This window comes from Manihot esculenta, chromosome 4 (genome assembly GCF_001659605.2).
Source record: "Manihot esculenta cultivar AM560-2 chromosome 4, M.esculenta_v8, whole genome shotgun sequence".
In the NCBI taxonomy this organism is placed as follows: domain Eukaryota; kingdom Viridiplantae; phylum Streptophyta; class Magnoliopsida; order Malpighiales; family Euphorbiaceae; genus Manihot; species Manihot esculenta.
Genome location: NC_035164.2, coordinates 29,605,078 through 29,883,966, shown reverse-complemented (window position 1 = coordinate 29,883,966; position 278,889 = coordinate 29,605,078). Strand labels below are relative to the sequence as shown.

Genomic DNA, 278,889 nt, shown 5'->3' with positions numbered 1-278,889 from the left:
GGGAGATCTTGGGGATCCCGGTCTTCTACCTCCAGGAGGTCTCTATGTCTCAAGGAGGTCTTCTTTTGCCAGGAGATCTTGGGGATCCTGGTCTTGCATCCGGGAGATCTTGGGGATCCCGGTCTTCTACCTCCAGGAGGTCTCTATGTCTGAGGGAGGTTTTCTTTTGCCAGGAGATCTTGGGGATCCTGGTCTTGCATCCGGGAGATCTTGGGGATCCCGGTCTTCTACCTCCAGGAGGTCTCTATGTCTCAAGGAGGTCTTCTTTTGCCAGGAGATCTTGGGGATCCTGGTCTTCTACCTCCAGGAGGTCTCTATGTCTCAAGGAGGCCTTCTTAGTGCCAGGAGATCTTGGGGATCCTGGTCTTGCATCCGGGAGATCTTGGGGATCCCGGTCTTTTAGTTTTGTTCTTTCTTTTTCAAAGAGAAGTAACATTCTTAATGGAGATAACATCATTACGTAAAGAATGGCGTTATTTTATTTATTTGTGCCTTTCAGAGTACAATATTTTTCTTTACATATATTTCAAGGGAAGTACCTTTTTAAGTGCTGGATGTTCCAGGCGTGGGGCTCGGGGTTTCCTTGCATATCTTCAATTCGGTATACCCCGGGCTTGACCACTTTCGTCACCTTGAATGGACCTTCCCAGGTCGGTGCTAGCTTGCCTGCGGCTGCTCTTTTTCCTGTAGCTTCCAAGTTTCTTAAAGTCAGGTCTCCCACCTTTAAGCTTCTTTCTCTGACCTTTTGATTATAATATCTTGCCGCTCGTTGTTGATAAGCAGCAGTTCGGACTTGCGCTTCTTCCCTAACTTCTTCAAGAGCATCCAGGTTGCTTCTTAACTTTTCCCCATTAGTGTCTTCGCTGAGAAATTGAACTCGATGAGTGGGGATCTGTAATTCAACCGGAACTACGGCCTCTGTACCGTAAGCGAGTGCGAACGGTGTTTCCTTAGTGGGTGCTCTGGGAGTAGTTCGGAGTGCCCATAGGATACTATTGAGTTCTTCTGCCCAATTTTCCTTTGCACCATCCAGCCGCTTTTTTAATCCTTGGAGGATTGCTCTGTTAGTGACTTCCGTTTGACCATTGGTCTGAGGATGGGCCACGGAGGAGAACTTATGCCATATACCCACGTTCGTCGTGAAGGTTTTGAAAGTGTTGCAGTCAAATTGTCTGCCGTTGTCTGAGATAAGTACTCTGGGTATGCCAAATCTGCAGATGATATGCCCCCATACGAAATCTATCATCTTTCTGGCTGTGATTGTTGCTATTGCTTCTGCCTCTGGCCATTTCGAGAAGTATTCCACAGCTACCACTACAAATTTTCTTTGCCCCGTAGTCTTGGGGAAAGGGCCCAGGATGTCAATTCCCCATTGCGAGAAAGGCCATGGACTGGATATGCTTGCCTGAGGAGTGGCAGGGGTCCTGATGGCATTAGCAAATCTCTGACATACGTCGCACCTTCGGACAAACTCTTCTGCTTCTTTCTTAACAGTGGGCCAGTAGTATCCTTGCCTGAATATTTTGTTAGCTAATGTCTCTGCTCCCTCGTGGGCCCCACATAGGCCTCTATGTATTTCCTCCATTACCCTTGCAGCTTCTTCCGGACTTACACACCGGAGCCATGGGCTGGACTTCCCCTTTCTGTATAAAGTTCCCCTTATTACTTGGTAGTTGGCAGCTCGAGCTGCTATCTTTCTGGCTTCGTCTTTATCTTCAGGGAGTTCGCCCTTCTCCAAATATTTCAGATAGGGGCTCATCCAAGTTGGGCTCCGGTCCACCTGTAGTACTGTGTTTGTCTTCTTGAAAGCAGGTGTGCGGATATGCTGTATGTATACTTCGTCAGGGAGCTGCTCTAATTCTTCTTTGGTCAATCGACTAAGTAGATCTGCCTCCTCATTTTCATCCCGGGGTATTCTTCGAAATCTGATAATAACTCCCCGTTCTGCGAACTCGGCTTCTATGGCTTTTACTTTATCAAGATAGTTCTGCATGATGGGGTCTCTGGCTTGATATACCCCCGTTACCTGGTTGATCACCAGTTGAGAGTCACTATTTACTTCGAGGTCGGTTACCCCTACTTCCGAGGCTACCAGCATCCCATTCACCAAGGCCTCGTACTCGGCCATATTGTTAGAAGCCTTGAATTCTAACCGTAAAGCATAACATACTTTGAAACCCTCCGGCCCCTTAAGCATTATCCCTGCGCCGCTGCCCTCAGATCCTGATGCTCCGTCTACATATAGCTTCCAACTAAATTCTTGGGAGAGCTCTCGCTCTCCTTCCTCTCTAGGCATCTCCGAGGATGATTCTTCCTTCTCCTCGTTGAATGAGCATTCTGCTATGAAGTCAGCCAGCGCTTGAGATTTTATTGCTGTTCGAGGTCGGTATTCCAGACAGTAGGGGCTGATTTCCACGGACCATGCTAACATCCGTCCTGAAGTTTCCGGCCTACGTAGGACCTTCTTTAAGGGTTGGTTCGTCATCACAACTCCTTGGTGGCTCTCCAGATAAACTTTGAATTTCCTGACTGCTAACAACAAGGCATAAGCCAAATTTTCAATGTTCGAGTACCTGATCTCAGTGTCTCTAAGTACCTTGCTGATGTAGAAAACAGGTTTCTGCTCCCCTTCTTCCACTCTTACTAGTACTGCGCTGACTGCTTGCTCTGAGGCTGCCAAATATATCAGGAGTTCTTCCCCTTTTACGGGGCTGCTGAGCACGTGAGGCGAGCTGAGGTATTCCTTAAGCTCTGCGAAGGCTTTTTGGCAGTCTTCTGTCCATTCAAAATTCGGGACCTTCCTCAATTTTTTGAAGAATGGCAAACACTTTTCTGCCGACCTTGACATAAATCGGTTAAGCGCCACCACTCTCCCGGTTAATCTCTGGACGTCCCTTATGCAGGTCGGCTCTGACATATTCAATATGGCTTCTACTTTCTCCGGGTTAGGCTCAATGCCCCTTCCACTCACCATGTATCCCAAGAACTTTCCTCCCCTGATGAAAAAGGCACACTTTGCTGGGTTTAACTTCATTCTGTATTGATCTAATACCCCAAATATCTCCCTTAGATCTGCTATGTGTTGTTGAAAAGTTGAACTTTTAACCACCATGTCATCCACATACACTTCTACATTCCTGCCAATTTGGTTCTTAAAGATTTTATTCATTAATCGTTGGTAAGTTGCCCCGGCGTTTCTTAATCCGAAAGGCATAGCTTTGTAGCAGTAAGTCCCGTCTTCAGTTATAAATGAGGTTTTCTCCTCATCCGACTTCTCCATTGGGATTTGGTGATAACCAGACATAGCATCCAAAGAAGACATATAATCAAAGCCGGCCGTTGAATCGACCATTTTATTAATATCGGGGAGGGGGTAACAATCTTTGGGGCAGGCTTTATTTAGGTCGGTGAAATCTATGCACATCCTGTATTTGCCATTGGCTTTTTTGACTAACACAGGATTTGCCAACCATTGTGGGTACATCACTTCCCTAATAAAGCCTGCTTCTTCTAACTTCTGCACTTCCTCCCGGGTGGCCTGCTGTTTTTCTCTTCCTACTACTCTCTTCTTTTGCTTCACTGGTCTGGCCTCGGGGAGGACATTCAATCGGTGTGTCATCACTTTGGGGTCAATTCCTGGCATGTCTGAGGGCTTCCATGCGAAGGTCGACGCGTGACCTCGGATCAGAGTCATGACTTTACCTTTTTGTTCTTTGGTGAGGTTGGCGTTGAGACTGAAAATCTTACTTGCATCTGCTTCTGATAAGGGGAAAGTTTCCAATTCTTCAACTGGCTCTGTCCGGGCTTCTTTTGTTTCATCTCTGACCTCCAGAACTTCTGAGTCGAGCGCTTCTCCAGTTGAGCTTGGTTCTGTTACTGTGGCCAAGTATACCGCCCTTGCTTCTTCCTGGCTACCCCGAACCATTCCCACTCCTTCTTCCGTTGGAAACTTGAGTGCCAAATACCTGATGCTGGTGACAGCTTCAAAGCTAAACAACGCCGGCCTCCCTAAAATCGCATTGTAACTCAGTGGGAGTTTAACCACCAAAAACACCTCATGATGGGTGCGAGCTCTGGGTGCTTCTCCCAAGGTAAGGGCCAGCTTCACCTTTCCTTCCACAAATACCGGTGCTCCTCCGATCCCTTTGATGGGTGACTGGTCCCGAACCAGCTGTTCCTCCGGGATTCCCATCTGCTGAAAAACCCGATACGGCAATAGATTGACCTTACTCCCATCATCCACCAAAACCTTCTTCACCCGAAAATTATGAATGACTGCTTCAATAACAAGCGCGTCATCGTGGGGCATCTGAATGCCCTGTGCATCTTCTGAAGAGAAAACGATGGCCATGGGTGAGTGTTCAACGATCTGCATGATCTCGCCATTGCTGATCTCTCCTTCCCGGTTTCTCTTCTTTCCTCGACGGCTCATCCGTCCTCCAGTTCCTCCAACAATCATATTAATAGTCCCACTAGACCCATCATTCACTGGTCCAGCTCCGGTTCTCCTGGGCATCTGGGCTGCCGGACTGGGCGGAGGCCTCTGCCCCTCCGGTTTCTTCACAAAATTTTTGAGATGCCCCCTTTTTATCAATCTTTCAATCTCCGTGATTAACTGAAAACAGTTATTTGTATCGTGGCCGTGTGTCCGGTGGTACTGGCAATACTTGTCAGGATTCCTCTGATCTGCTTCCGACCTCATGGGTTTAGGCCACTGGAGGAACTCCTTATCCTGGACTGCCATGAGCACTTCGGCTCTGGAAGCATTGAGGGGAGTAGGCTTCTCAGGAACCCAAGGGGGGAGCACTCGTGGTTCATGAGCCCTGGGAGGAGGGGGGGGCCTTTGATCCCTTCTTTCCCAGGCCTGCTTATATGGCTCAGGCCTCTTCCCACGCTTCTTCTCGTGTTTCTCCAGCCTTCCTTCCTCCGGGGCTTTCTCTTTTCCTGCCACCCCTTTGGCAAATCTACTCGTTACTAAGGCGTCATCCTGCCTTATGTATTTTTCCGCCCTCTTCATCAACTCGGCCAGTGAGGTCGGAGGTTTCCTGCTTAAAGAACCAAAGAACTCGGCAGAGGTTGTTCCCTTTTGCATGGCCTCTACCGCCCTTCCTTCGTCGAGCTCGGGAATTTGCAGGGCTTCCGTATTGAAACGGGCGACGTACTCTCTGAGAGATTCACCAGCTTTTTGCCTAACTGTTTCCAGATAGCTTGTCTTCCTATCTGCTGGCACCCCGGCTACGAACCGGCTAATGAAGCGGAGGGCAAGGTCTCCAAAACTTTTAATGCTTCCGGCCTCCAAGCTGTTGAACCATGCCCTCGCTGGCCCCGAGAGCGTTGTTGGGAACACCTTGCACATCAGAGCATCTGACAGAGTTTGCAACTCCATGAAGGTCTTATAGTTCATGACATGTTCTCTCGGGTTTCCAGCCCCATTATAGGCCGCCATCGGCGGCATCATAAACTTTTTGGGAACGGTCTCCTGCTGCATTACCTTTGAGAAGGGAGAAGAAGTAGGCAAGGAGGTTTGACTCTGATCTTTCTTACCTAGCTCGGCTAGAAGCTGCTCCTTCAACCTTTTCAGTTTTTGGTTCATTTTCTCGTCTTCTGGGTTGGATCTTTTGCCCAAACTACATTCTTCCTCCTCTGTTTCAGTTCCCTTTTCCCTGGTTGTTTCAGCAGAATAGTCATCCACCTCTTCATTTTCTATCATCTCTCTTGCCCTTCTCCCATGGATTCGGGCCTCCGGTTCTTCCTCTTCTTCGGCATCGTGGTTGTTAGTTTGGAGGCGGATAGAGGTGGGTCGGGGTTCATCGGTTCTGGGTTCCTCCACTACTGGGAGTGCGTTTACTGGGGTGCCAAGTCCCCTTTGTTGCATTATTTGCCCCAACCAGTGGGCAGTGGTTTGTAGCTGGAGAGCCATGGTTTGAATGTCTTGGTTAGACAGGGTCATGGTGGGAGTATTCCCTGCCAAGCCTGGCGAGGGATTAAGAGAGATGGGTGTTTGGTTATTTAACGTCGTAGGGCTAGAAAAAGAGAACTGCTGCCCCTCTTGGGCGGAGCTTAAGTCATTTGGAATATTAAGGTTACTTTCTTGGTGGTTTGCCATTGTGGATCTCAGTGGGTTTTGAAAGTGAAAACTCTGGTGATGAAAAGATCTCCTTCGTTTCCCACAGACGGCGCCAATTGATGATCTGAGATCCAATAGAATAGAGTTTTACAAGGGTTTTGTATTACTGAATCAGGCTTAAACTTTCTGAGGAGGGGACTCCTCTTTTATACATTGTCTTGCTTGTTGGTGACGTGTAAAGATCTCTCCAGGATTGGGCCACGCGTCTCTGTCATACAGATTCGGGTGTACTAGGGTATCAGCTGCCTGTTACATGCGTAACGGCCTCTGATTCTCCTCATACGTACGTTCGAGCGGATCTGCCAGGCTGTCTGGTGAGTACTGTGCTGGGCCCCGGGCTGGGCTGAGAGTTGGGCTGGACGCTGGGCCTGAGAGGGGTCTGCTGGTCAGGGATCAGGCTGGACTGATTGAGGAAGCTTGGTCGAGCCCGGCCCGGAAGATGGGATGAGCCAGGCTTGTTGGGGGGTATCAAGTACGTGGGCCTCTGTGTCATGGGCCTTAGGCTGGGGTCAAGCCCCTGTTCTGGGGTGGAGAAATCCAGCGGTCATCACATGGAAATTCATAATATAAAATAAATATGAAACTCACAAATTATGTATTTACACATCCATACGAGTAAGTTTTTTCCTGTATTATATTATTAGAGACAAACTAACTCATTTTTAACTCTAATTTAATCATGGGCGGAAGTAGGGGACAAGGAGAGCCTTCCCCCAAATTCCCCTAAAAATATTTTTATATATATAATTTTAAATTAGTCTACGTTAGAGCTTTCAAAATTAATTATAAGATTTAAAATATAATGAGCAATAAAAAATTTAGTACCTTAAAATATTTTTAAAAATATTATAATAAATTAATATAATTTAATTTTTTATTATTTAATTTTAAAATTTTTTTAAGTACATTCGATTTATTATAAACTAAAACACATGAAATATAAATTTCATACAATGAAATTCACGTTTCTGTGTCTTGAATTTATAATAAATTGAATTTAAATAAAATTTTATATTCTTTTTATATTTATTTAGTCTAAACGTGTCGAAACTTTGATTTTGTTGGTCAATTTAATTAATATAAAAATCTTTCTAACCTCCCAACAACCATATTTAAATTAACTATATTCAAATTATTACTAACATGACTTTTATATGGTCTTAAATTTTATATATATATTTTTATTTCCTTCGACATTTATAAAAAATATATTTTCTCTTTTAAACATATTGTATCTTGCTTAATATGGCTCCAATCTTTCCACTCTTTGGCCCGTTCTATTTCTATAGAGATATATACTAAATAGTGGTATATATTTGTGTATATGCTCTATTGTATTCTCTTGTCTTAAGTAATTGGCATGTTTATTATATTGTACAAAAGCAGGGATTGTTTTGTCTTTTGGCTCTCACATGTTTCACACCACATGCATTGAAGGACTATATAAGTCATTTTAATCGTTGTACATAAACAATCTTCTTCTCTTACGAGTTTCAATACAACTAAGATATATTTTTCTTATCTCTTTTTTCATGGTATAAGAGTGGGTTAGGGTTTCTCTTCTATCCCCGTCCTCTCCGTTTCTCTTGAGTATCAGTCATCTTTCCTTCAAAATCTAACGCCTTTGCACCAAGATCTGGCTTGCATGTTAAGTAGATCTCGTTGTTGATTTCACACTAAGATCTGGCTTACATGTCAAGCAGATCTCGTTGATGATCTCCCTTCTCCTCAAAATCAGTCATCCTTTTATTAGATCTGAAGTCTTCACATTAAGATCTGCCTTGCATGATAAATAGATCTTTGGGAAATAACAACAAATAAGGTAAAATCACAGAGGCAAAGGATAAAGGCTAGATCAGGACTCAAAATCTTAAAAGATTCTCTTACTCTTCAATCTTTAGACCATCCAGGTATGGTTTTAGTTTATGCTCCTCTAATAGGAACTAATTTTCTATCTTGATATTGAGCCATTTGGATAGCCATAGGAGCCAAATAGAAACTAAAATTCATAGAAGGCATAATTTTTATGCCTGATAAAGGATCAGATTTCTATGAACAATGGAAACGATGTGACTTTATAGTTACGTCCTGGATATTAAACTCTATATCCAAAGAGTTAGTCGATGGCTTCATTTACACAGCCTCGGGTGGGGATCTCTGACTCAAAATCACTGAGAGGTTCGGTGAATATAATGGAACCATGATCTATGAACTACGTAGGAAGATCTCCTTAATATCTCAAGACAATGCCTTTGCATCTGTCTATTTCACAAAACTAAAAAGGCTTTGTGATGAGTTGGGATCGATGGAGACCCTTCCTTCATGTACCCATGGACCATCAAAAGTCATTGATGAGATAAATAATAGAAATAAGCTCATGCAGTTTCTCATGGGTTTAAGTGATGCCTAGGGGGTTGTGAGAGACCAGATTCTTGGTATGGACCCATTGACCTCTATAAACAAAGCTTACTTTATGATACTCAAGTTTGAGTCTCAAAAGGAAATACTATAAAGTATGAGTGGAAACACTAGACCCCTTTGTCCTACTAAATAGGAGATAGGGGCAGTATTAAGGGAGGCAGAAAAGGCCTGACCATAAAAAGAGACATTGCTCCTGTTGCACTATGGATGACCATGTATGGTTGTTTCAAACTCCTAAGATACCCTAAGTGGTTTAAAACCAAAACCAACATTAGTGGGCAGTCTTTCAAAAAAAAAAGAAACATAGGACATGAAAAAAAGGTAGTAGTTGTTGAGGGACTTCCTAATGGGAAGGATACATCCCTTTATATACCTGACACATCCACTTAGATAAATGAACTCAATGCCATGCTGAGCTCCTTCCAACATGAGGTCAGCAAGTTTGTAATACCCGGCTAGACTCTGGTATCGGAATTCCTACCGTCCGGTGGAATCTCGGATGTCGGAAGCCTCTAGTAGGGTAGAAACATGTTTTCATAAAATGTTTTAAAGCATTTCATGGTTTTAAGTATGAAAATTAAATGAGTTTTTGCATGAAAAGTCTTTGGAGGAAAACCCAGGTTCGGCCGCCGAAAGTCAAGTTCGGCCGCCGAACATGCATGCGTTTTGGAGGCACGTTAGGCCCCCGAAAGCATGAGTGAGGGAAGTTCAGGTTCGGCCGCCGAAAGTCGAGTTCGGCCGCCGAACATGACATGCATGCGGAGGCACTTTCGGCCCCCGAACGTGGCCTGGCCAGCCACCTATAAAAGGGTCCCTTAGGTCCGAACGGGCGAGCTTTTCTCCCCCGTTGGCGGCCAAGGTGAGTCTCCGCCACCCCTCCCTCGATCTTGAGTGTTTTCCTTAGATCTTCCATGATTTTCACGGGTTTTAACTTCTGTTTTGAAGATTTGTGAGTAAAGAGCAAGTTTTGGGTACTTGGAGGTTCAAAGAGCTCAATCTCTCCATCTCCAAGCTAGGATCGCCTTTCCTCTCGTTTCTTCAAGAGGTAAGCTCGGATCCACCCTTGTTATGTGTTTTAAACAAGCTTTTAAGTTGTTTTATGGGTAGAGATGCATGTTTAGGCTTGTTGATGAGTTTATGGGTTTTGATGTTTTGATGAACAATGTATGTTGGTTGTGTGTATTTGAAGTGTTGTAGTTAGGGTATTTGATAGTTTGAGACCCCTAGGTGTGATATATGGTGTTTATGCATGTTTTAGAACAAGTTTATGCATGATTGGTGAGTTTGGAGGCAAAAATGCTTAAGGGAGCCAAGTTTCTGCCCTTTGGCAGAAACCAGGTTCGGCAGCCGAAGGGAGTTTCGGCCGCCGAATATGGCTTGAGAGGCAGCTTTAGGCTGCCGAAGCTTGCCCCCGAAAGTTGGAGTTTCGGCTCTGTCCGAGACTTTCGACCGCTGAAGGTGCCGCCGAACATGCATGAGTTTCGCCTCTGTCTGGGAGTTTCGGCCGCCGAAGGTGCCGCCGAACCTGCCTGACTTTCAGCTCTGAAGGGACTTCCGGCCGCCGAAGGTGCCGCCGAAAGTGCCCTGTCCAGCCTTTTCTTGCATGTTTTCTAGGGGTGTTTTGAGGTGTTTTTAGGAGGTTTTTGGGGGTATGTTTAGAGTCTTGTTTATGTTTGTTTGGTACCTCATCTAAGTCCACCTGTGTAGGTTCGGACCCGAGGAACCGAGACCCCCGGCAGTGAGATAGCTGCCTTTGAGTTGTTAAAGCTTCAGTCGTCAGGTGAGTGGAACAACCCCTTAAGTTTTAAAGTAAAGTAAATGAATAAATGAATGAATCATAAAGCATTGCCCATGCATCACTAATGCCATGCAATATTTCAGGATGTTTGCATTAGAATTCACGAATATGCTGCATTGCATAAATTGATGTTGATGTGGATGGTTGATTGGATAATCCATGGTCCTCGATGTGTATGATGAGATATGGCATGTTATGTATGAAAGTCCAGATTGTACCCATTCTACGTCCCTGGCACAAAGAAAGGGAAAGTCCGGTTGTACCCATTCTACGTCCCGGCATATTGGAATGTTATGTTATGATATGTTATGAAAGAGAAAGACCGGTTGACCCATTCTACGTCCCGGCACTTTGGAAAGGAAGAGGACTAATTGTGACAATACCATCCTTGATGTGATTAGCTGTGATGTGTTGCATTTCATGAAAGCATGAAAAAGAAAAAGTTAAATAATATGATAAAACAATAATAATAATAAAAAGAATAATATGTAATGTAATGAAAGTTTAATAGTGTGCTCGACTAGAGTCTGTTGTATTCCCTGTACACATGGTCTTGTATGAGATATAATGTTTTTATGATGCCTATGTAACCCAAGCCTATGTTATGTTATGTTACCCCATTGGAGTATTTGATGAGGACTCCAATGAGAGGTTTATGTTATGTTTGTGCATGCACAGGCTAGGCTTGGCAAAGAAATGTTTGAATGAAAGAAAAGTTTTAATTTTTTTTTTTTGTATGTTGTTGACCATGTATGGGATTAAACAGGTTTACAGGATGTATGTTTGGCTTGCTACGGGTTCTGGCGGCCTTAAGCCGACCTGAATCCTAGCGCCGGTAGCGGTCCGGTTTCCGGGTCGTTACAAAGTTAATGAAAGGAAAGACTATTCTCACAGCAAATACTCGATAACTTAACTACAGTACTGAATATGACTCAGACTCAGATCCAGCTGCCTTTGCCGGTAACATTAACTCTAAATATATATCTTATGCACATTTTTGCAAGCAAATTAATTGGATTATTGACACTGGTGCTACTAATCATATGTCTTCAAATCAATTCCTTTTTAAATCCTTAGAGTTATTGAATAAACAAATTTCAGTTTACTTACCTAATGTAATGCTGTGAAAGTCTAGCATGCTGATTTTATCATGCTTTCATAATACTTGCATCTTGATAATGTTCTATATGTTCCAAAGTTCAATTATAATCTCCTTTCTGTTAGCAAATTGATCAAAGATTCCAAACTAAGCTTTCTCTTCCTCCCTACTTGTTGCATTATTCAGGACCCTCTGGTTAAAAGAGTGGTTACTATGGGCAAAGAGGAGGCAAACTTATACAAATTAAATCTAATGAGTTTTTTACCTGTTGAGGTTGATAAACAACTGCTTGTAATTATAAATACCATGTCTGGCATACAATCTCTTGTGAATATCATACTTTCTACACCTTCTATTAATAAAGAAAGCCTTACTTTCAATGCTGAATTATGTATGTTTGCTATTAATATCATTGACTGGCATGATAGACTAGGACATGTATCCATCCCTTGGGAAAATAAAACACATTGAAATGTTTAAATACACTAAGGATACCCTTTTACAGTGTCAAACATGTCCTCAGGCTAAGCAAGCCAGGTTTCCCTTTCCCCTTAGTCATATTATTGCCTAGCAGACCTTCGACCTCCTATATATAGACATCAGGGACCTTGTAAAATAGAAAGTATCACAGGAGCCAAATATTTCCTAATTATAGTTGATGACTATACTAGAGCTACCTTGACTTTCTTGATGCACCTTAAGAGTCAAACAGTTCATGTCATATCCACTTTTTTTAGTATGGTGCAAACACAATTTAATACTGATGTTAAGACAATCAAAACAAATAATGAATGTGAATTTCTCAATAATGACTACTCTAAACTGTTATGTAAAAAAAGGCATAATCCATCAAAGATCTTGTCCTCACACTCTTCAATAAAATGGAGTGATTGAGAGGAAATATAGACATATTCTGGATATGATAAGAGCCATCAAAATTCACTCTAATGTTCCTAAAACTTTTTGCTCTAAATGCATTCTCATTGCCACCTGCTTAATAAATAGACTTCCTATGGCTCAATTTGGGTGGCAGAGTCCTTATTAGCGACTCTATGGGAGAGTTCATGATTATTTCCACCTTAAAAACTTTGGATGCCTTTGTTTTGCTACAAAAATAAATAATCACAAAGACAAATTTGGGAGTAAATCTATTTGGGCAGCCTTCATTGGCTATGCTAGTAACCATAAGGCCTATAAGCTATATGATCTAGCTACTGGAAATATAGTTATTAGTAGAGATGTTATATTCTATGAATATATTTTCTCTTTTACAACATCACAAGCTGTACCAAGTGTTGTGCTACCTATTCCCATACATGATTAAGAAATATACACCATCCTTACCATTTAACCTCTCCTCCCTCTCACACTTCACCTCTTTCTGATTCATCTGGCCCTAGGAGGTCCTCCAGAGCCATTAAACCTCCCTCTTGCCTGCAGGACTTTGTTGCTTCTGCAACCATTGCTGTCCATCCTCCCATTTCATCAATCTACCTCACATCTTCATACTAGACATATATTCTAAATGTTTCCCATATCCAAGAGCCTACCACTTATGCTCAAGCATCCCAAGATACCTATTGGATTAATGCAATGCAACATGAGTTGCATGCATTAGAATTGAACAATACTTAGGTAGTTACAACCCTACCCAAAGGCAAGAAAGTAATAGGTTGCAAATAGGTATATAAGGTGAAATGCAAACCCAATGGTGAAATTGATAGATTTAAGACCTAGTTGGTGGCTAAAGACTACAACCAAATAGAAGCCCTAGACTATAAAGATATGTTTTCTCCTATTGCAAAGTTGCCTATTGTGAGAATTCTTATTGCACTAGCTGCTCATAAACAATGGCATGTGTCCAACTTGACATAAATAATGCTTTCCTTCTAGGGAGTTTATATGCATCCTCCATAGGGGTACGATAAGGCCTTGCCAAGGCAAGTATGCCTCCTAAAGATGTCTTTACATAGGCTTAAACAAGCCTCTTGGCAATGAAATATTGAGTTCACAAGCTTTCTTAAGTCCCTTAGTTTCAATCAATCTGCTTATGATTATTGCCTCTTTATTAAATATTCTGATGCTTATTTCTTGGTATTGTTGATATATGTGGATGACATTATTCTCACTAGTACCTCCACCACTACCTTGACTGAAATTAAACATGCTTTGCATTTAAAGTTCACTATTAAAGACTTGGGCTTTCTCAAGTATTTTCTTGGCCTCGAAGTGGCTAGGTCTTCTACTGCCACCATTTTAAGGCAAACTAAATTTATTTCTAATATTCCGAAGGATGCTAGCATGGAATCATGCAAACCAGCCCCCTTTCCTCTGCCTAAAGGCTTGCATCTTTCTCTGGATGTGGAGATATTCTCCCTGACCCTCATGGTTATAAACGCTTGATTGGGAGATTGTTTTATGTTAATTTTACAAGACCTAACCTTAATTATGCTATTCAACATCTGAGCTAATTCGTGCATCAACCCATAAAGCTTCATTGGAAGGCTGCTATGCATATCCTTCGATATTTGAAAGGCATTATAAACTAAGGTTTATGTTTTCCTGTTACTACAACAATGCCTCTCACAACATATTGTGGCTATGATTGGGCTTTTTGTATATTTTCCAGAAAATTCCTTACTAGATTCTGTATATTCCTTGATTCTTCATTGGTTTTATGGAAAACCAAGAAATAGCCACGGTGTCAAAATCATGTGTTGAGGTGGAATATCGAGTAATGATTAGTGTTGTCTATGAATTACTCTGGATTTCTTATATTCTTCAAGACTTGCAAGTACCCATTTAATTATCAGTCACTCCGCATTGCGAAAACAAAACTACCGTGCACATTGCTGCTAACTCAATTTTTCACAAATGTATGAAACATATTTCTATTGATTATCACATAGTCCATGAACAACTTCAACGAGGCTTAATTAATCCCTCTCATATATTCACCAGCGCTCAGTTTGCAGACCTGCTCACAAAGCCGCTATCTGCAAACCAACATCAACACTTATGTTCCAAGTTGCCTTTAGTCTCCCTCCAAGTTCCAACTTGCAGGGAGCATGTAGAGATACATACTAAATAGTGGTGTATATTTGTGTATATGCTCTATTGTATTCTGTTGTTTTAAGCATAGGCATATTTGTTATATTGTACAAAAGCAGGAAATGTTTTATCTTTTGGCTCTCACGTATTTCATGCCATTTGCATTGAAGGACTACATAAGTCCTCTTAACCGTTGTACATAAATAATCTTCCCTTTTACAAGTTTCAATACAATCAAAATGTATTTTTCTTACTTTTTTTTCCAATTTCTATTTTATTATATTTTTTTCATTTATATTTAAATAAAATTAATCGAGATGTGTTTGGTAAATAAAAGTTTATAAAAAATAAAATGAAAAAAAAAAGTAATAACGAGAGAAACAATAAGAGAATGTATAGGACAAGATAAAAAAGATAAATATAATTAAGATTTATTTATGTATTAAAATGGTTGTATTTGATCATTCCATAACCATTTGGTGATTTTATCTATTTTTTATTATGCATAAAAAATATTATGGAGGAATAAAAATATTAATAGAAGTAATATTTTAGGAACAAAAATATTTATAATTGTAAAATTTTAGAATGAAAATATTTATCACTAATTAAAACTAAGAAGAAAATAGATGATAGGATAATGTTTATAACGAAATATATAAAAGTTTATAAAAACTACCTAATGCTCTATCCAAAAATAATTAATTTCACTGTAATTTATCAGCTAAATAACAAAATTTTTTCCAAAACAATATCATAACACGTGAAATATATAATATATATTTAGTTTCTATTTATTTATGAAAAATAATTTGTATTTAAAAAATATTTTTTTAAAAAAATATTTTGTAAAAATTATTTTTTGTAAAATATATTTTTTAACGAGATGATTTATTTTTTATTATTTAATTTTAATTTAAAAAATAAAATTTATTAATAAATTTATATATATATAATTTTTAATAAAAATTTACGTATAAAATAATTTTCTCCTTTAAAAAATTATTTTTTTAAAATGATTTATTTATTTTTTATTAAAAAATATTTTTTATTAATTAAATTTTTTAACATTTTAAATGTCAACAAATATAAAAAATATTTTAAATGTCAACAAATATAAGAAATATTTTCCTGAACAATATTTTTCGAAAACCAACAGAGACTTAGTTTAACACTCAATTTCATCTATATATTTAGGGAAAATTACTTTGTAGTTCCTGAGATTTAACGTAATTAATACTTCCGTCCCTTTATTTTGGCGATCCAACACTTAAGTCTCTCACTTTCTCTTCTTCTTCTTCTTCTTCTTCTGGAATTTCACATTGAAAGAATGGTATTTTTGGAAAAAATTATCACATCTCACCTTTGATTCTTTGACCAAACGGTTTAAATAGACGGAAGGACTACGAATTTGGACGGAAGAGAAAATGAGGGACTTAAGTGTTGGGTCGTCAAAATAGAGGGACAGAAGTGTTAATTACGTTAAATCTCAGGGACTACAAAATAATTTTTTCATATATTTATAATAAAATTATATTTTACTGTATTTTTGACTTTTTATTCAAATCAGTTTAAAAAATTCTTATATAAGTTAAATTTAGTCCATAGATAAAAAAAATTAAGAAATTGAGTTTTTTTATTTATTTTTGAATTAAAGAAAAAGGCAAAAAATTTTAACTAAAAAATCAAGAAATTGACTTTTTTTTTAAATTTTTATTTAAATATAAAATTAGCTCATAAATTTTGACTATTGTGTTGAATTAAGCTTAAACAGAAATTTTTGAGCTAAGTTGGTATAAAATTAAACTTTTTCTATAAATACGAAGGTGAAATTGAATATTTAGATGTATAATTTTTTTTTTTACTAAAAAATAGCCACATCTAATTTTGGGATTTGGAAATTCTCTTAATCAAGTCAATTGCCTCTGCAAAAATGCAAATTAATGAAGGGTTTATAAATTGGGATTTTTTTCACTTATATTTAATAAAAAATAATTAATATTTAATTTTTAAAATATAAAAAATTTATTAATTAATTTCTTAATTTTAAAAAATATAATAAAATATTAAAAAATTATTAATTAATTCTTTTATCAATTAATGAGTTTATCTGTATTATATAAACTAAATAAATGGATGGGTCACGTTGTGATCCTACAGATTGAATCAAATTAATGACAGAAACAGCCGCAAACATTGACAAAGAAGAGCCGGCCAAAAGCAGTCGCATGAGTTTTTCAGCTTTGAAACTCAAAAAGCTCCGGCTTCATTTTCTCGCAAAGGGAGGTACCTTACTTAGATTTCTTTGATTTTTTTTTTTATTTTTAATTCTTACTTTATTTTATTTATTTTTAATTAGAAAATTATTTCAAACTTAGTTAATATAAATACGTCAAGTATGAAAATATAATTAAAAAACTGCATACATTTTGAAAATTGTCAAGAATTGCAGATTTTTGTAGAAAGGAGACCTATGATATAGTTTATTCCCTCGGAGTAGCATTATCAAACTCCTCCTTCTGATCAAGAAAATGCTGATCAGTAGCAGCCATCTGCGGAGAAAAACTCGAAAAATCTTCATCCTCTGTCTGTTGTTGATGGGGTACTGCTAAAGAAGCTGACGATAAAGAAGGACAAAGAAATGGCTCTTGATTATAGTTATGATAAAGACCTGAAGGTGCAGCATATTCAAGATAGCCATCTTCATTGCAAGAAAGCAGGTGTGCATAGTGGAAAAGGTCTGGGAAAGCTTCATGTGTCATCAATGGAGGAGGTGGAGGATCATTCATAGAAGAATCAACAGTGCTATTGTTATTAGAAACAAGAAGTGGTGGATTCTGGTAATTAGCTGATGCAGAGAAGCTCGTGCAGAAATTATTATCAGAACCTCCTTGAAGACGACGTTCTGGGAAATTGAGCTTAGCTTTTGTGCCTTTGAACTTAAGAGCTGCTTCATCATAGGCAGTTGCTGCAGCTTCTGCTGTGTCAAACGTTCCAAGCCAGACGCGAGCAGCCTTCTTTGGGTCACGTATTTCGGCTGCCCACTTTCCCCATGGTCTTTGTCTCACTCCTCTATAATGTCTTCTTCTCATGATTTCCCCTTCACAAATATTAGATTTTCAATCTTCATCAATCTATAGCTATAACAGAAAGACTTCAGATTATTCGACAAAAAACTAAAGACCTTCAACAGAATTTGCCTAAGAATTTCATGCTTTCCCCATAAACAAAGACACTGATCAGCAGTGATCTAACAAATAAGAATTGGGTGAAAGAGATCATTAGGAAGCTCAAATCCAGGAGACCTCTCTGGTATCAAAGCAAGTGACCACATGAACAGATTCTCTCTCAGAATCTAAGTTAAATATATTGTCATGTTGCTAAATACAAAAGATGAGCCACACAACGGGAGATAGCCTTCTCTTTTTTTACCATAAAAGTGAAATGAAATACAGATGATTTGGAGGAAAATGTATATATATATATATATATAAGTAAAAGTTCAGATCTAGGGTTTGATTTACCTTGATCAGCATTTTGAGAAGTGAAATGCTTGATCCTAGCAGACTCCAGATTTGCTTGCATGAGTTCATCATGTTCATTGGCCATTACATGCTGGGCAAGAACATATTGGCCTTGATTTTGAAAGAACGGTTTCTGAGTATAGGAGATTTGATCTTCCTTTGCCTCATCAGAACTAGGAAGAGGCCTCTTTCCATGCATGCCTGGAATCCACCCTAGTTTAGTTTCTTGATTATTTTCAAGGGTTTGTGTTTATATATTATGCATGAAATCTTTTGATGTATCTTTTTTTCAAAAAAAGAAAAAGAAAAAGAAAACTTCTAGATCATTAGATAAAAGGGAGATCTCTGATTTGATATGGGCGAGGATAAAGATGAATAAAGCCAAGAAGGATATCAGAAAAAAGAAGGCTATGTTGATATTGTAAGATTCAGGAGTGAACAGCAAGCAATAAGAAAGAAGAGAAGAAGAACGAGAATATTAAAATTAGAAAAAAAAAAAAAAAGCATTCCTTGTAGTTTACTGTTGGATTATGCAATATTGGAAAAATATATATATATAAATAGAAAATTTTTTATCTATAATAGAATTTATATGATGTAAGTCACTTAGCCTGCGAAATTCCAATTTAATAGGTTTTATTTGTATATTTCTTAGAATAATTGCTTTTTTTTTTCTCCCTAATAATAATGATATTTTGGTGAAGTTTATTAAAAATTTGATGATTATTGTTTTGTTACTCAAACATTACATCAAGCTATTCAAAATAAGTCAGGACTTCTTTAACTTCCTTAGGTAAAGAAATAGAATAAAGAGACAATTAAGTAGAATCACACTGTCGTTTACCTTTACAAAAACTAATAGAGAGGTCAAGGTCACTCGGTGGTGGATTCGATGGTAAAAAAGATTATGGTATAGGACATATATTATCAGGTGCTAGTCTTCGAAAATAAACTTGAACAATTGGTGGTTTAACTGAAGGCTGACTACTAGGAGGAATGCCACCAAGAGATTATGCAGTATTTGGTACACTGGAGGAATTTTGACCATCAAATGTGATTTTATAGATGAACCACTAATCGTCCTCCCCCTGACTAGTAGAGGTTTGTGCAACAAGATAAAAAGGAACTTACTTGAAAAAGGCTATATCTGTTAAAACCAGATATTTGTTGAGTTTTTGAGAGTAATACTGATATCCCTTCTAAAGGCGAGAATATCTCATAAAAACATACTTCAAAGCTTTAGGAACAAATTTAGCCATATGAGGTCTAACATCCCAAATATAGCAAGTGCTGCCAAAAAGTTGTGGTTCCAAAGAAAATAATGGCTTCTTAGAAAAGAGGACAATATAGGGAGTATTACCGTTTGGTACTATGGAGGGTATGCGATTAACAAGGAAGTATGTAGTAAAGATAACATCGACTAAGAATTGCTTAGGAACTTGCATTTGAGACAACAGAGCTTGAGCAGTCTTAAGGAGATGTCTATTTTTCCTTTCAGCTATCCCATTTTGAGCGGATGTATCAATACATGATGATTGGTGAAAAATATCATGTTGAGGTCATATAAGTCTAGAATGATTCTGACATATGTTTTTTAGCATTGTCACTTCGCAAAACTTGCACAAAAATATTAAATTGAGTCTTGATTTCAACATAAAATGTATAGGAATGAGAACACCTCTGAACAATACTTCATAAAATAAATCCAAGTCATTTTAGAGAAATCATCCACAAAACTGACAAAATATCTGAATCCAGTCTTAGACCCAGTTGAACATGGTCTCAAAACATCTAAATGAACTAATTCAAAAGCAGACTCAACTCGTTTATTGATTCTAAGACTTAAAGTGCTTCGATGATATTTTACAAAATGACATGACTCACACTCCAGTGAAGATACTTTATGAAATTGAGGGCATAGCTTCTTCAAAACTGGTAAAGAAAGATGTCCCAATCGATAATGTGCTTCGAACGGAGATACGACACTAGAGCAAGCAACAGACCGAGGTACCCATCAATCCAAAATGTAGAGGTCCCCAGATACATATCGTTTACCAATAATTTGCTTTGTCACAAGATCCTAAATGAGATAATGATCAGGAAAGAAAGAGGTACTACAATTTAAGTCTTTGGTAAATTTACTCACAAAAATTAAATCAAAGGCAATATTAGGTAAACTTAGCACACGTGATGGGATAAAAGGAGTAGGTTTAACAGTCCCAGAACTCTCAACATTATAGGTTGACCCATCTGCTATGGTAACAGGAGAAGGTGATTTATGAGATCGAAAGCTGGCAAAAATATGAGGATCACTAGTCATGTGATCCTTGGCACCATAATCAATGACCCACTTGTGTGAGAAAGAGATAAGGCAAGTTTTACCTGACTTAGTATTAGCCATTACTAGGATGTTCCCTCTCAACAGATCTTGATACCGAGCATATTCTTCAACTGAGATGAGAATATTATTCTCAGTGGAAGAGCTGGTTGTAACAATATTAGCAGTCTTTCGATTCTTATTTTGTTGTTTCTTATAATTTTCAATGACATAAGACTTACTATTCAATCAATACTACACAAAATCAAGCCAGAAAAAACTTCACCCAAAGTTAAAAAAGCCAAAAACAGACCTTAATCCCAAGAATAGAACTTGATATGGGAACAAGAAAAGAGAAACCCAACTACAGCGGTGTTGGATGACAAACCCAACATCGGAAATTTGCCGAAAAGCACTGGACGACCTTGGAATAGGAATCGGAGGCTCGCCGAAGGTGTCACGCGCCAATACGTGAAAGTTGCCATAGAAATTTCAAATGGCGCGTGAGCTCACTCGCGTGTCGCTCGGTCACCGGTCTTTGAGGATCGGCTGGAAACTCATCCGCGATCCTCCTTACAAGGGTGGTGAGACAAAACAATCACCATAAAAGGTGACCCACGCAAACAATTTCATCGGAGAGGAAACCCAGATTTGTAGAACAAGCCAAAAAGCTTTGATACCATATAACAAGACAATAAACAATTGAGTAATTTTTGTGTGTCTTCTTTATTGAAGTTGGTGTGTTTATATATAGATTACAAGACCTTGTTAAGGTAATTCCTAAAAATCCTCTATCAATAAATTAGTATCAATTAGCCTATAATTATGTAATCTCTTTTAATCATGTACAAATTATGTTCACAATCTAATACAACAACTGATTGAGAGTCCAGAAATGCGGTACACATATACAGAGAGAGAGAGAGGGAATGAAAGGATATTACCTTCTTTTATCTATTTTCATTTGCTTCAAAGCATTTTACAATGCACGTGATGACATATTTTCCTTTTGCTCCATCAAACGGGTCTCTTAACACGATCTTGAAATGGACTATGGGTAAGGGGTCCACCAGAGATACCCAGTAAAACCCCTCCCACTCAAGTTGGATTTGAAACTTTTAGGAACAATGCTCATTTTATCAAAGTTGTAGAGAAAAAAGAGAGGAGATGAGGAAGATGAAGAAAAAGGAGAGGGGGAGCCCTCCTGAGGAGAGTGAGCTGGAAAAGAAAAAAAAGTGTGTTTCTTTCCACTTTGTCCTTTTTTGAGAAATGTTTGAGAATATGCATCTACATATTCTTAGGTGAGACTCATTATTTAATTAAATAATTTATAAAAATTTATATGTTATAAGTATATATGTAGAGAGATCACCATGCATGTCTTTTCTTTTTGGAAAAGGACGATGAAAAGGTAGCTCAAAGTGCACAATGCAAGTCCAATTTTAAACAGAAAATTCTTAGATAAATCCGATCCAGCATGAACTCAAGAGAAATTAAAGTGGGTCTCATATGTTTTTTCACGATGGGAACCACTTATTTGTATTTTGAAAATGCTTTAGTCCATGATGGACCGGTCTATGTAAGTATTTCCTTCTTGTACTTTTTGCTAAATGCTGTTAGATCGTGTAAAGTTATCTGTTTATTTTCTGGAGGTGACATTAGAAGCAGAAGTCACAAACAAAGGAGCACTTGCTTTATATGGTCGTCTTGGATTTATTAGAGCAAAACGGCTCTTCCGATATTATCTTTACGGGGTTGATGCATTTCACCTGAAGCTATTATTCCCCCAACTGGAATTGCACCCCTCTCTACCTATGGCCGCCAGCATAGAAGACAACGATGGGCATGATAATAATCTTCCTGTAGAAGAGTGTTCTGAACGTCATAGTGGCTTGTACGCATAATATGGACATGGAAGTTTTGACACTATTATTCTTTTAGCAGTAAGTTTTTTCCAAACTGTCATTTATCATTGTTATATTCGTTATTTGAAATGTCAGTTATCTGCTTCAGTGTTATTAAAGGCGAAGACAAGACCTCTTGCATGTGAGCGCCTTTCCGTATCTGGCTCGAGGTGTGAGGCTTAAAAACAACATGCATGACTTTTTTTCTCCTTACTAATCCATGTTTCCTTTTGAAGCAACTGATTGGAGAAATAAATTTTAGATGCTAATTAGAAGATATCTCCCCAAAATTATGCTAATTAATTGCAAATTTATATCCTATAATTAGGCTAATTAATTAGAGATGTATATATCACATATAGATAGTAAGATAGGCTTTTGGAGGTAAATAACTAAGTGTTATAATTGGAGGGAAAAAAACAGTGTTAGTTCAGTTAGTGATGGAAGCTAGAGTGTAGGTTGTTTATTATGGTTTTTTGTTAGCTAAAGTGTAAGTTGTTTATAGAGTTATCATATAGTGGTTTTTTAATGTGATAATAGAAAGGTGGTGGATTTTCTTACAGGTATATCATTTTCTCCAGGTATACATATGTGTTCGGTTATGTACATTGTTTATGAGCTTTTTACTAAGAATTAGGGAGTATAATTCTCTTGACCAAGATTTCTTTCTTGGAGAGAATGTCTTCTTCATTTCTCTTGTTTTTCTTTTGAGGGCCTTTAGACTCTATTGCATCTTGAAGGTTTCTCTCTGTCCTTTTTGGTTAGAGGAAGCCTACTCCTAGTTAAGAACACATATTTTTCCCTTCGTACTACCAAGTTGAGGTGTTAATATTAGTTTGCATTTTTCTCAAGTCGAGGGAACAGTGTGAGAGTTACTTATGATCTAAGCTTGCATTTTTTCTATTTGCAGGTTAAGGGCAGGTGTTCCTTTAGTGGCTTCAGAAGGGTGGTGTAATACCCGGTTAAACTCCGGCGTCGGAATTTCAACGTTATGATGGAATCTCCGTCGGAATCCGAGATCTCAAAGCTGAAATCTTTAGAAGGGTAAAATAGAGTTTTCATAAAATGAATTTGAAACTTTTCTTGGTGTGTTTTAAAAAAAAAAGTTTTAGATAAGTTTTAAGGTTCGGCCACCGAACCTTCAAGTTTGGCCTTCAAAGGTGGCTCTTCCAGTCATCTATAAAAAGCCTTCAGCCCGAAAATGTGAGAACTCTTTCTCTATTTTCGGGCAGAGGTGAGTCCATACACTTTCCTTTATGTTTTTGTTGAGTTTCTTCAAATCTCTTAAAGAATTCATGAGTTTTTACTTCGATTTTGAAGATTTAAATTTGAATCTCAAGTTTTAGCTTTTAGAGACCCTTCGGAGATCAGTCACCCTCTTCTCCAAATCTTGATTGATGTCACCCTTGTGTCTCTAAAAACGTAAGTTTAATATTTGCATTTTCTTTTATTTTCTGAAGGTTTTCAACAAGTGTATTAAGTGCTTAATGAGTTGTTGTGACATGCATGATCGTCCTTTTTCTAAGTTTTAGAGTTGGAGTTTTTGTTTTGAGAATGGATGATCTTCCTCGTTTTATGAATGCATGTGGGTTCTTTTCTTGGTTATTTGATGATTAGTGACCCTAGTTATGTTTTGAGTAGGTTTGATAACCTTGCATGTGTATTTGGAAGTGTTTTGGTGGCTGCATGTTTATGTTTATGGCAGAATCGGGTTCTGCCTTGCTGAAGAACCCGTGTTCAGCCATCGAACCTATTTGTGAAGGCAGCCATTTGGCCGCCTAACCTACTCCCGAAGGTTTTGACCTTCAATAAAAGGAAATGAGTCTCGTTGATAAAAGAGTAGCTTCTTAGCATATTAATTCTTCTTTCTTTTTTTATTATTTTCCTCGCATATGTATAAAATCGAATCCATTTGATTTCTAAAAAGATTACTAACAAGTTGTACCTCTTGAATTCGAAGGTTATTAATGGCTACCATATAAGAGGACAGTTCCCAAATATATACCAAAAAGTTAGGGAAAGGATTTTTTTTCTATAATACAAAGCAAAATAAAAATTCATTTTATTATATTAAGTAATAAAATAAAAAATTTTATTTATTTAGGTTACAATCAATCAACATACTATAATTGACTTATAAAATTAGATTATAATCAATAAAAATAAAAAAACATAGAAATTTATAATTGTTAAATTTTATAACACATCAATAACTAATAATTAAATAATAATATTATATCATACCAACATGTATATTAGCCTTTTAAATTTTTTAACAACCAGTTACTATTAATAAAAATCTTTAAAATCGATAAAAATTTACTTTTATCTATTATACATTGACATATTAACCATTTTACATTTAATCTAATGATGATACATTCATGACTTAAGTTGTATACACTCGAATATTTAACTCGAATATTTAGCCTGAGTTATAGAGACTATTGCCCTCAAACATAACATTTGAAAACTTACTCATTATCGAATAAAGCCTAACTTTATCATTGACGAAGTTTTTTATTTTTTTATTAAATATTAATTTGTTTATAATAAATATATAAATGGATATGCATTAATTAAATATAAATGTATAAAATGTAAGTATAGTTAATTAAGAAATAAAAAAGAATATAGCTACTTTCTAAATTCTTAAAAATTTTGAAGATGGTGAGACTTTTTGTTTTAATAAAGGGATGGTGAGACTTAGGGTTTTTAGTAGAGGTGACCATTCGGTCGGTTCGATTCAAAATCGAACCGAACTGAATAAACTAAAAACTGAAATTTTAGTATTTATAAAAATTAAACCGAACTGATTTTGATCAGAAATCGAATCGAATCGAACTGAACCAGTCCGATCCAGTCCGATTCAGTTCGATTTTGTTCGGTTTGATCAGTTTTAATTTTTAATAATTTTTTTTATTTTTTACACTTTATTTTTAATATTTTAAAATTTAATTAAAATATTTTAATATTAATATAATTTAATTTCTCTATATTATTGAAAATAACATATTATTATCACTAATCGGTTTGGTTTAGTTTTTTCGATTTTTTTATGATCAAAACCGAACAAAACCGAAATAACTAAAATTTTTGAAATTAAAAACCGAACCGAATCGATTTGAATAAAAAATTGAACCGAACCGAAATAACTAAAATTTTTGAAATTAAAAACCGAACCGAACCGATTTAAATAAAAAACCGAACTAAATTTTAAAATTAATTCGGTTTGATCGATTTTTTCAATTTGAATCGAATGCTCACTCCTAGTTTTTAGGGTTAAAAAGATAAAAAGGAAATTTGAGGTTGAGCTAAAAATATTTATCAAATAGCCCCACATCTATTATTTTTTTAGGGAAAATTACTTTTTAGTCCCTGAGATTTAACGTAATTAACACTTATGTCCCTCTATTTTGGCGACCCAACACTTAAATCCCTCACTTTCTTTTCTGTCCAAATTCGTAGTCCTTCGGTCCAAAATAGCCGTTTGGGACACGTGAATTGACAAAATTAACCCTCACTAAAAATCCCGCTATTTCAAAATCACAAAACCCAAATCCAAATGCCTCTTCTTCTTCTTTCTTCTTCTTCTTCTTCCTACCCTTTTTGTAACTTATTCTTCTTCTTCTTCTTCTTTCTTCTTCTTCTTCCTACCCTTTCTGCAACTTCTTCTTCTTCTTCTTCTTCTTCAACCGGAGAAAACATGAAAGAGAAAAAAAATAGAAATTTCACATGAGAGAAGGGTATTTTTAGAAAAAATTATCACATCTCACCTTTGACTCTTTGACCAAACGGTTTAAATGGACGGAAAGACTACGAATTTGAATGGAAGAGAAAGTGAGGGACTTAAGTGTTGGATCGCTAAAATAGAGGAACAGAAGTGTTAATTATGTTAAACCTCAGAGACTAAGAAGTAATTTTCTTTTTTTTTTTAATTAAAAACAATTGGACAGCCTATCAGGTCGCAAGCTTTTTTTTATTATATATATATATATATATTAAATTTTATAAATTATTAAAATAAAATATATTATTATAATATAATTAAATATTTTATAATAAATATATTTATTATAATATAATAAATTAAATATATTTTTTATTAAAATTAAATGTAATATAAAATATATTTGATATTATACTATAAAATATAAATTTATTATATTTATTTTTAAAAATATTTTTAACGTTATATCATAAAAAATATTGTTAAAAATTTATGATAATAATTTATTAGTAAATATATTATTAATACCGTATAATTTTAGTGTTATAAATTAATTTTAATTAAAAAATTATTTTCTATCATAATTTGTTACAAAATAAGTTGGTATTTCTCGATAAAAGAATATAATAATAATTAAAAAATATTATCACCTTATTTATTTTTTTTATAAAATTTAAATTTTAATAGAGAAACAGAATGAATTTGAATAGTTATAATCAGATTTGGAATGAGTTCGGATTTAAAAAACATAATATTGATTGTAAATTCAGATGAGATTCAAATTTTATATATAAAATACTCGATTCAAATCTTTTTATATAAATAATTAATTTAATATAAAAAATATATTTTATAATAATATTTATAATTTTTAATATATTTTTATTTAAAAAATTAAAATTTAAATATTTTTTAAAAATATTAAAATTTTTAAATAAAAATTATTAATAAAAAATATTTTTTATATAAATTATTAATTAAAATATATAAAATTAAACAAATTCAAATTTATTTAAATAATAATAATAATTAAATTTAAAATTAATTTAAATAATTTAAATTAATTTTTAATAAAATTCAGATAATATTAATATAAATTAAATTTAAATTTAAATAAACCATCAAATGTTAGGTAGGTTAGGTAGGTTTTAATCGTTCCCTAAGGAAAAGTACTCGCACCAATCCGCTCAATTATCACATAATTCCTTAATAAATGACAGCTGCATAATTCCTTAATAAATCACAGCTCAAATCATCATCCTCACAATCATCATCACAGCATTAACTTCAAAATGTAAGCTTAACATAACACTAACCAGATCCAGGCTTCCAAGTTCTAAGGCCATCACCCGCCCAGAGAGAGAGTATGGAGACGAAATAGAGAAATTGCAAGGGAGATGAAAAGACACGAAAAGGGCCAAAAGTGCAAATGATACTTGGCCCTCCAAAACTTAAAAAAAGAAAATTCAATGAATTTTACATTTGTCTCGATTGCTGAGCTCTGAATTCAAAAATGGAAAACAAAAGCTCCTCTGTCTCCCTTTAGTCTCTAGCTTCCCCTTCCCTTCTCCTTCTGCTTCATTTTCCTCATCAAAAACCCTAAATCCCCGTAGATCTCCGGCTATTTTCCTGTCAGTTCTCTTCCCCGTTGTTTTGGTTGTAGATTTGATTGAAATGGTGGCTCAGCCGTTGCATTGTGTCGATAACGGTGAGCTTGGCTCAGTGGTCGAAACTGAAAAGGAGAAGAGTCCCAAAGGAAAAGTTGAGCCGGTAGTTTCTTCTCAAAGGAGGACGAGTGCGAGGATTCAGGCGACAAGGCAGAGAGCCGAGAAGGAGGAATTGGTGAGGAAAAGAGTAGAGTTGTTGGATGAGAGTGAGGAGGAAGGAAGTAATAAAAGGACTAGTGTGTACAGTAGAAGAAGGGTAAATGTAGAGAATGTGAGTGATGTTGTGGAGGAGAGGAAAGAGAGTGAAGATTTTGTGCCTAGTGAAGTGGTCAAGCCTGCGGGAGAAGTAGTAAAAGCAAATTTTGGTGGGCAAAATGGGGTTGTGTGTGGTGGAGGTGGTGCCTCTGAGAAGAGCGTATTTGCTAGGGTTAAGGAAACTCTAAGGTTGTTTAACAAGCATTATCTCCATTTTGTACAGGTTCGTTCTCTTCAGATTCTTAGAACTAGAAATTTTACTATTATTTTCGTGTTTTAGGTCTCCATAATTTTCATGCTTGTTCGGTCTGATTCTTGCTGTGGGTTTAAGTTTAACCTCCTTGCTTGTTATTTATATTCTGAAATTTGTGTGATCCTTGTCTTGCATGAAATTTTGTTGCCACATTCTCTGTGTGCATAGGAAGAAGAGAAAAGGTGCCGGAAAAAACGGGTTGATAAAAAGTCTTCCAGAAGTTCAAAATCAAAGGTTAGAATCCGTTTTCCCCCCTTTTTTTTCTTGTTCATTTGCAAATCTTCGTTGATCTTTACAACACTTGTTATATGCAATGTTGATAAAGGTATTGGTCACAGTTTAATCTGCAATCTTTCAAGTGATAATATGATGAGCTGCGGGGTTATCCAATTGGAGTACCTTATTATTATTTTAAAAACAGAATCACAGAGAGAGCAAGAGCGAGAGCGAGAGCGAGGTTTGTTGTTAGTTCTTTCTTTTTCCAAATAAGAAAAAAAACTTCTCCTATGGATGGAGGGATATTGTAACAGTTAGACCCGGCCCAAACTAATCCAAATAACTTTTATACTCATTTTTCACTTCGCTTCATAATGGTTAACTCAAGTTACAATTGATGTGGGACACTACAATCTACAATCTCCTCTACTCAATTTTACGATAGGTACGACTCTAATACCAATTGTAACAATTCGGCCTAAACTAACCCAAATAACTTTTATATTCATTTTCCACTTTGCTCAAAATAGTTAAGTTATAATCTGTGTGGGACACTACAGATATAATCAATCCTACATCGGAAAGGAAGGACAACCTAGCCTTATGTATAAGCATTTGAGCGGGCTGACTGCTAGCAACATGGCTAAAAAATGAGCTAGGACATAGTGGTCCTTCTAGGTGCATGTTTCTGGATTAATAATTTGCTGAAAGCATGATATGTTCAAATGCTGATTTAGATGAGGTATGGAATGTGCTTTCGAGTTAAGAGTATTTGATTGGTGATATACATCTTGGAGTCTGTGAGAGTGATAATTTGACTTTCATGCCGAAGTAAGATTGAAATGGAATTTTTTGCGTTGCTATGCAATGTGAACATTTTGAGGTATTAAAACAATTTCTATATAATTTGAAGTTATGTTGATATGTTCTTTTCATAATTTCATTTGGAGTTAAATGTTGATATGCTTGTTTGTTGTCTAATTTTTCTCCTTACGTTAAGCTGACTTGTAAATGTGTAGAAAGGAAATGCAATCAAAGCTGATGCTAAGAAAAAGGCCAAGCGTCCTGATTTAAAGGCAATCACTCAGGCAAGTGAACATTCAAATTGTTTAAATCTTAGCCATTTCTACGTCATTATAGTGACAATTGTTTGTTAAATATGACATTGCGAGCTTGGTTCTATTGTTCTCAATTGCTAGTCTAAGCTTGTCATTAGTTGACATATTCTTGTCTTGTCTCCCTTTTGCATTTGCATATGCACTTCACAGGTTGTTATTGATTTTCTAATAATTTTTCTAGATGTATGTAAATTTTTCATGAGGGAAAGATAGTCTTTCACTTTCCAGACTTTTGAGTCTGGTTGGTTGGTTGTTTTTTTTTTTGTGTGTGTAGGGGGGGGGTGTAAAAAACTTAATCTTGGAACTTTCATGTATGAGTTTGAAAATTTTGATGGAGTGTGCATTATAATTCATCGTGGTAATATGCATTAGTATTTTGATTGCAATAATAATGATACAAGGTATGATATCATGGTTTTTGTATTTTCAACTATGAAATAATTTCTTCTTCTATACAAAATGGAAATATCTGCCAGATGATCGATAGTAATGCTGTGATGTACCCGGAGAAAAGGATTGGTGACCTTCCAGGTCTGTAGTTTGCACTTCTATTATTTTTAGCCATTTTCTGCTTCAAACTTTATTGAGCTTTTCAAATATTCAAATATACTTTTTAGCATGCCAAGTAAAATTTAAGCTTGATAAATATTGATTCTCTTTATCCATCTCTTTCATGTTTAGAAATCATGATTGGTGGTTTCAATGGCAGGTATCAATGTTGGACATCAATTCTATTCAAGGGCTGAAATGGTTGCCGTTGGTTTCCATAGCCATTGGCTGAATGGGATTGATTACATGGGCATGTCCTACAGAAAGGTAGTAATCTTGATTACCATAATCATTGTTGTGCTAATCATCATCATATTTTATCAAGAGATCTTAAAAATGAAGATATTGTGATGCACTTTTTGGTCGGTAGCTTCTTTACAGTCAGTAATTTGTACTGAGAATTCCAAACTACTAAACAATTGTTTGAATTGCTTTTTTCAACATCTATAATGATCTTTTTCAAAAAGCAAGTTTTTGGTCTTCAACCTCAATTCTAAGCAAGGCAGAAACCTGATGAATGCATCCGTAAAGTGTAGTTTTGTCAACATTATATTCATTCTTTTAAAGCCCTAATGAAGCATTAAAAGATATTAAAGGGACAAAAGTACACCCCAATCACTAAATTGGAATAAAAGAATATAGAATTTCAATTCCATCACCTCCAATATAGAATTCGTACAAAAAAGATGTCTCTTTGTGAGGGTAAAACTAAATGCACTTGATTGAATTAGCTGATTGTGAAGAATTTGTTTGACATCCAATACCAAAAATCATATGCGTAAGTATGTGCACAAAAGGAGTTTACATGCTTCTACTATCTCATTATTTACAATTCTTGTGTATTTAGCCTTCTAATCACTTCTTTTAGCTCATTTTGCTCATCACATTTCAACTCACCTTGCCTAAAAAAAATGAGAGAAAAAGAGAAAAGAACTCTGAAAAATTCATAAAAACTCCATTCTATATCTCTTTAATGATCTCACAACATCTTCTGAAGTTATCGGTTGGGTGAAATTGTTTAAGTATATTATAAGCTTATTTTATGGATATGTGATGGCATATTTGCATTTTGGTTATGAACATGTTCATTTTAAATTGCAGGAGTATGGTAACTATACATTACCTCTTGCGGTAGCCATTGTTTTGTCCGGAATGTACGAGGATGATTTGGATAATGCAGATGATGTTATCTATACCGGTCAAGGTGGGCATGATTTAACTGGAAATAAGCGTCAAGTACGGGACCAAGTTATGGAGCGTGGTAATTTAGCACTTAAGGTGTGTAATTTAAGTTTTAAATGCCTCTTTATTAATGTTTACATGTTAGGTTGGCTGCATTTTAAATATATATTTAATTTTGATAGAAGTTCTCAACCAAAATTGATATGATTTCAACCTTTTCTAGATCTATTTTATTTGATTTCTTTTTTTTTTTATTTTTATGTAGACCTATGTGAAAATGCATAGATGATCTTCTGTGGTGATACCTGCACACCATCTAGGTACTAAATATACCACGTGTTATAATATTGAACTTGTGAAATTTGGGATTTTTTGTGTTCCCATCTGTATGTCTACTAGCGTGTATTTGCTTGTTGGCAAATCGATGTGAGAATTTGTAATTTATATGAATTTAAAATGTATTGCATTTTTTGTCGATATGGGGGGGGGGGAGAATTTAGCAAAAGGCAAAGAGTGGATTTTTTGTCCGTGATCTCTTTCTAGGCCAGAATTAGTAGTTCATTGGCTCTTGGTGGTTCGGTCTTGAACTAAGCCAAATATTCTTGGTTCAAACTAATTTCATACTATCTCTAAAGTGGTTTCAGCTTGGTTTGACAATTTTGATTTAAGTCAGGCTTTAATGCAAATGAAAAGGAGAGGAATCACCAACAGCAGCCGTCCTACTTGTATTAGGAGGAAGGTGGCATTTGGGTAAGTAAGAGGTTGAGGTTGCTGAGAGTAGACCTGAATAGGAGGAGGACTAAATATTGGTGGTGAAATGCTAGGAATAGGGACAACTAGAGGAATGAAATTTGTGTTTGTGGTGTTTGGAGAAAAACAGGGAGATAATTCCAACGATAAGTAACATTTCTTGAGATAATGTATTGTTGTAATAGGATTATAACATTTATAACCTTTTCGAAGACTAGAATATCCAGAAAGACACAATTGATTATGATTGGAGTTTATCTTTTCTAGAGTATGATCATGAACAAAACAAGTGTAACCAAATACAAGCAGAGACATGTGATAGGGATCTTGAAATGGAGTGAGGATTGTGAAATAGAGAAGACATTTGGTTAATTAAATAGCAAGCAGTAAAAAAACATAACTGTAAAAAAATGAAGAGGAGCATGACAATGTATGAGTGCAGTTTTGATGGGATAATGATTTTTTATGTTTGGTGACTCCATTCTGCTAAGTGGTATATGCATAAGAATTTTGGTGAATTATTCCTTGAGAAGACATGAAATTGGTAAAGGGAGGAGATAATTACTCTTTGGCATTATTGCTGTGCAATATTTTGTTGTAAATGCCAAGCTGATAATGAATCTCAACATATAAGTTTGGAATTATGGAGAACAATCCAAAATGACTTTTCATTAGAGTACCCAAGTGCAACATGAATAATCATCAATATAAACATGACTCGTACCTCATATGTCTAAGTGAACAATATCAAATATAGATATAGCCATATTATTAACTCTCTTGGTAAAGGATGCTCTAGTTTGTTTTCCAAGTTGACACAACTCACACTCTATAGAAGACAATATAAAAAGACGAGGTTCTAATTTTTGGAACTTTGTCAACTCAGATGACTCTAGCGGCTATGGAGAAGATTTGCGGATGCAGTGGAAGTGAAGACTATAGGTGGACCGACTCGGATTGGAGAGGGAGACATCCCTTGTGTCTTAGATCTTGTTCCCATCTCTCTGTCTTGCAAACGTGCGCATTAGAATTTGCCATAAAAGTGACAAAACAATTAAGATTTTTAGTTAATTTGTTAATGAAAATCAAATTGTATGTACATTTGGGGGCAAATGAAATTGAAGTTAAAGAATCAAATGGAAGAGGTTAAACCTTTCCTATTCCTTTAACCATAGCATGTGAGCCATTAGCAAGTGTAACATGAGAGATGATTGGAGGTGGGGTGAGATTAGATATAACGTTCAAATTATTAGAGATATGATCAGAAGCACCAAAAGCAAATATCTATGTGTAAATTGGGGAAGATTTGATCAGCCAAGCGAGAGAGTTATTGGAGTGAGACGGACTAGAAGAGGATGATTGCTATTTAGCAGTTGGATACTGCAAGTATTCACTATAGCCATTGCTAGATATAATTATGGAATTGTATCTTTTAATTGTTGTATCAACTAATGGATGGAGACAATCCTTCGAGATGTGATCCATGTAAGCTACAACACTGTCATTGTTAGGAGATTCTGTTGATAGTGAGGTGGTCGACCATGCAAAGTCTAACAATTGTTTTGAGTATGGCTACTTATTTCATAGTAGATACAACGAGACTTGGAGCTTTTTCATTTCCCTTTTTGAGCAATGTTGTCCCTGTTGATGTCCAATCTTTATGACAAACAAAAGGCTCAATATCATTAGTATTAGTTGTGTTTAAGGAAATGCCTAACAACCGGGTAGAAACGTCATCGAAGGCAGGGATAGTTGAGCTAGTTTTTATCTAGTCTTTGATAGAGTGTAAGTCTTGCTTGAGCCTTATTAAGGCCAAAACCAACTATCAGAAAAGGAAATAAGGGAATGAAACTCAACTTTCAATGTTTCAACCTCTCCTAAATATTTAGCAATATCTTGATGATTTGGTTGTTCATGGACAACCTTATAGATATATTGTATGTCATTGGTTTACCACATTTTGGCTTTAATCCATACTTTGCAACAATCTTTTACAATATTGAAAATGAGTAATCTTGGATCTAAAGAATGCCACAAAAGATTGCATAATTGACCATCAACTTTGATCCAATTTGGTTTGTCTTTAGAATCTATATTAGAAGAATTTTCAATAAATGATCATCATATCTCTATGCCTTAGACCATAATTCAACTGATGTACCCCTTGATGCATAATTTGAATTGTGACAACGTACTACAAGGTCTATATTGTTGGGGTTCTGGACAAACACTTGCTGGAGGCGGAGGAAGGTCCCTCAGTGGGCGGTGTACTCCATTGCCTTCTAGAAGTCTCCCAACTAGAAGCACAACCATGATGCAAAAGGAAGTACTAGCCTTTAAGGCTTTGATACCATGAGAAATAAAAGAGAAAGTGCTTGAGAGTAAAATGAAATAGTAGTAAAAGTAGTGAGAGAAAAAAACAAGCTATCTCCACTATTGAAAGATCCATGGTCCTATGGGTGAAGACTAAGTTAGACAAGTAAAGAAATTACTACAATGAGCATTGGTGGAGAGAGAAGACTGCTGCTTAGCTATTTGGAACTACACATATTCGCTGTAGTATGCTCCACTCAATGTAATAGAATCCGACAACTGAGATTTATTGTCAGGTGGTGGAAACAAGCCATCTCCACTATTGAAAGATTCTTGTTTTTCAGCCATGTCGACAGATCTTAGGGTTTCATGTTACTGTCGCTATATTGCAGAGAAGGAAGAAAACCTAAGTGAGTGGCAGTGCTAATGCATGCCATCAAGCAGAGGCATGTCAGACTGTGAAGTTTCCGGTGTGAAAAGGTGCCGGAGGAGGTGTCACGCGCCGATGCGAGGCTACTAACCCAGAAAGTTATGGCGGTGCGTGTGGCTGGACAACAAGAATTTTGATGTCGGGATTGTAGCAGGTGACTCGCTGGCGACTTCTGAAGCTGTCTAGAGAGGTATTGAGATGAATCTCTCACTGGAGATAGGGGAAAAGAGTAACGGTACTTTTTTCTCCAAAAACAGGGCAGAAAAAGGAAGGAAGAAAATCAGGCGTTTTAGGCTCTGATACCATGAAACAATAGTGAAAAAAGAGAGAGTGAAAAAGGATTGGAGAATATTTTAGCTTCATGATTCCCTTCAAGCTAATTGGAGTACATATAATTGTTTACAACATACAAAATAAGAAGAAAGTTTATAGCCCTAATTGCATCACAATCATATCTCTTCATAATCACAGCAAAGCAGGGATGTTATTCAGGAAGCTATTTATGTTGACATATCTCAACATAGGACAACTTGATTATTCTCTCAAGCTATTTGGGTATTTATAGAGTTAATCAAGGTACAAAAAGGAAGATTACAAATTAGGAAAAGTAGAAATCACTGGACTTATTTACAGGCCCTAGTTAGTATATATTTACAGCAATTAAGGAACGCAATATTCTTGAATATCTTAACAGACTCTTAATCTAACCTGGTTTTTCTCTTTGCAAGTGTGATACCTTATTGTCCAACAATCTAGAACTTTGAAAATGGTCTTTCAATTCCAATCTTGAGCATGTTGCAAAAACACATTTAAAGATACCTCTTCAATAGCTGATTGCAGAAAATATTTCAGAATGACATGTTTACTCTTAGCTAACAAGAAAGGTCAGGAATCATCTTTTACCGGTGGCATGCCACACTGATACCAATGCCAAAAAGTATTGGTTGTCTGTTGTTGATTTAATACTAGAATTGCCAAGTGACATATTGCTTATACCACATTTAATTGCAGAACTGTGTGGAGCAATGTGTGCCTGTGCGAGTTGTTCGTGGCCATGAATCTGCAAGCAGCTACTGTGGCAAGGTTTACACGTATGATGGTTTATACAAGGTAAACTATCTCTCACAAATGAGAGGGTGGCAACGTTGTTATCCCATACCTGAAATGTGAATTTCATTTAAGAGGCTTAAGAAAAGGCTGAAGTATTTATATGTTTCACCATCTCAACTCCTGGGAGATGACACTTGCTTTGAAAATTGAATAGAGTTTAATGGTGCAGTTGATTTATCAACTACTTAATTCATTGGTTTTATTTAAATGGTTTTTGGGAGTAGATTTCCGAAGTTTGGCACAAGGCTTAATGACCAGATTGGTAGTTTTGGTAAAAATGTTTGCTTTAAATGTTTCTACCAGAATGCCTTAAGCCTCACAAATAATTGAACTTGGACTATTTCTCAGCAGAGAGGATTTCTTGTGGTGGTATTGCTCTTTCACTAACAGCTTGGTGCACAGGTTGTTCAATATTGGGCAGAGAAAGGCATTTCTGGTTTTACTGTGTTTAAGTATCGGCTGAGGCGACTGGAAGGACAGCCAACATTAACAACTAACCAGGTTTATATGTTTTCTTTTAAATTGATTACTATTGAATCTCAGCTAATATCTCTTTGCTTTTTTTCCCTGTTGTACCATGAATAAAGGGAAACCATTGTCATTTAAAGTGAAAGCGCCCTTAAAGTGCCAAGAAATTTTATTTCCTGAGGCATCGGTTACAATGCTTGGTGCTGAAAGCATGTAGCCAAGTCATAGTTCACATCATCATCATATTATGATATTGATTAGAAAAAGGGCTCCAAAACTTTGTATGTGCTTCACAATTGGCAAAAAACTGTTGAATAATCTAGTTTTGGAAGCATTTGAAGGCAATTGAAGTGAATACAAGATTGTATAATTAATTTGCTGATATTTCTACCACAAAAATTCATAAGGTGTACTCACTTTTCCTTTTCTTCTTTCAATTCACATTCTTGCATTTGTAAAATCTAGGTACTTTTCTCCCTTATAAAAGGGATAATTCAGGCCCTTTTTTTTAATCATTGATATCTCACTTTGCACTCATTTTTGGCTAGCTTATGATTTAAAGTTGGATTTTAGCAATTGTTGGGTAAGTAAATTCCTCAAATGCCCAAGTGATACTTGGATAAAGTTGCTTTGCCTGGAGGTAGATGAGGCACTGCTTTTTTTAAAATGGGCACCTAGGTGAGTGCTTGGCTTGTCATTGATGGCGCAGGGAAAGATCATCATGTATTAGGTTTTTATTTTTTTAATGTTATTTAGTTTTTTTTAACATGCTATTTTTCTAATATATTTTTCAAATAATCAAATCATTGTTATTTGAAAATGCGTTTTCAAATAACAATGATTTGATTATTGTTATTAGGTTTCTATTTTTTTAATGTTATTTAGTTTTTTTTTAACATGTTATTTTTCTAATATATTTTTCAAATAATCAAATCATTGTTATTTGAAAATGTAACATTTTCTTCAACATGTTTTGAATATGAGAATAGTTATACTGAATTAATATTTTGACAAATTATATATATGACACTTCATATTTGATATCATATTCAAAATTTGACAAGTGGTAAATACAAATTTAATAGAAATACTGAAAATAAAATGAAGTTATATATATATGTATGTATGTATGTTTATTTATATATATTTCTGATAGTAACAATAATAAAATTTGCTAAAAATGATGTTAAAAGTATGTAGGCACTATAATTGGAGTAGCATAATTTGTAATCCTTCTACCTAAAATATTGGTCTTTCTTTTTTTGGTGTTCCAAAATAATAGTCCCATTTTTGTTTAGAAATGTTTTTTAAAATCTTTTCTGTAATACCCTGTATAAATGGTCCATATATATATATATATATATATTTTCCTGGATAATGGCAATTGCATACTAAAATCATTATTTTTGATATTTTGAAAAAAAAATTGTAGCATTGACCATTAATCTGTTTGCATATATAAGAAGTCTATAAGAAGAATTTATTCATTTATACTGAAATTAATTGCCAAAGAAAGTTGTGTAACTTATTGTCATGAATATAATTTACTTTTTTGAGTAAATTATTCCACTAATACATGTATTTAAGGTATATATGAAAGAGTAGGAGAAAAATTTCAGTTAAACTAACGTAATTGCCCTTGCATTAAACTACGTGAAATAGAACTGAGATTATTATTTTGGGGATGGAGTTAATAGTTATTATTTATATTTAAAAGACATAAAAGTTAGAAATCTGAAATAAATAAATAACAATGATTTTGATAAGAAATATTTTGAATTTTAAGTTTCAAATATATAAATTGTGGAATCTTAAACTCGTAGATATGTTGATTTCAGAAATTGAGAATGCAATTTTATCTCATTTTTTTCAAGGTTTTGACTCATGAGGTGGTTGTAACTCTTAGAATTGTTGAATCACACAAGTTAGTTCATTTTAAAAACTATGGGTATATGTAAATGTACTCTTTAAGGAATTTGGAAGTTTGTTATTTTTAAGTTTAATTAATTGTATTTCTTTATATTAATACTTTTAATATTTAATTCAAATTTTTAATGAAATGCTGACCTTCTAGTTGATTCAGTAACTCATCAACCAAATCTCTCTGCTGGGTCAACTATGCTACTGGCTACCATTGGTCATCCTTGACTGACACCAATTATTGGACCTGATGTTTCAGTGACAACCATATTCATTATTTTTATGTAATTTTTTTTAATTAATGTATATTGAATAGAAGGAGGAGGAGTTATTTTAGGTTCAATCTTTTCCATACTCTTTTTCTGAGATATTTTTGCAAAGTACTTTAGATACCATAGAATATTTCTGAGGTGCTTTTTGCATTAGCAACCAAATAATGGAGAAACAAGTAATTTCTCAGAAAATATTTTTTCAAGTTAAGTTGTTTCCTGGAACATGTGGAGCCTAATATTTTGTTTTATAAGTCTGAGTTGTCATATCTCACATTTAATAACTCCTTTGACAGGTCCAATTTGTTTATGGGCGTGTTCCCCAATCAATATCTGAAATTAGAGGGTAAAGCGAATGTATCGTATTAATGAATGGTGCTTGTTGCTTTGCATTCTTATTTCAAAGTGTCATTAGTTTCTGCTGTTTGATTGGTTAAGGTTGGTATGTGAAGACATTAGTGCGGGTCAAGAGGATGTTCCCATTCCAGCTACAAATTTGGTTGATGATCCACCTGTTCCACCAACAGGCATGTTAAGCTTTAAAATTTTATTGCTCACTGCTGTCTATTATTTGCTAAATTTTGACATGCTATGTTGGGAGTTGTTTCAGCAATTTTAGCTTGTATATGTTTTAACTTGAACAATTAAGTTTTCATTCTTTGTTATTTGTCATGGATTTAAGCACCACCAATTGTGGCACAAAAGCAATAAGGTAAATTTATGGTTCTTGGTTTTGTATTCGATGCTTTACTTTGTTCTCACCCTCATTAAATGTGTGCAGAACATTTGAATTATGTTAGGGTAATTTACAAAAACTTTCCTGGCTATTTTCATTATTAACAAGTGATCCCTGTATTTTCAGAAACTCATAATATTCTTAAAGTTTTTATTCCATCAAACACTATAGACTTTCCATCCATTTTCCAAGTGTATTCCAGCTTATTTCGTCAGCCATAATTCGAATGAATGGCGTTTAGTACTTGAATTTTATTATTTTTAACACTTTTTTCCATCTATTTTTGAAAAATAAATTAAGACATTCCTCTTCTGTAATGTTATTTGTCTTTTCCTAAAGTATATTAACAATTAAATATATTATTGGGACAAAAATGTTTTATGGAAATTTATTTAGGGAAGTGTTAATGAGTTTTTGAGAATTTGGGGATGTACTTGTTAATAATGGCATTGCTTATCAACATTTTTGTAAAGCACCCGGTATATTGAGTTGGCATGGATAATTTTGGTACCTCATTATGTCAGTACAAGGTTATCAACCTTAAAAATGTTCCACTTTGAAGTATTGGGTATAATTTTGTGGATATGCATGAGAGATGATGGATGTTAAATATTCAATAGACCTTTATTTTTGTGGGTTGCACTTTGCAAAGACTACTGGAAAAGCAAATTGATAGATAAGTTCTGACTATTGTCTCCTGTATTTTGACTGCTAAATTCCAATTCAGTCTGAATTAAAGTAGAAGTTGTCTGTCCAATTTAAACATTTGTTGTCATCTTCGTTGCTGTGTCCTAGGCTTCCAACAAAGTGATTGTAGGTTTGTGGGCAGATCAACCAATTTCTGCTAAGTCATTTGTATCATTCCGTGCTTAAGATTGCACTCCTGTTGGCATTTTAAAAAACAAAAAAACTCTTTGCTCATATTCATTATGCTTCCTTCACCAATTGAACTATGTCCTTTCTTCACTTCCATTTACTTTCTTGAGTGAATTTTCCTACATGTGTATGTTGCTGAATTCTTGCTATGCTATGATATCTAAACTGTCAAAATGAGTTGGTTTTGGTGTTGAACTCTTTGAGTAATTCAGGTTTCACATACTGCAAGGCTTTACAAATTGCCAAGAATGTTAAGATCCCAACCAATGCCAGTGGCTGCAACTGCAAAGAAGCTTGTGTGGATCCTCAAACATGTGCATGTGCAAAGCTTAATGGCTTTGATTTTCCCTATGTGCGTATGTCTCGGCAGGTTGGCAGGTGTGTAATTCATCAATTGCTTACGGAATGTAAAATTAGACTAAAAAATGGAAGAAAATTGTGTATATTGTATTCTGAAAATGTTAAATATTTATACAAGTATTACAATCTCCTTGAAAGGAAATAGATCCTATAATTAATTTTATGAATCATCCTATGATTATGGCACTTATGATTATGCAATCTATATAAGGTAAGTCAATCATCTTGATTATCTACAACTGTACACTCTTAACACTCTCCCTCAACTTGGAGCATAGCCCAACTTATTACAGAAATACTCAAATTGAGGCCCATTTAGTGTTTTTGAACAAATCACCTAGTTCCTCTTTTGTCTTCACATGTTCACTAGAAATTACATTTTCTTGGATCTTCTATTGGATGAAGTGACAAAACTTTGATATGTTTTGTTCCCTCATGATATATTGGATTGGAGACGGTAGGAATAGCAGCTTGATTCAATTTTGCAGGAGATGAGCGATTTGGGCCAATCTCTTTGCTAGTAGCTGATTTATCCATAAAATTTCACAAGTGGATTGACTCATGGCTCTTTATTTAGATTCTTTTGATCTAGATATAACACTATGCTTTTTACTCTTCCAAGATACTAGGTTTCGCCATAAAAAACGCAATAGTCTATTGTGGACATCCTAATATTTTTAGATCTAGTGCAATCAACATATGTGAAACACTTAATATGAGTGCGCCCATGGTCGCTGTACAATATACCTAGTCCAGGATTCCCTTTCAAATAACATAAAATTTATTTCAGAGTTGCCCAATATTCAATTGTCGGTGTGACTTACAACACTTATTGCAAAGGCAATATTTAGTCAAGTCATTACTGTGAGAGTTTAATTTCCTGACTAACTTTGTGTATCTCTATTGATTATCAATGGGTCACCATCATCTTTTACAAGACGTACATTAAAAACCATTGGTGTGTTACAAAGCTTTGCTTCCAATTACGGTAAAAGTAATGTTTGGTCGAGTTATTACTTTGAGATAGTTTAATTTCCTTACTAACTTTTTGTATCTCTCTGGATTGTCAAAGAGGTCACCATCATCTTTTACAAGATGTACATTAAGATCCATTGGTGTATTATAAAACTTTATTTTCAACTTTTCAGTTGCTGTGACCAATTCAAGGATATAATTTCTCTGAGATAGGAAAATTTCATTCTTGCCCAAATCTTTTAGATGGAACCTAGTATGCTAGAAAGACTTGAGTGAAGATATCCCTCCATGATCACCCCCTGTAACGACAATGTTATCAATATATACCACAAGAAGAATAATGCAAGCTTTAGATTGTCTGTAGAAGGCTGAGTGATCACACTTGCTCATTTTCAACACAAATTCTTGAACAATCGGTCTAAACTCGCCAAATCAAGTATGGGTACTTTCCTTCAAACCTTACAGAGATTTCTTCACGTGACAGACCTTCCCATACTCTCCTTGAGCAATAAAATTAGATGGTTGCTCTATGTTTACTTCTTTTTGGAGATTACCATGAAGAATTACATTCTTAATGTACAACTAGTGCAAGGGCCAATATTGAGAAGCAACTATGGATATAAATGAATGAACCGAAGCCAATTTAGCCATTGGAGAGAAAGTATCTGAATAATGTACTTCATAAGTTTGTGAATATCTATTGCGTTTTCTAGCTAGGGATCGCTTCACGGGTCTATTAACCTTGAATTCAAGATCCAAGGTGAAGCCTTTGAATTTCCTTGATTCTTTCCACTCCCAATTGTTGCTGCTGAGCTCGATGAGGGAGTTTGACCTTTGAACTCATTGTAAGACAAGCAAATAACTACTGAATAAAATCATCTAATCCTACTGAATTGAAACTCCTATGTGATAAGAAGATAATTACCTATTAAATAAAAAGTTGCTGTAGATAAGGATTCCTGCACTCACTTTAATCCTTAATCTCCCTTATCAGCTGTTTACTATTAGCGTGAATTCTATTCCTCTTCTGATACTTCTGTCCTATATATGCATGTCCTATATATGCATCCGTGACATCTCTTCTCCCCCGGACAAAGATCTTGTCCTCAAGCTTAAAAGTAGGATAGGCCTTAATAAATTGAGATAGCGGTTCCTAAGTAGAGTAAGCTATTGAAAAACCTTGCCACATTACCAATACTTCCCATTCTCCAATGTGCATGCGAGCCCGTAAAATTCTACTTTGCTGTTGGTGGTAAATGCAGCCAAAACTTCATCCCACACCATGGAAATAATTCTTTCCAAAAATGACCGGTGAAGATCACATCTCTATCATTGACAATGGTTTCTGGTAGTCCATGGAGACGAAAAACAGTAGAGAAAAAAATATGGGTAATACACAGTGTTGAATCCCAGATCGGTTTTTGGTAGTCCATGGAGACGAAAAACAGTAGAGAAAAAAATATGGGCAATACACAGTGTTGAATCCCAGATCGGTTGTGGAAAGGGGTAATGTGCTCTTATATGGGTCATAGGCACTCCTCCCCTTGAGCTAGCTTTTGGAGTGAGTTAGGCCTGGTCCAAATTTAACATGGTATCAGATCCTCCCCATCCGATGTTGGGCCTCCCATAAATATGTTACGCACCAGTAAAATTCTGGGTGTGAGGAGGTGTTGAATCCCACATCGGTTGTGGAAAGGGATAATGTGCCCTTATATGGGTCATAGGCACTCCTCCCCCTTGAGCTAGCTTTTGGGGTGAGTTAGGCTTGACCCAAATTTAACACTCTGCTGTATGGGGAGGAGATATCAGAATAGTGTGCATATTTGGAGAATCGATCCACTATTACCATGAGAATTGATTTGCGCCTGCGATAAGAAGCCCCTCAACGAAGTCCATTGAAATTTCTGCCCATATTTGTGTTCGTAATGCCAACGGTTGTAATAAACCCATTGGATGAAGGTTCAAAGTTTTGTTTTGTTCGCAGATGATGCAAGATTCTACAAATTCGTTTATTGTTGCTTTCATCCCTTGCCAATAAAAATCTTGGCGAATGCGCCGCAAGGTTTTTTGGACTCCTTCATGTGTGCCATTATGCACAACCGTTAGGATTGTTGTAAGCAAGGTGAAGAGGGGCTGAGATCATGGTTTTAAATAACGGCCGTTACGTTATGTAATGACCGTTGTTTCAAGATTTTCCAAGGAGCCGTTACTGTTAAAACCGTTATTCCACGGCGATTAAAAATTGTATCGGTAACGGCCGTTATAGACGTCACATAATGGTCACGACCATTATTAGCTGCGACTTAATGGCCGTAAGGCCGTTATCCTCATTTGATGGGTAGAAATCTTTAGAAATTCTGCAAGAGACCACTTGTAGTGTAGTGTTTGAATTATTGAAAGTAGAAGAGACTTTTTTTCTTCACATTTGAAGCCTTCCACTTTCCTCCGAAGAGAATGCATAAATAAAAATAATTAGAAGTTACAATGTTAGATAACTTATATTAGAAATTCAAAACATAAGTTTTTATTATTTTTTCCATAAGGTTTTAGATATTTTTGAATTATTTTTTAGTGAATGCATAATTAAAAATAATTAGAACTTAGAATGCTAGATTAGAAATGTAGAACTTTAAAAGTTCAGAATTATAACCTAACATCATTAATACTAATTATTAAATGAGTTTTATGCTCTTACAAGTTATAATAAATGATAACTAGGTGTTAAGTATAAAATATAAATATAAAATTTACAATTTTAAAAATTTATGAAAAATAGATAGCATAAAAAAGAATATAACTTTAAATTAAAATATAGTTTCTTCAATTATTTTGCATAATGTAAATATTAAAAGCTCATTCTATTAGTAATTGAAGTTAGTTATTATGTATGATGTTTAAAACTTATAGGTTTTGTGTTTATTGGATATATTTTTACTTATTTTTAAGTTATATAATTTATTTTTTATTATATCTTTAAATATTTGCTAATTTCATGAACTTTGCAAATTTTTAAAAAAAATTTGCATAGCGACGGGCCCGTTATGTTACGACAGTTATAGGCCTATTTCCATTACTCGTGATTGCGACTGTGAACGCGGCCGCGACTGCGATTTGAAACCAATTTGAAACCATGTCTGAGATAAACTCGTTATCCATAAAAAAGTAGGCCATTATTAACTGCCAAATCATTTCCAACTTCATCCTTCTCAATCTCACTTCTGAGTCTTTGATACTGAAGTGATAGTTTTAATGAGAAATGCTCTCCCGCAGAGATAAGGTCGCCAGTGTTGCACAACCTTGGTTTAACCCAATCAACTCACGCTCATGGGCAGCCAACTTCTCATGCCTAGTGGCCAATTTCTCACAACTTCTCATGATTTTGTTGTAGCACGATACCAATTCCTCCCCCGGATGCATCTCACATTCTACAACAAATTGTTCATCGAAATTAGGTAGCTGCAAAACTAGAGCGGATATTAGTGCTGATTTCTATGCATTAAATGATTCCAACACCTTGGCATTCCATTGAAACCCATTTTTGCGCAACAGGTTTGTTAAAAGGGTTGCAATGACACCATAATTTTGAATGAACTTGCAGTAGTGTCCCCCTAGAGCTGAAAACCCCCGAAGAGCTTTTAGTGATTGTGGTATTGGCCATTTAGCTACTGCTTGTATCTTGCTTGCTGTTATCCATGGAGACACTCGTGCTATCAATAACTTGCCGTGCACCAATGGAGCATTTTGAGCTTTTAACAAAGAGCTTATGAGAACACAATAACTGAGAAACGAGGCTGGCATGGTGCAAATATTTCTCCGAGGAGCTGCTATAAATCAATATGATGCTGATAATCATGAAATACCTCGTTCATAAGAGCCCAAAGGGCATGACTAGAAATTTGAAATGGCCATGGTGAATTCGAAATGCCATCTTCTCTGTATTATGGTTATCCATGCGCACTTGGTGGTATCCAGAGTGCAAATTCAATTTAATGAAAAATTGAGCCCCATGCAATTCATCCAATGACTCATCGACAACCGGTATTGGAAATGTCCCTAACCGTCTTACTTTTCAATTCTTTGTAGTCGACACAAAATTGCCATGACTCCTCTTGTTTTTCAAACCACTAATATTGGGATAACGTCATTTTACACTGTTTTGCGATCTCATCCTTTTGTAAGTGTGGGTAGTGATAAGGGTGGGCCACTATTGGAGATGGGCCTAGAAGTAGGCAAATCCGATGGTCACATGATTTGATTGGTGGCAAATTTAACACGTTTGGGCTTGGGCTACTGGCTGGATTGGGTAAGGGAGGGGGGAAAGAGATTGGGCTGCTGGCTGGATTGGGTAAGGGTTAGTATAATAGTATATAGTAAAATTAGTTAGTTCGGTTAGTCGGTTATTTAACATGTTTAAATCGAATCGAAAATCGAATAATCTGAAAAATACTAACCGAACCAAACTGAACGTTTTAACTAACCAAACCGCTGAACCAAAATGAGTTGGTTTGGTTTCTCGGTTTGAACAGAGATATGCTCTCCCCTACCTATGAAATCATCTTGATTATCTACAGCTGTATATGCTCTAACACCGAAGAACTTTTATTTCAAATTTTATAAGCACAAATAATTAGACTGCATTTTATTTATTTACTTTTCCCTTACAGCATTCTTTGTTTCTTGTGTTTACTTCCAGACTTATTGAAGCCAAGGCCATTGTTTTTGAGTGCGGTCCAAATTGTGGCTGTGGATCTAATTGTGTCAATCGGACATCTCAAGGAGGACTGAAGTTTCGATTTGAGGTTTGTTATTGTCTTGATCTGCTGGATGCCTACTAACATATTCAATAAGGTCAATGTTTGCAAGTTATTTTTGTTCAAACAGTCTGCTGGTTAACTTCACAGGTTTTTCGTTCCCCAAAAAAGGGTTGGGCTGTTCGGTCGTGGGATTTCATACCTTCTGGGGCGCCAATCTGTGAGTATGTGGGAGTACTAAAGAGAACAGAAGACTTGGACAGTATCTCTGAGAATAATTATATATTTGAAATCGACTGCTTGCAGACAATGAGGGGGATTGATGGAAGAGAGGTACCCTAACTTTGAAAGTCATTTAGGATACTTTACTAAAATCCCCTTGCAAATATATATATATATTGTTAGAATTAAAGTTGATACTGCATTTTGAATAGTTTCTCCTAATTCATTATATATAGGTTCACCTTCACTATTTACCTGAACTGAATTTAATATGTTTAACTGTTCTTGATCAGTTAGGTGGTAATCCCACCAACCTTTTAATTGTCCTGTAAAACCTGTTATAATTATCTCAGCTATTGCTCTATTGTAATAATAGAATAAAATTATTATCTACTTCATTATCTAATAGACTAATTTTATTATTTTCATTATCTTCTTCTCCTACTTCTTCAGATGAGGAGGATGATCCAGAAATTAATTGTTCTTCTAGGAATTTTATTCTTTTTGAATCGTCTCTTGCCAAAATCTTTTAGGTACTAAGCTTGATTTTATACAATTTAAATCTGCTCCTGTGTCAAATAGGGCTATAGTATTTATCCTGAAATCCTCTGATAATTTAATAATTATCTTTACTAAATATTTTCTAGAAGTTAGTGCAGAAACAGAAAGAGGTACAGTATTTTTCTTAAGTCTGTCATGTAATGGTTTTATCATCCTATTTAAATTTGGATAAAAATCTATAACATAATTTAGACATCCTAAAAATCTTTGTAATTGGGTTTTATTAGTTATTTCATCAGGAAATTTACCTCCAAATATATATATATATATACATATGGGTACATTTTTTCGTTGTAAATTATCTTATCCTCAACTTTCTAACTTTGCTATACTTAATCTTTCATTAAACGTCACCTCAAAGTTTAAACAGCCTTGTTGTCCTTCAACTTTTAATGAAACAACTGTAGTCCACCCTTGAGATTCCTACGGATTCAACAGTTATTTTGATTAGAAACTTAAGGGCTGGAAAAGTTTTGAATTTAGAAGGGCTTAATTTTGTGCTTGGTCGCTCAACGTATCATTGAAGCATGGTTGCTGAACTTAGTTTTATATTACTGACAGGGTTATATTTGCCTTTCCTTGTTGGTAATTTTAACTAAATTGTTAATGTTGACTTAGAAATAGCTTATTCATAATCCTAGAGCTATATTGGAAAAAATTTGCTTGGTTATCATACCAAAATTTGAGTGAAATTCTAATGAAATCTAGCAACATTGAACTTACTGAAAAGGTTTCACATATTTTTGCTTATACCATGCTTGAAAAAACGAAATATTCAATGACATGTGTCATGTTCATCCATTATAAGATTGTTTAGTTCCAGGACTATGCTGTAATAAATAAAAAAAGGCTATCACCACATAATTTGGTTTTAGAAAGCGAGTTTTTCTGTGTATACTTTGCCGAATATGACATGTTTTGCAATTGACCTTACAATCTTTTTTCAGATTATGATTTGTTTATGTCATTTTTCTTTAATTTGATTTTATTTTCTATAATCCTATGTAAGTGTTAGCGAGAAATTACCATGAACACACACATAGAGATTAGAAAATAGAGAGGGATGCTAACACGAGAGGTTATGTGGTTTGCTAAGTACGTCTACATCCACTGGCAACTGCCCAGTTTTTCTGGTATTGGAAGGAGAATATTTGGCTTTGTTTATAATATAATATAAACCAAGATTCGTAGTCATCCCCTAATAATTAAAGATGCCTTACACCATGTACATAGTCATCCCCTAATAGTAAGAAATGCTTTACACCATCAAGACTCGAGTTTTTTTACCCCTTGACGCCAGTTCTTTCCCTTTGCCGGCCTTAGTAAATAGGAAACTTCAGTGTAACCAATACAAGCTGTAACACTAAGTGTTTTGGTTGCTGTACTTGCTAAATGAAACAAATTTGTCTAACTGTCAAATCTTATATTTGGCTATTGAATATTTGATTAATATTAATGTGAAGGCTTGAGAAAGATGATAACGGTGGGTTTAAGTCAACTTGCAAGGTTATGGATAGGCATTGAGTACCTATAAGTGGAAGTGTTGGTGCACTTTGATTGTTTTGCACTGAAGTTGGCACAATCTTTTATAATCAATAATGTCATTTATCGTGTAGTCTGTTGTACGACTAGCACAAAATTTTTTGTAGATTTGTGGTAACAGGGTGTAAAGTATAATCTCATTGGGGATTTGGTATGGTATTGTTATTTTCCATTCGATATTTTCTTTCATATTCTTCTTGTTTTGAGTTTATTTTATCCATTTTCTTTTGCCAACAGAGGCGACTTGGAGAGGTATCAGTGCCAACAATTAACAACACAGAGGGATCTGAGGATCAAAAATTAGAAAGTGTGCCAGAATTTTGCATTGATGCAGGTTCTACAGGAAATATTGCCAGGTTTATTAATCATAGTTGTGAGCCTAATCTGTTTGTTCAGTGTGTTTTGAGCGCACACCATGACCTCAAACTTGCTCGAGTAATGCTATTTGCAGCCGACAACATACCGCCTTTGCAGGTTATTAAAAGCGAAGAATTTTAGCACAATTTTTGTGTAAATTTCAATTGTATTGAATTTTACAAGTTTTGGGTATTTATATACAAAATATAATCTAATTAGGAATATTACAATATGGTAGTGAATAAAATCTCTATAATCAAGCCTAATTAGAATCCTAAGGAACTGCTCATTTAGTAGCTGAATCTTCCTAGTCAGCAAGATTTGCATTGGTCAACACTTCTCCTTGAGTTGGTGCATAGATATTACATATGTCTAACTTACAAATTCAAGTATAATAGGTCTTATTACTGAGCCCTTTGGTAAAGACATCAGTTAGCAGTTTGTCAGAAGTCACACAACCTAATCTCACTACATCGTTCAATAAGTTCTCTTTAATGAAATGCTGATCAATTTTATGTGCTCGTTCGGTCACATTGAATCGGATTGTGAGTTGTATTGATGGCGGCTTTGTTGTCAACAATATAAGAGCAATTTGTCCCTTTCCAACGATTTCAATTCCTCCACCAATCTTTGCAACTACATGAGTTCACACACACCCTGTACCATAGCTCTATACTACACTTTGTTTCTTGTTTCTCCAAGTAATAAGGTTTTCTTCTACAAATGTGTAGTCCAGTGTTTAACCTCTATTATCAAGAGATTCAGCTCAATCTGTATTTGTGAATGCGTCTATATGGGGATGACTGTATTTGGAGAACAGAAGACCTTTTTCAAGGGCCGACTTAAAGTAACGCAGAATGTGAAAGAAAGCTTGCATGTGAGGTTCACCAGGATCATGCATAAATTGACTAATTAAGCTTACTGCATAAGCTATATTTGGTTGAGTATGGGAGAGATAAATCAATTTACTTGCCAATCTTTTATATCTGTCAATATCAATTGGTTTACTGGTCTCTGCCTATAACTTGTGATCCGTTGGTTTGCAATATAACATACTAGTTTTTTTTTTTAAGAGATCCAGAATATATTTCCTTTGAGAGATAAAAATTCCCTTCTTTGATCTAACTACCTCAATTATGAGGAAATAGTAAAGTTTTCCTGGATCTTTAATTTTGAATTCTCGAGTCATAAGCTTCTTCAATCAAGCAAGCTCTTTTTTGTCGTCTCTTGTCATTGCTATGTCATCAACATAAACCATTAGAAGAGTAATTTTACCCTTATAATGTCTGATAAAAAGGGTATGATAAGTATTGCTCCTTTGATAGCCAAAGGAAACCATAACACTGCTGAATCGGTCAAATCAAACTCTAGGTGACTTGTTTCACTCTGCATATTTTTCCTTGTGTTTTATCGTCAGCAAATTCAAGAGGGATTTTCATATACATTTCCTCAATTAAGTCTCCATGAAGGAAGGCATTTTTTACATCAAATTGTTTTAGGTTTCAATACTATAATTGAGTTTATTTTGGCAACTGGAGCGAATATCTCCTCGTAATCCGCTCTATAGGTTTGAGTCTAATTCTTAGCAACTAGTCTGACCTTAAATCTTTCAATTGACCCATTTGCTTTGTGTCACCATGAACATCCGTTTGTAGCCAATTTTTTTTTCCTTCAGGTGGAAGAGCATTCAACTCTCACGTCTCATTTTTAGCTAAAGTTAAGGCTTTCATTTTTTTAATCATTGCTCCCTTCCATTTAAAATCTTTGATAGTTTCCTTTCAATCTTGTGGGATAGATACAGAGAAAGTAAAGAAGGCAAATGCTCTATAGGAAGGAGATAGAAAATCATATGAGAGAAAGTTATAAATAGAGTTTAGGGCAACACCTAACTTTTTTCTTTGAGTAATTGATTTATTTGGATCATCAATAGTCTCAAGGGTTAGAAATAACTCACCAAATGGAGAAAGAATCTTAGAGGAAGATTCTTGACACTGAGTAGGCTGTGCAATGGCGTTTCCAGAGACAGGAGTAAAGCTGCGCAATGGCGTTTCTAAAGACAGGAGTAAAGGAGCCATAGGCTATTTAGTATATTTTTTGAGACATGAAAGATAATTATGAAATTCTTTAGAAGAGACTGTCATGTGTCTGTTTGCGCCAGAATCAATAATTCATGGAGTTGTATCAAGAGACAACATGTTAGAAGATAGCAATGAAGTAAACACAATAATGAAAAGAGGTTGCCCAATTAAAACGAACACCCAACTCAACAAGAAACCATTTTTGCTTCTTTCATGGTGAGGAACAATAACAAAGCCAAAAAAATACCCCAAAAAAGGGTAAAAGAAGGCTGCCCATGCCAAATAAATACCTAACCAACTCCAAACAGACAAAGAACAGTAGCAGAAGGCCGGAAACTAAAGCCCAAGGTCAATAGTGGTGGACATACAAGAAGATCCTTGCCAGAAACAGTTTCACGCACTAGCAAATGACTCATCGGAGATTGGAAGACGACTGGTGAGGGGCTGCAATCCTTCTAGAAGTAGGGGTGACAAAAGAAAATAGGCCTAGATAGCAGAGTACCAAATTTGGTTGCGTAGGTTTTTTAAAATTCAAAATTGAATTGGAACTCTAAATCAGACTTATGTTCTGATACCATGAAGAATTTTAGGATAAATTTTGTGTAAATTTCAATTGTATTGAGTTTTACAAGTTTTGGGTATATACACAAAGAAACAATCTAATTAGGAATATTTACAATATGGTAATAAATAAAATTATTACAATCAAGCCTAATTAGAATCTAAGTGATCTCCACATTAGTAGTTGAATCTTCCTGATTAGCAAGATTTGCTTTGGTCAACAAAGTATCCATCTTTCTTTTGCAATATAGACACGGTCCATATTCAAGTTATTGGACTTATTATTTTTGTGTTAGGATTTAAGAATTACAATCAATAGAAAGGGAAGAAAAAAAATAACTCCATCTTCATTCCTCACCTCTATAAAATTGAAGATTACATGATACGTACAAACTTCACTAAAATCACTGTCACTAATCTCTAAAATTATCCTACTTAGCTAATGTAAGATATGAATACTGATTTTCCATTGTACTTAGAGCATGAAATCTCAACAATTTCAACAATATCCTTGATGAGATTCCTATTGAAGTCAATAACTCTTCACAACAACCCCCAAATAACACAACCAACAACTCAAAGCCGATCCAAAAATACTTTTGACATCAACACAAAGCACCAAAGCAACTCTTATTGTGTTCCCTCTCCAAAGACAATGAGGAAATATGAATGCAAAACATCTAACACAATTATACTTCCCTCTAGAAAGGTGATGCCAATGAGAAATAATAGAAACAAAATAGTGGTGCACGTGCACAATAAGTCGATTCGGTTTCAATTGAACCAAAATAAGAAATTGAAAATCTGAACAGGGCATTGTAGCAAATCGAATCGGATAGAAAATGAGGATATGATTGAATCGAATCAAATTGAAATAAATTAGTTCGATCGTCTATCGGTTTTGATCTCAAGCTTGCCGAAAGAGTTTTCTGGTCCCATAGTACATCCTAGCATGAGTATTTCTTCAGCTTCCATTGAAACTAGAAACCTAATAATTTCTCAATTCATTACTAAAAATTCAAAACTACAATGTCCAAATGAAATTAATGCTAATAGTTTTTTAAAAAATACAAATTAATCCTCACACAATTTAAAAACAAAGATGCAGCAAAATTTGAAAATACAGAATACAAAACACCATATCAAGGCTTGACAAAAAGCAAATCCCATTTCAATTTGCTTGCATGCCCTTTTACCTTTGTCATCGAGTGGAATAGCTTAAAATGTAAAAAAAAAACTATTTCTATTTTTGTCTATACGTTGTAACCTGTATAGATCTGTGAGCTCATCAAGAAACCCATCTTCTAAAGTCCATTTACTTGAGCATATATTGCACATATTAGAGGCAAATCAGTTCTGAATTGAAGAAGAAGAAGAGCAATGGGAAGGGATCGAGATGTTGGTGCTATTTGGGTAGGGACCGAGAGTGCTGACTAGGGAGCAGTCAAGAGGCAAAAAAATAGTGGAGATGTTGGAGTTGCAATATGTTTTGGTAGTAGCATAGAAACTTAAAGGGGGAAAAGGGTTAAGGTTTGCATAGATAAAGCTGAAAGGAAAATGAGTGGACCTGATTCTCTTATCCATTAAAAAATTAATCAATTGGTTCGATTATTGCTACAAATTTTTGTTGTTTAACTGAAACAAGCTGAAACCAAAATTTTATAAAATGGTTAATCAAAGTGAATTAATTTATTATCTGAACTATAAAATTGAATTATTTCGGTTTGGTTCATTTTTTTGATTATGCTAGTAGAATAGGTGAAAGTTCTATGTATTTCATTTAGAGATTATGTACAAACCTATAGATAATTACTTCCTATGATTAAGCTAATTGAATCTATGCAAACTCTGTCTTCTACTTATTTGTTTCTAATACACAACCAATTTCTATATTCTGTAGCACTCCCTCTCAAGCTGGATGAGAGTCTATACTAATTATGCCCAGATTGTTACAAATGTAATCAACTTGGGCACTATTCAGAGCTTTTGTGAAAATATATCTTAGATGCTCTCTCACCGTGATGTGTCCTTGTTTGAACTTATATTCTGCTGAATTTTTTTCGTGAACAAAGTGACAGTCATGATGTTTCTTGTTGAAATAACATTCTGCTGAATTTTTTCACCGGTATCTCTTTTACCGGCAGGGAAAGGCACTAGTTCCCATATATTACTAGCATCTAAAGCAACAATTTTCTTTGCATTGCTGCACACCTAGGGTAGGACCATGGTTTTAAATAATGGCCGTTATATACTATAACGACCGTTATGTAACGAGTTTTGGAGTTTTGGAGGGGCCGTTAACCGTTATCCCGTTGTACAACGGCCCCCTTGGTTTGCGGGCATAACGACCATTATCGTCGTTACGACAACGGCCTCTACAAATAATTAAAATTCTTTTATATCCTTTCTCTTCTGCTTCCTATTCTCATTTTCATTAGTTTCTACACTTTTCAATAGTTTCAAAGATTATATTTTTCAAGTTTTCTCTTCTCTTGCTCTTTCAAATTTCAATTTTCCCTGCATATTTGTCATATAAGCTTAGCTCCATCATAAACTACTTTATGTCCAAGCTTATTTCTTCTAAAAAGTTAGTTAAATTTTATCTATTATAGTTTTTAATTGTTGTTTTTTTCCCTTTTTCTTAAAAATTTTTTGTGGATTACAGTGTTAGTTTTGAGTTAAAATTGTACTTTGAGCTATTAGTTTATTCGATCTATAAAGATTATATTGATTTTTCTTATTTGAAACTATATAATGTTTAACTTAAGTTGAATAATTTATATTTTATGTATTTATGTTTATTATATTTTATGTAGTGCCAGGCCGTTACCATTACGGTTGTTACAAGCCTGTTTCTGTTAGCCGCAACCGCAACCGCGACTGCGATTTAAAGCCATGGGTAGGACAAAGTTTCTGTAAAAGTTTTAGGAACAAAAATAGACTCCACAAAAGTGACAAAATGAGAAGATAATTTATTATAACACATAGTGGTTGGACAGTGTCACTGCACTTATGTTTACTGTTGGAAAGAGTAATAGGAATATCAAGGTCAAAAGTAGGAGTAATGGTGGTGGTTGTTTCTTATGACAAAGATGGTGGTGGTGAAGGGTTTGAATCAGTGTCTCCAATTTCCAAGAATAAAAATGAACAACAGAAGGTCGAAGCAATGCTGATGAGAGGTGAAGATTTCGTGGACTAGATACTTGTTGAACAATGTCAATTAAAAAATCATCTTCCTCTCCCTAACTTGCATAACTAGATGAGGGAAGAAAGAATAAAGTAAAATCGAAAAAAGGAACATGTAAAGATGTATTTTATTGATTTTAAGTAGGAGAAAAACCTGTCCTTTTTGAAGACAAGAATATCCATATAATACACACTTGATAGACCTTGGATCTAGCTTAGTTACTTGAGAGCATACACTTCTCACCAAATATACAAGGTTAAATAGGAAATATTGATTTAGATGCAAACAAAACAATGTATGGAGTTTCATCTTCCAAGACATGAAGGTATGGGATTAATTTGAAAACAAGCTATAGAAACAGAATTAGCCTAAAAGTATTTAGGAACTTTCATGTTTAAAAGACTCGAGCTAGCTTAAGGAGATGCTGATCTTTTATTTCTGTAATCTCATTTTAGGATAGAGTATCAACACAAGAGGACCAACTGAGAATCCATCTTGTGTCATGTTCTGAAAAGTATTCTTTGGCATTTTCACTTTGCAATATACATAGAAATGTATTGAAGTGTACTTTAATTTCAGCACATAATGCAGAAAAGATAGAACATAATTTTGAACAAGTCTTCATTAGATTAATCATATAAGTCGAGAATAATTGTTAATAAAGGTAATAAAAATATTTACACCCTGATTTTATAACAATAGCACGTGGACTCCAAACATTAAAATGACCAACTCAAAAGCGGACAAAGCCTGATTTGTTGACACTAGATGCTAAATGTAAACTATTTCTCATCTTGTTTGACAGTGATGCATCAAACACCTGATTTTCCATTGATATTCTTGTGCTTGGGATAGTCCTAGGTGATGAAAATTATTTTATATTTTGTTTTGCGATATTTCTCAAGGTTAAATAGGCATCTTTGAGCAAGTTTGTCTCTCTGGATGTTAGGGGAAATTCTATCCTTGTTTAGTGATGATATTTTTGCACATTGTGTTCTCTGCTAGAGTGTTTGGGTTGGCTGTTGCAGACTTTTTATTGGATTTACTGGAACTCCAATAGCCTCTGGTCAAAGAAATGAGTGAGGTTGATAGCCTAATGGCAGCCATTCCTGTCCTCAAGTCTTTAATGTGATTTAAAGATCTGACCGGTTGTAGAATGAATGAACTCTTAGTAGTGATGGTTGTGTATTTGACTTTTGAGGTTGACTCCTTTAAATAAGGCTGCCATGTGAAGTGTTGGGAGGGCTTATCCAAGAATCCTTAGAATTTGGATACTATTGAATAGTCAACTTGAATTTTTGTGGAGTTAAAAGTTTCAAGTAGAACATTAGTTCACTTATGTCCGAGGGATGAACGAGGACTGGCTGATGTCTTTGTCAAGCCATTTGACTGAGCGAGCCACCTAAGTGAGCTGTCCAACTAGGCTAATCATATGGCCGGCGCATGTCAAGATTACATGCTCAGTTGGTTCTATTTGGTTAAATAGCTATTTTAAGTGTTGTTGAGTTAAACTAGATAGACTCGTAATAGCTTTAAATTTGAATATGGTGTTTGGACATTTTTTGTTGACTTATTTACTAATTTCTATTGAAATGATTTGATTTGATTTGATTACGGATTCTAGACATAAATTAGAATCCTTAATTATTTCTGTTATTATTTTGATTATTTGTTTCCTGTTTATGTTTAGTTGTAATTCTTTGTGTATAAATAGTTATGTAAATCACTTGTAAAGATTAAGAGTAAAATTTAAGAATACTCTAAAATTTTTCAAAATTTATCATGATATCATAGTTTTTTCCTTGATTTTAAGGTTTAAATTCAATTTTTTCTCTCTTTAGGGTTTCTAAAACTCTAAATCTATCTTTTTGCTACTGCCCTATGAAAACACTTTAAGGATCCTAATTTGTTTTTTGTCTAGGGTTTTTTACATAAATTTGGCTTTTTTACATTCATCTTTTTTTGTCAAAGAAAAACTTTATTTTTTATTTTATGTTGCTTGTGAGTATGCTAAACACACTAGAACTTCGTGTTCATTGAGTAATAATAAAAGTTAAATTCATTTTTTTACTATTCATTCTGAAATTTGGGGCCTACTCAAACTATCTCTTTATCTAGTAATCAATGGTTTGTCACTTTTATTGATTGTTACTAAGATAAAAGTGATGTCTTTTCTTATTTTCAATCCTTTACAATATGAGTTGTACTCAATTTGATAGGTGAAAATTTTGAGAACTGACATTGGAAAAGAATATATGGATAGTAGATTTTCTACTTATTTGGAGTCCAGTGAGATAATACACCAGACAAGTTGTCACTATACTAGTGCACAAAACAGCATTGCTGAAAAGAAAAACAAGCATCTATCGAAGGTAGCTCAATCTCTTATGGTCACCATGAACCTACTTAAAGTAATTGGGGAAATGCAATCCTTGTATCTACCTATCCTATCAATCTAATGCCTCTCAAGACATTTGACTTTATGAGTCCTTTGAAGGTTCTAAAAGGATGGAATTCATACATTGTTCCACTAAAAATATTTGGGTGTGTTTGCTTTGTCTATATTAGGATGGGAAAAGTTTGACCCCAAGTCACTTAAATGTGTGATATTCTCTGATACAAAAGGGACATAGGTGTTATCATCCTTTATTTAGAAAATACTTTGTCAATACGGATGTTACATTTAGAGAGACTGAATCCTACTTCAGTGTCACTCACTCCACCCTTTAGGGGTAGAATAATGAGCAAGAAGAGGTGATTTCGAATTCTGTGATTCTGAATGATATGGTTGAGAGATAGAGTTGTTGTAGACAAGGGAAGACGTCTAATCAGGAGGTGAGAATTCGACGTTTGGACAAGTCAAATTTGAGGAGATATTCGAGGAGAGATAAGGCAAAAGAGAGTCATTAATCTTCTGTTACCCACAACTCTTGAATACTCCAATAATTTAGATAAACCTATTACACAGAAAAGGTGTCAGATCTTGTACCAAACACCCTATTTTTAACTTTGTTTTTTATGAATTCTTGTCTACCTCCTATAGAACTTTTGCCTTGTCTATTTACTCTGTGTCTATTCCACAGGATTAGAAGGAAGCTCCGCAAATCTGAAATGGAAGGGAGCAATAATTGGAGAGATAAAAGCACTGGCAAAAAATGAGACATGGGAGCTTGTCTCTCTCCCACCTAAGAAGAAACTTATTGGCTGTAAGTGGGTATTCACAGTGAAATACAAAGCTGATAGCACAATTGAACAGTTTAAGACCAGATTAGTTGCTAAAGGTTTTACCCAAACCTATGGAGTGGTTTATCTATAGACATTTGTTCCAGTTGCAAAAATGAACTCAATCAGAGTCCTGTTTTCTTGTGCAATCAACTTAGACTGAGACTTGCAGAAATTTGATGTGAAAGAATGTATTTCTCTAGAGAAGGTGTTCGTGGAGATACCTTTTGGATTTGCTGATGAGAAAACACAAGATGAGGTGTATAAATTAAAAAAACTTTGTATGGACTAAAATAATCTCTCAAAGCTTGGTTTGACAGGTTTAAAAGAGCCATAATGTCTTTTGTTTATCAACAGAGCCATAATGTCTTTTGTTTATCAACAGAGCAATGTTGATCTCACTCTATTTATTAAACATTACAAGGGTAAGATATTCATTCTTATTATGTATGTTGATGATATGGTATGATATCGTGGTGACAGGTGATGATAAAGAGAAAATGGCTTAACTGAAAAGGTTGTTGGCTCAAGAATTTAAAATAAAAAATCTAAGAAAGTTTTGTTGACTTATTTGTTGATCCTAACTGATTTTAGGGATATGATTTGATCTAATTAGGGTAATTATTATTTGATTATTTACTTCCTATTTAGATATGATTCTTTGTGTATAAATAGTCATGTAGACCAATTGTAAAGATTAAGAGTGAAATACAAGAATATTCAAAATTTTTGCAAAATTCTTCATGGTATCAGAGCCTTTTCCTTATTTTTGGGTTCAAATTCAATTTTTCCTCTTTAGGGTTTCAAAACCCTGGATCAACCTTTTTTGTGTGTAAACCTTGGATACCTCCTATTCTTCGCGGTTCATAAATCTGTACCATAGCAGAAGGTAAAAGGGTCTCGATTCCTAACTTTGATAATCATTCCTTGCAAATTAGTCCCATAAAACTTGATGGAACCAATTATCTTGCTTGGTCAAGGTCTTATTTGTTGTTTATCAAGACTAGAGGACTGCAAGGCTATGTCGCTGGTAATAAAAGCAACTGGATGAGAGTGATCCAGATTTTCCTCAATGGGACTCGGATAATTGTCTTGTTATGACATGATTAATTAACTCTATGCAACCTCATATCTCTAAGTTCTATTTGTTAATTGATACTGCTACAAAAATATGGAAGGCTTTGTCCTGAATTTATTCCAAGATTAGGAATGATGTCCAAATTTATGATGTTCGGAATAAGATTCATGGTACTAAGCAAAGAGAAATGACTATCTCCCAATTTTATTCTGAGTTACGTGGCTTATAGCAGGAACTTGATTACTATCAATATTTCTAGTCAGACTGCACTGGAGATGCAATCAAATTTCGGAGAATGATTGAAAAGGAGCGGGTCTATGATTTTCTTGCAGGGTTGAATAACGAATATGATCTAATTTGGGTCCAAGTGTTGGGAAGAAATCCTTTTTCTTCTCTAGAAGAGGCCCACGCCCATGTTCAACAAGAGGAAAGTCGTCGACATGCTATGCTCTATACTGCACCAGTTGAAAAGGCTGGGTTGACTACTAGTTTGAGCACACCACAACCTCCTACTTTTGAGAAAGATTACTTTCACTATGACTATTGTGAAAAACCGAGGCATATCAAAGAGACTTGTTGGAAGTTACATGGTCGTCCCATTAGAAGCCGTGGTGGAAAACGAGGTACCTCCAGAAATCAAGTTAATTTAGCAGAAACTGTGGAGGAGCCCTTTAAGGAGACAACAATGACGGAGTTCCTTTCCCCTAATAAACTTCAAAGTCTCAAGCGCCTCCCGTCTCATATTGACACCTCTTCATCCTCCGGTGCTACATCTAACTTTGTAAAATCAGGTAATATTTCCTCTTTTAATAATGTTCCATGAATTATCAATTTTGGTGCGAATAGACATGACAGGCTCTTCTAAAGGCTTTTTCAATTATTCTCCTGCTCTAACCAAAGATAGTATCAAAATTGCTGATGGCTATTTTACTTTCATCTGGAATAGGTTCTGTTATTTGCACATCCAACATTAAATTATCATCTGTCCTTCATGTTCTCAACTTTACTATCAACTTTTTATTTGTCAGTGCTATCACCAATGCCCTTAACTGTAAAATTGAATTCTTTCCTGATCACTGTGTCATTCAGGATATTTGCTCGGATTGGTAATGGTAGGCTGCATGATGGCTTATACATGTTTGAGGACGATCCATGTTTTTCGATATCTCAAGCTTGTTTTGGAGAAAATAAGAATGTCAATCATGAAATAATAGAGTGACACAGGCGGTTAGAGCATTCATCATTTTGTCTTAGAAAAACTTTATCCTAATTTGTTTATTAAAACTCAGTTTGGCTCTTTATTTTGTGATGCTTGTGAGTATGCTAAACACACTAGAACATCCTATCCTTTGAGTCAAATTCCTTTTACAATTATTCATTCTGATGTTTGGGGGCCTACTCAAACTGTCTCCTTATCTGGTAATCGATGGTTTGTCACTTTTATTGATTGTTGCACTCGAATGACTTGAGTCTATCTGATTAAAGCTAAAAGTGATGTCTTTTCTTGTTTTCAATCCTTTCATTAGATGGTTTGTACTCAATTTGATACTAATATGAAAATTTTGAGAATTGACAATGGAAGAGAATACATGGATAGTAGCTTTTCTGCTTATTTGGAGAGTAATGAGATAGTACATTAGACCAGTTGTCCTTATACTAGTACCCAAAATGACATTGCTAAGAGGAAAAATAAGTATCTATTGGAGATAGCTCGATCTCTTATGTTCACCATGAATCTGCCCAAAGCATATTGGGGAGATGCAATCCTTGTATCTGCTTACCTTATAAATAGAATGTCTCTCAAGACTATTGACTTTATGAGTCCTTTGGTGGTTCTATAAGGGAAGAGTTCATACGTTGTTCACTAAAAGTATTTGGGTGTGTTTGTTTTGTCCATACTAGAATTGCAGGGAAATTGGACCCCAAAGCCCTTAAATGTGTGTTTGTTGGGTTTTCTCCTACACAGAAGGGATATAGGTGTTATCACCCTCTCTCTAGAAAATACTTAGTCAGTATGGATGTTATCTTCCGAGAAACAAAATCCTACTTCAGTACCACTCGCTCACCTCTTCAGGAGGAGAATAACGAGTAAGAAGAGGTGATCCCGAATTCTGTGATTCTGGATAATATGGTTCAACTAGAGAGTTTGAGTTCTAGTGGACAGGTGGAGATGTCCAATCAGGGAGAAAGAATTGGTCGTTTGGACAAGCTAGATTTGAGAAGGTATTCAAGGAGAGATAAGGCAGAAGAAGCTATTATGCAGTCTACTCAGAGTCAAGAATCTTCTTCTGGTGAGTTACCCACAACTCTTGAATGCTCCAATGACTTAAATAAACCTATTGCACAAAGAAAATGGGTTAGATCTTGTACTAAACATTCTATTTCTAACTTTATTTCTTATGAATCCTTGTCTCCTTCCTATAGAGCCTTTGCCTTGTCTATTTCCTCTGTGTCTATTTCACAGGATTGGAAGAAAGCTCTTCCAGATCCTAAATGGAAGGAAGCAATGATTGAAGAGATGAAAACATTTGCTAAAAATGAGACATGGGAGCTTGTCACTCTCACCTTGGAAGAAACTCGTTGGCTGTAAATGGGTGTTCACAGTGAAACACAAAGCTTATGGCACAATTGAACGGTTTAAGGCCAGATTGGTTGCTAAAGGATTCACCCAAACCTATGGAGTGGATTACCAAGAGACATTTGCCCCAGTTGCAAAAATGAACTCAATCAGAGTTCTGTTATCTTGCGCAGCCAACTTGAACCAGAACTTGCAATAGTTTGATGTGAAGAATGCTTTTCTCCATGGAGATTTAGGCGAAGAAGTGTTCATGGAAATTCGTCTTGGGTTCGCTGATGAGAAGACACAAGGAAAGGTGTGCAGGTTAAAAAATGTTTTGTACGGGCTAAAACAATCTCCCAGAGCTTAGTTTGACAAGTTTAGCAGAGTTATGATGTCCTTTGGTTACCAACAAAACAATGCTGATCACACTTTGTTTATCTAACATCACAAGGATAAGATCACCCTTCTTATTGTGTATGTTGATGATATAGTGGTGATAGGTGATGACAAAGAGGAAATGGTTCAACTAAAGATGTTGTTGGCTCAGGAATTTGAAATTAAAAATCTAGGAAAATTGCAACATTTCCTAGGTATCGAGGTGGCTAGATCAGAAAAAGGAATTTTCATCTCTCAAAGAAAGTACATTCTGGATCTTTTGGAAGTAACTGGTATGATAGGGTGTAAACCAGCAGAATCTCCCATTGAAAGTAATCACAAGCTGGAAGAAGGAATTGGTGAGTCCGTGGATATTGGAAGATATCAGAGATTGGTAGGAAGATTGATTTATCTCTCACACATTCGACCGGATATAGCCTGTCCTGTTAGCTTAGTCGGTCAATTCATGCATGACCCTCGCGAGACTCATATGCAGGTTGTACTTCGTATCTTGAGATACTTAAAGTCTGTGCTAGAGAAATGGCTTCTTTACTCCAAACATAGTCACCTCCGAATTGAAGCTTTTACAGATGCAGATTGAGATGCAGATTGAGCAGGATCTCTCGATGACAGGAGATTCACCTCTGGCTACTACACAGTTGTGGGAGGGAACCTTGTCACCTGAATGAGCAAAAAACAAAGTGTTGTTGCTCGGTCAAGTGCTGAAGCAGAATACAGAACAATGGCCCAAGGTATGTGTGAACTCTTATGGTTGCAGAAGTTATTGGAAGAGTTGAGATTGCCCGAGAGAGACAAGATATCCTTGTATTGTGACAATAAAGCTTCTATAAGTATAGCACAAAATCTAGTCCAACATGATCGGACGAAGCACATTGAAATTGATCGGCACTTCATTAAAGAAAAATTAACAGACGTGTCTTGAGGCTAGTTCATGTGACTTCTACTGGACAACTTGCAGATGTGTTTACTAAAGGGCTCAACAATAAGATCAACCTTAATCTGATTTGCAAGTTGGGCATGTGTGACATCTTTGCACCAACTTGAGGGGGAGTGTTGATTTATTTGCTGATCCTAGCTGATTCTAGAGATATGATTTGATCTTATTAGGATTCTTAATTATCTCTGTAATTATTATTTGATTATTTAATTCCTGTTTAGATATGATTCTTTGTGTATTAATAGTCATGTAGACCAATTGTAAAGATTAAGAGTGAAATACAATAATATTCAAAATTTTCTCAAAATTCTTCAAGTTTTAATATTTCTTAGGTATTAAGGTAGCCATATCAGAAAAAAGGAATCTTTATCTTTCAAAGAAAGTATATTCTAGATCTTTTGGAAGAAATTGGTATGCTGGGATGTGTTAAATTTGGGTCAGCCCTAACTCACCCCAAAAGCTAGCTCAAGGGGAAGGATTGTCTATGGCTCATATAAGGGGCACATTACCCCTTTTCACAATTGATATGGGATTTAACACACCTCCTCATATCCAGAATTTGACTAGTGTGTGACATATTTATGGGAGGCCCAACATTGGATGGGGAGGTTCTAATACCATGTTAAATTTGGGTCAGGCCTAACTCACCCCAAAAGCTAGCTCAAGGGGGAGGATTGCCTATGGCTCATATAAGGGGCACATTACCTCTTTCCACATCCGATGTGGGGTTCAACAGGATGTAAATCAACAAAATCTCTCATTAAAAGTATTCACATGATACAAGCAGGAACTGATGAGTCCGTGGATACTAAAAGATATTAGAGATTGGTAGGGAGGTTGATTGTGACAGGACATAGACCTTGTTAGCTTTGTCAGTCAATTCACTCATATGCAGGTTGTCCTTTGCATATTGAGATATCTAAAATTTGCATTAGGGAAAGAGCTTTTTTACTCAAAATATGGTCATATCCAAGTTGAAGTTTTTACAGATGCAGATTGGGTAAGATGGAACCTTGTCACCTGGAGGAGCAAAAAGTAAAATATTGTTGGTCAGTCAAGTGCTGAAACAGAATACAGAATAATGGCCGAAGGCATGTGTGGACTTTTATGGGTGCAGAAGTTATTAGAGGAGTTGAAGTTGTCCGAGAGAGACAAGATAATTTTGTATTGTGATAACAAAGCTGCAATCAGTATAGTATAAAATTTAGTTCAACATGGCTGAACGAAACACATGCCTTAAACTTAGTCTATGTGACTTTTTTTGGGCAATTTGCGAACGTATTTACTGAAGGGCTCAATAATAGAACCTACCATAATCTGATTTGCAAGTTGGTCATGTGCAACATATATGCACCAACTTGAGGGGAAGTGTTGACTTATTTATTGATTTCTAAGAAATATAATTTGATTTGATTATGGATTCTAGACATAAATCAGTATATTTAATTATTTCTGTAATTATTTTGATTAGTTGCTTTATGTTTAGTTATAATTTTTGGTGTATAAATAGTCATGTAAATCACTTGTAAAAGATCAAGAATACTCCAAAGTTCTTCATTTTTTATTTCTGAAAAAATGGTTGTTGGTTAGATTTTTGGCCTTTGCGAAATCCAAAAATGTAGGTGCTAAAATAGCAGATAAATATTCTCTAGTTTCTTTGGTTATATTTCAATTAGAACTGACCATTTTTCCTTTCTTGATTGTAGGAGCTTACTTATGACTATGGCTACGCCCTCGATAGTGTCACCGGCCCTGATGGGAAAATACAACAGATGGAATGCTACTGTGGTGCAGCAGATTGCCGGAGGCGCTTGTTCTAGTTGGTCAGTATTTGATTATATTACCTGGAGCTACTGGCATTTACTGCAATGACAATCAGTCAATGGAAGTACTGTGTATTGTTCTGTTGTATATCTGTTCTTTTATATGAGAATCTACTGCTGCAGCTTAGAAGCCCTGATTCTCGCCTTCCCTTTTTTTTTTCTTTTTTTTGGGATTCATGCCCTGGATGAAATCGTGAATGCCATGCCTCAAACTATACATGGATATGTTGTAGCTCAAAGCAATTATGAAAGAGGGGAAAAAAGGAATTTTTGTACGTTTGATATTCACATGTACAAATTTTTGTACCTTAATTAATTTGAAGATTTAAATTTTCGCTGATAGTCATCACTATGGGCATAATTGTCTTACAGTTTGTGTACGTTTGATATTTTTGTACATGTGATTCTACATTGCCTGTATATTAGACACTCCCTGTTGAGATTGGATACCCATCCATCCAGAATCGTTCTAAGGACGTATAGATTCCGTACGCCCTTTCAAAACGGCACCGAAGTAGCTGTTTTCTCTGTAACAGTGGCAAGGCAGATCTCTGAGAGTTATTCTGATGGGATGTAATGTAGAGGCTGTTAGAATATATACCCATGAACCAATTCGATTTGGATATTCATAACTTCCTTAGAGAACCTTCCACTTTCGTTAGTTCTTGAAACCTTAATCTATCCAAATTGAAACGTTTGGATCTAATTCTCCTGCAACTAATCCATTAATCTTTTTGCTTGATTGAACTTTCATTCAGATGTATGCATGTAGTAATTTCACTGAATCTTAATTCATTAAATTCATAATAGAGAATAAAAAGAAGGTGGTGAAATTCAGACTCCCTAAGATAATAGCACATGCATACCAACATGCTTTGTGTTCGTTCATTTGAGATGCAGTCAAAATTTATATACCGTTTATTATTTCTTTTTTCTTAAAAAGAAAACTGTTTTTGATGATTCAGTTTTTTTTTTTTAGAAAAAAATTTCGTCATTCTAAATTAATGTATCAGGTAAACCCATCTTAATTCCATAGAAAGACAAATACAAAAGCTAGAGTCTCAAAATCAATTGGAGGTTTGTTAGGTGTTTGCATGATTTTGGGACAACCCAATAATAAAAAAATACAAGTATTCCATCATCTTGTATTAATATGTAGAAGACATTTATGAGTAAGATTCCCGATGGCTATAGGTTAAAAGCAAAGTAAATTAGGTCTCTCTTCCTTTCAATGATTCTGTCTTTGGATGCTAGGCTTTCTTCTTATTAATTTTCATTCGGCCTTTTTCAGTCCTTCCGGATAAGAAAAGATCCTCCTTATTCTAACTTGTTATGGATTTCTCTCCGCTTTAGATTGAGGTGCAGATGGAGTTTTTAAGATTTTTTGTTTTGGGCAGGGATGGCTTCTGTGAGAGAAGGTTTTTTGGTTGCTATTCTTTTTGTCTTTTTTTTTTGCGTTGCTTGTTGTTTTTATAGGTAAAGGATGCACTTTATCATTGTCTTTGGCTTTACTAGTTTCTATATGTTTTTAAATATTGAATCTGAATTATACCATTGAATAGTTGGATTTAACATGTTATTTTTACAATTATGCTAAAATTAGAAAAAAAATTAGGATAATAATTTTAAAATTATAACGTTAAACACTTTTTTTTACTAATTAGTTGTTTATTTTTAACTCAGTCAATAATATTTAATTTTATCGTTTAATCAATTTAAATGAATTCTTATAAAATTATATAACATTTTAATTTCTTTTAAACATAAAAATTTTTGAATAAAAAGTTTGAATTTTTTTATTCTAAATGAAAAAATTATTAAAAAATTAATCAAATTAAATTCTTGCCAAAGCTTTTCTTTTAAATGGAGGGGGATATTAAATTTTTTAGTTAATAGAGAAGGGCTGGGTGGAGAATTGATTTTGTTTTTTTTTTTTCAAGGGAGAATTGAACTCTTTTTTTTTTTTTTTTTTTTTTTGAAATGAGAATCGAACTTATTTGAAGCATGCTTTGTTGAACTAATCTACCTAATAAGCAACCATGAGTGATAAAGATAACATATTTTATAGTTTATCCAATTTTGTTGAATAAGCAAGAAAATGACGTTACAGATTATTTTGACTTATTGGCCTAATAATAATGAAACCCCACAGCAAAGTCTCGGTGTGCACGCCTTTTCAGGCACAAGAAAAATCACTACTTCTTCATCATCTCCCTTCCTACTCAAGCGAGAGAAACAGTAACATTGACCCTTTAATTGAATCTTCACAAGTTCCAGCTATCCACTTGCCAATTTCACAGTTCATCGAACATATGAACATCACTTCCCTCTCTCCACTCTCAAGTTCCGCTCTTCTATAACCATGCCGATTGTTGCTTTCTACTACTATTTAACCATCTTTTTGGCTGGGATTTTCTGCGTGGAATCCCAGTACATAGCTTACAACACCACTGGAAGTATAGTCCCGGGAAAAATCAACGTTCACTTGGTGCCTCACTCTCATGATGATGTGGGTTGGTTGAAGACTGTTGATCAGTACTACTTTGGTGGCAACAATTCAATTCGGGTGATTTTTTTATGCTGTTCTTAGTGGAATTATGCTTTGATACTGGCTTTCTGTGCTTGTTCTGCGTGGTTTTTTGATGGGTGCTTGGTTTTGTTAGTAGGGGGCGTGTGTGCAGAATGTACTGGACTCTGTAATGTCTGCTTTGTTCGAGGATAAGAATCGCAAGTTCATCTATGTTGAGATTGTCAGCATTTTCTACTCTCTTCTCTCTATTTCTGTTAATCTTCTTTAAAGGTCAATTATAAGGTTTAGGGATTTCATGATACCGTTCAATTTGTTGTTCAGGCATTCTTCCAGAGATGGTGGAGACAGCAAAGTGAAGTAATGAAGGCTAAAGTCAAGGAGCTTGTCAACTCCGGTCAATTAGAATTCATGTAAATTTTCATTCATTACTCTCTGTTGTTTGCATAACTTATGGATAATGATGATAGTTACTACATTGGAGATTTAGAACATACTTTTCGTGTTATACACATAGAAATCCAAGTTATCAACTTACCATTCTTTACTGATAAGTTTTCCCCCTCTCTTTATGGAAGAAATGGGGGCATGTGTATGCACGATGAGGCAACCCCTCATTACATTGATTTGATTGATCAGACAACTCTAGGCCATCAATTTATCAAAGATGAATTTGGTCAGCTCCCTAGAGTTGGTTGGCAGATTGACCCTTTTGGACATTCTTCTGTTCAAGCTTATTTGCTTGGTGCTGAGGTATATCTGATGAAATACTTTTCATTCTTTGATGGTTCTCTTTGCTTTATGTCTGCATTGAGATTTTTTTTCTTTATTGGAATTGGCAATGGGTGCTGTCATGAGTCATTATTCCCCCATCTGAGCCACCCATTCACTTTAGTGTAAGTATAATATATAAGATTTTTTGAGCTGTAATATTCTTCTTTTGTACCTTAAAACAAATGAAAAAAGAGGCATTACCTATCTAATATTGTTGGGCGTGATAAGGCATCAAGGGAAGGTAGAAAGTTTCTCTTTTTGAACCTGGAAGCTTTCACTTAATTTATGCACTCCACAGTCATTCACTGAATTTTTTCTTGCAGTTAGGATTTGATTCTCTCTTTTTTGCTCGAATTGATTACCAAGATAGAGCTAAGCGATTAAGGGAGAAGAGCCTTGAGGTTATCTGGCAGGGTTCTAAGTCCCTAGGTTCAACTTCACAGGTTGCGTTTCTCTCTCTCTCTCTCTCTCTCTCTCGAAATTTTTTTCCTACTTATTTGTCTCAAAACGTGAGGCAGCACTATTTTTTGCCCCCGGTTCCTGGCATTCTGTTGACTCCTTGTATTGCCAATTCTGATTACAGATATTTACTGGTATATTTCCTAGGCATTATGACCCCCCAGATGGTTTCACATTTGAAATAAATGATGTCTCCCCTCCTATTCAGGTAACTACTGAGAATAAAAAAGGATTATTCTTTTATGTTCCTCAGGAACTACTCTTTACATGGCATTTTTTTTGAAGGATGATATTCTCCTATTTGACTATAATGTCCAAGAGAGAGTCAATGACTTCGTAGCTGCTGCTTTAGCTCAGGTAATATCCTAAGACTTAAGAGTGAGTATCTGTATTCTCTATTTTTCTATATTCATTATGCTGAATTTTTGTCTTTGCTTTAAAATGGATCTTTAGTTATATTTTATTAGCCTATAATATGCAGTTATAGGCTAACAAGTGTCGTTAAACATCCATTTGGCACATTAGAACTCAAGCCTAGCTGTTGATTTTGGATGTAAAAAATAATTCCATTGATTTAAATTTGTTAAAAAGGATAAGTAGCTATTGCGAATGTTTCATCCATAGTGAAGGTTTGACGATATGCAAATAATGACATGCTCTTTTTCCTATCCTCAATTTAGGTTAATGTAACCAGGACAAATCATATAATGTGGCTGATGGGGACAGATTTTCGCTATCAGTATGCCAATTCATGGTTCAGGCAGATGGACAAGTTCATTCATTATGTTAACAAGGTGCTCTTTTTTATTCTTTCTGATGATGAGTGCATTGAAGATGAAGTAATGGCATTACATCCACTTATCCTCTTTCATACCTGTTTAATGCTCTTTTGTTTTCAAGAGCTACACAATGACAGAAAAGTAGCAATTAGAATGTTGTGATAAATGGTTTTCGTCAATAACTCCCAGGATGGTCGTGTAAATGCATTTTATTCAACACCTTCCATCTATACTGATGCAAAATATGCAGCAGATGAACGATGGCCTCTCAAAACTGAAGATTTCTTCCCGTGAGTTTGTGTTATTTTTGTAAATTTTGTACCTTGTGCACTTTGGTGAACCTTGCTGAAAGAATAGATATTACTACTTTCCAGCTATGCAGATCATCCAAATGCATATTGGACAGGTTATTTTACAAGTCGACCGGCCTTTAAAGGTTATGTCAGAATGATTAGTGGTTATTATCTTGTAAGATTTTGGGCCTTCTTTTATTTCTTCAGCCAATAATTTTTTTTTAAATGTCCTGGGTGGTTCTCAATTCTTTCTTTAAACATTAATCGCTGTAATTGTTTTGTAATTAGGCTGCAAGGCAACTTGAATTCTTTAAAGGCAGGAGTGCTTCAGGACCAAACACCAACAAACTTGCTGATGCTTTGGCAATTGCTCAACATCATGATGCAGTTAGTGGTACAGAAAGGCAGCATGTTGCTGCTGATTATTCTCTGCGACTATCAATTGGCTATATGGAGGTGCATATCAGTATAATATCCCACAACTGTTTTTATCATGACAGGACTAGAACCTGATATAAATCTGTATAAATCTTACAGCCTCCAGTTTTATTCCTGTGCAGGCTGAGAAGTTAGTTGCTTCTTCTCTGGCATTCTTGGCAGAGTCAGGATCAAGCACTAGACAGGAGAAAACTGTTACAAGTTTTCAGCAGGCAATATATGGTTTTTCTATACGCTTCATTATGCTGTACTTTAATTTGTATTTCAGAGAAGATGTGGCCTTATTCTATTGAAACTAATCTATATAAGCACTAATCGCTGGTTTGAAGTTCCACACCGAAAGTAATACCATAAGGGTGTGCTTTACAAGTTTAAGATATTCACAAGGATCTTGATAATTGAAAGATTTCAGTGCACTTGAATTTATTTGCAATTGAAGCTTGCTTGTTCTGAATTTCTTCCTTTTATTCTTTTTTTCCCCTTCTCTTTATTGTTGCAACTTCCATGTCTTCATAGTTATGATTTATATCTTCTGTATGGTTTTTCCAAGGCAAAATAAATTTGTGGTTTACAAAGGATGACATAGTTTTTTACATTATGCATTTTGGCATCTTAGAGAATTTTACCCTTAATCAGGTTGTCTTCCTCAAATATTTATGTGTAAAAGTTTGCTGAACTCTATCATATGAATTGTTTTCGCAGTGTCCATTACTTAATATAAGTTACTGTCCTCCATCAGAAGCTATTTTGTCTGATAAGAAAAGCTTGGTAAGAGTATTTTTCCCCCTTATTTCACTTGCTTCCATGTTCGGGATCATGACTGCCTTTTCAAATCAATTGTATTCTCTTTGATTGTCTTTTTTTTTGTTTTCTTTTTGCAGGTCATTGTTGTTTACAATCCTCTAGGATGGAAGCGAGAGGAAGTGATACGAATTCCAGTAAGTGTTTGTTGTTGAGCTTGTAAACATCTATCCAAGAAAAGGTCAAATGTAGGGTATTGGGCCAATGTGTTAAGTTGTAAATATTTCTTGTCTTTGGAGAGGGAAAAACATCAGGCAGAAAGATGTACAGATTTACTTACTGAATACCAGGGAGCAATAAATCTGAGCATCTAGAAAGCTGATATTTCCATGTAAGTAAACTTCATATCAAACTTGCTACAGGTCTCCACCGAAAAGGTTGTTGTTCAAGATTCTAGTGGGAGAGAAATTGAATCTCAGCTTCTACCTATATCAAGTACAACCTTTAATCTGAGAAATAAATATGTTAAAGCATATCTGGGTAGATTCCCTAGTGAAACACCCAGGTATTGGCTTGCATTTTCTGCATCGATACCTCCCCTTGGTTTCAGCACCTACCTGGTTTCAAGTGCAAGACAGACAGGTAAGCAAAATTGCCTATTATTTAAACATTGAAAGTTTGAAACACAGATGACTGAGAAACATTGTGCCCAAGTTAATGATAAAGTGTTTCTGTTTTATTATCTGCACTGAAGGGCCTAGTTCAACAACCTCTCTGGTACAAACGTTGGAGGAAAGTACAAGCAATACCATAGAAGTTGGCCAAGGAAGTTTAAAGCTGCTTTATTCTGCAGATGTAGGGAAGCTTACGCATTATGTCAATACCAGAAGCCTGGTACATTATTTTTTCAAGTTTCAATTTGAAGTTATTATTTTGTTGAAGTTCCAGTTTTGCGGTGAACTAACTGGTGAAAGTGAAACGAACATGATTTTTGTTTATGGTCCTAGTTGACTTTTATAGTTGTGCTTTTCTGTGTTTGAATGTTTTTGGTTGTGTTTCTTGTCGTTGCCACATTTAGATTTCTAAATTGCTGAATTCCTAATGTTGATGACACAGGTCACTGCCACTATTGAACAATCCTATGGTTATTATTCTGGAAATGATGGTACTGATAAAGATCCACAGGTAGTCAGTCTTTGATGACTTTTATGTATTTAACATCTGCATTTTTTTTGGATAACTTAAAGTATAATTTTGGCTCATATTTTTGAGAGCATTCCATAACTTTAGCTTGATTAAATTTTTATTATTTGTTGTAAGGCATCTGGAGCTTATGTGTTCCGCCCAAATGGCACCTTCCCAATAAAATCTGAAAACCAGGTGTTCACTGAATACTTTATGAGTAAATATGCTTACTTATTACTCAAAAACTTTTTGCTCCTTAAGTAAGAAGCTGCTATATAAACTCAAGGCGAGTGCAATTTTTTGTTTTTTCCCAGGTTCCTTTGACTTTTGTAAGGGGTCCACTACTGGATGAAGTACATCAACAACTTAACCCATGGATATCTCAGGTAGTTAAGACAAAAAAAATTATCTGATGCACCAATTTTTATAGTGTTACCTTCTTATTTATATTTTAAAGCTATTCCTAATGTCAATTTGCACATCCATGAAGTGATGCATTTACGCTAGTCTTGAGTTTGAGCTTACATATAATTTGGCTATGCAAAATATTCTCCTGATTTAGCAGAACACCAAGCACTTGGAGATGGTGCTGAAGATTAAGAATGAACTCTTTATGTTTTGCTTCTTTTCATAATTCTTGTTGTGATTCAGTAGCACACTTGTTAGTAGCATTTACATTAATATTTTGACTTCTCCTACTGCTCTTCTGTTCTTCATAATTTCTGAGAACATTCACCGAAGTGCTTTAACCTATGAATTCTTAGGTGCATGTTTATTTGAGGGTAGACTTTTGATATAACTGAGAGGAGTTGGGACATAGGAGATAATTGTATTATCTGATTCTATTGCTGTGTCCAACATATTATCAATTTACAGTATTGATGAATTTCTAATGGCATGTAAAAAATGTTTCAAAATTACTATATGTAAAACTATCCTTTGTGGTTTCTTTTCTCCTAAGAATTTGGTTTTACTTTCAGTAACAAAATGTTATGTGTGTGCCTAGATTACCAGGGTCTACAAGGGGAAGGAACATGCTGAAGTTGAGTTCACTGTAAGTTGCTCTCTTCTGCAGTTATTTTGTTCTAAGAGCTGGCATTCTTCTTGGTTGTGGTTGTTATCTGTCCAAGAGTTAGTTACAGGTTTGATTTGATGACTACTACATACGTTGTTGCAGATTGGGCCTATACCTGTGGATGATGGGATTGGAAAAGAAATTACTACCCAAATTACCACCACTATGAGAACTAATAAGACATTCTACACAGACTCTAATGGGCGCGACTTTATTAAACGGGTAAGTAGATAGTTATCCTGTCCATACAATTTACTTAACTTATTTGGTTTCTTCAACTTATTATATTTTGGACAGAAATTTCAGGATAGAATGATTTGTAATGACTGATGAGAAGCTTAACTTCTTGTTGTGTTACAGTGTTTATTTTGCAGTTAGTGTTTTTTTTTTTTCTATTTTATACTGATACTTCCAAAAGATTTGCAGATTCGAGATTTCAGGACAGATTGGGACCTCCAAGTAAATCAACCAGTTGCTGGAAACTATTACCCTGTATGTTTCTTCAATACAGTTCATGATCTATTCATTTACTCTTCGTCTATATGCTATTATATTTTGTTGTAGCCAGTTGTGAGATTGACTTAGTATGCTAATTTCTGGCACGATATCTTTCTCCACAATCTGAATTTCAATTGTGACTGTTTTCTGGTTATGCAAACTACTTATTACATCCTTGCGGGACACTGTTATAACAGTAACTAGAGGTTAATGACTGAAACTTATTAATGTAAAGTTCTTATTTAAATACATGTGGTCGCATACGTTCATGTCCAACAATTTCTTCTATGGAAGGTACGTCATTTCAAAATTTGGCTTTTATTTGTCTATTCCAGAAATCCATGATGGAATAGCTGCTTCTTCTTCTTCCCTTTTCTCTTCTAGTTCCATTAGCTATCCCCTTCCCATAAACTCTCCCATCTAATCCAGAGGGATCTTGAGATGCAGTAATTTTTTAATGAAAAATGATGGGAATGTCATCTGGCTTTTATTGTAGATATAGTTTATGTAGCCATTTGCTTCCAGGTATTAGGAGGAATACCTTGAGGCAAATTTTCTATCCTTTATCTAATATGTTTACAAGCAATTGAGCTGTTGCGTCTGTACCTAAACAAAGAGATTATTTGGAAAAAAAAGGAAAATACTACTAATTCAGCTCTTAAACTGGTCATGCAAATTAACATTTTATCCACTATGTTAATGTTGACAGATTTTAGCCTTTAATTATATATGAATTTCAGCCTTGATGGTAGAGATTTGATTGTAAAAATTATTTGTTACCTTTATTCTAAATCTTCCCCGTTAGGCTTATTACTCTTGTATAAATATGTGATGCGGAATCCAGAATCAATTCGTGATCATTGCGAGACTTAGATAATTCCAGAGGTTGCTCCACCATACTCTAATCAACAATTGCAATTAGAAATATAGATAATTAAACGATTCCAACTTGAGACGTCACAAGGAGTTTTTGATAAGTTAACTAAGCATGGAGAAAACCCATATTAGAACGCCACAAGATTGAATCCTGATAAGTTACTAAACAATAGAGAATAATCAAAGTTTTAAAAATAAATTCTCATTACGGAGAGAAATATCAATTTCTTCAATCTATTTTCAATCTCAATTCGTGGCTGCCACCTTAAGGCTATTTTTATAGTTTCAAAACTCTAATTCTAATGTAGGAGGATTTATTCCAATATAAGAAGGATATATGGTCAAATAGTCAAATTTAGATTACATTAAATATTCTTTTTTTAAATTATGTTGGAGAAATCTTCCTATTAGTAGGGCCGTACGAATTTGACTTCTAAATTATGTCAAAGAATGAAATTTGGAAACTTATCATTCCTCCATCAGAGAAGAAACTTATCGGCTGTAATGGGTGTTCATTGTAAAACACAAGGTTGATGGTTCAATTAAGAGATACAAAACTAGATTGGTGGCTAAAGGATTCACTCAGACTTATGGAGTAGACTATCAGGAGACATTTAGTCTTATTTCAAAATGAATACAATCAAAATTTTAATACCTTGTGTAGCCAACCTTGACTGAGACTTATAGCAATTTGACGTAAAAAATGCATTCCTCCATAGAGACCCAAAGGAGGAGGTATATATGGAAATTCCTCCAGCATTTGCTAATGAAAAAATGCAAGGAAAAGTATGCAGACTCAAGAAGGCTTTGTACGGTCTGGAGCAGTCTCCCAAAGTGTGGTTTGACAAATTTAGCAAAGCCATGACCTCCTTTGGCTACCAACAAAGCAACACGGATCATACCCTATTCATTAGGCACCACAAGGGCAAAGTCACTTTTTTTTATAGTTTATGTGGATGATATAGTAATAACAGGAGATGATAGAGAAAAGATGACTCGACTAAAGAAGCTTTTAGCTCAAGGATTTGAGATCAAATATCTAGGAAATCTTCAGTATTTCCTTGGGATTAAGGTTGCAAGATCAGAAAAAAGGTATCTTCATTTCTCAAAGGAAATATATTCTAGATTTGTTAGAAGAAATGGGTATATTAGGATACAAGTCAGCAGAATTTCCCATAAAAAGCAATCACATGCTATAAGCGGGGATTAGCGAGGCAATTGATATGAGGAGAAACCAAAGATTGGTGGGAAGTTTAATTTATCTCTCACATACTAGACCTGATATAGCATATGCAGTTAGCTTTGTAAGCCAATTTATACACGACCCTTGTGAGTCACACATGCAAGTTGTCCTCCGCATTTTGCATTAACTGAAATCTCCTGTAGGAAGAGGGCTCTTATTCTCCAAACATGGTTATCTCTAAATAAAAGCTTTTATAGATGCAGGTTGGGCTGGATTTCCAAATAATAGAAGGTAAACATCTAGTTACTGTATATTTGTGGGAGAAAATCTTGTCATATGGAGGAGCAAGAAGTAAAGTATAGTTGCTCGATCAAGTGTTGAAGTTGAATATGGAGTTATGGCTCTAGGCGTGTGTGAGCTTCTATTGTTAGAAAGTTTGTTGGAAGAACTGAAATTGTTGGAAAATGATAAATTACTCTTGTAAGGTGACAATAAAGCTGCCATCAGTATAGCTCAAAACCCAATATAACATGACTGAACAAAGCATATAGAAATTGGTTGACATTTTATTAAGGAAAAGCTAACATATGGTGTCTTAAGCTTAGCTCATGTTGCTTCCAAAAAACAGTCAGCCGATGTGAACACCAAAAGGCTTAACAACCAAACCTATCACAACTTAATTTGCAAGTTGAGCATGTATAATATCTATGCATGAACTTGAGGGGAGTGTTGATAGATTTTTAGCCTTTAATTATGTAGGGATTTCAGCCTTGATTGTAGAGATTTGATTGTAAAAATTATTTGTTACCTTTGTTGTAAATCTTCCTAGTTAGACTTATTACTCGTGTATAAATAGGGATATATTAGCTCTGTAAATTTATGAGAAATACAATTCAAAAATTCTCTCCCTAAAATTCTACATTAAACTGGATTGCCTCCTTAAGATGTAAATTTAGACCCATGTCAATTTTGTCGACTTCCTTTTGAAAGATTACATAATTTCTTAAATGTCTATTTTCACTTGGATTTGTATTACGCCCATATTCTGCATTCTTTTTTTTTAAAAAAATGTTTTTCCATTAAATTTTCTTGGCCTTTTTTTTCTTGGACATGCGTTCTTCCAGATCAATCTCGGAATTTATGTGCAAGACAACAGCTCGGAGCTCTCAGTGTTGGTGGATCGCTCGGTGGGAGGATCTAGTTTAGTTGATGGACAAATAGAACTGATGCTCCACAGGTTTAGCGTGCCAATCTATAAACTTACTCTATTTGCTTTTGTTCTCTTTAATGTTTTTCTTCTAACTAATCAGGTTTGCTCGTGTTAGGTTGATCTCTAACCAGTACGTTTGCTTTTTAGGAGGTTGCTTCATGATGATTCAAGGGGTGTTGGTGAGGTGCTGAATGAGACAGTTTGTTTCTCAAATGGGTGTGAGGGTTTAACTGTACGTAGACATTCAAACACGTATTCGCAGATCGAAGCTCTTCGACAAAAATCTCCCTCTCTTCTTTGTTTTCTCTTTGTTTTTTTTCTTCTTGAGGGTGCTGGCCACAAGTAGTTAGGAGTTCAAATTCCATACACAAAGTAACAAGTAACCTTCACTTTCGCAGATTCAAGGAAAGTATTTTGTTAGAATTGATCATCTGGGAGAAGGTGCCAAGTGGCGTCGGACAACTGGTCAAGAGATATATTCCCCAGTTCTCTTAGCCTTCACAGAGCAGGTATGGAAAATTTTGTAGTAGACTCTGTCAAATGAATTGTAATGCTTATGTGACCTTTTTCTATTGCAGGATGGAAGTAATTGGATGAATTCTCATACAACTACTTTTTCAGGAATAGATCCATCCTATTCTTTGCCTGATAATGTTGCTATCATAACCCTTCAGGTAATTAGGGAAAAAAATCCCTTGTGAATTCCTCACAATTAGCTCTTGTTTGTCCTTGAACAATGGATTTCAATTGGAATTAGAAATTATAAATTAAATAGGAAGTTTAGCTTTAAACTTTCTTTAGGAATTTTCGAGTAGAATTTTGGTAGGAAGAAATTTTTTAAATAAGAAAAAAAAAAGAGAGGAAGAAAAGAAGTTAATTTGGTCAACGCCAAATTACCTAGGAAAGGAAGTTCTTAGTCCAATTTGGCTTTGAACTTTCTTGTCCATCATATTAGTCTTTGAAAGGAAGTGTGCTCCCTTAGTTGAATGGTGGACAAGGCCATAAAGAAAAAAGCATAATATTTGTGGTAGAGGTGCTCAAAGAATTTGTGAGGTTTTGAGGAGTGAAAAATATTTAGAGCTTGTAATTATTTGTCCTTTGATTAATGCATTCATTGTGGAGGAGTTTTGTTGGGCGACTTTCACAAGGTTTTCTTCTGTTTGGAGTGCCTGGCATAAACACTATAAAGTTTCATGGTTTTAGCTTTTCTCAATTTGTCTGGAAGGAATGAGGTTTGCTACTTTCTGAACATTGCAGGAACTTGAAAATGGAAAGGTTCTCCTTCGTTTGGCTCATCTTTATGAGGTTTTACTCTTCTCTTATTTCTTTTTATTGTTCAGCCCCTCTGCATGAAATAAGTGAGCACATATGGGCAAATTGGATGGTAAATTCTACGCTCGTATTATTTATAGCATCACATTAATGTAGGTTTTGTGTATTGTGGTCGGACTAGTAGCTTGGATTTCTTTTGAAATTGAAACTTCATTTGATGCCATAGACTTGTTCAGCTGTGTTCCTCTTCATGAATTGTATGCTTTTGTTATCCTTTTCTATATCTTGCCTAGGATCCTTAGTTAATCTTTAAATTCCCTGAAGCTTGGTTTATTTCATTCTTTTGGGTTTGAACAACCTATTTGAGGTTGTGAAGGAAGGGGACTGTGAACTTTACGAGGGAGCTCTGACCTCGCTAGCTTAATGAGGGAGCTAGTAACCTTGCAAGCTCAATGAGGGAGCTAATATTCTTTACAAAGAAACGAATATGATGTGAAATTTTCTGCATTTTCTCATTAAATGTGTACTTCTAATATACATGTCGGAAGGATAAAAACAGAAATTAGAAGAAACTTGGGATTAGCTTAATTAATCTATTCTTATAATCTTGGAATTGATAAGTATTAGAGATACTTTTTGTAAATAGCCTAGATTTGTAGTGATTGTGTGCATTAGGGATATGATTATGTGATATGATTGAGATATAATTAGACTGTAATTAGGGAATTAATTTATTTTCTTATCTAGTATGTATTTTTGTAAGTAGTATATATACTCTAGTTGGCTTGAGGGGAATCATCAAGTATCTTTCTCTCAAATTCTCTGCTTCCCTCTCCTTTTTCATATTAGTTTCATCTCTGTTCATGGTATCAGAGTTAAGAAACTTGGCCTAGTTGTGAGTGGCAGATCTGCCACCTTCGTTTAGAGACTTTCTGGAAATCAGTTATTTACTATTCTGATATAGATTGGATAGGTTCTCTTTCAGATAGACGATCTAGTTCAGGATATTGTATTATGATTGGAGGAAATCTTATATCTTAGAAAAGTAAAAAACACGGTGCGGTTGCAAGATCGAGTGCAGAAGCAGAATATTGAGCTATTGCTTTGGCAATATGCGAACTTATTTGGTTGAAGCAACTCATTCAGGAATTGAAATATGGCGATACTGGCCAAATGAAATTGATATGTGATAATTAAGCTCCTCTCCATATTGCATCAAGTCTAATTTTTCATGAGAGAACGAAGCATATAGAGGTAGATTGTCATTTTATTAGGTAAAAGATTGAGTCGGGATGCATTTCGACTAGTTTTGTCAACTCAAATAATCAACTAGCTGATATTTTCACAAAATCTCTTCGGAATTCATGAATCGAGTATATTTGTACCAAGTTTAGAGTATATAACATGTACGCTCCAGTTTGAAGGAGAGTGTTGAGATACTTTCTGTAAATAAGATTTGTAGTGATTGTAAGCGTAATTAGGGATATAATTATGTAATATGATTGGGATAGGCTGTAATTAGATTTTCTTATCTAGTATGTATTCTTGTAAGTAGTATATACCTCAACTGATTTGAAGGGAATCTCAATTGGCTTGAGGGGAATCTCTGCTTCCCTCTCCTTTTTTTCATATCAGTTTCATCTTTGTTTCAATAAGAAATAAGTATTGGTAAAACCCTGCAATTACAAATATCATTATCTTTCTTGTTCACGCTTTTATTCTTGTTCTGCTGCAACGATCTGTATTTCCTTTTCTATTCGCTTGGGCATCCAACACCTTTACGCAAACCAGTTGGGTGTCCTCATTAGCCTGACTCTTTCCAAATGGTCTTCTGATCGGTTCTCTATTATCTATTCCCTCACTCGTCGTGTCTCCTGTAGTCAAACCAGTCGGCCATCCCTCAATTGAATCCTTCCAGGTGGCCATACAGACCTATGGCATTACCTGCTCTGCAGTCACCTGAAGTCTACCAGATCTCCCAGATGAGTGTTTCCAGTCCTTCAGTCGACTGGTTCCTCCTTTCCTCACTGGGTCAGTAAGAAGGGGTAAGTACGGAATATGGATTCTTAACTGCCACATGACACTTGGAAGGAGAAATCTGAGATTTATAGGCATTAATCATGATGCAATAGTTGTGGGTTACAGGATTTTCTGTTGGAATATTTGTAGAATCTGACTTATTATCTTCTACTTAAAACTTGATTTTCCATGATGATGATTCTCTCTATTCTAATAATTTCTTAAAAAAGTTTTTATCACCCCTCTTTTTCCTATCCTAAGGATCAAATATAATATGTTGCACAATTTTATTCATTCTCTTCTAGTAAGCAATCTTTGCTATTATCTTCTAGGGCCTTTAGAAAAACAACAAAAACAAAAAACAAGGTATAAATTGTCATTGCATTCTGCGATAAGCTGACTGGAGTTGTCCTGGGACACTTTGCCTTTGGAGAAATGTCTTCTTTGTCCAGCCTTAGATTCCTCCGGTGTGTTCACAACATTTTCTAGAAAAGCTAACGCAGCAGTAATGAGTATTGCCCACCGGCTGATTTCAAGCCCCTAGAACGTGATTACTGGCCTTTGTTCTTCAAAGAAATAAGAAATATTATGCCGCAATTTGAAGGTCACCAGTGACTTTACTCTGTTAACGTTCCTAATAAAAAACGGTTTTTGTTTTAAAAAATTCCCATTAATCATTTTAGTTTTCTGCTGTGCTCATTTTACCCCCATACCATATAATTTAACTTGTTTTTTTGTTGGCATTTGATGCATGCAAAGACTGAAGAAGACAAAGACTACTCTGTGGTAGCAAGTGTAGAATTGAAAAAGCTGTTTCCAAACAAGAAGGTAAAATAAGCAAACATGTTGTTTGTATGCTCTCTTTCTTGTAAAAAACCTTAATTCTTAATATGAATAATGTGGTTTCCTGTTTGTGTTTTTCTTGTCTCTTCCAGATAAGTAAAGTGACAGAATTGAGTTTGTCAGCCAACCAAGAAAGAGCTGACATGGAGAAGAAAAGGCTGGTATGGAAAGTGGCGGGCGCCGCGGAAGAACGCAAGGTGGCGAGGGGAGGACCTGTAGATCCTGCCAAGTTGGTTGTGGAACTCGCTCCAATGGAAATTCGTACCTTCTTGATAGATCTCATTCATCTCCAAACGTTTGATTCCTGAAGCTGAAATGAATCAAGTGCTGTTCCATGGAAAACTGACGGAGAAATTACTGATGAGTGTATCTGTAGTCAGCACTGGCTTAAGTTTCATTGATCAGCTATGCATCAGAATGTGTAAAACTTTTGTGAATTATAAACAGTTTTCGGGAGCTAATTACTGCAAACTGGAACTATTTCATTTTGTTTAATTGCTCCAAATCTGATGTGTTTAATTCTAGCTATACACTTCAATGAAGTGGGTACTAAAATACTAAGGGTGTAACTAACTTGGCCGGATCAAGTCTTGAAAAGTTTAAATTTGGTTCATTAAAATATTTTCAAGTTTAAATTAAACTTAAATTTTACAGGTTTCGACAAATGTCAAATAAGCTCAAAATGTAAACAAGTTAAGATGGGTTAAGCTTTTATCAAGAATAATTTTGAATAGTTAATAAATGGTTCAAATTTAATTTATTTATAATTATAATAAGTTTTTATTTAAATTTAATAAGTTTAAAATTAAATAAGTATATATATATATATATATATATATATATATATATATATATATATATATATAAATCCGTAAAAAATGAGTTTTTAAATGTTAACGGTTTGAATATTTTCAAATTTATTCAAACTTTAACAATGTGGTTAAATTATACATAGCTGAATTTTAGAAAATTTAAATTTAACTCATGAAAATTTATGAAAGTTTTAAGTTCAATTTTATTATGATATTGATATCAACTTATTTAATATATATATATATATATCCGTAAAAAATGAGTTTTTAAATGTTAACGGTTTGAATATTTTCAAACTCTAACGCGGTTAAATTATACATAACTGAATTTTAAAAAATTTAAATTTAACTCATAAAAATTTATGAAAGTTTTAAGTTCAATTTTGTTACGATATTGATATCAACTTAATAAGTCTATTCATGAATCAGTTTGCGAGTTTGCTTCTAAATGAATCAGTTTGCGAGTTTGCTTCTGGATTTGAAAACAAATTGAACTCACAAAGCTTATCAATTCCTTTCTAATGAAAAAATAACTTGAAAACAAGTTGAATTTATGAGTTTTATCAATATTATTAATAAAATTTACCCAAAAAATTTCATTTTTCACTTGAATTTTCAACGCTTAAATCATGCTTTACGTCCTAAAAATGGTCTTTCAACACTTAAAAGGTTTCAAAACATAACCAAATCATAAATAAGATGGCTCTAATTGACGCCACAACAGTCATAGCATGGGTTTTTTTTATGCATGAGATGTATGTTTAATTAATTTGTTTGCATAAATTCTTATTGCTTTATTGATTTTAACATTTTTTTTATTTAGACTCTGTACATAAATCTATAATATAAACACGTAAAATTTCATATAGACTCACCATATATTTACACTATGAATCCATATGAACCTTATATTGATATAATTATTATATTAAATAGATATTGAGATATTTATATACTTTAAATTTTAAAATTCACCTATTTTCATATTTTCTGAACGCATACTATAAATAAAAATTCAGTTATTTTAATTATTTTAGTTATCACATTAAATATAACAGAACCAATATTTTTTAAAAATCACTAATCAATAATCAAACAAAACGAAATATAAATGGTACCAAAATAATCAAATTTTTATTAGTCCAATTTAGTTATTCAATTATAATTAATATAATGTATTTCTATTGATTGAGTGTATAAATAATATGGTGTATTTCTATTTATTAAGTATATAAATACTCTGTTACGGATAAATTTTTTTCTAAATTTATCGCAGAATAAAAATATAAACTCATCGAGTTTATCTAAACTTTCAATGATTAAAGTTTGATTTTTTTTTTTAATTTAAGTGAAATTCAACATTTTGCATTTGAAAAAAATATCAATAAATTTAAATTTATTTATTTAGAAAATAAGCTCATTAGCTCACAAATGACTGGATTAATTCACAACTCTAAACCTTCGTTTATTTATAAAAAATAATTTATATTTAGAAAATATTTTTTTCTGTAATATTTTCTAAACCAGATAATTTATTTTTTATTATTTAATTTTAATTTTAAAAATAAAATTTATTATAAAAAATTTTATTAATATGTGAAAGTATGGAAATGACTTTTTTAATGACTTTTCTTTTTTATAAAAAAGTCATTTTCTTTAAAATAATTTAATTTTTTATTTAATTAAAAAAATATTGTTGGTTGATTAAAATTTTGAGTGTTTTAATACTGAAAGTATAGAAAAATATTTTTTCGTGAAATAAATAAAATCTAATAATTTTAAATTAAAAATAAAAAATTTAAAATTAAATAATTTTAATTAAGTGAGCATAAAACAACTTATAAACTTGAGTTTAATCTATTTATTAAATTAGTCTAAAACTTAAATTTAAACTTAATTTATTTAGAAAATAAATCCAGTTAAACTTTTATCTCAAAAATCTTACAGCGACTTGGTTGATTTAATACTGTACAGTTTAATTAGCGGTATAAAAAAAAACAAAAACAAAAAATCAAACGACGTCGTTATTCGGTACCTTGTCTCGAGCTCATCTCGTTTCTCACTCTTCCATGGCAGGCATGGCATCTTTCCGTCCAAGAAGAGAAAATAAATGAAAGAAGAAGTTAGCTGATTTTGCAGTTCTCAGTTTTAGCGAGTAAAGCAAATATGAGACCTCACAAGAATTCAACTTTCAGCCGGAGACCTCCCATTCTCCACCTTCTCTTCCTCGCCGCTCTTTTCTCTATCCTCGTTTTCGCTATCCAATCCTCCCTCTTCTCAGGTGTGTGTGTGTGTGTCTTTATGTTTTTTTTTTTGTTTTTTTTTATTTTTATTTCTTCTTTCCTTTATAATTCCCGTAAATCCTACCATTTCACCTTCGCTTTCTTTGATTTTGCAGGTGATCCAAAATCAGATCTCAGCAAAGAAGAAATCCAGGCTTTATCCGATTTCCAGTCCTCTGTTCAGCAATGCGTGGTTAGCATTTCAATGCATTCCCAATTTTACTAAATATTGTCTTAGATCTACATCTCTGTTACTCCTTTGCCAATTTTTGATTGAGAATCCATTTTTATGTGTTGATATGATATTTCCATGGTTCTGATCTTCTTCAATTTAGTGTGTGTCTGTGTGGGAGATTGAATATTGAACTATTTAAGTATCTAAATTTGGGTGTGATCTTGGGGAATGCGTCTTGTTGATAGTGTAATAATGTAGTTGTTATGCGTGTCTTCTGTCAATTATGTGCTAAGAGCTTGAAGCCAAAATGCAGGCAAATAGAGGGCTTGGTCTGACGGCACATATTGTTGACATTTGCAAATTGACCCTTAAGTTTCCTGAAGGCACTAACAGCACTTGGGTCTGTCTTTCTCTCTTTCTGTATCTCTTTTGGCATATCTTACAAATGCCAGTTTTTCCTTCTAAAATTTAACGCTGCTACTTGCTGATTATTCTCTTTTTAATCTCAGTACAATGATCAATTCAAAATTTATGAACCATTGGAGTACCATTACGATGTTTGTGATGCAATTCTATTGTGGGAACAGGTTGGTGCCTGATATTAATTCATTTCATTAAGTTGTTATCTTTGTGGATATATTGCATTCTGATGTTTTTAAAAATGCAGTATCGTAACATGACTACAGTGCTGACAAGAGAATACCTTGATGCTCGACCAGATGGGTGGTTAGAGTATGCAGCAAAAAGAATAGCTCAATTGTATGATATTTATTGCATTCCTTTTGAAATTCATTATTTTGCCTTTTTCAAATTCTGTGACTGGGTTACTTTCGAATGAGAGGAAACTTATATGAATTTTATTTTGGTGTAGGGGATCTGATAAATGCTACAACAAGACTCTCTGTGAGGAACATCTTAATTTGATTCTACCAGCTAAACCCCCTTTCCATCCCCGGCAATTTCACACTTGTGCTGTTGTTGGTAACTCAGGAGATCTCCTAAAGACTGAGTTTGGAGAAGATATTGATGGTCATGACGCTGTTATACGAGACAATGAAGCTCCAGTTAATGAGGTAAACTGGCAAGACTAGAGCCAGAACATCCAAACCTGAATATGAATGTTTGCTTTTTCTGTTTACTCACAACACTGTCCACTGCCCCCATTCCATTTTCCCCGCTCACTATCATCTGGGTGATGACAACGCCAGCCAAATATATTTTGTTGACCTTTCATTAGATATTTTAATTGCAATTGTAATTTAGTGGAGATTTCATCATTTTCATCTTTTAGATGTTTTGTTGTCAACTGCATTATTGTCTTCTCTACTTCTTTCTTTTGGTAGGTGTAGCGACGAAATTTATTGTCACTGCTCATCTTGGCTTTTCATTTTATTATGTAGAAATATGCCAAGCATGTTGGCCTAAAGAGAGATTTCCGCCTAGTAGTTCGTGGTGCTGCTCGTAACATGGTTAAGATTCTCAATGGATCTAGTATGTCTCTCAAAACTGCAACTGTTAGTACCAGTTTTTAGTAACAAACATCTGCCAGGCGTGGTTTAATTATGTTTCTTTCACATTTTTTAAACTTCCAAAAGAAATTTGTGATTGCATTGATTTTGTGGCACAATGTTGCCACAGTAGCTGCGGTAGTCTTTCTGTCTATTGTTATTTATTATTTTAATTTCCTGTACATTGTGGGATAGTAATTACCTGATAGCTTCTATATTAACGGCAATCAAATGTGAGCTCTGTCCATTGGCATGGTTATGCTTCTAATAAATCTCAGATGAAAACCTTTTGTTTTTTAATTTTTCAAATGCAGTCTTAGAACAGAAGAATCTGGGTGAGACTCATGAATTATAATGATCCACGTCAGCACAGTATTTTTTAAGAACGCAGACTTGAGCCTTTCCTTGCTTACTAGTTACTAAGGATAGAATAGGAGGGCTTTCTGTTCTTTTCATTTGGAAAAACAGGCCCATAGAGAGAGAGGGAGGGTGGGGGGATGGTTCACTTCTGGTTTTATTTTGTTTTAAGTAGGACAGTAAAACAATATACTACGAGTGAACCAATCTCGTCTGATTGCCACTTAGCTCTTCACCTATCTGGTTGTTCTCTGATTTTGTGTTGCCTACTTAACAAAGATGCATAGATGTTCTGTTTTTATTCTATGAGTTCAGAAGGCAACGCTGATCGGCCTTTTCTGCTGCAGCTGATGAAGTACTTATAATCAAAAGTGTGACCCACAGAGACTTTAATGCTATGATAAAGGTAATTGTTGCATCTCAAAGCTGACTTTGGCTTTTCTGTAGAAGTAGATGGTAAAGTGAAGGAAAACTGTTAATTACTAAGTTAGCTATCATGCTGGATTGCCTGAATAATGATTGGTATAATCATCTATTAGATCATATTCATGGCCATCAGAAACTTTGGAGTGGTTCCCTCCACTCCATCCAATAGATATCAACTTTGCTGCCTTTCATTTACAACTTTCTTGAGTTTGTTTAGTACCCTGGCCAAGGAAATTATTATATTTTTAAGTCTGATTGTATAATCAAAGCTTTCCTTGGCTGCATTGATCACATCTTGTCACATTTGTCTTGCAGAGAATTCCAAATCCTGTTTACCTCTTCCAAGGTATTGTGCTACGCAGAGGTGCTAAGGGAACTGGAATGAAATCTATTGAACTAGCACTTTCAATGTGTGACATTGTTGACACATATGGATTCACTGTTGATCCTGGCTATACTGAATGGTAAACTAATTCTCAAGTCCTTGATTTAGTTTTGTTGCTTAGTTCTTACTCATTATTTTACTGAGGTTCTTGTAGTTGTTCCTAAATATAACGTTCATAATTAAGCCATAAGTTCTATATTTCGCCTCTTGTTACATTTGATGTTTTCCACTGGTCAGAAAACAACAATTAGAATTTGTTAAACATTAGGTATTTGAAATTTTTATGGGACTATTTTTTTTCTTTTTCCTGCTTGTTCCTCACTATATACACGCCAAATTAGTGGATATTTCTTCATCTCTGATGCTATATAATTTCTGTAGTTGTCAACCTCTGTGATTAGCTTCAGTTTTTCTTTTATGCTTACCTGGGACATTTAATGCTGCCTTTGGTCCTCTTCTGTCGCTAACTACTGTTGTGGTCATTTTTTATAGGACGCGGTACTTCTCTACTCCTAGGAAAGGGCACAATCCGCTTCAAGGACGTGCATATTATCAGCTCCTAGAGTGCCTTGGTGTATGACTGTATTTCTTCTTACAGCAAGTGGTTGTGCAGTGTTTGCTAACTGCTAATATAATATATCTTCATTTTGTTTTATGGTTGGTTTATAATTTCAGGTTATCAGAATTCATTCCCCCATGAGAGCCCAAAGGAAACAAGACTGGTCAGATGTCCCCAGTCGAGAAATGATAAGCAGAGCTCATGCTGCTGCCTTGCACTTAAAGAGGGGTCGTGGGCCTGGACAGTTCGGAAGTTGTAAGGTGTGGGGCAATGTGGACCCTGATAACAGTGGGCCCATCTCTGGATCTTCCGACATGAGTGATGTCAGGAAATACTCACATTACAATAGATGGGAGGTCATGCCATTTGAAAGTCTAAGAAGGGAGGCACGCGACTACTATATTCAGATGGAAAATGTCTCTCTCTACAAAATGGACGGCAATAAATTGGATGATCTGGTATGTGTGGCGCATTCCTTGAAATCCGAGGCATGAACATCAGCTTGAAGCAATAGAACTATTTTTTTTTGTGCTTCAGTTGGTGGCAAGGAGGAATATTTTTAGCATGAAACTTCCTTTGAGATGAGCCTCCTCTTGGATGATGAATATGTTAGCTTATCATTTCTGCCAGTCATTTAGTTACTCAAGTGAAGTGATTAAATATTTATAACTGTTACCAAAGATGGTCTTGAAATTAGAACCCACTGTAGCAATATATCCGTGTGCACGGAGAAATAGCATGAAATACAAACTAACAAAGAAGACAATCTGGGATTTTCAACTTCTACATAGTACATGCACAAAGGAGAAAATGTTTGTTAGTTTACTGGCTAAGTCCTTCCAGCTTCTGGAGGATTCTTCTAGGGGATGACGGATGGGCAAGGATTTGCTGATCATGGAAACTGCTATTTGAGCATTTGTGCGCTTTCTTTATATTCTGGTTCAGAGGGTTTGACATGTGTACTGCTTCATTGCATCTTAACATTCAAGGGAGATTCAAGAGCATCAAATCCCACTGGTTTGAGGGTTTGGTGGTTCAGTTTGAGCTATAATTTATTTTGTTATTATACTTTTGGAAACAGTTTAGCTTTTTGTTATCGTATATTGAAATTTTGTCATGTTATAATACTGTTATTTTGTAGTTAACGAGGAAATATTGTGGTTGAACTGTTGAAACAATATCTGAGATGTGGACATATTCTCATGCAACGAGATTTTTAGGCTCATATATAAGTCTCACAACTAGTGTTGGTATGGCTCTAGCAAAGAATCAAAATCTGAATCAAATATTCGATTCTTTGATTTTTAGGGATTGGATTCAAAACTAAACTTTGGTTTTGATTCTATTTTAAGCAATTTTGAATAATTCTTATTTATTCTTGTTCTTGTTTTAATTTCAACTTAAATCTAGACTTTTACATATAAAATTATGACATCCTTAAGCTGATTTCAAAATGCGATTAATTTTAAATTTCTAGCATCAAAATAATAATACTAATATAAAAATATGTTGCATAAATTTTTAATAAGAATATTACATTATATTCTATATCTTTCTTAATTAGATAATTTTTCATTAAAATATACATGTATAATTTTAAATTTCTAGCATCAAACAGTTTGGATACTACCATGAAACAGGTTGATCCTACTCAACTTGCCAAGTATTTTTGTAAGTAATGTCAAATCCTGCGTGCTTTTAACTCAGAATTTAGCAGAAGGTCTTCACAGGGAAAAACCTTACCCAATCTTCAGTAAATGGTAACATTCTAGGTGAATTATCGTCGTATCTAAATAATTTTTATTTACACGCACCTGAATATATATATATCCGATTAATAAAATATTAAATTACCAATAAAATATTATTAATTTAAATTTAAATATTAAATTTATCATAATTTTAATTAGTATATCATTTATTTATTAATCAAAGTATATAATAATTTCTTTCCTCAAGGAATTAGATCCCGAAAAAAAGGTAATAAGTCTTGCCGAACCAGGACAAAGACAAGGTAAATACAGACAAATCCATCTCTTGAGCAACTGACAAGGGTTATACAGATATTATTTTGAGCATGATTAAAGGTAAATATCTGAAATCTATTAAAATATCTCCAAGGTGATTGTAACCTGCTAGTGTTTCTCCATCTCTTACAATGAAACACTAACCCTTATCCAAAAAAAACACACAAATATCTTGCTTTTGCCTCTTCTATAAATTGAACACCCAGTCTCCACCCTTTGATCACCCAACACCATATCTTACTATCAAAGCATTATCAATATGCAGGCAGCTTTGAGCATTGCCCCTCCTGTTCTCCCTCTAAAATCCAAGAACTTGTCTCAGGCCACCGTTTCTCCTCCAAAGTTGGGTGCTTCTTCTGTTGCACCCCGTGGCTTTGCAATCAAAGCAGCTGCTACTGTTGCCTATGACACTGACGCATCCGCCACTGTTGATTACAGCTCTTTGATCTCGTAAGTCACTTTAATTTCCTCACTTCATTCAGTTTTCCTATTTGTTCATAGAACACAGAAACTGGGTTTTATCCCTATGAACACAATGTGCTCGATCTTCTTCCTCAGTGTGTTTCCAGCGGAGGCATGTGAAACCATAGGCGGAGATGCTTGTTTGGCAGACATATTTCCTGAAGCAAAGCTTGAAAGAGATGCCAGAAATGAAGCAGCTAGAACTGCTTCAGAGCCCTATGAGAGGGAGTACCTCGAGTACAACGAAGCAAAGACGTAAGATCTCAAGAACCCAAAAATGGGATCTCTCTCTCTCTTTTTATAAGAAGTTGAATATGAAATGTGCTAACTGATGATGATATTTCTGCAGGGTTTTCTGCGCAGAGGCATGCGATGATCTTGGGGGAGAGTTCTGTGAAAGAGAATATCAGAGGGGAGTCTATTAGAAGAGAGACGAATCCAAAAATAATAGAATTCTACAGAACTTTGTTTTTGTTGAATGTATATACTTGCTGCTACTGCTTGGCAGTGTAGTTAAATTGCATAATTTGCTTAATGATAATATATAGATATATTTAACTTGGGGAATTTATACTCCCAACCCAGCCTCTCTCTCTCTTGGTATTTGCAATGTTTTCTGGGTGATGTAAAGAAAAAGAAAATACTATATATTCTCATTATCATAAAAATAAACTCACTAGGTAGTTTTTTATTTTAAAACATATATTAAAATATTTTTAATATTTTAAAAAAATTATTAAATAATTATTTTTTTAATTTTAATCATTAAATATTATAAAAAATTTAAAATATTTCAATTATAAAAAAATTAATTAATAGATTTTTTAAAAATATAAAAATTAATTAATAAATTTTTTAAAATTATAAATACTAAATTATAAAATATTTAATCGTTAAAATTAATAAAATATTAATTAATATATTTTTAAAAATATTAAAAATATTTTAATATATTGTTTAAAATTAAAAATTAATCGTTGAATTTTTCTCTATTATAGAAACTAAATAATAATTTTTTTAAATAAATTCTATTTACATGAGCAAATAAAAGGAATTCAATTTTCTTTAATTTAAATTTTAAATTTTTTATTTTATTTTTTTCAATAATTTTGTCAAATAAAAGCTTCATGTTTTATTTAAAAATTAATTCATTTAATTTTTAAAGCTTCATGTTTATTTCAACATCGAAATAGAAAATTAACATAGTTATTAAATGCTCAACCTCGTGTTAAGAAATGAAAGACTTCTAAAGTCTAGGCGCATAATTAAAAAAGATAAGAGCAAAAAATAAAATTTACTAAAAACACAAAAATAAAATAAAACAGTAACAGATGTACCTCATTTAACTAATTTTATCAAAATTTTTAATCCATAAAATATTATTAAGTAATTTAAAAAGTTGATGGATAGACTTTTAATTTTGAGGAATTGATTATAAAGTAATTTAAGTTTTTTATTTTAAAAATATAAAATTTAATTTATTAATTATATTAAAATTTAAGAATTAAACTGTAATTTATCCGATAAAATTAAATAGTTTTAAAAATTAATTTAGATAAAAAAAGAAAAAATGAAATAAAAACTGCATGAGAAAAGGGATTTAAAGGAATATTAGTACTCAAAATAGAAAATTTTAAAAGGTTTGTGAGTGTATCATCCGATTTTTAAAATTTACCAACACAACTAATTTAAATTTATATCTAAAAAAATAAAACATTTTTTTTAAATTTTAATAGTATTTTTTTTTTTTGAAGTCAATAGTATTTTATATTTAAAATTTAAACTCAAATTTAAAATCAATTATTAAAAAAAAAATTGTGCCATCATATTTCACCACTGATTTAGTGTGTGTATTAATTCACGCTGCTATTAGATTATGGGAGATTGTCAAAATGGATGGAGTAATAGTATTTTTCATGAAGGAACAAATACCTTTCTCCAGTGAAGGAAATAGAGTTGGCTCTCGAGCCAGAACTTCAGCTCTTCCAGGGGATTGTCTAACAATTCAAAGTTATTGTGGCGAGACATTGCCAACTTAGCTAGTCTATCAGCACGGAAATTTGCCTCACTTAGGACGTGTTGAATTTGGACATTCCAACTGGGTATCAAGTAGTTACGGATAGCTGTCACATTGGATGCCACGCAAAACCAACCAAAGACACAATCGAACTCTCTGAGGTCCAGGGCACCGCCAAGCTAGATTTGCCTAATATGCACCTTCAGTAACTGTGAAAATCAAGAATTTAGATGTCAAAAATAATCTTTTCCTTTTTTTAAAAAAGAATAAATTTTTTACTACGAATAAATATCCCGACGTGGATTTTTTGAACTCGTAAAATTTAGAGCGGCATTTCCTCTCGTGGCTCTTGCATCTATCGAACCCAACTTCACACCCGATGCTTGAAAGAAGCCATTTTCATGGCTTAGATGGTTTCCGCCGGGCACTGCAACCAGGATCAATGAGCTCTTTCCCTGTTAATCCTCTAACGTAGGCCACTTCTTTTGCCTCCAAATGAGAGATTGATGGTGGGTGCAGTGCAGTTTTATAAGCAATAATATCTGAACCAGTTGAAGCTCTACTTCCGTCCTACGTTGACAGGAGATGAGATTCTGTATAAGAGCAGAGCAGGCGCAGTCTCTTGGCATGGTCTGGATTCTGCATTGGTTTTTTTCCTCTGATTTCCACTGGACTTAATAGACAGAGAGAAGAAAGAAAGCCCTTTTCTTTCCTTCAAGGATATTATTTTTTATATATAAGAGGGGCAATCACTGTGCGCATCGGAGAGACAGTAGTAGGCTCATTGAAGGCTTAAGGAGGAGTTTATGCATACACTATACGACTTTGAAGTTTGAAGCATAAATCAGTTCATTCATGAAATTACTATTTAGAAGAATTCCCCTTAAAAACCTTACTTCTCTGACTCTAGCAGCCTCTCAACCTTCCAATAACACCCACTTAAATCTCAAAACTTGTATCGATGCCCGAATCATCAAAACGGGTTTTGACCCAAACACTTCTCGATCCAATTACCAGGTCAGGAATCTTATTGAAAGCGGTCAGCTATCTGAAGCACGCCAATTGTTTGATCAAATGCCTCATAAGAACACTGTATCAACAAACATGATGGTTTTGGGCTACGTCAAAGAGGGCAATCTTTCTATTGCTAGACAACTTTTTGATAGCATGGTTGACCGTACTGCTGTGACGTATACTATCTTGATTGGCGGTTATTCACGTAGTGATCAGTTTAGAGAAGCATTTGAGCTCTTTGTTGACATGTATAGGGGTGATATCAGGCCTGATTATGTGACCTTTGCAACTCTTTTATCAGGGTGCAATGACCCCCAGGTGGTGAAGGAATTATTTCAACTTCATTCCCTTGTTGTTAAACTGGGACACAATTCGGCTCTTGTAGTTTGCAACTCATTGGTTGATTCTTATTGTAAAACACGTCTATCAGATTTGGCTTGTCAGTTTTTTAAGGAGATGCCTGAAAGGGATTCTGTTACTTATAATGCTTTGATAGCAGGATATGCAAAAGAAGGATTGGATGATGAAGCAATAAAGCTTTTCATGGAGATGCAAAGTTTGGGATTTGAGGCTTCGGATTTTACTTTTCAGGCGGTTTTATCTGCTGGTATTGGCTTAGAAGATGTAGCATTTGGCCAACAAGTCCATGGTTATTCAGTGAAGACCAATCTTGTGTGGAATGTGTTTGTGGCAAATGCCTTGCTTGATTTCTATTCAAAGCATGATTGTGTAAATGAAGCTAGGAAGCTTTTTTATAAGATGCCAGAGATGGATGGTGTTTCTTACAATGTGATGATCACTGCTTATGCATGGATTGGACAAGTAAAAGAATCTATCGATCTTTTCCGGGAGCTGCAGTTTACAAAATTTGATAGGACAAATTTCCCTTTTGCAACCATGTTGAGCATAGCGGCAAATACACTAGACTTGCAAATGGGTCAGCAACTTCATTCACAGGCCATTGTGACAGCAGCTGATTCAGAAGTCCTGGTAGCAAATTCTTTGGTTGACATGTATGCGAAGTGTGGAAAATCTGAGGAAGCTGAAAGGATATTCGTGAGACTGAGCAGTAGAAGCACAGTTCCATGGACCGCTCTGATCTCTGCTAATATTCAAAAAGGACTTCTTGAAGAAGGCCTCAAATTGTTCAGAGAGATGCATAGAGTCAATGTAACTGCTGACCAGGCTACTTTTGCCAGTGTCTTAAAAGCCTCAGCAAACATGGCTTCAATTTCACTGGGGAAACAGCTACACTCGTATATAATCAGATCAGGATTTATGTCTAATGTTTATGCTGGAAGTGCACTCATTGACATGTATGCCAAATGTGGATCTGTAAAAGATGCAGTTCAAACTTTTAAAGAGATGCCTGAAAGGAATGTTGTCACTTGGAATGCATTAATTTCAGCTTACGCTCAAAATGGGGATGGTGAGGCCACCCTAAGAGCATTTGGAGAGATGGTTCAGTCAGGTTATAAACCAGATTCGGTTAGTTTCCTTTGTGTTTTATCAGCTTGCAGCCACTGTGGACTGGTCGAAAAAGGATTGAAATATTTCAATTCCATGACTCAAGTATATAAACTTGTCCCAAAAAAAGAACACTATGCGTCTATAGTTGATGTGTTATGTAGGAGTGGACAATTTGACAAGGCCGAGAAGCTGATAACTCAAATGCCATTTGAACCTGATGAGATTATGTGGTCATCAGTTCTGAACTCTTGTAGGATTCATAAGAACCACGATTTAGCTAAGAGAGCAGCGCAAGAACTCTTCAACATGGAGGTGCTTAGGAATGCTGCTCCTTATGTCACCATGTCTAATATCCATGCAGCAGCAGGCCAGTGGGACAGTGTTAGGAAGGTGAAGAAGGAAATGAGGGAACGTGGACTTAAGAAGGTTCCAGCCTATAGTTGGGTTGAAATTAAGCATAAGGTCCATGTATTCTCAGCAAATGATAAGCGCCATCCGCAGATGAAGGAAATCTTACTAAAAATTGATATGTTGTCAGAGCAAATGGAAAAGGAAGGATACATGCCTGATACGAGTTGTGCACTTCACAATGTGGATGAATATGTCAAAATTGAATCGCTGAAGTATCACAGCGAACGGTTAGCAATAGCTTTTGCGCTGATCAGTACGCCAGAGGGATCACCAATCCTGGTGATGAAGAATTTGCGAGCTTGTACAGACTGCCATGCTGCAATCAAGGTGATATCAAAAATTGTTGGAAGGGAGATTACAGTTAGGGATTCAAGCAGATTTCATCATTTTAAAGGTGGGGTTTGCTCCTGTAGGGATTACTGGTAAGTCAAAAAGGCTTGAAGAAGCAAGTTTGGAATTGGAAAAGAGTTGAAAAACAAAAAAATTGAATTTTTTCATTCTCATTGATTCGAAGTGTTCTAGCTCACTTACCCCCATGGCCTTACGGCAAGAGCTCCCCGTCGACGATAGAGGAACCAACCCGCCTGCTGTGGCAGGGCGCTCTTTTTGTTTCACAATAAGACCTGAACAATTATAAAATTCTTGATTCCGATTCTATGACATGATTCAATAACAATCCAAGCTACCCGGACAAACCTATAATCAAATTGTTTGGACACCCAGAAAAAGGAAATTGGAGTCTATTCCACTAGTACAGATTTATCCTCGAATATATGCAATGAATTGAACTACATAGATTCAATATGGCACTCTTCATCACCTAACCAAAAAACCAATTACTACTCGGAAGGGCAAAACAAGAACGATGGTTCCAATCAAAATTAGTCGAAGCCCAGAAAACAAAAATTAAAAATAATCATATAATTAAGCACCAAACTCTCAAATTTTGCTTCTATTACACCAAAATTTTGGTACAATGCGAAATGCTAATGCTCAGGAAAAAACACACAAAGCAGTAAAACTAGTTCTTGTTCTTGGTCTTGTTTTTATTAACGACATCATCAGGAACAACCTTGAGCAACTTCCTATCCTTAGACTTGGCAATCTTCTTCAATGTCTTGGGATTCGTAATCTTCTGCAACTTAGTCCCAGACCTCAATATGTTTTCCTGCTTCTTCTTCTCTCTCTCCTCCCTTAACCTTCTCTTCTCCACCTTATTCCTCTTTATCTCATCCTTCAACTCGTTCATTCTCTCTCTGTAAGCTCTCTTTATCTCCTTCTCCCGCTCCCTCTCCTCAAACGTCGTGCCCTTCCTGCTTACTAGCTTCGCTGACGCCCTCTGCTTCCTCGGCTGCTTCCACTTCCGACCCGACACTCTCCCAGCTATCACGCCATCATACGTCGGATTTCCAAATACCGGCTTATCTGGATTCTCTGATGACGGTACCGCCGACCTCTTTGCGGGAGGAAGCGTGTCCCCATCGATCTCCATAGATGCATCATCATCTTCTGTTGCGACATGCGATTGAGCTTCGCGTTTCCTCTTGTAGGTTTTGCCACCGAATCCTTCATCAAGGCATCGGAAATCGATGGTGCAAGCCATGGTTTCGCTGCCGTATTGCGAAACCCTAAATCAGAAATATGTTAAGAGATGGTATTTAAATACTTGCAGGTGGTGCAGTTGCGAATCCTGTCAAGGTCTTTTCGGGTCTCGGGTATCAGATGGGTCGGTAAGTTCGGGTTCTCTGCTTTGAATTATTTGTTATTAGTTGCCCAGAGATTTTTTTAATTATAAAAATAATAAATTCATGATTTAAAAAACACACAGATTTAAAATAGAAGACTTCTTTCATAACATCTTAAAATGAAAATTAGTGTCATTCTCTAAATAACTCTTTGTTAATCTTTAATTATCAAAAATATACTTTCCCATTTATAGGATATTTTGTTTTTATGATGATACTTTATATATTATTAATTTATTAATACAACTCTATTTATATATATTTAAAAAATAAAATATATTAATTTTAAAAATCATTTAATAGCATAAATTATTTATTTTTTCATAAAAAGATGAATTAATATATTAAAAATACTAAAAATATTTATTATTTTAATTATATTAACTATAATATTTTAGGGGGAAAAAAAAAGACATATAAAGCAATGAAGGCAGAGGTTGAGATAGGGACTAAGAATAACCTCCGGCTCAAACATTTTCTAAAATATTTTAATGGATTGATTTTAATTAGTTTTGTTTTTTATTGATTTCACTAATATTATAAGAAATATTAAATAAATGTAATAAAATTCTTTACTTTTTATATATTGGCTACCTCAAATTTTTTATAGTCTTTAATAATTCATAATTTATATATTATAATTTAAATGTAAATTTTAAAAAATAAGTATAAAATTCAATTAAAACATAAATTATTCAAATTAAAAAAATCTTTGTCATTAGCTTCGCTCTCTCTTCAAAATAGGAAAATATATATTTTATAATTTTTCTCTGATTTTATTTTGTTTCAAGTTGTTTGGTCACCAACTCCTAGATATCCTTAAGTTAATTTTTGTAAATTTTGATGCCTGTATCAAAGCATTCGGATTGTGGTTCTTCTGCAAGTCCCATGATTACATTGCAATTATTGTCCATAACTGAGGATACCTTAGTTTTAGCTTCTAATGTCAATGTTTGCTCTCTCTTTTCTCAAGAAGGATGGCAATAGAATGATACAACAGCTAGTCTCTTATATGCTGCAAGTTCCTTTCTTTTAGTATTACTCCCACTATTAAGTGTTTTTTTTTTTTTACCATGCTTGCACGAACACTTGAAAAGGCGGCCCACAAAGAAAAAGGCGTGGAGCTCGATCCGAGAAACCAAGGATGGAGACTATAGCTCTGACTATTTGAGCTACATGACCTAGACAGTTACCAAGAGTTTGTTATATATCCTTTTCTACCTTTTCAAGCTTTAATAGATCATATCTTCAATTTAAAAAAAAATGTCCATCTTCTAGCCATGCTTCTAACTCACCATATGTCGCCTTTTAATTCCAATCTATTTTAAAGCTAGCTTTTTGAAAGTGTATCACGATTTTAATTGTGCTGATAATCCTCTTAATAGAAAATCGTTAGCAACATAATAACTATAACTTTCTATTAGTGGAAAATCGGATCTACATAAAATAAAACTCACATAAAATATTATATGTACTTACACTACAAATTCATATAATTTCTGTTTAGAAAAAGATTATCAAAAATTTTGTTTTTTAAAAAAAAAACTATGCTCAGCCTTGAGACCTCAAACTCATCAAAGGTTAATATCTTCATTTTCGTTACCTTCATTTTCATTCTTCAAATCAAATAATAAAATTTTGAAGAAAAAAAAAATCATTCTAAAAGGCATACCTTGAAATTTCCAAAATCAATTGTCTAAAATAAGTGAATGGCATCTTAATATAGCCATATAAGATATCAGTCTTTCCAAATCAGCCTACTGGTTTCGATTCATGGCTTTTTTTTCCTAAAGTTTAATTTATTTTCAATAATTGGCAATAACTATTACGGAACATGATTACATAAAAATAAAATAATTAAAAAAAAACAAACAACTTGAAATCTAATTATAAGCTTATGAGATGAAACCCTAGAAAAGAAAGAAAATATGTAGGCAAAGCGAAGGATGAGGCGTCTTGATCTCTCCCACCTATCTCTTCATATATGCAAGGTGTGTTACGTGATAAATAAAAGTGTTTACTCTAGAATTACCGAAAAGGTCAGACATTTCAAAAGTCGGACAACCACCCATTAGATTTTACCTTAATCTCTCTATTTTAGTCAAGTTTCTTTTTGTAACAATATGTTTTATAGACGGTGGAAAGTTTAAGAAGTCATAACTCAAACAAAAATCTAAAATCACTTTACCTCGGTTAGAATATGTTTGATTGGAGGTGAAGAAGAGACAAGTAAGAAATATGTTTGATTGGAGGCGAAGAAAAGATAAATAAGAGAAATGAGAAATATATAATAGAAATGAAAGGTATGTAATTTACTTATCCCTAATTAAAACAAACAAAAAGGTGAGTAAGAAATATGTTTGATTGGTGGCAAAAAAAAACAAGTAAGAGAAATGAGAAATATATAATAGAAATGAAAAGTATGTAATTTACTTATTCCTAATTGGAATAAACAAAGAGATGAGGGAGGTATAAATAAAAGGAAGGAGAGATACTTACCCTTCCTTCCCTTCAAATGCCAATTCTCCTTACACCTAATTTAGGGTTTAAGAAAGGGAAGTGAAATAATTCATCAAAATTTAATACCTTTTGCCTTTCCATTAATTCACCTCTTGCTAAATATGTAACTTTTTTATTATACCTTTCCATGCCCTTCTCTCTTTACCTTTTCTTACACTTCCATTAATTACACTTTCTTCACCTTATTCAGACAGAGTGTTAAGTTCTAAGTACCCGAATTGTTCAAATAGGCAATAGAGGGAAAGGGTGGAAGGGCATGGCTCAACGTCTCACTACACAGCTACCCGACTTCAACCCAGTGAGATTTCATGAAACCTTAATCTGTAGTTCTAGCCAGGGTAGCTGAGAATATCCCACCAACGATCTACACCCTAGGAACTCAAAATTACATTCAACCAACAGCTTTCCAACCATTTGCATACAAAACCAACGATTCATACCCAATAGTTTCCTTCCTAAACCATTTGCATACAAAGTCATTTGCATTCAATCCCTCTCCCTCTTTATTATATATAATGATAGTTTCCTTCCTAATTCAATTAACATAACAAATCCCTTTCTTGTTCGTTGGATTTAAACCAACAGTTTACGCCCATAAGAATAGTGACTACACAAATTTGGACCCAAGCCAGACCAAAGAAACCTAAACTGTTAAACAGTAATTTTAGCAAACCACATAATAAATAACTTCTAAGAGCAACTTTATATTTTATTACTAAACAGGTACCTTGCTTTTTTAAAGCAATAGCAAAATCAGTAACACCAAAAAGACCCTAACTATGGTTGTGTTAGAACTGGGAGTCATCCCTAGCTAGCTGCTCTTAACCAACAAATGAGTTTCTCCTGCAATTCCCATGAAGGCTAATTAGTGCCTTCTTGTCCTGAGTGACCATATCACATTTGTAAGATGATTGAAGTGGCCTGATTTCCCAATTGTCATTTTCAATTGCAAGGGTCAAGCATTACATCTGGTTCCTCTTCTTCTTGAACTCCTATTCACATTTCTTCACCTATTTACTCTCTTCTTCGTCGCTTCAATTATGGCTTTCACCCCTCCTCGGATTGGTGGTTTTGCAGAGGTCTACAGAAGGGAACTGTTTGAAGAACACTAACGTTGCAAAAGCAGGAGAATTCTCTTCAAAAAAGTGACTCATGAGAATCTGATTGATTGTAACCTTCAAACTCCACTATATATCTTGTGTGCTTGATTGGATAATGCAAGGAAAATTGTGAAATGACATTTGCCACTGCTACTAATTAGTTCTAACACAAGATTGATTCTGCCAAGAATCTGATGAGGAGAATAGTAAGATAGGATTTCAGACAAAATATTTACTTAAGAGTCATTTGGAAGACTAGAAAGGGCAGCAGTCTTCTTTTGGAGTTCTCGTTTATCGGCTCCTACTAGTTTGTCAACTTGTCGCCCATTTTTAAGGAAGAAGAATGTGGGGGTGGATTTGACTTCCCATGAAGAACTAAGCTCCTGCATCCAACCAGACCATACAATTATTAATCTATTGTCATGACAGACATAATGTCCGAATCTTGAAAGCTTTTGTATTACACTTACCCCAAGCTCATCAATATCAACACTTAAAAATACGATGGAGGAATATTTTTCAGCAAGATCGCAGAATGTTCGTGCAATTGATTTAGAAGGAGCACACCATGATGAACAGAAATTTACAATTATCTGTTGGACAAGCAAGGGAAATTGCCTATGTGAGAAATTACATAGAGTCAAATGGTAATGATTAGATAATGATGATATGAATATTTTTAGTATTCACCGGCTGCATGAATTTTCAAGAGACTAATTACAACCATATCTTGAAAATGAGGAAAGTAAGCAAATGGATCTCATCATAATCAACAATTAGAGTGTATCTATTATACATACAATGGTGAAATGAATAAATTCTTGAGGAGAGCATGCTAAAATTAAAACTTACACTCTTGCCATCCCTATTCGCTTCTGATAGCTTTTCCTCCCATTTCTGGGTGCTGTCTATTTGGTGGATATCTTTGCAGGTGCAATCTCCATGTTCATTCTGGATGTTTTTCTTGTTATTATCAGCACCAATGTTTTTACCACGGCAACACATGCACACCTGCAACAAGTTTAAATGTGTTAAATATGGCAACCCCATACCAAATGAATGTATTTGCTTTTGTTTGATAATTAAGAATGAATTTATGTATTTACTTATTGTCAATTTCAACGCCTTAAGCATTATTAAGAAGTATATGTTAGCTGCAAAATCCATACTTTTTATTCATGATTCATTTTGTAGAATATGACTTGGTTGAATGAGAAGATTAGAAAAATGTCTATAAGAAAGGGCAGCAAGCAGAAATGACATGGTTACCACATGTAGCTGTACTTCTTCCGACAAAAGTTCATGATTTGGAAACCAATAATGCAAATGCAAAGTTTGTTCCTTCTGGACATAAATTATCCATAGCAGAAGATATGGAAATTCCTGACATTTGTTAAAGTAGCATCAAAAAGATATCTCCTTGAAGCTGAGATAACATTGATGCTCGTCGCAAAGCAGCAACTAACCATACAGCTCTCTTGGACTGGGTTTGTAGAAAAATTCCGTATCGCAACCCACAAGTTATGGCTAACTGAGACAGTACCAGTAAACAAATCTGAGATGTAGACATTGCAAAACAAATCAGGAAAGCTAACAAATGCTACATTTTCTAGTTTCAAGCCTAGTTGGTCTCTTCATATCGTTCAAGGGTGTGGAGATTGGGAGATCTCGTGTTCAAGTCATCATCCTGGTGGATGACATTATGACAAGGGTGAATGGGGAGATTTATCACACGTTTTGTAGCCCATCACCTATTTAACATCCTAATGAACCAAAATGATGATGATGATGATGATAATTTACCTCTCAAAGGGTTATGATACATTTAATATGCAATACTATATGTTCCCTTTATGCTCAATAACAAGGAGATTTCAAAATGGAAGTGACTAACTCATGACATTGACGAAAAGAAGATGATTCCAATGAAAGTTCAACAATTACTTTAGAAAAAAAAATCTCTAGGAACTGTTGAAGAGATAAACTGCAATTTGTCAACCTCATACCTAACTAAAGCTTCATTTTGTTTCGCATAAAATATTTCCACTTTTTTTATGTTTGTGCATTCAGAAAAATTGATTAATGAAAAGTGTTTTCCTGATTAAAGAAGAATTGCACTCATTTCATTTTCTGGACTTTAAGGATCTTATTAATAACTAAACTTTTTATCATAAATTTATCAATATTCATTATTTTTTATAATATTGCAACCAAATACTGAAAAATAAGTTATTTTTTTAAAAAAATATTTTACATGCAAAATATTTTCTATAAATATTGTGCATTTACAAGTTATTTTTACAAACAAAATGAAGTCTTTAAGTGTCATGTGAAAGGAAAAGATCCAAGCTAAACAGAAAAATAAAAAGTATTGATCTCGAGAAAAGAGGAGAAGAAGCAAGGTTTCTGAAGCCAAGATAGCCACAACAAAATCATCATCATCCTGGGATTGCCTTTCCATTCATGGCAATAATTAGTCCATACCATTATATGCAATATTATTAGTCTCCGGCTAACAATGAAAAGGTATGGAATGAAGATACAGAGAAAAGAGTTGTGCAGCATACGGGTCAAATCTTAATTTGTAGTTTTTTTAAGGGAAAATTACTAATTAGTCTCAACGATATGGAAAAATTCATTATTTAGTCCCTCGATTTAAAAAATATATTAAAATGTTCTAAACGTTTTAAAAAGTCAACTAGTTAGTTCATGTTAATTTTGCTATTAAATATTTTACGATTTAGTCCCATGATTTTAAAAGACTTATTAACTGGTCTCTCAAATTTTTAAAAAATTCCAATTAGTTCATATCATAGGATTAAACAGTAATTCTCCCTTTTTTTCAAATAAACTCACCTTGCTGATCTTGCTCCAACATTGTCCCATTGCCTATGCACAATTTGAACCCTGATGATAGAACTCCAGTGCCTCCCTATAAAAATAACACCGGTTAGAATAGCTAGATTGAGTGCTTCCAAGTAACAAAACATGTGCACTTAAGATATATGTTAATATTCCTCAATGTTTGTTGCCTTTTAAATGTAAGAAAGAAAATGATTCATTATTCCAGTTTCAATTGCAGGAGACGTGCAAATTGCAAAAAAAGAGGATTATCACCGGTTTTTCTCATGCTTATCCCATCAAAATATTCAAATGATGATGGAAAAATAGTATGAGAGAACTAAAAGAAAATAACAATGTCACCATCATACCAAAAGAAAAGGAAACAACGTGAAAGAGAAGTATCGCCTATGCGGTTGATGTGTTGTGAAATCCAATGAGTTGACGCAGAAATCATGCAATTGAAGCTTAGCAAGAATTGAATGAAAGGAAAAGCTGAAACCCTCTTAAACTTGGCACCAGAGGAATGGGAATCAAAGAAATAATTGGAAGAGAGGAAATTATATGCATTTGCGACCCCGACGGGGTATCATCAGATGGAGTTGGCCCTTTTCAAGCTTCCCACTTCAGATTAACGATATTCTAAAAACTGATAAATATGAAATTACCCCTTTTGACCACCTTGGCTGTCCACCGATTTTGTATGCTATATTATTGGTCAATCAGCATTCTTAGCCAAGCCAAACCCGAGATTTTACTTCAGAACAACGGGGCTTCCACCAAGAAAGGCATTAACCTCAGCCGTTCATGTCAAGGTCAAGGTCTTCTTTAATTTTGGCAATCATTTCCCTTTTTTTTTTTTTTTTGTCTTTTGTTAAGCTTCTGATTTAAAAAACTTCAGACTCTCAAATTCCGGGAAAAAAAAATTTACAATGCAACTATATAAACTATGGCATTGAATGTCATTATTTAATTTTTAATACTATTTTAAAAATAAATTTAGATCAAAATTAAAATCGAATATGTTTGATTCTTAATATATAATTAAGAAATAAATTTATCAGTTTACCACCCAGTGGATGGATTCTAAATTCTTAATATGTAAATAAGAAATAAATTTAACGGTTTACAGCCCGCTTGATAGTTACCAAAGCTTATTTTCCCTCTTTTAAATATTTATTGATTAAAAAAACAAATTTAACTTTTTTCAAAACTGCCTTGATATAATTATTCGTCATATACGATAGTTTAAAATTTTCATTATACATGAAGGGTTGCATGAAACATTCTCCCTTCATAAATACAAGACAAGCTCTTAGTTAACAATAACAGCTTTTCTCAATTATTGATTATAACATTGCTAATGATCAAATATATTTAAAAAATTATTCTAATAATTGTAAATTATCAATAAAAAAAATAGAATAGAGAAGCTCAGTTCAGCCCCTGATGCCAACGTGCCTAACACTAACAGGGAGGATGAAAACGCCAAGACCTAACCCACCCCATGGTGCATCTCCTTTGTGGCCCTGTACGGCTTTGAATCAAAAGTGAATTTTGTAAAAGAAAATGAATTCTCTTCCATTATTGTCATTCACAAACCCATTTCCCTCTTTGGTTGTGAATGAGTGTTTGTGAACTTAATTGAAATTGCCATGGTTTTTATTTGAATCTAGTAGTTGCAGTCTGTATATCAACAAAAACAAAAAACTATTTCCGCAGAAGCAATCAAAAACTGACTGAACATAAAACCGAAAGCATCATCATCAATCCAAAAAAGAAAAAAAAAAATCTTAAAAGGATGTTTTATTCTAGAGCAAAAATTACTGAAAAACAACAACATAACGATCCTGTTGCTTTTGAAGCATATGTCTCCTAATGATGATTGTCCAACCTACAAATCTCACCAGGTGTATGATGACAGTAGTCATGTATACACTCTTTTTATCAAATGCAAATTGAGCAGCAACTCCATTTACAGACTACTTCAAGCCAGAGAACTACAGTTAGTGCCTCGGTTTGTAGATATGATGATTTGCATATATACAAACTGCCGAGTTACATCATTCCATGAAAGCCAGCTGAATCAAGAAGTACTGCTTTGATTTGCTCTGGTAACACATCCTGACCTTCTCTGCATTGCTGATTAATAAAGAAGAAACAAAAAGAAAAGATCAATCTGAGAAAAATCAAGAACCATAAAACCAGAAAAAGGAGAAGTCTTGGTGGGTTAATCAAAAGCCATGTGAGTTTCAAAAGAAAAGATGATTTAATGTGCTCCAAGAAAATATCTGACCTGTGAACCTATCTATGTCATTCAGACTTTGAGAGGCCTTCTTACAAGATGGACCAATTGCATTAAAGAAAATCTAGCAATTTAGTCATAGTAAGCCAAACTAAGTGAACCCCACAAATTTTCCTAGTTAAAAACACACATGGAAATGTGACTAGGATGCACAAATCCTTATTATTGGTTCTTTATCCATATCCCCAAGATTAGAAAACACCAGCATAGGACTATATTGAACCTACAAAAATAATCTTTGTTGAAACATACCATCACATGCAACAGTAAATACTTGTGATTATTAAGAAATGCAAACAAAAAAAAACATTGCTATCATCATTATTTTATACTGTAAGGGAATAATAGTGCCCAGATCAGAGCAGGAAAATCTTAAATATGCTCATAAGCATGTCAAAATTAGTTTTTCATGTGCCTACAATAAGACTGAAAAAAAAAAAAAAAAACACACCTCAGCTCGAAACACATCCAGTGCAAATCCATTGAAACAACTGATGACAGCCTGTTGAATGTCCAAACCAAGGTTGTCCAAAGCCCTCATAGTGGAGAGCAATAAACCTGGTCTGCGGGCACAAAACATGTGGATATTTACTGCCCTTCCTTCCCTCACTCTAACTTCCACCTGCAAAAATTTCCAAACTTCATTTAAGTAGAAAAATTTCCAAGTTAATCACACCCAATGCCTAATCACAAAGTAAGAAAATTTTGGTCCATGATAACGGACTAGTGTGCATTCCAGAGTGGACAACCATAGGTCTCAAAACAGATCTAGAACTATGTCATGTCTCACATGAGGGTTTAACATTTGAAGAGCTGATGAAACATGCTTTGATGCACAGCATCGAATTCCAACAGAATGCCAATTAGTGAATAAACCAAATCTTTAGCTACAAAAAAGTTTTTGTGAAGTGCAACAGAGAACCAACTTAGTCCCAAATACAGGATATCACAGAATTAGCAATAGGAAAACGGGTTTTGCACGACAAGTATCAATTATACAAAAGTATAAAACCACCTATGAAATTTCAGCCACACTGGTCATGTGGACCATTACAATAGTGAATTGAGTACTCATCACGATTATATTGTTGGATCCTTAAAATGCACAACCATTGATGTGACCTTCACAGATCAACCAAGGTGAACATGTGCCCATGCACAAAAAAGGACAAGCACAGGGTTCACCATTTTGCCCAAGTACACAAACAAAAAGACCATATAGTCTAGAGATTAAACACGTTATTTGGGTTAGGAAAAGACTCAGACAAAAACTGACAAGAGATTTGCCTTTTATAGCCAAATTTTGAAGAGTACACAACCGAGTAACAATTAACAAGTACCCTCCGAATCAATTTTCCTTGCATCGTTGGCCACATAAATCATGCAGCAAATGAATTATCACTAACAAAAACAGGTGTAAGCTTAAGGTTTCACAGCCCTATACCATTATCATCCCTGTAATATAGATGGCAATTATTGCATTTTACAAATCATTCTTCCAAAGCAGTAATCAGAAACTTTGGCATGCAACATGAAATTTTACAAAAGCAAGCACTACAGGTGAAATAAACCTCTTCTAGCACCAAGAATTTTACCTTTGCAGGTTGGTTTTTAGGGCTTGACAACGAGCTAGGGCATAGTTCTTCCTTCACACGGTTAGGAAGGGTGGGAGGTGTCGGAGTCAGGGGATGAATACTCGTAGATTGAGGCAACAAGGGACCGGGTGGTGTTGACTCCAATTCATTATGAAGATCATTGATCCTTTGCAGAAGCTCCTTCAAGTAATCAATGGCATCCCCAAGTATTGAAGCTCTATCCATCTGTAAGTAATTTTTTTTAAAAAAAAAAAAATCATCAGTGGGTATTATTATTTTTAAGTCTAGGACCCAGACCAGAGTACCAGACTAAACTCCAAAAACCGTTCTTAATTCAGCACAGTTAAATTAATAATCAATGATCAAATTTCAAAATTGTGTTCAAGAATTTGATATCCTAAAATTATCGTATTAGACAACCACTGAAATAATATATAAGAGCACAAGCCAGAGCATAAAAAGAAATGAAATTCGACTAGCCACCCAAAGGCCATGCAACCAAAATCCCAAGATCCAAAGACGAACTAATAAAGAACATGAAGGAAAACCAGAGGAAACCTATCCATAAAAAATGAAAGCGATATTCAGAATAAAAATCCACCCCCACCCCACAAAATTTTTTTAAAATAAATGAAGAAGAAGAAGAAGAAGAAGGGATGAAGCCATCTGTTTACTGTATACCTTGCTAATCTTGGGGACAACAGATCTAAGCATGTAAAGTCTATCATTAAGCCTCTTTCTTCTCCTTCTCTCAGCCATCAAATTTTTTGCCGGCATCCCCTTCTTCTTCCCCTTCTGATCAGCACCACCGCCACCAGTGACAGTGCTATTGGCATTCGAATTGCTTCCACCGTTATTCTTCACACTCTCTTCCATCTTACCGTCTCCATTGTGCTCATCAGAATCATAATTCAAACCCGAAACATCGAAGCTCCCTTCATCAATTTCACCTTCTTCACACTTCTTTCTCTTCCTCTCCATTTCTCCCCAATTCCCTCCCATTTCTCCTCCATATCTCAGCCCTGGTACCTCCAAATTCCCCAACTTATCCCCACTTTGCCTTAACATAGCTCGCTTCTGAAATAGAGTAGGCGGTGAACCAACTGGAGGCAAAACCTCAAGTGGCCTCAAAACCTTAGCCCTGCTCAAAAACAGAGCATTCCCGGTAGAACCATCAAAACCCTCAAGTCCCACATTACCAAACCCAGAACCTCCAACTGCCGCAGCATTATCAGGCGCCGGAAGCAAATGAGGAGCTTGGAACTCGGGTCCACTAAAACCCATCAAATTAGGAGCCTGATTCGGCTGGTATTGGCCGAGGAAAGAAGTTTCGCACCCCAGATCGAAGCTATTGTCAAAAGGGTTTGTGACATTGAGAAGGGAAGAGAAGCACGATTTGGGTGGCAAAAAAGGCTGGTGAGACTGTGCTGGGTCTAGATTAAAGGCCTGTGAAGGAGAGCAAGAAGAGGAAGAGTCCATTGGCTGTAAGAGAAGGTTTTCAGGAGCAGGGTTAGGACAGAAAGCAAGGTCTCTGATATCATGGTGATTTTGGAGATTATGGAGGTCATGGTGAGAAGATGGGTTGATATCATACCAGTCAGTTTCAAGCATAGATTTGAAGGAAGAAAGAGAAGCATTGATACCCAAATCCTCATCTTTAGGCTCAATCTCATTATCGTTATTATGGTGTCTGGTCCATGAAGAAACAGCGTCTTCATCTTCTTCTTCCACTGCTGCTGCAGCACCTCCTCCTACTCCATCCATCCAAACGACGCCGTTGGCTCCGAGAACCATGTCTGGATTACGGTATTGCTTCAAGAGGAGAAAAAGAGCGAGGGCGAGAGAGAGAGAGAGAGAGAGAGAGAGAGAGAAGCGGTTATGGAAGAAAGGAGAAGGCTAGAACAGTGGCGTCATGGTTTGAAAGGAAAGGAAATTTTTGGAGAATCGAAGTTTGAACAAATTTTATTTAAAGTACTTTTTACTAAAACGAATGGAGAGCGCTGCCTCCGTAGCCTGTATGTCTTATCTGATTCTGATACTGCTCTGCTGCTCTACTGCTCTTCTCTGATTTCTTTTTTTTTATTATTTTATTTTTTTCATTTTACAATTTTACTCCACTCCATATTTTCACTTTACTCCTTTTTTTTTGCCCTTTTCTTTTTCCAAATAATAACTGGAATATTTTAGACATTTTCTCTGCAATAATAATTAATTTCAAAAAAATATTAAATATTTTTAAAATTTTATTAATTAATTATTTTATTAATTTCAATAATTAAATATTTTACTATTTAACAATTATAATATATAAAAATTTTATTTTTAATTTTATAAAAATATTTATTAATTAATTTTTTAAAAATTTTATAATATTTAATAGTTAAAATTAATATATAAATTAATTAGTCTAATTTTTAAAATTTTATAAATAATTTAATATATTTTTCACTGTTGATGTATTAAAAAATTTTTATATTATATAAATTAAATAGTAATTTATAATTATTTTATTTTATATAAAATGAAATATTTTACTGAAATTTTGTAATAAAATAATTATTGATTATTTGTTTTAAACTAATAGTTATTCAATGATGGTAAAATATTTATCATTATGCATAAACAACATAAGTTTAAATAATTACTAATATAAATAATAATCAGTTAAAATAATTATTTAAATATAAGTTTAAATGGATTATATTGTATTAATAAAATAAATTTTTTTATTTTTAATTATTTCAATTAATGGTAATTTTCTTTAATTATTTTATTAATTGAATAAAATCTTATATACTAAATTATTTTCCGATGAAAAGTACATAAATAAATATATATAGTTTTAGCCAATTGAATATAAATGTATACTTTGATCTATATCATGAAAATAATTTAAACATAATTGTAAGCAAAGGCATTTAATTAATATAAATATAAATTTAATAGCATCATATAAATTAATTTCAGGTTTTCTATTTAAAATTAAAATATTTAATTATAAATATATATACATAATCACAAAATTATGGCCTTCAAGTCCAATTGCCTAAGAAACAATATACCTAATTCTTGGTAATTATAAATAAACAATTAAAATTTTTTATTTTTTTTTTAATTAAGAAAATAAATATTATTATCTTGAACTATAATACTCAAACTGATACTCAGACATATCAACTTAAAGTTTAAAACGATTAAAACGAATAGACTGTATTGCTAACAGATGAGCAGTCTTATTCGCACTACGTCTAATCCAGCATAACGAAATAAATAGATAAAGAAGTAGAATATCTTTACAATCCGAAATAATGACGCTAAATTCAGAAAAGTCTTCCAAATTAGAGGTATGACGAAAAATAAAATCTAACTATTTATAATATACCTAAGGTGAATATTATACTTCATTAATAATTAAGTTTAATATTTTAGACTATTTCTGTCTCATAATAATTACATAATAAAATTAAATAAATAATTAATTTTTATATTTTTTATATAAAGATTATATAAATAAAGTTTACTACCTTGCCAGTATCATTCTTGAGTCGGTTACTGTCATGAATGTAACTGACGTAATAAAAAACGCATATACTGGTTACCTTATTAGCTTCTGGCTATCAATTATACTTGCCATAATTAATAAAAGAAATCCGATATTAAAAAACAATGGATGTATGTTAAGCTGTAGCATGCAGTTTAAATTGATAAAAACTGATACAACTGAATTAATAATTTATTTTAATTTTTTATTTATTTTAATTTAATTTAATTTTTAATTTTAAAAATTTTAATTATTTTAATTCGACTTAATTTTAATAAAAAAATTAAATTAAATCGTGATAATAATATATTATTTTTAATAATATAAAGAGATTGAATCATATTAAAATTAAAATATTTTAATTAAATTTAAAAATTGATGATTTGATATTCAGAAAAATAGAATTTTACAATAGGTTTGTGAATTTAGGAAAAACTTAGCTCTAAAGGGAGGGTATTTCTTCCCTTTTATACTATTTCCTTTTCTCACACAAGATGGCCATCCCGCTATAAGATCACCTACCCCTTATTGCAGGTTCGTACGTATAGATGATCTCAGGACCATCCCTATGTCAGGCAAGCATTTAATTTCTTTCGGCGCGTGAGTGGACAGGATTGCGAAATGACTGTACCCGCAATCATTTCTTTCCGTGCCCGGATTTGAGAAAAAAGGACCGAAATCCAGAAAAGTCTGGCTTTAAGGCTAAACTGGACTGGACCGATCTGATCAAATGACTTAAATAGATGTCCAGTCTGGAGGATGAACGGGTTGAATTAGGCTTATTGGAGGCTTAGGAGCCTCCGAGTTGTGAGCTGCTACTATCGGTCTGGCCTCATGACGAGATTGAGAAGTTCAACGGTTATTAAAAATATTAAAAATAAAACATAAAAATAAAAAATTTTATTAAAAATTTAAACTGATCAAATTAAATCGATTCAAATCGAATCGAATCAGACTGATTTGATTTCTAATTAAAATAGATTCAATTTAAATTTTATAAATATTAAAATTTCAATTTTTAATTTTTTTCAATTTAGTTCCATTTTAAATCTAAACAACCGAATGCTCACACCTAATCATATAAATATACAGTATCAAATTTTATAATAATAGGAAATAAATTAAATTAAATAATGAATTTATTGATCTATTAGTATAATCTCAAGTCTGCTACAGTCATCTGTAACTGATATAAAAAACATATATTAACTAATTTATTATTATTTTATTTAGTTTTTCCGTAACGGTTATCAGTTGTACTTGCTATGATTAATGAAAAAGGTCGATATTGAGAAATGATGAATATATAAATATATAGTATTTATCATGATTAATTAAAGAAATCTTGATATAGAGAAATGGTGAACATATAAGTATACAATATGGTGTTTTAAAATAATAAAAAATAAATTAAATTAAATAATAAATTTATTGATTTATTAGTTTAATTTTAAGTTAAATACAGTTGGGTATAACATAATTATAAATCGTACATTAACTAACTTATTTATTACCTTATTAGCTTCTCTTTTAACTTATTAATTGTATTTATCATGATTAACAAAGTAAATATAAATATATAATATGATATTTTAAAGAAATTAAATAATAAATTTATTGATTTATTAATATAATATTGAGTTAGTTACATCAAAGGTAACTGATATGATCATACACGTTTATTAGCTAACTTATTTGTTACCTTATTTATTTCTTTTGACTTTTAATAATTGTATTTACCACTATTAACAAAATACAAAAATTAATTATATATTTATTAATTTTTCATATTTAATATTTAAACTTAAAATTTATAATTAAGAGATAAAAGTATGTACTGTTTCATTTCATTCTTTTAAAAAATATAATATTTATATATATAATGTTTAGTTTTAAATAGTATAATATTTATATTCATAAATTTAGTTCGGTGATAAATACATTTAAATAAATTTGAGAGATCTCAAATATTACTCTTTCGATCTTTAATTTTTAGTTTTTATTAAAGAAAAAAAAAACGAGTATAGTGTTTATGCATACATGAATAGGGAGCTAGCTGGTTGATAAGCTTTTTAATAAATGAAATCACATAAAAGTTGTGTGTTCTTGCTTACATGTATAGAGGCTGCTAATAATCTTCAAAGATATGTTCTGACAACTTAATTCAATTATTCATGAGAGATGGGAGGAGTTGCTCTACATAATTTCTGACTGCCTTTTAACACCTGGGGTCCATAATTTAAAAAAAAAAAAAAAATTATTAGTAACATTGTAGTTGAATTTCAAAAAATTTATTGTAGTTTTAGTTTATAATATACTCTATGGAAGGGAAACCTCAAAAAAATTCAACAGGAAGCGCTATAGGGTTTGGCCTTTAATCTATATACACTGCTATGCTATATAGTCGATCTAAGCTGATAGTTGTAAATTACTTCTATATATTTAACTATTCAGTCAGTAACGAAATTAAAATTTATATACAGTTGGAGTAAATTTATAATTAAAAATATATATTTTTAATAATTACTATAAATTATTATAAAAAAATTAGATGAATAATATAAAATAAAAATAATTTAAAATACAAAATAAATATATTACTAATAATTAAGAGAGGAAATCATGTGTGGGGAAAATTTTTTTAAACTCAAAGTCAGAGCGAAATACAAAAATTTTAATTTTTTATTAAGAATATATATATATATATATATATATATTTCCGTACAACTGCACACCCGCTTCCCTTACCGAAATTTTATAAATAATTAATTTTAAATTTTACTATAAATTTAATCAATGATTAATTTTTATTATTGATATTTAATAAAAATTTATGATAATTTTTTAAAATTTAAGAAGAAAATTAAAAACTTATAAATTTTAGATGAAAGTGACGAATATATCATAAAATTCAATATAAAAAATTTATAATTTTATTTAATGAATCAATTTTATATTTTAATTATTATTTTAAATATTTTTATAATTTTACGTATTATAATTTTTTTATTATAAATAATATTTTTTTAATTATTAGAGACACTTTTTAATTTTTAAAAAATTTTAATAAAATTTTTCAACTTTTTAACTGATATTTTTTTATATCATTTTATTTAAATAATATTAATTAAAACTTCTAATAAAATATAATCCATCGTTTATAATGTATAAGAATGAATTAATGGCAACAATTTAAAAATTATTACAGTTATAATATAAAATAATATTTTTTAATAACAAATAAAATCACTGTTAATATTATAATTTTATTAAATATAAAATAATATATTTATTAAAATATATTATTATATATAATAGAAAATAATTTTTTTTTACAATAATTTAATCTATTACCAAACTATTTCATTGGTAATATTAATTCAATAATTTCACATCTATTATTCAGCTAATGCTGCCTATAAACTTAAAATATAATAGTGGTGGTTTTACACAATTAACTATTTGATTATATACTTTTTAAAAGTATATTTCTTAGTTATTGTATTTCTAAATTATTCATTATTAAGGTACTTCCGTAAATTATAAGGATATGTTATTATAGTTTTTAAATCGTCGGAACTAAAACAACGTGATTTTGAAATAATGAAATTAAAGGTAAATTATATTTTAATTAATTTTTAACATAATTAATAATTTACTTTTTTATATACTTATAAATTTAATTTGATATAAATGTATCTGAATAAATCTGAAAATTTTTATATTTTATCATTAATTTCATTTTAAAAAAATTAATTTATTTTTTATATTTTAAAATTAAATATTTAATTTTTTTATAATAAATTATGAATATCTTTCAATTTATAATTTCATTAATCAATGAATTAAACATAAATACTTAAATTTTTTAATATAGATAAAATATTTTATATTGTATAAATTATATTTTAATTTTTATATTTTAACATAATTAATATATTAATTTTTATATTTTTAAAATTAAATACTTCTATATCAGTCCATTCCAAATTAAAATTTTTATATCTATTATAAATATTAATTTAAAACTAGTGAGTAATCAAACTTTTAAAATTATAATTTTTTTAATAAATATTTTTTGGACAAATTTACAAGTTATTTAAAAATTATTCGATACTATTTAAAAATATTTAAAATTGTAAGTATATTTTGAAAATTTTTTAATAAAAAAAATTAAAAAAAGTATTAAAATTAGTTGAATATAATAATCTATAAGGGAAATTTAAGTGTTTTTATAAATAAAAAATAAAATATCAAAATATTTAAATTTTAATAGACGACGGAAAGTAGATGAAATTTTAATTTTTTAATATTTTTAACTTGAAAAGAAGACAATAAAAATATTTCATACTTTTAATTGTAAGATATAAATGAAAAAATTAGAATTTAAATACACTAACCATAAAGAGATTTAAGTGTTTAATTTTAAAATATAAAAATTAATTTATTAATTATATTAAAATTTAAAAATTGATGTGTAGTGGATTTTCAGAACATGTAATTTATCTATTTAAAAACAGTAATAAAAATATTTTTATATTTTTAAAAATAAAAATAAATAAGAGGACTTTTTATTTATATGGATCAATAATAAAAAAATTTAAATATTTAATTTTAAAAATATAAAAATTAATTAATTAATTATATTAAAATTTAAGAGTAAAAGTTTCATTTATCCTAAACTAAATAGTTATATCTTACAATTACACTAACTAATCGAAACAAGGAGATATCTTGATTATTTTGTACATTATTAGAGCTGAAATAAATTATAGTATTAAATAGTTGATCGTTTAATCAATTTTGTAAATAAATTAAATTATTCGTTTTAATTACTACATAAATTGAATAATAATTTTACTTAATCAAAATAATGTGGATGACGTTGACGTAAAAAAATTACTAATTTATTAGTCAAATAAATTGAGTAATTTTTCAAATAAATTTATCAATTTATTAGTTTAATTTGCATTTTTTAAAATTCAATGATAAAAAAATTAAATTTGCGATTATTTTTTATAATTTAATTTAATTATCTATGTGTGTTAATTATAGTCAAACAATTCATTTAAATTAAATTAAAAATGTTATTACTTAATATAATAAATTTATTATAGTCAAAATTGATACAAACGCTGAAGGTTTGGATTTTTTAAAGATAATTTAATTTAATTTTAATTGGTTAAAAAATAATAATTTTGAATTAAATAATTGTAATTAAATGAGTTAGCTTGTAAATTTATTAAATAAATTAATTTACAAAATTAAACTAGTCACATATTAAATTTGGCAGAGTTTTGGAATAAATTTGGCAGAGCAAAATCCAAGCTTCTCGTGAAATAATACCTTTTTCTTTACTTTTCAACCGCACCTACTACCCAACCAAATCTAAAAACCATTACTTTTCAATTCCCTCTCCTTCAAAACTCTCTTCTCTTACACTTGTCCTTCTCCCTTCTTCACACCATAATCATCATTCCACGCCACACCCTTCCACTTGACCAAAACGCAAAATACACAGCGAAACGGTAAAAAAAGGAAAAAAAAAATCAGAAAAGCTTCAGCCCTTTAGCTTTCTGAAAAGGTCATGATTAAGAAAACTACGTACAATTTGGCAATTGGCTGCCGCCCGATGCGACTGTCTGGTTGCGTGCGTTAACCAAAAAAAGAATTCAAACTTTTGTGATGGAGTAAAAGAGTTTGAGAGTTGAGAGCCAGAGAGAAAAGAGAGTAACAGTTTCCGTAGAGGTTCGGTTTGGTCGTTTTCTGAGATTCACGTGACGGATGGACACGTGGCATACATGCAACTAATTGATAAGACTGAGTAATCAAAAGGCAGACCATGCATAAGCCAATTTTTGCAAATGGTTGTCTTTTGTTTAGTTGTTGTTAGCCTGGCCCAACACGTAAACGGCAGTGAGGTGCCACTCCCACTGCCCATGTTCATCTGGAATTTGCATTCTCCCCCTACGGAATAGCTTTATGGTGAGATTATGTAATCTACGATTGTAAAAAAAAAACTGCAATGTATTTCTTAGTTTCTCAAATAATTTTTTATTTTTATAAAAATTATTGAAAATGATTAAATTTTAAAAGTGAATTTATCAAAAAAATAATTTAATCATGTGAAATAAAAAATAATTTTATCTTCATAACTTAAAATAATTTAAATAATATAACTGCCATAAGCAGTACATTAATTTTTATTAATTAATAAAGAATATATAAATTAAATATGCTTTCTAAAAACTAATATAATCAACTCCTCCACAATATATTTGATAATTTAATTAAACATGTAAAACAAAATTATTTGTTTATTGAAATTAAATAATATTTTGTTTGTTAAACACTCATCTTTTCCAAGTAATAGAAAGAATAAATTATAGTTGGGCCATTTAAAATTGAATTTGAGAAAAAAAATTATTTATTAAACAAAATATTATTCGTGTTGTTAAGATTGAAAAAAAATCTGTATTAGGTTAAGTTGGGCCAAGTTTCTACTAAGGCCATTAATTTTTGTAAATTTTCCAAGAGAGAAGAGAACTGAAGTTTAGGGTTTTTGTTGTAATTGGGCTACCTTCAACCAAAACACACCCATGACCCAACTTCAAGGCCTGAGAGAATGATACAGACTAGCTCGTGTAAGGCCCACCTTCAACCAAAATACACCCATGACCCAACTTTAGGGTTTTGTTGCTAAATTTGCCTTCTCGTTAAGGTATCTCCCCCATCTTCTTCCACGTGATCCATATTCTTTTTCTCTCTGATTTCAGGCAATCAAGAAGTGATACTAAGTTCGCGACGTAGGAGGACGAAGTTGTACTTGAAAAGGAAAAGGTTTTGAAAGAGGAGGAGGGAAAATTTGCAGAATTGGTTAAATTGAGCAAATTTAAATGAGTCTTTGTGCTCTGCTTCGAGGGAAACAGAATTTAATAGCAAAGGATGGTAATAGATGATAAGAGGTGATAGAAGGATTTGTCCAGAAGATACAAGACCAATAGATCTTTAAGCGAGTCTTTATCAGAGGCAAAAGTGGGGTTGAGAAAACCACTTGCAGCTCTATTCTCAAGATCCATCGTTACGGAAATCTGCACCTACCAACTCGGCAAGTGTGATCTTCTAAAGAACCCATTTTGCAAGCCTACAATTCCTTTTGTCAATCCAAAACTTAGCCATGTATTAAATCCCTAGCAACTGTCAATCTGTTAATCAAAAGACAAATAATGACAAAACAGTAACTTATATGTCTTTTTCTTCCCTTGCCTGGATTCAGTTTTTTCTTTTTTCTGATTTAATCAATACTGCTGCTAGCCTGCCAGACATGGAAGGGTTGGAGCGTCAGGATTGTACTTGTGAACATTACGTACACTTCCCTTTGTGATAATTGACCTTATGATTCAATTCTTGACTTTGCTTTGCAGATTCAGTCACTATTCACCGTCAACAAGCCAGCAAACCGTGCTAGAGAATGCTCAGTTGCAAGAAACATGAGAGTCTGAAGCAACTGCAGATTCAAGTCTTGGCAAGGATCACTTGGCAGCAGACAGTGAACTTAATCAGAGGAAAAAGGGCATCTCAGACATTTCATTCAGGAGGGTGAGAAGTTGCAAAGACGGACACAATATTTATGAGTTAAATTATTCTGATAAAAAAATATATTTAATAAATTTAAATTTAATATAATTAAATTAAATTAAATATAATTTACCTAGAATTGAATTTAATAAAAATATAATTTTAATTATTAAATTTGAGCTTATAAAATTTTTATACAAAATTTACTATTTAAATTATATAATATGAAAAAATTTATTAATTATTTATTAATTTTTAATTTTAAAAAATACATTAAAATATTATTTTAAAAACTTCACTAATTAATTTTTTTTGTTAGTTTTAATTTTTAAATATTTTATTATTTAACTTTTAAAATATATAAAAAATTACTTAATTAATTAATTTTATAAAAATAATTATTAATTAATATTTCATATTAAAAATATTTTATAGTATTTAATAATTAAAATTAATAAAAATACTAATTCATAAGTTTTTTAAAATTTTAAAATCTTGTAATGATCGAGTAATTAACTTAGTGATTTTCTTTCGATAATCGGACCCATTCAAATAGATCTTTTTATCTATAATTTTTTAGTCAACATATTACATGATGAATAAATATTTAAAATATTTAAAATATTTTTATATATATTTAAATTTTTATTAATATGAATGAAATATTTTATATTATATAAATTATATTTTAATTTTTAAATTTTAATATAATTAACTTATTAATTATTATATTTTTGTAGTTAAATTTTTAAATTTCTATGTATTCCGTATATTTAAAATTATAAATTTTCATTTATTATAAACACCAAAATTAGTGGGTAGTTAAAATGTTAAAAATACAATTTTTTATAAAATATTTTTTATAAAAATTTATAATCTATTAAAAATGATTTAGTACTATTTAAAAAATACTGAAATTATAAATATTTTTTAAAAATTTTAAAATTATCAAGTATTGGAATATTTTAATAAATAAAAATTAAAAAATAAAAAATATTAAAATTTAGGTGAATATAATAATTTGAATAAAAATTAGTGGAGGTTTAATTATTCTTTTAAATAAAAAAATATTTAAATTTTAATAGATAATAAAAAATAAAAAAATTTTAATGCTTTAATATTTTTAATTTAAAAAGAGATAATAAAAATATCTTTAATAAAAATAAATAAATAATTAGAATATAAATAAATTAATTATAAAAAAATTTAAAATTTTAATTTTAAAAATAGAGAAATTCATCTATTAGTTAATTATGTTAAAATTAAAAATTAAAATATAATTTATTCATTTAAAAGCAATAATTAAGATATTTTTACACCTTTTAATTGTAAAAATAAATAAAGGAATCTTAAATTAAAATTAGCTTCAATTTAAAACGATTGATTATATAAAATTTAAGTTTTTAATATTAAAAATATAAAAATTAAGTATTAAATTTTAAAAATATAAAAATTGAAGGGTAATTTATCCTGATAGATCTAATTTCTACTGAATCTGAATCTACCTGTTCTCGTCTAATCCTTCGTCAATCTATTGAATACACTTTCTGCTCTCTCCTCATAACGTTTAGCATTATCATTTCAGTTCTATATTATTTTACCCATACTGTAATAATAACAAACAATTACAATGCACTTTCTAATTTCCGCTTCTAATTTCAAGTCCATCGGATCTTTCCATCCATTTCATTGAATCCGTTGCTTCCCTTTCCCTTACATGGGCTCATCACAGTCCGTACAAGTACCCCAAGAAGAAGAAGAAGAAGAAGAAGATGATGATGATGACAATGAAGAAGAAGAACACCAAGACGATGATGATAATGTGGTAGGAACTGTAAGAGAAATCGACGGCCACAATTTGGTTAAGAAGGTTCTCCAACAAGAGCCTGAAATTTTACCTTGTCATGCTTCAGCATCGCCGCTCTCTCCTCAGCTTTCTTCACTAGGCACGCCGCGTCTCTGCCCGTCCATTAAGGTCTGGGATCCTTACAATGTCTTGGCCCCGCCTCCGCCGCTTCCTCCACCTCCATCTTATCCAATATTTTCTCGGAGCTTGTCATCGTCGTCGTCGGTTGCTGGGTTTATGGACGAGGATCGTGTCTTTACGGAGGTGTTTTTGATTAATCATGGAGAATGTGACCTTAATTGGAGGCCGGATTTGGTGGGTGGGAGATGCCACGTGGCGGCTTTGACGCCGAATGGGAAGCGTCAGGCTAGGGCTTTGGCTGTGTTCTTGAACTCTCAAGGGGTGAGGTTCAACGCGGTTTATTCCTCGCCTTTGGATCGAGCAAGACTAATGGCGGTTTCTGTTTGCCAGGTAATTGAATTTCATTTGGTAGATGATGATGAACTTCCTCAAATTTTTTTCTCTTGCACTGGATTGGCTGTCTATAGTCATTTGGTTCAGCTTCTCAACCACTATAGATGATACAATTTAAGGCAACCAAGTGAATATGCTTTAGCTGCTTAGAATGTCTCCTTCGAATGGTACTTACAAAAAATGGCTTAAAGCTGCAAACTATAATACAACTTGTAACTGATATAGCAAGGAAATCAGGTTGAGTAGTTCCCTTTTACACCCCCCCCCCCCCCCCCCCTTTCAATCCTGCTTAAGTTGAGAATAGACAATTGAAATTTTTGCATGCCGACTACAGATGTATGATCAATTGTCCACATTGCTTTGTTTAATCTTGTACTTGGGACATTTTAACATAGGATACAACACTAGATGAAAAGTTTGTACCTTTGTCCTTATATTTAGGACTTGTAAAAGCTGGTAGCCTTATTGTACAACTTGTTGGAAAGTTGGACAGATGTATTTAATAAAGCTAGATTACTTATTTTTGTCTTTTAGATTATCTGCACCCAGTGGCCAATATGTTCATCTCATTATCATTCAGCACTGCTGATAAACCCACAACTTGTTACCGTATAGCATGTTTTAATCAATAACTCCTTCCCTCATGTCTTCTTTCTACTATCATTGCTCCTGACCCGTAAAGTTTGCCCAATGAAAAACCTAAGTTACGGGGCATCTACTCTATGGAAACTTCTTGATGAAGGATAAATAATAATAATTTCCAGTTTGTATTTTGTATTTTTAAGTCTTGATGCTTGAAAGTACTAATTAATTACTTTACCTTGCTTGTTTGACTATAAATTTCTTCAGGAAAAATTTGTTATCATGTTTTGTGGTGCTTAAAATAGATACTTTAATTTTCTGGTAAAATAATTTGATGTGGTTGAGAATTCAAGGTTAAGAGAGTAGGGTAGGACCAACTATAAGCAGTGTTGCTATTGTTAAATTAATAATAGAAATGATGGATATGTCTACTCATAGCCCAGGACGCCAAAGCAGTTATACACTGATATGAATAATTTGTTGTTCATAAAATGGAGCAAGATGGATGGACTATGAAGTTAAAACTCCAGTGATGCTGTATAATCTTTGAGGAATGCTCTGAATACTAATTTTTCAGCATTTACTTTTTGATGGATGCTTGAATTGTAATACAGGATGACTAATGCCATAATCTTTGCTACTTTAGGTAATGAGTGGCAGATAAATCTAATGAGCTAGTAAGATATGTAGCGTGGAAGTTGAGGATACTGGCAAATAGTGAAATATGATAGAAAGTTGGGAATAATTTGATGTGGGTACTAGGTAGTAGTAGGAGTGTGGAATTTTATATTTTCATATTAGATATGATTCTTCCCGAATCCCGATTGTACTGAAGAACTATTCAATTATTAGGGTTAATTTTACCGATTGGCTCTCAACTTTGAGAATTCTAATGCTACAGTCACTCATCTTCAAATTGTATTGCAATAAACATCAATTTGATTAACACCAAATGACCTTTTTTCTTTCAATGGGTCAGAGTTCACCCGAAACCAAGATGCTGCATAAAGAGACTTGTGCGCCAAAACCCATCAACCTTCTTCCTCTCTCTCTCGGGATAGATTATCTAATCCAAATCAGACAAACTAAAAACATGAATGTCTGGTTGCGAAACAGACTTTTGAAAAAGAAAGACAAAAAGGCTCAAAAAGATTTTCAATATAAATGCTAGAAGTGGGAATCTGGAATAGAATTGGAAAAGATACTGAAAGAAGAAGGGAATGCAGGAAAGCAACAAAACCCCATCACCCAACTGAACCTGGGATTGAGCCACTCCCTTGCCTTTAGCGCATTAAGAGTAACTATTAGACACTGGAATTGAATGATTTGGTGGCAGACGAGTCTGGATTAGATCAAAGGAGGTGCACCTGATGCTTTTCGTGATTTGCTGTCATTTGGCTCTGACTAAGCATGTGGTTGGTGCTGGAAGACTCATGATGCCGAGTCCTATTAGACTCGACCTTGCCACCAACCGCTACTGTCTTTAGGACCCCACACAAGTGGCAGGATCAATATCACCACCCAGATTGCTGGATATGTGTTAAAGGTGAATGAGTTTGGAACTTTTTGAAGGCCAAGTCACCTTCATTGGTTTTGGAGGCCAAGGGCAAGCCATGATCTCTCCATCAAATGCTTGTGTCTTTTTATAATTAATCATGGATTGTGATTCTTGTTTTGGGATGTGTGTGTTTTTTTTTTTTGGTGGTGTGCTCATTGGAGAGAAAAGAGAATTTGAGGGGAGAGCACAGGAGGGGAGAATGTGTGCAAATGTATGGGAGAGAGAGTTTATTTTATTATATTATTTAACCTTCATGCTAGTATCGCCATGTCAACTTCTGTCTAAAGCGGTAACTGTGACTTTGGTGCTAATCAAATTGATAGTTGTAGAATTTTTTGATAAAATTGAAGATAACTCTGCGTCATAAACCCCCAACATTGAGTGATTCTGGATCAAATTTCTGACTTCAGTTGATTGACCATGGCAACATTTAGGAAGGCTTCAAGTAGTTGGGCTTTTAGGCTTGGCATATCTGATGAAACTGCTAATGTTTTTATATGTGACCTGGACATGATAGATATCAGGTATATATACTTATTATTTCCTTATCTATAGGAAGGAGCTTGGATATTTAAGGGAATTTTTTCTATGCATCTTTACTTGCATTGTTCAATTGAACAAATTGTCTACGTATAAAATGATGCAGGAAATAAATTTTGCAGAAGAACAGATACAATCATCAGATGCTCTTGTAGAGATGAGTCTGGGGCATTGGGAGGGGTGCCCCCGTTCAGAAATATATACACCTGAAGTTCTGAGCTTGATTGAAAATTTTCAGCCTGATTTTTGCGCACCATCTGGAGAATCACAAAGGCAAGTGGAATTTAGGATGGTTCAGTTCTTAAATAGGATTCTTGGACTGCCTGAAAAGTTGATATCAGATTTCACGTTGCACCATCAAATCAAGAGCCAAGGATTTTCTCACGATCCAGATCCGCCTCCTCTCCTGTCACAACAGTGGGATATGATTCACAGGCACCGACCAGCATTCTCAAGAAAGAAGTCTGGTAAGAGCAGGTTGCAGTATGTGACTACCACTGGCAATCATGAGGGTGAGGATGAGATCTCTCCCAAGGAAGCCAATGACCAAAATGCCCTGCATGATTCGAGTGTTAGGAGCTCAACCTCCATCTCTTCATGTATTGGTGTTTTCACTCATTCAATTCCTATTAAGTGCCTCCTCACAGGCCTCCTGGGTTGCTGCCCAGTAATGTTACAGAAGCTCTGCATTGATGATTCTTCAGTAACAGTATTGCATCATTCATGGAAAACAGGTTGGCAGATCAAACGCTTGAATGATACTGCACATCTAAGGCTTCTCTAGTCAGAGAATATGAAATCCTTGCTTGGCATTTACTGCTGGGATGATGATCTGTTAATTATTTGGTGAAAGCTGGTATTTTGTTCTTTTATGGGATCACGTTGCAACTCATGATTTCACGTGAACTGATGTTACGTATACACCCTGTTATATTATTCGACAGATTTTTTTACACTTATAGACTTACCACCTTAAAAGAAAAAATAGGATCGAAGTTGCGAGTTGGGTACTCGTACTGGGTGATTCTTTTCATTTGTAGCATTTACAAGTGTTGTTATTGTAGAGCAAAAGATTTTTTTTTCCCCAACATATCAGGAAGGAAATAAGTTATTTTAGGATGATGAATTGTGAAGTTGTAGTTTTTCTGATCCTTCCCTTTTGGCAGAGCTGCCTGGGACATTGCAAAACAATTTCACTAATTAGCAAGTCTCTCATCATCTTTACAAATTTGTTCATTCATGTCCTTTTTGCCCCTTTGCTGAATTTTGTTTCTTTTCTGTCCTGATGATTACTCAAATAGATTGAGAGCAGATTTCATGATGAAAGGAAGAATTAAGTCCCTGCACTTGTTGGTTTTTCAACTTTCTGAATTATATATCTTTCTGGTCTTTCCTGATATGATGATAATCTTTAATTAATGTCACGTAAAGTTGGCAGCGTCAGTTTAATTATTTATAAACTGGGTCACATGGGATAGGGTAAGAGGGGTAGACAGATAGGGCCCTTTCCCTTACAATCCAAAAACTCAGCATGTGAAATGGCCATACTTTGCTACAGCACTCACAAGCACATAGGAAAAGAATCTAATTGATAACTTAACTGACATTAACACTGCCATTACCATACATAAGTTAGCACAAAGACAAAAATCAAATGAGAAAAACAACTGGTTGCTGCTTCTTCTAAACAAGGCCATAAAGGCTAAGCCTTAGAAAACCAGGCTCAATTAAATTTCCCACTGGCTATCTCGTGATGTGCAACTAATATTCACATACTTGTAAGCTAGCTCCCTCTTCCTCATCACAGCTAGAGCTCTTCACTTCCAGTACCATTCATGGCTACTACTTCTAAAAGGCTCTCTGCTTCTGCTGCTATGCTTCTTGTTATCCTCTTCTGTAATTTGCTTGCTCTTTCTAGTGAGCCAATGATTGCTGCTTCTCCAGCAGTTTTGCCATATGTAACTGCACCCAATATGTCTTCTTTTTTCCCTACTCCAACCGACGAGTGGCCTCTGAGTTCTGCAGATCCTCCGAGACCAGAGGCATTAGCACCTCTGCCCAATTCAGGTGAGTTTATAGGGAAGAGTTCCTCTAGTTCAGCAAGACCCATTGGTCATATTACCTTATTTGGTGTAGGAATTTTTATTATTTTTGTAACTAGATGTGTTTCTCTTGTTTAAAAGCATAAAATTTGTGACCAATTTTATGTAATAGAGTATGGATTCATTGGTTATATGATTACCGCCTATGTTTTATATGAAGGGGAAAAAGATTATTGGTTCTTGGTTGATGGAAATTTTGCAGTAGGTCTTGCAGTTGCCTGCTAGCTTTTATACCCATTTAGAAAAAAAAATTAAGGGTGAGATTTAGGAAGCACATTTGAATACTATTTTTTCATATGGAAAAAATCCACTTGGAAGAAAAAATAAACCCTTTTTATGTTTATATATAATAACCGACTTGATAAAATTAATACTCATATGATCACGTATTTTTTTTATCTTATCTAAATTTAAAAAATTCTTTTATTTTTGTATTGAACAATGAAATTATAATAATATTGTTATTAATATTGAGATATATTATTATTGTCAATAAAAAATTTTGTAAAAGAAAAGAGTGTAATTGATAATATTAGTATAGAGTTAAATTAATATAATTAAATTAAGCTCTGAAGAAATTATTCTAAGTAGACGGAGAAAACTATATAAACCTTTGTTTATTTATGGAAAATATTATTTGGTTAGTGAATAATAAAGAAATTATTGATTTATTTGTTAAAAATTTTTTTTTCTTAGAGATAATAATTTCATTGACTGGGTATGGATCTACTAATAGAGGCTGAGGCCGGAGCCCATTAAACAAGAAGCCTTAGCAGGTAGTGGTCTTTGACTTGAAGACCATAACTTGATAGAAGAAAAACCTTGACCACCGCTAGTACCAAGAAGCCATTCCACCACCAAAAAAATGCTAAAACCATTGAAGCACAGAGAAAGGAATGACTATGACATGCATGCTTCAAGCCTCCTATGGAATCTGCACAGAACAACTTCACCCATAAAAGAATATCTCCACAGAAACAAAAAGTCAACGGTTAGAGAGAGGAGCAGATCGATCAGCTTCAAGCCTATGGAATCTGCACAGAACAACCTCACCCATAAAAGAATATCTCCACAGAAACAAAAAGTCAACGGTTAGAGAGAGGAGCAGATCGATCAGCTAGCAAAATAGGGAAGAGTAAAAACTTATCGGTAATTTATTTGGGCCCGTGACAGTGATAAATTTTAGCTTATTTAATGAGATACCACGCTAGATGCGCAGCATTTAATTTAAATTAAAAAAATTAATTAAATTAAATTAATTTAAAAATTCAGTTTAATTTTTTATTATTTTAATTTAATTTTTAATTTAAAAAATTTTAATTATTTTAATTCAATTTTATTTTATTAAAAAATTTTAAAAAATCAAACCGAATTTATAAATAATAATAATATATTATTTTCAATAATATAGAGATTAAATTATATTAAAGTAAAATATTTTAATTAAATTTTAAAATATTTTATTTAATAAAATATAAAAAATAAAAAAAATTATTAAAAATTTAAATCGATCAAATCGAATCGAATTGAATTAAATTGAATAAAACCAATTCAATTTGATTTGATTTCTAATTAAAGTCGATTCAATTCAATTTTTATAAATATCAAAATTTTAATTTTCAATTTATTCAATTCGATTTTAAATCAAACTAACCGAATGCTCACTAATAAATACCATACTCTCTCAAAGCCTTGATAATACCTTTTCATTTCAAATCTGCAAATCCAACACCTAGAGAAAAAGAAACCAACTCTTCTACTGTTTGATTGTAATCTCTAAGTTTTATCATTATAAATATTTTTAAATTTAACCCATCAACTTTTATTATTATTAATATTTTTTTCCAATCGTACAACTTTTATTCTTTCAGCTAATGGTTATATAACAGAAATAGATAGAGAAATCAAATAGTTAATACAATCAAATCTAAGGGATTAAATTATATATTATAATAGTATTCATATCAAGTTTTTAATTTAGACATAATCAAAGGATTAAATTGTAATTTTTCTTTAATTAGATGAAAATAAAATTGAAATTATACTTAGAAAGAAAAATAATAAAATATCAAATTTAAATAGCATCTTGCAATTATAAAATTACCGTTCGGTTTTTGGTTATAATAATTAAAAAAATATATATCAAGTGGTATACCGTTCACAAAGAAATTCGAAGTGATTTACATAAAAAATACAATATTTAATTAATTTTTTTATTTTTTACCAAATATTTTTATCTAAAATATTAAAAAATTGATTAAATATTAAAGGTAAAAGAGAAAATATATAGTATTTTTTTTTAATTTAACAAGCCCTAACTTGAGAAATTAATCTAGAATATATATCAGTGAAGAAATAATAGCTGCGAGCCAAAAGGCAGAAGGCGGAATAAACACGAGAAGAGTGTAACAGGCATTCCCTCCAAATTCGAAAATACACTTTGGCTTTTGAAAACGAAAACGAACAGATTGGAAAAGGAGAAAGGAGAGAATGAATGAAGAATCCAATTTCTAACTCATTTCTGGTTCTACTCAGAGTCTATTGCAGAATCCACAGACGCCATTGTTCCACCACAACCAATTCTAATATCAAATCCTGGTTCAACAAATACTTTGACAAGACCAATGTCTTCTCCTGGAACTCTCTCATCGCCGAGTTGGCTCGTGACGGCGATTCATTCGAGTCTCTTCGTGCTTTCTCCTCTATGCGAAAGCTCGATCTTAAACCCACCCGCTCCACTTTCCCTTGCGCTATTAAAGCATGCTCAGCTTTGCTCGATCTTCACTCCGGCAAGCAAGCTCATCAACAGGCTCTTGTTTTTGGTTTTGAATCTGACCTCTTTGTTTCATCGGCTTTGGTTGATATGTACTCGAAATGTTGGCGATTAAGTGATGCTAGAGTTCTGTTCGATGAAATTCCTCAAAGAAGCATTGTCACATGGACGTCGATGATTACAGGGTATGTCCAAAATGACAATGCCCACGAAGCGTTATTGCTTTTTAAAGAGTTCTTGATTGAAGAGAGTGAGAGAAATGGTGAGAGTACCCATGTTTTTATGGATTCAGTTGCTATGGTTTCTGTTTTATCTGCTTGTTCTCGTGTTTCTGGGAAAGGAGTCATTGAGGGAGTTCATGGGTTTGTGGTAAAGAGGGGATTAGATAAAGATTTGGGAGTTGAGAATACTTTATTGGATGCATATGCAAAATGTGGTGAAGTGGGTGTGTCTAAGAAGGTGTTCGAGGAGATAGGTGAGAGGGATTCAGTTTCCTGGAATTCTATGATTGCCGTGTATGCTCAGAATGGGTTATCCAGCGAGGCTTTTCATGCTTTTCACTTGATGATAAAGGATGGTGATGTTAAATACAATGCAGTGACATTGTCCACTTTGTTGTTAGCTTGTGCACATTCAGGGGCCCTGCGTGAGGGGAAGTGTATACATGATCAGGTATTTCCTAGTACCTACTCAATGTTCCTCATCCCATAACAATGGTTTTTCATATTATATGTTAGAACATCTCTACAAACTTTTGTAATGATTTCCACGTGTCATGTGTTTGAATGTCTTAGTCAAATGTTTTCTATTGGGTAGGAATATTCTTACATTTGCCATCTCTTGTTCTTTTGTATCAGGTGATAAGGATGGGTTGGGAGGATAATGTGATTGTGGGTACCTCTATCATTGATATGTATTGTAAGTGTGGAAGAGTTGAAACGGCAAGGAAAACATTTGATGGCATGAAGGAGAAGAATGTAAAGTCATGGACTGCTATGGTTGCAGGCTATGGAATGCATGGCGGTGCAAGAGAAGCTTTGGATCTTTTCTACAAGATGACGGGGGCTGGGGTCAAACCAAATTATATAACATTTGTTTCGGTTTTGTCTGCTTGTAGCCATGCTGGTTTGTTAGATGAAGGCTGGTATTGGTTCAATTCCATGAATCATAAATTTAATGTAGAACCTGGGGTTGAGCACTATAGTTGCATGGTTGATCTTCTTGGCCGTGCTGGTTATCTTAATGAAGCTTATGATTTGATAAAGAGGATGCGAGCAAAGCCTGATTTTGTACTATGGGGCTCTCTTCTTGCAGCTTGTCGTATTCACAAAAATGTGGAGCTTGCAGAGATTTCTGCAAGACAATTGTTTGAGCTGGACTCGAGTAATTGTGGATATTACATCTTACTTTCAAACATATATGCTGATGCTGGAAGATGGAAAGAAGTTGAAAGAATGAGAGTACTTATGAAAGATCGTGGACTTATTAAACCACCTGGATTCAGTTTGGTTGAACTCAAGGGTAAGGTGCATTTATTCTTGGTTGGAGATAAAGAGCATCCTGAATGTGAGAAGATATACAGGTTTCTGGAGGAACTTACTGTGAAGTTGCAGCAAGCTGGCTATGTACCTAATATGGCATCAGTTCTTCATGATGTTGATGAGGAAGAGAAGGAAATGGCCCTGCGAGTTCACAGTGAGAAGTTGGCTGTTGCATTTGGCATCATGAATTCATTTCATGGCTCAACAATTCATATCATTAAAAATCTTAGGGTTTGTAGTGACTGTCATATAGTCATTAAGCTTATCTCCAAGATTGTTGATAGAGAAATTGTGGTAAGAGATGCAAAGCGATTTCATCACTTCAAGGGTGGTTTGTGTACATGTGGAGACTATTGGTGACATATATGTACATGAAAGAAAAAGAAAGGTTACAAGAATTTGAAGTGCACGTTAATGGTTAATTTTGGCTTGATAACAAGCTTGCAACTATAAACTAGAAGAAGCATTGTTCTCGTGTTTTGCTACTCCTGATATCAAAAATTGTACTGGTAGAGAGCAGGAATTCCAGATGATGATTATACTTGAAGTCTGAAACACAAGCACTACAAATTGCTTATCAAAAAGATCTGAAAGAAGATCTGTCATATCCTAATTGTTAATTCCAGAAAAGGACAACTCAATGAGATCCATGTCATATTGTCGCTTCCAAGTTTAACAGAGGTTGAATGCCTTTTCTGATGGAATGATTATTGAAATTGCTGAAGATGGTTTCTAAATCCAGACACAGTTCTAGCATGGAAATTGTAACATGTGGTCTGTTGACAATATACTGGTTACCCTTTTGATCTGAACACATCAAGTTATAAAGAGAGTTGAAAAGGCAACAACTGAAAAATTTCCAGACATGATCATACATGTCAAAAGAACCTGCTTGAAAAGATTTTTCTAAGTTTTGGTGTCTGAAATTGGCTTGGTTTCTCTTCACCTTTTAAGCAGCTGATACAACTTTGCAGGGCCCGGTTCTCACCCTTCAGATGTTCCAGCTGTGACCGAAGTCTATTAATTACCACTCTTTTTTGGATGTTTCTCCTTGCCAACTCGACCTGCTGCTTCAGATTTTCCTCCACAAGTTTTGTAACTTGAAACTGGAGTTCAGACCATCCAATGACCTGCTCATAACTATTTTCTGGGAGACATGTAACTGTAGCCTGATCCTGAAACAAGTTTGAATTATCCGTAGTCACATTGATACCTTTTTTATCACGCAAATCTATGGTGTCTTCATAATAATTGTTTTCCCCAATATCAAGTTTCTTTTTCATTTTCATGCTCTGTGTGTGTGGCTCAGTTGACATCAGTTCTTCTACTAGCTTGTTCAGGTGTTCAAAGTTGAAGCCAGTATCATCACAATCAGCACCAGGATCTGCAAGGATGGAATCTAGATAGGAATCAAAAAGCTCCAGTTCAGAATTAGTGGAAGTCCGTATATATCTTGTCTGCTCATTAATGTTAGAACATGCAGAAGATACAAATCCTGCGGAACTTCGTACATGTCTCGCCTTCTCGTTAGTGTTAGAACATGCAAAAGGTATGGATCCTGTGGAACTTTGTAAATGTTTTGTCTTCGCATTAGCGTTAGAGCATGAAGAAGGTAAGGATCCAGGATTAGTTTGATGGCGAGACTCAGACCTCAACTGATCATATTTTTCAGCCAGAGAACTATAAGAATTATTAAACTCTTCGAGCATTTGAAACAGCTTCACCCTCCGCTGGCAATAGATCTCATCTCTATCTGAAGCACGGTCATCTTCTTCCAGAAGGGTCATCATGGTTTTAATTCTCCTGTTTGATTCTGCATATCAAGGAAAAGCAGAAAGAGAGAGAACAATAACTCCAGCATTCTCTAGCAGGAAACCAACCATATTTCTCTCTCTCTCTCTCTCTCTCTCTCCAAAAAGAAAAAGAACTTCCAGCTGAATTCTATAGCCATGGACTATAAACTTTTTTATGCTATTGTTATGCTGAGCAGACTAGAAATTTTAATTCAACAGGGTTGAAATTAGCAAGTGCCTATTCTTTTTTCATATTCTCTTCTTTCCTTACGTGCATCTCTTTGCAGCCTAGTTTAATGGTGGCAGCTGGGTAATTGCATAGAGCTCAAACAATAATGAAACACTGATAGAGGAAGGAAGACTGACCTGACAGAGTTAACTGAAGCCATGGGGATTGCTGAGGACAATCCTGGTTATCTTTGGCTGAAGAAGAACAAGCTCCATTTTTTTCCATTGAACAATTCTTCTCTGAGACGAGAATCTCTCTTGGCTTTCAAAACAAATAAAGCTAAACAAAGAATGCAAGTTAAGAATTTTGGAAGCTCTAAATATAGGAGATGAGAGAACACAAAGCTGCCGCATATGCAGAGATTGATTCTTCTCTTCCTATTTGATCGCATCTTTTTTTAACCCCCTTATGAATGCTGTGCTATTGAAATAATAATTCATTCAGGTAAAATATTTATGTGTCCATTCATGAATTTCTAATATTCTTGATATACCCATTACTGCTCTTGGCTTGATTCTGCTGGTTCTCAACAGAATACATTAATGCAAAGATTGATTTTTCTTTTTCTTTCTTTTTCTTTTCCAAATGATGGTGCTGGTTTGGATTTAAATTATATATATATAAAATACTTTTCGTGCCTTCTTTATAGGACGGTCATGAATTTTCCTTTTTTTTCCTTAATTTTCAAAATAGGAATGGAAAATGGAATTAGCCATTTCATAGCCATTGAATTTCTATATCCTATCATATTTATGTAATATTTCTTCAATTTTTTTCAGCAATTATAAATGAGCTATTTCATAATCTTTTATTATAAAAACATATACGAGGTATCAATCTTAAAATATATCTATGCTTTGTTTGATATCAAATTTGAAGAAAGGGTATGAATTTAATATTAGAATAAATTATTAATAAATTATGAATTATAAATTTTTAATATTTTACTTATATAATTAATTACTTATTATATTTCAAACTCTCCCGTCAATACAATTGGTTGTTTTTTTATTCCTCAAAAATAAATTAAACAGACTAATTAGGCTAACTAACTCTTTCACAAAACATTAATGTAAGGAATTTTAAATTTGAACAACTTCTTAATATTATAAAATAATTATTCAATATACTTTTCTAAGTCAGTCAACTCGACTATTAAAATTTTTCTGTATACTGACATGTCCATGACAAGTTATACACGCTCAACTCACCATAGCCACTTGACATATTTTATGAGGGGTTGTTGAGTACTGCCATGGGAGGGATATCTTCTCAGCACGTGCATGGGAGGGTGCATGAAGCATGGGCTCACAATAATAAAGACAAAGGGACCATCGAGTCAATGGATGTGCAACAAGGCAATAAAATGGGTCCAACTTTCATTAATGAACGTGACTTTAGCATGAGTTGTGTAGCTCGTTCGGGGAGGATTTGGGCCTGGTGCTTGAATAAATAAAGTGAAATGCTAGTAATTGTGTGACTATCCGATAAATACAATTTTATTGGTTCAAATATATAAATAATTATTAATTAATCAACCAATAATAGGAAGAATTTAGACGGCTAGTGATTGTTGCTAATATATTTTATAAATAAATAAAGTAACTGTTTGGTAACCCTCAAACAGCTAGAACTCTTACAAAATTAATTTCTATTAATAGAATTTTATTTTTTTTTGTAAGACGTTAGTGCATGGTAATAAAATCAAATTCAATTACATAGTTTATATTTTAATTAATTATTATTAATTTTTTAAAGGTGAAAAATAGGGAAAAATATAAAATAATTTAAAATAAACTCACAAAAATAATTAAAGATAAACTCTAAATTAATAAACTAAATCGAATAAATCCAAAGCAAATTAATTTAATTAATTTAATTGAAAAAAAACACTTAATTTCCTCTTTTGATTGATTTAATTTAATTTAATTTTCTCTTCTAGTCGGTGCATGAGAAACCCCTTTTCCGTTGGCCAACCCACGAGCAGACATCAAATTTTCACACTCATCAAATAAATTCATTTACATTAGGCGGCATGGTGATTGTGATGTGAGGCTAGAGTCTTTCCCACTGCCTTTTTTTCTAATTTTTTTAAATAGTAAATTTTTCTTCATTTAAGTGATAAATAATAAAATTACAATAAAAAATCATAGCCCCGATGTAATACCCATAATGATTTTTAAAACATTAAGATTCCTAGCATTAAAAAAGCACCATATGTATGCAACTCAGAGTCCTCTTGTGGTTGAGAAGCTACCGGACGGTGCTGCAGGGCCTCGGAGAAAAGGTTTTGTCTGGAGTCAACTCCACCCATAATATTACAAGCTGAACACAAATAGTGCATTCCACCATACCTCAGGCCGTGCTTTTGTTAGTGGAATCATTCGTAAAGATACCGATCAGTGGGTTAAAGATTTTGTTTTTAACATTGGCTGCTGCATAGCTCTGCCTGCAGAACTTTGGAGTATTATTTACGATATCAACTTGCTGAGTTATCTGAACATCAGGAAGACTTTTATAGGATGTGAAGTTTGGAAGTGATTGATCTAGTTTTGGAGAATCAGATCTTCCAAGAATATTGTTGGCAACTTGTCTTAACCCTTAAAATCTCCTTCACTCACACCCGGACTATATCCTTACACATATAAGCAGAGAAGCTAATCATGGGGCAGATAGTTTTGCCTCTCATGCTAAGTCTGTTATGCTAGGCACATATCCTCCAAGAGCCTCTTTTTGAAACAAAATTTTGGATCGAACTTGATAGGGCAGGGGCTGAACGCCCAAATTAACTGATTTTTTTTTTCTAAAAAAAAACACAATATGTACATTTCTACAGCTTTTATTTATAATAAAAATTATAAATTAAAATAATACTAGAATAACATAAATTATAAGTAATTTTTAAATCTATTCTATAATTATAAAAAAACAGTATGATTAAGAATTTTATTATTATGTGACATTTTTTAATCAATATGAAATATAAAATAAAATCAAATTACTAAAATAAATTAGTAAATAATCAGCAAACCATGTGGACAAAACAATTAGCATTAAAATAACTACTCAATATATTAATTTTTATCAATAATTTTTTTAAAACAATTATTTTGTGCAAAGTTATCTTCTATTTTGAGGAAATTAAATGTATTAATTAATTTATTTTAATTTTATTCTTATTTCCACCGAATACAATACCCTTTTCATAATTTTTTTTAAATATATTGAATAATCTCACTTTATTGTGATAGATTAAGGGAAATAAAATTATTAAAAATAAAGTGATTAAATAAAAAATATTAGTTAAATAAATTAAATTACTGTTTAAATGATTTATTTACTTTTTAATTACAACGTAAAATTCTTTTAAAAAAATGTAAAAATTTGATAAATGAAGTGCGCATGTGCATAGCTAAGCATTGGACATCCTAAATTCCTATCACATATATGTAAATTTTAATTTTAATAAATATTAAAATTAGTTTTAAAATAATGATATTTTACATTTAATTTTTTTAAAATTATTTTTTAAACAAAAAAATAAAATATTAATTTATCATTTAGAAAAGTAAAAGCCAACCATAAAGTTGGAAACGAGTTGACAAATATTGAAGTTTCAAATATATCTCAAGGAATATGCCAACCCTTCACAGTACTCTATACATTATGCCACTGACTTTTCTTGTAATTACTCATTTTGTCCATTGCTTTTCACCATATTATTGCCCTAGTTATGATATATATATTAAATATAAATATTTAATTTTGATTTTAATACACATAATTATTTTAAATCAGAATATATTTTAATTTAATTAATTAAAAATTTTATATTATCAAAATCTTTAATATAACTTGAAAATATAAAATATAAGAAAAAAATTATTTAAAATAAAATAATAAATAATTTATCTATTATTATAAATATTAATAGATTTTGTAACACCAAATAAAAACACTCAAATCAATTTTTCCCATGAATTTTGATCGAAATTCGCCACGAGTTTTTATTTTTCAGAATAGGATCTGTGTTAAGGAGCTGATGACTATAAGAAGTTGCTTTTTTACTTAGCATTTTTGTTGCTTGATAGACAAACTCCATTTTCGGAAGAGAGAAATGGCAAGGCTGTCAAAGCCATGTGAGAAGCAGTGGTGTATTTGATTTTTATTTTAATTTTTTAAAATATAAAATTAATATTTTATTCATTAAAAATTTACTTTATCAATTTGACTATGTTAATTAATATTATTAATTTGAAGTTATTAAACTGAAATTTAAAATTAAAGGTCTTTGATCGGATTGACCACGGATTAATGGTTAAGAAATGGAGTTAAAACATAGCCTTTGTCCAAAAAAAAAAAAAAAAGAGAAAACCATTACTTGGAGTGTTATAGTTGTAAATAAGCTCAATGACATGGCCATAAATTGAGAGGCCAAACATCATGCGAGGGTAGAGGGTAGGGCCGGTTTGGGTTGGCCAATAAAACAGGAAGAGCAGCAGTTCTACCACAACAATCGGCAGCGAGGGACTTCGCAGACAAGGCCATTTTCATTTATTCATTTCTCTCTCTCTCGCTCCCTTTCTTTGCAAATTCTCTCATTTTTCCTCCATGGCTCTCCCCGATTCTTCTCGTCAATCCCTAATCCCTACCTCCCTCTACTCCTCTTCCTCTGCCAAGACCCCCTCTCTCTCCAAGCTTCTCCACTCTAACTCCACCCTCCCTTCCTCTTCCCCTTCGCCGTCACTCATGAGGAAGACCGGCGGCTTCGTGATCCCTGCTCCCAGCGAGCCTGGCAAGATCGCGATGTATTCTCCGGCTTTCTACGCTGCTTGTACTGCTGGAGGTATTCTCAGCTGTGGACTTACTCACATGGCCGTCACTCCTCTTGACCTTGTCAAGTGTAATATGCAGGTAGTATTTCCATAGATCTGTGCTCGTTTCGTGATTTTGTTGTAGTATTTGGTTTAGATCTGTGTTCATTTTTGTGCTTTGCACAGCTTCATTTTGATAGTTTTAGGATTTGTTTTCTGTAGTCTTATTTGTAGTGTTTGGTGATATTTTTTGAGGTCGATTTTTGCTTTATTTGATTGCGTTATTGTTGGACTGTGTGCCTGAATCGGATGGTTTAACTTTCCTTATATTTCTATGGTTGTGATTTTATTTGTTTAGAAATTGAGAAGTACTGGATCTTTGTTTATTTATCTATAATTTTAGACTTTTCAAGAGATCTGTTAAATTTTTCTAACTTTACAAGTGAGTTCGTTTCTTTCAGTATTTTACTTATCTCGTGCTACAGAGCTTGTTTTACTCTAGTAATTTTGTTGCATACAGCCCTTTTCCGTGTTTATTGTTCCACTCATGGACCCAATATTTTTCATTTCTAACCAAATGCGTCCATAGTTGTACCGTCTTTGTGTGTTGTTATTCTACGGTTATATCTTACGACTTATGAGGACTTCTACATTCCCTTTTACATGAATTCTGTAGCTAGTTATTTTGAGTTGATCATTTCGCATGAGGAGGTGCTACTGTTTACTCATTTGGGTGCCATTAAGGTCCAACTTTTGGTTTGGATCATAATACATTAGCAATTAAGCGTGAATTCCAAACTAGTCGGGACTATATGGATTTTCTGTTTGCTATTAGGCTATGTTTTATACCAGTTCCGCTTGTTTGGATCATAATATGTTACTGTATATCAGGCATGCTAACTTTTTTTTTTTGGGGGGGGGGGTAGTGGTGATGAAATTTCTTGTTGCAAATATTTGATGCTCTACATCAGTTTGTTTTCTGCATCGACTTTTATTTGCTTATACAAGACCTAGGTGAGAACTCAAAATAGTGTGTTATTGCCCAATATGTACTATATCGATGTGATATTTGATTGTGAATTTGATGGAAAGTTTTTTTATTTTCTGGGTCAGTTATGGTGCAGTCTGCGACTCTCCTAGTGGCCATCAATGTTGAAGTTAACATGATATGATGTGCTCTTTGAATTTTTAATATTTGGAGCTTATTGGAGTTTTACTTCTGGTTATATAACTCTGGAAAATAACTGGTATAACTGCCCTCATGGAGACTTGTAGCTGCTTGTTAAAGTGATTGTTGTGCTTCTTGAAAAAATACTTTCACCTCATTTTTTTTAACGATCAAACTTGGATTCTGTCATACCATTATAATTTTATAGTAGAGGCTGGAAACTAAATTAAAAGTTGGTATGGCTTGTCAGATTGATCCTGCAAAGTACAAAAGCATCTCATCTGGATTTGGAGTTCTGCTCAAGGAGCAGGGTGTGAGAGGCTTCTTCAGGGGTTGGGTGCCCACCCTCCTTGGTTATAGTGCTCAGGGTGCTTGCAAATTTGGATTCTATGAGTTCTTTAAGAAATATTATTCTGACATTGCGGGGCCAGAGTATGCAGCCAAGTACAAGACCTTGATTTACCTTGCGGGTTCTGCTTCTGCTGAGGTGATTGCTGATATAGCTCTTTGTCCCTTTGAGGCAGTAAAGGTTCGAGTTCAAACTCAGCCTGGTTTTGCTAGAGGCTTAGGAGATGGACTTCCCAAATTTGTCAAATCTGAAGGAGCTTTAGGGTATAATTATGAAAATCATCAATGATTATTTATAATGTAGTTTGTTAAGGTTCATGTGTAAGTAACTTGTCATTATTCTTTTCAGGTTGTACAAAGGTCTTGTTCCTCTTTGGGGTCGTCAGATTCCATGTAAGTCACCATCAACTTCTCTTTTTGTTTTCTTTTTGCATAACTATTTACAGTGCTTATGATGTCATCTTATGTATTTTTCAAAAGAAATTCCTAGTATATATTTTTTATTTTTTTAGGAGGAATTTTTAATAATTTGGATGGATTGTAATGTCTGGTGATTTAATATTTTTATCTATAAGCAGTTAAGGCTACTTAAACATTGTTTTTCAAGGATAAGGTTTCAGTGTTTACACATTACTGTTTCTCCTTGCTCTGTCCCCCTTAAGTATCCACCTGGGGTCTTTCAATTTCTTGCTGCGTGCTTAAGGAAACACTTTCTGGCTTACTAGTCTGAGAGCAATTAGGCTAGTTTGATATTCATCTTTTGAAGGTCTTTGGAGAGTTGGAGAGGGTCATGTTGAACGTTTCAGCTGCCTAAAAATTCTCACTTTGGTGCGAGTGATTTTTGAGCCAGGGGTTGTTATGCGGGGATGTAGCAGTTTAATCTGTAGGGAATACATCTGGGTGTGAATCTGCAACTTCAAGTTGCTGTTTATGCTGTGTTTTTTGTTTTTCTCTTGCATGTATGTGATAACTCTGGTGGTTGCTCATAATTTTAAGATCAACATCTGTGTTGCAGATACAATGATGAAGTTTGCATCTTTTGAAACCATAGTTGAGCTTATCTACAAGCATGCTATCCCCACACCAAAGGACCAGTGCAGCAAATCCCTACAGCTTGGCATTAGTTTTGCTGGTGGATATGTAGCTGGTGTTTTCTGTGCAATTGTATCTCATCCTGCTGATAATCTCGTCTCTTTCCTCAACAATGCCAAAGGTGCAACTGTTGGTGATGTGAGTATCCTCTTTTTTTTTTTTTTTCTTTTGTTTTCGAATCATTATCTCTGGAATTCACTAGGTTTCCCTTGCTTAACTATGTTTTTGTTTCTTCCTTCCTTTCAGGCTGTGAAGAAGTTAGGTTTATGGGGTCTGTTTACCCGGGGGCTTCCTCTCCGTATTGTCATGATTGGGACTCTTACTGGAGCCCAGTGGGGTATCTATGATGCATTCAAAGTTTTTGTTGGACTGTAAGTACTCCTGGTGATTGTTATGGTTTATTATTTAAATTTATTTTTAAACCTTGATTACTTAATTGGCATGATGTTATTTTCAGGCCAACCACTGGTGGTGCTGCTCCTGCTGCTGCCCCTGCTGTTGCTGCAGACCTTGCAAAGGTGTAGTTTTGCAAATCAGCGGATATGTTTTGTGTTGTTCTGTGGAATCTGGGAAAACAATAGGGGTAATAAACGTAGGACAGCTAGTGGATATCATTCTTTTCACATTCAGAAGTTTCATCAATTTTTGTCGGCTTGACTAATTTTCGTTCCTGGAAGGATGGTTTTGATTTGATCCTTCTATCATGAAAATGTTTATTAGTTAGATCATACATGAAATTTTATTTTGATGTTAGGATCACAATATCCCCTGTCAAGACAACCAAAAATAACGGGCAGATAGGGGGATATAATTTGTCCTGTCCACTTCTCTTGGAATGATTTTGATTATATGAGAATATATACATGTTATCCATGCGAATTCAGTAGTCTCTGGACCTTTAATATTTCTTCATTTTTTGGCATATTAAACTGCTATTTCTTTCCTTGTCTTTTGGTTGCCCCGTGGAAATGGAAAATTGGATATACTTTTGGTCAGTGCTTCGGAGCAGTGAGAGTCCCATTGGTGGCTCTACGGCGACAATGGCGATTCCAGTTGTACCAGCAGTGGTAGGCCATTTCAAGTGCCGTAGTTCTTTTGATTGAATGATGACCTAAGTATGTCTCTCTTGGGTAAAACAATGGTTGTTTAATGGGAATTGATTAAACAGTAGTAGGCTATTTCAAGTGCCGTAGTTCTTTTGATAGAATGATATGATTTTTTCCCCTCTTTCTTGATGCCCTTAAGTATGTCCCTTGGGCAAAATAATGATCATTTAATTTGAACTGATTGAAAGAAACAATGTCATTATAACAGTTAGAATTTGATCAACCGAGAAATCAGAAATGGTAAGGTTGTTCAATTATCTGACTTACGTCCCATAGAAGGAATACGAGGCTTCAATCCTCAGTGCTAGCTTAGGCGAGTCTTATATGGCGACAGGCAGTTTTTTGTTAGTCTGAATCTGTTTGTTTTAAAAGTGGCGACTGCGGAATCATTCATTGCAGTGGTGTCTGAAGGCGACCCAACTTTGTGGGGGTAATTGGTATCGGTTTCCACTTTAATTTTTTTTTTTAAAAAAAATTACTTTATTTAAAAAAAAATTATTCTTACATTTTATTGCAATTTTCATGTTGGTAAATCTTCTATTCATTTTCTTTTATTATTCTTCAGATTTAAATTAAAATAATTAGTTTATTAATAATAATAAAGTCATTTTTAAAATTATAATGATATAAATATAAAACTTAATGATTTTAAAAATAAATAATTGAATATTTGATAAAAATTAAATTAATAAAAATTCTTATGGTTGATGATTAAATTTTATAGAAAATGCTAAAGTCTTTGATAGTTATTATTTAATTAGTTATTTGCCAGTTTTAAAATATTTAAAATTATTATTGCATAAATTATAAAGTATTAAATTATTTTTTATTTTTTATTATTTATATTTATTAATTCTTCATAATTATTGATCAGATTATGATCATTATTTTGAAAAAATTATCCAAACAATGAATAACATTTTAGCTTGTAGAAATTTTTTATGAAATAAGAGAGATTAAACTCTTTTTTGTTATGTGAGAGATTCAACTTTTTTTCCTTAATAATTTTTATTACTGTATATAATAATTTTTATTATTTAGTTATTGAAAATAATATATTATGAAAATATTATGTTTTATATGAAAAATTAATAGAAAAATAAATACAAAATTCCGAGCATGTATAATGCTAAATAACATGTTTAAAAATATATTAATAAAATAGAAAAAAGAAAATTACAATTTTGTAAGGGTTTCGTTGGTTGGGCACAATGCTCATGCATTTTTAATTATGCTTTCTAATTGAAGAGGGAAAAGCTGTCGAATAAATTATTACAAAATAAAAAAAACTTTCTATCTTTACTGTTTGTTTTGTGGATGTCCGGAAAGTATTGGGGAAGTAAAGCCTATAAAAATGAAATTAATTAAATTCAAGGGCTTATCTGCAATGTTGATAAACGACAGATCGTTCAAACTAAATAAGAAGTAATTTCCGTGCTTTTCAGTCAACTTAAAACGACACATTGTTCCACCAGTCGTTTCTGTTCTAGGATTATAGGGAGAAAAAAGTTTTAAATCTGTTCTAGGATTATAGGGAGAAAAAGGTTTTAAATTAATGACGTTATCATCCGAGTTTATTTTAATTTTCGGTAGTTTGAGAGTTTATTTTTGTTTTTCAAACCATTTAAAACATAGTTTTATGCAAAAAAAAATTCAAATTGAACTGTTTTTAATGGTGCAACCCAGAGTTACAACCATAGCATATACAATAATGATTTTCTTCATATATTAACTGTGATAATTCCATTGAAATTTTTTATTTTTATGCCTCTTTACTAGCTATGCAGAAGCAAGAAAGAGTGAGAAAAGATCGAGAGCTTTATTTCAAATGTAATAAAAATTGACGTTACACCTCGTTCTGGAAGCATCGTTTCCTTTTATACCAGACAACATCATATACACATCACGTGCATATAAAATTCAGTTCATAACAACAACACGACATAGTTTAGATGTTCAATATAAAATAATAACAATAAGCAGTAAAACGACATAGTTTTAACACCCTCTCCTCAAGTTGAAGCTGATAAGGGCAAAAGATTCAACTTGCGGGTTAGAGTGCCATGGCGAGAGGCTGGTAAAGCCTTGGTGAATATGTCGACCAACTGCTCTTCAGTAGTGAGATGGTGAGGTAATATAAATCCCCATTGAAATTGATCTCTGACCAGGTGGCAGTCTATCTCAATATGCTTCGTGCGCTCATGGAAGACCGGATTGGCAGCAATATGCATGGCAGCTTTGCTATCACAGTGCAGTGGAATGGGCAGTTGAATGTGAACCTGCAAATCCTGCAAAATATAGCTAATCCAGAGGAGTTCACACACAGTGTTAGCCATTGCACGATACTCAGCTTCAGCTGAGGATTTAGAAACAGTAGGCTGTTTCTTTGTTTTCCAAGAAACAAGGTAAGGACCCAAGTATATGCAATATCCAGAGAGTGACTTTCTGGAATAAGTACAAGCTGCCCAATCAGAGTCACAGTAGGCATGTAAAGATAGATCAGTATCTACAGGAAAACAAAGCCCTTGACGTAAGGAGCCCTTAAGATAGCGAAGCACATGTAAAGCAGCCTCCTAATGAGGTTTTCGGGGCATGCTCATAAATTGGCTCAAGTGTCGCACAGCATAGCATATATCAGGCCTTGTGAGATTGACATAAAGAAGCCTGCCAAGAAGTCTCCTATATAAATCAGGTTTATCAAAAAGCTCTCCTGATTCAGGAGACAAATGCAAGCCTTGAGGCAAAGGACAAGAGACAGGTTTACAGTGAAGCATGCCTGCATCTTTCAATATGTCTGAAATATACTTAGCTTGACTAAGTAAAGTTGCTTGAGAGGATCTAGCAACCTCTAGGCCCAAAAAGTATTTCATAGGCCCCAAATCCTTGATAGTAAATTTTGAATGTAAAGCAAGCTTGCACTTAGTAATGGCATTAATGGAGTTTCCAGTTAAAATAATATCATCAACATACACAAGCAGTATCAAAGTTACAGTACCAGTGTGCTGGGTAAAGAGGCAGTGATCATGTGGGGACTGCACAAAGTCCAAACTTTTGAGGAAATTGGTAAATTCAATGTTCCACTATCTAGAGGCTTGTTTAAGCCCATATAATGACCATTTAAGCAAGCAAACTTGCCCTGGCTGGGCTCTGTGATAACCTTGGGGAGGTGTCATGTACACCTCTTCATCAAGATATCCATGTAAAAAAGCATTATTTATATCCAATTGGAAAATTGGCCATTGTCTGGAAGTAGCAAGAGCAATGAAAATTCTTACAGTTGTAAGCTTGGCCACAGGTGAAAATCTATCTTTGTAATCCAACCCCTCAATTTGGTTGTAACCCTTGGCCACCAACCGAGCCTTATATCTCTCTACATCCCCATTTGGCTTAAATTTTACTTTATAGACCCATTTACAGCCTATTGCCTTTTTTCCTTTAGGTAAATTAGTGAGCACCCAGGTGTTATTATTTTCCAGGGCCTGAAGCTCTTGCTTCATGGCTTCAACCCAATGTGCATCCTTAGATGCTTGAGTGTAAGTACAAGGTTCAGTGACCTTATTGATATTGCAAATGTAAGACTGATGTAAGGGATTATTGATCATGAAGGATGCTTGTTGGGAATTTACATAGTCCTGCATCCAGACATGCGCTTGCCTATGCCTTTGGGTCCTTCTAACTGAAGGATATTTCTATATGTTATCACTGGTGTGACCAGATGGACAGAAATCAACATCTGGGCAATCATTCTCAATCACAGGAATAGGAACCACAGAGTTCTCAATCAGATTAGTGTTTTGGAAGGGAAATATGTTTTCATGGAAAACGACATCCCTACTAATAAAGAAGGTTTTATCACTGATGTTATAAAGCTTATAGGCTTTGTGTGTCCTGGCATAACCTATCATCACAGCTTTAATGGCTCTTTCTTGAAATTTGTCCTTCTGAGTTCCCACAGAAGTAGCAAAACACAAGCAACCAAACTTTCTCAGGTGAGAATAGTCAGGTGAGGTCCCATAGAGCCTCTCATAAGGCGTGGACCAATTAAAATGCTCCATAGGCATTCTATTAATTAGGTAAGTAGCAGTTAATATACATTCTGACCAGAATTGGATAGGGACTTGTGATTGCATTTTCAAGGCTCTAGCAGTGTCAAGTATGTGTTTGTGTTTCCTCTCCACAACTCCATTCTGTTGTGGAGTGTACAAACATGATCTTTGGTGCTTAATCCCCTTACTCATAAGCAGAGAACTATAATTATGGCTTAGAAACTCCTTTCCATTGTCACTTCTAATGACTTTGATGGTGGTATTAAACTGATTTTCTACCATGTGTATAAAGTGTTTAGTCAAACTAAAGGCCTGACCTTTTAAGTGCATCATAAAAGTCCACACAGCCCTACTATAATCATCAACAATGGTGAGGAAGAACTTAGCTCCAGTGATAGAGCTGGTCTTATATGGCCCCCATATGTCAATGTGAATTAATTCAAAAGGTTTTGAGGCTAAGGTGTGACTTCTGGAAAAAGGTAATTTGGCTTGTTTAGCTAGGGGACAGACAGGACAGCATTTCATGGCCTAATTACTGATATTTATGCCTTTAACATGTTTGAGTTTACCTACTGATGCATGCCCTAGTCTATCATGCATATCATTCATGGTCACTACATGTTTATGTCTCTGTTCAAATTGCATGGAATGTTCTTTATTCAACTCCATTTGGAAGAGAGTGCTATTTACAAAGCTGTGAAGATCAGCATTAGAGTTCATGATTTCAAACAAACAATTTCTTACATCAGAATGAGAAAAGCTCATTTGGTTCAGCCTGAAGAGGCCTCTTTGTTTCTTGCCTATGGCCACCACCTTCTTACTCAGTGGGTCCTGTATAAGGCAATAATCCTTCCACATTACTATACAGTATCCATGGCTACTCATTAATTGACCAACAGAAATCAAATTGTATTGAAAATGTGGAATATAAAGAACATCATCTAAAATCAATTTGCCAAAGAGATTTAGCTTTCCAGATTGAGTAACCTGAGTTGTTTTCCCATCTGGAAAGCACACACAAATGTGCTTGTGTAGTGGGTGCAAAGTGGTGAACAGGCTGCTGTCTGAACACATGTGATTTGTGGCTCCAGTGTCTAGGATCCAATCAGAGTCAGTTTGCATTTCAGCATTGCAAGTGTTATAGAGAGTAGGCTTACCTGCAAAGTCTATGAAATGTGCCTCAGATCCATAAGAAGTGCTTGGGGCAAGAGTCCCTTTCCCCTTCACAAGCTGAGAAACTTTTTGCTTTAAAGAGCTCAGCATGGATGTCAATTCATGTATTTTACTTGATGGGTCTAGATATTCCAGAGGGTTATCCTCTTCTGATTTGTTCCCTTCAATAGCAGCCATAACTTTGGTGCTTCTATTGCCTTTGAAAGATTGGGTTCCTACCTTGTTCTTAGTCTTGAACCAATCAGGATACCCAATCAATCTAAAACACCCTTCTCGAGTGTGGCCATCCATGTTGCAGAAGGTGCAGTGACCCTTCTTGACCTCAGACCTTCTTGGTCTGGACAGACTCTGAGCTTGAGCCTTATTCAATAGGGCAAGAGATTCTGAGTTGTCATTCATTGCCCCTAGAATCTCCCTTTGAGACTCAAATTTTACAACCATTGAGTAAGCCTTGTTTACAGTTGGTAAAGGGTCCATCCCCAATACCTGATCTCTCACAGACCCGAAGGCCTCATTTAGACCCATCAGGAATTGCATGAGCCTATTCCTGTTCGTTATTTCAGCTATGGCCCTAGAGGCTCCACAGGTACATGTTGGAAGAGGTTCTACAGACCCAAGCTCATCCCACAGCCTCTTCAGCTTAGTGAAGTAGACTGACACAGACTGATTTTCTTGGGAGATAAGGGATATTTTCCTGTGCAACTCGTAGATCATAGGACCATTGCACTCTCCAAATCTCTCGCAGATCTCTTGCCAGAGATCTCTGGCAGAGGCGGTGTATATAAATCCATCAACTAACTCCTTAGAGATGGAGTTGAGAATCCAAGATGTGACCATGAAGTCACATCTTTTCCACTATTCATATCCCTCAGTGTCTTTACTAGGTGTCGAAGTAGTGCCTTCGACAAATCTCAATTTCATCTTGGCTCCTAGGGCTATTTTAACGGCCCTACTCCAAGATCTGAAATTAAGTCCTACAAGAGGTGCAGAGACTAGGCTCATACCTGGATGATAAGATGTTTGAAGACTCAGGGGGTCTTCCATCCCCGTATTCACGATCTGCAACTTTTCTGAAGCTCCAGTCGCCTTTTGTTCCTTGCTACTGCTCGCCATGACCAGATCTTTCAAAAGGACTGAGGATCTCTAGCATTCAATCGGCGACGCGCCGCCGTGGTTAGGGTTCAGGCTTTGATACCATGTGCAGAAGCAAGAAAGAGAGAGAAAAGATCAAGAGCTTTATTTCAAATGTAATAAAAATTGACGTTACACCTCGTTCTGGAAGCATCGCTTCCTTTTATACCAAACAACATTATATGCACATCACGTGCATATAAAACTCAATTCATAACAACAATATGACATAGTTTAGATGTTGAATATAAAACAATAACAATAAGCAGTAAAACGACATAGTTTTAACACTAGCAAAAAGAAGAGAAATACATCTTTTAATCTAAAGAAAAATAGTGGAAGCTATAAAAGTTTTTACCTACACATTCTAGTCCGAATCTCTTGTTGAGTTATTGATAATGAAGGGTTTAAGAAATTTCGTTAATTAATAAGGTAAATCAATTGATAAAATATATTTGGGACGAAAACACTCAATTTTTGGTTTGCCTATATTAAACAATCATATTTCATGTTCCCAAACTGAATTCCCATCAATAAAAATGAATGAATGTAGACCATTTGAAAAATGGGACATGGGTTTTTTAGAGGGTAACCACTCAATATCGCTATCAATTTAAAAATTTTTAAGATTTGAAAAAAAATTTATTATCAAATATTAAAAGAGATATCTTAAAAATAAATTAATTTATATGTTATTATAGTATAAAAAAATAAATAATAGTTTTTAAAATAAAAAAATAATAAAAATTATGATACGAAAAAAATAAATGGAATATAGTATCTTAATCTTATGACCCTTTTGTAAATACTTCGTTGCATTGGACACATAAAACTGCAATTTTCCATATGTGAATTGTGCACATGATCCATTTTGTTTTATCCAATTATTAAAATTAATCTACTATCTACTAAATGAATCAGTAAGACACGTGACCATTGACAAAAAACGATCATTAGCATTGAATTTCGATGTACAGTCCATGAAAAGTTATACAGCAAAACATTGGCAAAACCTCAAAAAAAAAAAAAAAAAATCTCTTGAACAAAAGGAAAACATAACAGAGAATTGCATCAAACAGTCTCTAGGATATATTTAAATTAATAAAATAATAAATCGACATAAATATAAAATAAAAGCTAAATTAATTTAAAATTTTTATTTAATATAATACAATTTAATTAATTTTAATTTCTTTAAACATAAAGAATTTGAGATGATAAAAATAAAAGAAAAAGAAAAAAAATATAAGAAAGAAAGCAAAATAAGTATTCATTTGAGTAATCTGAAAACTACTATAATATGTTATAATGACCTTCTTTCAAAATAACATTAAAGGTTGAGTAATTTTTTGAAACAAACTAAAATTAATTGAACAAATGAAACAATCAGGAGAAAAGATTACACCAATTTTGATAGAAAGATTAGATTTAGTCCGGTTGGAGTGGCAATCTCCATCCTCTTATACACTCTTTAAAAAGAGAGTGAAAATGCAAAGGTTTTTCATATCTTTTAAAACTTTACCACTTTTTCTGTTTGGAAGAAATATAAAGTTCTTAAAAATATTTAGAGATTTTAAAAAGAAAACATTATTGATGGATTGATTTTTTTAAAAGTTTTTAAAAAATTTTAAAAATTTAAATCCTCCTAAATATAAGTTCTAAGACTTTTAAACTTTAAAAAACCTTATTTCAAAACAAAGGCTTAGTGGTTTCTAATCATTGGCGACTGATCCTGATTGCCATACAAAACTTGGAGTTTTGAATATCATACGATTAAAATCCAAGTTTTCCTTTCGAAAGCTTCTCCAACGTTTGCCAAATGGTTCAAGTAGGGTTGTCTGTTCTCTTATTTTGGATGAACTCGCATTGGAATATCGACTCTACAATGTATTTGATACATGTAATTTCAATTAGCCAAAGCAAGTCTTAAAGAACAAGAAACTTTAAGCTTATCTCAAATTCACTTTCACTTGGAGTCCAGCCTTGATTTTAGGGGCCAGGTCAAGCAGGCCGAAACAAGTCCCACGCATCTTGAAAAGATCCTTTTCGATCAAATAAAAAGATAAAAAGATCCACAGAATGTACTAGATTTTCATTTGCTGGATAAGGTGAATGAATGATTAGCCACTCCAAAAGCTTAGTGTGAGCCAGCAAGCACGTTTATTATATTATTTCAGCAATCCACACATAAATGAACTACAAATATCAAACATGCAAAAAAAAGGGAATCCCGAAATTCACCAAAACACAATAAATTAGTACATAACAAGAAGTAATAGAAACTTGTTTGGCCGAGATGGAACCTCAAAATGAAGGCGTTGGAATATATAATACATAATAACTAGATTTTCTTCGCAAAATATCCCCTCAGCTCATCAACCAAGCACTTTAATTTATATGCTCCAATTATAAATAAACCAAAGAATTGATCTATCAAATGCTAATATACAGTACTATCGTTCCAGTCCATTTATTGCTGTCTTAAAGGACTTGTTGGACATGGAATTTTGAAGAGATACGAGACTAGGACAGTCCATAATTCAAACCAGATTAATTGTGAAGGAGACATAAGGATGAGCATCAGCATCACCTCCCAAGGCTGCCATCCCTCCTCCCACTTCATCTTCAGATTTCCAGAATGAGCTGCATTTCCATATTAACAAATATTCAGGAAACGTGTGCAGATGCACATAATCAAATCCATCACATACAGTTAAATTAATAAGGTTGGTAAAGCAAGCACATGAATAATTCAATTACATGTTTCTCACGAACATCAAAGAAAGTACATGCAGGAAGCTAGATTGATGCTTCTTGGAACCAAAAAAAAAAATCAATGGAAAATGCGGGATCTATTCAAACGACATAAATATTAGGAAAACAAAAGAGAAGAAAAAGACAAAAATTTGAAGGTTGCTATTCCCACAGCTGAAACAGCCACACAAGATGTTTTTGTCTCTATCCATCTAAGCAAATATTCCCGGCCATTTTTGAGCGCTGGATCTATTACCCTATCATTTTCTAAAATCCATGTTGTTCTTGAATTTGAAGATTTCTTTTACATATCTCCTTATAGACGCAGAATCTTACTCTGGGAATCTCTTAAAAACAAAGCAAGTTGAATATCAGAAAAAGCTATAAATGACTCTGAAGGCATTCTTCTTAGAACATGATGAAGAATGTTCACAAAACACTCCGAACATTCTTCCCCATGCATAGCAATATAGTTTGATTATTATCCAGTCTGAAACCTCTTTGTGCATAAAAGAAGTGCATTGAGTCACACGAACAATCAATCAACCTCAAGTACTCTTTGCAACTATTTCAAGTTCTTCTGCTATGTGCGATACAAAAAATTTTAAAGCATATAACAACTTGCCTGTTTGCACTGTCACACAATCCTTCAAGGATTGAACGCACTTTCTTCTCACCTTTAACTGAAGGAGCTAAAACACAAGCCTGAAACGATTCCAATAACCAATGCTTGGTAAAGAACAAATGCTTAGTTGGACGATCATGGAAAATTACAATATAAATAGCGCTTTTACCAAGAAAGATGGTGGCAATCCATATCTTAGAATACTCTCTGAAAAAATTCGTACTGCACAAAAATGCATCCAGGAGCTGAAAACCTGCATAAGACAAATCCAACCAGTCAGAAGAGAACTGCAGCAACAGCAATGAAATTAACAATTTTACATATCCTGTCAAGAATGCGAAGTCATAAAACCGGTAACAATGATATCAGCAATTCTGAATGCCATATCCTGGCTTATTTAGTTGGATAAATAGATATGGCTCTTAAAGCCAGAGGACCCAGTCATATGAAACTATGGAGAAGTGTCCAGAAAAATAATGTCATGATTTCTGAAACCCAAAGAGGCAGCTAAGACATGATGTTACCAACACAAACAGAATCTCATTCCTGAAGATGTGTAGATCTTGGTTGCTATCAGGTTGGCATGGTGAATATCTACTGACAAAACAAACAACAGTTAAAAGCTCATGAAACTGATCAAGTATGATCCTACTGTACTTTTTCTGCTAAGCTGGGGGTTTAGAATGTACATGAGCCATAGTTCTAATATCATCAATGAAAATAGTAAAACCCTCCCAAACTCTGGCATCTTGGTTAATACCATGTATGCTTCTTGTTAGAGGATGCTTTGTCAGAACCATCAAATGCTAAGTTACAACCCATGCCATACATGAAAGCCCACCCTGGATGGTGTTGAGAAATTCTGAATTAACAATATTACTCATGCAGCAGAGATAGAAGAATTTAGGTAAGCATTTCCAGCCACTCCCTTATTTTATAAACTCAGAGTGATTCATATGCGAGAATATCCCTCAAAAATGCAAAACCACTCCAACATAGAAACAATTAGCTCCAATCATATTTTACTTTAATGATCAATAATTTATCAAATCAGATCCAAAACTACATTTTCATGCTCAAGCAAAGCAGACCTGTAATTCAAAGCAACTCTATTACCAGTCTATTTCCTTTAAACATCAACCCCAATTTACAAATTCAACAACACATTTCTTTATAAGTTTAAATCCTAAAATCCTTAAATTCATAAGACCTTTATTCCCCAAAAAAACATACAAAGGCAGTTTAATCCAAATTCACATCTTACTCTATCAAAGAAAAAGGAAACCAAAGGAAATTACCTCTCCATAACTGGTATAGCTCCATTGCAAAAGAGAGCTTCTAAAGCTTTCTTGGTCTTGCACCAACTTTTCCAACTCTTGCTTCCTACTCTCTTGTGCTTCTGGACTATATTCAAAATCACGAATCTAAAACAATGTATAAACAGATAAAAAATAAATTAGATGTCTCCCAGCAACTGAATTATTTAGCATAAAATATTTAAGCATTTACTTATGCTGACTTTTCAAATGAAGATGCCAGCTACTAGCATACTTCATCAGTTCACTGGTATTAAACATGAGATGGCACTATTCGTTTACACATATCACAGCTAAAGCAAATGTGGAAAGCTAAAAATATACTCACTTGAAAACCTTTATCACGTGCACTTGTTCTAAAGTTGTCTGCAACACGGCGAAATAGTGTTACCGTGTAAAGAGCATATTCATTATCCTCGTGTAACTTCTTGGAGGACCTGGGAACCTGTAAGAGCCAAGCCAGACAAATCAAACTTGAGTAGAAAAACTATAATAGTAAACATTTAAGCTGAAGATAGTAAATTTAAGTAAAACTAAGGCAGCGTGCTCCAAGGTGCAAGTATCCCACTAAGTTACTCCCTCTGTATTCTTTAATTTGTCATTTTAGGACCTTTTTTTTTTTAAATAAGTGTTGTTTTTATGGTTCCAATACTTCATTAAATATTTTCTTTCCTGATTTACCCTTCAATAAGTGGAGTATTTCTAAAATATTAATTAGGTTGATCCTATTTGTATAGGCATTTGAATTGAAGGGTAATATAGTCTTTTTAAACTCTATTTTTGTTAAAATTTAGTATATTTATTCCTCTCCTTAATTTGTGTGCAAAAACCTTAATGACAGGTAAAAAAAAACAGGAAGAGTATAACACATGGCTTCAGGTACATGTAATACAGATATGTCAGGTGTTGGGTTTTCCTATTTTCCCAAAATTTAATCGACTTTCCCACTAATTTGAAATCAAATAGTAAAAGTTTCATACCCATGTCCAAGTATCTTCAAATAGCAGTGGTACATTGGGGTAAACTGAAGAATTGAAGTAACTAATGCTACTATTGATTACAAGTTAACAACCATGAGAGTAGCAAATTGGTTCAAGACTTTACAAGCCAACATAAACAAATCTTACCACATAGCTAGTCAATGTTTCATAACTAGCCAACCAATCTTTCTGTGAGTACTTGGGAACAACTGCAAGAAGGGTCACAAGATGTTCAGAGGAAATAATATCCTCTGGCTTTACCAAATTGGAAAGATCACGAACAGCTAAGCTGAAATGGACAAACACCACCAGTCACACCAGGAATAAGAATAAAGGACTTCCATGTACCATGATTCTCAAGCAGATACTCGTACCTTCCACTTTGCTTCCGATTAATGGCATTGAGTTGACTGCGCACATTGTTATACTCAGCAACACGAACCTAATGGAAAACACAAAGCTTAAAGGCCCAAACTTCAGATCCTATAAGCATGAATCATATCACAGCACCCACATTTACACCTCATAGCTGTTGCCAGTTTTATTTCTTGGGAAATAATCAATAAAATGCTAGTCTTTCACAGTCAATGTAGAAAGGAATCCAAAACTAAGGCTGATGGCCACTCATGATCATTTAAATATAATTAAAAAATATCTAACAGCATATCATATTAATAGAAAATTGTCAGACTCTTGATATGAAAACAAATAAAATGAAACAATATTAACAGCATCAGTTACAAACTTACAATTCAATTGGGCTGGAATCTGGAAAAATGCAAAAAATAAATGGATACAAGTTTAATTAAGACCTTATACTTTTACTCAAGGGCCAAATAAGCTAATTTAATTTAGGTCAATTAAGCACCTGTACTGTTACTCAAGAGTCAAATAAGCCCTCATATAATATAATATTATTTTTTAATAATAAAAATATATTTTTATATGATAAAACTTCATTTTTGTAATTTTAAAAATTATTCATTATATCTATATATTTTTTTAAATTTTTATGGTAATTAAAATACTAAATTTTGATTTTTTTAAATTATAAAAATAATATTTTATTATTAAAAAACATTATATTATATTAAGACTTATTTGGCACTTATCCAAAGTAAAGGGATTTAATTGGTCCAAAATTTTGAATTGGTCTTATTTGGCTCTTGAGAAAAAGTACAAGGGCTTAATTAGACTTATTTTCAAAAATAAATACATGAAATAATGGTTATTGAAACTAGACTCATAAATGTCAAAATTTTCCATAAGTTCATAAATCCAGGTTGTTGTTGCAGTGTTAAGCCCCATTTGGGGTTGAGGTTGGGAGAACCAAAAAACACTTCCTAGAAAAATCACATTTTAGCTGTTGGAAAAAGTTTAATTGGTTTAAAGTTTGTATGACTAAAACATGCCAAATTTAACTCTCTCTAGCTAATAAACTTAAGTAAGTGTCTTTCTCACCTAATGCCAAACAAATCCTAAAGTAGCAATTGACTATGGAAAACAAAACCAAAGAAACAAGTCTACCAATATTTCACTCCCAAGATGCCATATTAAAAGTAAATCAGCAGGCATAATCTGTATCTCTCTCTACCAGTATTATAAAAGGCCCCAAAAGGCTCCAGGTGAGAGTAGGTGAGGTGAAGCGGCAACCCCTCTCCCTGCCTGGCTCTGGCAAGGTGCCATTCTAAGAGGCACTCACCTTAGACCTCCAAGGTGCCAGGAGGCAAGCACCAGGCCACAGAGGCGCTGCCTCCCTGCAGAAATGACAATTTTTTTTATATAAAAAAAAAAGGTCTTAATACGCCAAATAGAATCCCTAGCCTCTTTCAAACTCTCTCAAGCACCAGCCAGCAGCCAAAGAAGATGCTTGCTCATAACAACAGCCAGGTATGTCTTTTTTCTCCCTCTTTCTCCCATCTTCTCCTTCTTCCTCTCTTCTCTATTCCTCTCTTTTTCTTCCTGATGCAGCAGCAGAGGAAATTGGTTTTATTTTTATCTTTTTTTTATATATATTTTCCTCTCTTCTTCTATTCTCTCCTCTACTTTCTTCTTCCATTCTCTCCTTTCCTTCCAGAATGGCACTATGGTAGGCAGCAGCTGCTATTCTTTACAATAGCAGCGCCTTGTTTTTTTGCTTCTCTATTTTTATTATAGATGGATGTTGTCTTGTTTATGTTATAAAACTAGTTAAAAGTATGATATTTTTCATGTCAAAACTATGTGTATGTATGTATGTGTGTGTGTATATATATATAATATATATATAAAATTTTAGCTACGGTGCCTCATTTCAAAAGAGCTCTCCCTCACATCTAGCCTTACTAACATTGTTCTCTACGTAGAGTTTTCTCACATCAGGATACTTTGAAACTTGCAATTAAAGTAAATCAAATCCTACTATCTAAATTAATCATCACCTTGAGATCATCCTCAATCTTTGCCACTTGCGTATGAATGCTGTCCACAATTTCCTTAAGAGGTGACATGGTTGGATACTTGGCTTCGTCCCAAATAAACCTACCATTCTAGACGGTAAATAAGAGATTTATAAGCTCAAAAACACATCAATACTTCATGTAATCATGAAGTAATACCTGGTGAGATACGAATCTACAGGTACACCATCTACAGTCAAAGCACTGCTTTCCACACCAGAAACCCTCTCCAATTCCTCGATCTGTCTCCTGATCTTGTGAGAGACTCCTTCTATAAAGCTATTGGACTGTACATTCAATTGAATCAGACAATATGAAACTAAAAGCGAAGAAGCAATGATTCCACAAGTAGAATGATATCAATATGCGAAAAATCGCAAATCCAGGGGAAAAAAAAACCCGTATCGGATAAAATTTTTATCTTCACATTCCCAACTTCCATTGGAAATCACCGAAAAAGGTACGAAAATTGCAAAATTTTGATCGTACGGATCGAATAAGAGAATTGAATCAAATCACCATTGGATTACCTTCAAGAGATCGTCGCTGAGGGAGAGAAGAGAATCCAGTGTTCCAACACGTAGATTAGGAATATTGAACTAAACAAAAAAAAAAATCATCAACATCAAGAGAGAAAAACTGATATTGATTAATATAAAGTCAGATCACGAAAAGTGGAGGAGCAAAAGAGAAGTAAAAGCAACCCTGTAGAGAGGAGTATCAAAAGAATGCTTGGAGATTTGCTCTTGTAAACGATTCCATAAAGTGGAAGCAGAGTTTTGAACCGGCAGGGACACCACCCAGTATCTTGTCGCCATACTTAGCCTCCTCTTCCTCCTCCTATTCTTTCACACTCCAAGTTTTGATTTCGGAGCTCACACACAGAGAGACACGCAGAGAGAGGCTTGCACTTTGTAGTTACGGAGGAGATGAAATTTCCCCTCTTTTTTTTTTTTTTAATTTTTATTTTCTTGCTGCTGCCTTTATATACTGCTGTGAATACTTTCTCGGACGGTAAAGTTAATCTTTTTTAACCAGTAATCGTGTGCCATATCACCTCTTTCTTGACCAGTAATCTTGGGCCATGTCATCGCTTTCTTTTTAACCCATCTTTGGGTGGAAAATTCACTTCCCATCATGGAACATTGGATTGGAACCCTTTACGCCTGTTTGTAATTTTGTATTGAGAAAGTAAAATAGAAAATGAATAATAAAAAAATATATTTCTCTTTATTTTTTTTAAATATATGCAAAATAAATGAGATAATGATCAAATAAGATTTTCTTATTTAAAGAAAATATATAAATAATAAAAAAAATTATGATAAATTGATAATTTATCATATATATTTTTGAAAATGAAAAAGACCTAAAGGTAATTTTATAATTTTCACATATAAAATATATTTTCCTTCCATATTTTTATTTTTTAAAAATTGAAGAGAATATCGCAAAAAAAAAATTATTTTATGTGCTTTTATAATTTCTCTACCCACCCAAAAAATAGAATATTAATTTTTTTTTTTTTTGGTTATTTTCCCTCCTATGTTTTACACATCTCTATCAAAACCTAATTTATAACTTAATATACACACACAGAGAGATTTCTTAATTGGGAGATAATGTGGTTGGCCATAGTTGTAGAATGATAAGACTAAATGAGACAACTCGGCGCACTGGTGGACGACCATACAATTAGACGAGGAGTAATAAATATAAAAGAATATAATTAGATGTTAGTCGATGATAAATAATTATACGAAATGTGTAAGAATATGTTAAATTTTATATCGATTTAAAATAAAGAATACCGAATTACTTATAAGGATTTTAAATATTTTTTTATTTAAAGTTAACTTTTAAAATAAGTTAAATCTAGTCGTATTTTTCTATATTAATTACATTTATCTGGTCGTCTGATTGTTTGCTAAATCACTAAATTATTTCGTCTAGTCCTACTTTTTTATACTAAATACACATGGTCTGATTATTTGATGGTCTTGTTATATTCTTCGATAGTAGTGATTAAGCTCTAGTAACAATTTTCACACATTATCAATAGAATAATATATAAAGTTTTTAATATTAGAACTATTATATTAATTACAATAATAAAATTATTTGCTTTTTTTAAATAAGTGGAGAGTATTATTATAATACTACTCGAAATTAAAGATGTATGTGTAAATAATTATGTAAAAAGTGTTAGCTTGTAACTAACTGCCACTTTAATTACTTTGTTTTATTTTTGTTAACGAATTATAAAGTTTTATTTTTTAATTATTATTAAAAATTTAAATAAGTTTATATAGAGTGCAAAAAGGGTGACTCACACTCTTAAAATTTTAAAAAATAATGATTTTATTTAATTTTTTAATAATAATTTATATATAAATTTAAATTAAAAAATAATATGTAAAAAAATTACTATATATTATTATACATATATATATATAAATAAAAATATTTTTTATCATTCATTTATTTATGTTATAAACGTATTAAATTAATTTGTCGCTTTCAATTATATTTTAATAATATAATATGTTAAAGCTTTTATTATATATACACACGTTGTAGTTAAAAGATTATATACTTAAATTTATTGTAAGAATTTAAATATGAAATAAATTAAATTGAAATCAAAACAATGAAGAAACCAATGAAAACCAATTTCAGTTATTAACCCCAGATTAAAACCAGCGAACCCCAAATTTCAATGATCTCAAAAAAAAAGATAACAACGCCCACCGTGGGGCTCGAACCCACGACCACAAGGTTAAGAGCCTTGCGCTCTACCAACTGAGCTAGACGGGCTTGTTGATTTTAATAACTGGTTTCCATTTTATATCTTAATAATATATTTATTGCATTTATTTCATTACGTTAAATTCTCAAAATCAGACCAAAAGAAGCAAGCATTGTTGGACATTGTAAATTCAAGACAAGCATTATACTTGCATGCTAGTTGCTGCTCTTTATTACATTATATAAGGCACTTAGACAAACTACACTGCTTTACTTTCAGGCAGTGCACTGCCAAGTTTGATTAACAAAATTCAGTTACCTAATAATATACATTAACTAAACCTAATTGAACTCGTCAAGCGAAAAGCTCTCCACTGATCCAAAGCTATTTTCCATATGCCCCATTCTTGAATAGTTAGTCAGTGATCCACCCCAAAAATCAAGTGGTGAGTCGTCGGAGAAGTTGGTAGTTGTGTCGTAGATGAACGACAACCCGGTATTGTCTACCATTGGATAGTTCATGTAAAATGAGCTGCATTTGTTAACTTGATCGTAATCGTTAAGCGACATGTCGCTAACAGCAGTCGTAGATATATTACCATATACATCTTCATCAGAAGCCTTCTTAGCTTGAATAACCTGAGAGTTTCTTAAACAAATCACTAAGAGAAACCTTAACAAATTCTCAAGCATATGAAGAAGAGAAACTTACATAATTCTGGTTTTGATCATCTTTATACACCATGATGAAGTCTCCTAGTTGTAATCCGTGCGTGTTAACAAAATCCCCTAATAAAATTCGATATGAAAATGCTTATTTATTTATAACTAAACAGAGGAATGGAGAATTTTGAGAGACAAAAATGGCTGTACCAGTGTTTTCAAGTACATACATTCTGCTATTGTTATTAGGCCAGTACCTAAAGACAATACAAAGCTTCATTGTAAGTCAAATCATATAGAGCTTTAACTCGATGGTATTGGAGTCGGTTTTTAAGATCGGGAGATCTTGAATTCGAATCTCTATGAGAGCAAATTATATAGAAGAATGAAAGGAACAGTAAGAAGAAAGGAACTCAAACCTGTATTTGAAGCTCCAAACATGTAGACCATCCAAGTCATCCATGCTGATAAAAATACCTTCTTTTGATTCAAGAATAGGGAGATGAGCCTCAGCAGCTTTCTGAAAAACGGTGTCATATGGCGAAACGTATAATTAGGATTCCATGAAGAAATTTAAAGAAACTGAAGACAAAATCATAATGTGCATTGCAAAGGAGATAACTAAAGCTGATTACATGTGAAGAGAAAGAGCACAAGCTTTGACAAAAGAGAATTAATACAAATTCGAATTAGACCTTTGGGAGTATCATCCTCTTGAGAGAGCTTACATCACTGTTCTTAAGTTCCTTTTGAAAGAGAAAACTCAATCTTCTTTGATCGATTACCTGGCAACGGCAACAGAGAAGAAAATTTATCAAGTATTGATAAACAAATAAATAATGTAATTGAGAAAGATAGTGTAGTTTGTTTTAATCCATCAAGCAATAACACTTTGCAGTTTGTTCTTCTCTTCATTTTCACTTTTTCCTATTTCAGTTCCTAAGGTCAAAGCACAGAGTTTTCTCTCTTTTCTTTTCAAAAAAGAAAAAAAAATCTTCCAAAATTCTGGAATTCTTCCATATAAATATCTATTATGAACTTGTATAAACTATATATTTAAAAAATAAAAAAAAGTAAGGAAATTAGTTTTAATAATGACTGGAATTAAAGTAAGCTCTAAAAATAAAAATACAACAGAGATTAGTTGGGAAAATAGAGAGAAATTAATTAATAAATAGAAACTAATTAATAAGCCCCCCCAAAAAAATAAGAACATATATTAAATTAAAAGCTACCAAATTGAAAATTACAAAAAAGAAAAAGAAAAAAGAGTTCTCACACGTGTTGGGAAAGAGGGAAGGTGGTGCAGAGGGGAGGAGGAAGGCACGTGCGAAGTGGTAGCAGCAGAAGATGAACAGCAAGAAGAAGAAACAGTAACAGTATTAGGAAAAGAGAAAAGGTAGTTGATGGAAGAAGACTGTCTCCTCTGTCTTGGCATTCTTTTCTTCCTTTTAACATCAAAACCCACCATAGAAACAAGGTCACCACCATGGCCAACCCAGCTCCGATCCGACCCTCCACGGACCTTGTCCCCCTCCGCAGCAACACCATCTCCACCTGCCACCCAAGCACGCGCCTCGGGTTTCTCATGAACCGCCGCTTGTTCCTTCATCATTAGCCTTCCCAACCTTCGTTTCCTTTCCTTCCCTTTCCCTTTTTTTGCTTTCTCAGACTGCTGTGTGTGTTTGGATTTCAGTGTCTCTATGTACAGGCCAGCTCAGATCAAAACACTACCGGTGATCGACGCTCGGCAGTCAAGAAATGGGGAGTTTAAAGAGAAAGCTGGGAGGAAAGTGGGTGGATGAATTATGGCATGGTTCTTTTGAAGTGGGCTTTCTCTTTTTTCTATTTTTAGCAAGAGGAATTGATGATCACACAGCCTGATTCGCTTGACATTTGTGCTTCTTCCATTCCTTCTCCTTCTTCATCTTTGATCTTTAGCACCCAATATTTATTATTATAACACTCACATTACCCTAATGATCATCTCACAAAGCGACAACAATGGATTTGGGTGGTGGGTATAAAGAAAAATCTTGAAAGATAGAAAGAGAATAACAAGGGTAGGGTTTCTGGGTGAGGGTATAGTTAAGTAATGTGGATTCATGTGGGTTGGGTTTAGAGAATTTTAACTAGGGTTAGCTTTGAGAAAGGTGATGAGAGTGGCAAAGAGAAGGGAGACGAATGGAGGGTGAAGAGAAAACAGGTGTTGAAAAAGTTCTGAAAGATGTCTGCAGATATCAATGGCGTTTTTTAGGTTAAAATTGGACTCTCCGTCTTTCCATGTGGAAATACCACTCTTTTATCTTCATGAGATTCTAAACCACTGGTTTTTGAATTCCCGGATTTATATATATGTCTTGTGTGCTGTACTCATACCCAAACCAACCACTGTCTGTGATTTCTTTCTTTTTTTTTTCCAGGTAAAAGCAACTATCAAATAAAAAAAAACTATGAGAATGAGCAAGGGCTCGAATGAACGCATTTTAGAGTAAGATCGGAGAATGAGTTTATTAAATTAAATATTTGTATTTATTAAATAATTAATTAATTATGTATAAATTTTAATATAAAATATTAATTTAATAATTATTAAATTTATTTTCTTATAAATTAATGATTTTTTTTATTTTATATGTGTTGTATTTGTATACAAAATTACAATTATTCAGAAAACAGTATAAATTTTAAATAAATACTAATCTGATTGAAAATAAAATAAAGTAAAAATAGATAATTAGTTTAAACTTAAAAATCATGGTATAAATGAATTGTTTTTCTATTGACAGCTGTATAAATGAATCATAAAACTATACACGTGTCCAAGATGTATGTGAGCTGTTGATATGGGGAGAAAAAAAATTAAAAATATATTTTTATTTTTATTTAATTTTATTATCATGGAAAATAAGCGTGTTTTTCTTGTATAGGCAGCAGATTTGAATTTCAAGTTGGGAATGAAGACACGTGCTTGGCATGCAAAAATGGACAATAAATGAGAGAGGATGGTCTACTGTATCTTGCGAAATCCCCCAACTTAAATGCTCTTTATTATATTTGCATGCATATTCCCATCTTCCCTATTGCTTTTGCAATATTTAATCGGATAAATTATGAAATAAAGTTGACATCCTGTACTCGCAAATTTTAAATTTATCTATAAAGAAGAGTAAATTTAATTATATTAGTATTTATAATTAATTATTTTTATATAATATTAACTGATAGAGTTTTATTAATAAGTATTACAAATTTTCGTACATGAAAATTTATAATTATAAACTGAATTCATTAATATGAAATATTTCATTTTTTAAATAAAATTTTTTAGTATATGAAAGATAATTTTAATTCTATAATTATTAATTTTGTTGATCAAAAGTAAAATTTTTTAAAATTAAAAATGCATATCATACCTTTAAATTTTTTATAATAATTAAAATTACAATAAAAATAAAAAAATTTAAATTTTTCTTATAAAATTTAAAATCAAAATTTCGGATCAAAGTAACCATCAAATTATTAAATTTTAATATATATTTTATAATGATATAATATTCTGAGAGTAGGATTAGATGTATATAAATAAATTTAATCTGAATAAGTCACGTTCGTTATCATACAGAATTGTATATATGCGCGTATTTATGTGCATATCATTGTCAGCGGCCCTTTAATTTCCACATTCTGGATCTGCTCACCACTTCCATCGCGTCATAGAAACTGAATTCTTTTCTCTAATAAGTTCGAATCCCGACCAATTCGATCTACTTCATTATAGACTGAAATGTGTATTAATAGATCAGCTTAATTTTTGAATTTTAATAGGTTTTCAGTCTAATTCTTTTTATTGGAGGATGCCTCTTGGTATGAGTGTTCATGGCAGTGATCATCATTTTGCATTTATTTTAAATAACACTAAAAATAAATTTTATTATTAATTAAATTATTATAATTTATATTATATTTTAATTTTTAATATTATACTAATTTATAAAGATTAAGTCTATTTATTAAAAATATATGTAATATAATTATTTTTATAATTATATAATAATATTTTTTAATTAAAAATATTTTCTTATTTTTTTCATTCTCTCTAAAAGCCTAATTAATTAATTAATTAGTATTATTAATTAAAAATATCTATATATTTTATCAAATAAGCTTTTTAGTAATTCTCAAAAAAAGTTAAAATGCGGATTATTTAATTATTATTTTATTTATCCATATAATTTGTATTTTTTATTAAAGTTAAAAAGAAATTTAACGAAATGTTAAAATTTAAAATTTAATTTAATAAACGGAATGTTTTAATAAAAATAATTAATTTTTATAAAATATAGTGGTATGGTAATAATTCACTCTATCTATTTACACAAAAATGAATAAGAAAGAATAATTAAAAAAAGATGCTAAATTTGTTAAATAAAATAAAATTACTTTTTTTCATTATTTTAAGTTATAATTTTTTAACTAATAGTTTATTTCTTAAAATCCGTACATGCTTATTTAAATTGAAAAAGTAAATCTATAGTTTCAACAATAATGTAATAACATGAGCTGTTTTAATTTTGTATGAATAAGAAGACATCCTTAGCCCGAGCAGTATTCTATTCAAATCGAAAATATCCATCGAACTGAATTAATTTAAAATTTTAGTTTAATTTTTTATTTATTTCGATTTGGTTTTTAATTTTAAACATTTTGGTTATTTCGGTTTGGTTCGATTTTGATCATAAAAAAATCAAAAAAACCGAAATAAACCGATTTAGTGATAATAATATATTATTTTCAATAATATAGAGAAATTAAATTATATTAGCATTAAAATATTTTAATTAAATTTTAAAATATTAAAAACAAAGTGTAAAAAAAATTTATTAAAAATCGAAACTGATCAAATCAAATCCAATTGAACCGAATCAGATCGATTCGGTTCGATTCAGTTTTCATAAGTGCTAAAATTTTGATTTTTGGTTTATTCAGTTTGGTTCGATTTTAAACCGAACCGACTGAATGGACATCCTAAATAGTATTATTTTCTATCTCATAATTTTTATCTATTTTATTTTTTTAGATATATTAAAATATATAATTTTTTTATTTTTTAATTATAATTATTTTAAATCCATTAAATTTTATTAAATATTAAGGGATATTTTATAAATTTTTTAAAAAGAAAATAAAATTAAATAGAATTATAATAGTTAATTTATATATTATTATAGATTAAAAAGATAATAAAATAATAAAAAATAAAGAAAAATTATGAACAAAGTAACATTCTTCAACAAAATATCTCAAATTTTTGTAATTTTTTTTAGATTTATTACTTTGGTTTAGCTATCAATATTTGAGGACTATAAAGATAATGTTATACAAAAGAGATATTTACATTTATTTAAAAAATAAATTAATAATGTTAAAGTTGAAGCATTGAATGATAAATCTAAAATTTTGATTGCTTTGCAAATATAAAATTTTTTATGAGAGCCATGAAATTAGCAAATAGATTAGAGAAAAGTAAAGAAATATTTTTTTTTATTTGTATTAACCTAAACATACTCAAGTTTGAGAAATTATGAGAATTAGTTGAGTCTAAAAACTCCATACCACAAAATATTTACTTATGATTGATTTTGTAAACAAAATTAAATGAAATATTATTTTATTTTCTTTAAAAATAAAAATTTTGTAAGTTAAAAAAATAATTATTTTATTTTAAATAAAAAAATAAATTATTATAAAATATTTGATTCGAAACAAGGGTTAAAGAAGTATTTGTTTTAGATTATAATATATATAAACCTGTTTATAAATTTTAAAAATAAACTCACTCGGCTTTATAATATTTTTAAATTTATAAGTTCAGTGGTCTAAGATTCGACTCCCCCAACCCCCTATTTCAAAAATATTTGAGATTATTACCCTCATTTAATTTTAAAATTTTACAATATACTTTATTTGATATTATTTTTAAGCTTTATTTTTTTATAAAAATATTTTAAAAAATTATTTTTCATATTTTCTTTATTTGGAGTGCTCAGAAAAAATAATTAATAAAAAATATTTTCCTATTAAAATAAAAATTAAGTCCAATGGCATTTTAAAAAAAATCATTTTTTACATTTTTGAAATTTTGATTAGAATTTTATATATAAATTTATTAATATATTTTATTTTTTAGATTAAAATTAAATAACAAAAAGATAAATTGTTTTGTTAAAAATAAAAATATTTCATAAAAATTATTTTTTAAAATATAAATTATTTTCTATAAATATATAGAGTCTTGATAATTAATGATAATTGTGCTCATAAACTATTTGTGTCAATTACTTATAAGTATTTTAACAGAAAAAATATAATTATTTAAAAATTTAAATGCTTAATTTCAAATAACTTTTATAAATTAATTTTTACACAAGTCAAATATCTCTTAATTGAGATATTTACAAATATAGGAAATCTACCTGTAAACTTATTACCAGGTTATAATGGTCAAATTTAGAATCTCATATGCAAATTGCAGTCATGGAAAGTGAAAATGGTTACTGATAACAGCTAGTCTGGTCTCCTCCCCTCTCAGTCGGATCAGGGCCCATGATAGCGAAAATCGGTACAGAGTTCGAAATACCACAAGAAAAGTTTACCCATAGCAATGGACCGGACCTGAAGACATCAGTCGACTTGGGTCGCCTTCGAGTCCAGAACCTGCTGTATTGAAACTAGCCCCGTGATGGGATTCAAAGATGGGCAGTAGGCCCGGTCTTTTCGCAGCACTTCTTGCACGAGTTTTGGGGAAATTAAATAGCCGTCTGAGACAAACATCAATTTTTTTTCATATGACACCATTGTACGTACGGAACTGAATAATAGAGACAGATGTCACTGTATAAAAAAGCCGTGAAGCTTCACAAGCAAGTTAAGGGAAAAAGGATAAAAGGGAGGAGAGATCCTTCTAAAAGTTTTAGGCTTATCCAACTATTATAAACTCTATTTTCTCTAAATCTCAGGACATCAGTTAATATGACATTGTCTTGATTATAAGGGACAATTAAGCATTTCGGTTTACCATTAATGAAGAAGTACAATGCTGTGAAAGAGAAATTGTCTAAAAAAAACAAAAAAAACTACTTTTACGGGTTTGGAGCATATATAAAATTATTTTAAGAGTATTTGTCTGAATTTATAAACAGGTTAAATTAGCTTATAAATTCTAAAAATTAAATAATCTGCTTATTTATAACATTTTAAGAATTTATAAATTTAAAAGAAAAAAAAAGTTGAAAATAACCAGCCTTTTCATTTTAGAATTTATAAATATTAAATTTATAAACTGGTTTGATCAAACAAATTACAATATTATCTTTATTTAATTTTAAAATTTCATTACATATTTTTATTTAATATTCTATTTATTAATTTTAATAATAAATGTGTTTATAAGTTAATTATTATCAAACATGTTTACTACATATTTGCTACTTATATATATTTTAATCAAACACATTATTGTTTAAATGTTTAAAGTCTTATAAGTTTATAAGTCAATTATTACTTATATTTTGAAACTTATAAGCCTTTAAACATTTAAGCATAAAAGGTTTATAAATCGATTTTCATAAGTTAAAAGCCAAAAACCTGAAAGCTTGAGGAACTAAGTTATTTAATATTAAACTAAGACATTATTTTTTATAAAAAAATAATTTATATTTAAAAAATATTTTTATTCATGAAAAATATTTTTCAACCAGATAGTTTATTTTTAATTACTTAATTTTAATTTAAAAATAAAATTTATTAATAAATTTATATATAAGTGTTTTTATAAGGACTTTAACATATAAAAAATAACTCACTTTGTACAAGAAGTCATTTTTTAAAAAATAAAATATTTTTTATTGATTAATTTTTTAAGTATTTTAAATGTTAGAAAATATGAAATATATTTTTTTAAAAAATATTTTTTATAAAACAAATGAATTCAGAGAATATTTGATTTAATTTATAAAATTTAGCTTAATCACATTTTTTATAAAAAATGACTAAAAATAAGTAAAAATTATTTTTTTTCTAAGAGTTTATATTGTAATTTTAAATTTTTAATAAAAATAATATATTAATTTAATTAGTCAAATTAATTTATTAACTACTTATAAACTTGTTAATATTATATATAAATGATCAGATGATCTAAATTTTTCAGAGTTTAAACTAAATTATAAGTTAGACTAAACACCTTCTAAATCCTAAAAAGTATATAAAAAGATGTTGTAGGGAATAAGCAGTTTATTTTAAGTAACAAAATGAGACATCTAAACATTAAATTGATGAGCCACAATGAACCTATGAAAAGAGCGATTGAACATAGACTTGAAGACAACACTAAGAACTCCAATAAAACCTATTTTTATGTTAAGAAATTAATGAAAATTTATAAGAAGAGGAAAAATATCCACATATTATTTATTACCATAGAAAAAAAGAAATATTATAAAATACCCAAGGAAGTTCTTTGATGGGTGCTCGAATAAGAAGGCTATCTTAAATGTTTAAATGTTATTAATAACATACATGAGGGGTAACCAGAAGTGCAAGAACAATAGGAGATATGAAGTTTACATTAGGGATTAGCTCTGATTCTGTCTATTTTTCACTTCAATTATGGATGACCCAACATTACTCATCATGTGCATTATGATGTATTGATGGTGTTGTCTTAATGGGTGAGACTAAGAAATGATAAATCATAAATTAGAGTTGTGGGAAATAATTTTTGGGAGTAAAGATTTTAGGCTTAGTAAGCATTATGATTTTAATTTAAGTAGAAAGAATAAAAAGATTCAATTGGATGGAGTTTTGAAGTTAAAATATAACTTAACCAGACTAAATTCAGTCTAAGTAAAAAGGTTATCCGTTTATAAACTTCATAGATGATATAACTCATCATCTCCGAGGATCAAAATATAATAGATGAAATTGGGAAGTGCAAAAGTGTAATGTCAAAAATAAAATCTTTAAGGATAATACCGTCCAACAGCAGTACTAAAGATGAAAAAAGTACTCTAAATTAAGGCAATTAAATCTATCAGCATCATTAGAGGCATGATCGTTAAGAGATAGATTCCAAAATGTAGAATGTGAACCTTAAGAGAATTAAGACTGCATTTGCGTCATCATCTCCTGTATTTGGCGCATGCAGTCCTGCACTTGCTTCTCGCGCTGCTGGTCTCTCTCCTTCAAAGCAGCAACAGTCTGCTGTAGCTGCTCAACAGTTTGGCGTAGCTGTCTTAACTCAGTACCCAGCTCCTTTGCCTGTGGGCAAGCTGATGCATGTGCAGATAATGCATGAGATGCTCGGGATCTAACTTCACAGACTCGACGCTTCTTCTCACTTCCCACTGCCTGATGATTGAGGGTCTCCTGGCCCATAGCAGGAGATTCACCATATCCCTCTTGCAGCTGAGGTGATTGCTCCACTAGCTGAAGATGATGATCATGCATCAAATAATTTAAACTTGCACATAATGATTATCAATACTCACTATAAGAAATTAAACTTTTAATCGAGATAAAAATCATAGCTAAACAATAAGTGAAATTTATTATTAAAATATTTAGTGATGAAATTAATGATTTTTTATATTTAGTAGCTAAATTTTAATATCTATTCACAAATTTTAGTAATTTTTAATAGCGATTTTTTTCATACTAAAATTTTATAAAAAAATTCAATTCGGTGCAGTGGCTTTTTCGCTTACCTTATTGGAAGTGTTGACATTGATTCCGTAGGGTTCTCCATGCATGTACCATTGATAATAGTATGGTGCGAAACCATACTTCATCAGATGATACTTAACCATACTTTCGTCTGCAAAGACATGCTGACACTTAGGAAACTTACATGGACACCTGAGTTTGTTCCCATCCATACATTCTGGATGCTGCTTAGCAAATTCAATGAATTTATTCAGTCCTTGTAGGAATTCTGGGTTCAAAAAACCTTCCTTAAGCCTAAAATACATCCACCTTCGATCTGAAGCAATTTTGAGAATTTGTTAGTATGTGACAAATTATGTTTTCATGCAATTTTTTAATATTATATATGTTCATAAACTTCTTATGTACCCCATTTCTAAATTGAAAAAGTAAAGATCTAGCATGTTTAGAAATGCAAAATCTCTATTGAATAAAAGCCAAAAATCTAAATAAACCTCTAACTTTTCATAAAAACCCAAATAAGCTCAATTTCATCTTTGATCAAATAAAACAATGAAATATTACTTTTAATAACTTTTTTTGCAATTTTCAAATATTAAAATTTTTATTTACTATTCTAATTAAAAAAAAATGTCATATAAAAATGCAAAATCCAATAATAAAAAACTAGATAAATAATTTTAATATTTATGATCACATAATACACTTTCATGAGATAATTTTTATCTACTTTATTTTTTGAAATAAATTAAGAAGGAATAGTTGTTTTAGTTAAAAAAAATTTTTTTTCCTATTTACTTTTCAATTATTATACCATCTTTAATATGAAATAATAATATTAAGTTTTTATTAAAATAATAAAATTATTACTAAACACGTATAATTTGAATTAAATATGAAGAGATGATTTGAATTCTTATTGAAAAAAAAGTAATGAGACAAAAATAAAATAAAATTAAATAGAATTATGATAATTAAATTACACATTTTTTTTGGATAATATTTTAAGATAACTAAAAATAAAAAGGTGAACAAAAATTATAGAATAAAGGGAGTAATATTTACTAGGTGAAAGCTTGTAAATAGATACAAAATTCAAACATTTATTTGGTTAAAAAACTGAAATTCAAACATTTATATATATAAAAGTTACGTATCCATATATTTAGAAAAATAAATCAAAGTTGTAAAAGAGATGTTCATTTATCTCACCTTCTCTGTTTTCAGCGTCGTAGGGTTCTCCATGCACATACCATTGATAATAGTGCGGTATAAATCCATGCTTCATGAGATGAAGCCTAATCGTCTCCTCGTCAAGAAAGGCACGATTTTGACACTTGCGATGATTACATGGACACTTGAGTTTATCTCCCTCCATGCATTCTGGATGTTGCTTAGCGAATTCGAAGAATTTATTTAATCCTCGTAGGAAATCTGCGTTCAAAATGCCTTCCTTATGCCTAGCATACATCCAACTCCTATCCGAACTCATTTTGATAGTATCTGTATTATTATATGACAAAAATTAGAATTTCAAGCCCAAATTAATTTTGATAATATCTGTACTATTATATGACTAAAAAAAATTCATGCATTTTTTCAACTCAAATCCAAAGTTACTTTGATAATATTTGTACTATTATGAAAATTCATGTATTTTTTAAATATATTCTAAATCATTTTATTTTTCTTTAATGAAAAATAAAAATTTAGGTCGTTTGTCTTAATTTATAAACTATATTATAAAAATCTTAAAATCGATCAAAAAATTTAATATCATATTAAATTTAAATTAGACCTAATTATATTTTAAAATTTAGTTTTATTTCTAAAATCAGTTCAATCACCTATATAAATTCATATATAAAATATTTGAATGCTCTCTCCAAATTAAACATATCAATCACTTAGAAATTTTTTAACTAAATATATAATTATTTAAAATTTTAAATATTTATAAGAATTAAGTGCTTATAAACTAATTTTTCCATTCGAAAATGCATAATTCATGAAAAAGAAATACTTATCCATATATTTACTTAAAAAATGCGTCCATGTATTCTCGTAGTTCTTCGAGTGCATTATATAAAATATGGACCTAGAGAATAAAGAACCACACCATATTAAATTTACATAAACATATTAATAAACATTTACTGTAAGCAACTCAAGATTGTCAAATTGGAAACTTTCCCGTGAAATACGAATAGGCCACTGAACAGGTTTCTATATTTAACGAGTAACATATGAAGTAATCTATTTGAAGCCGACAGATTTCTGGGAAAATTGGACAGGCAATTTCAAAGACACATTTTAAGCATTAAATCAATTAGCATGTAATTCCTTTAAACAATTCAACTAATTACGCATTTCATTCTCTTTTAAATTTTATACGACAAATAATTCCAAACTCAAGATCATAGCACGCAGAACAAGAAAACGAATAGAGTTAGTATCGCTTACCTTGCAATGATATGTGATTAGAGATGTTGTGGGAATACATAGACAATTAATATTTATTTCTCAGTACAATGATTTTAATAAACTCTAAGCACAACTAAATTAGCTGCATTCTTAACATTTAACATAAACAAAATAATATAAATTGATAAGAGTTCAGTGAAAATCAGTGCAAAGTTCAATAGCATATGTAATTTTCCTATGGTTATAATCATTTTAGCTTTTTGGCCTTGTTGAGCGTACTAAGTGTTCTAATAACGACTAACTAGTAGCGATCAACTATTTTACTAACTATTGGCTTTTAGACATTAATAATTAATAATTAACTGTTTATATAGTGGATTAAACAAAATACTAGTTAAAATACACTATAAGAATTCAATATATCACTAACGGACTTCACCAACGGATTGAAGTCCGTTAGTGATACTAACCGATTCACCAACGGATTGTTGTCCGTTACTGATACTAACGGTTAACTCTAACGGAATATTTTAATCGTATTGTTTACCAACGGATGGAACCATCCGTCAGAAATCCGACAGTGAAATATTAACGGACCATTTTCCGTTGGAAATCCGTAAGTGAATTTGTGGAGCCAAATACACAGTCCTAAATGAAATCCCTAAATCATTTGCTTGTAAAATCAAAATCACTCTAAAATCTGAACTTGCCTCCAACCTCTCGGTCGTTCACTGCCGCCGGCATCCATCGTCCGCCGCCATCAACGGTTCGCTGCCATCCACCGTCGATAAGTGCGCCCTTTCTCGGCATCACTGTCCACGGGCTCACTGAAATCTGAACTTGCGTCCAACGGAACGGTCGTTCACTGCCACAGGCATCCAACGTCCGCCGCCATCAAAGGTTCGCCGCCATCTATTTCAAATTTCCCACTCCACGATTTCAAATTTCCTCGAGAAAACTTGTTCTTTATTGGAAAACTATTTGCTTCAATTTCTTTATCTATTTACAAATGCGTCTAGGATCATGACATTTCTCCCCTTTAAACAGCAAAAAAGATAGAGAACAAAGAAAATACAGTGCGCACTTTTGAGAATGCATATATGTGCTTCAAGAAATTAAAATAAATGCACATGAACTATTATTACAGTTATGCTTATTTAATTTTTTGCTCAACCCGTTCCCCTCTTAGATTTTTTTTTTTTCAGCCCTTTTTTTTTTCTTGCAATTGAAATTTAAATGGGTGACCATCTTTTAGGGTTTTCTTAATGAACAATTTCTTCAGTTTGAGGAACTTCAAGTTGATGCTAATTCAAATTTTGTGGAGGAAATTGTCACATTGTACTATAGGGATTCAGCTAGACTAATCCTTAGCATAGAGCAAGCATTGTCAGTTGAAAACTTTCCCTTCTTAAATCAAAATTTTCTATTTTCCTATTTTTTCTATTATCTAGTCCAGTAAGTAATAAAGCTATTATGGTGTTCAAAGGTGGCTTCTTTCTTGTGTCACTGGAAATTGCGCCTGCTGGTGCACTTGCCAATTGCACTGAAAATTGCGCCTGCTGGTGCACTTGCCAATTGCACTGGAAATTGCGCCTGCTGGTGCACTTGCCAATTGCACCAGCAGGTGCACTGGAAATTGCACCTGCTGGTGCACTTGGCAAGTGCACTGGAAATTGCACCTGCTGGTGAATTGCACCTGCTGGTGCACTTGGCAAGTGCACCAGCAGGTGCAATTTCCAGCAAATTTGTAAATAAATTCGGCCTCAAAGTCGTGTTTTTGTGGAAGAGAAAATTTTCATGATATTTATTGGATTTGAATTGATGGTGAATATTCACATGGAATGTCCCATTTTAAAGTTTTCAAAGTTACTCTAGAATTGAATTCCAATTGCATTGTGAAATTTTTTGTGCATGTGTTTGAATTTAAACTAAGTGTGGTTGGATAGGTAGATATTCCAAACATGATGCACTTTTGATTTGGATGATGGCTAAATACATGTACTGATTGCTATAATTTCTCATTAACAGCCTAACTAACCTGGTTATACTGCCCCGCCACCTCCCCCTCCAATAGAAAATACTGCCATTGATATCAGGCAAGTTCAAATTTATGTTAATATTTTGTTCCAAAATGAATGTAGTCATCAGATTATCATTTAGATATAATTTCAAATTTAATTGTTGGTTTTCAAGCTCTGTTCGAATATAGGGTTTATAAGTTTTTTGTTTTCATATCAGCATATTTATTGTAGTTAATATGACTGCTGAAAGAAGTTGGATGTATACCCATCTCAGAGATGGTTTACTGAATCCCAGATATTTAGAGGGTATCAATGAATTTATAGAGAAGGCTAAGACCTGCACAGAATATTTAAATGGCGATCAGATTCGCTGTCTTTGCAATCGATTTAAGTGCCAAAACCGTAGCTTTCAAGATGAAAATACAGTTAAATATCATTTAATGAAGCATGATTTTGTGCAAAATTACCTTGTTTGGTATTTGCACGGTGAAACTGAAGTGCATGACGGATATGGTGATACACTATTAGACATGTCTTATGGTTCTGACAGTGTTAATCACCCAAATTTCAATCGTTTTGAGGACATGGTCATGGATGCAACAAGCTGTCATGTAATGCATAATGATACATATGAGATGCCAAACTCGGCTGCACAGAAACTGTATGATATGTTAAATGCATCTAAGCAAGAACTATGGCCTGGATGTGAAACTCACTCCCAGTTATCAGTTGTTTCACGTTTACTAAATCTGAAGGCGGAACATCATTTCTTAGAACGGTGTTTTGATCAGATATGTGAACTCATGAAGGAGATGTTACCGAGTGACAATGTCATGACAGACAGCTTTTACTCAACAAAGAGACTAGTCTAAGAATTGGGGCTTCCTATACAAAAGATACACTTTTCAAGAAGATGACCTAAATTATGCTGAAGTAAATATGGATGATATTAATCAACAACACTGCCTGAATGATCCTAGCAGAGGAATGACTGAGATTCATGATGACGTTTCGACAGAGGAAGACGAATTCCTTAGTGACCCTGATTCTGATGCAGATGCAGATGGTGATAATGAGTTCAATTCATATGAATCAGACTAAATTCATCTATATTCTAGATCAGTTTGGAGTTGTATATTTCATTTATTACTCAGTGAGTAACTTAATACATTTGTATATATTTAATATAATGTTTATAAACTTCATATTATTTTTGGCAATGACAATTTTTGTTTGTTCACAGATGAGGGGACGTAGAAGGGTTAAGAAGCCCAGAGGACCGGTTCAACTTCCTGCTAGTGCAAGTCAAGAGGACGCGAATACAGATGACAGACAAGAGCATGAGCCGCATTTACCACGGGCACCGATGGGACTTGGGGATACGGAACTTCAGATATGGGTACCACTTGCATCCGGTGTACAGCCATCTCATAGAGATCGATCATATACACCAGTTCCACCATGTACCGATGCACAACTTCCCCGTCCCCTTCCACCTCCTCACAGTCACAGTTTACATCCTCACCACCCTACTGCAGCTTCACAACCAACGGTATCACATACACATTCACCTCAACCTGCATCCCCTTATGGTACTGCATCAGCTAGAGAGACAGGATCTGCATCAGCATCTACTCCATCATCTGCTCCAGCATCAGCTGCATCGACCACTGCTGTAGGCGGAATACAGTCATTCCGACAAACTATTTCACTCATTAACAATAAGTAATAGTTAATTGTTTATTAATTAAGATTAATTTAAATGTAACCATTTACTTACTCACCATTGTTCATGTAGTTTACATCCGTCGGAGATGTGCAGCCGCATGATAACTCTGATAGTGAAAGAAAGATTGGTCGAGGAAGGCCGCTGTTGGAAGACTGTGCCCAATGAAACTAAGGAGTTTTATTGGCAGGAATTCAAGGTGAAGCATAATTATTTTAGTAGTTTGTCATATATTTATGAAATGTTTAATTACTAACTACTCATAAAATCTTTTTGCAGAAATACCTCATATGGGACCAAGCAATTGACAGCTTGATAAAAATTGCATGGCAGAAAAAGGCCGTTGAGCGATACAGGGGCTTAATGTGGGAAATCAGGAAAGGGAAGACGAAGAATCTTACTACCCCTGATTCTGTTTTGAGGAAGTGGCAGGAAACTTGGAACACTTCTGAATACAAAGAGAAGTGTGACAAGTTTTATGCCAATAGGCGCAGTGAGGCTGGAGGGTCAGGATCTGGCATTTCCAGGCACGCATGCGGTTCTGTTTCACAGTATACCCACTAGTGGAGGATGGTATTTGTTAAAATTTTTATTTTATAATTATCTTCTTATAAATATTTTGGTTCAATGATAAATGCTACAATTCTTATAATTAGTAACAGAGGGAAAGACTAGGCAGAGAACCACATCCTCATGAGCTTTTTAAGGCCACACATAAAAGAAAGGGGACGGAGGAGTTTGTTGATGCGAAGTCAAAAGCTGTTTATGTAAGTTAATCTTAAATGTAGTTATTAACAATTTTGATTGAATTAAATTGTTTTACTTATACGTTACTTTAAATTTATAATGCAGGATAAATACGTACAACTGAAGGAGGCTGCAACACATCAACAGGAGGGAAGTAATGAGCCGACGCCCATAAATGAGGCCCAGCTGTACTACGAAGCGGTTGGGGGACAGAAAAAGAGTCGAGTTTATGGGTTAGGGTCCCAGGCTTTAGCATATTTTCATGAGCCATCTCATTGTTCTGCATCATATACGTCTGCACCCCCAGTGGATCCTCCTACAATTGAAACAATGAACAGGATGCAGAATAAAATTGATCGGCTAGAGACAGAGAATAGTCGAATTACCACAGTGCTGGACGAGTTGCAGACGTTTATGCATAGAATGATGGCACAACAGGGTATTGGGACATCCACTCAGACATCTGCTCCTACGGCACCTCCAGCTCCATCTTCACAGCAGCAGCGTGATGATGCCCCTGTCATTGGTGATCATCATACAGATAGTGATGATGATACGGATGATGAGCTAGCTAGTTTAGTTTAGTATGTATATTTTGTTATGACCAGTTGCTAATTTTAATTTCAAATTATAATTGTAGTACAAATTTTTTTAGTTTTAAATATATTTTAATGAGTACTTTTGTTTATTACATATATAGTGTTATTATTATTATCCAGTATGATGAAAGATGATGATGGATGTATATGAATGTACAGGGTACATATACATAACAAGTACATAATGTATGAAAATAAACGGGTGAGTTTGCAATTTTATGGATCACCAACGGATTACCAATGGAATTTCTGTTGGTGTCCATTTCTATTCACTAACAGATTACTAACCAAGAAATTCGTTAGTGTCATCAACGAAAATTTCCATTGGTGGTCCGTTAATGTCACCAACGGAAATTTCCGTTGGTGATCCGTTAGTGTCACTCACGAATAAATTATTCTGTTAGTGAATAATTTACTAACGAGAATTTTCCCAACGAAATGAATCCGTCACAGATCCGTCAATGAAAAACTCCACTAATGGAAAATCAGTGTTTAACGGAAAATTAGTGTTTACCAACGGAAATTTCCGTTGGTAAATTTGTAAATTCTTGTAATGATAGTAGTTGTTGAATTGGCTGTTAAATGTAAAAAAATAAAAATAAAAAGAACAGAGAAAAAAATGACCATGAGTGAAGATTTATAAATCAAGGGAGAGACTTGTGAATTATAAAAAAGAAGAGGGTGCAAGTATCGAGTAGAGTGCATTTAATTATTGTCAAACACTAATATTAGGGGATAGTAGCTCTACAATAATTTTTTAAAGACTAATTAATATAAATAAGTACCTATCAAATAATATATAATAAAAATAGTGTTTTAAAAATTATTAAATTAAATGTTATAAAAAATAGTTTTTCATAGTTGGTTCTTTCAATCACTAAATATTAAACACTACTTAAAAATTGAATGCTGAATTGAGCATTTATCTCAAAGATATCCCAATAACCTTTTATGATCTTAACAAAGAGATGCTACCTAATATAAACAGTTTTAACTACGGTCAATGGCACCCTTTAAATTCAATTCTAAATGGTATACATGCTTTGTACCTAAAATTTTACTTTCAAATGTTTATTTTAAAATGAGATTGCAATTACATTCAATTAAAAATATTGGGACAATAAATTTAAAATTAAACAATAAATTTAAAATTAAACGTTTAAATTAAAAAGTAAAAAAGACATTAAGTTTTTCCAATAGGCCTGATTTTAACCTAAAACTCTCTAGGTGGGCATAATATACACTCATCCCTGTTATTTGAAAGCTAGATGCTTTAATTCTTAAGCTTGTATCAAGGACAATCATAAAATGTTGAAAGATCAACTTATTTTATAATAAAGGGGAGTCAAATACTAAAACTTAGGCAAGTAAGAAACTTTACACGACAGTTATTATCATCAATATGTTGCATTTGTTTGGTATTAGGAAGTTTTTTAATTCATTTAGAAATTTTAGAAAGAAAATTGTTCAATTCACTAATTTAACGGGTTGAAAATGGAGATATTTAAAAAATAATCTTAAAAAACCTTATTTTAAAAAATTTAATATGTTCCAAACACACTTTAAAATTCTTTCATCCCAAACAAAGCTTGTCAAAACCTGCTATAAGAATGAAACCATGAGTTTAATCAACTAAGTCTAACATGCAAAACGAAAGGAGAAAGGTGGTAAACGTATAATACAACTCTGCCAATGATTAAATCTATTTACAGAATTCAAAACAAAAATAGAATCAAAAAAGAAAAGAGTTATCTTTGAAAAATAAAAATACCTAAAAATTCTTCTCGAATATAATTTTTTTTTTAATAATACTCATCAAATATAATAGGGCAAATGTGTAGCACTGCAAGAATCATAAACTAATGAAGCATCACTCGACATAGAGCAGGCAAAAAAAAAACTTAGAAATCAATTAACCAAACTGAAGCAGGAATCAGATTAAAATTTAACTCAGGATGAAGAAATGAACGATGATGAGAGACTTGATCCATGGAGAAGAAAGAGAAGCAGCGAAGAGGCGGTGAGAGTGAGAGAATCAATACCTGAAATCAACCGAGAATGAGAGCAATATTGGCGACTGGACTACCTGAGATTGAGAGAGATCGAAAGTGATAGAGAGATGGTTAGGGTTAGAGAGATTTAGGGATTTTGGAGAGGAGGAACAAGAAGCAAGCGAATGTATTTATGGCGGGATCAGCAACGGACGCTTGCATCCGTTCTCATATTTGCAAACACTACAAGCTCTCTCCTCTCGATTAGCGGGATTCAATTTGCTAAAAAACAAAAACGCGGGATTCAAATATTTTAAGAATGGCTTATTACTATTAGGTCCATATATCTTACTAACATTAACTACCTAGTTATTATATCTTAATTATTCAATTAAATACTTTTATATTTCTTTAATTTTAAATATTTATATTGTTTAATCTCATTAATTTTAACAATATATTATTATCTAGTCCTAATAATTTTAATTATTTATATTATTTAGTCTTTCTAATTAAAATTAAAACAAATTGATTAAAATTTTATTTGATATAATTATTAAAACTTTTAATTTTATAAAATAAATAAATATTTTATTTAGATTATTAAGAAATAGAAGCTAAGTAGTAAATTTTAATAAAATACGAGAATCTTGTGGTAATTTACCCTATTAAAAAGTAAAATTGCATTTCAAAAAATTAATGTAAAAATTAAAAATTATTATCATAATGAGGAAAAAATATTTTGCAATTTAAAAATGTATAGTTATGTATAGTTATTAATATGTGTAAAAAATAAAATGGATTAAAATTATGTAACTAATAAATTACAAAATATTTTTTTTTATTCAAAGGTGAGACTCATTAAAATTTTATGAAAAAAAAAATCAAATCGTAAAAATTTATTACTTTTCTTTTTTTCGATGCTGTCATCATTAAGAGGGCATTTGATTTCATTTATAAAAATTAGCTTATAATTTTCATCTGAAATTTATAAATATTTAAAATTTTAAATAATTATATATTTATTAAAATATTTATAAATGAGTAATACATAGTTGATATATTTGTTAATAATGAGTTATAAACACATTTATAATTAAAATTATTAAAATTATATTAAATAAAGTATATAATAAAAAAATTTTAAAATTAAATAAAAATAATATAATAATTTAACTTAAATAAAAAATTGGTTCTCAATTTTTTCGAATTTATAAATTTTAAAAGACAAACACATCTAAAAACTAATTATTTCACAAGAAAAATTACTATTTCGACCAGAAATTGGTAATAAAAGGGCAGGACTGTATACGTACAGCTAGAAGGGGAAAAAAAGATATACTGCAACATAAACAGAAAAAATATACACAGGTTTGCAATATACAGAGGCTGAGAGGCTTATGTGTAAGCAACAAGAAGATTCACTTGAATACAACAGGACTACATGGTAGAAATGGTATGTAGGTGGTGACACTATAGGACACCCAGCAAGCAAATTTTCTTTTTCTTAGCCAAAAACATTATATTACAACATACTTGGTCCAGCTTCAACAATCTTGATTCCAGTTCTGCTTGTGACAACCAACTGATCCAAGTAAATGCTCAGTCGAGTTTCACTATCTTATCTTCTTCCTGCTGCTTGTCTGACTCTGCAGGGAAGTATTTTATACCCACAAGATCGCCGACTTCGTCAAAAACCTGATACGACAAATAAACTCAATGAGAATTTATAGATTAGAGACACTGAAAGAAAGAAACATCACATGTAAAGACTTTACTACCATAAGCTTGCTAGTTAGGGTAAATTTGCAATTTCTCAAAGAAACAAACTCATGCATATCTTACACTACTCTCATTATTTCCAAACAGTAGAAGGGTAACTGTGCATGTCTGAAAAAAATATGCATATCTTGTATTACTCTCAAGGTCCATTTGTTTCACCAAATTTTTCCGAAAAACATTTTTCACATTTTCTAACGTTTGGGATACTCAGAAAAAATGAGCGAAAATGTTTTCCTAATTAAAGGAAAAAATTAAATCAATTTAAGAAAAAATAAATCCTCTTTTCAATTTAAGAAAAATGACTTCCTCTTTTCAAAAGAGGAAGTCATTTCTGCATTTCGAGAATATTATTTTTCGCAACCAAACAGACAGAGTGAATGCATATCGCATACACATATGGAAAACCAACACTTCCAACTAGCCTGCTGGGAAATGCCATAAACAACACAGATCAGAGGTCTCTAAGCATAAATGCTGAAATGAATCCAAGGACAGCCAAAAAAATGAAGTGATCAGATATTAGACTTTACTTTCAATGCTTTGACCAGATCTTCCTTAGTATGAGAAGCAGATATACATATACGTGCCCTAGCCAACAATAGGGGGGTTGCTGGGAAAGTCAACGTCACAACTGCCACCTGTAACAGCATCAAAGTTAATAAACTTGCATGTAAAACATGTGAAAAATCATAACACGTACATTCTGCTTCAGGCACTCCCTTGAGAAGGCAGCAATTTTAGCTGGATTGTATAGCATAATTGGCATTATAGGAGAATCATTGTCTCCAAGAACCTCAAATCCCATTTTTTGCAATTCTGACCTAAAAAAGTTGCTATTCTCACGGATTTGTGCAAGCTTCTGGGCACCTACATGAAAACAACAGTGCTTCAAAGACCAATTAAATTAAGGAGATAAGATTTGCCAATTTAAGATATCCATTCTTGCAACTTTTAAACTGAGTAAAACATGAGTTTCTGTCTTAACCTCGACTGGAACCATCCTCCCCAACGATAACCTTTATGGAAGATTTTATTTGTTCAGCGGCTGGAGGTGAAATTGATGTTGCATATAAATGAGCTGGGCATGTGTACTTCAAGTATTGAATAAGTTCCTGTAGGAGGAAATGGAACTCTTTTTTTAAGCATCAGATGCAAACAGAATATAATCTTTCTGACTCTACTGAATAATGATTTCTAGAGAAAACAATTGATAATACATCATATTATATATTCATTATGCTTACAGATAATGCAGTTAAAACAATTGATAATTCGTCACGTCAATTTTATAAATTCATCATGATAGCAGATAATGCAGTTATTCATCTTAAAGCATAAGCTATTTTTCAATTCTTTATCAATTCAACCGATATACTTTCATTGTTGTGACTCAGCCTAAGCTATAGATTTGAATTGCTGGGATGGAGAATCAACTTGAATTCTATGATTTGAATTGAGAATCATACAATTCTAATAACATGCAACTGAGACACCAACAAACAAATAAACAAACAAAGAACCTTTGATCCAGCAATATATCCACCACATGATCCAAATGATTTAGTAAAAGTTCCCATCATGATGTCCACATCAGCAGTATCTACTCCAAGGAGCTCACAGACACCTTTTCCAGTTTTCCCTACTGCTCCAATGCTATGGGCCTCATCCAAGTAAATATAAGCCTGTAATACATTATTTAACTGAAGTGAATGGAAAATGAGAGGAAAAGAAAAGAATAATAATAGTGAGACGTTATGATTACATTAACAAGCATTGCATTGGAACCAAAGTAGAACAATTTTGCTATATTTCACATGCGACCTTTTTTTTAGCTTTGACAGGCAATTGACCAATAAGTCAGGCTAAAAAAAATGCTTAATCCATGAACAAGCCATTGACATAATTCACAGACAATAAAAGAATAGCCAAGGATCATTAGAAGCCAGGTGAAGGGCACAATACATAAATGGTAGAGTATATGCCAAAACAAAGGTTACAAAATTGTTGAATCTAATTGACCAGCACATGTATCATTACTTGGTGTTAAGATGCCTGAAATTATGTTGAGAATACCTTATATTTCTTGCAGATCGCAACAATCTCAGGAAGCTTGCAAAGCTCCCCCTCCATGCTATATATCCCCTCCACAATTACTAGTATTTTCTTCCAAGGTCTGTGAGTCCTAGGGTGTCCCTCAGCAATTTGTTCTCTCAAAACTTCCTCCAAATGAGAGGGTGCTATAAATAACAAAGAAGTTCAGAAACATAAGTAGGACATACATTTAAAGAAGTATTATTTGCAGTTAAAAGGAGCAAGCGCCACATAAACAAACTATGAGAAATCCACAGACAAGGAAACCAGAAGGCAAAAAGGTGAGCAGCATGCCTACATACTTCTAATTTATGGATGGACTTTGATTAACTTGACATCTGATAACCTGGTCAGATTAGAAAAACTCACAATTATGTTGGAAAACACGAATAGTAGCTCCAGTCCCACGTGCACCATTTACAATAGAGTTGTGGTTCAAGGAATCACTGATAATCAAACCACCCTGTAATGGATAATACAGACAATCAAAAGTCACATGCAATAGCTAAGCACAATGATTCTGTAGAGCATTTGCATTAACCATAATATCGACCTTCCCAATCAGGACTGGAAGGATAGCAGAGTTTGTAACATAGCCCATTCCAAAAACTATAGCAGCTGGTTTTCCAACAAATTCAGCAACACACTTCTCCAGTTCATTATGCAATGCTGTTGTGCCTGTGAAAGAACTCGTTCAGCAAAAAACTTGAGCAGATAAATACTGAAGCAATGGTATTTTGCTAAGTTACAAACTTACCCCCATCCACCCGGCTACTACAAGTACTAGGACAATACTTCTTTAATGACTCAATTACTCGAGGCATACAATACTCATCTGCTGCAGCAAAGCCAAGATAGTTGTAGGACGCCAAGTTAAGGCATCTACTGATATTGGTGGTCCGTCTGTGTCAGGGGCAATTATTTGCCAAATTCTCAATATCCAATGACTTCACAGACAAAATTGGTCTAAAATAAATAACTAAACTATAATGTTTTAAACCTTTAATAACAAAGGAAAATCTTACTTTAGAGTCTTATTGTTGTCATTCGAGTGACGCTCAACCACATCAAACCAAGTATCAGGAGCACTAGCTATTGGTCTCCCGAAACAATCCTATCAAACATCAAACCAAGCATCAGAAGCACCAACTATTGGCCCCCCTTCAGTCAAAACATCAAAAAGTAAAAGTTCACATGACAAGTTGATTCACTCATATAACTGTGTGCAAAGCAATCACCAATTCACCATTACAGATACCAAATCTAGAGACCATTAGCTCAAAAAGGTATTGCACTCATCAAAGAAAGAATACACTGCCCACTACCATAATTGCTGGAAAGTAATTATTGGCGATTAATACACACAGAAATCCAAAAATAAGCATAAAAGCTATGGCAATTCAAATGAACTTCATCAATTAATTGAAACCCATCAACAATAGCAAACACAGCAAAATCAACTGAAGAAAGGGCAAAAAAGAAAAGAGAGAGAAGTAATTTTTGCAGAGAATAATACTTGAATACGGAGATACAAACGGCGTATATAGAAATCTTCAAGTCCCAGACAGATTGGAGCATAACCCTGCTTAAAATGAAAAAAAAATTAAAACAGAATCAAATCATAACAAGCAAATAAAACTCACGCAGCCATAAGCCGATGATGCTACATGAACTTAACTAACATTAGAACAGACCTGAAGATTGTTAGAGCTACCCCAGTCGAGAATTTTGCGAAAGAAATCTCTGATATGACCAAAAGCAAACAATAATCCATAGCTAAAATGCGTTGTTAAAGCAGTTAAGTACGCAATTGCAACCATTTTCTTTCCTTTTTTTAGGTATATAATCTGTTTCTCTTTTTTTCCTCTACTTGATATAATGTCTCTGTATATAATCAGTCAAGGGAAGCCATGGAAACATAGTGCATATCGAAGTGGACTTTCTAAAGAATCTACAGTGGAATTTTTCTCCTCGTCCAGTGGATGAGGGAAGAGCAGGGTGTACTGAAGTGGGATTTGAAAAAGGTCGAAAACGACACGAGCAGCTGAGTTTTGGGTTGTGGGTCGGGAATCTAGATGGATTTTTGATTCCTTGAATGGGGATCCCATGGCCAGGCAGTTTCGAGCCATACGATGTCTATATCTTAGGAAAATTTATTATCTAGCTTCATTGGCATAGAAAACTCGGTTAATTTATGGTTGAATTTTGAAAAACACATCAAAATATCATGAGATTTTAAAATATTTATTAATTAATTTTTTAATAATTTTAATAATTAAATTTTACTATTTTCTGTATAATATGAATTAAATAATAATTTGTTCTGTATAATAAAAAAATCTTATATTATTTAAATTTATACAATTTTATCTCATATTACAAAAATTTTCAGTTAAACTCTTAATTTTTAATTTTTATTAATTAATTATATTTACTTTTAACTCCTATTTCTTAAAATAACCCTAAATTACTTTTATAAAGTACTGAATATCTGGTGATTATTTTTGAAAAGTACAGAATTTGACTAATTAACCATATGCCCTAATCAACTATAAAATAATTTCCTAATTTTTATTTACTAGAATAATGTCTAATTTTCTTTTTTATCAATATTTAGTATTTTATAAAAGTAATTTAAGAGTGTTGTAGAGAATGATAGTTAAGAAATTAATTTAGGAGATGACTGAACTCATGTGGTGTGGTTATATGATTTTTTCATTAATGGTATAATAATTTTCTTAAAAGTAAGTTAAAATTGATAAGGATTAAAAACTTTAGATACCAATATGTAACGACCCGAAAACCGGTACCTCTCTGTAACGGCCCGAACCGCCGGCACTAGAATCCAGATCGACTTAAGGCCGCCTAGACTCGTAGTAAGCCTATCCTGAACTCTGTGTACCTGTTAAAATCCCATACATGATCCGACTGGACTATTTCTCTTTAAAACTACCAGACTTAACCGTTAAAACACTGTACTATAGGTCCAATCATATGAACCAAATGCTCAGACATACTAATCTGAACTAGCCCTCAGGGCTATCTGTAATACACCAGTGATACTCTCCCAAGTAACCTCCATGCATTATGCTCTGAAACATAGAACCCTCCCTGTAGGGTCAGCATATCATAAGTTAACTTGGCTACCATAGAGTCACAGGAATCAAACCTGGTCTTCTCTATTGGCCTCTCTATGGATCACAGGAATCAAACCTGGTCTTTCCTCTGCACTAGTCTTGGGTCAAGGAATTAAACCCTATCTTCCCTCACAGTTATAGTCACTGGGTTTTCGAAACACAACATCTGTTAAGTCTGGTCTAACTCATTTCTCATCAAGAAACTTTAAAAACAGGATACATGTATATACTAAGGATTAAGCATACACTAGGCAAAAGAACATTCTATCTCAAATACAAACTGACTTATTACCTATTACATTACATTACTGTAATATACATCATGTCCACTATTCTATGACACATGCAGTACCATAGCTGATACTCTCTGCTGCTTCTCACTTCCCAGCTATTCAGAACCTGCAAAACTGGGATTAAGGGAAAGGGATGAGCTATAAAGCCCAGTGAGTAGAAACACCGAAAACAGTTCATTCATACGCATTTTATATGAACATGCATCACAACTCAAACATTTCACATCTTGGATTAGACATGACCTCAAAACTCCCTCGACGGGCTATTGATGTCGCCTTGGTCCAATCCTCACTATCAATGACTAATGCAATGCAACAACTTCGTGCTTCTAATGCAAATCACCCTAATATAAAGCATGGCATCCATGATGCATGAACTATTCTGTTCTCTTTAATATAAAACATTAAATTGAGTTCTACTCACCTCTGCTCCTCTGGCAGAAACTGTACTGACGTTGCTGTAACTAACTCTGACGACCTCCTCGATCTGTCGGGTCCAGACCTACACAAATGGACTCGAATGAGGTGTCAAACATACTCTAACCAACTCGTAAACAACTCCCCAAACCCCTCTGAACCTCTGAAAACAATCACATAAATCATGCAAAAGAAGGCTGGACAGAACACATTCGGCGGCAGGTTCGGCGGCCGAATGTCCTGACCAGAGCCGAAACTCAAATACTTTCGGCGGCCGAAGATCCACTTTTGGCGGCCGAACCCTTTCGGGGGCTACTTTCGGAGGCCGAATCCCCTAAACAGAGCCGAACCTCAAGGCACTCGGGGGCAAGCTATGGCAGCCTAAGCTACCATTCAAGATGTTCGGCGGCCGAATCCTTCTTCGGCTGCCGAACCTGAGTTCTTCAAGAACTCAGCTTCGTGCACAACCATCTCCTGCCAAGCACCAACTCCACTTCAACATGCACAACTCCTCCTTCAACTCACATATACTCAGGTATATGAACAAAGGGGTCCAAAACTACCTATCAACCCCAACAACCAACACACATAACACATAATCATGCACAAACCATTAACACATCAAAACTAAACTCTAAAACCCTAAGCATGCATCTCTACCCTTAACCTCTTTAACAGCTGTTAGAAATCATTAAAACAAGTAGAAAGACCTCTCTTACCTCCTGAAACTAGAAGAGGAACAACTTGAACTCAGCAAATCCCCTTCACAAGTTTCAAACCACCAAAACCTCTCTTTTCTCTCAAAACCTTCAAAACTCTTTGAAATACAACCAACCCTTCTGCATGAGCTGATAAAAGCTTGCAGATGAGTCAAGGGAGACGTGGCCAACTCCTGGGCAGGATCTGGTGACAACACTTGTCCAAAATGCTGACTAAGGGATGCACAATAGCTGGCTAAGCAACTCAGCTTCGGCTGCCGAATCGCATGCAAAACCATGCAACGTTCGGCGGCCGAACTTCAACTTCGGGGGCCAAACATTGGGCACCTTCGGCGGCCGAACTTATCTTCGGCGGCCGAACCTGGCCTTTGTCCCCATAACCTTTTCCCTTCAAAATCAATTCCGGTTTGATTTAAAACATAAAAATATTCTTAAAACATTTTAGAAAATTATTCTAATACCCTTCTAGAAATCTCTGACATCCTTGAATTCCACCGGATGGTAGAAATTCCGATGCCGGATTTAGCCGGGTATTACAATCTTCCCCCTTACAAAACATTTGTCCTCGAATGTTAAAAACAAACAACAAAGAAGCAAGTAATGCCTATCACTTCTCTCCAAAGAGAAAATTCCTGAATCTCTTCTTTCCTAAGCTGAGTCCATCCTCCACAATATATCGTACCTACCTTACTTACTCCATCCTTCTTCCTTTTACTCCTTCTTTGAGAAATCAATTCTTACGATGCCTGAGTTTATGGACATTTAAGATCATAAAATCTCACAACAACTTGTCCTCTAACTCTTCTTTGGTTCACTAACCTCTAATTACCAACTTCTTTTCTATGTACCTTTTACTTTGTCACATAACTCATATTCTACTAGAATTCATACAAACACAAATCAGAGTACTCAAACATGAGCATACCTGGCACAGAGGTGTCAGATGTGTCAGCCTCTCCTCCTTGCCTATCAGCCTGAGCTGCTCTATCTGTATCTGCTCCCTGAGACTGAACCAACTGGGGCGCAAAAGGACACTCACGCATCACATGTCCCTCCTGTCCACACCTATAACATCCTGTCGTACCAACAAGACAAACTCCCTTATGCAACCTTCCACACCTCAAACATTTTGCTCTGCTTCTACCAGAACTTGCACCAACATCATAACCTAGACTCTTAGTTTTCTTTGACCGTCTCAAGCCTCTAACCTTTGTCTTACTGGTTCTCCCCCACATCACTCCTTTCGCAGTAGCTGTACTCCAAGTGGAGGGTTCATTCTCTCCTATCCTAGAGTCCTTCGTTTGAGCATCCTCTAAAACCTCTTCATTCAAATTCACCTGTATCCCTACATCCTTTCTTTGCACACCCATTTCTATCTCTCTCCTGCTTCCTAGATCCATGCCTCCTCTATATTCATCAAAAGATTCTTCAGACGGATCTGAATCCACAAAGTGACTAGCACTACTCATCTTAGCTCTCCTGAAGAACAACACACAAGAACAATCATTAACACACATAGAGTTCATATGAAAACACATGAACCTACAAAATGTATACATGCATACACAGTACAACATTTATGCACATGCATATATTCATGGCATATCACATCATCCTCAAAACAAAACTTAACTTCCTTATCCTAGTGGACATGATTATACTTATTGTGCTTTGCCTTACTCTGACTCTAGACCAACCTCTTTCCGATGTGGGATCTCTCCAATCATTGAACAAAAATGCTCAACACACCGTACTTAGGAGGCCCTATGCTCTGATACCAATCTGTAACGACCCGGAAACCGGTACCTCTCTGTAACGGCCCGAACCGCCCGGCACTAGGATCCAGATCGACTTAAGGCCACCTAGACCCGTAGTAAGCCTATCCTGAACTCTGTGTACCTGTTAAAATCCCATACATGATCCGACTGGACTATTTCTCTTTAAAACTACCAGACTTAACCGTTAAAACACTGTACTATAGGTCCAATCGTATGAACCAAATGCTCAGACATACTAATCTGAACTAGCCCTCAGGGCTATCTGTAATACACCAGTGATACTCTCCCAAGTAACCTCCATGCACTATGCTCTGAAACATAGAACCCTCCCTGTAGGGTCAGCATATCATAAGTTAACTTGGCTACCATAGAGTCACAGGAATCAAACCTGGTCTTCTCTATTGGCCTTCTATGGATCACATGAATCAAACCTGGTCTTTCCTCTGCACTGGTCTTGGGTCAAGGAATTAAACCCTATCCCTCACAGTTATAGTCACTGGGTTTTCGAAACACAACATCTGTTAAGTCTGGTCTAACTCATTTCTCATCAAGAAACTTTTAAAACAGGATACATGTATATACTAAGGATTAAGCATACACTAGGCAAAAGCACATTCTATCTCAAATACAAACTGACTTATTACCTATTACATTACATTACTGTAATATACATCATGTCCACTATTCTATGACACATGCAGTACCATAGCTGATACTCTCTGCTGCTTCTCACTTCCCAGCTATTCAGAACCTGCAAAACTGGGATTAAGGGAAAGGGATGAGCTTTAAAGCCCAGTGAGTAGAAACACCGAAAACAGTTCATTCATACGCATTTTATATGAACATGCATCACAACTCAAACATTTCACATCTTGGATTAGACATGACCTCAAAACTCCCTCGACGGGCTATTGATGTCGCCTTGGTCCAATCCTCACTATCAATGACTAATGCAATGCAACAACTTCGTGCTTCTAATGCAAATCACCCTAATATAAAGCATGGCATCCATGATGCATGAACTATTCTGTTCTCTTTAATATAAAACATTAAATTGAGTCTACTCACCTCTGCTCCTCTGGCAGAAACTGTACTGACGTTGCTGTAACTAACTCTGACGACCTCCTCGATCTGTCGGGTCCAGACCTACACAAATGGACTCGAATGAGGTGTCAAACATACTCTAACCAACTCGTAAAACAACTCCCCAAACCCCTCTGAACCTCTGAAAACAATCACATAAATCATGCAAAAGAAGGCTGGACAGAACACATTCGGCGGCAGGTTCGGTGGCCGAATGTCCTGACCAGAGCCGAAACTCAAACACTTTCGGCGGCCGAAGATCCATTTTGGCGGCCGAACCTTTCGGGGGCTACTTTCGGAGGCCGAATCCCTAAACAGAGCCGAACCTCAAGGCACTCGGGGCAAGCTATGGCAGCCTAAGCTACCATTCAAGATGTTCGGCGGCCGAATCCTTCTTCGGCTGCCGAACCTGAGTTCTTCAAGAACTCAGCTTCGTGCACAACCATCTCCTGCCAAGCACCAACTCCACTTCAACATGCACAAACTCCTCCTCAACTCATATACTTCAGGTATATGAACAAAGGGTCCAAAACTACCTATCAACCCCAACAACCAACACACATAACACATAATCATGCACAAACCATTAACACATCAAAACTAAACTCTAAAACCCTAAGCATGCATCTCTACCCTTAACCTCTTTAACAGCTGTTAGAAATCATTAAAACAAGTAGAAAGACCTCTCTTACCTCCTGAAACTAGAAGAGGAACAACTTGAACTCATCAAATCCCCTTCACAAGTTTCAAACCACCAAAACCTCTCTTTTCTCTCAAAACCTTCAAAACTCTTTGAAATACAACCAACCCGGATGATACTGGATCTTACAATCATAATCACTGAGCAATTCAACCCATCTTCTCTGCCGCAAATTCAGTTCTCTCTGACTTAAGATGTACTGTAAACTCTTGTGATCAGTGAAGATCTCGCATTTAACCCCGTAAAGGTAATGCCGCCACATCTTAAGTGCAAAGATAACTGCTGCCATCTCTAGGTCATGGGTAGGGTAATTCAACTCGTGCTTCTTCAACTGTCTAGAAGCATAAGCTATTACTCTATCACTCTGCATCAATACACAACCCAATCCCACTCGAGATGCATCACAGAACACTGTGAAGTCCTCATTACTGACAGGCAGAGCTAACACTGGTGCTTGTGTCAATCTCCTCTTGAGCTCCTCAAAGCTCTCTTCACACTGGTCTGACCAGATAAACTTCTGGTTCTTCTGAGTCAATTTGTCATAGGAGCTGCTATCTTTGAGAAGTTCTGAACGAACCTCCTGTAGTAACCTGCCAGTCCCAGAAAGCTTTTAATCTCAGTCACTGTCGTGGGTCTGGCCAGTTAGCTACAGCCTCTATCTTCTTGGGTCTACCTCAATACCCTCTGTTGATACTACATGTCCCAAGAAGGCAATGCTCCGTAACCAAAACTCACACTTCGAGAACTTGGCATACAAACCATGCTCTCTCAGTGTCTGCAAAATAATCCTCAAATGCTGGGCATGCTCCTCTGCATCTCTGGAATACACTAAGATATCATCGATAAACACAATGACAAAGTGATCCAGAAACTCACTGAATACCCTGTTCATGAGGTCCATAAATGCTGCAGGGGCGTTAGTCAACCCGAACGGCATCACTAAGAACTCATAATGCCATACCTGGTCCGGAAAGCTGTCTTAGGCACATCTGCCTCTCTAACTCTCAACTGATGATACCCAGATCTCAGATCTATTTTCGAGAAACAACCTGCTCCAGCTAGCTGGTCAAATAGATCATCAATCCGTGGTAAGGGATACCTATTCTGATAGTGACCTTGTTCAACTGTCTGTAGTCGATACAAAGTCTGAGGGATCCATCCTTCTTTCTGACAAAGAGCACTGGGCACCCCAAGGTGAGGTACTAGGGCGGATGAAACCCTATCTACCAAGTCCTGCAACTGTTCTTTCAACTCTGTTAACTCAGCTGGCGCCATCCTGTAGGGAGGAATCGAGATAGGTCTGGTACCTGGCAGTAATTCAATTGCAAACCCTATCTCCCTATCAGGTGGTAGTCCTGGCAAATCGTCTGGGAACACATCGAGAAACTCTCGGACTACTGGTACTGTGGCTGGTTCCCTCACCTGACTATCTAGCTCTCTCACATGAGCTAGAAACCCCTGACAACCCTCCTAAGCAAACGACGAGCCTGAAGGGCTGAAATCATACCTCTGGGTGTACCTCTCCTGTCTCCTCTGAAGACACACTCTGACCCATCCTGGTCTCTGAGACTCACTAGCTTTTCTCGACAGTCCAATGTAGCACTATATGTAGATAACCAATCCATCCCTAGAATGACATCAAAATCTGTCAAATCTAGAACCACAAGGTCAGCTGGAAGGCATCTACCCTCGATAAACACTGGACTGAAACGACAGGCTGACACTGCCACTGATGGGTCACATCTAGGTCCACTGACCCAGAGAGGATACTCTAACTCAGAACTGATCAAACCCAACCTCTCTATGGCTCTCGAAGCAATAAAGGAATGAGAAGCACCGGGGTCCATCAAAGCATACACATCTGAACACTCAATGATGAGATTACCTGACACCACTGTGTTCGACGTGTTAGCCTCCTCCTGTGTCACTGTGAAAATCCGTGCTGGGGCTACCGGATTTCCACCTCGGGAACCTGCTGCTGAAGTAGAGGCTACCCCTCTACCTCTACCTCTGCCACTAGTCTGAGGCATGACTGGAGCTGCTGGCCGCACAACTGGCTGTACCACACTGCCTGAACTCATCTGCTGGGATGGTACAAAAGTCATCTGCGGACAATCCCGAGCAATATGCCCTTCCTGTCCACATCGAAAATAAGCTGTAGATCCCAACCGACAAACTCCTCCATGTGGTTTTCCGCATCGTCTGCAGACTGGAGCTGTGCCAGAGCTTGAGCCACTACCTATTCCCAGACCTGACTTGACTTTATTCCAGAACCCTTTCCTTGTTCCTCTCGCTCTATCCCATCTCTTACTGCCTGTAGAACCTGAACTGGGGGCCTTAGAACCCGAAGCTTGTGCCTTTGACTGTTTCTGAATATTGGCACTAGCTTCCATTTTCCTGGCTGCATCCACTATCGAGTGAAAACTCTCCTTCTCAGCTGGAAGGATCAAAGAAGAATACCTGGAATGAAGTCTCATGGTATATCTCCTTGCTTTCTTCTGATCAGTATCATAGGCTTGACCCACGTACTGAAGCAGATCCAGGAACTTATCTGTGAATTCATCAACACTCATCTCATCTGTCTGTCTCAGTTGTTCAAATTCAATGACTTTCATCTCCCTCGAACTGTCAGGAAAAGCCCACCCTGCAAACTCATTGGCGAACTCTCCCCATGACATACTGTCCATTTTAGGCTCCACATAATTCTTAAACCATTCTCTGGCTTTCTTGTATTTTATTGTGAAACCTGCCATCTCAATGGCTCTCCTATCATCTGCTCCCAACTCACTGGTTATCATCCTAACTGCTCTGAGGTAATCAAATGGATCATCTCCTGTGTTGTATTTAGGAGCATCCAATTTCAAATACTCCGTCATTTGGACTTTACCTCCAGATGAGCTAGGTTCATGTCTGTCAACAACAGGGGCTACTGGTTCTGGTGGTGGTACTGGGTCATTTGGTTCATTTGGCTCTAGGTGTACTGCACTTGGATGTATAGGGGAAGAGGGATACATTGGATATGGTGGATATGATGGGTAATAATGAGGATATGGCACATATGGCATGTATGTAGGATATGGGTCAAATCGAGAGTACTCCGACATCCCCTCCATCGGATACTCTGGCTCCTGAAACAAGGATGGATAGCCAAAATCTGAGGCCTGAGCACCTCCCTGCGACTCTCCCATACCTTCCTCAAAACTGCCTATACCCATGCTATCATCTCTAGACTGATCAATCTCCATAGCTTCCCTCCTCTCCTCTGATCTTCCTCCCCTAACTGTTCCTCTTCTGCTCTCGTCGACAGACCTTCTAGGGTCTATTGACGTACCTTCCCTGCTAGATCTCTGAGACCTTGCCCTTGGCAATGCAGGAGGACGAGCAGCTGGTCTCTCATTCTCTGGTGGGACTCCAGTCAATCGAACTGACCGACGAGTTCCTCGCATCTTTACTCTGGAAACACAACATATAACATACCACTTAGCACATAAACATCACATATCACTCATACACATGCAACACTCATGGCATATCATAGCAGATAGGACTCAAGACCCTATCCTAGTGGACATGTTTTTCCTATTGTGCTTGACCACTTGTAACCTGTCTGAGCCCAACACTGTCTCTATAGGTCCGATCATGTGAACCTAGGGCTCTGATACCAATCTGTAACGACCCCAAAAAGGATCGTCACCGGCGCTAGGATTCAGGTCGGCTTAAGGCCGCCAGAACCCGTAGCAAGCCTGCTATACTCTCTGTGTACCTGTAACACTCATACATGATCATACATTTTATGTGAAAATAAAACTCTTTTCTGAACCAAGGCTTAACCTGTGCATGCACTATCTCTGTACTCTGTACTCATGTACTCTGTACTCTGTATCCCTGACTAGAGCTTGCTCTAGATGGGTTCACTCATACCTGTTAAGCCTGGTTTTCACATACAGGAAAACATATATACATATACAGATCATGTACAACACATACATCACTAGGGCAAGCAACAACTATTACATCTCTTTAGTAGTACATGTCCACTCTAAGCTATTACAGATCTCTTTACTTTTTTTGTACTCTGCTGGACTGTCCCTGTACACTGTACACTGAATACTGAACCTGCAAAACTGGGGTTAAGGGAGTGGGATGAGCTCTATAGCCCAGTGAGTAGAACAGGAAAATATTTCAGTAAAATATGATCTCATGGAATGCACCATATCACAGACAAGCCACATCAAGAGTAAACCTGTCACCACATAGTCCCAGTAACTCTGTGCCAGGGCGTAGAATCGAGCACCTGGTCTTCCTGTCATATATGTATATGTGTATATAACACCTGTGAACTTACCATTGCCAGGGCGTAGTCAAAGGCTCCTGGGCTTTGCTATATACCTGCCAGGGCGTAGTCAAAGGCTCCTGGTCTTTGCTATACGTGCCAGGGCGTAGTCAAAGGCTCCTGGTCTTCCTGTCTGTGACTATTGGATCATTCAGCATTTACTCACATCATCAAATAACAATGCAATGCAACATATTCGTGAATACTAATGCAATCAACCTATGGCATAACCATGATGCATGAGATATGCTAAAAGCAGTTTGTGATTCAATTAAAAGTCATAAGTTTAGTTCCACTCACCTCTGGCTAACTGGACTGACTGACTCTGCAGGTTCTGAAGCTCTGGAGCAATACTCACTGCTGTTCTCTCTGGTTCCTCTGGTCTGTACCTATACAGATGGACTCAAATGAGGGACCAAACTAACTTATCAATACCTCTATTAAACTCCCCAAGAATCCCCTGAAACTCACTTAACTAATCATGCAAAGTATGCAAAAGAAAAGCTGGACAGAACACTTTCGGCGGCAGGTTCGGCGGCCGAATGTCCTCTCCAGAGACGAAACTCAAGCACCTTCGGCGGCACCTTCGGCGGCCGAATCCCCCAAACAGAGCCGAACATGCAAAAACACTCGGGAGCAAGCTGTGGCAGCCTAAGCTACCATGCAAGAGGTTCGGCGGCCGAATGAACTTTCGGCTGCCGAACCTGAGTTCATCCAGAACTCAGTTTCAACGGCAAACCATCTCCTTCTTTCCTTCAACTTCTCAAACCATGCAAACGTCACCTCCTCACCATACATATACTCATGTATATGATCACAGGGGTCCAAGACTAGCTAATAACCCCAAACAACAAAACAAACATAACATATACACATGTATACATGCATAAAACATCAAAACAACCATTAAAAACCTAAGCATGCATCTCCTTCCTTAAATCCCCCTAAAACCTTCAGAAAACATATTCAAGAACATCACTTACCTCCTGTAGTAAGAAACTACACACTCTGAACAAGGGAAAACGGATCACCTCCTCTCACACTCTCAAACTCTCTCAAACTCACTTTTTGCTTCACAACCGTTCAAACCCTTGTGCAACACTCTGCATGAGCTGCTCAAACGCAGCAAATAAACCAAGGGAGACGTGGCCAAACTTCTGGCAACAAAGGGGACATAACACCTGTCCAAAATGCTGACTAAGGATGTCCCAAAAGCTGGCTGGCCAACTCAATGTCGGCTGCCCAATCGCATGCAACACCATGCAACATTCGGGGGCCGAACTTCCCTTCGGAAGCCAAACACTTTCGGCGGTCGAACTTACCTTCGGCGGCCGAACTTGGCTCAACTGCCTTAGGTCATTTCAACTCAAAACTCACTTCAAGTATTCTACCACATCAACACAAATCACACTACTTGAGTAAAACCTAACTCCTACCCTTAGATAGAGTCCTAACACCCCGAATTCCACCAGACAATAGGAATTCCGGTGCCGGATTCTAGCCGGGTATTACATTCGGCCTCCGAAAGTAGCCCCCGAAAGGGTTCGGCCGCCAAAAGTGGATCTTCGGCCGCCGAAAGTGTTTGAGTTTCGGCTCTGGTCAGGACATTCGGCCGCCGAACCTGCCGCCGAATGTGTTCTGTCCAGCCTTCTTTTGCATGATTTATGTGATTGTTTTCAGAGGTTCAGAGGGGTTTGGGGAGTTGTTTACGAGTTGGTTAGAGTATGTTTGACACCTCATTCGAGTCCATTTGTGTAGGTCTGGACCCGACAGATCGAGGAGGTCGTCAGAGTTAGTTACAGCAACGTCAGTACAGTTTCTGCCAGAGGAGCAGAGGTGAGTAGAACTCAATTTAATGTTTTATATTAAAGAGAACAGAATAGTTCATGCATCATGGATGCCATGCTTTATATTAGGGTGATTTGCATTAGAAGCACGAAGTTGTTGCATTGCATTAGTCATTGATAGTGAGGATTGGACCAAGGCGACATCAATAGCCCGTCGAGGGAGTTTTGAGGTCATGTCTAATCCAAGATGTGAAATGTTTGAGTTGTGATGCATATTCATATAAAATGCGTATGAATGAACTGTTTTCGGTGTTTCTACTCACTGGGCTTTATAGCTCATCCCTTTCCCTTAATCCCAGTTTTGCAGGTTCTGAATAGCTGGGAAGTGAGAAGCAGCAGAGAGTATCAGCTATGGTACTGCATGTGTCATAGAATAGTGGACATGATGTATATTACAGTAATGTAATGTAATAGGTAATAAGTCAGTTTGTATTTGAGATAGAATGTGCTTTTGCCTAGTGTATGCTTAATCCTTAGTATATACATGTATCCTGTTTTTAAAGTTTCTTGATGAGAAATGAGTTAGACCAGACTTAACAGATGTTGTGTTTCGAAAACCCAGTGACTATAACTGTGAGGGAAGATAGGGTTTAATTCCTTGACCCAAGACCAGTGCAGAGGAAAGACCAGGTTTGATTCCTGTGATCCATAGAGAGGCCAATAGAGAAGACCAGGTTTGATTCCTGTGACTCTATGGTAGCCAAGTTAACTTATGATATGCTGACCCTACAGGGAGGGTTCTATGTTTCAGAGCATAGTGCATGGAGGTTACTTGGGAGAGTATCACTGGTGTATTACAGATAGCCCTGAGGGCTAGTTCAGATTAGTATGTCTGAGCATTTGGTTCATATGATTGGACCTATAGTACAGTGTTTTAACGGTTAAGTCTGGTAGTTTTAAAGAGAAATAGTTCAGTCGGATCATGTATGGGATTTTAACAGGTACACAGAATTCAGGATAGGCTTACTACGGGTCTAGGCGGCCTTAAGTCGATCTGAATCCTAGTGCCGGGCGGTTCGGGCCGTTACAGAGAGGTACCGATTTCCGGGTCGTTACAGATATAATTTTTATAATATAATATAATTATAAAATTTTGAAAATATAAAATTTATTATTATTATTTTATATTATATTGCAATAATATGACAATCACATGACGATAATATTAAGGGATTAATGGTTTTTATTGAACAAATATAAGGTTTAATTAATAATTTTATAATATACGAAAGAATTGAAAAAATTTTAAAATTATATATTTTTCTGAGCAATTATTTTTATCTAAAATTAAATAATTAATTATATGTTTTTCTATTTATTATAGAATTTAATTTAAATTTAGCTCATTTATTAAATAAATTTAAAAATTAATTCAAACTTAACTCGTTTAAAAATTAAGTCCAATGAAGTCTGATTAAATTTTTATTGAATCGAATTTTGAATAATTTATGAATTATTTAATTATTTGATAACATCTTAATTTTAATTATAATATAATAAAGGACTTAAATTTAATTTTTTTTTGAAAAAAAATAGAAGATGTACATCATATGCAAAGACACGTTACACCACTCAATTGGCTATCAAATAAAATTGAGGGTTATTCGATGAGATAGTTCGCAAGCAATATTTATAGTCAAAACTTTATATTTTACATAATAAAATTAAATATTTTTATTTATTATAATTATAATTATATAATTAAATTAAATTTCAAAAATTTATGATAAATCGCAATATAATTTTTAAATTTTATTTGATTAATAAAATAATTTTTAAAATAAATATTTTTATTTCAAAATTATTTTTTTATAAGTTTCGTTATTTTCTCCCCTTCCTTCGTTTTATATATGTACATATATTACAAACTAATAAAAATTTAAAATGATAACAAAAAAACTTCAAGTATAATATTTTATTTTATTTAATTAAACAAAGTTTTTCATATATAAATAATTTATAATATTAATATAAACATTAATGAAATATTTCATGTATAATATTTATATATGCTATATTATTATAATAGGGTTCATAGTAATAAATATTTAATACATATAATATATTAATTCCAATATAATAAATATAAAATATATTTTCAAATATATAACTTAAATTAAGAGAGTATATATTTATTTATAAAAAATTTAAAATTATATTGTGATTTACATTAATTTTTTAAATTTAATTTAGTTTTAATTTAAATTATGATAAATGAAAAATAATCAACTTTATTTATTTATTATTATTATTTTTAAAGCCATAACATGAGAGTTTTAACGAGCATAAAACGACGTGTCAGTGGGTCATCACAAGTCACAAAGTTCGCCGAGGAAACTATTAAAAGCCTTCCCTTCACTCAAAAATGACGAATCGAGAAGTGAAGATTCTCAAAAACCCTAGAAAATCTGCATTTCTCTAATAAATCCCAACCTATGGCTGACTCAGTAGTGCACAAAGAAGAAGGTTCAATGCCACAAACTGGAAACAAAGACGAACCCACATTGCTCTCCAAGCGCAAACTCGATTCACTTCCAGTTTCTAAAGGCAAAGAAGAAGAAGAAGTAGTAGCAGTGGTGGAAGAAGAAGATCAATCCAACAAAATTCAGAAGCTCCAATCTCTCGTTGACAATGGAAATTCACCAGTCATCGAAGAGGAAACCACCGAAAAGAAGCGTCTACAACGTTCCAGTAAGAATTCCGGCGCCAATTCATCCATTTCCGAAGTGAAAAACGGCAGTAAAGCTGTAGCGGAAGATAACGACGCCGGAGAAGAAGACGACGACGATGTAGATTATGAGGATGAGGAGGAAGAAGAAAACGGAGAGGCGGCTGTGGTGGATAGGAAAGGAAAGGGGATAATGGTAGAAGACGAGGAAGGTGAAGATAGTGATGATGATGACGACGACGATTCAAGTGATGGTGGAAGCGAATTGGATGGTGATGGTAGTGAGCTGGAGGATGATCCTTTGACGGAGGTTGATCTGGATAACATTCTTCCATCCAGGACGCGGCGACGAACGGTGCTGCGTGGGGTTTCTATTGCTAATAGACGTGGTAACTGGGGTGATGATAGTGATGCCTGATTCATGTCAGGTTAGTTAAAAATTAAGGTTAATTGGTTACAGAATTTGAGGTTTTATTTCTAGTGTTAGTGATTTTGGTGAGAATATGTCTATTTCACATTATAATATTCAATGAGGGAAGGTTACTAGACAGAGATATTGTAACTTTGATTAGGTTTTATCTCCTAGTTTTAGCGCAGAATCTTCTATTATGCAATTAGAGTAACATCCCAACATAATTTCTTGAAATTTTGGACTTTTAGATTTGTTGTTTTGTTTCTTCTTTTGAGTTATATTGAATTATCTTCTTTTAACAGCAAGGTGAAGATAGATCAAAGAAAGAAGGTTCAACCATTTGAAGTTACTTGGTTAATTTGGTGATGTTCCCTTGGGTTCCTTGTTCGCCATATAAAAACTTGCTAATGTTTAAAAACATGCTTGAAAGGAAAAAAAAATTGATTATTAGGCAATTAATATCTGTTAGGAGAAAACAAACACTTGGATACCAAGTTACCCTGTATTAGTTGCCTTAAGTGGATTATTCTAACCACAAATAAGCCTTGTTCCTCGGCTTAGTTAAACTGACATATAGGAAAAGGTAAAACATAGAGATATAGAAAAACTATCAATTCATGATGCGGGAAAGTGAGTATGCATTAAGTGCCATCCCCTAAGTATTGCAGAATCCACCACGTGATACACGTGTTTCAAAGTCGAAACGGTCAGCTTAGTCAAGACTGACATTGGGAAAAGGTAAAAGATAGAGATATAGAAATTCGATCAATTCATGGTGTGAAAGATTGAGTGATGCATTTAAGTGGGCATCCCCCAATCATTGCAGATTCTACCGTTGATACACGTGTTCCAATGTTGAAAATTTCATATTTGTTTTGTCTCTTCATATGAAACTGAGTTTCACATTTCTTATTCTCCACCCTAAACTCTGCAGGTGAATGTCCATGATAAGATTTAAGCATTGGCATATGCCTAGTAAGGAGTTCAATTTGTGACCATGGTATTAGCTTATGCTTATATTGCATTGAGATGCATCGTTTATGTACAATTGTCCGAGAAAAAGTGGCAATAATGGTGTTACTTTGTTCTTGCAAAAGGTTGATTGAAGAGCTTTATATGTGTACGAGAGAGTGAAGGAGAGAGATAGGGTCTGAAGTGTGATTCTAGGATATCATTTTTCCCATATGGCAACATTTGGTGTTATAGTAACAATAGAAAATTTTGAGGTTCCAATGTGCACTGAGAAGTGGGAATTTTTGGATTCCAATATGGCCTAAATAGGGTGTGGCCATTGGTAAATGATGTGAGGAAAGTAGTGATGACTGCTTTGTACAGGCATAGTAAGAGTTTGAGCTGCAATTAATACTTTGAGAAAGAGGTTAAGAGGAGTTTGTTAGGATGTGGCAGGTCCACTTTTAAAAATAAAGGTGATTTAAATGTATGTCGCTTGCATGTGTGGCTGTAGTGTGATATATATCTAGATGAAGACCTCTCTGTATATAATCAGCCTCCTTTTGAAGAATTGATGTTGATTTTTATTCTAGGTTTTCACTATTGAGAAACTAACAAGCCGATTTGTTGGGTTTCCACAATCTTGGTTCCTTTTGCTTTAGCTTTATCTCATGGTTGGGCATTTATTGGTATTTAGTTGAATCATGCATGTGCCTTATAATTAAGCTGAGACTTGGAAAACTTCTACTTTTGAATATGTTACTCAATTTATATAGTTGAAAATAGAGTTTTATTTGAAGTTCCTGCCCACATCACGTACATTCACATTCTTGAGGATTCTTATATTGTTAGTCTGCCATTGATGGTGTAACCAATGTTACTTAGCGCATGTTTGCTTTACCATATTTTTATATATGGTGCATTGAGATTGAAGGTAGAGTGGTAGCTTACTTTTCGTAGGGGTTTTCAATTCCAACTCTGGTATGGTTCTACCTAAAAACCGGAATCCAAACCAAACATTCATTTTTTTTGTTTTTTAAGAACTAAACTTGGAACCAAACTTCGGTTCTGATTTTGGTTCTTGTTTCAGCTGTATTTTGAATTTGATTTTAGTTTCAGTTTAAATCTTGATTTTTACACGTAAAATTACAACATTCTTATATTCATTTTAAAATAGTAAATGATTTTAAATTTCTAACATCAAATAATGATAAAAATAATAATGCTAACGTTAAAATAATAACAATAGCAATATCAAAAACATATTATATATAAATCTTGGTAAGAAATTTCAATTATCTTTTGTATATTTCTTAATTATATATATATATGTGTGTGTATGTAATTAACATCTAAGACTATTTACTTAACTAATATGTAATTCATTTAGGACTATGAGGTAATTTAATGCATTTATGACTAAAGTATAAAAGTAAAAGATAATGCTAAATTATATATACTTATAACTAAAGGTAAATTAAATATTATATCTATATAAAAAATTTTAATTTCATATCATATATATATCATATGCTCTTCAGTTCGTTTCCGATTCAGTGCTTAATGAAGACCAACCCGAACCAAGGCAGTAAACATAAGTTCATTTCGGCACAATTCTTATAAAAACTATTATTTTCAGGTTTGACATGGTACTATTCTTTGGTTCAATTCAGGACCTTTAGGAGCCGTAGTTTGCCCTAGCTTCCAGATCACTATTGAATGTAATACAATTATGTGGATCATGGATTTTATTTTATAAAAAAATAAAATTAAATGTAGTTTTAAGTTTTTGAAATAGAGTGGTGTTGCCTATAGCCATACAGTTAGAGATTTTACTTTTGATAATCAAATTAAAGAAGAAAAGATATTTAAAAAATGAAAAATTACTATTTAGTCCCTGTGGTATGAACAAAACTAACTAGGTAATCCTTGTATTTTTAAAACACACTAAATAGTCTCTAGGATTTCAAAAACTCAACTAAAAGGTGTCTCTTGTCAAGTTTTAGCACTGTTACCATTAATTTATCAGTAAAAAGTGAGAGCTAACAGTATAAAACTAACAATGACATTGCTAAACCTTAATGGTATGAAGTATGAACCTTTTAGTTGAGTTTTCAAACCTATATGGACTATTTAATATATTTTTGAAAATACATGGACTAACTAGTTAGCTTCAACATATCACTGGGATTAAATAGTAATTTTCCCTGAAAAATCAATTATGTGGTAGTCAATGATGGGCAGCTTTATATAATATTCTGTGTCTTTATTCAAAACGGCAGCTCTAATTTGACATTAACTTGGGCCCATATATCACGAAGGTATTCTCCTCTTTCCTCTCTCCTCTCATTCATCTTCCCCCCAAAATTCTAATCACTTTGATATTCTTCATCCATAGTTACAAAACAAAGAAATGGACATTGTCGGCATTTTTCAACAAGTGCTGGGAAATACAAAGATATTAGGAATGCTGAGCTGTCAATCATTATTGGAGAATTGAATTTCATTCCTTATTGTTGTTAACTGTAGTTCTTCCTTAGCAATTGGTTAGTAAATAATTCATTTCCTGTGGCTTTTTATTGTTTATCGTTCATACCTTATCTTTTATTTTTTGTTTTTCCCTTTTGCTTTCCAAGTTGATTTCTTATTCCTTCATATGGTTTTGCTGGCTGAATGCTGATATTGGCGTCCAGGTCATGAATGATCCATGATCTTGATCATTCATTCCGTAACACATATTGATGCGGTGTTTACAATTTTTGGTAACCCTGGTGGAATTACTACAGTACTAGAAATGGTTGCTAATATATGGAAACTAACTTGGTGAATGTTAATGTTGAAAATCTCACCGTCCCTGCTGCTCCAGCCCTTGTAGCTAAACTATTCAGCTGCATTCCGTTCAGGCTTACGATTTTTCATTGATAGAAGCATTAGCATTTTTTTTTCCTTGCTGTTCCATTATCTTGTGTTCAGGTTGTCAAGAGAAGCAAGTTATGTCTTGAGCACCTTAAGAGGAGAGAGAAATCCCACTCTTGTTTTTTTGTAATTCTTTGCTGAGTGCCTCTACATTAGAAGAAAAGTCACAAGTACATGCTAAGGATCTGCTATGCATGTCTGCGCTCAACTTGGAGTGTGGGTTGATTATGATGAACTGCTTGGATTGAGCAAAGTCCTAAGCCCTAATTTTATTGTTGGTTGGATTGAGTACCAATTAATCTCAAGTATAGTTGCATAATGATTTTGGTATCTCCATTTTCAGCTATAAGTTACATGGAGTTTAGGCCTATGAAACTGGCCTCATGAAGCTTCACCTTGTGTGGATGCATGTCTACAATTGTGTTTGTGCTTGTGGTATATGAATTTTTAATGAAGGTTTCAATGGTGTTAACCCTTGAACTTGAATGAATAATGTGACTGTGTGCATGCCTTGGTGACAAAATAAGAATGTCTTGATTTTTCAAATAACTGATCTGGATTTTTGAATTGCAAGCAACTCTTGGATGAATAAATGTACATGCACAAATGCCTTGGAGTTATGGGTATGCAAATGGTCGGTTTGTTTTAAGAGAAACAGAAAATTGTATTTGAATTTTTAAATTGCAACTAGCTCTTGGATGAATAATTTGTGTGCACAATTGCTCATTCAAGTGTTTTGGTTGGAGTCATGGGTGCGCAAATGGTTGGTTTGATAAACAGAAGCAAAAAACCAAAAATTGGATTTGGATTTTTGAATTGCATTAGCTCTTGGATGAATAATTTGTGTGCGCAACCACTTGTTCAAGTGTGTTGGTTCAAGTTATAGGTGTGAATGGTCGGTTTGGTTTGGGGAACTGAAGTGAAAAACTGAAAATTGTTTTATGAGAAACCAAATCAAACTATCGAGACAATCGAATCAAATCAAGCTGGAATAAATCAATTCGGTTTGCTCTGATTGGTTCCATGAACAGATTATCATAAAATACATTCTCATTCTTGTTGCAATTTTTATGAACTATATTCATCAACTACATCCTAATTCTTGATGAATTTTAAACACAGGCAACACAATTTCAAATTTCACTGTTCATAAATCATCAACTGCAAATCATAGAAAGAAAAAAAAAACTGCAAATCATAAACCAAATACAAATCTAAATAAGAATCTAAACGAATTTGGAAGGCTAGTTACTAGATAGTGGTGTTAAAAAGTCTCTCCTAATTTCTTAGATCTGTCATTGAGCCACAAGCTTTGTCTTTTTCACAATCAATGCGTGTTGAGAAATTGTTGCTGCCTCCGCTGTGTCATCGTCCACCATTGCTGACAATGCGTTCTCCCTGTCATGCTGTTCTTGCTAAGAACACTGCATTGCCAGAATCACTGTTTCGCAGATTGCCTTGCTATTTTGCATCAACTCTGGTTAAAGAAAGAATACGATCTCAAAGTAATTACCCATATATCTAATATATTGTTATTGTTAGGCTTTTGACATAGCAAGAGCTGAGGTGAGGAGGAAGGGATGAAGGGTAACAGCAGCAAGCCAGCTGCATTGCATATTAGAGTGAGGATGGAAAATGAGGGAGAGAGACTGGAGAGAGAGGTCAAAAGGGCAAAATACCTAGGGGGGCTGGAACAAACTGACTCGAAAGGGATCAAAACTATAATGATTTTCTTTTTCTGGCTATTATTCTGGGTTTTTCATTCTGAAAAAACTGAACTGAATAGACAGAAATCCTTTAAAAAACCTGAACTAAACCGAATTATTTAATAAACTGAACTAAATTGCCTAATCATGGCGGTTAAGTTTGATAATTTAGATCAACGGAATAGTGCTCACCCCTAATTTCAAGATAAATGTTTATCTTGATTTTTCAGCTGAAGAAAGTACATGGATGCAGTAGTTGTGCTGCAGTTAGAACTTTGATGAATCATGCTGCATGCATGTTTGTGCTGATTACAAGTTAAGTATTTATCTGGATTTCTGGATTCTTTTTTCTACTTAGGGCGCATGTAATGTTACCCTTTCATAATCAGCATTTGGTTCTTGGCAGAGTCTGTCCCAAGAAAACTCATTTCACTTTATTCATTAGGAGATAGCTGCCCAAGTATAGTGGAGTGGGATTGTTGTCCTTTGGAGTCGTTTGCTTAGTCACATATTGAATTACTTGTGCTTTACTTGCTGGTCTTGGAAGTAGTTCAGAGCTAAGTAGCCAAGTAAATGAAGTATTTTTTTTTTTTCCAAATCAAGGTAATTTCTGTTAAATGGAGCCCAACTAAAATTGTTGCACCTGACATAATGGCGTCACCTTTGAAGAAACTTTCTGTGTTGAGTTTGTATTATGTGGCTGGATCATCTGAAACTTCTTCAGCTAGAGAACTTAATTATTTTCTTACTATACAAATCTCAGTTCAGATTCTTTAGTGGAAATTAAGTTCATTGATACCTTTTCAAATTTTCCATGTCTTTTCCTAGTTGGCTCAGGCATTTATCTATGATATTTTGTTACTCTCTTTTTGTCTGCTTAGAAATATAATTTTTGGTCTAGTCTAATTGGTTACTGTAGTATCTTTGGAACTTTTGTTAGTAAGCAGAATTTTTGTACATGTTCAGAGCTTCATAACTGAATATCATAATTAGATTTACTTTCTGGTGATCTTTGGGGTGCCCTGTGTCAAAGTCTCTATAATCTGAAGATGCAAGTTCTCCTTTAATGGTTGGTTAATATTGCCTATGAACTTACTGTTGATATTTAAATCGTACATGTGCTGGTGCATCAGACCATGTGATTTTCAAGGTCCTGTTTTTTAGCTTTTGTTCTAAGCACTGCTTATATTCTTTTTGCAGATTTGGCTTGCCCCCATAGCATCTTAATGGATGGGTATCCTGGAATATCAAGAAAAGTTTACGTTACATAAAGCAACTGTACACATGGTTCTTATGTTGTGAAATTGAAATGTGATTTAGACATATTAGATTCCATTTGCTAGCAAGTTGTCATTTATTCAACAGTTCTCACATTAAATTCGTACTTGGTGAGTAGCAGAATTTAGGAATGCAGCATCGTGTCATCTGGTGTTGTGTCTGGTTGGGATTTCATGGTGTATGGATGCTTTATCACATGTTCTGTTATTGGCCATATATTGCTCATAGTAGGCTAGGGTTTACAGTTGATCAGGCCTGGAGTCCGTGGACCCTAAACCAAACCCTGACTTTTTCCATTTTTTTGCTGTTCAGCCATCTAATCAGTTCATTGCAAGGAATGCAATATTGAGTAGATAGCAAAATTTTCAGTCTTTTTTTCCCCTAAACCTTTATTGCAATGGTTGTTGCTTGACTTGGCCATGGTTCGGCTTTGGACAATAGATGGGACAGAGAATTGGATTGTTGGGTTTTTGGTTCTAGTTTGATTTCAATTTCGACTTTCAAGTGCAGTTTCTGTTTTGATTTGGTTTCAATTTGATATGGATCGAGTCAAATCAAATGTTGAAATCATTTTCTGAGTTTTTCTTTTTTAAAAGAAATTAGCATGTTGAACTTGATCCGAGTGATAGGTTGAACAGTTGATTTTTCAGTCCGATTGAAAGCGGGGAGGGGAAAGGACCGGCTCCCCAAGGCAATCCTGATTTGGGTTGTGTGAATTAGTCTGATTTTGAATTTGAACCGAATCATGGCAGAGGCTACTTGTCCCCAATTTCAGGCCCTAAAAAAAAAATCCTCCATGGACCAGCTGACTTTGAACAGAATAGTGATGAAGTGAGCATATGGTAGTGTAGGTTCTCATCTTTACAAAGTGTCGGAAATGACAAGAATTCCAATGGGATGTGGTCCATGACTTGATTTTGGGTTGCCTCCTGTTGTATATGGGTTGATTAAGACTGCTTGTCCTTGTTGCTGTGGGATAACTTGGAAAAGTTGATTGTGGGACACAACCTTTTTGGACCATCTGAATCGTTAAAAGGAACATCTTATATCTCATTTCCCTTTCAATAAAGTCCTATCCTTTTACTCTCACTATCATATGTGCTAATTGCTATTACTAAGGACCACCATCCTTTTCCATGCGTTATCATCTCGCATGCCCATTCATTTTCCTTCCACAATTTTCATGCCCATGAATCATACCCATCTCCATCTATCCTTCACCTTTTTCTCTTGCTTGATAACGTTTATATGGTAGTTTTATTTTTTAAAGGTAAATACTAGTTTGTCAAGAACTATAATTAATTGATTTATTTAAATTTTAACTTAATAATAAAATGTAAAAAAATAAATACCGAATGGATTAGAATCAAACTACTCATAGAAGGATTTATTAGCAATACTGTTTATATATGGTTCCACAACTTGATGCACTTCACATGGCAGCGGTTCTAGTAAATGATGGGAAAGAGAGGGGCAAATGAAGATGGAAATGATCACCAGTTATGACTTTGAAAAAAAAAAAAAAAGAATATTTACTTATTTATTTAGATGACTCTCACTTTCAATAATGTGATTGTGGTTATAATTATATGCAAAGTGGGGCATAATTAAAAAAAAAAAAAAAAAAAAAAGGAAGTAGCCGACCATGGCCTAACTACTCCCTCTTCAAAATCCAAAATTCAAACCCCTTATTGGACGTAATTTGTTGTGCTTCCAATTACGTCGTTTCGTTTTAGCTTAATTACGTGCTTGTTTTAGTTTATTCTTTTGTTTAACATAATTTATAATAAAATATACAATTTTAATTATTTATATAAATGCGCAAATATACATGTATATATTAATTAAAATTATAAAATATATTTAAAAACTCATGTATAAAATCGACTTGTTTATGATTTGCAATGGATTCCTATCAAATCTTTAAGATTTGTAAATTTATACCAAACCCAACATTTTAGTTTGGTGAATTCGGTACTAATAATGATAATGATAAAAACTAGTAGTAATGACTCAACAACACCCAATCATAGGCAACCACCTCACATTTAAGACAAGGAAAATGGTTTTAAAAGTTGGCATATGTTCCTTTGACATTTATGCTTTTCGTTCTATTGATGGTCTCAGTATTTTTAAAATTCGAAACTCAATATTTTTTAATATTTATTTAATATAAATTTAAATTTATCATACCACTCAAATTTAGTTATTAAATGGTTAATGATTTTATAAAAAAAATAATAAATTTTTATAAAATTATTTATAATTTTATATTTATATATAATGAAAAATTTTTAAGTTAAAAAATTTTAAATTTATTTTAAAATTTTAAATGGTTATAATACTTTGAAATTTTTATAATTATAACACATTTAATTTTAGATAATTTTTAATTAATATATATAAAAGATAATTTTTAATAATAAAGTCTAAGAGACCCTAAATGACCCCTAAGTTGTGAGGCATGTTTTAGGCCATCCATCAATCGAGTGATCAAGAAGATAACAAAATGAATGTTATGGCCCACCATCACATGCCAACTGAATACTTCATGCTATAAACTGGTGTACGTGGTCCACTTGAAAGTGTACACGTGGCACAGTAATATTTGACTGGGAGGGCTCTGTGCCCTATTCCAAGTTCATGCAAGGAGAAAAAAGAGAGTAAAAGAAGGAATTATCAGACACCAGTGAGCACCACCCACCGGCCACCGGGGGAAGTGGAAGCCTGGAGGGAAGCACCCTTTTGGCAATTAGACTAGCTAGGTACTAGGCTGTTTCTTTAGTATAAAGATGAGTTTGAAAAATTGAGATTGCTTGTCAAATTTGGTTTTCCACTCGTTCAATGGATTGACAAGGAAAAAAAATCACCTAAATCAGTTTATTTGAATTTATAATGTAAAATAACATCTGAATCTATATGCATTTGCATTATAAATTTATATGGACTTGATTTATTTAATTAAATAATTAAAATCAATATAATTTTATTAATTTTATATTTTATATTTTAAATTTTAATTTGTGTTAAACTAATATATATGGTATAATTAATAAAAAGTAATAATTTATAAATATTGTTAAAAATATTGATATAAAAATTATATTATAAAATATTAATTTAATATAAATTAAATTATATATTTTCAGTGAAACAGTATGTTTTTTATATTTTATTTTTTTAATTAATAATTATATTTTAATTATTACACTTAATATTTATTAGAAACGTCAAAAAATTAATACTATTTATTAATGGTATAATACTAAAAATATTATTTTAATATAAATTAAATTATAAATTTTAAAATAAAAGTGAGTAAAATTATAACTTTAATATTATTTTAGATTTTATATTAAATTAATGAATAATTACAAAAAATTATGATGATTTAATGTCTTTTTAAATAAATTTATGATTTAATTTGTTACTAGAAAAATCATATAGTTTTATTTCGTTAGCATATTAAAATTTTCTTTTTAATATCATTAATAAATAATGATATAATATTTTAAAATTAATTAAAAATATTTTTAATCAGAGTGAATTTGTAATAAAATGGCCTCTTTAGCTACTCATCCCTATAAATATTATAATTGCTTATAAATAAGTATTTATATATTTTTTTTATAAACTAACTTTTCATATTTATTAATTTTTAACATATTTTATTTTAAAATAAAATAAAAATTAAATCAACATGCATTCATATTCAAACTTGATGAATTCTTTTATGTTTAACTTTTCCCTTATCAATAATTTATTTTTCTTATTTAATTAAGGCAATAGAAAAATGATAGATTTTTTTATTTAATTTTTATTTTAATATTTTTATCATATAAAATATTAAAATTTTATAAATAAATATAAAATTTTATTTAATAATAATAATATTTAGAGATTAGTTTATAAAAATATAGAGATTAATTTTTTATTATTAATATTTTAAATAATTAATAATTTAATCAAAAAAAATTATTTTATTTTTTCTTATTTTACTTTTGAATAGACACATGGGAATGAGTACTAAAAGAATGCATTTTTTTTTTTTAAAAGGAAAAAACTGCGAAAAAGAAGCATATTTTTTCCCCTGCAAATTAAAGCTGCCCTGCACTCCACATAATATCTTGTTCTTTCTTTTTTGTCTTTCCTCGTTGTCGAGTCAGGAATTCAGAGGCCAGATTAAAAAAGTAAATAATTAAATAATATGTTAATATAAGTAATTTAATATTAATAAATTTTATATAAAATTTTTATTTATCGAAGCTTTATATAGAATTTTGTCATTATAATTTTTAACTACTTTTTTAATAGCCTCAATAATAATTAAAAAAAAACTTTTTTTAATTTTATAATAAAAAATAATTTTTTTTTTTTAGAAAAAAAGAAGCATATTAAACAGGGGGACAAGAGAAAAGGGTTGAAAAGCAACAAAGGAAATGAGAGAGCAAAGGCATAATGCATCAATCTATAAAGGACTAAAATGTTAGGGTAAGAAATAGGCAGACATATCCTTTGTTATAAAGTCACATTTTGAGATAAGGATAGAAATAATTATCAAACCATCTTTTCATCTAAGGTTATTATTTAATTAATTAATTAATTAAAAATATTAATATATAATTCTAAAATTCTTTTATTTTATTTTATTATATTCTTATCAATTGAGAACCACTGAAATTGGTTATGATAATTCTTGGTTCCTCCATGCCTAATGATAAAAGTTCAAAATTGTTTTGAGAATAAGTGAAATAATTTTGCAATGATAACAAATGGGTTATGTAGTCTACAAGCAAATATTCTGAACCAAAGCTTTTTTAATTTGGAGAGCTTGTTTGGTTAGAATAATTTCTACCAAGAAAAAAAAAAAAAAAAGCAATTTTCTAAAGGAGGAGATGTTCACTCTTTTGACAGTTTGACTCAAGAGTGCAGCTCTTTTGGCCCACAAAAACTATTAGAGGAAAAGGGTGATAAATAATTGAGCCTTTGCTTATTATTAGTCAATGTGACAAATGATTGGCAAAACCACAATTTTAGAATCACAATTAGGCAAAACCCACACGTCTATAAACAATTTAAACCTTAAAACACACGATACAATGCAACTCAAAAGAAAAATTCAGACAGAAATTGAAACAGTGTTATCAGTAATAAGCATATAGCAGCGGTAAGAGCATGATAACCATCGGAGCTCCCTACTGTGGGCGAAATAAGACTCAAGAAAACTAAAGCTAGCAAAAAACTCATGAAAACCTCTTTTCAATTGATCAGTTCAACATCTTTAGCTTGAGCACAGGCATACAAGGCAAGTCAGATTAGTTACAAACTCAAAACCATTGGAAAAATGATCCAGTCCGGTAATGTAACGTGAGAGAGAGCAACTGGTCCAGTCATTTCGCAGCCCTGTCTGCATGCGTATCTGGAGAATTAAATGCCTACACCTGGTGTGGAGAGGAGTCTGACACGTTCGTATACACGGATTTGAGTGACAGAAACAGGTGACACTATAACTGTATTGAACGTCACTAACAGATAAAAAGAAAATGATAAAAAGACAGGAATATCTTTCTCTCCATCTAAACTTAACCGTTAAATGTCATTAACAAATAAAAAGAAAAGGGATAAAAGAGAGAAATATCTTTCGATCAATTTAAATTGGAAAAATTACTTCTTAGTCCCTCAGATTTAACGTAATTAACACTTTTGTCCCTCTATTTTGGCGACCCAACACTTAAGTCCCTCACTTTCTCTTCCGTCCAAATTCGTAGTTTTTCCGTCCATTTAAACCGTTTGGTCAAAGAGTCAAAAGTGAGAGGTGATAATTTTTTCCAGAAATACCCTTCTCTTAATGTGAAATTCTTTTTTTTTTCTCTTTTATGCTTTCTCCCGTTGCAGAAGAAGAAGAAGAAGAAGAAGAAGAAGAAGAAGAAGAAGAAGAAGAAGAAGAAGAAGAATAAGAAGTTGCAGAAAAGAGGGTAGGAAGAAGAAGAAGAAGAAGAAGAAGGAGAAAGAAGAAGAAGAAGGAGAAAGAAGAAGAAGAAGAAGAAGTTGCAGAAAATGGTAGGAAGAAGAAGGAGAAGAAGAAGGAGAAGAAGAAGAAGAAGAAGAAGAAGAAGGGGTATTTGGGTTTGGATTTAGTGAGGGTTAATTTTATCAATTCACGTGTTTCAAACGGCTATTTTGGACGGAAGGACTGCGAATTTGGACAGAAGAGAAAATGAGGGACTTAAGTGTTGGGTCGCCAAAATAGAGGGACAGAAGTATTAATTACGTTAAACCTGAAGGACTAAAAAGTAATTTTTCCATTTAAATTTACACTCTATAAATCTGTTATCTGAATTTCAAAACATCAGACTGAATTACTGAGAAAGCAAAAAATATAAAAACTAACTCTAACAAAGAGATTATCACACACGAATTTTTTATAATGTTTTTAGATTAATTTGAATTTAAATATAAATTTTTTTAATGTAAAAATATAATATGAGTTTTAATTTTTAAATATTTTACAAAATATTTTCAAAGTTTAGATTTTTTTAATAAAATTTAAAATATAAATATGTATTTGATATCGTCCCAATACTAATTTAATAACAATAAGATACATGTGAATAGAAACTTACTCTTTCAAATTATGTTCGGGAAAAAAAGAGATTCACAAGTAAAGGAATTTTATTTTATTTTTTAATTAAAAAAAAGCTTTATTTGACGTATAATTGAAACCCATTCGCGCGAATAGAAAGCTTGTGTAATCGCTGCATCTTAACCAACTCTGGTAAACGAAGGAGTTGAAATGCCCCACATGGTGGTGTTTCCGTTAGAGAGAGCGAGTACAAACGCTACCGCGAGTACATAAGCGACGACCTTATCTGTGGCATGGCATTCTCGTAATATTTTGAAAAACCAATGCTATTTATCTGACAGACCCATTACTGTTCTCTTTAACAAGACTTTGGCAGCGAGAGAGAGGCTCACTTCGAAACCAGAGATAACGACACATGCATGTCACCCCAATCAATGGTCTAGATTGTCTTAACTTTTCATCAGATCACATGCACCGTTAGATCTAAAACCCATGGCTAATCTTGGTTGGGTTACTCAAATTTACCATGGTTAGCTCAGCTGCTTCCCTGAGTTAAACTCCAAGCTCAAGTGTGTGTGTGTGTGTGTGTGTTTTTCTGAGAGAAAGGAGGGACGGGGAAGAATCTCTGCATGAGTTCTCTCTGTGGCTTCATTTCCTATTACTGGGTATAAACATCATTGGATTTTGAGTTGGTTGGCAATTTCCTTTTGTGGAAGTCGCAGATTCTTAGATCTATGTTATTTGATCTGTTTTTTGTTTTTTTTTTCAACGTTCCCCCGCCTCCTCTTTTTTCAATTTCTGTAATCATCACTTTTTGATTCAAACATGTCACTCATAACACAACAGTGCATTTTCCTTCACTTTCTCGGGAAAATTTGACCGTTTTTTCTCTTTTGTCACTTTTCTAATAATACCCATTTGTAATTTTTGCATCTCCAGATCTACTATCTTGGCGTTGTACTTCTAATTCAAGATCTAGCTACAATTTTACGGCTTTAGATCTGGGTTGTTTTCTTTCTTGGATATCTTTGGTTTCTAGATTGAATGTGTATTGTCCCTTCTTATTAGACGGAGAAAAAAAGAATGAATTATTTCCCAGACGAGGTATTAGAGCATGTTTTCGACTATGTAACGTCACACAGAGACCGCAACGCGTTGTCTCAGGTCTGTAAATCATGGTACAGAATCGAAAGCTCCAGCAGGCAGAAGGTGTTTATAGGAAATTGCTATGCGATCAGTCCAGACAGAGTGATCGAAAGGTTTCCTGCTTTAAAGTCTATTACTTTGAAGGGAAAGCCTCATTTCGCTGACTTCAATCTTGTCCCACATGATTGGGGAGGTTTCGTTTACCCTTGGATCGAAGCTTTCGCCCGGAACAGAGTCGGCTTGGAGGAGCTCCGGCTGAAAAGGATGGTGGTTTCCGATGAAAGCTTGGAGCTGCTGTCAAGGTCTTTTGCGAATTTTAAGTCTTTGGTTCTTGTTAGTTGTGAAGGTTTCACCACTGATGGGCTTGCTGCTATTGCTGCTAATTGTAGGTAAGAATTGAAAGTTATTGTGTGAGCTCTTCGCTTCGGCTTTTGTTTTGTTCTACAGTGGGGTGTTGATTATGTGGGTTGCTTTAAAAGAATGTTCCTTTGACTTTCTCTTGAGGTTACTTTCTAGTTTTTACTTTGAATTGCTTGTAGAATTGCTTTTAGAAGTAGAAAAGTCTATTGCCATTTTGGTTAAGACCCTCCTGTGCAGGATTTAGGACAGGTAGCACTTTTAAAGTTTTATATTGTGAATTGGGTTTTGTTTGTTTTCTGGTTGCCCAAGGTTTTCAGTTAATCAAGTGTCTTGTTGCACTAGAATCCTCGGCGAAATTCAGGAAGGTTTTAAGTTAATCAAGTGGATCTAATTTGACAGTTCCTTGCGCAGAGCATTAATAGTTCCTCCACAGAGGTTGGAGGATTTGCTGATTTTCATGCTTGTTTGTGTTGTTTCAGTCTGCAAGTTCTTGTCTATTTCTAGGTTGGCTTCTTTATCTATATAGAAAAACATTGTTGGCATGCCAATAAATGCAGTGAATGCTCTTATTTTAACTTAATTATCAGAAGCTCAATGCTTAATGAGCGCAGATGCACTGCTTTTCTGAAAATTTCCTGGTTTTCTTTTCTTGCCGCTAAGTTCTTTACCAGTGTGCATTGATTGTCTGGATAGTTGGTTCCCGTTCTGTTATAATAGCAGCAATAATATCACCTGGTTAGCTGACTACAGTGACATATGATGCATGTTTAGAATTCTGAACGACATTAAGTTGTGTTCCTTACAGTTCTATGCCTTTCCTCGATCTTTACCTTAGGTTTCTTAGAGAGCTGGACCTGCAAGAAAATGAAGTTGAGGATCACAGAGGCCATTGGCTTAGTTGTTTCCATGACAGCTGTACATCTCTTGTATCACTTAATTTTGCTTGCCTTAAAGGAGATATTAATTTAGGAGTTCTTGAGAGACTCGTAGCAAGATCTCCAAATCTCAGGAGTTTGAGGTTAAATCGGGCAGTTCCATTCGATACGCTCCAAAAGATATTGATGCAATCACCTCAGTTAATAGACTTGGGTGTAGGATCTTATATACATGATCCAGATTCTGAAGCCTACAATAAATTATTGACCGCCATTCAAAAATGTAAATCAGTCAGGAGTTTGTCGGGGTTTTTGGATGTTGCTCCTCACTGCCTACCAGCTTTTCACTCGATTTGCCCAAACCTGACATCCTTGAATCTAAGCTATGCTCCAGGAATTCAAGGTAGTGAGCTCACAAAGCTAATTCGCCATTGTAGGAAACTCCAGCGCTTGTGGGTATGGCCTCTTCACTAACTTTTACAAAATTCAAGGTTTTGCTTTTATTTATCATCACAGATATTACAATATCATCTACAATGTTTGCAGATATTAGACTGTATCGGAGATAAAGGACTAGAAGTTGTGGCATCCACTTGTAAGGATTTGCAGGAACTGAGGGTTTTCCCTTCAGATCCCTACGTAGGAAATGCGGGAGTGACAGAAGAAGGCCTGGTGGCCATTTCCGGTGGTTGTCCTAAGCTTCATTCAATTTTATACTTCTGTCAGCAGATGACGAATGCAGCCCTCATAACAGTAGCCAAGAACTGCCCCAATTTTATCCGCTTCAGGTTGTGCATCCTGGATCCCATAAAACCAGATGCTGTGACCATGCAGCCATTGGATGAAGGTTTTGGGGCTATTGTTCATTCATGTAAGGGTCTCAGGCGGTTGTCGATGACTGGTCTTCTGACTGACCAAGTTTTCCTTTACATTGGGATGTATGCCGAGCAACTTGAAATGCTTTCAATTGCATTTGCTGGGGATGGTGACAAGGGAATGCAGTTCGTATTAAATGGTTGCAAAAGACTTCGCAAATTAGAGATCAGGGACTGCCCTTTTGGCAATGGAGCACTTCTGATGGACGTGGGAAAGTATGAAACAATGCGATCCCTTTGGATGTCGTCCTGTGAAGTGACTCTTGGAGGCTGCAAAACCCTAGCAAATAAGATGCCGCGGCTCAATGTGGAGATCATGAATGAAAATGAGCTAGCAGATTTTATTTGTGATGATACACAGAAAGTAGACAAGATGTACCTATATCGGACATTGGTAGGGCGACGGAAAGATGCACCGGGCTTTGTGTGGACTTTGTAAGTGAATCTGGGGTGTATATTTCTGGCAATGCTGAATATTATTTTCTTTGTTATTAACTAGTACTTTAGTTAGGCCAGCTGATTTTTCGGTTTTTTAGCCTGTTGTTTTCTAGAGGCATGCTACTCTTTGATTTTATCAGAGATTTGCTATTTGTAATCCTTGTTATTATAAATAGAACTTTGTTAGCACTTGGCAAAATCTGCCAGTTCCAAATATTTATCCAAAGTAGATGGGGGGAATCTGCTTACAGGGAGATACTGGGAGTGTTGAGTGTTGTGATGGGTTAGATATTCCAACCAGTGATCGCTCTGGTCTGCATTTTGCTTATTTTAGCTTGATTCATAACGATGCTCCCTGGTCTTGAATCCAATATCTGCAGATGAATTTTTGCTGTTAGGAAAGAATATGAAGAAACCTGAAGCATAACAATACGGAAGATTTGGTCTCACACAAGTGTCAATACTAGGTCTGAAGAAGACACTGTAACCTGTTTCAGCTAATTAGTAGGGAAGACAAGATGATAAACAATTATCTGGCGTGTCTTGCAGGCTGCAACCGTACATAATTGTTACGGCTATGCTTGGCCGTCAAAGGGGTAGAATTTGTAGGGCCTTAACTGCCAGTAGCTGTTGGATTAACAAGTGCTTATTAGATGGAGTCATGCACAAGTCGTTAGGTTCTAGCCAGCGTTGAAAAATTAGAAGTAAATGGTCAAGAGTCGATTTGTCAGCCACCTTGGCTATGAACACCAGGCTTTATTACAGCACTGAATAGAGTTAAGAACAACCTCGAAAGAATTTTACTTTTTCTGTGTCTACGCACAGGCAAAGAGTTGAGTGCCTACACAGTCCAAACTAGCTTGCAACTTGGGAGTCATTTTTGCCCGCAGTTTTTATTGAGGTCATTAAACTTAATTTTGCTTATAAAAGTCACTCCCTTTCTATTTGAATTTCAAATAATAACTTTCATCATAATTTAATGGAATCTTTGAACATGAAATGAAATCCTTGAACATGACTTCTTTTACGTGAATTAAATTTAAAAAAAAAAAAAAATTATCCACAGAACTTCGGCAAGTGGTTCATCCTCCGGTTTCATTTATCCACAGAACACACGGGTTTACTCGATGATCTCTGATTTTCTTTCCTATTACTGGTTATTATTTACCATGTCCTCTGTAAGCATGAGACAATAATATGCTAGTGACATCAGCGATGGCGGATTATGACATCAATGGATCTACAAGGATAAGGTAAACATCATGAAGGGGACACTGATAATGATCATGGCTATAAGTGGCTAGTGCTAATTGTTGGATCATTGGTGTTGGGGATATAGGTGTTAATTCTGGTGATTATGATGATAATAATACTGCCTGGTGATAGTAGTGCCAATGATGATGTCTTTCATTTCTTTGGTCACAGGAGACAATTAAAAAAAAAAAAGGGTTTGACAATATAAACGTGCTTCATCTTCAGATTTAGAAGGCAAATAATAATAATAATAATATTATAGAATATTTATAATGTGTACAAATTTTCAGGAACGCTATAATTAATTTTGCACAAAAACCATACAACTGGATAAAGGAAATGAAAACAAGAATTACCAGATCCCATGAACGTAGTTTAAATTTTAGAAGCAGCATTCCTCCAACACACAACAGCAGCAAAGTGCTGCCAAACTGCACAGGAACAAATGTCAACCATCAGATCAATATTAAGGAGGGAATGAAGCAACAAATCTATACTTTCAACAACATTATTTTTCATTCTCAAGGGGTAAGAGTGTAAATAAGTTGAACAACTCGCAAATGGCTTCATAAAAGCTGGGCTCAACACTAATATTGAGCTAAACACTCATCAATATTTGGCTAGTTTAGACTCGAGAACCAGCTCACTTATGGACTTGTAAACTAACTTGTTTAACGGGCTAATTGTGGGATTAAGTTTGAATCCCTGGCTCATTCATAGGCTTCTGAACTAACTTGTTTAATAGGCTTGATAAAAGCTCAAGTAAATTAGCAATACAATTATATTTTTATAAAAAAGTTTTTAACATTTAAGCAAAAAGAGTGTAATCTAAATTTTAAACCTAAAAAGATGGGTTTTAGTTCAAACTAAATAATTTTGAGGCTTTGAGTAGTTAAAGAAACCTAAAGGCTAAAAACCTAAAGGCCTAAAATAAGAACTTTCTTCTCCAATGTCACCCCAAGCCCTATTTAATCCTGGTGCCTGCCCTTTCTACCTCTATGTTGTGTGAACTGGTGAGCAAGTGATTGTTTCGAGGAATGAGTCTAATACTCGGCCCATTTGCTGGCCATTGACGCTGCTATATCCATGGTGCCATCAATGACTTGATTGCTTGCATGGCATAGATTCAAGTCTTCAACTCGAGGCATATTTGTTTCTTTTATGCCATTGTTCAAATTTCTTCTCCTTTCTCTTTCCTTCACTGTTCAAGTTTATGTTTCTTTTCGATGAAAAATCTTTCATGAAAAGAAAGGGATCGAGATTCAAATAACTTTCTAAGTGCATTGATGTTTTAATTCTTCCCTAGTGATATTGATTCCTTGCATTTGTTTCCAACAAAATCGATTACTTCACATAGATTCTCCAAGCTCTAAGCACCTCTGCTCCAGCAAACACTGACTTGTCTCTGCTTCAGGTCTAAATCAATCACAAGTTAATTTCTTTTTCCCAAGTCTCCTTCTTCTTCTTATTCTTCATTGGGCTGTTTCTTCATCCTCTTCTTCACAGGTCATCTTCTTTTTTTCTTTGAAATCTATCTTCTCCTTCTTCTACTTCTGCACTTTCTTCTTGCTCCGAGAATGACTTGCAAACTCTATTTGTTTATTCTTCCTTCTTTTGCTATTCTTTCCTTCTCCCTTCATCTGGCACCGCATGCAATTTGCTGAGTGCTGTTTTTCGTCCGACTTTGAGAGTTAATTTTCAGACCCTTCCATTGAGGGTCGGTTCCCCATTATTTGCTGCTGTGGTGAGCTTTTATTGGTGTGAATTTCGTGTACTATTATTAATCATATGAAGCTAATATATTTTATTACTGTCTTTTTACATGTATGTTTTTAATCCTAATATCCATAAATTAAAATAAACTACAAATTACAGAATTCAATTTAAATTATTTAAAGTTTATGTTTAAGTAGATATTGTTAAATTAAAATCTATTGCTAATTAAAATTATAATGCAATAAAAATAAAAATTATTATTTTAATAAGGTTAAGAGTGAAGCTAAATTTAAACTCAATTGAGATAAAATTGTTAGAGTTTAGGTTCATCAACTCCCCAGTCAGCACTTGCCTTGATAACACAAGGAATATTCCACCATGCCGTTAGATATATAAAAATTCTCTTGACCACTTTCCAGTTTGCTTGGCCTCGGTTGTTTGATCTATGCTTATCATTTCAACATATCAGGCTAGGTACAAAACTTAGCATACATCAGTATCTCAATTGCACTAGCACAAGGAACTCTTTTCCAATCATTCCTTTGTCATGGAGTCTTGGGACATATTCTTAAACTCGAAGCATCACCTTTTGCCATAAAGAATGTTTATAGGATAACTCTACACATTAAATCGCTCTAAAACTTACTTTCTTTAATGTATTTTACTACTGAAATTTGAAAGTGCTAACAGTCTCTTAGAATGACCTCTCCATATTGATCCTAAAAGTATATCATTCACATTTGGAACTCTTAATAGAAACACAATGGTCTTCATCCGTTTGAACAAAGTTACATGAGACAATTGCTCTATGGAATCTCAAATACACTATCTGGATGATTGCTTCAAACCATAAATTGATCTCCTGAGTCGCATTTGTATTCTTGGCTTTTTCAAAAAACCACACATGTTGCTCCATATAAATTTCTTGCTCAAGTTCTTCAATGGGAAAGCAGTTTTTATATCTATTTGGTACAATTTCAAGTCCAAGGTGGCTATGACAACCAAAATGAGGTGAATTGTAGTAAATCTCACAACAGAGGAAAATGCTTTATCATAATCAATTCTTTCGTGCTGTGTATACCTCTTAGCCACAGATTGTCCTTTGCAATGAAATTATTGTACCTTACACAACAGAAGTAGGGGCTCACAAATGAAATGAAATTACTCGACTAAGACTAAAAGGGGATCTCTTTACATGCTTGACCCATGACCTTCTTTTTACTCGTTTAAGGGACAAGGAATTACACTTTGCTTCTGCTCTCTGGACAAGGTTTAGAGAGAGAAACAAAACACACAGTGGGAAAAGCGGGTTAAATGGGTTAATGGATCATGGGTTGACATGTGAAACAATATAAAAAATGTGACATATATAAGTCGTTCTAACATGACATGAATAAACCCAACTCAAAACTCTCTATTTTCGTTTTGTGTTTATGGATCGCATCTAAAAATACTACTATAAGATTCATTAACATGATCTTTATTTTTCAATTCCTTATAAAAAACACATTAAATTACACAAATCATGAAAAATATTTTTTTAAACAGAATCTATCTGTAACTACACAGCTACCAACCTGGAATTCTTTGGTAACAATGGCAAAAGTTCTTATTCATGGCAGAAGTGACGGACAGGGTTAGAAGGATGGTACATCAGACGGAAGATGCAACCAAAGATTGGCTACACTAAGGTCTCACAACTTATGACTATCATAACGGTGGCTCTACTAATCTAGAAAGAAGTGTTCTCAATTCTGATAGAAGCCCCCCCTTAATACTGTAGATGATTCTATTCAAAATAGAGCTTAATCAGATATGCCTTGTTTATAAGAAGTTGTAGACTTCAGTTATCTCAATGTTTATAGATGTAAGATTCTAAAACCTAATTTGTATAGACTGCATAACGCCAAGACCAGGTTCTACAAATGAACCATAATAGGCCGGCTTATGGGTTACCCAAACCCATAATCTGATAAAAAACTTGAGAAACCTCTATCACATGTTTGATTCAATTCAAGTATTCTACTAGAAATCTATAACTCACTGTTGATTATGGCACAACTTAAATTGAATTCCATAACCCTTCATTTAGAATTAGTAAAGTTTAAGAAGTATAATTTTCTACTGCCAAAAAAAAATCTTATAATGAATAAATATACAACAATAAACAAACATAAAACGATTAAAAATAATTAATAAACATAAAATAAATTCATGTCTCATAATATAGGAGATTTTATAGAAAGCCAGTAGGTAGGAAAATTAGTAAGAAGGTAAAATAAGTATAAGGTGGATAATTGGGATAAAAATTTGTAGATGTGGGCATTTTACTCCAAAAAACGAAGTTATGTTAGTTTTATGAAATTTATTTCAAATTACATCAAATATAATAGAAATTACTTTTAATTATTACCCATTCCATGAAAATTTAATTCCTAAAGTTGAATCCCAAATTTTTTTTTTCCAAATAGAATATGTAATTCAATTGAATTTTACAAAAATTTGTAGAAATGAATTGAACCAAACATAGCTACAAACTGATTTAACCAATCTTCTCATGATCATTTCCAAATAGTGTCGAGAATTTCAGATCATAGCACGCCCATTTGGAAGATTAACATAAATTTCCATCCATAGAACAAAAACACGAATGAATAGGAGCAGAAAGATAGATAAATATACAGAAATTTGATTATAAAGAATAAAAACATACCAGCCTTTCAAAAACGAGGAAAAGCCATCCGAATCGTCTTGGTAATGCTGATGCTCGTACTGACAATGCTGATATTGCGGCTGGCCAGCAGGCGGTGGAGGTGTTGGGTACCCGTCGGCGAAATATCCTTGATACCCTTCATACGGCTGTCGTGGCCCTGGTGGTGGGTACCCCGTATACCCAGACGGAGGCGGTGGTGGTGCGTACCCTTCGTAGGGCGGCGCAGAAGGAGAGTATCCCGGTGGTGGATAAGGTGGTGTGTATCCTTATTAAAATTCAACAAGTCCCAATTGAGATTCTAAAGCAACTACAAGAAACAAAAAGAGAAAGGATACGAGATTAGGGCATTACCTGGGGGAGGGTAGTGTTCGTGGGGAGGTTTCTGGTAACTCATTTTTAGCAAATCTCCGAGATGAATGGTCGCTGCCTGAGAATGCTGATACGAGGAAGAGGATGTCCTTTAATCGACGAAGATTCGCAGTTTTTCACTAGTTCTAAACTTCTAATAGAGTGAGAGCCCCCTCATCCAAAGTTGATGAGCTTTCACTTACAGCCGTTAGATCAATCATCTATCTTCGAATAATACTATTAATTTTATAATAGTATTTTTTGCTAAATAAGTTATATTTATTATTATTTTTATAAATAAAAATTATTATAATATATTTTCATTTATATACTTATTCAATTAAAAATATAAAATATAATATTTCAATTTTACTTCAACTAATATTTTAAAAATTTGTAAAATTACTTGATGATCAGTTACTCACTCCTAATTTTAAATTTAGTTCAAAAATTAGAAAAAAAAATATTTTACTAATAGAAAATTATAATTTAATTCTTGAGTGTCAACTATTTTAACAAACTATTTGATTTTTGAAATTCAACTATTCAATATCTTAGTTTTTCTTCTGTTAAAATTAGAATCCTCCGTCAAATCTATCGTTAGTTTAGATAAAAAGTTAAATATACCTTTAAATAAATTGAAGTTACTTGGAAAATTAAACCAAAACAACATTTCGTCAACGGTCCATCAACTTTGAGTGTGCTTTCAATATAGTCACTTAACTTTAATATATTTTTTAAAATTTTTTTATAAAAATTATAAAAAATTATTATTTAATCCCTATAATATATAAAAACTTATTAGTTGATTTTTTAATTTTAAAAAATACACTAAAGTATTCTAACGTTTTAAAAAATCTACTATTTAGTCCATTGATTTTAGCAATTAAGTATTATAAAAAGAATTTAAAATGTCTCTAATACGGAATAATTAATTAATAGATTTTTTAATGAGGGCTGGCACTCAGATGAAACCATTAGAGGAGGAGCTGAAAACCCCGGGAGAAAGAGACGTTTCTATCCATATCAAAAAATAAAAGAGTTAACAGAAAGAGAGTGGTAAAAGTAAATTCCTTTAGAAGTTATAGAAAAATAAAAGTGATGTTTAGAGAAGACGATGGACCGTCAGAGGAGGAGCTAGAAACCCCACTAGGGGAGGAAGAGACGTTCCTATCCATATTAAAAGATAAAAGAGTTATCAAAAATTAGATAAGAACTTTAACAGAAGGAGAGTGGCAAGAGTAAATTCCTCTAGAAGTTATAGAAAAACAAAAATGATACTTAGAGAAGACGATGGACCCTTATAAAAGACGTTTTGACGGTAGACATTAAATGTGGCACGATAAACAGAAGGTTTAGTAGGGAAAGCAACGTGAGTAGCAAAAAGCCAATTTTGAAAAGCCACGTGTCCCAAACCTCGATAGGAAATATCCTCTTTGAATCTGAAGAAATAACGACTAGCGGGTAAAAAACCTCTAATGTTACATAATATCCATCCAAAGTAAAAGATGAGTTGTCACCACAAGGCATGTGTTACATTAGAAAACGCAGTTCGACTACAGGAGAAGGAGACCCTGACACTTTAACACCCAGACTATCGTCAAGACTCGTCCTCTCCGAATAGGTCGAGTCTTGACACAGAGCTACTTTTATCAAGCACACTCACATTTCGTCAGAGATCGTGAGATTGTCAACCTAATTAGCTTACGATATCTATTAAATTTAGAGAAAATTTTATTTAAATATGTGTGAATTCACTGCATAAATGTATGCATTTTTACGTGAGTCCAATTCATAATTTAGAACTATATATTTATTTGAGTGAGATTATTATTAAAAATAAAATTGAAGAGATTAATAATAATATAAACGAAACATAACTTTTTATTTTTGTTTTAAATTAATATAAAAATTAAGATGAAAGTATTATAAAAAAATTAAGTATTATAAAAAAATAAACATATATATTTTTTAAAAAATAATGATAATTTAAACATATTTTCTAGTCTTTACGGGAAAAAATAATTTTAAATATTATATAAAATGAACATATTTTCTCAATTGTTTTAAAAAAATAAAATAAAGAATATGAAAACAAAATTAGAAATAGAAAATAGAAAATTAATTTTATAACTAAAAACATCTTTAGTTTTTTTATAGTTTGAATGGAATTGTTGTTGCTGATTAAAAAAATTCATTAAATATATTAGAGAGATGGTACTAAAATTAGTTTACAGTTAAATGAGACTTAATCATAAAAGCTTCAAAGCAATTAAGCAATTTTTTAGCAGCATCAAGTTTGATGTTTCTTTATCATGCCATTTCTTGTAGGAACTGCAACTGAGAAGCAGATCCTTGAATTTTTTAAATTTGAAATCGGAATCCAAACCGAAATTCAGTAGGGTTCATATATATATATATTTTATTTGGTTTTCGTTTAATTTTAATATTAATTTTTATTTCGGTACAGTGCTTTATTTTATAATAAAATTTAAATTTTATTAAAATAATTGAATACTTCTAATATTATACTAATATTATTTATATTAAATTAATAAATTTTATATTTTAATATTAAAATAATATCAAACATCTATAATACTATATAAGATATTAATTAAGTAGAATGATCTATAATTAATTAAATTATATTATTATAAATTTATAATAATTGATTAGTATTAAAAAATATAATAATTTTATATTATTATATTATATATTTTTTTGAAATGAGAATTGAAGTGGAGAAATTGAGATTTCTCAAATTTATTTAAATATATTTATATATATATAATTATTTTAATAATTTATATATTCAATTAATATAATTCTGTTAATATGGATACAATGTATATACTATATATGTAAACAATTTAGATAAAAGAAACTATGACCAACTAATTGACTTAGTTGAATAAAATGATAAATAATATTTAATAATTAAATAATTTTATAATTATATATTTATAATTTTATTAAAATTATATTATATATAAAACATATTATTAAAATGGTATATTAAAATTATAATATTATTATAAATTATTTTTAAAATATATATATTAAATTAATTTTTAATATAATTTTTGATAAAAAATTATAATAATAATTAAATAATTAAATAAATTTAGTTCGATAATTAGGAGTTCTTTTTTTAATTTTAATTTTAATTTAATACAGTTATTTAGTTTGAGACTATCAGGAACTCCTGCATAACCCTAACACCTACCTCTAACATTATATGGGTTTTTAATTTACTCTCTTAACAATTTTTCATAATTACAAAGTTTAAATTTGGCAAGTAACCGAATACTCATCATTTATAGAATTCAGAATTTGTGATATATTTTTTCACCTGATTTTGTATCCCTTCTCATCTAATAATACATAAATTTCTCAGTTAGAGTATTTCCTATATATGCTACTCATAATTTATAAATATTTGTAATTGGATGATTAACGTTAATACAAATATTTTACTATAAAGAAATTTATTTGACTTTTAAAAATTGGAGTTAGATTTGACTATGCATTCACTAGACTCTTAATTAATATAAACAATATAAAATAAAATTTATCGAACCGAATCTCTTAGTACAACCGAGTCAAGTAACTATCCGTCAGATTTTATTTCTCTATAAATAATCTCCCAATCTCTTTATCTATCAACCTGCGTCACTCTCTCTTACGTTAGCTCCCTCCTCCTTGTAGTAGATAGCTAGTGTTTCTACTATACAATGGATCAAGCTCTGTGGTCATTCCTACAAAGCTGCCCTGAAACTTCGTCCCTTTCGCATGGGAGCGTTGCTTTGATGTTAGGTTTTGTTCTCTTCAATCACCCCCCCCCCCCCTCTCTTTCTCGCTCTCTCTTTCTTTCGTCCTGCATGAATTTTTTATTTTCTGATTATATATATATATATATATATATATCAATGGTTGCAGACCCAAGTTCTGTTCTACAAGAACAATGGTGGTGGATCTAAGAAGGCAGGTGAATCCTGGAGGTGGGCTGTTCCATGTAAGCAGGATGTGAAATGCCCTCGCCGGCTACTGCTACAATCATCGTCCTCTGTTATTTGCCAATCAATACGAGCAAGAACCTCCATTTCTCATCGGGGCTGGCTGCTGTGGCCCCCTTGTTTATTTGCTTGTGCCGGAGATGGTCCTCTGCTGCCCTCTCTGTGATTCTTTTGTGTTTTATATGGGTTAAAAAGTAATACCATATATGGTGTAAAATTATAACATTATCATATTATATATAAAAAATTTTAAATATATAATTAACTCAATCAATCTATAATTTATAATTTTTATATATGTAAATTAATTTATAACAATAAAATTAAAAATATATATAAATTAAAATAGTAAAAAATATTTTAAATATGAGTTAATTTTTAATTTATAATTCGTATATATAAACTAATTTATAATAATGAAATGAAAGAATTTAAGTATAAATAATTATAAAAATTTTAAAATTGAAACCTATTATGTGATATCTTAAGTTTAATTACCTAAGATTTTGATGTTATTTTTTTAAAAAATTAAATAAATTAGATGATATTGTAATTTATTTTTAATAAAAAGTAGATTATCATCTTAATGTTTGTAAACTTTATTCAAATTTATTAAAATTAATTGAGAGATAAGATAATTATTTATATAGAAATTTAATTATTTTTTAAATTAAAAATGTTATCTAATAATTTAATATTATTAAAATTAAATTTTATTATTATAATAAAATTTAAAATTAATAATATAAGATATTTATCTCACTTTTTAATGTTATAGATATTGTTTAAATATAATTCACTTTTGTATCGATTACTCACTGTAATATAATTTTTATTAATTTTATATAATATATTAATTTGACAAATATTAAAATTTAATATTTTATTATTGTAATAAATCATTAATAATTATTTTTAAAAAGAATAAAATATTAATAAATTTAATTTAATTTATTAACTAATATTTAAATTTACTTACAAAAAAATTATTTGTTAATTTGTATCATAAGTTTATAAATAAAACCGCCATGCTAAAAAATAGTCATTCATAAATATTATTAAAAAATAAAATAAAATTCAAATAATAATAATTAAAACATGAAGCATTACAATACTATTAAAATATTAAACATTAAATAACGATATTTATTTATAGATATAATACTTTTTTAAAATAATAAAAAAAATGAAATATCTACACAAAAGTTATTAAATAATTTACACTAATTTGGTCAATTGAGCTACAACATTTTGAATATCTGAAATTTTATAACTCAAAATTGATAAAAAAAACTCACTTTTGCATACTGATGTTATTGAAACTAAAACATCAAACTAAAATAATAATGTGGTCGAAATAGAGTTGTGCTGATTCTGCAAGATAGAAAAAGTAAGGTAGTGGAGTTATCCACTCTCATCACCATTTAATGACGTAGGCATTCTGTTATAGGCATTCTGTTATAGGCATTCTGTTATTAAAGAGGGGCTATCCACTCTTATCACCATTTCAACGTCTCTCAGAAATTGTTCCACAACATATGTAATAAGTTATTCGATAATGAGAAAAATAACAATGGATCCATTCGAGAATGAGAAGAATAACAATGGATCCATAGCATATGAAAATGTATTATTGCATGGTTGAAGCGAATCTCTCTCACAAAAATTGTTCGATAGCTTCTTCTTTATAATTATAGATAAATTAAATCTATTTAGGCATTCTATTAGTCACATAAATTACACATGTCAAACATCATTAAAGAGGGATTATCCACTCTCATCACCGTTTCAACATCTCCCTCTCTCAGAAGTTGTTCAATGGCTTATTCTGCTTCTTTGAATCATTTCACAAGAATGGAAAGAACAATGATGAATCCATAGCATACGACAATATATTATTACATGGTTGAAGCGAATCTCTCTCTCATAAAAGTTGTTCGATGGCTTGTTCGATGGCTTCTTCTTCTTCGAATCATTCCACAATATATGTAACTGCTCCTTCTTCTTCTTTCTCTTCTTCTTCTTCTTTTTCTTCTTCTTCTTTTTCGGAGGAGGAGGAGGAGGAGGAGGAGGACGAAAGAAAAGACAGGGACTATTTCGTTGATAAAAAGAAACGATAAGGACGTTTTAATAGATCTGAGAAAAGATAGAGACTATTTAGTTGACATAAAAAAATGATAAGGACGTTTAATAGATATGAAAAAAGATAAAAATATTTTAATAGATTTTTGAAAATATAAGGACTAACTTGTTAATAATTGTAATATACAAGGACTAAATAAATGGTTTTATTTGAGGGTAAAATTGGATTTTAAAAATTTTCTCTCTCATCCTTTATCTAATTTTAACGGAAAATAGGACGGAAGGACTATTTCGTTGACGGAAATAAAATATAAGGACGTTTTAATAGGTTTCTAAAATTACAGGAACTGACTTGTTAATAATGATAATATCCAGGGACTAAATTGTAAATTACCCTTTAAAAAATAAAGCTAAGCAGAAAAATAATTTTATAGTTTTTTATAAGAAATAGAGAATGAACTGCATTTAAACTAGAGTTTTATTGGTTAAATTAAATTAAATTTATTATTTAAAACTAATTCAATTTAATTTATAAAATCTCATTTTTATAAAAGTAAATGATTTATTATTAAATTTTTTTAAAAAATAATTATCATTCAAATACATAATTATCCCGTCATTTATAACGAGATTATTTTAAAATAAATAATTATTCTTCATCATTTATTCAAATTTAATTAACTAACTAAAATTAATTTAAAAAATAAAATTATTATCTATTTTAACTAACATTAACCATTTATCTAATAATTATATATTAGATATATATAATCTAATATATAATAAATTTTATATAAAAATTAAATAAAATTCATTTATTTATATATAAATCTATTTAGAATCTATATTTATTTTTCAAATTTTGAAAATTATAAATTACTTTTAAAAATCATTTTAAAAATTTATTTTAGTCATTTTTATAAAATAGAATAAATATTTTAAATATAATTCCTGATATTTAAAATATTTGTTCTATCCTGTAAAAGTAATAAATTATATATAATTTTTAAATTTATTTTGTTATAAAATATATTTAAATTTATAGTAAAAAATAAAATTTAAATACAAATAGAACTAAGAACTTTGAAGTTAAGTGAACTCTATGATTATTTTATATAATAAAATTTAATTTAAATTAAAATAATAACTATAAAAATATATAAGTAATTTGGGAATATTTTCTTTTTCGGAATATTTTCTTTTCCTTCACACATTTATATATATTATAGATATATATAATTAATGAATTAATTAAAAAATTAGTAAATCTTGTGATTATCTATTGCATGTCATATTAAATTAATTTCTTGTTATTATTAAACTTGAAAAAACCATGCTATAAATGAAAAAAAAACATTTACAATTTATTGTATCTTGAAAAAAATAAAATCCTAATAAATAAAATAGAAAACATTTCAATGAGTAATGAAAAAAACTTAATTAAGAATTAATTTTATATGTATAGCTAATAATAGAAAAAAAAATATAAAATAAATTATTAATTAGTTACTTATTTATATAAAAAGTTAAGCATAAGAGAAAAGGATTCTCTTTCTCTATTGTATATGGTCTATGGAAAAATTCAAAATATTACCAAGAAATTTATAAAATAAAAATAATATATTATAATAAAATTATAATTATTTTTTTTAAATTATTCAAAGGCAATATAACTAATATATGCACCATATATTTATAAATTTATAAATTGTCATTAATTCTATTTTTGAATTAGTTTATTTTATAAAAAAAGAATTTAAATGTATTTTTATAAAATTATGTATAATTTCATTTTTTTAAATAAAAATTCTATAAATTGAAAAAAGATTTAATTTTTATATTCTAAATAAGAAATTTAGTAAAAAGGGATTCAAATTGAAATAAATTTTTGTAAAATTTTTTTTATTTTAAATAAGAATAAAAGGTGACAAATAAATTTTATTATGTGAATGTGGGAAAATATATAGAGAGAGTAAATATATACCTAATATTATTTGTATAAATTACTTATTTAATAAAATATCAATTCAATAATATTTAAAACTTATATTTATTTTTTAATATTTTATTTATTTATTTTAAATTTAAATTTAATTAACCATTTAAAATTTTAATTTAATTGAAATTACAATCAGAACCGTAAAACACATTTCTATAGCCTCTATAAAACTGGATCACAATCGGATTAAAACCGTTAAAAAATCAAAATTGTTTTTAAACGGGTATAAATTAGGTTAGTTTCAATTCAATCCGTAAATTGAATCAAACCATTAATTTCAAACAAGACTCGATTTGAACCGGCCTTGACCAAGTCTATGCCAACCTCAACATAAGATTGGTTTTTTTAAATAGGAGCCAACAACACTCTCTGAGCAACTTTCCTTATTTCGCATTCTCTTATTATTTTTTTCATAATTAAAAAGTTTAAATTTGGCAAGTAACAGGCAACACTCATCATTTACAAAATTTAAAATTTATGATATATTTTTCACCTGAATTTGTATTTCTCTATATTTAATAATAGATAAATTTCTCAGTAAGAGTTTCCTATGCTACTCACAATTTATAGCTATTTGTAATTGGATTATTAACATTAACATAAATTAATTTACTATAAATAAATTTATTTAATTCTAAAAGGTGATACTTTCCTAACGAGTGTTGTAATAATAGTTCGACACTCTTTTTTTTAAGTAAGATGAAGGGTTCGATTCTCGTAAATAAAATAAATATTCGATAAAAATAATTTATTTTTATCAATTTGATGAAAATATGGTTTAGTATCGACCCAATAAATTAATTTATTATGTTTAAATAAAAGTTGAACTTATAGGTTCTGTCAGACACAAATTTTCCTAACTTTATTAATTAATATAAATAATATAAAACAAGGTTTATCGAACTGAGTCGCTTATCATTGACACGGGCTAATACAACCGAGTCAAATCGAGTCAGGTAACACGCCCTCAGATTTTCTCTATAAATAACACCCCCAATCTCTTTATCTATCAACCTGCGTCACTCTCCCTTACGTTAGCTCGCTCCTCCTTGTAGTAGATAGCTAGTGTTTCTGCTAGAATGGATCAAGCTTTGTGGTCTTTCCTACAAAGCAGCCCTGAAACTTCCGTCCCTTTCCCATGGGAGCGTTGCTTCGATGTTAGGGTTTGCTCTCTTCAATCCCCTCTCTCTCTATATATATCCTTCTCTCATTCTGCATGAATTTTTCATTTTCTGATTCTCTCTCTCTATATATATAACAATGGTTGCAGACGCAAGTTCTGTTCTACAAGAATGCAATAAACGGAACAATGGTGGTGGATCTAAGAAGGCAGGTGAATCTTGGAGGTGGGCTGTTCCATGCAAGCAGGATGTGGAATACCCTCGCCGGCTACTGCTACAATCATCGTCCTCTGTTATTTGCCAATGAATACGAGCAAGAGCCTCCATTTCTCATCGGGGCTGGCTGCTGTGGCCCCCTTGTTTATTTGCTTGTGCCGGAGAAGGTCCACTGTTGCCCTATCTGTGATTCTTTTGTGTTTTATATGGGTTAAAAAAATAATACCATATAAATTAATCATGCGTTATTTCTAAATCTCTCTTTCAAATCTTGTTATAGATTTAATTTACATATGTATAATTAATAAATTAATTAAAAAATTGTTAAAAATCTTGTGATTATCTGTTGCATATCATATTAAATTAATGTATTTTTATTAAACTAAAAAAAAACATGCAATAAATGTAAAAACACTTATAATTTATTGTATCCTTGAAGAAAATAAAATCCATAATCAATAAAATAGAGAACATTTGAATGAGTAATTAAAAAAAAATTAAGAATTAAGTTTACTATATTATAATAAAATTATGTAGTTGTTAGGGTTCCGAGTAGAGAAAATTTTCCTTCTCTCTGTAATTTGAAGCTTGGCTAGTATATGCAACTTCTCTGCCGTAAACATTCATGCAAATATTTGAAGGTTTATATAAGGGAATGTCTATTTTGCATTTCAACCTTATATGCTATAGAGAATCAATGAGTATGAAAATAAGTGGTTTGCAGATTTTCTCTTTTAATTAAGTTTGAGAGTTCAATTTTATAAATAAAATAAATATTCGTTATTAGAAATATTTTATTCTTTAATGAGTTTATTTGGTGTAAATAAAATTTAATCTGAGTTCAGTTTATGAAAAAAAATCCTAATTAAATCACTTTTGCTTATATATACTTGATAAATTTTATAATATATTTAAATTATAATTATGTGTTCCTTCAAAATTGAAATAAATTTTATTTAAATTATACAAAAAATTCCACATATACTAGAATTTTTTAGAAGAATTTAACATTTTAAACTAAATAAACTTTAAGTTAGTAGTACCAACTGAATAGTCTTTCATTTAAATTTTGATGGAAATCTGATTGTTAAAAAAAATTTAAAAAAAAAAACTCAACATGCTCTACATAATTGACTTATCTGACTAACATAGGTTATGAAAAATCGTGATTATATCTTCAGTAAAATGTCCAATTTGCTCTAAAATATTTTATTGAAAAAACAAATAAAATTAAATAGATTATAAATTTACTTAAGGAGAAAGTTATCTTTATCTGAGTTTTTTTGCTTTTTGCCTTTGGGGTTTGCCGGTTTCTTGCTTTAGCAGGAGGTTTCCTTTGCCTCTACGAGTAGAGGGAATCTCTGTACCGACCGTGAGTATGCCTCTCCACTGTAGAATGGAGATGTATATATTAATTTGGTTTTTAATGGCAGCGATGCTTATGGGGGCTTGTATGTTTTGGCCGTTTCTTTCTTTTCTTTTTATGTTTGGCTTGTGTAGTTTTAGACATGAAGAAATCCCTATTTTTGGAGGCGGTGGTGGAGAGGTGAATATCTAAGAAATAGAAGCAATATTTTCCATTCAACCTTCTCTTTTCCTTGCTAGCTATGTTTTTGGAGCGTTTTCCTCTGGCTCAGGGGTAGTAGTGAGGTGGTATGGCTGAAGCATTTTTCTCTCTCTTTATAACAAGTCTTCTACTACTTCTCTTTGATTCGAAGATGTAGAGATTCTCTCTAGCCCGTTCTCTACTTGTGATCCAGGAGGTTGCGGTTTTCTCCGTCTCCTTTTGTATTCTCCTCTCCTTTATTCTTTAGTTGTTTGTTGCATGGTCTTCTAACTACTATAATGAGAGAGACTTTCGTTTTTGACGACAATGAGGTTTTGACAGCGACTTCTCAATGCTCAAGGAACAGTAGCAGCAAAAACTTATCTTTGGTCGGAGTTGGGTCAACCTTTTTGGTTGATTTCAAGTCATTTCTTATAATAAAAATACATCTGATATAATTTTTTAAGCCCATAAAAATGTTTTATTCTCAAAATATTTAAAAAATTAAATATATTAGTATTTTTGGTTTCCTTGTTAGTGATGGGATATATATTCGAAGTTTTGAAATCTTCCTTTGCTTACATTTATAATGAGAAGGTGAAATACAACTAATTATTATTACCTGACTTTTAATTCTACATTAATGAGCTCAAGAATTATTTGGATGCAAATTAAAGACATGGATGTTCTTCTCTCTCACAAAGATACACATATATTGTTTAATATCTTAAATAAATAAAAAAGCTAGTTTATGTATTAATTTATTAATACATTTCTATTTAATTATGGTATTAAAATCGCTTCCTCTAGAATTGAAACTCCAATTAAAATCAATTATATAAAAAATTAAAATTTATTAATTTTAAAAATAATTTAGCAACATCATTTATATAATTTTTAGTATAGCAATATGAGAAAAAACTATACAAGAAAATATAAAATAATAATAAAAAAAACTATCACTTTCAACTATATTAACTAATTAAAATGAAAGTGGATGTAATTAAGTTTATCTCTATGGGTCTAAGAAATTATTTGTTAAAAAAAATGATTATAAGGTGCTTATATTTTTTAGCTTAATGAACTGAGAGTCAAAATTCAGAAAATACTAATCTCTCTATACTCTATCTGCTTTATTTCATTTAAAATCTTTATAACAATTAAAATTCTGTTTGATAATTATTTTTAAAAAAGTGTTTAATGTAAAATATTATTATTGGTTGAGAGAATAATTTATGAAAAGGTATCCCTTATAACATTAAATTAAATACTTTTCATTACTACAATAACCAACAACTGCTACTAATATTATCTAAGAAGATTTTAGTGGATTAGCAGTTGATGATTAAGAGAGTGTATTATAAAAAGTTATTTTTTATAACGTTTGATTAACTATTACTTGAATAATTATTTACTGATAACATTATTAAATAGAATTTAAGGAAACAATTAAATCACTTGGATTGTGACAATTTTTTTAATTTAATTAAATTATTATTTTATTTTCACTAATTACTCCAATCAACGCAGTTGGAGATTTCCCCAGCCATCGCTCATTGATGTCAAATATGCCGCAAAAACAAGATGTAATACTTGAAAATTGGGGGTATCCTTCACTTTAGTTTTGGAAACGAATCTCCCTCATCTGGTCACCTTAATTGATGTTGCTGAGCTCTATGGACTTCTCTCATCACATACAAGGTGTAAAAATTGAATAATCAGCCTGCTCTTAGATGCAATTGTTATTTACTCTTCTTAGGAATACTATAGGAACAATAAGATGTCTCTCTTCTAGTAATATATAAGGGGTGTTTGAAACACTGAATGAAAGTTTCATATTAAACAATTACTCTATATTCATTTAGTAAAAGCATTGATCGGTTTCTGTTCAGCTGATAAAATTTTTGAAAGGCTGCATTTAAAAAAATCGTGAAATCAAAGCATTTGCGATCAACTGTTCATTTAGTAAAACCACTTGCTAACTTCACCTGTGTCTGTGTGACGCACAGAGTTGTGGGCTCCAACAAATTAAGAGGTTTAATTTTGTAACTGCTCATGAAATTAGGATTAAGCACTTAACTTTATTTAATGATTTTCTCTCTGCGGAGGTTTCATGTACGCAGTCACCCCTGAATTTTTAAGAATATTGAAAAACTCATAACACTAATTGAAGTGAAAAATACCTTCTTATATGCATAAAGCTAAAGCTAAGTGGGAGATTTGACATATAGAATGTATAATAATAATAATCCAAAGTGGAATTTCATTTCATACCGTCTAAGCCAAACTAAAATAGAATTCCAAAATTGGTTAACAGTCAGTGATCTTTAAATGTGCAATGCCAAAGATGACATGGATTGGAATTCACCCTAAGCAACAAAAATTTGTTCTTTAACTGCTGCATAAATGAAGGTTTTCGATAAAAGACAGTTCTCAATTCTAGGAGATAAAAAGGAAAAAGGAAATTTAACTAGCAACTGAGACATACTCATGCATCCAGTGGTTTGCTTGCGATAGATTAGTTTCTCAGCTGTAATGATTAACGCCTCTTCTTGCTTGCTTTTGCTGCACTGGACTTGGAAGGGGTGGCAACCAGGTACACAAAAAGAACCACGATAGAGATGACAGAAATTACAGATCCATATTTTGCCAATAGCCTCTGTAAATAGAAAGGATTATATCATTTAAATATTTTCTCTAGATCTGAATTTCAGTAAATAAATTTGATGTTCGTGCACTTATGTATTCAATGATTAACTAGGGCTTGTTTGGTATTACCATTTGAGTTATAGTACTCACATTTGTTGTTGTTAATAAAAGCACTGTTGTTAAAAGAATTACTTTTTATATTAAAATTAACATGTTTCAGTTATAAAAACTCCAAAACCTATAAACTTCCTTTAACTGTTTTCCAACAACTAAAAAGGTGTTCTTCCAGAAAGTAGATTTCAAAATTAATGACAAATAGACTTATAATCAAATTCAGTAGGGGAAAATTAGCTTCCAAAAAAAAGGATGCATGAGTTTTATTTTGCCTATTGCATGACCAAGTACCCCCGATATATGGTTCAACAACAAGAAGCATCATACAGACAATGAGAAGATGTTTTCATACCTTAGCCTGCAAAGTTTCGCCAGTGCAATTCCACAGAATAAGAAAGCAAAAAAAGAAGCAGCAACTTCAGTCAATAGGAAAATATGATCTTAAGTGTAGAATAGCATATTCATATTTCTAAAAAAATCAGCAAGAAACTTACCCACTCAAACTTCTTTTCAGGAGGTCTCTCAGCCAGGACATCTAGAGGCAGTATGGGAGTTGAATATGCCTCCTACAACCAACAGTTGGAAGATGAAAAATTAATTCCTAAAGGAGTAAGAGAAGATAAGAAAATACATTAACTGTATGGATTTCAAACCTGTAGAGCTGACTTAGTCGGGATACGGAAAGTAATGACTGCTGGGGAACCATAAAACAGTCCTTTCACTTTACCCTCCAACTCAAAAGAGTGTGACAGGATACCACCACTGCAAAATGTAGTGTGAGGAATACTTCATTGGCAAAGGATCGCATAAGCAAAATTTGACTGCAATTACTGAGTGAGGGTACTCACGCATCAAGTCTTTCCCATGACTGTGAAGTGTTTCCACTTATGATATCAAATATATCTTGAGGCCAGTGATCATCAACAAGACTCACATCATAAGCAGTCCTGGAAAATTCAAAGAAAACAACATATAAGACTAACATAAATACAACACAAGACAAATGCAATACAATGGGTAATTGTCCCAGACGAACCACAATTTTGAGGATTGTTTTACTTTCATTCCCCGTCTTTGATTTGTTCCCATGAAATATCTACACTTCAAAAATGTCATACCAAAAATCCCTCTCACCATAATCTGATTAGATCTCTAGCAAAACATTTATGTGGCAGTGCCATGCCATCAAAAAGGAAATGAAAAAGAAAGAAAATCCATCTAGGATCTAATTTGTCCCTCTCTCCTCTCTCTATCTCTCTTTCCCTCACTATCTCTCCTCATTGCTCTGGTTTTGGTATTCTCTCTGATTTAAGATTGTGCTTTCCAGCTTCTCTCAATTTGAGATCAGTCTGCAAATTGTTGAAAAGAGACGGATATGGAGATTGATAAACCTTAGATTTTCCCTGAGACTGAGAGACAAAGATTGCAATACTCCCTCAACAATCTCTTCCAGGTACTAACAATTACCTATCCCTTTCCCTCTTTTCCTTCTAATCTATTCGATTACTCATAAAATCTTCCCTAATCAATACCATTACTCATTTCAGCAGAAGGATGAAATTACTCGACCAAGCTTGGATGCATTTGCTCTGAAACTTGTTTTGGATGATCCAAACTAGCAGAAATAGACACCCTTGTCTATCATCTCCATGTCTCATCATGATTCCCTCCCTTGAAACTACGACATTAATGTCTTAATCAATGCCCTTCAAGAGGTTTAAAAATGTTGTCATTGACAGACTGTCAGTGCATTCAAAATAAGTCCCCCCAAGCACACTCACAAAAACAGTAGCTTTATGCTAACAAAAATAGTAGCTTTATACTACCACCCAAAAATGTCCAAACAATTCAAGGAGGCAGCTTCAACTCAAAGTTGAATTAACAGAACTTACTAAGCAGCCAAAATAATGAGCTTTAGATCAGAACTTATATTAGGCAGCATGTCTCCTATTTGTAATTCTTAATTTAAGTTAATAACGCCAGAGTTCACCAAATACAGATGAAAGGCACATACTGTAAATGTATAAAATGGTAAGCTAGAACAATAAAGAGTGATGTACAATTAAGTGCGTTATGAGCTGTACACAGTACTATAGCGTGTTTAGGAGAAATTTCTTCTAATAGGTGAGCCATATACACGTCAGCTAAATTAGTTAGAATCCTCTTTGTATATATCGCCTCATGTACATTGTATTTTTTGAATCAGAATAGAATGAGATAATTTTTCTCTCCTTCGCTATTGCTTTTCTATAAGCTGTTTGGCTTTTTTTGCTCTGTTTGACTTTCCTTGCATGGTATCAGAGTTCAAGGTTGTGCGCTTCTTTTATTCTTCTTTTCTTCTCTCCCTCACACAATATGAGTATTGTTGAAGAATCCTCGGGAACTAAGACAGATGCTTAGGCTGAAGATCGTAAATACTCCATCGATGATCCACTATTTTTGCACAATTCAGACCCTCCAGGTCTGGTACTGATAAGTTCACCTCTAATGGAGATAATTACTTGTCCTGGAGTTGATCGATGTTAATAGCTCTTAGAGCTAAAGATAAGTTGGGATTTATAGATGGAAAATGTGCAAAACCAAAATCTGGTTCTAGAACGCTTGAAAGATGGAAGCGAGTAGACAGTATGGTTGCATTTTGATTCTGAATGCTATTTCAAAGCAAGTAGTGGAAGCTTTTATTTACGCTAGTTCATCTAAGGTCCTATAGGAGGAATTAAAAGAACATTATGGTGAGATTAATGGGCCTCTGTTATTCCAAATTAAGAAAGATATATGTAGTTTGACTCAAGATTACTTAGCTGCCAATGTGTATTTCACTAGACTCAAGAAAATGTGGGATGAGTTAACTTGTTTGAGGCCATTTCCTTCCTGTACATGTGGGGCTTGTACTTGTGGAGCCGCTAAGGCAATGGCTGCTTTTGAGAATGAGGATAGACTCGTGTAGTTTTTGATAGGTCTTAATGAGAATTATGAGCATGTTAAAAGTCATATTTTAATCATGGATCCTCTTCCTAGTGTGAACAAAGCTTATTCCATGATACAAAGAGTTGAAAAAAAAGAGATCATTGCAAAATGTGACAGCAGAGTCTAGTGAGCAAACAAATGTTATGATAGCTAGAGCTCAAGTTTACAGGAAAGATAATACACTCATGGGAGGTTTTAAGAACACACCTAAGAAACAGGAGTATGGAAAAAGAGATGATAGATTGTATACTTATTGCAATATGCCTGGTCACACCAAGGAAATATGTTTTAAATTGCAAGGCTACCCGGATTGGTATAAGGATCTCAAGAAGAAAGGGAAGCAACCTGAAAATGCTACAGCACATGTAGCAGACACACCTCTGATTGATGTTGGTCAAAATGGGCATGGAGATTGGAATAATAAAGTGGATATTTCAGCCTTAGCAGGAGAAATCATGAAGTTCATGAAAAAAAAGAATGTGCTGGATGAACAAATCAATGCCAATACTGCTGATTTTGCAGGTCAAATGTCTCAATATAAGAATTATGGTTCTTGGATAGTAGATACAGGTGCAACCAACCACATGTGTTCAAACCTCCAACTATTTGATAAGACTAATCCTTTGTTACAGCCCAAAGTTGTTCACTTACCTGATGGCTCTCTACAGCATGTTACACATACAAAAATTGTTATACTACAACCTAATTTGATTATTACAAATGTCTTGTATCTACCCAATTTCAAATGCAATTTGTTATTTGTCAGCTCTCTTACTAATACTTCAAAAGCTAAAGTCACATTCTACTATGATAAATGTGTTTTGCAGGATATGCATAGTGATGATGTCGTTGTGGGGAAGGCAAAATCGGCTTATATTACCTTAGTAACACTAGCCAAGTTTATCTTACTACATGTAATAACACAATAGAATCATCTGTCATGCTTTGGCATTCAAGACTGGGCCACACTTTCGCTTCCAAATTGAGTCATATTGATGTATTCAAAGTTCATTCAACCAAAGTTCCTATCTGTACTATTTGCCCTCTATCCAAACAACAAAAAAAACCTTTTCTTACTAGCCAGATTCACACCAATATTGTTTTTGACCTTGTGAATTTGGATGTTTGGGGACCTTATAATATCTCATCTTTGACTGGAGCAATATTCATGGTAACAATTGTGGATGATTTTAGTAGGTACACTTGGACATACATGGTTGTAGCTAAAACACAAGTTCCTTTTGTTTTACTCAATTATTTTAATATGATTGAAACTCAGTACAATAAAAGTGTGAAGAATGTGAGAACAAATAATGGAACTGGAATTGTTGGGCAAAGGAGTATTGAGATTTTTAATTTCAAAGGGATAGTGCATCAGAAGTCTTGTGTTTATAGTTCACAACAAAATAGTATTGTTGAGAGGAAACGTAAACACCTTTTACAAGTAGCTAGATCCATCATGTTTCAAGCAAATTTCCCTATTAAATTTTGGTCAGAATCCATTTTAGCTGCAACTAATTTGATCAACAGATTACCTACCAAAGTCCTAAAATGGAAATCTCCTTTTAAAATTCTTTTCAAGACCAAGCCTAGTTATGAATATTGGAGAATTATTGGGTGTCTTTGCTATGCTACCAACCTTAAACCTCATAAACATAAATTTGAAGCTAGAGCCTTACCTTCTATCCTCATTGAATATGCTCCACAACATAAAGGTTATAAGTTGTATTGTTTGACCAGTAGGGACATATTCATTTCTAGAGATGTGAAGTTTCATGAGTCAATCTTTCCTTTTAGAAATTCAACCACACCAGCTTCTATATATTCTTTACCTTTACCTGTCATACCCACACCAAATAGTGACTCTTTTGTACCTGAAATACAATCCAAGTTTCAATCCCAGATTTCACCTTATCCTTCACCCATTTCTGTCAAGCAAGCACCACCTATTTATAGCCCATTCACTGAATCTTCTTCACCAATCATTCAACAATTTTTATCACCTATTTCCAGTTCATCTTTCTCACTTGTCCAACTCAGAAGAAATACAAGAGTTATATCGAAACCTTCTTTGCTTAATGATTTTGTGGCCTATACACAACATGATTCTATTGCACTCCACAGCATTGGTCTTGACTACATTGCAATTGATATAATAGGTATACCTTTTTCATTTCTCTTACCTTACTTCTCTTGTAAATACATCTAAAATTCATGAACCTAGTTCTTATAATCATGCTAAACTTGACAAAAATTGGGCATTAGCTATGCAAAATGAGCTGTCTGCTTTAGAGGAAAATAAAACTTGATAGTTGACTGATCTACCACTTGAAAAGAAGTCTATAGGCAGTAAATGGATATATAAAGTCAAATATTTGCCCAATGGAACTGTAGAGAGGTATAAAGCCAGGCTTGTAGCCAAAGGCTATAATCAATTATTGAGTCTGGATTACATAGAAAGTTTTTCTCCAGTTGCCAAGTTAGTTACAGTGAGAATTTTCTTAGCTTTTACAGCGGCTAAAGCTTGGCCCCTTCACCAACTTGACATCAACAATGTTTTCCTTCGTAGTTTTATTAAAGAGAAATTGTATATGGTCCCACCAGAGGGTTATACAAAGGCACTACCAGGACAAGTATGTAGACTCAATAAGTCTATATATGGCTTAAAGCAAGCTGAAAGGCAATAGAATAAATAATTTACATCTCAACTAAAGAGTTATGGGTTCACTCAGTCTCCACATGATCACTGCGTATTTTTCAAGGGCACTGGAAATTCCTTTATGGCTCTCTTGGTCTATGTTGATGATGTTCTCTTAATTAGAGCTAATGAAGAATTGTTGTTACAAGTTAAACAATTTCTCCATGATTAGTTTAGCATTAAAGACTTGGGGTATGCTAGATTTTTTCTTGGCATTAAAATTGCAAGATCTTCCCTGGGTATCTATATCTATGTCAACCAAAGAAAATATATATTGGATATGGTAAATGAGGCTGGGTTACAAAATGCAAAGTCAGTAGCTTCTCCCATGTCTTAAAATACTTGAAAGGATGTCCAAGGAAAGGTCTATTTTTCCCTGAATCCAACTCATTGCAATTATTTGCTTATTGTGATGCAGATTGAGCATGTTGTATTACCCGTAAGTCCATCACAGGATACTATCTTTTTGGGTCCTTCCCTCATTTCTTGGAAATCCAAGAAACAACGGACTGTTAGTCGTTCCTCCGCAGAAGCACAATATCGTAGTATGGCAATTGCTGTTTGTGAGCTTCAATTGGTTACTTATGTTCTTCGTGATTTACAAGTCAATATTCAGCTCCCCATTTCTTTAAGATGTGACAATCAAGCTGAAGCTGCCATATATATAACTGCTTTTCATGAACGTACCAAGCACTTGGATATAACTGTCATATTGTGAGAAATCAATTAGCCGCTGGTTTTATTTCTACTACACATATTTCTTCTAAGCTTCAGTTACCGATCTTTTTACCAAGCCTCTCCCTAAGCACTTGTGGTTGGTTGATTTCTCCCCACCTTCATCTTGAGGGGTGATGTAAATGTATAAAATAGTAGGCTAGAAAAATAAAGAGTGATGTACAATAAAATGAGTTGTGAGCTATGAGCTGTACACAGTACTATAGCGTGTCTAGAAAGGACAGTGAATTTGTTAGGAGAAGTTTCTTCTAATAGGCGAGCCATATGCACGTCAGCTAAGTTAGTTAGAATCCTCTCTATATATATTCCCTCATGTACATTGTATTTTTTGAATCAGAATGGAATGAGATAATTTTTCTCTCCTTCGCTATTGCTTTCCTATAAGCTGTTTAGCTTTTTTGCTCTGTTTGGCTTTCCTTGCACATACCAGACGCAATCACTGAAGAAAACATGTTAATTGTTTACAATGGTGACATATGTTAGGAGATTCTGATATAAAAGCAAGGATAAATCTAGCACAAATCCAAATCTACTGCTTCTGTGATATGTATGCAAAACTTATTTAGATTCTTTATCCGCTTAAGGGCTTGAAGCTCTTCTTGCTTGATCATTACACATTCCTAGAATGAGCAACAGGTTCTATCCTCGCTTCCCTTAAGCAATTTTCTTGACTAGACCAGAAGAGCTTCAAGCTGGATGCCTGGATCATTACACATTCCTATAGATAAGCCACAGGTTCTATGCTCACTTCTTACACTAAGCAATTTTCTTAAAACAGACCCAAAAAAGTTAGCGGACTAAAAGCTTAGTTGGCAAGCGTAAGTTAACGCCCTGAATGCAATCCTACTGTTTGATATGATCGGCTAAATTTGCATTTACTTATATATTTCTGCTCAATTTTCATTCTTTCTCATATTCATTTTTTGAGCCTTGCTTAATTGGATCACAATAATATCGATGTCCCACAAATTTCAAAAGCTTTTCAAATACCTAGTCCTAGATTAAAAAAAAAACATTGAATTCAAATCGAAACACCTAATCATTGAAGAAATATAAGAAGATATCGATTGAACCAATACACAAAACAGAAAGCGATCACAGAAGTTTAGATCTGTTCAGCCATATTCTAATAAGTAAATAAAGGAAAAGGTAAAAATAAAAGGCGAAGAAACTAACGAAGTTCCCTGATTGTAGATATCAATGGAGACAGAGACGCGTTCGGCTCCGGATTTGAGCCTATTGAGAGTGGCCTTCTTGTTGGCTACGATGAAGGGAACATCTGTGCTAGCGAGCGAAGATGACACCAAGAAGAGAGCTACCAGTATCGAGATCAGCGGCATGCTTTGTGTATTTGCCATTGATTTTGCTCGCGGTGGTGCTGGCGATAGCTGCGAGGAGAAATTCGATTCAGATTTGGTATGATTTGACCCGCAGAAAGCCTACTGACGACGGACCAAATACGACTAGGTTGCGTATCGTATTTGGGTGTGTAGCGTGAAAGGAAAGTTTCGTTCTCTTCCTTTCAGTTTTTTAGAATAAAACTAAGGGAAATTACCATTGTCCTGAAAAAAATTATTAATTAATTCATAGATTTTTAAAAGCGTATTAAAATATTTTTAAATTTCAAAAAATAAAATAAATTTAATTAAATATTTTTATTTTTATCTAAAAATTAAATGATTTTAATTAAATTTTTAATTAAATTTATATATTTCTATTTAAGAGTCAAATAAATAATTATTTAATATAATACTTTTTAAAATAAAATATTATTTTTTATATAATAAAAATTTATTTTTGTAATTTTAAAGTTATTTATTATATCTATATATTTTTAAAATTTTTATGTTAATTAAAATGTTAAATTTTTAATATTTTAAATTATAAAAAATAATATTTTATTAATTAAAAAAATTATATTATACTATGACTTATTTGATTCTTAACAATAATACAAAATTTTAATTGGCTCAAAAATTTAAATTGATTTTTATTTAGCTCTTAAAAAATAAATATAGAGACTTAATTAAAATTATTTACTTTAAAAAATTTATTAATTAGTTGTTCAATAATTTTAATTGTTAAGTATTTTATTATTTAATTTTTATGATATTAAAAATTTTCATTTATTTATCTTTTAATATTAATATCATTTTAGGAGTATTTAAATTTGTTTACAATATTTAATCATTAAAGTTAATAAAATAATTAATTAATATATTTTTTAAAATTTTTAAAATATTTTAATTTATTTTTCAAAATTGATAGTCATCTAATAAATTTTCTAAATAATAATTTTTTTAAATCAATTATCTTGTTGATTTATTTTTAAAAACAAATTATTTAATTCATATGTTTTCAAATCATTAGTCATTTAATCTATTCTTATAAACTAAACCGTTGTTATCTTGCATTGCAAGGACTAATGAGATATTATGGATTTTTAGTTTTGATTTATTTCACGGAAATTATTATTTAAAAAATATTTTTTACATTTTATGACATCTAAAATGTTCTAAAAATTTGATCAAAGAAAATATTTTTTTGGTAAAAAATTAATTTATTTTTTTAAAATAATTTATTCTAAAAAATATATTTTTTAAGATTTTAACAATCTTATTAATGTTATTTTATATAAATTTATTAATATTTTTTAAATTATAATCAAAGCATGAAAAATAAATTATTTTTTTGAAAAAAAAAATTTTGTGCATAAAAAATATTTACTTATATAAGCTATTTTTCACAAATAAATAAAATTTGAGTCTTTTTTCACACGTTATTAATAGTCAAATAAATAAAAGCTAAACAATCAAATTTAAAAAATAAAAATCATTAATATATTTAAAAATAAATAATTAATTAGTTTCATTAAATGAAAATTTAAATAATAATTTTTTACTCTTACTATTTGATTCGATACGGTTAAAATATTTCAATTAACAATGAACTTTTTTTTAAGTACACTTTCCATTAGATTAAGTTTTTGAATAACTAATGAATAGTCTTTTTAACTTTTGTTTTAACATATGTGTCACATTTATCTCAAGATTTAGAGAAAGAAAACTTTTTTTTCTCAATCTTATTTGTTTTTAAGTGAGCAGTATTCAGTTTAAATAAAAAAATTGGTTGAATTAAATTAATTTAAAAATTCAGTTTATTTTTTATTCATTTCGATTTAATTTAATTTTTAATTTAAAAAATTTTGATTATTTCAATTCGATTCAATTTTAATCAGAAAAAATTGAAAAAATCAAATTAAACTAATAAGTGTTAATAATATATTATTTTGAATAATATAAAGAGATTAGATCATAATAAAGTTAAAATATTCTAATTAAAATTTAAAATATTAAAAATAGAGTATAAAAAATAAAAAATTTATTAAAAATTCAAACCGATTAAATTGAACTGAATCGAATCGAATCAAATCAAATCGATTTGATTCGATATAGTTTCTGATAAAAATCAATTCGATTCGATTTTTATAAATATCAAAATTTTAATTTTTAATTTATTCGGTTCAATTTTAAACCGAACCGATTGAATTTACATCCCTATTTGTCTCCACTCCTTTCAGACCTAGATGAATACGTTGTTTTCTATCCTACCTTCCCTTCTTAGGAGATATGGCATAAATAAAAGTTTTGGTGCATGTATTGGGTCTGGACTGCTGATATTGGTGCCCTCTCTTCGTGTAACTAGTGTCTTCTTTTCTTTTCTGTCAATTGGTTGTTTGAGTCTTATAAATCTAGGGCCTATGGCTACAGTTTTTGGTGGTTTGAGTTTAGATTTTCTTGTTCGGTGCACAACTTAGGGTCCAATGTAGGATATAAGGTTCAGTGATTGGTGACAGATCCATGGACAATCACTGAACCTCTGCAATTAAATATCATTTTCCTTTAAAATCTGATCCACATCAAAGTAAAACAATTCAACTTGCTTGTCTAAACTATCTGTTGAAGCACCCAGTCCCAAAAAAGGTTCCAGGCCTAGTACCTGCAAGCCAAACAACCCAAGACAAAGCCCAATCCCATGAATGCTAAGGCCTAGCCTATGATTCCTTGTAACCTTAGTTAGTAGAAGGAGAACTCTCTAGAAGGAAACACTGCCGCTGCCTCTTGCAACCACACTGGATGGGAAGTCACCAGGTCATCGAAGAAAGTAAAAGGAAAACACAAATTCTTTTGGGTGTGAAACTAATTCATGTTCAGCTAGAGATGACATTAAAAAATAAAAAAAGGAAATCGTAAACAAGACGACATCAAAATCAAAAAAGGTAAAATCTGCTTGGGATCAACTCTACGCCACTGATTTGATAGCTTGTTGGTTTTTAGCCCTTCAATTATTAACAGTCAAACTGCTATAATTTAGTAGTTCTTTGAGTTCCTGATGATCTTAGATTTTTGGACCTTTTTGGGTTAAGGAGAGTTGTTCAACACCCGGCAATCGATTTTCACCTTAGATCCAAAGCATGTGCTACTTTCCAAACTCAAAATTTCTAAGACTAACGTAATACAAATAAATAAATAAATTAATATATAATACACTGGCTTGTTGGTATTTCATGTGAAATCGTAAAACTTCAATCAACCCATCATTATCTAAAGCTTTATTTGGATTAGAGAAATAATATCAATACATGTTGATGGAGAAATTCCAAAGAGAGCTCCTTTAACCATAAAGATGAAATTGTTAGGTAGGTCCTTCTAGTATGAAGATCTACACTAATAATTATTAAGGTTAAAAAATTTAAAAAAAAGTTTTAGTCATAAACCAAAAGCCATTGACGTGGTCACCTCTTTCACTAAACAGAGAAAATCTCCTCTTAATTTTATATTAAATGCTTGGGCAATATTCTTGCCTATAAATAGGCAAGAGCACAAGGCATCAATTAAGAGTTTTAATGATCAGAGAGTTTTGAGTGTTTTTTTCAAAACTTATAGTTTTGAGAGAGGGAGAGTTTATTTAGAGGGCTTGAGTGTTTTTTTCAAAACTTATAGCTTTGAGGGATGGAGATTTTATTTGGAGAGTGACAAAAATAATAAGAAAATATTTTGAATTTTTAGAAAATATTTTGAGTGCCATTATTTTTAAATAGATCTCACTTGTAATCTCTCTTTTTATAACTACTATTTTTATAGTGGAAGAATTATTCGGATTTCGGCTCGTGAATATAGGCCAAAATTAAGGATGAACCACGTAAAATTATTGTGTATTATTTATTTACTTTTTTGTAGTTTTTTTATTTTTGCTATTTTAAAAGCAGTGTTATCCCAATAAGTGGTATCATAGCCCGATTCCAATTCAAAGTGCTATAGAAATGGAGGCAAGAATAAATAAGATGATCAGCTTAAATGGCATGAACTATCACATATTGAGAAACAAGATGCAGAATCTTCTATTTGTGATAAAAATGCATTTGCCGGTATTTTTCACAACTAAAACGGAGGACAAAACATATGAAGCACAAGAATTTGAGTACAAGCAAGTGTGCGGCTTCATCCGACAATTTGTCAAAAATAATGTGTTCAATCACGTTTGCAATGAGAAACATGTACAGTCGCTATGGAATGAACTCGAGGAGTTGTATGTGTCAAAAACCGGTAATAATAAATTATTTTATTGGACTAAACTGATATATCTAAAATATCAGGAAGGCGTTTCTGTAACAAATCACCTAAATGAGATACAAGGGTACGTGGACCAGTTGTCAATAATGGGCATGCAAGTTGAAAATGAGATACTCGCTCTTATGCTGCTTACTTCCTTATCAGAGTCCTGGGAGACTTTGAAGATTTCACTCACAAACTCTGCATCAAATGGCACATTAAGTGAAGATTATATGAAGAGTGGAATTTTAAATGAAGAGATACGATGGAGATCACATAGTTTAATCTCTTCTTCTCAATCAAAAGTTCTGATTACAGAATCCAGAGAAAGAAGCCAATCTAGGAGTCCAAAGCCTAGAGACAAGAGCAGAAGAAAGTCAAACAAGTATACCAATGTAGAGTGTCATCACTGCAAGAAGAAGGGACACATCAAAAGATTTTGCTGAAAGTTCAAGAAGGAGCAGGAGAAGGAGAAAGGCAAAGGAGTAAAGAAATATGACAGCAGTGATGATGAGCGTGCAAGTACTCTCAGTGAATTTAATATCGTCTATGATGAAGATTTGGTTAGCTTGGAAATTGAAGGAGTAAAGACTTTGGTGGATATCTTCAAGCAGTTCCATACCTCAGTTGAAAGACAGACTAGGAAGAAACTCAAGTGTGTTTGGACAGATAATGGCGGAGAGTACACTGGATCATTTCATGCTTACTGCAATGAGCATGGCATTCAACATCAAACAACACCTCCAAAGATGCCACAATCGAATGGTTTGACTGAGAGGATGAACAAGACTTTGGTGGAGAGAGTTAGATGCTTACTCTCACATTCAAACCTGAACAAGTCATTTTGGGGTGAAGCTCTGCTGACAGCAGTTTATGTGTTGAATTGCTCACCTTGTGTTCCTCTGCAGTATGAAACTCCAGAGAGAGTCTGGTTAGAAAAGAAAGTCTCTTATGATCATTTGTGGGTATTTGGATGCAAAGAATTTGTTCATATTCCTAAGGATGAAAGGTCAAAGCTTGATGTCAAGACACGACAATGTGTATTCATTGGGTATGGTCAAATCAACTTGGCTATCGATTCTATGATCTGGTCCAAAAAAGGCTTGTAAGGAGCCGTGATGCAGTATTTGTTGAAAATGAGACCATCAAGGATATTGGCAAAGAGCAGAAAGTTGTCCCAGAACCTGATGGTGACTCAACAGACCTAGAGTTGATTCCTCCAACAGAGGTGCTGAGACAAGTTGGAGATGGAGTTCAGGAAAATCAACCTGAAGTAAGTAATGCTCCCATTGAAGATGAAGATGAATCAGACGATGAGGATGATGATCATATGAAACCACTAGTCCCTATAGCTTCTCCAGTCCCACAAAGGAGATCTGAAAGAGTTAGACAACCCTCTACCAGATACTCTAAAAACCAGTACATGTTGTTGACTGGTGAGCAGAACCAGAAAGTTTTGAAGAAGCTATGGAGGGCGAACATAAGCAGAAGTGGGTTGAAGCCATGCAAGATGAAATGAAGTCCTTGCATGAGAATAAAACATTTGACATGGTGAAGCTACCCAAAGGAAAGAAAGTTTTGATGAATAAATGAGTGTTCAAGATCAAGTATGATGAACACAGTCTCCATCCTCGATTCAAAACCAGTTTGGTTATGAAGGGTTTCAAGCAAAGAAAGGGCATTGATTTTGAAGAAATATTCTCATCAATAGTGAAGATGACATCCATCCGAACAGTGCTAGGCCTAGTCGCTACTTTTGATTTGGAGATTGAATAGATTGATGTAAAGACTGTCTTCCTTCATACAGATTTAGAGGAAGAGATATATATGAAATAGCCAGAGGGTTTTAAGAAAAAAGGAAAAGAAGACTATATTTGCAAGCTTAAGAAAAGCTAGTATAGCTTGAAGCAGGCATCGAGACAGTGGTACAAGAAGTTCGAGTCTATCATGGGGGAGCAGAATTATAAGAAGACTACTTCAGACCACTATGTATTTGTTCAGAAATTCTTTGATGGTGATTTCATCGTCCTTTTACTCTATGTGGATGATATCCTGATAGTTGGCCAAAATGTCTCCAAAATTAACAGTTTGAAGAAGCAATTGAGTAAGTCTTTTACTATGAAAGACATGGGGCTAGTAAAGTAAATTCTTGGCATAAAGATATCCAAAGATAGAAGCGCCATGAGGTTATGGTTGTCACAAGAGAAGTACATAGAGAAAGTACTTCAGAAGTTCAATATGGAGCATGCTAAAGTGGTTAGTTGTCCTCTTGCTAAGCACTTTCTTCTCAGCTTAAAGCAGATTCCTTCTTCAAATGAGGAGAGAGAGGAAATGGACAAGATTCCTTATGCTTCAGCAGTTGGAAGTTTCATGTATGTTATGGTATGCACACAGCCAAATATTGCTCAAGCAGTTGGAGTAGTGAGTCGGTTTCTTTCAAATCCAAGAAGGGAACACTGGACTGCGGTGAAGTGGATTCTGAGACATGTTCGCGGCACTTCCAAATTATGTTTGTGTTTTGGGAGTAATGAACCTGTGTTAGTTGGCTACACAAATGCAGATATAGCCGGCGATGTTGACTCAAGAAAATCTATATCAGGATATTTGATTACATTTGTAGGGAGAGTTGTGTCATGATAATCAAATTTACAGAAGTATGTTGCTCTTTCCACGACTGAAGCAAAGTTTATTGCAACAATTGAAACATGTAAAGAGTTGCTATAGATAAAAAAGTTTTTAAATAAACTTGGGCTCCAGAGGAAAAATATCAATTATTTTGTGACAGTCAGAGTGTTATTCACCTTAGGAAGAATGCCTCGTTCCACTTAAGATTGAAGCATATTGATATGAGATATCACTGGATCAGGAGTGTATTGAAAACAAAACAACTATTGCTTGAAAAGATACATACAGAAGAAAATGGATCAGACATGTTAACTAAGATTTTACCAAGGGAAATGTTTAAGTACTATCGACTAGCAGCTGAAATTATAGAGCCTTCCATATAGTTGAGAGAGGGAGAATTGTTAGGTGAGGGCCCACACTAATAATTATTAAGGTTAAAAAAAAGAATTTCAACCACAAATCAAAAGCCATTAACGTAGTCACCTCTTAAGCCATTAACGTAGTCACCTCTTTCACCAAACGGAAAAAATCTCCACTTGATTTTGTATTAAACGCTTGAGTAATACTCTTGCCTATAAATAGGCAAGAGCACAAGGCATCAATTGAGAATTTTAGTAATTTGAGATTTTTTGAGTGTTATTTTTCAAAACTTGTAGCTTTGAGAGAGGTAGCTTTAAGAGAGGAAGAGTTTACTTGGAAGTGACAAAAACAGTTTGAGAAATATTTTGAGTTTTTGAGAAACACGTCGAGTGACCATTATTTTTGGATAAATTTCAATTATAATATCTTTTTTATATTTATTATTTTTATAGTAGAAGAATTTATACTTATTATTTTTATAATAGAAGAATTATTTGGATTTTGATACGTGAAACAAATCCAAAATTAAAAATAAATCACATAAAATTATTGAGTACATTTATTTATGTTTTTTTAGGATATTACCGAACAGAAACTTAACTTCTACAGTTCCTCCATGTGAGCTCTGTCTCCGTCACTGAGTTTCTCATTCCAAGACTCTCCTCTCTCTCCCTCTCTTTCTAAATGCATCTCTCTCGCTTCTTCTCTCTTTCCTCTGCACTCAGTAAGTCATTTCATTTCAACTCTGTCTCCGAAACGGCCAGACGTTTGAAGCTGTACTAACGTGAAACTGACATATTTTCTATAGGATGATAAGTTTGAGAGCAACTGCAAGAAGAAACAATGGGATGCACTGCTTCTTTGTATGCAGTTGGGAGGAGAAAGAAGCCAAATATACCAGAAGTTGTAATACATGTTCCTCCAATGCGAAGCCCTGCACAATCTGATCTTCAAATATCACTTAAAGGTCTAATTCCTGGAGATCTTGTTGATAGATTGGATTGGCCTGTCTTCGAAATCAGATTAGTTTAGTGGCAGAGGATACTGGTCCGCCCTCATAATCCCACTGTTTTAATCCCTTTCCAGGCTCTGTTTGTTTCCTGAGAAATTTACTTATGTTGGAAAAAAAATTTTGGTATTTCAGATGGATCTGCTATATCTGAATTAACTCGAGCATTGGAGGAGTATTTGTCTCTTCTTATTGGACTTACAAAGAAAGGTTACAGAATTCCTTTGTTTTTTTTCTTCAAATCTCTCCATTGTCTGCCTCTATCTTTAATGAACTGTGTGCATATTTTTCAGAAAATGGTCTTGAGGACTTGGTGGAATTCAACTGGAAAAGTTTAGAAGATGGGAGACATGTAAGATTATCAAACTCCTGGTTTGAATTATTAACAGTGGTTCATATGATGGCAATCCTAATTTTATCAGTGGCTGATTCATTGATGATCCCCAAGGATCACTCAGGTTCTGGCATAAGGATTGTATCTTCAGGTTCGTATTTTTATCCTTAATGCATTATATAATGATGATCTTGAATTCTTTAATCAGACGACTAAACATATTTTTGTACACAAGATTGTAAGAGGGATGCTGTTGATTTACTGCTTAAGGCAGCAGGATACCTGGAATTCTGTGTTCAGGAAGTTTGGTTCACATTCCAGCAGATGTCAAGTATGTAGAGAGATGTGTTTCTCTTACAACTTAGGAGCATTGGATATTGATGTCTCATAACCTTTGTGTATAACTATGTGTTTCATAGAGAGAGATTTCCAAAAGGCTTGCAAGATGGTGTTTTGGAGGCTTTATCCATTCAAGCACTAGGCCAGGTAGTTATATTACTTGATGAATCTGTAATTCTGATGCCTTCATTGGGAGTAGAAACTGATATTTTAGACAAATTCAGGGAACTGAAGTTCAACTTGGTTTAGCTGTTGAAAGTGAGAAAGCTACTTTATCAGTAAAGAGGAGGTTGGCATGAGAACAGCTGATTTACTTCGGTCAGGTGTAACCTGTGGCCTCTATTTCTAGGGTTTTTTGCATTTTCAAGTTAAAAAAAAAACAAATTTCTCAAATCTTGGTTTGAAATTTTTTTTTTTTCGATATCCGAGTGAAAGTTGACTTTACCGCACTTTTAAAGTGCGGTAGAGCCTACCGCACTCTTAGAGTGCGGTAAAAAAAAATAACTTTTTAAAATAATTTTTATAAAAAATTACATTACCGCGCTTCAAATGTGCGGTAATGTAAAAAAAATTAATTTAAAAAAAATTTATTACCACACATTTTGAAGTGCGGTAATGCATATGAAGTTTAAATTTTAATTTTTATTTAATTAATTATTATATTATATTTTATTAATTTAATTTATTTAATTATATATTAAATTTATATAAATATGATTATAAAAATTATATTAATATTAATTATTTTAAATTATTTATAATATAATATTATATTTATTTTATTAATTATATAATTTAATTAATTATATATTAAATTTATATTAATATAATTATAAAACTATATTAATATTATTATAAATATTAATTATTTTAATTTATTTATAATTAATTATTATTTTTATTACAATTAATTTATAAATATTTAATTTTTGAAATAATAATAGATTTTAGAATAATTTTTTATTTTGAAATAGTAAAAAGTCTGAAGTTTTTTTTAGGTGTTGTTAGCGCTATAATTTTTTAGAAATTTTATAAAAATAAAAATAATAAAATAAAATGATAAATATAAAAAAATATAATGTTATATTATAAATAAATTAAAATAATTAATATTTATAATAATATTAATATAATTTTATAACTATATTTATATAAATTTAATATATAATTAATTAAATTATATAATTTGATAACCGTCGAGTCTCGCACTCCTTGGACCGAGTTGAGACCCATAAGAGCATATCAAATTTCAAGCTCGGAACGCCTCTCAGTAGGCCTGTCCGATAGATTCGGACTAGATTTCAACATAAATGATAGGCCGAGTCATCCAGAAGCCCAAGCCCAGCAAGTTCTTACTCGACTCGGTGATCTGACAAGAGAAAAAACAACAGGCCCAGTCACTTCGCAGTCCTGCCCATTTGTGTACGGAAAGAAATTAAATGGCCGCCTGACATGGAGAGGGCCTCTGAAACATGGTACTGTAGTAAAAAGGTCGCTACACGTCGTTAGGGGATAAAAGGGAAAAGCATAATTAATTAAATAAATATAATATTATATTATATTATAAATAATTTAAAATAATTAAAATTAATATTAATATAATTTTTATAATTATATTTATATAAATTTAATAGATAATTAATTAAATTATATAATTAATAAAATAAATATAATATTATATTATAAATAACTTAAAATAATAAATAACTTAAAATAATTAATATTAATATAATTTTTATAATTATATTTATATAAATTTAATAGATAATTAACTAAATTATATAATTAATAAAATAAATATAATATTATATTATAAATAACTTAAAATAATAAATAACTTAAAATAATTAATATTAATATAATTTTTATAATTATATTTATATAAATTTAATATATAATTAAATAAATTAAATTAATAAAAATATAATATAATAATTAATTAAATAAAAATTAAAATTTAGTGCGGTAAGCTCTACCGCACTAAAAGTGCGGTAGAGTCAATTTTCACCCTGATTTCGGAAAAAAAAAATTTTCTTACCAAGATTTGAAAAATTTTTTTTTTTAACATGAAATGCAAAAAGCCCCTATTTCTATGTAGCTTATACTTTTTGAAGCCTCTTTTTGTAGATTAAACCATCAAGCATTTCAGAATGATTACATTTTGATGACCGCTGGATTTCTTCACCCTGGATCAGGGGCTTGACCACAGCCAAAGGCCCATAACGTAGAGGCCCACGCACCTGATATGCACAACAAGCCTGACTCATTCAACCTTTAAGGCCGGGCTCAACCAAGCTTCTTCACTCAGATCGGCCCAGTCCGCGACCAGCCGGCCCTCTCCTCTCAGGCTCAGCGTCCGGCCCGACTCTCGGTCCAGCCTAGTATCCAGAGCCATACTCAGACAGCCTAGCAGATCCGCTCGAGCGTACGCACGAGGAGAATCAGAGGCCGTTACGCATGGAGCAGGCGGCTGATACCCTCGTACGCCCGAATCTGTATGTCAGAGACGCGTGTCCCAATCATGGAGAGGCCTTTACACGTCACCAGCAAGCATAGCGAAATGGATAAAAGGGGAACCCCCTCCCCAGAAAGTTTAAGTTTTATTCTCTAATACAAAACCCTTGTAAAACCCTATTCTATTGGATCTCAGATCATTAATTGGCGCCGTCTGTGGGAAATGAAGGAGATCTTTTCATCACCGGAGTTTTCACTTTCAAAACCCACTGAGATCCACGATGGCAAACCACCAAGAAAGTAACCTTAACATTCCAAATGACCTGAGCTCTGCCCAAGATGGGCAGCAGTTCTCCTTTTCTAGCCCTACAACGTTGAATAACCAAACGCCTATTCCTCTTAATCCCTCGCCAAGCTTGGCAGGGAATACTCCCACCATGATTCTGTCTAACCAGGACATTCAAACCATGGCTCTCCAGCTACAGACTACTGCTCACTGGTTAGGGCAGATAATGCAACAGAGGGGCCTTAGCACCCCAGTAAATGCACTCCCAGTAGTGGAGGAACCCAGAACCAATGAACCCCGACCTACCTCTGACCGCCTCCAAACTAATAGCCACGATGCCGGGGAAGAGGAAGAACCGGAGGCCCGAATCTATGGGAGAAGGGCAAGAGAGTTGATAGAAAATGAGGAGGCGGACAACTATTCTGCCGGAACAACCAGGGAAACGGAAACTGAAACAGAGGAGGAGGAATACAGCTTGGGCAAAAGATTCGACCCGAAAGACGAGAAAATGAACCAAAAGCTGAAAAGGTTGAAAGAGCAGCTCTTAGCCGAGCTAGGTAAGAAAGATCAGAGCCAAACCTCCTTGCCCACTTCTTCTCCTTTTTCAAAGATAGTGCAGCAGGAGACCGTTCCCAAGAAGTTTATGATGCCGCCGATGGCTGTAACGACCCGGAAACCGGTACCCCTCTGTAACGGCCCGAACCATCACTGGCACTAGGATCCAGATCGGCTTAAGGCCGCCGGGACCCGTAGCAAGCCGACTATACTCTCTGTGTACCTGATAAATCCCATACATGATACAAAGATACTCAACAATCCTGTAAAACTCTGTAGGCTTAACTACTGCTACTCAGATATATCAATCTGAAATGGCCCTCAGGGCCTATACCAGGGACTACTATCTGCTGTGGATCAAGGGAATGAAACCCTTTTACTCTGTAACACAATCCACTGGTATCACATCAAAGCCATACATTAAGCCTAACTCACACATTTCTCATCAAGAAATGTAAAACAGGATTCATGTACAAGGGATTAATCATACATCACACTATAGCAATGATACTAGGAAAAGCACAAGTCTATCCAGTATACGACAGTACATATCTATACATTACATTACAACTAATCTTTTAATTACATCATGTCCACTACACTATTACAGCATACATTCAAGCACAACTTTCCTCTGTACTCTTGCTGACTTTGACTTCCCATAGCTATCTCAGAACCTGCAAAACTGGGGTTAAGGGAGTGGGATGAGCTCTAGAGCCCAGTGAGGAGGAACAATAAAAACAGTTCATTCATTACATGCTCTCATGAAATGCATCACATCACAAACATATCATCTCAAGGATGAATTTGTCACCAATAACCCTCAACTACATGTGATAATCTGACCAACTGTGCCAGGGAGACGATGTCATCACCTGGTCTACTCTTATCTCTGCTCTAATATCATAACATGACCAACTGTGCCAGGGAGACGATGTCATCACCTGGTCTACTCTTAACTCTGACTTGACAGCCCAGCTGTCTCACTCATAGTACCAGGAGCGACCTGGACTATCCAGGGGCGACCTGGTATGGCTATCTCATGCCATAACTCTGTATCTGCTCTCTGTCAAGGGCTAAGGATCATCCAACATTCATCCACAGGAACAACAACATATGCAATGCATCATATTCGTGAATTCTAATGCAACACAACCTAATACATCACATGGCAGTTTATGATGCATGGATCATGCTAGAATCGTGTCATTTCTCAAAATAAAATATTCAGTTTAGTTCCACTCACCTCTAGCCAATGCTGGCTAACTCTGGGCCAACTCTAACTCTGGAGCCTCCTCGGTTCCTCGGTCCAATCCTACACAGATGGACATAAATGAGGTACCAAACATACTCTAACATAACTAGGAACATCTCTCCAAAAACCCTCTAAAACATCACAAAACATGCATGCAAAACAAGCAAAGGAAGGCTGGACAGGGCACCTTCGGCAGCACCTTCGGCGGCCGAATGTCTCCTCCAGAGACGAAAGTCAGGCATGTTCGGCGGCCTAACTTGGACTTTCGGGGGCCGAACATTGGGCACTTTAGGCGGCCGAACTTAACCTTAGGGGGCCGAACATGGCAAAATGCCTCCTTGGCCATATCTCTTCAAAACTCAATCCTTTTCTACGCTAAACCTTTAAAACACTTGCACATATTTTAGAAAACTTTCTCTTACCCTTCCAGAGACCTCTGACATCCTCGAACTCCCCCGGACGGTAGGAATTCCGATGTCTGAATCTAGCCGGGTATTACATTCTTCCCTCCTTTAAAAACATTCGTCCTCGAATGTTAAAACAACAACAAGAAACATACAGGGAAACAAGAAGAAAGCCTACCATCGGTCTCTACGACGAGACACAGATACCCCTGGAGTAAAACTCCCGGGTTGGCTATACTGTCTGACTTTGCTGACCCTTCACTGCTTAAGCTGTGTCTACACTGAGTGTTTACCACTCTTGCTTGTACACAAACGACCTGACTCTTTCATATGACTACTAACTTTTCTTTTCTTTGCCTTTTCTCAGCTTATTCGCACTCCTCTAGTTATACTAACCTGTACTTCTGACTACGGATCTTCCTTTCTCTTTGATGCTTCTCGGCTTTATAACTCTACGGAAATGCTAGATAACTTGGCTATCACGTTCTCTCTCTCTACTTACTTTCAATGTTATATTGTGACACATCACAATGAAACAGACATGCCCTGAAATTGCACTCAGCTTACAGAACTTGACCTCTATGCCATGTTCTCTGAAAATCTACAACATTTCGTAGATATCGGGCATGCTTCTCTGTTTCTCTCAACTATTCTACGATTTTGCTGCGCACTCTGATCCTTGCCCGTCTTTATTCTTCTTTACTATACTGGCTTCTTCTCTTTTGATCCCTTCTAACATGGCTAGACTATCTCTAGCTCTCTCGCTATCTGTTTCTATAGGATAAACTGATAAGCGACATCTGACTGAGGGCAGCTAAGTCTTACCCAGTAAATCTTGTCTTGTATACTCAGAGTCGCTGAGCAGTTTTACCCCTTCCCTCTGGTTTAGACTCTTCACTATCATAAAGATCTCACCTCTACGCAACTGCTAAATTGCCTTTTCTCTAACTGACTTTGGCCATATAGTTCCCAACTCTTAGATCTATTATGGAAAACAACCAGCTGCTACTAGCTGGTCCTATAGATCCTCCATTCTGCATGGGAACACCTGTCCTTGGTAGTGATTTTGTGCAACTAGTCACAGTTGTGACAAAATCTCAAGGTTTCATCCTTCGTTTCTCACAACGATACTGGAACACTCCAGGGTGTAGTACTAAGTCGGATAGAAGCCTTCTCTACCACGTTCACAACTGCTTTACTATCTCTTACATGCTACAGGTACCATTTCAAAAGAAGAGATGAAGATGTATCTAGTCTCCATTCTCACTTAACTTTCAAACTCTACTGGGATAACATATAACACTCTTTCTCTTTTCCTGTCTATGAATACTGAGGCTGGTTCCCTGACCTGGCTATGCGCTCAAACAAGAGCAAGAAAACTCCTGACTAACTTCCCTAACGAATTCACGAGCCTGTAGGGTTGATATCAAACTGCTGGGTATGCTAAACTGTCCCCCTCTAAGGACTAACTCTGACCCATCCGAGCCTCTGAACTCTGACCTGTCCTACCTTGTCTTTGCAGACGTAGGTAGTACCTCGAGTAGCTAGCCAATCCGCCCTAGGTTGACATCATCAGTCACCCCTAGAACCATAAGGTCAGCTGGACGGCATCTACTACTCTCACCAAACTCTGAACTGAACCGACAGACTGACTCTGCCATAGATGGATCACACTCTTGGGCCCTCTGACCCAAAGAGAACACTCTAAGCCAGAAGTTATCAACCCCTCCTCTATTTATGGCTCTCACAACAACAGGGAAAGAAACATCAGGGTCCACTATAACCTACACATCTGAACACCCTCAAGTGAACGTATTTGACGTCACCGTGTTCAATGTGTTAACCGCCTACTAAAACAGGATGAAGATCCAAGCTAAAGCTAACGAATCTTCCTTCGGGAACCGACCAAAGAAAAGGAGAACTCTCTTCTCCTGCGTCAACCACTGTCCTGAAACATGGCTAGAGCAACAGGCTGAGTTACACTACTCGAAGTCATCTGCTGGGACTGTGCCAATCTGGGCCGCAGTAGGACGCTCACAAAATATGAGTCCTTTCTGCTCGCATCTATACATGCCGTAGTCCCATACCATCAGACTACTTTTGTGTAACCTCCACGCCTCACGGATCCAGAACTATCTGAACTAAAGCTCACTCGCCATCTAATCCCAGACTAAACTGAAATCTCTTTCTAACCTTTCTTACTTTACATTTAGTCTATTCTGTTCTTTCTCTGCTCTATCTTTTCTCATTTACTCTTTTCTTTCCTTACTTTTCTCTTACTTACTTTTATTCTTTTTCTTACTCTGCACTTTCTTCCGCTATTCTCTGCCTTCTTTCTTTACTTACGGTCTACACTCAGAGATGAGAGATCACTCTCTCTCTACCTGGACTTCAAAGCCATACGGCTATAGCTCTCGAGCTTTTTCCTGGCTCACTAACATGTAGCGACTCACTCGTCTCTAAACCTTTATCTCTGACCTTTTGGCTCTGAACATCTAACTCTAGTACACTTTACTATTTTCACATCAACTGATACTCTATACACATTAGAACACTCAAAAGTGAGTTTACCTGGCACCACTGTGTTCCGTGTGTCTGTCTCTGGCTGATCCTGGGTGAAAATCCGAGCCGGAACTAACGGACGTCCACTGAAGGAACCTCCTGAAGAAGGGACTACCCCTCTTTCTCTACCTCTGCCCTGTATCGAGGCTGGAGCTTCTGGTGGAATTATATTGTCTGCGGATGTCTGTGGGAACTGTGCTGACATGACTGTAATGGGACACTCTCGTGCCATGTGCCCCTCCTGTCCGCACCTGAAACATGCTGTTGTCCCAGCCCGACATACACCTTTGTGCCTCCTACCGCACTTCACACATCTAGAACTATCCCAACCAGAACTCGAACCTTCGCGACAACCTATGCCAAACTTTACCCTATTCCAAAACTCTCTTTTCTTTGACCCTTTCAGGCCTCTCACTTTCTTTTTATTCTTTGCAGCAGCTTCACCCAAAGGAAAACGATCACTAGTCTCTGGGTCATTTCCTATACTCATGTTTTCTGTCTGCCCTGGTTGCTCACAGTCACTCTCTTTATGCTCCCTTGAGCTATCTGAACAAGCCCATCCTGCAAACTCTATAGCAAACTGTTCCCAGGATAAGTTTTCTACCCTCGGATCCACATATTGGGTGAACCATTCCCTTGCCTTCTCACATTTCAATGTAACCCCTGCCATCTGTATGGCTCTACTCTCATTAGCTCCCAACTCATCGGTTATCAGCTTAACCATTCTAAGATACTCAACAGGGTCATCACCAGTCTCAAATTTGGGAACATCCAACCTCAAATAAGCTGTCATCTGCACCATACTTTCCCCAGGTGAACTAGGCTTGGGTGTTTGGACAATTGGGGCTACTGGTTCTCCTGGTGGTGGAGGAGGTGCAACATTCCCTGAGGTAGGGTTTGCTAAACTTGGATAACCAAAGAAGGGTGGAAACATGGTATACTGTGGATGTGGCGGTGGATATGGCGGATAAAAGGAAGGATAGGGCATAAAGGTGGGATATGGGTGATAACTAGGAAACTCTGATGTACCTCTCATCGGGTACTCTGCCCCCCACTGGTAGGGTGGATACTGAGGTGGAACAAATCTCGAGGCCTGAGTGCCTCCTTGGGACTCATCCATATCTCCCCCCAACCTACTCCTGCCAAAGCTACCATCTCTACTCTGCACATTCTCCTCTATTTCTCTCATAAACCCTGACATACCTCTCTGGACAACTCCCCTTCTACTCTCATCAACAGACCTTCTAGGGTCCCTTGATGTACCTTCTCTGCTTATACTATCTGATGTTGCCCTTTGCAGAACGGGGAGATGAGCATCCATGTCCTCATCCTCCGACGGAGCTCCTGTCAATCTAACAGATCGACGAGTTCCTCTCATCCTGCCTCTGAAAAGCACAACATCACACACAAAATCATCAAATGATCCATGTGAAAACACATGAATCCTTAACACATATCAAACATATCAATACTGCACATGCAACTTATCATGGCATTTCACATCAGCATGCAAAACAGGACTCCACATCCTATCCTAGTGGACATGATTTTACCTATTGTGCTTCCCCTCCTATACAAGACAACACCTCTTTCCGATGTGGGATATCTCTAATCCTTGAGCAAAGATGCTCAACACACCGTACTCTTGAGGCCCTATGCTCTGATACCAATCTGTAACGACCCGGAAACCGGTACCCCTCTGTAACGGCCCGAACCATCACTGGCACTAGGATCCAGATCGGCTTAAGGCCGCCGGGACCCGTAGCAAGCCGACTATACTCTCTGTGTACCTGATAAATCCCATACATGATACAAAGATACTCAACAATCCTGTAAAACTCTGTAGGCTTAACTACTGCTACTCAGATATATCAATCTGAAATGGCCCTCAGGGCCTATACCAGGGACTACTATCTGCTGTGGATCAAGGGAATGAAACCCTTTTACTCTGTAACACAATCCACTGGTATCACATCAAAGCCATACATTAAGCCTAACTCACACATTTCTCATCAAGAAATGTAAAACAGGATTCATGTACAAGGGATTAATCATACATCACACTATAGCAATGATACTAGGAAAAGCACAAGTCTATCCAGTATACGACAGTACATATCTATACATTACATTACAACTAATCTTTTAATTACATCATGTCCACTACACTATTACAGCATACATTCAAGCACAACTTTCCTCTGTACTCTTGCTGACTTTGACTTCCCATAGCTATCTCAGAACCTGCAAAACTGGGGTTAAGGGAGTGGGATGAGCTCTAGAGCCCAGTGAGGAGGAACAATAAAAACAGTTCATTCATTACATGCTCTCATGAAATGCATCACATCACAAACATATCATCTCAAGGATGAATTTGTCACCAATAACCCTCAACTACATGTGATAATCTGACCAACTGTGCCAGGGAGACGATGTCATCACCTGGTCTACTCTTATCTCTGCTCTAATATCATAACATGACCAACTGTGCCAGGGAGACGATGTCATCACCTGGTCTACTCTTAACTCTGACTTGACAGCCCAGCTGTCTCACTCATAGTACCAGGAGCGACCTGGACTATCCAGGGGCGACCTGGTATGGCTATCTCATGCCATAACTCTGTATCTGCTCTCTGTCAAGGGCTAAGGATCATCCAACATTCATCCACAGGAACAACAACATATGCAATGCATCATATTCGTGAATTCTAATGCAACACAACCTAATACATCACATGGCAGTTTATGATGCATGGATCATGCTAGAATCGTGTCATTTCTCAAAATAAAATATTCAGTTTAGTTCCACTCACCTCTAGCCAATGCTGGCTAACTCTGGGCCAACTCTAACTCTGGAGCCTCCTCGGTTCCTCGGTCCAATCCTACACAGATGGACATAAATGAGGTACCAAACATACTCTAACATAACTAGGAACATCTCTCCAAAAACCCTCTAAAACATCACAAAACATGCATGCAAAACAAGCAAAGGAAGGCTGGACAGGGCACCTTCGGCAGCACCTTCGGCGGCCGAATGTCTCCTCCAGAGACGAAAGTCAGGCATGTTCGGCGGCCTAACTTGGACTTTCGGGGGCCGAACATTGGGCACTTTAGGCGGCCGAACTTAACCTTAGGGGGCCGAACATGGCAAAATGCCTCCTTGGCCATATCTCTTCAAAACTCAATCCTTTTCTACGCTAAACCTTTAAAACACTTGCACATATTTTAGAAAACTTTCTCTTACCCTTCCAGAGACCTCTGACATCCTCGAACTCCCCCGGACGGTAGGAATTCCGATGTCTGAATCTAGCCGGGTATTACAATGGCGGCCTATAACGGAGCTGGTAACCCGAGAGAGCATGTCATGAACTATAAGACCTTCATGGAGTTGCAAACCCTGTCTGATGCCTTAATGTGTAAGGTGTTCCCAACAACGCTCTCGGGACCAGCGCGGGAGTGGTTCAACAGCCTGGAGGCCGGAAGCATTAAAAGTTTTGGAGATCTTGCCACCCGCTTCATCAGCCGGTTCATAGCCGGGGTGCCAGCAGATAGGAAGACGAGCTATCTGGAAACAGTGAAACAGAAAGAAGGTGAATCACTCAGAGAGTATGTCGCCCGCTTCAATACGGAGGCCCTGCAGATTCTCGAGCTGGATGAAGGAAGGGCGGTGGAGGCCATGCAAAAAGGAACAACCTCTGCCGAGTTCTTTGGTTCTTTGAGCAGGAAACCTCCGACCTCACTGGCTGAGTTGATGAAGAGGGCGGAGAAGTATATAAGGCAGGATGACGCCTTAGTGACGAGTAGATTTGCTAAAGGGATGGCAGGAAAAGAGAAAGCCCCGGAGGAGAAGAGGCCGGAGAGACACGGGAAGAAACATGGAAAGAGGCCTGAGCCGTACAAACAGGCCTGGGAGAGAAGGGATCAAAGGCCTCCTCCTCCTCCTCGGGCTCTTGAATCAAGAGTGCTCCCTCCTTGGGTTCCCGAGAAACCAACCCCCCTCAACGCTTCCAGAGTCGAAGTGCTCATGGCAGTCTAGGATAAGGAGTTCCTCCAGTGGCCCAAACCCATGAAGTCGGAAGCAGATCAAAGAAATCCTGACAAGTATTGTCAGTACCATCGGACACATGGCCACGATACGAATAACTGTTTTCAGTTAATCGCGGAGATTGAGAGGCTGATCAAAAGGGGGCACCTCAAAAATTTTGTGAAGAAACCAGAGGGACAGAGGCCTCAGCCTGGTCCGACAACTCAGACGCCTAGGAGAATAGGAGCTGGACCAGTGAATGATGGGTCCAGTGGGACCATCAACATGATTGTTGGAGGAACGAGAGGACGGATGAGCCGTCGAGGAAAGAAGAGAAACCGGGAAGGAGAGACCAGCAATAGTGAAGTCATGCAAATCATTGACCACTCTCCCATGATCATCACTTTCTCCTCAGAAGATGCTCAGGGTATTCAAATGCCCCATGATGACGCGCTTGTCATTGAAGCCGTCATTCATAATTATCGGGTAAAGAAGGTCTTAGTGGATGATGGGAGTAAAGTCAACTTGCTGCCATACCGAGTGTTTCAGCAGATGGGAATTCCAGAAGAACAGCTGGTTCGGGACCAGTCACCAATCAAGGGGATCGGAGGAGCACCGGTACTTGTAGAAGGAAAGGTGAAGCTGGCTCTTACCTTGGGAGAAGCACCCAGAGCTCGCACCCATCATGAGGTGTTTTTGGTGGTCAAACTCCCACTGAGCTACAATGCGATTTTGGGGAGACCGGCGTTGTTCGACTTTGAAGCTGTCACTAGCATCAGATATTTGGCACTTAAGTTCCCAACGGAAGAAGGAGTGGGAATGGTCCGGGGCAGCCAAAAAGAGGAGAGCAGAGCCCAACTTGGATGACCCCATACCTGAGATACTTGGAGGAGGGTGAGCTCCCCGAAGATAAAGATGAAGCCAGAAAGATAGCAGCTCGTGCTGCCAACTACCAAGCAATAAGGGGAACCTTATACAGAAAAGGGAAGTCCAGCCCATGGCTCCGGTGTGTGAGTCCGGAAGAAGCTGCAAAGGTAATGGAGGAAATACATAGAGGCCTATGTGGGGCTCACGAGGGAGCAGGGACATTAGCCAACAAAATATTCAGGCAAGGGTACTACTGGCCCACTGTTAAAAAAGAAGCAGAAGAGTTTGTCCGGAGGTGCGACGTATGTCAGAGATTTGCTAACGCCATCAGAACCCCTACCACTCCTCAAGCAAGCATATCCAGTCCATGGCCTTTCTCACAATGGGGAATCGACATCCTGGGACCTTTCCCCAAGACTACGGGGCAAAGGAAATTTGTAGTGGTGGCTGTAGAATACTTTTCGAAATGGCCAGAGGCAGAAGCAATAGCCACAATCACAGCTCGTAAGATGATAGATTTTGTGTGGGGGCATATCATCTGTAGATTCGGCGTACCTAGAGTGCTTATCTCAGACAATGGCAGACAATTTGACTGCAGTACCTTCAGAGCTTTCACAACGAACATGGGCATATGGCACAAATTCTCTTTTGTAGCTCATCCACAAACTAATGGCCAAACAGAAGTCACTAACAGAACTATCCTTCAAGGATTAAAGAAACAGCTGGATGGCGCAAAGGAGAATTGGGCAGAAGAACTCAATAGCATACTATGGGCACTCCGAACCACTCCCAGAGCGCCCACTAAAGAAACACCGTTTGCACTTGCTTATGGCACATAAGCCGTAGTCCCAGTTGAATTGCAGATCCCCACTCATCGAGTCCAATTCGTTAGTGAGAATACTAATGAGGATAAGTTAAGAAGCAACCTGGATGCTCTTGAGGAAGTCAGGGAAGAAGCCAAAGTCCGAACTGCCGCTTATCAACAACGAGCAGCGAGATATTACAACCAAAAGGTCAGAGAAAGAAGCTTAAAAGTGGGAGACCTGACCTTAAGAAACCTGGAAGCTGCAGGAAAAAGAGCGGCCGCGGGCAAGTTAGCACCGACCTGGGAAGGTCCTTTCAAGGTGACAAAAGTGATCAAGCCAGGGGTATACTGAATCAAAGATATGCAAGGAAACCCCGAGCCCCACGCTTGGAACATCCAGCACCTAAAAAGGTATTTCCCTTGAAATATTTGTAAAGAAAAACATTGTACTTTGACAAATATGAGTAAATAAAAATTATTTATACAATATGAATTATCTTTATGAATAACATTCCTCCATGAAAAAGAAAGAACAGGGCCCAGAAAGATCCCTTGAAACAAGACCTCAGTTAGGCACAAAACCAGCTGAGATGACGAAGCGACAGTAAGGCCAATGAGCCTGAATCTTGTGCAAAAACCTCAAGAAGGCACAAAAAACTGCCGGCGGGGCCCCGAGGTCACCCCGGAACGGCCGGTGAGGATCTTAAAGATGCCTCCCGGAGCATGAAGACCGGGATCCCCTAGAACTCCTGGGAAAACAAAACAAAAAATGCCGGCGGGGCCCCGAGGTCACCCCGGAACGGCCGGCGAGGATCTTAAAGATGCCTCCCGGAGCATGAAGACCGGGATCCCCTAGAACTCCCGGGAAAACAAAACAAAAAACAGCCGGCGGGGCCCCGAGGTCACCCCAGAACGGCCGGTGAGGATCTTAAAAGACCTCCCGGAGCATGAAGACCGGGATCCCCTAGAACTCCCGGGAAAACAAAACAAAAAACAGCCGGCGGGGCCCCGAGGTCACCCCGAAACGGCCGGTGAGGATCTTAAAAGACCTCCCGGAGCATGAAGACCGGGATCCCCTAGAACTCCCGGGAAAACAAAACAAAAACTGCCGACGGGGCCCCGAGGTCACCCCGGAACAAAAACAGCCAGGGCCTCGTAAAGATCTCCTGAAAACAAAAATGGTCGGAGAAGGACTTAAGAGCCTCCCAAAATGAAAATTTCCCATATCATATGCAGGGATGACTTATAAAGTCCCGACCTCACAAAAAAGAGGAGCCCAGAGCTACCAAGGGAAAATCAGGCTCCGACCTCCTGAAGAGGTTCGGGGCACAATAGCCAAGAAGCGCCGACCTCGGAATAGATGCTAACGCTAAAAGTTTGGCTATCGAGCAAAAGGCCGAGCTCCCAGCTCGGATAGACCTATATTCTCGAAAGCTCAAGGTCGAGCTCCCAGCTCGGATGGACTTGTATCCTCGAAAATTCAGGGTCGAGCCCCCAGCTCGGATAGACTTGCATCCTCAAAAGCCCAAGGTATGAAGGCCAAAACAAAAGGCCGGGCTCCCTCTCTCAAAAAGCTCATAAACGAAGAGACTTGTACAAAAAAAAAAAAAAAAAAAAAAAAAAAAAAAGCCAGACATGCTAGTCGCCATTAAAAGGTATGAAATTTGATCTCTCAGACTATTAGCTAAGAGCTGAGCTCGCAACTTAAGATCAATTCAGAGCTTATGAATGAGAATACGTAGTGTACGTTACAAATACGAAAAGTAGAGATAAATTCCAAGATATATGAAGAACAAGAGTAGTTGGGAAAAAGAAATCTGATATTTCATTAACATAGATATTACAATTTATCTCTCTGGCGAGGTGTGAGGATAAATAGTCCTTAAAGGACTTACATTAGTAGGAACATCCTCGCCTACATTATTTCTATTTACAGCCACATCTGAAGCAAGCTCGGTATCCTTTGGATCAGAGCTCTCAACATTAACAACAGGGGCAACCTCTGACCCAAGGTGGAGGTCCTCCTCCTCAGAATCAGGGTCATCTTCCTTTGACCCAAGGACTTCCACGTCCTCCCCCTCTAGCTCGGATCCCTCTGAGGAAGACCCAGCTGGCCGGCATATGTCCCTCCGGCAATCTCCTCGAGGCATAGGGAAATCATCCTCCCCATATAGCACTGGCTCGCCATCTGAGTCCACTTCGTACTTGCGAAGCTCGGCCAAAGGAGTATCAGGAGCATGTCTGGCTTCTCTTAAACCGCGATTGTAGCCGGTCACATACATACGGAAGGCTTTCTTAAGAATAGCCGATTTCATTTCACCAGAAGCTTTATATTCATCGAGATGTTCCTCACAGGCCTCAGCTACAAATTCCTTAAACTCAGAAGAGTCCTTGTAGTCCTGAAGGTGAGCCTCACAGGCCTGCTCGATCTTCCTTTTCAGCTCGTCAGACTCCTGATACTCCGCTATACATTGTTCGCACACCAGCGAAACCTTGTCCTCAACATGTTTTACTACCTTGAGCAGGGCTAAACACTTACTTTCCAGGGTCCTGACTTCATGGTTGAGCTGTTGATGGCGAAGCTTGAGCTCTTCAGCCGATGAAGCCAGGTCTCTGATATGATCAGAGCTCGTACTCAATTCCTGCTCAAGGACCTTCACCCGAGCTAGGGCCATTTCCTTCTGAGCCTTCACTTCCTTCAACTGAGCTTGAAGCTCTTCAAAATCAGCCTTTAAGGCCTCATATTGTTGCTGGACCTCAGCTTTTTGGCTCACGGCCTCATCCCTTTCGCTAAGGGCCTCCGTCATAGAGGACAGCTGCTTCAAAACTTCTTTACAACGAACCTCCACCACAGCTGCCTTCTCATCAGACACTTTGAGAACCCCGCGAGTCTGAGACAGCTCTGCTTCTAAAGACTCGGTATGCTCTGCTGACTCAGCCGCCTTCTCATCAGCCTTTTTAAGGGCTTCCAGCGCAGAACGTAACTCCACCTGGAGGGACTGGATCTGCTCCCGAGCGGCTACCAAATTACCCCTCGCGTCATTGGTTGCAGATAAGTTCTCCTCCAGACGCGCCTCTTCAATCCGGCGGTCTACAGACTCCTGGAGGGAGCGATCACGGACGTCCACCTCCATAAAGAGGCCCGTCACCTAGTACGGAAGAACAACTGTCAAGAAAAGGAAACAAAGCAAACTGAAAAGAAGTGAAAAAAGTAATTTACCATCAGAAGCATTTCCCTGATCGTGGATCCGAGCTCCTCACGAGAGCGAGATCGGAAGGATGCTTGCTCCTTGGTAGAGCTGGCTAAGAGACCAGTCAGGGCAAGAAGGCGTGGATCCGAGGCCTCTGTGATTCCGCCGAACATTCGCTCCCGGAGAAGTTCGGCAACAGCACTGGCCGGAGACTCGGAGGTAATGCCTGACGCGTTCAGAACATTGTCAGTAAGAGATAACGAAGGCATAGCAGAAACACCTTTCTCTTTCCCAATGGGAGGAAGAGCTGGAGAAGATCCTGCAGCAGCCCTGGACTTCTTCCGAACAGGAGACGGGGCAGATGTTCCGGAGGAGGCTAGACGCTTGTCCCCGGTCTTTGATGAAATGCCCTCAGATCTCTCAGGCTCAGTCCTCACAGGGGCAGGGGCATCTTGAGCAGAAACCTCTGAGATTTGGTCATCTAGGAGGATGATCTCCATCCCTGTCCCAGAGGCCTCCTTGTCTTCAGTAGCAGGGGATTTAGATTTTCCCCTTGGCACACCCCCAGGAGAATGGGCAATACCCTGCTCCACTTGTTCAGCACCTTGGGTCTGCTCCACAATAGCTAGGGAGGCTTCCCTCACGACCTCTGAGGAGGCTGGAGCAGATCTAGACCCTTCAGCAGGCTTCGAAGTTGAGCTCGATCCACCCCGGCTAGACAGCCGAGATGACTTGGTGCTGCGAGAGCTCGGCTTCGAAGCTCTAGAAGAAGCTTTGGCGGGAGGTCGGCTAACCTTCTTGGAGGAAGCAGCTTGAACCATCTCCGCAGCAATCTCAGTCACTGAACGCCCATCCCCAAAGGCGTCGAAAATGGCATGCATATTATCCCGAGACAGGACAAAGCTCTTGGGGAACTTGATATCATCCATTTTTACCTCAGAAGTTGCAAAAGAAACGAAATTATAAAGAATCAGCATACTTTCCGATATTATGAGCAAAGAAGAAACAGAATAGTCGGACAAGGCATTATACCCGTGTCCCGGATATCCCTAAGATTGGACACGAACATACACTTCTCGACGTCATACTTCCTCTCAACGGAAGTCAGTCGAAGCAGCCCGACCTGCTCAACAAGACTCAATTGGGGCAGCTCGTTGCAACCCAGAAAGATCTCCCCCCAACTTAGATCCACCTCCCACGTTCGGGCAGACCCTAATTTTAACTCCGCCACTAGGAAGTTCTCCACCCATCCCTTTATGGAGTCCTTGTACCCCGTGAAAAGAGATAACCCAATACGGGGGGAAAAATAATAGAAATTTTGAACCGCCCTCACCAGACGGAAAAAAGTGACAAACAGACAGGCCGTGGGTGTAAAACCCCAACTCAGGCAGATAGACTCAAAACAGGACATGAACAAAATGGAATTTGGGGATAACATCCGAGGGGTTACCCCGAAGTATTCAAAGACCTCAATAAAGAAAGGGGTAAAAGGAAACGGTAGACCGAATTCTCTCTGCTTCAAGAAAAACACTATACGACGACCCTCTTGGGGATCCACCAAACTCGGAGGGGGAGGGTAAGGAAGGACTATCCTTTCATTTGAAAAAGGTGCTCGAATGAGATACAACGGAGCATCTAAAAGTCTTTGGGAAATATACTTAGTTATGTTGGAGGGTGTAACATGCGACTCAAGGTTAACAACATCAGGAAGCTTTAAACTTGCCATGGAAGAACAAGGAAGCGTACCTGAGAACACAATGGGGTGAAAAATGCAGAAGGAGTTGCAGGAAGACAGAGAGCAGAAAAGGGCTAGTTTCTTCAGAAGACAGAAGGAATTCGAGATGAAAGGCAATAATGAGACGGAACGTTGATCTGAACAGTTTTGTCTTGGAGCGGCGTGATCATTAATTACTCTCGAAGTTTACCCTCTCAACGGTTAGATAAATAACCGGTGAGAAGGTAATGGGGCAAAAAGATGATCGCCGGGGCTTCTCTACATCCGTCAAGGGCCAGATCCGTGATTACAGCCCATCAATCAAAAGCCCATTCGCCACCTACATAATACAAGCCCAACTCGCCAGTCAGAGCAACTTAGCCCGCAAGAACAACTCAACCTGCAAAATTCACCACTTCACCACCTCCATGGTAAATACCAAGGAAACAGAGGGGCAAGCCACGAAAAGACTCAAAAGTACAAGCAAATGGGAGCATGATAAAGGTCAGACTTGCTCATCGCTTAAAAAGTTATAAGATTTGACTTATTGTTATTGAACAAAGGCTGCGAGATCGGAAAGAGGCGATGAGGGCACCTCGGAATCATACAGAGCTGAGAGCTCAGAAATCAACTCAAGGATTAAAGACCGAGCTCACAGGTCGGATTAGTCCAGCTCGGAAAACATAACTTGAGAGCTCGGTCGGCTAAAGGAGGCTCAAAGCTCAATCCATCAAGAAAAGACCGAGCTCACAGGTCGGTTAGTCAAGCTCGGAAAAGTAAACCGACCGTCCAGTTGGTTAAGTAGGCCCGGAGCTCGGCTCATCGACTAAAAGCAAGAGTTCACGAAATATGGTCAGTTCAGCTCGGAAAAAACGAAACAAAATTTAGTTGGCTAAAGCTACGAAGAAAAGCAGTATCAGTACTTCATCCATGACAGAGAAAGAACAAGTATGAGTAAAAAACAAGAATTTCATTAAAAGAAAAGTACATTACAGCACGTTACAAAGGCCTACACTACGGGATGAAAGACTATCCTTAAAGGATTTACATAACCACATACATCATCATCTACGTTTACATCACTGACATCTGCTCTACTATCTTAGTCTTAATTCCGGGGACTATCCTAGTACGGAAAGCGAGCTCTACAGGTCGGCTGAGCTCTGTCTCGTTATTATAGGGGAACTGGACAAGTTGATTCCCATAAGCATTTCTCACTGTTCCCCTAGGCAAACGTTCAGTTACCCAAGTGTGATGCACGGTACATTCGAACAAGCTCAGATATTATATGCCGGCCGTGCATCACACATGAAAAACATAAGTCTTCGAGTTACGGCACCGAAGAGATCACAAAGCATACATTCGAAGAAATCGCTGGAGACTTGACTGAGTGCAGTTGATCTCAGTCCCTCATGACGTAAGCACCCCACACTGAAGGAAACAATAAGCTGATCTTTCTCGCCACTTCCATTTATATCAAAAGAAGATAACAGGGGCATCGGAGAAATTTCTTTCTCCCTCTTGAGGAAAGGCAAAGTTAGAGCAAACTCCCCAACAGCCCAGAACCTCTTTGGAGCCCGGACAACAAGCAGAGGAGGAGGCCGGCCAGACGACCTGGGTAAAGCAGTCTCAGCAGCTTGCCGAATAGTCCCACCCATCGGCCGCCCTACCAGAAGGATCTCCAAAGCACCGTCCAGACTCCTTAGAGGTAACATCAAATTTTCAAGAATTTTGAACTGACCCATTCTTATCTCAGGTACTGTAAAAAGTGTCAAAACAGAGACAAGTCAGAAACAATTCTCCACCAAGATGATAAAAGCAAGATTAAAACAAACCTCTAGGGCAACAAAGCAATACAAACACAAGCTCACCTCATTCCGTTTGAAGAAGGCGTCAAATGGATCCTTTGCAGATAAAACAGAACAATCTCGCTGGAGGAAAGAAGCAGACAGAGAAACGGAAAGGAAGAACCTCTTGTTCCAGCAGAGGATCTGAGAATGAAGAAAAGTTAGCGTTGATATATACCCGGAACCTGAGGCCTTAGCACGGGGCAGAGCTATGCTAGACTCTAAGCTAACGGTGTCAGAATTTTAAAAGATATTCATGGAAAAGGAAAGAAAGGACATGTCCAGATAATGATGACAGGAAAGCAAAGACAGCAAAAAACACGAAGAATGGAGAAAAGCCAGAAAGGGGAAAGAGCAGATAGGATTCGGAAACTGCACAACGACAGAAAGATGAAAGGATGTTATTAAGGCACCTGAACACGAACAGACGCGGTCATAATGGTTCTTGATATTCACCCCCTCGGCAGTGGGAGCAATAACTACCGAGAAGGTGAAGGGGCAATTGATGACCGCTGGATTTCTTCACCCTGGATCAGGGGCTTGACCACAGCCAAAGGCCCATAACGTAGAGGCCCACGCACCTGATATGCACAACAAGCCTGGCTCATTCAACCTTCAAGGTCAGGCTCAACCAAGCTTCTTCACTCAGATCGGCCCAGTCCGCGACCAGCCGGCCCTCTCCTCTCAGGCTCAGCGTCCGGCCCGACTCTCGGCCCAGCCCAGTATCCAGAGCCATACTCAGACAGCCTAGCAGATCCGCTCGAGCGTACGCACGAGGAGAATCAGAGGCCGTTACGCATGGAGCAGGCGGCTGATACCCTCGTACGCCCGAATCTGTATGTCAGAGACGCGTGTCCCAATCATGGAGAGGCCTTTACACGTCACCAGCAAGCATAGCAAAATGGATAAAAGGGGAACCCCTCCCCAGAAAGTTTAAGTTTTATTCTCTAATACAAAACCCTTGTAAAACCCTATTCTATTGGATCTCAGATCATCACATTTTATTAATTATGTGACTTGAATGTTAGATATATTTTCTTATGAGCTGAACTGTAACTTCGATCCAAAAAAGTTCAGCACTACGACCCAAATTGAAGGAATATGGGGATCTGTTTTTGGAGCGGAGGGCAAGGGCTGATAGGAGAGTATAAATAATTGTATTTTTTTCATGTCTTGTATTATGTGAGATTTTCAGGAAACACGCTGAGGTTAGGATTTGAGACTTTGAGAGATTATATTACATTTTTTTCATCGTAACGAAATTTTATCTTTGTTGTCGAACCCATTAAATTTCTTTGTATCTATTCTCTTTTCTCTTTCTCTAGTATTACGGATTGACGAGTGTGTCTAATATATGCATTTGTTTCAACCAGTTCATTCTTGGAAATTCCAATTGAAAATTGCTGCTTCAATGCATTTATGTTGTTCCTGTTGTATGCTTGGTCAGGCTTATCACTGTCTGTCAGGATGTGACATGAATCATGGAAATGGAATGAAGCATCTCCGTTTCATTAAGTGGAAGTTCCTCGAAGCAAAGGTTTATAATGTTAATTTTCTATTCTGAAGTTTGATTGCTGCATTTTTGTAAAATTTTCACTTCCTAATTCTGATTTACATAATTAGGCAGCAGCTTACTACTACCATGGCCTGATCCTTGACAAGGGTAATGAACCAGCCTGTCACGTTAGCTCAGTATGTTGTTTCCTTGCTGCAGAAGAACTTCTAACAGAGAGCAAAAAGGCCGGCTTAAGCTTTTGCCTTGCAGCTCCTGTCACCAGGTTGGTGTTACAATTCTCTGGTTTGTTAATCAGGGTATGGAAATTATCTAGATTGTTCTAGATCCTTCTGATCATTTGTCTTCACAATCAATTGATTTTCTTGGCAAGATCTCCTCCTTTATGGGGTGCCATGAAGTACTTGCATCAGAAAATTCCTGAGGTTGCTTCCAGGAAATCTCAGATGTATGGCTACCTATTAGAAGAAGAGAAGTAAGCAGTTCCATTCTTAAATCTCATTTCAACTCAACTCCTTTCATTTATAAACTTATCATTTTAATGTTCAATTCAGAAATTCAAGTGAAAATTCTTTATAATAATAACAAGATGGTGCAGGGCTTTGCAAGCATTGCCTGACCTGCCAGATTTCCAACTGTCGTTAAGACCCGACAACTATGCATTGCCTGAAATGGATGAGGCATGGGATAGAGAAACGTGGAAACTCCAGAACCAGCCATTAAAGAAACATCTCGGAGATTCTGACGATGAGATTGAACTCCCACCAGATGAGATTGGAGGAGTAAAACATGATATCTCTCAAATCTACTCAGATGCACTTACTACCAAACTAAGTTTGTGAGTCCAAATTATCAATAAACTTAATTTCCTAAACTTTAAAACAAAGCTGCATAATTAAATATATACAATCGGATATTCAAATAATACTACATAAAAGACCTTATCTTCTTGCAAAATATACATGGAAAGTCATGAATGATAGCTCAGTCAGTGGGTCGAATCATAAGTTTGTAGGCAGAAAAATTAACAAGTGCAAGGTAGCATAAGAAAGCTAGGTAGGACAAAGCAAGAGAAGCCATGACTCGGTTGCAAAATTTGCCCACATAATCACAAACAGGAACCCATGTCATCTGTTTTGCTCCATGTCTACCCACATAACCTATAGCTGTTGCTGCTGAGCATCCGGATATCAACAGCACCATCATCGCCTGTTAAAAACGAGTTCAATAACTATTAGATTTAATATTTATAATTAATTTAATAGTAATTAAATAAAAAAAATACAAATATTTAATATAATTGTTGTTCGAATGAATTTTCATATAGAATTATCTTTTTTAATTATATAATTTTTTTATTTTAAAAAAATAAAAAAAATCGGTGTAGTATAATTATAAATACATCAGACACGTGCTAGAAAATAATAAATGTTGAGTTTCCTATCCATCAATCTGAGACAGGGACCCCCAATCAATAAATTCTTGACCAAAAATTGGGGCCAACTTTCAATAACCCAAACGTATGCGACATTTTTTATTAAAAAAATAAATAATTCACCATATTCCATTAATCGATTCGATTTAAAATTAAATTCAATTAAATAAATTAAAAATTAAAATATTAATATTTATAAAAATTAAATTAATTTTAATAAAAAATTAAATCGAATCAAATCGATTTGATTCAGTTGGATTTGATATAAATATTTATTTTTCATATTTTTAATATTTTAAAATTTAATTAAAATATTTTAAATATAATATAATATTTTTATATTACTAAAAATAATATATTATTATTATTAATCGATTCAATTTAATTTTTTTGATTTTTTTAATAAAAATTAAATTAAATTGAAATAATTAAAATTTTTTAAATTAAAAATCAAACCGAATCAAAATAAATAAAAAATTAAATTAAAATTTTAAATTAATTTAATTTAATTTGACTTTTCAATTTAAACTGAAAATCGATAACTCCTGAGCATTTTCGCGGATTCTGATTTAATCCGGTGAATAACAGATAATACTCATTTGGGATATTCAAAGTTTGAATTTCTATACTCTTAATTTATTTCTTAAAATGCTCAACCACTCTCCGGTATATATATTTATTTATTTTTCATTTAATTACATTCGATTATGCGAAAAGTGAATTACTTCTGACAAAAAATATTGTATTGCTTTTCATTTTTCAACGAGAATTAAATGAAGCATTAAAAATGTTAAAAATCGATATTATTTTAATAGAAATTAAACTATAAATTTTAAAATAAAAATTATATTATCGGATAACCTATCGATATAAATTGAATTATAAGTCAGGAATGAAAAAATTGGTATATTTTTGTATTTTTCTTTTAAATAAATAAATAAAGCGTACCATATCATGCAAGAAAAGGTAAAAACAGTTCATAAACTGTGCTGTCGGGCGACTCCCAAGGCAAACAAAGATCAGTGAAAGCACAGAGAAGCCAGACACTACTGCATCTGCACCAACCAAGAACCTGAAATATACAAACCCTAATCGAATATCATATATGATTCTTAAAGATTAGCCCTAAGTAGGGTTGGCGAAGAAGTTGAGTAAGCGCTTACTTGAAAGCAGAAGAGTAGCTGTAACGAGCCCTAGTCCTGACCCCAAAAACTAAGACATTCTGGTCGCTAGTAACCATCACAGAGATGGAAGCCACTGTAAAAGCAACGGCTAAAACCCTGAAGATGACTTGAGTCATGAAGAAACTTCTGTGTGGTACTCGAGTTGGGTATGAAAATCCTAAAGACTTTACTTCGAAACTGCTAGTGTTCATTTCCTTTGCAGCCATTGAAATACACTAGTGTAAAAAGAGCGAGAGAGAGAGTGAAGGAATTATTGAGGGTGGGAATCAGGGAGCAGATTATGCATAAATTTATAGAAGAGAAATATGTTGAGACTTATTGTGAACACTTGTCAAGAAACCACAGGATAAAATCAGGAAAATAGTAAAGCAACCCTCCCTGTTGAGTACGTAGAAGGGCATTAATAGCTTTCACACGGGTACGCATTCTTATTTAGTCCGGATTTATATACGAAGATAATAAATGAGAATTTTTATATATATCCAGATGTATATATTCATTTAGCTTAAATTAATATATTATTTAAAATTAAAGGAATTTTTATTAACTAATTAGCACTGAAATAAGTGGTTGGATATTTTTTTAATAAAAAAAATTGAAAATTTTATTCTAGTGAATAATTAAAAATTTTTATTTTCAAGAAAATTTAATTAAAATATTTTAATTTTAGTTATATTCTAATCTCTTTAAAGTATGAAAAATAACATATTATTACTTATTAATTAGTTTGGTTCGATTGTATTAATTTTTTTCTCATCAATCAAATTCAACTGAAATCGAAATAATTAAAATTTTTATAAATAAAAGTCGAACCAAACAATTTAAAAATCAAACTAAATTTTTAAATAAATTTGATTCGGTTAATTTTTTTCAATTTGAATAAAAAACTATTAATAAACTGCTAATGCTTTACTAATAGTGATTAATTATATAAACATTGAGCAACTTAATTATTAGACTTAGATTTTTAGAATAATTATTGAATTTTTTTTTTTAATTTTTCAATATAGCTTGTTTACTTACTCCTATAAGGATTATGTACATGCAAGCTTTGTTAGGTACTTAAGCTTGTAAGCTTTGCATTTTCTTATAAGCGTTAGATAAAAAGTCTCAATCTTGATTGCTAAGTCTTACCTTCGAACCTTTCAAAAAATTGATCAAAGGAAAAAAAGTACCCTATATATAATCAATGAATTAACTTTTACTTTTTAAAAAATTTTATAAAAATATCTCTCCCTATCTTTTTATTGTCTAATAGATTTTTATAGCCTAATAAAAAATTAATTATTTCAAAGTTTTCAGATGTATTCAGATATATTTACTATCAGACTAAACTTATGAGTGTAATTTAAATTATCTTCTTAGAAGTACAATAAATTATACTATATTGATATTTCTAGTCAAGGGTATCCTCTAGTTCAATATGCCAATTCGATTTATAATACAAATCAAACTGCGGGTAGTCCTAGTTGAGGGTTTAATTATCCGATTTTCAATTGTTGATGATCGAGCTCTTTCTTGTGCAAGTATATAAAATTTTGAAGTTCAGATTAATGTAATAATGAAGTAAACTCTAATGTTTACACCTCAGCCAAAAGCAATATTTTTTTTTTTTGAGTCTAATGGGTTTCATCATAGGCTTGACAGGTGGGTTTTTTCCTCCTTCCTCAAGCAGGTTTATAAATATTTTGCTTGTGAGTTTTGAATTTGACTTGCAGATTCGGTATTTTTGGTGAGGGATTTATAGATTTGCTGTTTGGAAATTTCATTTTATGGCTTGTGTTTGAAGTTTCGGTTGTTGTATAACTTGAATTGCTTACAATCTTTTCATTCTCCGATCCGACAATTTTCAGGAAACGAAAACTTAATGATTAAAAGAGAATCAAAGTGAGAACTTAATGGATTTGATTTAAAATCGAATTAAATGAAATAAAATAAAATTTTAATTTTTAAATAAAAATTTATTTGAATTAAATTGATATTATTATTTCGATTAAATTTTTTTATAAATTATTTTTATATTTATTTTTAATATTTTATAATTCAATTAAAATATTTCAATTTTGTACATGATTCTGTATTGTCATTTAATAAATTTCCATACCATGTTTAATTTAATCAAGTTTATAGTGTCTATTAATTTTGCTGTATCTTTTTTTTTTAATTAAAATTTTATTATTACTCTTTCTTTTTCATTTATAACTGTTAAAGTGATTACATACCGATTTTTATAAAAAAAAAAAATCTTATTTTTTTATTTCTTATTGATTTTCTTTCATTTTTGTGTAAACCCTAGCTTAGTCTAATAAAAAAAATTGCATAATTTCTCTCTCCGCAATTCAATATAGATATACACATACCTCATTTATTACATATATTATTTTTATTTTTATTTTTTTCTCATGTAATAATATATTATTGTTGACTAATCAGTCTTCGTTACTAATATTTTACATTAAAATTAAATCGAATAAAAATAATTGAAATTTTTTAAAATAAAAATTAAATTAAATCAAATTGAAAATAATAAAAAAATTAAATTAAAATTTTAAATTAATTTAATTTAATCAAAATTTTTAATTTAAATAAAATACTACTAAGCCTACCGATAGTCGAGATTTTAAAGATTAAAAAGAGACTTGAGCTAATGGTCTAGTTTAATAGTAGAGGATCTTACTTATTAAGTATGAATTTTAGTATAATTTTACATACTAACATGATAAAATAAATAAATAAAAAGAATTTTTCCAAGTTGCTTTGCTCATTTTATATAAATTTTTAATCCCTCGTAACATTTTACCGATTGAGTTTATTTATTTATTTTTATCGGAGAGAAAGCAGACAGCCGAGGGAGACATTAGTTGTGGCTCTTATTAGCTA

At 34.1% G+C, this 278,889-nt stretch overlaps 23 protein-coding genes, 1 long non-coding RNA gene, 1 other non-coding gene and 1 pseudogene across 32 annotated transcripts; 12 read left to right on the top strand and 14 right to left on the bottom strand.

Annotated features, from left to right (window-relative positions):
- Positions 1-16,893: 16,893 nt before the first annotated feature.
- On the bottom strand, positions 16,894-18,346 carry LOC110613952 (ethylene-responsive transcription factor ERF113). The gene is made up of 2 exons (XM_021755386.2): positions 18,021-18,346; positions 16,894-17,596 (listed from the first exon to the last, which is right to left on the bottom strand). Exons 1-2 carry the CDS (start codon positions 18,217-18,219, stop codon positions 16,980-16,982), a joined length of 816 nt encoding a protein of 271 aa, XP_021611078.2. The 5' UTR covers positions 18,220-18,346; the 3' UTR covers positions 16,894-16,979.
- An 8,865-nt stretch (positions 18,347-27,211) lies between these two features.
- Positions 27,212-65,039, top strand: LOC110612972 (histone-lysine N-methyltransferase, H3 lysine-9 specific SUVH4). 2 transcript variants are annotated; one of them, XM_021753850.2, is made up of 15 exons: positions 27,216-28,116; positions 28,315-28,380; positions 29,382-29,450; positions 29,957-30,011; positions 30,190-30,296; positions 31,131-31,307; positions 35,716-35,814; positions 36,217-36,315; positions 38,768-38,817; positions 38,910-38,998; positions 40,296-40,461; positions 46,112-46,217; positions 46,320-46,502; positions 48,732-48,968; positions 64,577-65,039. In XM_021753850.2, exons 1-15 carry the CDS (start codon positions 27,646-27,648, stop codon positions 64,688-64,690), a joined length of 2,088 nt encoding a protein of 695 aa, XP_021609542.2. In that variant the 5' UTR covers positions 27,216-27,645; the 3' UTR covers positions 64,691-65,039. The 2 variants fall into 2 exon arrangements, with proteins under 2 accessions (XP_043812027.1, XP_021609542.2); XM_043956092.1 differs by lacking the exon at positions 48,732-48,968 and having other exon boundaries at positions 27,212-28,116.
- A 1,807-nt stretch (positions 65,040-66,846) lies between these two features.
- On the top strand, positions 66,847-81,360 carry LOC110612626 (alpha-mannosidase At3g26720). Of its 2 annotated transcripts, none has more exons than XM_043956090.1 (29): positions 66,847-67,259; positions 67,360-67,443; positions 67,545-67,633; positions 67,799-67,973; positions 68,318-68,437; positions 68,578-68,661; positions 68,739-68,810; positions 69,134-69,247; positions 69,422-69,522; positions 69,607-69,700; positions 69,814-69,981; positions 70,086-70,175; positions 70,666-70,731; positions 70,845-70,901; positions 71,127-71,346; positions 71,459-71,598; positions 71,821-71,889; positions 72,025-72,084; positions 72,204-72,275; positions 72,896-72,943; positions 73,067-73,186; positions 73,391-73,456; positions 76,646-76,758; positions 76,879-76,963; positions 77,130-77,240; positions 77,310-77,405; positions 77,989-78,036; positions 80,782-80,850; positions 80,958-81,360. In XM_043956090.1, exons 1-29 carry the CDS (start codon positions 67,056-67,058, stop codon positions 81,171-81,173), a joined length of 3,051 nt encoding a protein of 1,016 aa, XP_043812025.1. In that variant the 5' UTR covers positions 66,847-67,055; the 3' UTR covers positions 81,174-81,360. The 2 variants fall into 2 exon arrangements, with proteins under 2 accessions (XP_043812025.1, XP_043812026.1); XM_043956091.1 differs by having other exon boundaries at positions 67,118-67,259; positions 67,357-67,443.
- A 2,330-nt stretch (positions 81,361-83,690) lies between these two features.
- Positions 83,691-88,593, top strand: LOC110614019 (sialyltransferase-like protein 1). Its single transcript, XM_021755466.2, has 11 exons — positions 83,691-83,958; positions 84,076-84,152; positions 84,448-84,534; positions 84,644-84,721; positions 84,802-84,893; positions 85,006-85,207; positions 85,535-85,625; positions 86,347-86,405; positions 86,741-86,889; positions 87,303-87,384; positions 87,486-88,593. Exons 1-11 carry the CDS (start codon positions 83,844-83,846, stop codon positions 87,861-87,863), a joined length of 1,410 nt encoding a protein of 469 aa, XP_021611158.1. The 5' UTR covers positions 83,691-83,843; the 3' UTR covers positions 87,864-88,593.
- Positions 88,594-89,595: 1,002 nt separating this feature from the next.
- On the top strand, positions 89,596-90,442 carry LOC122723506 (light-regulated protein, chloroplastic). Its single transcript, XM_043955800.1, has 3 exons — positions 89,596-89,846; positions 89,955-90,113; positions 90,208-90,442. Exons 1-3 carry the CDS (start codon positions 89,656-89,658, stop codon positions 90,281-90,283), a joined length of 426 nt encoding a protein of 141 aa, XP_043811735.1. The 5' UTR covers positions 89,596-89,655; the 3' UTR covers positions 90,284-90,442.
- A 1,888-nt stretch (positions 90,443-92,330) lies between these two features.
- Positions 92,331-95,425, top strand: LOC110612625 (putative pentatricopeptide repeat-containing protein At2g01510). The gene has a single exon (XM_043956187.1). The coding sequence runs from the start codon at positions 92,731-92,733 to the stop codon at positions 95,194-95,196; it is 2,466 nt and encodes an 821-aa protein (XP_043812122.1). The 5' UTR covers positions 92,331-92,730; the 3' UTR covers positions 95,197-95,425.
- Positions 95,426-95,694: 269 nt separating this feature from the next.
- On the bottom strand, positions 95,695-96,413 carry LOC110613029 (rRNA-processing protein CGR1). Its single transcript, XM_021753932.2, has one exon. The coding sequence runs from the start codon at positions 96,371-96,373 to the stop codon at positions 95,792-95,794; it is 582 nt and encodes a 193-aa protein (XP_021609624.1). The 5' UTR covers positions 96,374-96,413; the 3' UTR covers positions 95,695-95,791.
- A 3,299-nt stretch (positions 96,414-99,712) lies between these two features.
- On the bottom strand, positions 99,713-103,807 carry LOC110613272 (thioredoxin H9). The gene is made up of 5 exons (XM_021754323.2): positions 103,348-103,807; positions 102,992-103,067; positions 100,988-101,146; positions 100,606-100,728; positions 99,713-100,518 (listed from the first exon to the last, which is right to left on the bottom strand). Exons 2-5 carry the CDS (start codon positions 103,019-103,021, stop codon positions 100,372-100,374), a joined length of 459 nt encoding a protein of 152 aa, XP_021610015.1. The 5' UTR covers positions 103,022-103,067; positions 103,348-103,807; the 3' UTR covers positions 99,713-100,371.
- Positions 103,808-104,755: 948 nt separating this feature from the next.
- LOC110613957 (transcription factor ICE1) lies at positions 104,756-108,911 on the bottom strand. Its single transcript, XM_021755392.2, has 4 exons — positions 107,558-108,911; positions 106,877-107,101; positions 105,733-105,903; positions 104,756-105,118 (listed from the first exon to the last, which is right to left on the bottom strand). The coding sequence occupies exons 1-4, from the start codon at positions 108,668-108,670 to the stop codon at positions 105,035-105,037; spliced, it is 1,593 nt and encodes a 530-aa protein (XP_021611084.1). The 5' UTR covers positions 108,671-108,911; the 3' UTR covers positions 104,756-105,034.
- Positions 108,912-119,506: 10,595 nt separating this feature from the next.
- On the top strand, positions 119,507-125,282 carry LOC110612979. The gene is made up of 2 exons (XM_043956234.1): positions 119,507-120,312; positions 123,102-125,282. Exons 1-2 carry the CDS (start codon positions 119,713-119,715, stop codon positions 123,777-123,779), a joined length of 1,278 nt encoding a protein of 425 aa, XP_043812169.1. The 5' UTR covers positions 119,507-119,712; the 3' UTR covers positions 123,780-125,282.
- A 2,168-nt stretch (positions 125,283-127,450) lies between these two features.
- Positions 127,451-129,987, top strand: LOC110613927 (pentatricopeptide repeat-containing protein At3g26782, mitochondrial). Its single transcript, XM_021755346.2, has 2 exons — positions 127,451-128,542; positions 128,728-129,987. Exons 1-2 carry the CDS (start codon positions 127,592-127,594, stop codon positions 129,769-129,771), a joined length of 1,995 nt encoding a protein of 664 aa, XP_021611038.2. The 5' UTR covers positions 127,451-127,591; the 3' UTR covers positions 129,772-129,987.
- Positions 129,988-130,244: 257 nt separating this feature from the next.
- LOC110613928 (protein NETWORKED 4B) lies at positions 130,245-131,712 on the bottom strand. Its single transcript, XM_021755347.2, has 2 exons — positions 131,571-131,712; positions 130,245-131,224 (listed from the first exon to the last, which is right to left on the bottom strand). Exons 1-2 carry the CDS (start codon positions 131,656-131,658, stop codon positions 130,290-130,292), a joined length of 1,023 nt encoding a protein of 340 aa, XP_021611039.1. The 5' UTR covers positions 131,659-131,712; the 3' UTR covers positions 130,245-130,289.
- Positions 130,822-131,923, top strand: LOC110613929. Its single transcript, XR_002487689.2, has 2 exons — positions 130,822-130,960; positions 131,492-131,923. It is a non-coding gene; the product is annotated as an uncharacterized LOC110613929 (long non-coding RNA).
- Positions 131,924-135,934: 4,011 nt separating this feature from the next.
- Positions 135,935-139,734, top strand: LOC110613743 (mitochondrial phosphate carrier protein 3, mitochondrial). Its single transcript, XM_021755022.2, has 6 exons — positions 135,935-136,347; positions 137,666-138,027; positions 138,113-138,156; positions 138,779-138,993; positions 139,102-139,226; positions 139,313-139,734. Exons 1-6 carry the CDS (start codon positions 136,045-136,047, stop codon positions 139,377-139,379), a joined length of 1,116 nt encoding a protein of 371 aa, XP_021610714.2. The 5' UTR covers positions 135,935-136,044; the 3' UTR covers positions 139,380-139,734.
- Positions 139,735-144,535: 4,801 nt separating this feature from the next.
- LOC122723475 lies at positions 144,536-146,017 on the bottom strand. Its single transcript, XM_043955627.1, has one exon. It carries the CDS (start codon positions 146,015-146,017, stop codon positions 144,536-144,538), a length of 1,482 nt encoding a protein of 493 aa, XP_043811562.1.
- A 2,530-nt stretch (positions 146,018-148,547) lies between these two features.
- LOC110613769 (V-type proton ATPase subunit C) lies at positions 148,548-155,390 on the bottom strand. The gene is made up of 11 exons (XM_021755065.2): positions 155,129-155,390; positions 154,955-155,023; positions 154,584-154,711; positions 154,407-154,506; positions 152,361-152,428; positions 152,134-152,275; positions 151,335-151,451; positions 150,989-151,114; positions 149,860-149,943; positions 149,691-149,770; positions 148,548-148,954 (listed from the first exon to the last, which is right to left on the bottom strand). Exons 1-11 carry the CDS (start codon positions 155,240-155,242, stop codon positions 148,852-148,854), a joined length of 1,131 nt encoding a protein of 376 aa, XP_021610757.1. The 5' UTR covers positions 155,243-155,390; the 3' UTR covers positions 148,548-148,851.
- Positions 155,391-157,168: 1,778 nt separating this feature from the next.
- On the bottom strand, positions 157,169-157,241 carry TRNAK-CUU. Its single transcript has one exon. It is a non-coding gene; the product is annotated as a tRNA-Lys (tRNA).
- A 71-nt stretch (positions 157,242-157,312) lies between these two features.
- LOC110614092 (B3 domain-containing transcription factor FUS3) lies at positions 157,313-160,090 on the bottom strand. 2 transcript variants are annotated; one of them, XM_043956291.1, is made up of 6 exons: positions 159,115-160,090; positions 158,564-158,620; positions 158,255-158,355; positions 158,046-158,092; positions 157,885-157,961; positions 157,313-157,811 (listed from the first exon to the last, which is right to left on the bottom strand). In XM_043956291.1, exons 1-6 carry the CDS (start codon positions 159,448-159,450, stop codon positions 157,515-157,517), a joined length of 915 nt encoding a protein of 304 aa, XP_043812226.1. In that variant the 5' UTR covers positions 159,451-160,090; the 3' UTR covers positions 157,313-157,514. The 2 variants fall into 2 exon arrangements, with proteins under 2 accessions (XP_043812226.1, XP_021611259.1); XM_021755567.2 differs by having other exon boundaries at positions 157,314-157,811; positions 158,531-158,620; positions 159,115-160,088.
- A 6,748-nt stretch (positions 160,091-166,838) lies between these two features.
- Positions 166,839-177,338, bottom strand: LOC110613202. 3 transcript variants are annotated; one of them, XM_043955784.1, is made up of 5 exons: positions 177,121-177,338; positions 174,866-174,996; positions 168,774-169,064; positions 167,603-167,877; positions 166,839-167,324 (listed from the first exon to the last, which is right to left on the bottom strand). In XM_043955784.1, exons 2-5 carry the CDS (start codon positions 174,897-174,899, stop codon positions 166,998-167,000), a joined length of 927 nt encoding a protein of 308 aa, XP_043811719.1. In that variant the 5' UTR covers positions 174,900-174,996; positions 177,121-177,338; the 3' UTR covers positions 166,839-166,997. The 3 variants fall into 3 exon arrangements, with proteins under 3 accessions (XP_043811719.1, XP_021609912.2, XP_021609914.2); XM_021754220.2 differs by lacking the exon at positions 174,866-174,996 and adding an exon at positions 169,601-169,659; XM_021754222.2 differs by lacking the exon at positions 174,866-174,996 and having other exon boundaries at positions 177,121-177,334.
- Positions 177,339-178,388: 1,050 nt separating this feature from the next.
- Positions 178,389-183,046, bottom strand: LOC110614140 (long chain base biosynthesis protein 2a). 2 transcript variants are annotated; one of them, XM_021755622.2, is made up of 12 exons: positions 182,637-183,046; positions 182,459-182,524; positions 181,968-182,056; positions 181,700-181,845; positions 181,496-181,620; positions 181,312-181,405; positions 180,925-181,088; positions 180,372-180,533; positions 179,837-179,963; positions 179,552-179,718; positions 179,382-179,489; positions 178,389-178,767 (listed from the first exon to the last, which is right to left on the bottom strand). In XM_021755622.2, the coding sequence occupies exons 1-12, from the start codon at positions 182,760-182,762 to the stop codon at positions 178,672-178,674; spliced, it is 1,470 nt and encodes a 489-aa protein (XP_021611314.1). In that variant the 5' UTR covers positions 182,763-183,046; the 3' UTR covers positions 178,389-178,671. The 2 variants fall into 2 exon arrangements, with proteins under 2 accessions (XP_021611314.1, XP_043811496.1); XM_043955561.1 differs by lacking the exons at positions 182,459-182,524; positions 182,637-183,046 and having other exon boundaries at positions 181,700-181,889.
- Positions 183,047-197,564: 14,518 nt separating this feature from the next.
- LOC110612784 (glutamic acid-rich protein) lies at positions 197,565-205,394 on the top strand. The gene is made up of 2 exons (XM_021753584.2): positions 197,565-198,345; positions 205,103-205,394. Exon 1 carries the CDS (start codon positions 197,685-197,687, stop codon positions 198,333-198,335), a length of 651 nt encoding a protein of 216 aa, XP_021609276.2. The 5' UTR covers positions 197,565-197,684; the 3' UTR covers positions 198,336-198,345; positions 205,103-205,394.
- A 6,923-nt stretch (positions 205,395-212,317) lies between these two features.
- Positions 212,318-215,671, top strand: LOC110613500 (protein AUXIN SIGNALING F-BOX 2). The gene is made up of 3 exons (XM_021754658.2): positions 212,318-213,298; positions 214,105-214,600; positions 214,691-215,671. The coding sequence occupies exons 1-3, from the start codon at positions 212,847-212,849 to the stop codon at positions 215,456-215,458; spliced, it is 1,716 nt and encodes a 571-aa protein (XP_021610350.1). The 5' UTR covers positions 212,318-212,846; the 3' UTR covers positions 215,459-215,671.
- A 22-nt stretch (positions 215,672-215,693) lies between these two features.
- On the bottom strand, positions 215,694-221,651 carry LOC110613179 (cysteine-rich and transmembrane domain-containing protein WIH2). 2 transcript variants are annotated; one of them, XM_043955893.1, is made up of 4 exons: positions 221,492-221,651; positions 221,141-221,405; positions 217,068-217,142; positions 215,694-215,831 (listed from the first exon to the last, which is right to left on the bottom strand). In XM_043955893.1, exons 1-3 carry the CDS (start codon positions 221,532-221,534, stop codon positions 217,094-217,096), a joined length of 357 nt encoding a protein of 118 aa, XP_043811828.1. In that variant the 5' UTR covers positions 221,535-221,651; the 3' UTR covers positions 215,694-215,831; positions 217,068-217,093. The 2 variants fall into 2 exon arrangements, with proteins under 2 accessions (XP_043811828.1, XP_021609878.1); XM_021754186.2 differs by lacking the exon at positions 215,694-215,831 and having other exon boundaries at positions 216,942-217,142.
- A 13,055-nt stretch (positions 221,652-234,706) lies between these two features.
- Positions 234,707-243,149, bottom strand: LOC110613877 (translocon-associated protein subunit beta). Its single transcript, XM_043956036.1, has 6 exons — positions 242,811-243,149; positions 236,083-236,181; positions 235,888-235,996; positions 235,729-235,800; positions 235,587-235,592; positions 234,707-235,130 (listed from the first exon to the last, which is right to left on the bottom strand). The coding sequence occupies exons 1-6, from the start codon at positions 242,990-242,992 to the stop codon at positions 235,011-235,013; spliced, it is 588 nt and encodes a 195-aa protein (XP_043811971.1). The 5' UTR covers positions 242,993-243,149; the 3' UTR covers positions 234,707-235,010.
- A 7,741-nt stretch (positions 243,150-250,890) lies between these two features.
- LOC110614099 lies at positions 250,891-274,232 on the top strand (annotated as a pseudogene).
- Positions 274,233-274,235: 3 nt separating this feature from the next.
- LOC122723492 (CASP-like protein 1F2) lies at positions 274,236-276,287 on the bottom strand. The gene is made up of 3 exons (XM_043955727.1): positions 275,989-276,287; positions 275,774-275,897; positions 274,236-274,599 (listed from the first exon to the last, which is right to left on the bottom strand). The coding sequence occupies exons 1-3, from the start codon at positions 276,213-276,215 to the stop codon at positions 274,375-274,377; spliced, it is 576 nt and encodes a 191-aa protein (XP_043811662.1). The 5' UTR covers positions 276,216-276,287; the 3' UTR covers positions 274,236-274,374.
- Between the last annotated feature and the right edge of the window lie 2,602 nt (positions 276,288-278,889).

What these genes read in the sequence shown, in the direction of transcription:
- LOC110612625 (XM_043956187.1), top strand. Translation starts at nt 92,731, where the DNA reads ATGAAATTACTATTTAGAAGAATTCCCCTTAAAAACCTTACTTCTCTG.
- LOC110613928 (XM_021755347.2), bottom strand. Translation starts at nt 131,658, where the DNA reads ATGGAAAAAAATGGAGCTTGTTCTTCTTCAGCCAAAGATAACCAGGAT. An exon ending in GCTTCAGTTAACTCTGTCAG is followed by an intron (nt 131,225 to 131,570) that starts GTCAGTCTTCCT and finishes CTTGATATGCAG; the next exon opens with AATCAAACAGGAGAATTAAA.
- LOC110613769 (XM_021755065.2), bottom strand. Translation starts at nt 155,242, where the DNA reads ATGGCGACAAGATACTGGGTGGTGTCCCTGCCGGTTCAAAACTCTGCT. An exon ending in AATCGGAAGCAAAGTGGAAG is followed by an intron (nt 152,276 to 152,360) that starts GTACGAGTATCT and finishes TGTCCATTTCAG; the next exon opens with CTTAGCTGTTCGTGATCTTT. An exon ending in TTGTGTGACAGTGCAAACAG is followed by an intron (nt 148,955 to 149,690) that starts GCAAGTTGTTAT and finishes ATGGAAATGCAG; the next exon opens with CTCATTCTGGAAATCTGAAG.
- LOC110612784 (XM_021753584.2), top strand. Translation starts at nt 197,685, where the DNA reads ATGGCTGACTCAGTAGTGCACAAAGAAGAAGGTTCAATGCCACAAACT.
- LOC110614019 (XM_021755466.2), top strand. Translation starts at nt 83,844, where the DNA reads ATGAGACCTCACAAGAATTCAACTTTCAGCCGGAGACCTCCCATTCTC. An exon ending in AAGGCACTAACAGCACTTGG is followed by an intron (nt 84,535 to 84,643) that starts GTCTGTCTTTCT and finishes TTTTAATCTCAG; the next exon opens with TACAATGATCAATTCAAAAT. An exon ending in ACTTTAATGCTATGATAAAG is followed by an intron (nt 86,406 to 86,740) that starts GTAATTGTTGCA and finishes TTTGTCTTGCAG; the next exon opens with AGAATTCCAAATCCTGTTTA.
- LOC110613500 (XM_021754658.2), top strand. Translation starts at nt 212,847, where the DNA reads ATGAATTATTTCCCAGACGAGGTATTAGAGCATGTTTTCGACTATGTA. An exon ending in GCTATTGCTGCTAATTGTAG is followed by an intron (nt 213,299 to 214,104) that starts GTAAGAATTGAA and finishes TCTTTACCTTAG; the next exon opens with GTTTCTTAGAGAGCTGGACC. An exon ending in GGAAACTCCAGCGCTTGTGG is followed by an intron (nt 214,601 to 214,690) that starts GTATGGCCTCTT and finishes CAATGTTTGCAG; the next exon opens with ATATTAGACTGTATCGGAGA.
- LOC110613202 (XM_021754220.2), bottom strand. Translation starts at nt 169,643, where the DNA reads ATGCACTCGAAGAACTACGAGAATACATGGACGCATTTTTTAA. An exon ending in TACATGGACGCATTTTTTAA is followed by an intron (nt 169,065 to 169,600) that starts GTAAATATATGG and finishes ATAATAATACAG; the next exon opens with ATACTATCAAAATGAGTTCG. An exon ending in CGACGCTGAAAACAGAGAAG is followed by an intron (nt 167,878 to 168,773) that starts GTGAGATAAATG and finishes AAATTGCTTCAG; the next exon opens with ATCGAAGGTGGATGTATTTT.
- LOC110613179 (XM_043955893.1), bottom strand. Translation starts at nt 221,534, where the DNA reads ATGAGTTACCAGAAACCTCCCCACGAACACTACCCTCCCCCAG. An exon ending in CGAACACTACCCTCCCCCAG is followed by an intron (nt 221,406 to 221,491) that starts GTAATGCCCTAA and finishes AATTTTAATAAG; the next exon opens with GATACACACCACCTTATCCA. An exon ending in TCCTCGTTTTTGAAAGGCTG is followed by an intron (nt 217,143 to 221,140) that starts GTATGTTTTTAT and finishes GTTCCTGTGCAG; the next exon opens with TTTGGCAGCACTTTGCTGCT.
- LOC110613029 (XM_021753932.2), bottom strand. Translation starts at nt 96,373, where the DNA reads ATGGCTTGCACCATCGATTTCCGATGCCTTGATGAAGGATTCGGTGGC.
- LOC122723475 (XM_043955627.1), bottom strand. Translation starts at nt 146,017, where the DNA reads ATGGTCACATCTTGGATTCTCAACTCCATCTCTAAGGAGTTAGTTGAT.
- LOC110612972 (XM_021753850.2), top strand. Translation starts at nt 27,646, where the DNA reads ATGGTGGCTCAGCCGTTGCATTGTGTCGATAACGGTGAGCTTGGCTCA. An exon ending in GTGGTAATTTAGCACTTAAG is followed by an intron (nt 31,308 to 35,715) that starts GTGTGTAATTTA and finishes ATTTAATTGCAG; the next exon opens with AACTGTGTGGAGCAATGTGT. An exon ending in GACTGAAGTTTCGATTTGAG is followed by an intron (nt 46,218 to 46,319) that starts GTTTGTTATTGT and finishes TTAACTTCACAG; the next exon opens with GTTTTTCGTTCCCCAAAAAA.
- LOC122723506 (XM_043955800.1), top strand. Translation starts at nt 89,656, where the DNA reads ATGCAGGCAGCTTTGAGCATTGCCCCTCCTGTTCTCCCTCTAAAATCC. An exon ending in GATTACAGCTCTTTGATCTC is followed by an intron (nt 89,847 to 89,954) that starts GTAAGTCACTTT and finishes CTTCTTCCTCAG; the next exon opens with TGTGTTTCCAGCGGAGGCAT. An exon ending in GAGTACAACGAAGCAAAGAC is followed by an intron (nt 90,114 to 90,207) that starts GTAAGATCTCAA and finishes ATATTTCTGCAG; the next exon opens with GGTTTTCTGCGCAGAGGCAT.
- LOC110613957 (XM_021755392.2), bottom strand. Translation starts at nt 108,670, where the DNA reads ATGGTTCTCGGAGCCAACGGCGTCGTTTGGATGGATGGAGTAGGAGGA. An exon ending in TTGTCCCCAAGATTAGCAAG is followed by an intron (nt 107,102 to 107,557) that starts GTATACAGTAAA and finishes AATTACTTACAG; the next exon opens with ATGGATAGAGCTTCAATACT. An exon ending in CTAAAAACCAACCTGCAAAG is followed by an intron (nt 105,904 to 106,876) that starts GTAAAATTCTTG and finishes AAATTTTTGCAG; the next exon opens with GTGGAAGTTAGAGTGAGGGA.
- LOC122723492 (XM_043955727.1), bottom strand. Translation starts at nt 276,215, where the DNA reads ATGGCTGCAAAGGAAATGAACACTAGCAGTTTCGAAGTAAAGTCTTTA. An exon ending in AGCTACTCTTCTGCTTTCAA is followed by an intron (nt 275,898 to 275,988) that starts GTAAGCGCTTAC and finishes TGTATATTTCAG; the next exon opens with GTTCTTGGTTGGTGCAGATG. An exon ending in ACCTTTTCTTGCATGATATG is followed by an intron (nt 274,600 to 275,773) that starts GTACGCTTTATT and finishes CGTTTTTAACAG; the next exon opens with GCGATGATGGTGCTGTTGAT.
- LOC110614140 (XM_021755622.2), bottom strand. Translation starts at nt 182,762, where the DNA reads ATGGTTGCAATTGCGTACTTAACTGCTTTAACAACGCATTTTAGCTAT. An exon ending in GACAACAATAAGACTCTAAA is followed by an intron (nt 181,846 to 181,967) that starts GTAAGATTTTCC and finishes CCCCTGACACAG; the next exon opens with ACGGACCACCAATATCAGTA. An exon ending in GGGAGTGCCTGAAGCAGAAT is followed by an intron (nt 179,490 to 179,551) that starts GTACGTGTTATG and finishes ATGCTGTTACAG; the next exon opens with GTGGCAGTTGTGACGTTGAC.
- LOC110613743 (XM_021755022.2), top strand. Translation starts at nt 136,045, where the DNA reads ATGGCTCTCCCCGATTCTTCTCGTCAATCCCTAATCCCTACCTCCCTC. An exon ending in AAGGTGCAACTGTTGGTGAT is followed by an intron (nt 138,994 to 139,101) that starts GTGAGTATCCTC and finishes CCTTCCTTTCAG; the next exon opens with GCTGTGAAGAAGTTAGGTTT. An exon ending in TTCAAAGTTTTTGTTGGACT is followed by an intron (nt 139,227 to 139,312) that starts GTAAGTACTCCT and finishes TGTTATTTTCAG; the next exon opens with GCCAACCACTGGTGGTGCTG.
- LOC110612626 (XM_043956090.1), top strand. Translation starts at nt 67,056, where the DNA reads ATGCCGATTGTTGCTTTCTACTACTATTTAACCATCTTTTTGGCTGGG. An exon ending in TTAACCCATGGATATCTCAG is followed by an intron (nt 72,276 to 72,895) that starts GTAGTTAAGACA and finishes GTGTGTGCCTAG; the next exon opens with ATTACCAGGGTCTACAAGGG. An exon ending in AGCTGTTTCCAAACAAGAAG is followed by an intron (nt 80,851 to 80,957) that starts GTAAAATAAGCA and finishes TGTCTCTTCCAG; the next exon opens with ATAAGTAAAGTGACAGAATT.
- LOC110613877 (XM_043956036.1), bottom strand. Translation starts at nt 242,992, where the DNA reads ATGGCAAATACACAAAGCATGCCGCTGATCTCGATACTGGTAGCTCTC. An exon ending in TCATGGGAAAGACTTGATGC is followed by an intron (nt 235,997 to 236,082) that starts GTGAGTACCCTC and finishes TACATTTTGCAG; the next exon opens with TGGTGGTATCCTGTCACACT. An exon ending in CGACTAAGTCAGCTCTACAG is followed by an intron (nt 235,801 to 235,887) that starts GTTTGAAATCCA and finishes TGTTGGTTGTAG; the next exon opens with GAGGCATATTCAACTCCCAT.
- LOC110614092 (XM_021755567.2), bottom strand. Translation starts at nt 159,450, where the DNA reads ATGATGAAGGAACAAGCGGCGGTTCATGAGAAACCCGAGGCGCGTGCT. An exon ending in TTCCCTCTTTCCCAACACGT is followed by an intron (nt 158,621 to 159,114) that starts GTGAGAACTCTT and finishes TGCCGTTGCCAG; the next exon opens with GTAATCGATCAAAGAAGATT. An exon ending in GTATGTACTTGAAAACACTG is followed by an intron (nt 157,962 to 158,045) that starts GTACAGCCATTT and finishes GAATTTTATTAG; the next exon opens with GGGATTTTGTTAACACGCAC.
- LOC110613952 (XM_021755386.2), bottom strand. Translation starts at nt 18,219, where the DNA reads ATGCATGGAAAGAGGCCTCTTCCTAGTTCTGATGAGGCAAAGGAAGAT. An exon ending in TTCTCAAAATGCTGATCAAG is followed by an intron (nt 17,597 to 18,020) that starts GTAAATCAAACC and finishes ATATTTGTGAAG; the next exon opens with GGGAAATCATGAGAAGAAGA.
- LOC110612979 (XM_043956234.1), top strand. Translation starts at nt 119,713, where the DNA reads ATGGGCTCATCACAGTCCGTACAAGTACCCCAAGAAGAAGAAGAAGAA. An exon ending in TGGCGGTTTCTGTTTGCCAG is followed by an intron (nt 120,313 to 123,101) that starts GTAATTGAATTT and finishes AAAATGATGCAG; the next exon opens with GAAATAAATTTTGCAGAAGA.
- LOC110613272 (XM_021754323.2), bottom strand. Translation starts at nt 103,021, where the DNA reads ATGGGACAATGTTGGAGCAAGATCAGCAAG. An exon ending in GTTGGAGCAAGATCAGCAAG is followed by an intron (nt 101,147 to 102,991) that starts GTGAGTTTATTT and finishes AACTTGTTGCAG; the next exon opens with GTGTGCATGTGTTGCCGTGG. An exon ending in TTGATATTGATGAGCTTGGG is followed by an intron (nt 100,519 to 100,605) that starts GTAAGTGTAATA and finishes GGTTGGATGCAG; the next exon opens with GAGCTTAGTTCTTCATGGGA.
- LOC110613927 (XM_021755346.2), top strand. Translation starts at nt 127,592, where the DNA reads ATGAAGAATCCAATTTCTAACTCATTTCTGGTTCTACTCAGAGTCTAT. An exon ending in GGAAGTGTATACATGATCAG is followed by an intron (nt 128,543 to 128,727) that starts GTATTTCCTAGT and finishes CTTTTGTATCAG; the next exon opens with GTGATAAGGATGGGTTGGGA.